The sequence below is a fragment of the Mesoplodon mirus genome (genome assembly GCF_964341445.2).
Source record: "Mesoplodon mirus genome assembly, chromosome: 18".
In the NCBI taxonomy this organism is placed as follows: domain Eukaryota; kingdom Metazoa; phylum Chordata; class Mammalia; order Artiodactyla; family Ziphiidae; genus Mesoplodon; species Mesoplodon mirus.
In genome coordinates, this window is record NC_138994.1 from 41,517,114 (window position 1) to 41,771,800 (window position 254,687).

The 254,687-nt window shown below is 44.7% G+C and overlaps 3 protein-coding genes across 7 annotated transcripts; 1 reads left to right on the forward strand and 2 right to left on the reverse strand.

Annotated features, from left to right (window-relative positions):
- Positions 1 to 17,306: 17,306 nt before the first annotated feature.
- On the reverse strand, positions 17,307 to 57,957 carry HS3ST3B1 (heparan sulfate-glucosamine 3-sulfotransferase 3B1). The gene is made up of 2 exons (XM_082603324.1): positions 56,996 to 57,957; positions 17,307 to 21,012 (listed from the first exon to the last, which is right to left on the reverse strand). The coding sequence occupies exons 1-2, from the start codon at positions 57,547 to 57,549 to the stop codon at positions 20,394 to 20,396; spliced, it is 1,173 nt and encodes a 390-aa protein (XP_082459450.1). The 5' UTR covers positions 57,550 to 57,957; the 3' UTR covers positions 17,307 to 20,393.
- A 25,210-nt stretch (positions 57,958 to 83,167) lies between these two features.
- COX10 (cytochrome c oxidase assembly factor heme A:farnesyltransferase COX10) lies at positions 83,168 to 193,785 on the reverse strand. 2 transcript variants are annotated; one of them, XM_082603322.1, is made up of 7 exons: positions 193,696 to 193,785; positions 187,998 to 188,131; positions 185,946 to 186,267; positions 174,024 to 174,148; positions 119,818 to 119,888; positions 97,300 to 97,532; positions 83,168 to 84,993 (listed from the first exon to the last, which is right to left on the reverse strand). In XM_082603322.1, the coding sequence occupies exons 1-7, from the start codon at positions 193,736 to 193,738 to the stop codon at positions 84,590 to 84,592; spliced, it is 1,332 nt and encodes a 443-aa protein (XP_082459448.1). In that variant the 5' UTR covers positions 193,739 to 193,785; the 3' UTR covers positions 83,168 to 84,589. The 2 variants fall into 2 exon arrangements, with proteins under 2 accessions (XP_082459448.1, XP_082459449.1); XM_082603323.1 differs by lacking the exon at positions 83,168 to 84,993 and adding an exon at positions 90,695 to 90,976.
- Positions 193,786 to 193,847: 62 nt separating this feature from the next.
- On the forward strand, positions 193,848 to 242,351 carry LOC309793093 (uncharacterized protein). 4 transcript variants are annotated; one of them, XR_014291877.1, is made up of 7 exons: positions 193,866 to 193,955; positions 194,235 to 194,313; positions 208,195 to 208,414; positions 230,567 to 231,043; positions 231,477 to 231,613; positions 238,859 to 239,002; positions 240,375 to 242,351. XR_014291877.1 is itself a non-coding variant. In XM_082603331.1 (5 exons), exons 2-5 carry the CDS (start codon positions 194,235 to 194,237, stop codon positions 198,025 to 198,027), a joined length of 309 nt encoding a protein of 102 aa, XP_082459457.1. In that variant the 5' UTR covers positions 193,848 to 193,955; the 3' UTR covers positions 198,028 to 198,342. The 4 variants fall into 4 exon arrangements, 2 of the variants coding, with proteins under 2 accessions (XP_082459457.1, XP_082459458.1); XM_082603331.1 differs by lacking the exons at positions 208,195 to 208,414; positions 230,567 to 231,043; positions 231,477 to 231,613; positions 238,859 to 239,002; positions 240,375 to 242,351 and adding exons at positions 197,215 to 197,291; positions 197,668 to 197,706; positions 197,914 to 198,342 and having other exon boundaries at positions 193,848 to 193,955; XM_082603332.1 differs by lacking the exons at positions 208,195 to 208,414; positions 230,567 to 231,043; positions 231,477 to 231,613; positions 238,859 to 239,002; positions 240,375 to 242,351 and adding exons at positions 197,215 to 197,291; positions 197,914 to 198,342 and having other exon boundaries at positions 193,850 to 193,955.
- Positions 242,352 to 254,687: the final 12,336 nt, after the last annotated feature.

Consider the following 254,687-nt stretch of genomic DNA (forward strand, 5'->3'; position numbering starts at 1 on the left):
CATGGCCGCTGAGCCTGCGCGTCCGGAGCCTGTGCTCCGCAACGGGAGAGGCCACAACAGTGAGAGGCCCGCGTACCACAAAAAAAAAGGTTAAAATGGTCCATTCTATGTTATGTGAAAACACTGGACCTTAGTGAACTCCATTCTGTCTCTGCCAACATCGAATGCATTCCAAGGTTCAAGCCTGAAAATGGTAGAGGAGGTTGGTGTGGGTTTAACTTTCTTCCAGGAGGTTGAGCTCAGTTCTCCTGACCCAGTACCTTATTCCTCAGCCAGATCCCAGGTTTCACGGTGAGTGGAAGACTGGGGCCCTGGCACGTGGCGTGTGCATGTGCATGTGTGTGTGTGTGCATGTGTGTGTGTGCATGTGCATGTGTGTGTATTGAGGGGCTGGATGAGTGTTACACAACTGAACAGAGAAGAGATAAACACTTCAACACAGGGCCAAGGAGACTACACTGCAGGTCAGAGGTGATAGAACAGCATCGGGCAACCAGACCTGGTGGAGACAAGCTTCTGGAAGACAATTAGACAAAATCCATTATTATTTTTAAAACATGAAGATTCCATATCTACCAACTCCACTTCTAAGAATTAGTAGTCAGGAAGAAAATATAAATATGTAATATATCTAACACTTCAGGCACAAGAATGGTGGCTGGAGAATTTTTATAATAGCAAAGCCATAGGAAACCAAGTACATTTGCAACAGTTGGGTTTGGTTAAAATAAATTTTGATGTAGCCATAAGATGTGATACCAACCACCCGTTTTGCATTTGTATTTATATTTATATAAGAATGTTTAACGGTATAGAAAAATATTTATGCCATATTGTTACACAAATGAGGCAGATTATATAATAGCTTGTTTAATATAATTCCATGTTTAAAAAGGTATATAAGTAGATAATTACATAGAGAGAGATGTAGGTATGTATCTGAAAGCGCAAATAGCAAACTATTAATGAGTTGTTTTGTGGATGAGGAGGTTACTGGTGATTTTAATTGTCATATAGTTGCTTTAGTTAATTTTCTACTATAGGCCTGATACTTTTGAAGAGCAAAAATAATTTTTTAAACAAATAAAGGAGGTGCATACTACATATATGTGTTTAGTATGCATTTAAATTTTCGACCAAGCAGTGTTTTATTTAACACAGTCGTTCTCAATGGACTGCTCGCACACCCGGATATCCCAGAGACAACTTTCAGGAAGTCTGTGAAATCCAAACTATTCTCCAAATCCCCAAACACTAAGCTGTTATTTGCCTTTTTCACTGTGATGACCATTGCACTGATGGTGCAAAAGCAAGGGGGGGTAGACCTGCTGGAGCCCCGGGGCAGTGGTCAAAGTTGACTGAGTAAGCATTGTATCGTCCACTGCCAACACAGTGAAACAAGGCAGTGTTGCTTAAGAGTGTCCTTGATAAGGGCTTCCCTGGCGGCGCAGTGGTTAAGAATCCGCCTGCCAATGCAGGGGACACGGGTTTGAGCCCTGGTCCGGGAAGATCCCACATGCCGTGGAGCGACTAAGCCCGTGCGCCGCCACTACTGAGCCTGACCTCTGGAGCCCACGAGCCACAACTACTGAGCCCACGTGCCACAAGTACTGAAGCCCGCACACCTAGAGCCCGTGCTCTGCAACAAAAGAAGCCACCGAAATGAGACGCCCATGCACCGCAACGAAGAGTAGCCCCCGCTCGCTGCAACTTGAGAAAGCCTGCATGCAACAACGAAGACCCAGCACAGCCAAAAATAAATAAATCAAAAATCAAAATTTGTAAAAAAAAAAAAAAAGAAAAGTGTCTGTGATAAAACAGTAACGGTGATTAATTTTATTAAGTCCTGACTGATCCTTGAAAGCCTGGGTTTTTCATATTCTGTGTAACAAAATGGCAAGTACAGAAAAACACTTCTGCTGGGTCCTAAAGGACAACAGCCGTCTCCAAGGAAAGTACCTGGGCAGTTGCTTGAGTTGCACACTGAACTAATTCTCTCCCCTCCCCCCGCACCTCTGTGGAATTCGTTATTACTTGAGAAATGATAAGCTATAGTGGTTCAGACTTGGGTATTTAGCAGACATGTTCTTTAAAATGAACAAAGTGAGTCTGTCACTTCAAGGAAAACAATTGACAGTGTCAGTTCCCGATGATAAAGCACAAAGGTTTCAATTGAAAATTAGAATGTTAGAAGATGTGTATCTGTAACAGTGAACTTGACAGTGTTGCAATATTTTAAAGATTTTTCTGATGATGTCAGCTGTGGTATTAGTTAATGCGACTGTTTTATACTGTATTAAAAATGAATTATTTTTTGGAAGATCTGCATAACTCACTGAACCAATATCTTCTGAATGACCCATGCACACTATTTTAAGAATCGTGCATTCAAAGTGCAAGCCAGGCTAATAAATTTTAATGCAACAGGTCACAGAAAGTTCATTGATATGATTTCAGATTCCACATTGTAACTAACCATAAGAAACTACTAAACAGTATGGCAGTTCCTCAGGATATTAAAAATAGAATCACTGTACAATCCAGCAATTCTACTTCTGGGTATATACCCAAGAGAATCAAAAGCAGAGACTCGAAGAGATATCTGTGCACCCATGTTCACAGCAGCATGATCCACAATAGTCAAAAGGTAGAAGCAACCCAAGTGTCCATTAACAGATGAATACATAAAGAAAATGTGGTCTAAACATACAATGGAATATTATTCAGCCTTGAAGGAGATTCTGACACCTGCTCCAACATGGATGAACCTTGAGGACACAGTGCTCAGTGAAATAAGCCAGACAGAGAAGGACACAGACTGTATGAGCCCACTTATGTGAGTTACCTGGAGCGGCCAAATTCATAGAGATAGAAAATAGAATGGTGGTTTCTACGGGCTGGTGGCGGAAAGGGTGGGGGGCGAAATGGGGAGTTATTATTTAATGGGGCCAAAATTACAGTTTTCCAAGATGAAAAGAGTTACATAGAGGGATGGCTGATGGTTGCACAACCATGTGGATGTACTTAATGCCTCTGAACTGTACACTTAAAAATGGTTAAAACCTTAACAGGGAAGGAAGGAAGGAAGGAAGGAAGAAAAGGAGGGAGGGAGAAAAAAGAGAAGAAAAAATAAACTACAATTTGTCAGGTTTGAGTATTGCATCAAAGAAAACTATCCACAATTATCTGAAAGGCTATTAAAATGCTCCTCCCTTTTCAACCATATACGTGTATGAGGTCAGATTTTCTTTATACGCTTCAACCAAAACAACATATTGCAACAAACTGAATGCAGAAGCAGATACGAAATGTAGCCGTCCTCTTTAACAAGCCAGACATAAACGTGAATTGCAAAAACGTAAAGTAATACCACTCTTCTCACTATATATTTTTTGTTTTGGAAACTGTAGTTATTGTCCACAAAAAATGTGTTATTTATGTTAACATGTAATGCTTGCATTGTGGCTATTATTTGAATGAGTTAATAATACATGTTTAATATGTTTCTGTTTTAACTTCTAATATGATAAATATCCATACATATAACCCACATAAATAAAAGCACTTTGTGGGCTTCGATAATTTTCAAGTGTGGTTCTGAACCCCAAAGAATCATGGGTTTAGCACACAGTAAATGCTCATTAAACATTTGTCGATCGGCACTGCCTTGTCTACTCCTTGTTGGGAATTGAGTAAGAAGTCAGGGTGTCTAGGTCTCTACACTAATGGATACAGTACATCTGGGGGGAAACCTGTGGAGCTGCTCTCACACCCAGGATCCCTTCCCCAGGCACCTGTTAGAAGTCTGCTGCGTCCTGGTGCCCATCAAACACACAGATCCTAGGCTCATAACAACCATTTGCCAAAAGTGTTATCAAACAATACTGCACATAACTGAGCGTCTGAAAGAACGTGTCCCGGGGTGTGTTTAAAAGAAACGTTACAAGTTAAGATAATAGATGATCCTGTAAAACACGAATCAACATCGTCCGAAGGTTGCTAGCCCTCAAATTACAAACTCGGCAGACAGATAACGTGTGGTTCCACGATGGTCCACTGAGTCCTCTCCTGGATTGCTTTATCCAGATTTTTGCTGCCTTAGTTGTTGTTGGAATTCGTATCGCATTGCATTATAATCCTGGATTTGCACAAAGGGGTGATGAATACCAAAAAAAAAAAAAATCCGTCATTACTTGAGATGCATTCCTGAGTTTTACAAAAAAAACCACCCAGACAGAAGGGCTGGAAATGGGGCTGCCAGAGGAAGGGCATTCCTGCCTCTTTTGATCAATGAAATTGATGGCACGATCGTTAGGGGAGTTATAGAGATGAGGACTTTCCAGGCTGACTCTTGCCTGCCCCTGTGAGTGGAACGCTGAGTTTGCTCCATGGCTGAGCACACACACTTGGGTTTTGTAACACCCACCCTGGGAGTGCCTCCTGTGTCCCTTGGTACCCACCGTGGCCATGAGAGCTGCCTGGAATATCTCCCACTGCCTACACCCTGACTCCCTACCTTTGACCTCTGCCTGGCCACTGGGAGCCCCCTTCGCCAGAGTGAGGGTGAGCCAGGGAGGTATCGGCTCCCAGGAAACCCTCAACCCCTGGCTGGCAAGACTTGCCAGGTAAATAGCTCTGTTCTCCTTCCTCTTGGGTGGGGCAACTCTGGAGTGTGCTCTGTACTGTCTCCTGGGGGTCCCCAGAGACACTGAGCACTGGTGCCCACCGTGGGAATCTGCTCAATAGTGCATCCTGACTATTGTTTTCCTTCCACATCTCAAGTGTCCTCCTCCCATCTGGTGTTTCCTAGGATCACCTCCCAAATAAATTACTTGCACAAAACTTTCGCCTGGGGAACTGCTTCTGAGAAACCCAAGCTAGGACGCGATTTAAAGTGCACGTCATAGAGAACAGACCTGTGGTTACCAAGGGGGAGAGGGGTGTGGGAGGGCTGGACTGGGAGTTCGGGGTTAGGAGATGCAAACTATTATATATAGGATGGATAAACAACAAGGTCCTACTGTGTACCACAGGGAACTGTATTCAATATCCTGTGATAAACCATGATGGAAAAGAATGTATGTATTACTGAATCACTTTTCCATGCAGCAGAAATTAACACAACATTGTAAATCAACTATACTTCAATAAAAGAAATTTTAAAAAAAGAAGCACGTGTCAAAAGTTGAGTCTTCAGTTAACTTATATTTTTCTTTCCCTGGTTCCCCTTAGATTTGGCTGAACATGGATGAGCATCTCTCACACACTGAGACCCCAGCTCCCGGCACCCGGCATCTTTTCTCAGGAAGAATCAAACTGATCCTAAAACATGGCGTGGCCTGGACAAGAAGCAGTAAAGCTCATTCTTTCCCAAATCAACCTCAGCGCCCTGCCTCTGCCCCGCATTCCTCCCTGCCAGCTGCTTTCAGTTTTCTGCACCTACAGGGTCCCCAGGCAGAACTCAGGGAGGGCTGCTTCTCACCAGGGTGGAGGGGGACGAAGTTCAGCTGGGATGGGCAGACAGTGGCCTCAGCCAGCAGCCTTCTCCGTGGGGTGACTGTGTACCCAGCCGGCCCACCGGGCTCTGCAGCCCAGCCACTCTCCCGGTGACCGCATGTTTGCATGGGCCTTGCCCCCAGCTCTCTGTGTATCCTTGATCTCAGTTTGCTTTTCTGGCCCCTGACCCCTCCGTCAGCCCAAACTTCAAGTGTTATCAGGCTCTTTTGTCCTCATCTCCGCTCTGTCCTGATCGCCTCAACTGGCTGTCAACACCACACAAACGCAGAAGGACAGGACATTTCATGTGGTCAATTGAGTGGTTAACAAGAAAAGAAGTTGCTTTTATTATTTTTTTTTTAAGCGAGTAACTTGTTTAACTTGGATTGGTCAACCATTTGACCTAATCGACTCATTGGTTCCAACGGTCAAGCTGATAGAACTGGGTAAATAAATGGGAAAGAGCAGAGGGGTTCAAGGCCTCCGTCCTCCCCTCCTGATCTGAGAGTGAGAAAAATTGCTACCAAAGAAACGGAGTTTCCAAGATCGTGTTGTCAACAGGCCATTTTTATTTCATGAAAGAGAGTCGTGTTTGGGGAAACACACCTTCGTCTTCTCTGGGGTTTTAAAAACACTCTGTAAACCTCTTCTAGAAAGCAAAAGCAAATTTCTCCTGAAGGCTTCCATGCTTTGGGTGGTATGTTAGGTCTTTAAAAATTATCTCAGTGAGGAAATAAATAGGTCATCCTGAAACCACCTCTAAAGTCGTGGTTTTAAAAAACCATCAAAGAAAAATATAATCACAGTAGAGGGCAAAAATGGAGGAAAAGTCCAGAATTCCATTGGCCACGTGCATATGTGCACATATGTACACACTTTCCCATATAGACTCACAAACAAGGCTTACACATCAGTGATCCAAAAAAATTGGGACTTAATCTCCAAAAAGGAAAAATAGAAGATTTTACTTTCATTGTAAAATTCCTCTTACAATGAAAGTAAAGGCATCTAAAAGCTCTGAATACACAACCAGATTGATTATTTTGACAGAACAGATTCATCAATGTAATTGAAGAGTTGAGTAATTTTTTTAAAAACTTACACCCATACTTCAATTTTTCTGGAAGGCAATTTGACAACATTTATTAGAAACCTTAAAAATATTCATTCTCTTTGACAGAGAAATTGCAAGTTTAGAAATCTATACCAAGAAATTTTCAAAAATTCAGACACAGGTTAATCCTCAAGATATTCACTGAAGTATTGATTAAAGTAACATAGACCTAGAAGCAAATTACATTCCAATAGTAAAATTGGACATAAAAGCAAATTATGATATATTCATGCTATAGAATATCGTTTGGCCATCAGAATTATCATGCTGAAAAAATTGTAATAATGCTCCAAAAATAGTGTTAAATAAAATAGGATGTTACTGCACAGTTGGTATAATTTCAACTAAATATATGAGAAATACACACACATGTGATCTTGACATTCACAGATGACACATCTATGATGTTCACAGGCACGGGAGGTCTGGAAATTTTGTGTTTCCCCAACTTTACAGAGAACAGAACATTTCTAGTAAAATGGGCCTACTCATGGGTTGGTTGGCGAGACTCATTCACTCAGTTAGTATGTGATTCAATCCTGCACTTCTGTAGTTTTACAACTCACTACATGCAATGCATTTTCAGGACTATCCAAGGATAAGGGAAACTAAATATTAAATTGATGACTCAAGGACTTAGCAAATACATGTGAATAAAAAGGATTGGAGGGAAATTACCCTTAAACAAGGCATTTTTCTTGAGAGTGTTATTATTTATAATATATATAACATATTTAATTGCTATTATTTATGATAAATAAAATATACAAAATCACTATGCTTACTTATAATAAATATATATACTATATAATAAATATATATACTATATAAATAAATATATATACTATATAATAAATATATATACTATATATAATAATCACTATGCATATATACTATATATGTTTCTTTATTGTCTCTAGTAAACTTATATCATTCCTATAATTAGAAAATAAATAATGTTTTTAAACGTATCCATGTGTAAACCATTCCATCATAACTGCTCAGCCAGTCCAGTCAGAGCAATCTAGCCACAATCAGGCTGCCAGAACCACCAAAAGTTCCAGCATGAGTTTCTTACCTGGTATCCTGCGTAACTCTCAGGATGATGACAAAAATTGATAAGAATTACAACACCAAATTTCAAACTTTTCTTATAGTATATAAATAAATACTCAAGAAATTGTATACTCAGACTCCATTTATTTGGAATTTGAAATAATCTTCATCCCCAGATGGGGTCAGTCACCCCATGAAGCACTTATCCTAAACTCTTATAGGCATTTATTACAATTATAACCAGAATTTTTGTTTGTTTAGTGTCTGTCCTCCCCTCCCCCAAAAATGAGAGCAGAGAGTTTTGTGTTTTGTGCATTGCTGTATCCCTAGCAGGAAGACGAGGTGGCACAGCAGACACTGCCAGTGGGTGACCCCACATCACCAGGGCCCAGGTTCCTGCAAGCTGACAGCTCCCCATCTCAAGAAACTGCTTCTTTTTATTTAGGAGTTTCCTGGAGGTATGCAAACAAATTAATGCCCCCAGGGGTAACTCTCAACCAATGAGGGGTGGGGATAAAAGCCCCACCCTCCTGGCCTGTACATGGACATTTCTTTCTCGGGTGCCCACAGCATGACTGAGCCCCGCCTTTCACTGCATGCCCCTCCCCCACTCCCACTTCCGGGGGTGACCTCACAGATAAACCACCTGCACTGCATCCTTGCCTCAGGCTCTGCTCTGAAGTGAGCCCAGTGGAGACACTTGGCTCATAGTAGGCTTTCAGTAAATATTTGTTGAATAGATGGATGAGCAAATAAATTCTCACTATGCCTGGTTTGGGATTAACAGTGTCTGGAAAATCTTTTTCTCCCAAAGAGTGTGAAATTATTAATATAAACAAGCCTGTGGCAAAAAGAATCAATACAAAGAAATTAAAGGACAAAATTGCCTCTCATTTTCATAGAATGATTTGATGCTATGTATAAGTTATTTGTATTACTAAATAAAGCAGGTCCCCCCAAAATCCAGGCCATAGTATTGTAGCCATATTTTTCCTGGTGACGGAAATAACCATTTCAACCAGGAAGAAAGCCACCATTTTCAAAGGACTACAGTAGTCACAGTACATTTTTGATCTCTCTCCTTTCTGAGCAAAGAAAGGTCATGGATTAAAGTAAATTTGGGGTAGAAATCACATAGGTCATTTTTGACTAGTTACACATCATTAGGAAAATACCTTCAGCACCCCTTTTCATGAGCCTCCTAGATTTCAACATCTGTGAACAGCTGGACAAGCCGGCTGAGCTGGGATCCGTTCTTATATGGCCAAATGTAAACAATCACTGGGACACTGATTAATTTCTCAAGACTCAAAAATAATTAAGGTAACAATAATCTCTCACTCACACACTCCCCCATTTTTACAACCATTTAGTGGGGAGGCGGTGGAGATCAACCATGAAATTCTGTTCCCGTTACTGCCCTGTAGCTTGTAACAGGGTGCACCCTTGAGATTCATTAGGAGAAAAGATCCTTGTGTTAGCCTGTACCTACAAGCTGGGAGCCAAACATGCATACAAACCCGGTGGCGGGGGGGAAATTTCCCTATGTGAACTTACACAGGAGAATATTTAAGGGTAGATACCCCAAAGGATTGAAAGCAGGGACTCAGATATTTCACTCCCATGTTCATAGTGGCCAAAATGTGGAAGCTATCCCAGTGTCCATCGACAGATGAATGAATCAACAAAATGTGGTCCATACACACAATGGAATACTATTCTGCCAATGAAAGAAGAAGATTTTAACTTGCTTCAACATGGATAAACTTGGAGGATGGGTGCTAAGCGAGGTAAGCTAGTCACAAAAGGACACATACTGTATGATTCCACTTTACAAGGTCCCTAGAGGAGTCCAAACCATAGAGACAGAAAGTAGGATGGAGGTTTGCCACGGGCCAGGGGAGAAGGGGATGGGGAATTAGTGTTTAATGGGGACAGAGTTTCAGTTTAGGAAAATGAAAAAAGTTCTGGAGATGGATGGTGGTGATGGTTGCACAACAATGTGAATGAATTTAATACCCCTGAACATACACTTTAAAATGATTAAAATGGTAAATTTTATGTACTTTTTACCACTAATTTTTTAAAAAAGAATATTTAAGCACACACCTCCACACTAGGGCTTAGAAACTCAGTGCTTCCAGGGACCAGGTGAGTGTCTCCGGTGATGCAACTGACAAGCTGTCTGGGTCCGTTTGGGCAGCTATAACAAAATACCACAGCCTGGGTAGCTTTTAAACAACAGAAATTTACGTCTCAAAGTTCTGGAGCTGGAAGTTTGAGATCAGGGTGCCAGAGTGATCAGGAGAGGGCCCTCTTCCAAGTCATGGACTTCTTGCTGTGTCCTCACCTGGTGGAAGAGCCGAGCAGCTCTGTGGCGTCTCCTTTATAAGGGCACTAATCCCACACATGCATCCTTTCCCCATGTCTTGCCCTGTGCCTCTCTTCCATCCGGCAGTTCCTATAGGAAACAATATCCTTTTATAATAAACAGGAAAATTAGGAAGTAAAATCCTTCTCTGAGTCCTGTGAGCTCCTCCAGCCATTTAAGTGAATCCAAGGAGGGGGTTCATGGGAACCTCCCATTTCTAGCCAGTTGGTCAGAAGCCCAGGGGACAACCTGGACTTGTGATTGGCATCTGGAGTGAGAGGTAGGACAGCCTAATAGGACTGAGCCCTCACCTGTGGACATGATGCCATCTACTTGGTGGTGCTGGAAAACCCACACCACACACCAGAATGGGTACAAGAATCATTTTACCTCTCAACAGAGTGTCACCTGCATGAGGTCAAGGACCACATCTCAATCCCCCACTGTCAGAATATCGTTGGTCATCAATAAATATATTCTGAATAAACTTATTAATTAAAACCTTTTAAAAGGCAGTATGCTTTAAAACTCTTTAGTAATTACATATAACTTAAGTAATTGTAATTGTACTTATAATTTAGTACTTTTCTCTTTAAAATTAAATGGTTCTGAATCATGGATTGATCTAATCCTGTCCGTGCACCCAGCTTGAGGAAAGCTCATTTTAACTTAACTTGAACCTTTATTTTGACATGAATAATGTGAAGAAAACTTTAAGGCTTCAGCACTAATTTTGCATCTACTAATAAACTTCGATCGTGGAGTAATCTGTCATCAGAAGACTTTGAAGGAGAATATGATGTAAAAAAATCCACAAAACGAGTTGAAACGGAATGCCTTCTGAGGCGTGGAAAGAGGCAGGTGACTCAGGGGGGCATCATTTAGGTTAGAAGCCTTGAAGAATTCATTGGCGTGCATACCTTTCATTTATAAAAATAACCATCTTGAAAAAAGAAAGAAAAAATGTAAATCAAGAACTTAAAATAAGAGAAAGCAGTGCACGGATAGAGGTGAACACAGGGTACTATTGGTGGCCCGTAAAAATATGTCATGGGGGGCGGGGGGCAGAAAGACTGTCCACAAAAAAGTTTAAAAGTCTAAAGAAGTAAATGAAATAATTCACTACTCAGAGGCAATCACTCCAATATATTCTTCTTGTATGACACATATTTTAATGTGTTTTAAATAACTGAGGTAATGATGAAGATACAATTTCACATCCTACTCTTTTCCACCTGATACTGCAGAAGAACTATTTTTCCCATATAACTATGGCTAAAAAAGAGAGAAAGCAATTCTTTGAAGTCTTTATAAAGGTCATAACCTTTGATTCTGTATTCACTTACTAATCCTGTTTATATCTAGACTAAGGAAATAATCCAAAATGGATAAGTATTTATGTACAAAATTTTCATTGAAGTGTTATTTATAATAGTAAAAAATTAGAAACAGGCACAAATTCCAATAACAGGAAAAAGGCAAATTATGATAAATCCACAAGATGGACTATCTTGAGGTCACTAAAAATTATGTTTTCTAGTAATGCATATTGTTAGGAGCATGTGTAATGAGTAAAAATTTTCTGTTAAATAAATAAAGCAGGATACAAAATTATATATTTTTATCATCTTTATGTTATACACACATAAATTTATATACAACTATGCACAGAAAAAGTTGAATATATGATCCTTTAGGTTTTCACCACGCTTAACTCCAGGTGGTAGGAATCAAGTGATTTTTATGTTCTCATTATACTTTTCTATCATTTCTAAATTTCATGTAATAAGTAGGCATTAATTTCTTTATCCAGGAGGGGAAAGATAATATTTTAATAAAGCCTCTTGATTGAGTTAATGCACAAAAGTCATTAGAAATTTTTTTAAAAACTTGGATAATTCTACACTATACATGAATGATAACTGTAAATAAATCATATTTGTATGACAGTCCTTAATTAGGTGGAAATAGTAGTACTTAAAAAAACTTTCTTGGGTTAAGTTTTAAAGCTTTTGATTCATAAATTCCAAGCTAAGTACTAGAGCTGTCAGGCCCTTCAAATCAATCACTGTGTATCCAGACCACGTTTTTTTTCTTTCTGACAGTTTTTTTTTGTTTTTTTTTTTTTGCGGTACGCGGGCCTCTCACTGTTGTGGCCTCTCCCGTTGCAGAGCACAGGCTACAGACGTGCAGGCTCAGCGGCCATGGCTCACGGGCCTAGCCGCTCCACAGCATGTGGGATCTTCCCGGACCGGGGCACGAACCCATGTCCCTTGCATCGGCAGGCAGACTCTCAACCACTGCGCCACCAGGGAAGCCCCTCTTTCTGACAGTTTTGAAATGTTGTTTCACCAACTTAGGGACTGGAGATGATCAAGATGATAAAGAATTGGATTTTACAAACTCTTCAAGTCAAAATTTATTTTTTCAGGGATGTATTTATGTTTCTTGCCTCTAAAACAGGGCAGTCCGTTCAAAGAACACCCTGAAAGAAGGAAAGATGTTAATGGCCCGTGAGGAGTTTGAAAGGATTTCCTAATCTGTAGGAGAGCTTCAAAGTAGGCCAACCCACAAGGCCATGGGCAAGAGCAGAGCCAGGAACGTGGTCTATCCTGTGAGCTGGCCACAAAGGAGGGAGTAGCTCTCGGCCCCAGGGATGCACTATTTTTGCTTTTGAGCAGGCGAGATGAGGGGAGGAGATTTAGGAAAGAGAACTAGGAAAGAGAACCTAGAGTTTAGCTGGGGGCATGTTTTTATCTGAGATGCTCAGGGAGATGTCCAAATAGGTGTCAGGTAGGCAGCCGCCTGGAGGAATCGTGGCTCTGCGACTCAGAAGTAGCTGGACTGCGGTGAACTTGCCTGCAGTACCATCGTCTGCTGGTCCCTCTGGAACTCTCTCGCCCCTCTCCCACACACTCCAGGCACGTCCCCACTGATCAGCCTGCAGTTCCCAACTGGCCGGATTCCTACCCATCTGGATCTTTGCCATGATTCTCTCCCTCTGCCTCCCGACCACCCTCCAGCCAATCACCTGGCTGCATCCTACCGGATGGTTTGACCCTTCCCTTCCCCCACCCCAAATCAGGCTGGTCCCCGCTGTCCTGCTTTCCCACAGCTCCTCCTCATGGCCCCCTTGTCACACTGCGTTGCATCTTCACCTCCCCCAGGAATTACTTGAGGCAGGACATGTGTCTTATTTAGGTTGTGACCCGAGCAGTGGTAGGCACTCAGTAAATATTTACTGAATGAATGAACTCATCTCTGCCCCCAGCTTCTTCTTGCTTCAAGTCACACGGAATAGCGTATCCCAAACAAGTCTCTGAACTTCCCTCCCATCAGACGACTCCCCTTCCCAAGAATTTCCGGAGTCTTCTGTTGTTGACTGCTTCCCACGGAGATGTGGTGTCCTCCATTTCTCCTTCTTCTGCTAAATATATCAAAAGAGAACGCACGCAAGGTCTAGATGTTTTGAGGCCAGGATTCCATGGAGGAATGATAACAGCTTCATCTTTATCTTTATAAAGATATAAATGAACCTCTAGCACCTGCACAGGTATGAAGGCTGAAGGAAGGCTCATCAGTGCGTTCTACTCACCTTTCTCAGGACACTGCGCCCTGGGGACCTCAAACCCCTTTCAGTTCCCAGAAAACAGACTGTTGGATGGGAACAGACTATCCCAAGCTCTCAAAGGAGGAATGCAGGCTTGAGCCCACAGATATGTTACTGCAGCAGATCTTGTGCTATCTCGTGAGTCCTTTATCATCTTTCACCCCCAGTAATAATAAACAAGAGTGGGAATGAAAAAATAAAACTAGATGCTAGTGATGGGCACCGTCACTTTAGATGAGCTTTTTGTAACTGAGAACGTGACCCCCGGGAGAATCTTCCGCCTTGAATGGCCCATCAGTGCCCTTGAGGGAGTCAGTTGTGTATTCAGTTGTGAAGGATAGGAGAAATAATTATGGATCCTATACAAAGTGCTGGAAATATATTATTGAACATTGAATCGAGAAGGGAAGTTGCATTAGGGCTTTAAAGGATTCTAGCTCTCTTTTAAAAATCCCTTATGATATATAAGTCTATCATCCCACTTTTAGGCAGTTTCAGGAACATGTTAGCGATAATAGCTTGAGGGCTGCCCGATAAAATAGGACCCGTTGGAGTGAGGGAAGCCAGACAGCCATGGCCACTGTTTGCAATGCTGTGAGATCGACATTCCCTTAAAGGAGACCCAGAGTTATAAGGGGTGACTGCTAAGTAATGGACTTGGTAAAGAGCATGGGACAGGGGAAAAGGTACCTGATAGGAATCCAAGCTCTCCAGTTTTAAAAGGAAATGAAGTCTATGCCCTAACACGGTGGTTCTCAACCTTTAGTAGGAATCAGAATCATCTGGAAAGCTTCTGAAATGCGGAGTTTCTGACTCAGTAGGTCTGAGATGGGGCCTGAGGATTTACATGTCTGTCAACTTCCCAGGGGATGCTGACATGGTCCAGGACGCACACTTGGAGAACCAAGGCTCTCAATCTTGGCTACATGTTAGAATCACTTGGGGAGCTTTCTGTTTAATTTCATTTTATTTTTTAATTTTTTCAGCTTTACTGAAATATAAATGACACATAACATTGTGTAAGTTTAAGGTGTACAACATCTTGATTGGATATGTTTATAAATTGCAAATTAGGGACTTCCCTGGCAGTCCAGTGGTTAGGACGCTGCACTTCCACTGCAGGGGGCACAGGTTCAATCCCTGGTCGGGGAACTAAGATCCTGAATGTCATGCAGTGTGGCACGGCCAAAAAATAAATAAATAAAAATTAATAAAATAAAATAAATTGCAAATTGATGACCACCATTGTATTAGCTATCGCCTCTACCTTGTGCCATAATTACCATTTCTTTCTCTGTGGTAAGAACCTTTAAGATCTGCTTTCTTAGCAACATTCAAATACACAGTACAGTATTATAAGCTATAATCACTGTGCTATATGTTAGATACCCAAACTTCTGTTTTTTTTTCTATTTTTTGGCCACACCGCGGGATCTTAGTTCCCCTGACCAGGGATTGAACCCGTGCCCCCTGCAGTGGAAGCGTGGTGTCTTAACTGCTGGACCACCAGGGAAGTCCCCTATACCCAAACTTTTCACTTATAACTGTACCCTTTGACCAATATCTCCCCATTTCCACCAGCCCCTGGCAACCAGCATTCTGCTCTGTTCCTCTGCGTTTTCCATTTTTAGATTCTGCATATATGTGAGATGACACAATATTTGTCTTTCTCTGTCTGACTTATTTCACTAAGCATAATGCCCTCAAGGTCCATGCTTGGGGAGCTTTTTAAATACACCAGTGTCGGGGCCTCATCCCCTAGAGATTCTAACGTAATTGGTCTAAGATGTGTTAGAGCTTCAGTAATGTTTAAGACCTTTCTCAGTCATTCGAGTATTTGCCCAAGCTTGAGAAATACTGCTCTAAAGTGTGCCATCAGGTTAATGAGTAGATTTTAGGTCCATTTTATTACCTTTCTGTAGAAAAAGCAAAAAACTGATGGGATGAGGTACAAAGTCAGGTCAGCACTCAAGGCCCACACATATATCACCTAGTGGCATACTCCTAGGTTTGAAAGAACAAGTTCTATAAACTGCAGGCTTTTGAAAGCCAGGTGTTAACAGGAGACTTGTCTCTAGACTGACCAGCAGGGATCTTCCTATTTGGAGGGGTATTCTTTTCACTACCTTTCCAAAATGCTAGGCTGGACTCAACAGCAAAAGGCATGAGCAATCATTTCCTCTTCAAGTCTCTTCCAGCCTTCATGGCAGGATGTACATCTCAGGTGAGTGCCCGTCTTCAACAGGAGTGACATTTTCCGGGAGCAGTGGATAGCTTATGGCCAACATGGCTTGAGTTATATATAACTAGAAATTACTAGCGTCTCTTTGTTTTCACTGTATTTATGTTTTTTATTATTACCTCCTCTTTACAGCAAGAGATAATGGCTATTTACCTAAAACTGTAATATGTTTCCTTTTTAAACTGAATAAAAGTTTCAGTTACATAAAATGAATGAGTCTTAGACACTTACTATACACCACAGCGTCTATAGTTAACAATACTATGTTGAATACTTAAAATTTTGCTGAGTGGGTGGATCTTGTGTAAAATGTTCTTACCACAAAAAAAGTAAATAAAAATGGTGGGAGGAAACTTTTGAAGGTGATGCATATGTTTATGGCATTGATGGTGGCATTGGTTTCATGGGTGTATAATTATTACCAAACTCATCCAGTGGTATACACTAAATATGTATATACACTTTTTGTATGCCAATCTCACCTCAACAAAGTGGTTTATAAAAAAGAAAAAAAAGGGGCTTCCCTGGTGGCGCAGTGGTTGAGAGTCCGCCTGCCGATGCAGGGGACGCGGGTTCGTGCCCCGGTCCGGGAAGATCCCACATGCCGCGGAGCGGCTGGGCCCGTGAGCCATGGCCGCTGAGCCTGTGCGTCCGGAGCCTGTGCTCCGCAGCAGGAGAGGCCACAACAGTGAGAGGCCCGCGTACCGCAAAAAAAAAAAAAAAGAAAAAAAAGAAGTCAGAACTTAGTGTCGGCTACTTTAAAACGCAACCAGAGGTGTACCAAATGAAAATGAATCTCAATTGAAAATTGAAAAAAATATTAGGTAAAAGAATTAATCATATGTTTAAGGTATTAAATAATAATCCATAACGGTGCAGGTGGTGTGTTATGTCAAGAGAAAACATATATGGAAATGCCCTCTTGTCCAAACCCTTTTCCACTCCGTCCCAAAGACAAGGAACTCCAAATGACTGATGTGAGAACACACTGAAAATGTGAGAAGGGAATGCTACCTTTCCCCAAATCACCCAGGCAACAGTGCCCTGCTACATGGCACCCAGAGTGCGACACATATCCACGCATGACAGCCCCTCACACCCACCCTGGTCAGACCCTGAGGCACTGAAGTTGTGGCACTTGGTGTTCTTGAGGTCCCGTGGACAGTCTCCAGCGGGCAGGAGCCCGCTCACTGATCTTGCAGCCTTCAGAGTCATTTACAAAAAATCTACCCCAGATACTTGCAGACTATTTGGATTTTGGATCACATCTTTTAAAATATGAAAGATCGGCATGCCTTTGGAATACCTTTGTGTGTGTGTGCATGCATGTGATTAGTTATTCAATCAAATACCATCTCCTTGCCCATCCACAACATAGAATAAGACACAGAATTACCCACAAGTTGGTAAAATATATTTTATTTGTTCATAAAAGAAATAGTATGAATTACCAGAATTTCATTTTCCTAGAAACATCTTTCTCTGTGTAAAATTAATTTGTGTTATACATAGGACAAAATACTTGATTTAATTTTTTTCTTTTTGTACATATTGGTTATTCTAACATCCAGGTTATAGAGGACACACTGCTAGAATCTGCAGTATTCCAGATTACTGGGCTGAAAGAAATTCAGTCATAAATTAATGTTACAAAAGTGAAAAAAAAAATCTAACCACACCTTGAAGTTTTACTGACCATCTTTCTTGATCAACTGAAAAGAAAAAGGACATTGAGTTCCATGTCAGCATTTTAGACACTATGTGTTTCTAGCTTAGCGGAACCTTCCATTTTCCTTTCTCATGAAAATATCCTGGTAGGATCTGAAACTGTGTTTCTCCAAAGGCCTATAATGTACCTGTCCTCAAAATGACTTCGTAGGAGGATCCCATGAAGAAGACAACTTCTCTTCCTTCATCTTCCAATTAAACGTTTATGATGCAGTTACTACACCTAAACACCCTTCCAGATACCACTTACCAAGTACGAACACCTCAAAGACAGCGTGGGCTCGACAGGAGCAATAAAAACCTCCAAATTTTTTGTTAACCTTTTTGTTTGTTTTTAAACAAACTGAGCAGAATAAAGTACCCCATGAATATCAGAGCTTTTCCTGTAATGCGGAAGAAAACCAAAACGTGTTAGGACAAATTGCCAAACCAGAAATGGTGTTTGTCTTCTAGCAGCTAAAAGGTTAAGTCGGTGGCCGTGCAGATGGCTAGAACAGGAAGAAAGTCAAGGCCTAATTTTATGTATTGCCCAACTTCTCCAGGAGGAAGACACGTGTGCCCTGTAATAAGTATCACGCGATGGGGTGTAACCTTGGGGCCGATGCTGAGTCAGGAGCCGTCAGGAACTGTAAGCCGTCAGGCTCCTCGGAAGAGATGCACAGGAAGTCTGATTGATTTGTCTTCCACAGAAAACCTTGCTCTAGTCCTTCAGTGCTAATTATTGACATCTGTTTGAATTCAAGGATTTGACCCAGAATAGAATCTTGACTCACTTCAGTGTTCATGACTAAATGACCCTCCTTCTCTCTGAGGATTTCCTGTTTCAGTTTTAAGGCAGGGAATAAACAACTTAATCGAAAGTGGTCCAGCTTAGAAAGACAAGCAGGGACCTGGAGGGGAAGGAAAAGTTCACGTGCATTTCCCCACTGCTTTGTGGCAAACCCTTCTCTGAACTTTTTTGCAAGTTGACATCACGCACCATGTCAGAGCACGAGAGGGGACAGAAAGCGGACAGGGCAGGATCAGGTGGCAGATGTGGGCTGGCTTTGACCTTAAGCGATGTTATGCTGTAATGGAAAAGAGGTGTTCCCAGTTTTATTTCTAATGAGCCTTCTGATTGGAGAAATGCACGATCAATTAGCACCCTTATGAAGATGTCTTTGACACCCAAGCAGCAAGAGGGAACAGCCATGCCATGATCATGGGCATTCCCCTAAGTGCAGGTTCTACACGGCTTGGTAGAGGCAGTAACAAAGCTATGAAATGCACACAGCTCCTGCCTCCATGTCCCCGTGCGCCCATCCTCCTATACCTTAGCTTTGCAGCTAAGCACGAACTAGCTACGTCGGGGCTAAAACTTGTGAGCAAAGACAGACCAGATTATCAATAAGACATCCCTTAAAGACCAGTGTTTTGTTTCACTGGCAAGCGAGTTACCCCACAGAACATACCAAAGTGTCCTTTGTAAATATCACAACCCGACCATTGTGACAATATCTTCCCATATATTCCTTAGTGAAAGTATAACACAAATGACAATTCTTTGATATTGCTATACGGTTACCCAACTGCCACTAGCTGGTCATCACAAATGACCCCTCCACTGCCCCCTCCACGAAGAGGTAGGGGAGAGCATTCTGCATCAGCAGCAACAGTGCTGGCACCCCTTCTGCCAGGGCCTGGCTAAAACAAGGGACAGGCACAGGCTCAAGCGCTTATAGGCAACACGGGCCAGCGTTCCTAGTCTCTTTTTACAAGAGCCTCTCCTGGTTCTCGCTATTTGGCTCTTGGCTACAGACCGTGTTGTCTGAGATGAGCTAGGAACTCCAGGGGAGGGAGTTCCAGACACCAAACAGGGGCTGGCTCTGCACCTAGTGGCACCTTGGTAGACTCAGATGGCGTGGGATGAACCTGACCCCTTCAGGTCTCGACACCCGGCACCCTTGGTTCGATCCGGTGGTTCTGCTAGCCTAGGGGATTCTTTGGTGTGTCAAAGCAGAGCCGTCTGCCTGGAGAACGGAACACGATGCACTCGCATGCAAATTAGAAGAGATCGCCTTTATTTCTAAAGCAGCAGCCGAGCATCTCACACACGGGACCTGCAGAAGTGGGGACTGATATGTGCATACACTTCAAGCTGGTTATTGAACCACGGATGGAGCAGAAGATGAGGCAGGGGCATCCTTCAGAATCAAAAGGTAAAGTCAAGGGCCCTGACAGGCAGACTCTAAAAGGGTGTGGATGTCCCTGCCAAAGTAGTGATTCCCCCGTGTGCTGAGCGGACTTGGGGGGAAAACCTAGCGCTGTGGTTTGGAGTCTACGCCCTTGGATGTGTCAGCACGTCAGCGAGGAAGCTGCTATGTGAAGGTCTGGCAGCTCAGAGCTCCCAGAGGTGCCCAGGCAGGAAGGGAGATGGAAGCTTCCGTATGAGGAAGTGGGCAAGTGCATCCAGACAGCGATCAAAGGCTGCATACCCGTAACAACAAAAATCTCAAGTTGTGCTTTTCTTCTTTTTTAAATACAATGGGTAGAAAGAAAGAAAAGAAAAAAAAATGAAGCACCATCCATTGTGAAGACAAGAAGAAAATATTAGAAACACTTTGGAATGTTAACAGATTATGTGACTCTCTAAAGAGTGTGGCTAGGCAGCTTAGTGAATTAATTGCTTATGAATTAAAAATAAATTATTATAAAATAGATTTCTGTACATTTTACATACATATAATCTCTCTCAATATTTCCTAAGCCCCGGGGTGGGGGGGTGGGGAGGGTCTGATCAGTCCCAGCCGAAGTCGTGGCCCGTCATCTGGTAGAACTTGCGGTTGAAGGGCCGGTAGAAATCACGCAGCCGCCGCAGCACCTGGCCGTCGATCTCGGGGTGGGGTCTGCCCTTGGTCTTGCCCAGGCAGTGAGGGCGGCCGCTGCCCTCGGCCTTCTTGAGGCAGGGGAAGCCCTTGGTCTGGTTGAAGTAGAAGTGCTTGTCGGAGATGATGCGCTTGAGGCCCAGGAAGTCCTGCACGCGGCCCAGCTCGCCGGCCGGGTCGCGCACCAGCCGCTCGCCGCTCACGAAGAGCAGCTGGCGGGCGGGGAAGTGGCGCAGCCAGCGCTCCAGGTGCTCGGCGTACAGGCCGATCTGGATGGCGCTCCACGCCCGGTCCACGAGGCCCGCCGTCCGGTTCCTGAAGGCCAGGCTCTCGAAGCTGGGGATGTCGGGCCGCTTGGACAGCGTCTGCGTATAGTCCGAGACAGCCCTGGTCACCGGGTCCCGCACCACCACCAGGAGCTTGGTGTCCTTGGACATGGCCGAGATGCGCGCGGGCGCCTCGCGCGTCACGAAGTAGCTGGGCGTCTTCTCCATGGTGATCTGCCCCTCCAGGGTCCGCGGCATCAGGTCCCTGAGCGGAGCAGAAAGGGACGTTAGGGCCTGAAAACTGAGCGCCTCCCCTGATTGCCACCGCGAGCTCCTTCCCAGCAGAAGGGGGGGTCTTACAGACCCGGAGCCTGAGTTGAGGTACCAACTGCTCTGCTTGCTAGATGTGTGACCGTGATCGCGGAGAAGTCGCACAGACGCAAGGCTGTGCACCCCTGGTTCCTCGCGGATGTACTTCATGGGAAATAATAACATGACCGATCTCCTATGGTTGTTGTGATGATTAAACGTATTAATATACCTCAACAGCTTAGAAAAGTGCCTGGCATAGGCAGGGAGACTTGTATATCTTTCTTAGCATAATTTAAACATAACTACGTAGGCAAAACTGCTATAACCTACAGGAAAGATAGGACATGATATTTGGACCAAAAAGCAGTTCTGTGTGGTGATTAGCACTAAAAATCACAGGAATCAGTGATGTAAGACCGCGCCTGATTTGCTCCTTGAGTTTCAGCATCCGAATATGTGAAACCGGAATGATTTCCACCCACTGCATCCGGTTGTTGCGGGGTTTGTAAAATGGAAGCATTTAGCTTAACATTTAAGCACTGTGGGCTTGGACGTCAGACTGCCTGGGTTCAAATCCCAGCTCGGTCACTTATAAGCTGTCTCATTTTCAGCAACTTACTTTCTGGCCTTCTCTCCTCAGCTGTAAGAATAAAGATGATAATACCAACCTTATGGGAGTTTAATGAGGATTAAGACAATTAATGATCATAAGATGCTTTGAACGTGCCTGGCATACGTTATATATTCAATATTCACTAGCTGCAGCTACTACTCCATTCTTATGACCATTATGACGTGTTCAGTACACAGTTTATAGCACACAGTAGGACCATGCTGAGCATGCATGTGTACATGTTGGTGTGTGTACATCAGAAGGAGATGTGTTACCTAATCGGACACTAAGTAGTGGTCACAGATGTACAATCTTCCATTTGCTATGGGATAGAGATTTCTGATTGATTCCAACCTGGGCCCAGGAATTGGAAAAAAGACAATTTCCACATCATTTTTGACCAAATATTTACCTCTCAGTAGGACATTCTGAACTTACAGCTTCAAGCCATCCCTAATCTACTGAGACCAAAATCCCTCTAGGAGACATTTATAGAAATGACGATATAAACTCTATTGTAAGAGGCAGAAAGGGCAACGGGCTCCTCCTTCATAGCTAGTTAGAGGAAGCAGGCTTTTCCCCGAAGGACTGCCTTGCAGCCCTGCAGCTACCCCCGGCTTAAGCTAAAGCTGGATTGACCCACTTTGCCCATTAACCACTTAGACGAACGTAGCCGTGTCATCAGGCTAACGCGATGAAGGATTAAAGAGGGGCCCGGCTCTCAACTTATTTTGCATTTCACTCAAAAGCAGGTCGAGGGCTTCCCTGGTGGCGCAGTGGTTGAGAGTCCGCCTGCCGATGCAGGGGACACGGGTTCGTGCCCCGGTCCGGGAAGATCCCACATGCCACGGAGTGGCTGGGCCTGTGAGCCATGGCCACTGAGCCTGCGTGTCTGGAGCCTGTGCTCTGCAATGGGAGAGGCCACAACAGTAAGAGGCCTGCATAACGCAAAAAAAAAAAAAAAAAAAAAAAAATTGAAAAGCAGGTCGAGTTTGATCAAGTCCTGTTTCCAGTGTTCAGCCATTTGTACCTAGACTGAATCTACAAGAAAAGGTTTAATATTCAGAATCCAAGTGCTATACCGCTATGACTGAAGGAAACCCAACCCGCCAAGTTCTCCAGGGCCAGGGCAGATGGAGTGGGTTTGGGGTTTGTCTTCAGAGGGTCCGTCTGACCTGGCATGGGCGCTGAAGTCCAGCCTCCGGTCTGAGTCTCAGCACCCCCTTGATTGAGGGATGTGCCCCTCACCTGTCCATGCCTCAGTTTTCTCATTTGATCTGTGAGAAAAAGGATGATGCCCACCACCCAGGGTTTCTGGGAGGCCTGTGACACTTCTTGGGACCAAGCCTGGGTGCCAAGGAAATGTTGTCAATTCCCTTCTGTTGACAGCATCCGGGAAAGGGTGTAAGGAAGCAAGGTCTGCACACGGAGACTGGTCACTCCCTCAGATCTACCCCACAGGGGCCGTGGGGACGGCCCCCGGGAGCGGCAAAGCTGCAGGAACAGCGGACGTGGCTCTCAGCCTGCCTGGGCTCCAGAACCATCTCTGAACTTTTGCTGCCTGCATCCCCTCAACGTCCTAAAACAAGGGCCTGGTGGTCATGGGACAAAATGGCCAAATAAGAAAGCACATACCAGGACTAGCAGAAAAGGAATGGGAAATCCTCACCATCCTCTGGTCCAAAGGCACAGCCTCCTCGGCCATAAATAAAGGATCCCTGAACTGTGGGTAGATTCTTGGGTTGGACCACCCACTGGTCACCCTCGCCATCCTGGGGTACCAGCTCCAAGGGACCCCGTCTCCCCAGGATTGTCCAGAGTTTGCACACATATGTCAGAAAGCACTCAGACTTTCTCTGATTATCAAATAACAGCAGGAGAAATTGCTGACACCAAGCCTCAGCCCCCGACCACTGCAGGTTCCACGGTCACTCTCCTTGGGGCGTACTTGGTGCAGAGACCAAGGAGCTGATGGGTGAGTGCACCACGGGGTTCTCCATCATTTTGGCAGGTGCCTTCTGAACCCCTTCTGCTGGTTTCCGGGGGCACTTCCATGGCGGGGGGGAAGGGAGCAGAATATGCCACCCGAAATATGTCTCTTTGGCATAAGGGTTATTTTAGGCTGATTATTTTTAAGAAACAGCAGACGTAGAAAAGCTCTGAAAACCAGTCAAAGTTACCCTTTAGTAAGAGAAATTTACATTTATAAAGGAAATGTAAGGTGTCTTCCTCTGTGTACCAGGAAGAGAAGTACAGGTACATCTCTAGAAACTCATATCCATGGAGTTAAATCTGCCTAACAACTGTACCCTTATCTACTGGGCTTTTCCCCACCACCTCCCAGAACTGGCCTCCCCCCTCCAAAATCTTGATTTGTCTTCAGCTGGAGATGGTGTTTAAGATGGCGGCTTGGGCCATTTCTAAGCGTTGCTCAGGTTTCCTGGGTATCTCCCACATACACAGGAGGTACACATGTTATTAAACTTGTTTGTTCTTCTTGTGTTGACTGTCTTTTATTACAGGGAGTGAGGGGTCTCAGCTCTAGAAGGGTGGAGGGAAAATTATTTTTCCTCCCCTACCCAGGCCCTGGTCTCAGACAGAGCTGGGCATCTCCCCAGCACAGCCCTGTGGGTCCATCCAGTGGGGAACAAAGCATGGCCCGAGAAGTGTGCGGAGAGCTCCTGGCAGAACCTTCCGGGCAGTTACAGGCAAGTCCCTTTCTCGCCTTATCAGCTCTTCTCCCACCCCCGCCACCTAGTCCCGGAGCAAAGCCCTTATCATTCACTTCCTGGGCCCAGCTTCCGCCTCCCCGCCCTTCACTGGCCAGGCTCTCCTGTCCCAACACTCAGGACCTCTCGGAGCAGAGCAGTGGCTCAGAGAAGAAAGGACGTGGCCGAGGGTGACCCCCTCACGTGGACCCTGCGCGCCCATCCCTCCAGAGGCGGCTCCAGCCCCAGGCTGGTCTCCTGAGCCAGCAGGGAGGCTGCAGCTTAACTGAGCAGCTCACCAGGAAAGCCAGTTTCCCAAACTGATAGTCACAGCTAATAATTATTAGCTGGGGCACTCTGGGGCTCCCAGAGAAACTCTCACACACACCAGCTGATCTAATCCCTCGCACAAGTCTTTGAGGAGGCATTGCCAGGCCCCAACTTACTGAGGAAGGAGCTGGGGCTGACAGGGAGGGTCACCGGCCTCCAGGCCGAGAGCTGAGACCCAGAGTCAGGTCCTCTGATGCCCCTCATCACAACCGCCGCCCCAGCCTTCTTTGTTTTTCTTACTGTGATGAAATTTACAAAGAGCCACACACCTGTCCCTTCTCTAAAGAGATAACCTGTATTTCTTCTCATTCAGAGATTAGCATCTTTTTTTTTTTAATTTATTTTTTATTTTTTTGCGGTACGCGGGCCTCTCGCTGCTGTGACCTCTCCCGCTGCGGAGCACAGGCTCCGGACGCGCAGGCTCAGCGGCCATGGCTCACGGGCCCAGCCGCTCCGCGGCATGTGGGATCCTCCCGGACCGGGGCACGAACCCGTGTCCCCTGCATCGGCAGGCGGACTCTCAACCACTGCGCCACCAGGGAAGCCCCAGAGATTAGCATCTTAATAATAGGTATTCCAGGGCCAGAATCACAAGACTACCATCATGATTGTTCAAAGGTCAGTCAGATTTCGAAACAATGGATATCTCAGGGTAACACACGCCCGATGATAACTGCATTGGAAGGGGTTGGGAGGTCAGGACAGTGGCAGCAGGTCCTCCTGCCAGCGCCGTCCCCCAGCCCCCTCCTCCCCTCTTCCACCACGTGGGCGGGAAGGGACACCTCTTCAACACCTGGCACGTCCCCCATGGGTGCTTGTGAAGAGAGTGGGGTGCAAGTCTCAAGAAGATGCATGCTTACACCCACCAGAAGCTTCCCTTGGGACAAGCCGAGGAGGTACTGAGCAGAGGTGTCGGGTGACCCTCACGACATTCAGGCCTGGGGATGACCAGCCCGGTGACCTTCTGGGAGCACCAGGGCCCTCAAAGAGCTGGGCCACGGAGCAGGAACTTGGGAAACTGGTGGGTTTGCAGGGGGCGTTTCAGGCTTTCAACATGTTTCATGAAATTCACAGGAGAGTGACGTGCCTCTCAGTGGCGGCCAGATTCACGCTGGATGCCAAGGGTGCTAGGAATTGGACGCCTGGGCCCAGCCCCAGACCCGCCGAATCAGGCCCGTGTGGGTGGGGTCCTGTCACGGGAATCTCTCCAATGATGCCAACCTGCAGTCAGACTGGAAATCGTCCCCTGGGGCACCTGTGGACCTGGCAGCTGTCGTGCACTTCAGCCACTTCTTCTGCTGATGCCATGTGCACCTACTAGGGGTGTCGGGTGGGGATAGAGACCCCCATGGTGAAAAATAATCACGAAAACAATACTGTGAACAGAACAAAAGTTGTTCCACTAATCCAAGCCATGATTTGACTCAAAGGCCTGCAGTGAAGTCTAGAGAACTCGGGGTCATACCCTCCCCGCTGAAAGCAGACCAGGCCCCAGAGTGAGTGACGGTGACGCCCCGGGATCTACAAACTGCAGAGAAGGAATGTAACAAACAGAACAAACAAAATACAGTCAGGTTCAATGCAAATAAAGAAAAGGATGTTTGTTGCCCCTAAATACATGCATGTGTGCGTACACATAGAGATACACACACACCACACACACATACACACTACAGAGTTAATTATCGAACACAAATTGGGCTCCCAGTAAAACAAACTGAGGCAAATTGAAGGAACTAGAAGAAACATAAGGTTGACTCTACTCGTGTGCATAAGAGACTAAAAGATGCATCTAACTCTTTCATTGTCCAAAGTTAGATAATATCAACATAAACAGAAGAAAGAAAAAAAACAGGTGAAGAATAGTACAAGTCCCAAATTATCTGATTTATGCTTTTGCCAAATTCAGGGCTTAAAACAAAACTAAGTTCTCTTTATTTTTAAAAAACTCCAATGAAACTAAGATGAACTGATGCCAAAATGACCACTGGGCCATTTTCCTCTTTCCTAATGCTGTGGCAGGTTGACATGGAGGATGTCCAGAGTCAGGTCTGAGGATTTAGAATCTCAGTCCCAGGTCCGGGCGCTGACCTGTACTGGGGCTTCGCCAGACTCAGGAGCGGCTGAGAGGTGACCTGTGGAGTCAGCCTCTCACAGGGGACTGGCTGTCACAGGCTTTGCAGAAGCCCAGCCTTTACAGCTGATCACCCCAAGTCTCGATGGGGCTCTGATGTGTTACTGCTGGGAGCAGACTCTTAAAAACAAACCTTTGGGGCTTCCCTGGTGGCGCAGTGGTTGGGAGTCCGCCTGCCGATGCAGGGGACACGGGTTCGTGCCCCGGTCCGGGAGGATCCCACATGCCGCGGAGCGGCTGGGCCCGTGAGCCATGGCCGCTGAGCCTGTGCGTCCGGAGCCTGTGCTCCGCGATGGCAGAGGCCACAGCAGTGAGAGGCCCGCGTACCGCAAAAAAAAAACAAACAAAAAAAACCTTCGGGCCTAAATGTGTAGGAACTTTGAATGAATCAGAGAAGTTCTAAAAGCCTTATAATTCTGATGTTCTCCAGTAGCAAAGGTTGCCCTAATTTTCTTTTTCTGCTTCTTTTCTTTTTTCAGATGGCACGCCTGATGTGCCAGTGTAAGCTCATCGTAACCAGTGGACCATTCTGATGGGGGAAGGCTGTGCTTCAGGCGGAGCAAGAGGCCTATGGGAATGTGGTTGAACCCCAAATTCATGCGCCGGTGCTCGGTTTCTGGAACTTTGAGTTTTCTGCTTGATCTTGCTGTGACCCTAAAACTGCTCTAAAAAAAAAATAAATAAAATCTGCTTAAAAACAAAAAACGGCAACCCCGAACAACCCTGAGATCCCATCTCTCCTTGGCTTCCTGTCTGTGAAGGATGGTTTCCTCCTTGGGACGAATGGGGTCGCACCCCCTTGCACCCTCAGCCCGGGCCTCAAGCGCAGGTGCAGCACGCTCATCGGGGTCCTTTCCTAACCCTCACCTTCCTCTGCGGCTCCCATTGAGGGCTCTCCCTGGGATGCTGGGATCACGGCACCTGTGCCTTCGTCACCTGTGACCACTCAGGAAAAAAGAAAACCCTTTCCTCCCAGGGAACACTGAGGGCTGTCAAAGGCAGCACATCTTAACCCATGACAGGCAAGATCAGGGACTAAACAGCCAACGTCCTGCCTTGAAAATACATGCCAGGAAAACTCAGAAAACGAACAAAAAAACAACAAGTCTTCTTTTAGGAAAGGATGCCCTTGGGTTACTGGGATCTGACTGCTCGGCCGCCCAGGCCCCTCCCTCATCCCTTCCGCCTCCAGAGGCCTGGCCCACCCTGCCTGGTCCCCAGGGAAGGCAGTTATGCTGAGGTTAGCTGAGTGCCTCAATCTCCCCATCACAGAGGCCCGGGAAGCACTCAGCTGGCTAACTTGAAAAGGGCAGACGGGCAGCTGGGGGGTCGCGGGGAAGGGACATTGCCAAGGAGCAAACTGCAAAGCTGCCGACAGTCCCGAAGGTGACAGACACTGGCGGGGTCGGGGGCGAGGAGAGGGCACATGTCCCTAGAAGCTAGCGGGTGCTCGGGAGTCCCCAGGGTCATTAGAGACCTAATCAGAGGGGTTTCTGTAGTGACAAGTGTGCGGGAAGCTGGTGTCGCCTCTTCTGAAGGCGGCCGTGCTCACCGCGATACCACCGATGCCACACGGCTGTCACCTCTTCTGAAGGCCCATCTACCAGCACTGAACATCCACCCCAAACTCTTCCCCGGGGCGGTGCCTTTCTACCTTGTGACCTTATAAATTAGAGTGGACTTTGGGGGGCGGGGAGGGGGGCAAAGACAAAGGTCCAGCCTTGTAGCTTCCATCCCGACAGAAAGATGAGACACCCAGGGGTGAGAAAGGAACTCTTCCTGTAAACTTGACTGTGGACAAGGAGACACCGGCAGCTCCTGAGACCTGTAACTCGAGCTGTAAGTTGTAACCCTGGGAAGTTTCTTCTTTAAAGCAGTTTTCTTCCCAGGGGAGGAGTAGCGGGGGGAGGGAGGAAGATGGGGATCAGCTCAGCCCCTTCTTATCTGGAACCTTCTTCCTTTGTAGGAAGTCTCTGAACCCACCAGATCCAAGCTCCCCTTCAAAGGGCCACATCTCCATAAATAATTATCTCCATTTGGGTGAGATGTTTGCATATCAAAGAACTCCTCTGGGAGGGTTTCAAATAATTTAAAATGAAATTGTAAATAGTCTGTTGCTCTCTCTCCGTGTCTCTCTGGTCCCCAGGAGCAGCTGGGCTCCCGGAAGTGATGTCATTATTCATTATAAAGTTTACTGGGTCTTTTTACTTTCTTTCTTCTTTTCTTTTTTTAAGGTAATGGGTAGGAAAGAAGAAAAATAACAAAGGATGGACTCCCCCGTGCCCCCTCCTTGGCCAACCCTCTCTCCTTTCTCCCCGCCCAGCCCCCAAGCCCACTGCAAGGATTTGGCTTCCATTGTCCTAGAATTTCAATACTGCTCAGAAAATGAAAAGCCTTTGAATGCCATAAGGGGGTGGGGCTCAAAAGAGCATCTCACTCCTCTGGGTCAACTCAAGATTCCTTTCATTTTGGCACAGTCCTCTGTTATAGACCCTGCTTCACAAAGGCCTGAGTTCCTGTTCCTGGAAGGGGATGGGGGGATGGGGGGGTGGAGGGAGGGTTTCAATTAAAAGCTAATAGCCTTTTGTGTCTGCGCTCCGTGGGGCGTTGCTCGTGTTTATTGGACCTCACTGTGTGCGGGCACAAATCATGTGAAATCAGAGTAATCTGTGTCCCGTTTCCTGAAAAAAAAAAAAAAAGGAAAAAAAATTTTTTTCATCAATAGAAAGAAAGAAAAGTTTTCTGAGAAGCACACTCTCTCCAAAGTAAAATCAGCCGTGCCATTGGGCAGAGGCAGGGCAGAGCGGAGGACCCAGAAAGCGGAGAGTAGGGAAGCAGATGCGGAGGCGGAAAGGCTGCCGCTGAAGCAGTTCTGCTCTTTCCTGCTTTGGCAGATTCTTCTCTATGTAGACCTGACCTGCTCATCAGAGATGGACTCTGATCAGTGCGGACTTCCCGTCTGGAACCGGCTCCTTTTCCCTGGGGCGGTAGGAGCCCCAGCTCTGCCTGGGTTACCTCCCAGGCAACAAAGGGCCAGCCCTGAGGCTGTTACACTGGCTGGTATGTGTCACAGGCTCCGGTAAATCCTCTCCCAGCTCCCTGCTTCATCCCAAGAAAGGCTGCCTACCCTGTGCCCTTGGCAACGAGGTGCAAATGTTTGTAAACAGGCCCTTACTCCAGAGCTTCTGAGCCATTCCACACAGCCCGTCCACACAGCGTGGATGAAAATCACTTCCCCACCAGGGAAGCGCCGCCCCCCGCTCCCCGCTTCTCCCAGGGCAAGGAGAGGGGACTTCCTGGCCCAGCGAAAGCCCAGTGGGCACTGGGCACATGAAGTCCTGGGCTCTGGTTCCTGCCCTGCCACTGACAAGAGCCTAAGACCTCGGACGAGGCACTCAAAGCTTTGGGCTCAGTTTCCTGTGTATAAAAATTAATGGATGGGGGACTTCCCTGGTGGTGCAGTGGTAAAGAATCCTTCTTCCAATGCAGAGGACACGGGTACAATCCCTGGTCGGGGAACTAAGATCCCACGTGCCACGGGGCAACAGAGCCCATGCGCCACAACTACTGAGCTCTCACGCCTCAACTAGAGAGCCCGAGTGCCGCAAACTACAGAGCCCACGTGCATATCACAACTAAGACCCGACGCAGCCAAAAAATAAAAAATAATAAACAAAATAAATATTTTAAAAAAATAATGGATTGGTTTAAAAGGGTGTTTTTAGGCTCTAAAATTCTGTACGGGGACCCTTACAATCTCCATCTCTCCCTCTCTACCCTCATGCCACCCCCTCCTCCTCCAGCCAGCCATAGGTTGGCACAAGTTGGTAAAGGAGAACCTATATAAATATTTGATGATCGAATTGGTACAAAGTGTACTTCAAAGTGTACCTTGGGGGTACAGATCAACCCCAAGAGTGAAATTCTGGTGGAAGTCAATGTCAAGGGTATCCTAAAACTAGGCACTCACTCATTAGGCAACCTGGTGCCTGGTGGAATAGAAAGGAAAGTAGGGTTCAAGGTCAGGCTATGTGTCTTCAGGCAAGTTGCCTAACATCTCTGAGCTGTCTCTCTGCATTTGTAAAATGGAGATATTTGTCCTGCTTTAAAAAAAAAATGAGACTCAAATGTAGTTCATATGTGAATAAGCTCTTAAAGCAGCAAAACCTTTCCTATGGGTAAGGTGGAATGAACCCCACTTACGTCCCCTCTTTATTATCTCCTTTGACTTATCACTTTAAATAGTAGGGATATTTCTAGGGAAATATTGCTAAGGAAAAAGAAATTCCACACTGGTTCTTAAATTCAAAGTCTCCTGTAAAACAAATATTTGAAAGAGTCTCCGTTTCCTGAAATTCTTCACTTGTGCGAGGAAGGATCCCATGTTTGGACCTTCCTTCTTAGTTCCCTGGTAGGACCTTGGACACCAAGAAAAACCAAACTCCCCTTCTTGGGTTGACATCACTGAACGGATGTGATGATCCAAGCCAAAGGGGAGCAGGAAATGAGGCAGTCTTTCATATGAACACATCCTACTTTGGAGGGTTCTTTCTCTCTCTCTCTCTCTCTCTCTCTCTTTCTTTGCTTCCTTCCTTCTTTCCCTCTTTCCTTCTCTCTTTCCTTCTTTCCTTCTCTCCTTCCTTCCTCTCTCTCTCTCTCTTTCTTACTTTCTTTCCATGGCAGAGAATGAGGTTTACATGAAGTAAAACAGCCCGTTTAGGGGCAGGGGTCCATCTCTGGCTGATGAAAAGAAACAACCCAACTGCTGAAACCAGATTCACAGAATGAAGAGTTGATATCATCCATTACCTTCCTGCCTCCTGACTGCAGGGACAGTAGGAGTTTGGGATGAGAGAGAATTCCCAGTCAATCCTCGACTTAAGTCCAAGACAACGGCTCCATCCCTCTCCCTGCTCCCCTTCTATTTTACAAACAGAACTCCATTTTATGGTTATCAACAGAAAAGTTGATATAAAGTATAAAGTAAATTAGGTCAATAAAAACCCCAGACGTAAGTTTGAGTTAAGCTGAACTGAAGGGAAATGAGAGCAAATAAACTTCCCTTATCACAGGCTTTAAATAGCTCGAGAACATTTTAGAGAAGAAAAGAGGCACTTTCTAGAGAACATCCTTGGGAGTGTATAAACCTGGAGACACTGCTGACAAAGAAAACCCTGCAGTTTCTTATTTGCATGCCGATAATCAGCAGCAATTATTTCTTCCAAGTTGGTCTGACCTAGTGCTTGAAGCTGATCGGAAGGTGTCTAGAGAAAGGAAGTGACATGGCAAGGCCGATGGAAAGTCTGAAGACACCCATCAGGACTTCCCTGGTGGCACAGTGGTTTAGAGTCCACCTCCCAATGCAGGGAACACAGGTTCAAGCCCTGGTCCGGGAAGATCCCACATGCCACGTAGCAACTAAGCCCGTGTGCCACAACTACTGAAGCCCATGCGTCTAGAGCCCGTGCTCCACAACAAGAGAAGCCACCGCAATGAGAAGCCTGCGGACCGCAAGGAAGAGTAGCCTGCGCCCACTGCAACTAGAGAAAGCCTGTGCGCAGCAACGAAGACCCAACGCAGCCAAAATAAATAAGTAAATAAATAAAATTATTAAAAAAATAAAATAAAGGCACCCATCAAAGTGCCCTCTCTCCTACCCTTTTGGGGATTCTCAGCTTGTGAATTATGGAAGCTTTCCAGAGCCAGTTTTCAAGAGGAGAAAGTCGCATCCATTCATTATCACAGTCACCATTTTTTATAAAAACTCAGTGCATCTGTAACAGATTACTGTATAAAGTCCAACTTGCTTGTGTGTTTCATGTCCAAAGATAGGACAGATGGAAAGTCTTGGAGGCTGAGGCTCTGCTCAAGTGTTCTGTATTACTTGAGCACGTCTCATCAAGATTGTTCAAATTCTATGAGAACTTCCTGATAGACAGTGAGTCTTAAAATTTCCAGCGATTCTTCTGTGCTTGAGACAAAGCGTTCCCTCCCCCCCACTCCACAACTCGCACAAGGGAGCAAAACTGTAAGCGCCAGGGAGATCAAATAACCAAATGGGTAGTGAGAGGGCTGCTAAGAATTACAAGCAAGATTAGCCTTTTACCCTGCATTAGCCCCAGTGAAAAACTAACCCTGTAACTATTTTTAAGCCCTAATGACGATTTCTAAGAACAAAATGTTTGGTTGAATCTTATGGCCCGCCATGTTTCGTTTTGTATTTATATGGACGGTGAATTGTAAAGGTTTTTATCTTCAAAAGAAATACAAGAACAAAACCCAGCAAAACACCCAGCATAGGAAGCACTGGAAAATAATCTGCTGAATGAACACATAAATGAATGAATGAAAGGAAATGAACTAGCAGTGCTTAAAGCTAATGACTAGAGGTCACGATGCAAATATGTAAAGAGAATTGGGGGCAATCTGGGATAATAAATTACCATTTGGGCCCGGTTTGAAAATGGCGACCATCTCAGGATCCCAATGCTCAAAGTAGCTAATTCTAGAGCAACATTTATGTATCATCTTACCCATTATATTATGTGACACAATTACATTATGAGGCCGTACACATAAAGAAGGTCTTGACCTTGAGTGCCAAGCTACAGCAAAGAACAAGTTCCTTATTTCACCTGTGGAACAGAAGCCAGCCATGAGCGCCTCTCACTTTCGAACTTTGGATGCACCACCTCTCAGGGCCGGTAATAAACCACCTTCTCTCAAAATGATAAGTGGTCGCTGTTAACAACAGTAAGAAAAAAAAGTGACTCTAATGAGCTGATGTCTATTCATTGTCATTTTACTTATTATTTTGCTTAAATTATTAAAATTCATTTGCATTCATCAAATGATGGTGGGGTGAGATACCCCAAATGTCTCTCCCCTGGGTCTCAAAAAGAAAACAGATCAGGAATGTGGACGTAGTCTCTCTCATAGATGGTTAAGGAATCAGTGAAATGGCACGTAGCTATCATTCACGGGGATGATTCTTGCCGTCCAGGGGCTTACTGTGTATTTAGAGAGAAATTCCACATCCAGGAAGTTTGCCAATACATATTGCATTGAAATGTGGAAAAGAAGCACCCAGAAGTCATGTCCTTTGGGACATCTAAAGCTTCCTTGAGCTGGTCCCAAGGGCAGGTGGAAGTGAAGATATCAAGAACAAAAGATACCCGAGTGTAAGAACATAAGACAGTGATTGAAACATTGGGCTTGGACTGAAGTTTGTTTGTTTGTGGGATGGTGAGAAGTAAGGCAAGAAAAATTGGAAAGCAGGCTGAAGTGGTCCCCTTTCCACTCTGCTCAGCCCTCCACCCCTGCTTCCCCGACATCTTCCCAAAAGCCAAATCTAGAAACCTTCACAGCTTCTCATGATGTTGAACATGACATTCAAGCTCCCTGCCCAGGTGTTTCCCTGCTTTTCCCTAAGGACATGCTATGTCCCCTACCTTCCTTTTTCACCCTTCACCCCAGCCATGGGCAAGCAGAGCCCTCCTCCTTCTAGTACATTCCTATGGCACTCATTCCTTCCCCAGGCTGGGCTAGCAATTCTGCTCCCCTCTTAGGACCACCACCCTCCCTGCAAAAACACATATGCGTGTGCACATGCACACACACAAACATTAGCATAACCTTTCTCTAGCTGCTATTATAGACTTCGAGGGGGCTGAAGACTGGGCTCTGCCTTATTTGCACTGTGGCCAAAATATATGGCTCTTAGAAAAATGAAGGGTAAATGAATAAACAAACAAATGCCAGACAGAATTTGGATTTGATCTCAGAGGCGATGAGAAGCCACATCAAACGTGGGAGGTGAGAGGTTTCAAGACGTATCAGGAGCGGGGGAAACTGTGCTTCCCAGCAGCATATTTTAAACAGATCTGGGCTTTTAGCTGATGATAAATTCCATGAGGCTACTGAGGACTGATACAAGAAGATGTAAAGAAATTTGGAATAGGCAGAAAAGCTTACTGAATATCTCCAGTGGAAAACTGTGCCATGTGTTATCTGGTGCTAGCCTTTTTATTGCCTTTGAGATATTCTGAAACTCTGTAAATTATAGGCAACAACATAGCAAGGCAATGTAAGTCTTGACCATAGGCATGCAAATAAGTGCTTTCTGGTGGAACTTCTGTGGGTTTCCTTCTCCACCTCCCACTACACGGAAAAAGCCAGTTTCCACCTATTTGTAATTCATCTCAATGCTCCTTTATGTCAAGGAAACTTAAGTTCTTTTGACTTCTCCTTTGGACCAATGGTAACATCTGTCTGGTTCTCATTAATATTGGGTTGGCCAAAAAGTTCATTCCGTTTTTCCTGTAACATCGTATGGAAAAACCCGAACCAACTTTTTGGCCAACCCAATAATAAGTAAAATAAAATCCTTAACGTGCTTATTAAAGAAATATAATCCTTAACATCATAACTGGATGAGAGTCCTGATTTTACCTTTTGCTTTTAGAAAATTACCCTTTACCAAAAAGGCTGGATTAGCCATATGCTTTTTATGAGTGCTATCCAAAAGAAGATGTGGTACATAATAGACAATGGACTCAGCCATAAAAAAAGTCATTTGCAGCAACATGGATGGACCTAGAGATTATCATACTAAGTGAAGTAAGGCAGAAAGAAAGACAAATACCATATGATATCACTAATCTGTGGAATCTGAAATATGACACAAATGAACTTATCTACGAAACAGAAACAGACTCACAGACATAGAGAACAGATTTGTGGTTGCCAAGGGGGAGGGGGTGGGAGGGGGATGGAGTGGGAGGTTGGGATTAGCAGATGCAAACTACTATATATAGAATGGATAAATAACAAGGTCCTACTGTATAGCACAGGGACCTATATTCCATATCCTGTGATAAACCATAATGGAAAAGAATATGAAAAAGAATGTATAGATATGTATAACTGAGTCACTTCGTTATACTGCAGAAATTAACACAACATTGTACATCAACTATACTTCAGTAAAATAAATTTAAAAAAAAATAAGAGTGCTATCCACGCCAGTGGCTGTTACCCCACAGCATCCTCTTTATATAACCCCCTCCCCAGCTTAGTACCAAGAACAGTCATGCTTTCTTTTGAGCAAACAGCTTGTTTGAGTGATTTGTGTAACTGAGGTTTGTCTGTCTGTGAAGGCTGCCATGGAGCTGAGGGTCATGTCCCCTGTCATTTGAGAAACATTTCTTAGGCCAGTTCCTGGCTCCATTTTATGGCCCCGCTATCGATTCTCCTGTCTTACCCTCACATTTTGTGTGTTTGTGGCCCTTTCGGTGTCATTCAAAAGCCACCTGGAGTATATGTTCAAGAAGGGTAGATAGGGCTTCCCTGGTGGCGCAGTAGTTGAGAGTCCACCTGCCGATGCAGGGGACGCGGGTTCGTGCCCCGGTCCGGGAAGATCCCACATGCCGCGGAACGGCTGGGCCCGTGAGCCATGGCCGCTGAGCCTGGGTGTCCGGAGCCTGTGCTCCGCAACGGGAGAGGCCACAGCACTGAGAGGCCCGCGTACCGCAAAAAAAAAAAAGGGCAGATACACAACAAATACAATTCCGCAGATCTGAGTGGGAAAGCGGTGTTGGGGTGAAAACGTCAGAACGGCTGATTCGAAGACACGCAGATGGAAGGAAAAAAGAAAAGCTGGTAACAGCTTTGAGACAAGGAAAGACCTTCAGTTTTTAAGCAAGATGTACTGAGGGCGGGGTCCTTCTGCGTTCTGAGTTCACCCACAGAAGCTGTAGCTTCCCACACAGTGTTCAGGGTGAGAATCAGAACACAAGGTCAGTGTTCATCCCAGAAATGTTATAAACAAACGAGGGTTTAGGTTTTTGTGTCTGTATGTAAAAAGCAGAAATGGAGAGAAGGTGAGCATCACCCCAGTTTCTGAGCTAGAAAAGGTTTTCTGGGTCCAGGCAGGTCAGCCTGGGGTGGGGTAGGAGCTTTCCTGGGAGGCCAGCCGGAGGCCGGGGGCCGCGAACAATGGCCACCTCTCCCTGAGATGCTCAGCGCTGTCCTCCATTCACCCACAAAACCAAATAAAGACCTTTAAGCTGCTACTTTCCCAAATGAATCCACTTCCAAATCCGGGGCTGGGAACACGCAGCACTAAGCCGGTGAGCAAACACCCGCTAAAGGAGAGAACAAGAGACACTCTCTCGGCTGCCCCATTAGCACGTTTGGGAAATTAATCAACCCCCCAACCCCTCCAAGGACATTGTTTCCCTGGGCTGGCTGAGTGCACATCGATTAACTTCTCACGTGGAAGCAGGTAGGACGACCAGGTAACAAAAAGAGGCGTGGAATCAACTCACTGTATAAAGGTGCCCAGAGCTGATGCCCCAACCATCTTCTTTAATTCTTTTTCTTTTTTTTTAAAATGGAAGTATAGTTGATTTATAATATTATATAAGTTATAGGTGTACAACATAGTGATTTAGTATTTTCATAGATTATACTCCACTTAAAGTTATTATAAAATATTGGCTAGATTCCCTGTGTTGTACAGTGTATCCTTGTAGATGATTTTATACATAGCAGCTTGCACCTCTTCATCCCCTTCTCCTATCTTGCCCCTTCCCCCTCCCCTCTTCCCACTGGGAACCACTAGTTTGTTCTCTGTGTCTGTGGGTCTGCTTCTGTTTTGTTATATTCACTAGTTTGTTTTATTTTTTAGATTCCACATATAAGTGATACCATAAGTATTTGTCTTTCTCTCTCTGATTTATTTCACTCAGCATAACGCCCTCTAGGTCCATCCATGTTGTTGCAAATGGCAGAATTTCATTCTTCTTTATGGCTGAGTAATATTCCATTGTATATATACTGCATCTCCTTAAGCTGTCTTCATGAATCTGGAATTCCAAGAGATTTCTTTATGAGACAAACAGTGTCTGTCAAAGGAAGGACCCCCTTTCCCGGGGCCCCGCTTCCTCTGAAGAGAGAGGGTTTTCCTCTTAACTCAGAACAGAAATGGGGCTTGTTAATGATCATGACAGAATGTTACCCTCACTGACAGGAGTCAAGTCCCAGAGCTGTGCCCTCAGAGCAGGGCGCTTCCACTTTTAGGGGTTACAGAGAATTTGGGGAAAGGGCTGGGTGCTAGAGTACACGCGTGTGACATGCATATGAGCCTCAGCACCCAGGTTCAGGGGGATTACAGACCCGCGGGGGCCATCCATGGGCCCAGGTGGAGAGACCCGAGATGGCTCATCAGCAATGCGCCAGCCACCAGCCAGCTGCTTGACCATCAGAAGCCCAGACGAGGTGATGTGTTAGGCAGTCAGCATACTCAGCATGGTGGACACGTGTTCTCCATCCACCTGTGAGGTCAGCTTCACAGTTAGGACACCCAAGCTTCACTCACCCCCCAATGCTTTGCCTGAACTACCTCCAAATGGGATATGCCTCTGTGTTTTAGTGACATCGATATGATGAGCTGGCATGACAGTGGTCTGCACGTGGTCCTGTAAAGCCACGGAGACACTGCCCGCTGTGATGCTCAACAGGAAAGCCAGTCTGCCTCCAGGCAAGAGTGACTAGGCCTCCTGTGATCAGAAGATGTGTCTCTCTCTTCCTTGGCCGTTATGAGGTCAACTCTAAGACCTGCATGTGGCACTTTATCCACCAGAAAGGACTGGGCACCCAGGCTCTCCGAGGGGTGTTTGCTCCACTTTAGAGCCAGGAGAGTGAGGCTGAGGGCTGTTAGATGGAGTTGCCCCAAGTATCCAGCCACGGCAAAGCAGGGACTCGGGCTTCAGAAGGTTCAACTCCGAATGTCACGTTCATCCCGGCTCTCAGCAGTTCTAAGAACCTCCAGGATTAAAATGCTCAAATACAGTAACCATCTCCCCAGACCCATCTGACCCATCTATTATCACCTACCCCCTTTCTAAAGAGGCGTCCATCTCCCCTCTTTTTCAGACAATTAAAAAAAAAATAGGGGCTTCCCTGGTGGCGCAGTGGTTGAGAGCCTGCGGATGCAGGGGACACGGGTTTGTGCCCCGGTCCGGGAAGATCCCACGTGCCACGGAGTGGCTGGGCCCGTGAGCCATGGCCGCTGAGCCTGCACGGGCCTCTCACTGTTGTGGCCTCTCCCGTTGCGGAGCACAGGCTCCGGACCGCAGGCTCAGCGGCCATGGCTCACGAGCCCAGCCGCTCCGCGGCACGTGGGATACTCCCAGACCGGGGCACGAACCCACGTCCCCTGCATTGGCAGGCGGACTCCCAACCACTGCGCCACCAGGGAAGCCCTAGCGCTGGTTTTTTTCAACAGTAGTTGTCTCGTAAAGAAATCTCTCGAAACTCCAGTGTCCTGCAGGAGAAAAAGCACTCGCCCTCCAATCCTATAGGACCAACATCACAGACCAGGGCAGCTCTATACGGCTCGCCCAAAAGGCTTTGCTACCACCCTGCTGGGGCCAGGGAAAGAATCAAAATTTCTCACAAGGTGTTTTCAGGTATCGCGGACAGAGGAGCTGACCTGAGGCTATACCCGCTCTGCCCTCCTTCTTCCCTTTAAACAAACCAGGTGTGTAGAAGGCAAAGCGAGCTGGTTCTCAACGTCCAGAGGGCAGAAGTCACGCCTCAATCCATCTTTAGAAGCAGTGAGACACAAAAGCTGTGCCAGGCTGAACGATCCACTCCAACCAAGAAAAACGGGCTGATAAATTAGTCTTGGGAAGCCACCGAGCAGAGGCCCCAAGAATCAACTCAATAGGCTGCCTCCTGTTCTAGCCCATTAACTATTTGAGATTACCATCATGCGGGGAGTCGCCTGTCAGCTGGAAATTAAATTAGCCTGGCTACAAACCAGGAATGTCAAGTGGAAAATATCTGATGAGCGATCCTGGGGAAAAACTCCGCCACCAAACCCCACCCCGCCAAGCAGCATCCTTCCATCCTCCAAGCTGGGCCCTTCTGTGCAGTGGCTCTTGATAAGAAGCACGACACAGCCAAAGGGGTGAGACTTTCCTGGTTCTGGTTTTCAGAGAAAAGCACAGTCCACTGGGGTCACTCCTCGTAAAACAGCCAAAGAGGTGGCCTCATGAGACAAAATGGTGAGAAATGTGGCACTCAGAAAGGGACAGAGTAAGAAATGTCCAGATTAGAAAGAAAGGACAGGGGAGGGTGAAGAGACAGCATGGGGGCAGGGGATAAACACACATGTGCACCCAGCATCCCTGGGGATGGTCTGTGCAGAGGCAGACGCTCCAGTGAGGGGAGAGCAGGCCCCACCTGCACCTTCAGAACAGGTGTGTGCTTGCAAAGCTACCTTGTAATTACCAGGTTTGGCATTTGGCTGTGGCAGCCAAGCCCTGAGCACCTTCTAAGATTGTTGGAACCCAGCAACCAAGGGGCTGTTGCTGCGCAGGTCCTCGAGCTGAGAAGTGAAATTTCTAATTACACGGCATTGGGCTCTACCCTAATGACGGGCTCCATCCAGGCAAGCAAAAAGCACCCAGCTTAGAGGATGTGGGTCCCCGAGCACATCCCAAGAGGATCCCAGCCTTTGCCTATTTTTCTGCGGGGTGGGGCACATTCTCTGATCACCAGCAAAAGCAATTCCTATTTCACACTATTCAGTGGCACTTTGTAAATCCCACTTCCAAGTTGAAATGCTTGAGAGAGAGAGAGGAAAGATGCATAATGAACCATACTAGTTACCCTTTGAAGTCATGATGTTAAAGGCTCACTCACCAAAGCCCTCAGTCCCCCTGACACTAGCCCACTCGCCTTCCTTTCTCCCCTGCTGGTCCTTCCCTGCATCCACGACACTTTTTCCCATAAACCTCCTTGGCTTTTCACATGTGTTCCTTCTGCCAAGAAGACCCCCCCCTTCCTCACTTGGTCTGTACACGAACTCCTATTCATCCGTCAAAACCTTGCTCTGTGTTACCTCTTCTCTGAAGCCTTTCCAGGAAAGATCCTTCCCCACTTCGACAGATTTAATCACTCCTTCCTCTGCAATATTTCTTTGCCTTGAGCATCCTTCTCTTTTTGCCTGTATCACGCACCACACGACAGTATTTAGCCATCTCAACCCCTGACTTCACTCACGAGCTCTGTAGTCAATATCCATGGTGTAGGCCAGGCCCTGTCCCCGCCCTCATTTATGGAACCCCCAACTGGCACCCCTTTACACTAAGAACACAGAGAGCTTCTTCTCTGCCCCTAACCTGCCCTCTTTCTTTGATCTCTGATCACAGTGACTTCTCACAGGGACGTGATCCCATCCCCGGGCCCCCCAGATGCCCTTTCTCTTCCTTCCGGTCTCTACCCAACATCACCTCTTTAAAAAGGCCTAAAATAGCCCTTTTCTCCCATCATCCTCTCTCCCACAACTCTCCATCCCCTCTCTCTGTTTTATTTCTCTTCGTGGTTCTGATCACCGCAGGAGACCTTCTATTTTTATTAGTTTGTGTATCAGTCTCCTGCCCATCTCCCTAGTAGAACGTAAGTGTCAGGAGGGCAGGATCAGTGTTCATAAAATAGGCACTCAATAATAATCGTGAAATGAATAAATTTCTGCATCCTCAGAGCTTGGCACAGAGTAGCTGCTCAATTAATTGACAAAATCAATGTGTAACTATAAGAAGCAAAACTGACATCATTGGCCATTGTAATCCAGGGACACCACGAGCTGAGTGAAATCAACTGGATTTGTCCCAAATTCTCTGTCCCCGCTGCTGGTTTCCAATGGACACAATCCCCAGGGGTGTCCATAATGTCTGTTTCCCCCAGGTTATCCTCTTGATAGAATCCACTGAGTAGAGAAAAGACAAAGGATTTTACTATGAAGACGAAACAGCATCAAATCTAAATTAGAATGTAACTGGCAAGCAACCAGCAGCTGGAACATTCTCTACAGAGGTCACGTGCAATAAAAATAAGTGGGACTGACTAACCCAAGCACACCGCTGAACCTGAATGGTGCAGTCAGGTGGGGAGCATCTTTATCTGCAGCCCAGACCGCTGGGTCCACTAGTGCTGGGTCCACAGCTCCAGCTCCTGGGACCCGTCCCCCAACACAGCTGGGGTCTGAGCAACCACAGAGGACACACATCCATAGGTGTCATGCCCTTGCACTTCCCATCCCCCCCAACCCACACCTCCCAAAGACACCATCTGGGGTAAGATGAGGTGGCTTTGATCAGAGGCCTCAAAATGAATGCAAGCTTAAGTCTCGAAGAAGCTGGCACACATTTCTCCCTGGCAAATGTTCCTTTAACAGAACACAAAAAAGCCACGAGCCTGTTCCGTACTTCTGTTTCCAGCTGGGGCTGGAAGAAAACAACCCTAAAAGTGTGAGTGACAGAACATTCCACCAGAGGGGACAGATGGGGAGAGACAGGGCCGGTGCACAGGGCCCACCCCCGCTCACATTGGCAGCCCCCTAACCAGGAGCCCTTAGTCGGGCTCTCCTGAGCTCACCCCTCAGCCTCTCGGATCTGTTTCTTCTAAACAGAAGTAGCCCCTGGATCTAAGGGAAATGCGGTTCTAAGCCAGGATTGATCAGTAAATGCCACCTCTTCTGTAAGCTAACATGGGAGGCTCCCAAGCTTAACTGAGCTCCTCCACGGTGGGTGATGGGACTAGAACTAAACCGCTCTGGGGATGCTGGCAACCAGGAACCCAGTGTGCTTCTCTCAACTTGCCCAGGATTCTGAGACAGTGGCCAGGGTCAGCCCCAGGGAGTGGGAGCCACGTGGCATCTTTCTCCCCTGGCTTCCTCTGCTTGCTCAGAAGTCCCCCCCAGAGGAATGACAGGGCTCTCCCCGACCCCCAGCAGAACTAGAGACCAGAGGAGGAGGTGGTCGGCCCTGCCTGCAGGCTGTGGCCATTTGGTTCTTACCGGCATCCGGAGCCCAGTTGGGACCTGGGAAGAAGGGCTCTCTTTCCCCCAGAGCCCTGTGGGACAGTCATTCAAGTCACCCAGAGAGGCAACAGGGAAGAGGGGTGTGTGGGTTCTGTCACGAGTGAGGAGGCGTGGCCTGTCCCTTCTCCTGAGCACCATGGGGACACATGCTTGTCCTGGAATTCCAAGAGCCTCATAGAAACCATCCAGTGGGGCTGGGTGTTGATCACCCCAGAAAACCATCTATACATTTTCTTGCTTTCTCTGCCTTGGAAAGACCAAATCATTTCCTTTTCCTCAAAAATACATTCATATGATTCAAATGCATAATTCATGTCACGTCTGAATTTCTTCAGTATGGGAGGCTCTGCTGCCCCAAAAATCTTCCAGTGAGCTGAAGACCCATCCTCAACATAACATTCCATCTCTGAGCTGGCCTCCTGGGCCCACTCCCCATCCCCCCGCATGTCCCCAATCACTTGGCCAGGCCTTGCTCTGGGCCTTTCCCACAGAGCTGCTCTGCCCTGAATTCTTTTATCAGCTTTCTGGGACAATCAGCCAGCCAACTCCTATCCATATGTCAAAGCCCAGCTCAACAGTGACCTCTCCTTTGAGCCCACTTCTCTCTGCGCCCATGGCATTTCTCACTTTGTTCTATATTATCTCTCACTATGGCCCCTTGAGCAAGATCGTGAGCCCTTGGAGGCATCTGATAATGGGTTAACATCTGATTCTCCCAAGTGCTTTCATACTGCTTGGCCCATCCTAGTTGTTCCAAACTGTCTGGTGGATGAAATTAAATCACGGAGGAAGGAACGGTAGACTCCACCATATCCCATTAGGACCGCCATCTAGACGCTCTGGTCACGACTTGGCGAGAAGCCTGCGTCGTTACTGCCTGATGTTCACAGGCCCCATAGGAAGAGAAGGTGGGTATTAAGTGTCCTGGTAAAAGCTACGTAACTTTATAGGAGAGGAAGTGTGATAAGAATGAAAAACTAGTCGAGAGTACACCATCCAGGACCCCACTCTGGTGTGAAACCGTTCACCTCCAGACCGTGGGAAACACCTTAGCCAGACACACCCCCAGACCCAGAAGCGAGGTGAGGGGGCCACACAAACAGGAGTTCGGATTTCGCCAAATACGAGGAAGGGTCCTTGCTAAGTGTGTCAGGAGATAACAAGATCGTTCGAGCAAGCAGAGTGCGTGGAGGGGAAATCCAGATCCTCCTGTAACTTAAGTTTTGTACAAACAGGTAAACTAATCCCCCATCTCTCTCTGTAAAAGGTTCCACCATCTCCTTTCCCAGCGACACCTAATCTGAAAGTTTCCTTCGTTTCCGGTGCTGTAAAACTAAAGAACACTTTTAAGTGTCCCCCCTTGGCCCCGACACAAAGAGGGGGAAATGCATGTTTTAAAAAAAACAAAAAGCGATTGGCTTTGTTTGCAGCTCAAGGCTGCCAATGTTTCTTCGTGGCCCTGCTGTTACTTCTCAGGATTCCGTGCAGGGCCAGCAGTCAGCCTGGTGTGATGATAACAGGCATGCAGACCACGGGGGCGACCCTGGACCAGGCAGGGTGCAAAACAGCTTTGCCCCTTTATCCAGCATCATCAGACATCCTGCTCCATATAAACAGCACAGAGACGAGTGCTTACTTTTGAAAAGAGACATAATAATCTTCTTGGAAAGCTGAACCGGCAATTAGCCTGCTGAGGGAGCTGCGGTGGAAACCCAGCTAAAGAAGCTTGTAGCAAGACCCAGCTTGAAATTCTCACCCATCATCCCAGGAGCAAAGGGGGTGCAGACACAATACATTTGAGATGATGTCCCAGTGGTACAAGTATGGAATCTAACTCCCAATAAGAAGGGGCAGCTGGGACTTCCCTGGCGGTCCAGTGGTTAAGACTCTGCGCTTCCACTGCAGGGGGTGAGAATTCAGTCCCTGGTCCGGGAACTAAGATTCCACATGCCTAGCAGCCAAAAAAAAAAAAAAAAAAAGAAGGGGCGGCCTGTTCCAAGGGGTAAAGGTGGACAGACAGAGCCCAGGGTCAGGGGTCAAACTCTTGAACTGCAAGTGACCTTGGAGACCTGTTCTGATAACGTGCCCCACACCAGCATTCGACAAACACCCTTCCTCGGGTTATCAGTTGGCACTGAATGAAAAGAGGATTCTGTACTGGGGGAAACGCTAGGTTCAACACAGTTAAACAGATTTGGGGTTTTTTCTTTGGTTACAGTACTTATCAGGGCCTTTAATGTGCTAACATGGAACCATTTTTTCTACATCACCTATTAATCTTTCAGAGCTTTCTTTCACTGAAGAAACTTGAGACAGTGCTTCTCAAAGTGTGATCTGTGGACCACCTGCCAAGGGTCCTCGAGGAGATAAAGACAAGGCCTGAGAGTAAGCGTTTAAAGCTATTATAAGTCCTTTGACGTAGCTACAAAATTCAAGGCCCTGATCGATGAACTCACTGGGCAGGGGATAGATCAGTGTGGGTGTTGACACCAAAGAGATAAAGTGACTTGCTCAAGGTCACAGAGTGTTCGTAGCAAGGAGCTTACCCTAAGGGCTGCCGACGAGAGGCCACAAGGAAGAAGAGTCTGTTAAAGAACTAAAAAACATTTTAAATAGGAGAAGCATCCATTAAAAATCTTTGATGATGGTGATTCTGATTCTAAATGGCACCCAGCCAACAGACCTCCGTGCATCCTCTCCCAGGATCCCTACGGAGGTGTAAAATGAAAACTAAGTGGAAAAAAGGCTAATGCCAACATCGGACGAGAATGTCCATGAGGAAATTCAAACCTGAAACAGCACATACCTGAAGGAAGTGGGGACAGGTTGTAGCTCCCCACTGTCTGGCATTGAGCTGGACCAGGCAGGTGACAAATGAGTGAAGCAGGCCAAGTGTGAGACAATAAGGAACAGTGGAAACTGTGTCCAAGGAAGAGAAGATGCCTCCGGTCACAGACACAGCTGTTCTCCAGCTCCAGCCAGCTGCTGCTATGAGAAAGGCAGGCCTAGAACTGTCAGATCCCTTATCAAAAAAAGAAAATCAGGGTGGCGAGTGGGTGGCAGGGAGGAGGGATAGTTAGGGAGTTTGGGATTGACATGTACACCCTGCTATATTTAAAATCCAAGGACCTACTATAGAGCACAGGGAACTCTGCTCAATACTCTGAAATAACTTAAATGGGAAAAGAATTTTAAAAAGAATAGATACATGTGTATAACTGAATCACTTTGCTGTACGCCTGAAACTAACACAACATTGTTAATCAACTTCTCCAAATCTGTCAATATTGGCAATGAATTTGCAGTTTTTAACACCCTAAAAATATTCAGTCAAGGATTTCAATTTATATTAAGTCCAACAACACGCAAACCAATCCGTGGTGGTAAAAGGTAGGACAGTGGTTATCCTTGGGACAGGGACGGTATTTGGAAGGGATCTTAGGCGTGGCTCTGGGGACTCTGGAACACCTGTTACATGGGGATGTGGGCTGTGAAACTTCATCAGGGTGCACACTTCTGATTGGTACACTTTTTTATAGGCATGTGAATAAAATTTTACTAAAAAGTATATATATAGGCCAGATATATAGGTAAACTAATATGATGTCTGTATTTTCTGCAAAAAATATAGAAAAGAGAGAATACAGCACTTCCTGGAAATGATGGAGGGAAGTCTTGGGCAAAGGAGAAACTACGGCCACACGGAGAGGTGACTGAACCAGCGGAAGTCCTACAGACGCTGCGATTTCTCTGGAGTTTCCCCCTGTGTGTGGAGAGACAGGTTAACCGATGCCTGAAGTTAGAGGACATCATTCATAAGGGCCAGAGCACACGGGGCTCCTGGCATGGGTCAGGGCTGGTGACCAGCAGGGCTGGCGAGCTATAAGATCCGAGTTCTGGGCGAGGGTAGGAACTCAGTGGGCCAGGGCTGCTCTGGGATAAGACCTTCTCCTGCCAGCTGCTGGGGACACTACCAAAGTGGGTGTCTGCACAGTGGGGGGAGAGGGTGTTTAGGGTGTCAGATGACACAGCAGATGAAGAGACCATACGAAATGAGTGCAGAGGGTTTCAATATCATCTTGAGAACTAAGAATCTGAGTGCCCTGCTCATGGTGGGGCGGCTTCCAGGGACAGGTGAGAGGAGAGATGGGCTGGCACATGAGGAGATGGAAGGAGCTGAGGTCAGAAAAGGGGCATCAAATATACAGATCTCATCGCGGGAGGAAGGGGTCCAGGGATGATGCCAGAGCCCCGGGTCGGTGCAGGGGTGACGGGCATGAAAACTACCAGCCTCAGTGCAGACATCCTTGCAACAGAGACGGGGCAGAGAGTGAGTGTAAGTTGGGACAGAAAAAGAGAGAAAAAAATATAATCTTGGGGATATTTTATATGGAAGAGTCTGGTTTGAGGGGAGGAAAGAAAGAACAAAAGACATGGCTTAAACTGGTCCAGAAGGAACGTCATGTCACATTTCAGCCACGGAGAGAAGCTCTATGTTGTAGAGTTTGAAGGGCCCTCAGGGAGGAACTGGGTTCAGGACGCTAAGCCACCTACAGATACAGCTGTATGACCTTGGCCATCTCTGTGAGGTCCCCTTTCCTCCTCTGCAGAATGTGGAAAATCACACAGGAAGTATCACTGCTAAGATGAAATGCACGCTGGCCACTGGCCTGAGCACAACAGGCCTCAATCGCTAAGGCGGAGCTATCTATTTTCCTATTATATCACCTAGTAACTAACATTACCTCTCCTTCCTTCTTCTCCTTAGCTCCCTCTGGAAGGTTCCCGGAAAATAAAATACAAAATCACATTTCTTAATTTTGACTATTGAATATTTTATCACACGTACTCTCATCTCCTTAAAATGGTTTTTAGATGTATTAGTGGTTCAGCAGGTTATTAGTTATAACTAATGGTTATTTTTAGCCAGTGCCAAACTTGCTTTGAGAACTCTTTGAGCCTGTAGAGTTTAGTTCACCGACTAACGGGGCACCTCAAGGACAAGTTCACATCTCTTGAACCTCCTTGGGACCTCAAGTGCTGCCCGGGAGAGCCCTTGCTAAAAGTAAGTGCTCAAACAGGGCATTTTTAGGGCAATGATACTTTCCTTACGACACTATAATGATGGATACGTGTCATTATATATTCGTCAAAAGCCATAAAATGTGTAACATCAAGCGTGAACCCTGATGTAAACTATGGATTTTGGACGACAGTGATGAGCAGTGTAGGTTCATCAATGGTAACAAATGTGTGGCTCTGGGGCTTTAGGTTGAGAGCAGGGAAGCTGTGTCTGTGAGAAGTAGGACGTATATGGGAACTCTGTCTTTTCAATTTTGCTGTGAATCTAAAAGTGCTCTCAAAAAATAAACTTTATATATTTTTAAAAGCTAAGTGCTCAACAAATCCTTGCTGGAATAGGTTAAAAAAAATGGTCAACACGATTTATAAGAATGACTTTGACTACAGAAAGAGACTTAAAATGGTCACATTTCCCTTCCTCCATTAAGTATTTCAAATCAATGACAAAGTGATGAGACCTCCCTACCTTGCTCTCCACCCCCTACCACACACATTTGGGCATCTATCTGTAAAAGCTCTTCGTTGGGACAGGGTGTTTATTTCTTTGTGTATCTGTGTTAACTGGCATCACCAACATATACTAAGTGTCTGGAGGCTGGAACAGTCAGATGGAGGGCACCAGGGACCCAAGGACCAGCACACGTGAGAGGAATGGCTGGGCTGAGCCAGGACGCGTTTCCAGCCAGAGGGGTGAGGATGGGGAGGGAGACGCCTTTCCGCTGGGCAGGCACCAGGAGTGATCTAGTGGTTACTGTTCTCTAATTGTTGGCTGGGTGTGTCGTCTCCCCCAGGGAGACTACTTTAATGAACATGTGGACCAAATCCTGCATTTCTTCAACATCTCCTGCAGCAATAAGCAATATCCTAAGTGAGCTTCCTGCCCTTTTAAGACAGGTCATCTCCTGCACCTCCGAAAAAACTTCCGGAGGACAAGGCTGCCTCATCCAAATCCACAGCAGAATTCTGAACGCCACCCTGTAAAGCCCACCCCGAGAAGAGGCATTTTCGGGCTGGGATTCTGCCTGGACAGCACTAGGGGAGGGTCAGCTGGTCAGTGCCCCTCCCCCAAGCTGGGGGAGCAGAAAGGCGGCTTCCAGGTTGCCCGGGGAGCCATGCGTTACCACTCTGGGTAGGGGCAGAGGGAAGGAGGGCGGGCGCCCCGGGAGTGCGTGTCTTCGAGGACCCTAGGGGAGCAGCGGGGATGGACTGCGGAGTGACGGGCCACTGGTCTCAGTCGAGCGGAGATTCAGGAATCGGAAGGGCGCTGAGAATTGTTTGCTTTTCCTTTCCCTCCTCTCCGATCCGTAGGACTTTTCCCCACTTTTTCTCTTCATCCCGTCACTTAACGGGTCACATTATGGGAACTAACTTATTTTTGGTTATCTATTGAATTTGCTGAATCGCATTTTAAGTACCCTTTACAGAAGTGGGTGAATTGAGGATTATATATTTCTTTCCCCAAAAGAGAAAAAGGTGAGGAGGGGGGCTAAGGGGCGGAAGGAGAGAAAGAAAAGAAATGTGCCAGTTGAAAACTGACCCCACCCTCTTCCGCGCCCAAAATATGGCCCTAAAAAGACAAAGCTTCCAAGTCCGGCTCTGAAGAATTCATTCATTCAGACCCGCGTCCGACGCCACGGTTGCAGGGACGGGAGAGTCTGCCTCCGTCCTCACTGCTCCACCCAACAGAGGCAAACGTTCAGAGAAGAGACACAGAGATCAGCAGATAAGCCGGCCTTGGAGAGCGGCTCAGCAACCGCTCGCCTCCCGGACAGGATGCGCAGCAGCTGGGAAGCCCGGCCTGTCCCGGGCGGGGCGCGCCCCTCTGTCCGCCCCTCTGGGCGGGGCCATCGTGCAGACGGGCTTCCATTGGTCTCCTGACAGCTGCTAGGGCCAATCAGCGCGGGGCCGGGCCCGCTGGCATCACCCTCTGCGAGCGCGGGATGCTAGGCCCAGCTGCGCCCAACAGGTGAGGCGGGAGCGCGGGGCTCGGCTGGTCACGTGGTCGCGGCTGGCGACCCATGGAGCGGAGGGGCAGCCAGGCCGCTGGCCCCGCCCCCGACACGAGGCGGCACCGCCATCTGCCTCCTCGGACCAGATGCGGGGGTCCCACGCGACCCAGGGACCGTGCTGACTGGTCCCCGAGGCATGCCCGCCGCGGAGCATGTCCCGAGCCCTCGGCTGCGCGCCGCCCACCCTTCCAGAGCCGGAGTCCGAGCGGACGCCCCTCTGGCTGCCAGAGAGCAGACACGTGGCCCGTCGCGCCTGCTGGGCCATGTTGGACACTTCTGTCACCAGTGCCTCCCTCCTGCCCCCATTCATTAAATCGAGTGTGCGTGAAAAATCTGCTTCTTCTACTTCTCTTCCCCCTGTGTATGTGCGGTTTTTTTTTTCACTTTCCATTTGTTGCCCCAAGCTTCGTATTGCCCAGAACCATCTTTCAGCATTTTGTGGGTTTCTAAGTAAGTGTAACCCTGTTAAGTATTGTGGGGCAAAGATCTGGGGAAAAAAACAGGGATTCTCAATCATGTGCCCCCAAGTTGCTTGCTGAACGCACATGGAATCATTCACAATCTAGTCAAAGGGGTTTAAAAGTGACCCCTTGGCACAAAACAGTCTAGCTTGGGCTGAAACGCAATTTACAAAACCAGAGTCTTATTTTAACACATTTGCTATAGGTACTTAGGGACAAAAATATTTTATGCCAAGAGTTTATCTGTTCTGTAACAAATGTATCAACTTAAAGTCACAGTGAATACGTATGTGTATACACACATACATACTTTTAAAATGCAGGTAGAAAATATAAATGCCTTGCTGGCAGTACTCTTTATACCAGCTCCCTCTCCCCAGATCTGGACTCCTAATTTTTAAAAGCAGCTCTCTTTGGGAGGCAACAAACTGCATTCCAACTTTGCTATTTTAAAATGCTTCATCCATGACAAAATGAAGCACACTTTCTTAATGCCCCAGTAACAGGCTATTTTTAATATTTTTCAAGTCACAGAAATGTGTATTTAAAGGAATACTTTCAGATATAATATCAAGGAAGCCAATGTCACCCTTATCTTTGTACAGAGAAAATATTTATTATCATATTAGTAGGCTAGTAATTGCTCCTCGAATCCTAAACTTTTCCCCAAATCTAAAATCAGAAAGGAACATATGCTAATACCAGTTTTATTTGATGTTAGTTTTAGTTTGGTATAGTTGGAGAGGCATAGGAGAGCTCTAACAAGGTAATCTTTTAAATATATATTTTTTTAATGTTTCATGCTCTACTCCCGAATAGTTTTCAAAGATATCAGTATCTTATTTCTTTTCGGTCATGGTAAATGTTTTCATTTGAGGTAGGTAGCATATTGTACTCATTACCCTTGAAAATATGCCACATACTTGGGGAATTCATTTTGCTGGGATTCCTGACTATCCCGACAGCCTAGCACTGAAATTTCCCTTACTGTCTGAAATCACTGGCTGTTAAAAGAGAGAGGTAGCACCCTATCTGGAAACTAAGTCTATTCACAGCAAAGGAGGTGCTCATTATGCTGTGCCTTTAGAGTGGACTTTTTGTGTTTCTGTCAATCAACTTAATTTCCATGTTCATAGAATTGAGAGCATAAAGTATTGAAAAACTACTGACATAGAAAGCGGTGAGCAGGCAGCCTTGGTCATGTATTTCAGTCCTGAAGCTTTAAATAAATGCCACTTCCCTGATTCATAACACTAACCGACTGGTGAATCTTTTTTTTGTTGTTAATTCCTGGTGTGCTTTTAATTCTAAATAATTTTAGTGATTCAAAGGCTTATATAATCAGAAAACCTTATGTTCTACAATGTTTTCAACAAAAAGGTACATCAGCATAGATATTTGAAATGAGGTTTTTGGTGACATATTGATTTTTCAAACTATCTAAAACCTTTTCTTCAGACAAAAAATAAACACACCGAACCAGAAAAAAACAGAAGCTGTGACAGCTCACTTTAAAATGGCAAGTAATACAACTTTAGCTGGGAAAAATATCCTTTATATCCTTTATAAATATTAGTCTAAATCTTCAATAATCAGGCTCCATTAAAAATGCAAAATCTAGTTTAGTAGCTTATTCAAATTGCAGTATTCTATTTTGATATATATTTTTTAAGACATGGGCTGCAACCTGATTTTTTGAGACCTGTTCAATAATAGCATATCATCTAGAAGATAAGTGTAATTTAATTCATGCACTTCAGCATTTTATTCACCTAAAACAAATAGGTTGCTATTTAATATTGACTATTTTATTAACTCAGAGCATCTGGGAAAACACTTATGATTAGGTTAATTTATGTTATATTTTCCCCTCAACTTGTAAAAGATTAATCAACCATTTTATGGTCTAATTTAGGTGCCTAATTGAAAACAGAGTCCAACACATGCTACACTGTCTTGCTAATAAATCTTGACAGCTTTGTAACATGATGGTTTGTATTTCAAATTGTTGCATATAAATGTAGATTTTTGATCTTCACCCAGCAGCCTGAAGTGAGCTGCATACTTGATTTAAACTCCTGGACTGAAAAAATGCAATTACTTCAAAAAGGATTATCCCCAATCAGATCTTATCTTAAATTTCCCTTAGGGAAGACTGAAACAGTCTTTGCCACCAAGTTTTTAGAAATAGAGTAGGAAAAGGGGGGAGAAATTAGTTTTCTCAGCATTTGTTAAATTTAAAATGTAGGGAAAGTTCTCTTTTGAGACAGAGATTTCTAAAGTTACTGGGTTTTAGATTCTAATTCTAAAGAGCTCTATCCAAGTGTTAGTTGTAATTTTTGTAATTGTCTCCTGGTTAATAAATACAAGTTTTCAGTCTTGATTTGAAGCACTGTACTTTTTTAAATGAATAAATTCATTCCAAGAGCTTTTGGAACATCTCATTTAACCCTGTATTCTCCCATGTCTCCCAGCCTTAAAAAGGACAAATAGAAGAGAATAAATTTACTCTCGGTGGGGACCCTTGCCATGTTTTCTCAGCCTTTATACTTGAGGATATTTTTGTCATTTTAATGACTCCATTGATTCTCACTGTCCTGTGCAGGCAGAGAAAGGAAACTGCCATGGTGATGTAATTATCCTCACTCTGGTTATAAACTAACTTTGGATGCCCTCACTATCCTGTTCTGGAGCTGGTCTTCTTTTAAAGTAAATGACAAAGTGAGCAACCTTCACTGAGGTCACTGGAGGTGCAATAGAAAACTCAAAAAACAAAAACAAAAAAAACCCAACAACTCAGCTTTGAATTCATCATACATGACCAACATCACATTCTGTCATTTAAGCAAGGGAGAATGGCCCAGAGTGACCTCTGGAGCAGGACTGCCTGGGTTGGTGTATCAGCTTTGCCGCTCTCTAGCTGTGAGATCCTGGGCCAGTAGCTTAACCTCTCTGGGCCTGTGCTTCTTCATCTGTAAAAGTACCTACTTCACAGGATGGTAATGAGGATTAAATCTGCTAATCCTGTAAAACTTGAAACAGTGCCTGGCACATAAGGAAAACATTCAGTAAGTGTTAGCTACCAAGATGATTAAACCACACACACACACAGCACTTTTTTTCCATGTGGCCACAGCATTAAAGTGTCAGCTTAGTTTGTACAACCAAAAATGGAAAGGAGAGTCGAGGTGGGAAAGGAGTTTCTGCCACTGTAAAGTCTAAGGAATATTTCTATATAAAAAAAAGTAATTACACAATATTTGGCTAACTTAAATCTCAAACTGAGGTCATTAAATTTGTGAAAATGTACCAAACTTAAGCCAAATCAAAAAGAGAAACTTATTAAAGAATGTATATACTTAATTTTAGACCATTCAGAGTTTAAATCAATGTTGAAAGCCTAAATGTAGCGGGTGGGTGTTTCTCCATCTTGGTATGTGTGAGCTTCTCCTGAACCAATGGCGTCTGTTTCTCAGACACCATCACCCCCTGCAACAGAAGGTAAGGGCCAGTTTAAACGGAAGTCCTCATAAGCTACTCCGTGGGGTCCTCATAAGTACCTGCTCAGTTTGGGAGGCCTGATTCAAGAGTGAGCTGGGTGATGAACTGGAAAAGTAAACCCAGAAGAGTTTTCACCCCAGACTAAAACAAACTCGGGTTCCAGGGCAGATGGACCGTCTGATTTTTGCAGCGGGGGAAGGCAGCGGCAAACCGCCCACCCTCTGGCCAGTGGCGGGTCAGCTCCGTGTGGCCACCACGATGGGCTCCATCCCACCGCAATCTGTCCCGTTGGGGCTGATGGCGTCTAGTTCTGCCACGTGGAAGGAACTACAATCAATTTGGGAGACTTCAAGCAAATCTGCCCAGGCCCTGGGTTACTGGTTAGGCCCGGAGTCGGGCTGTATATCAGTCGATGAAATTTACTAACCACTCCTTCAGACATAGGCAAGATCTCATTCTCCAACCGACTACGAGGCTGACCCTCGGATTCAACCATCTGTGCCCGAAGTTGTTTAACGCCTTCAAGATGTCTCTCCTGTCTCCTATTTTCTAGCGTTGAAGACTTGCTTTAACTACGTGTTTCTGAACTGCAACTCTGGCTAATTATTATTTATACTCTTCTCCAATCTGCTGCCTGATTGCACAGATGAAGCCGAGCAGCGCACCTCTGGCGAGCAGCTGGGCTGGGCCCCGCGGACTGAACTCTGCGGGGAGGGGGGAGGGGGGCGAAGGGTGCTCCCTGGACACCGGATTTTAGGAAAAGCCTTCTGGGTCAGGCTTCTTCTCCGGTGTTTCTGTTTTTCAAGTTAAAACAGCCGCCTTCAAAATAATTAAGTCCACACATTTGCCCAGACGTCCAGAATATTCTAAATTAATTTAAAAGTTGTAATTAAGAAGATGGCATTGAAAAGATTCTTTTATTCTTTTTTCCTTAAAACAAAAACAAAAACAAAAAAACCACTAACCCTGCGGCCACGCCCGGCGCGGCTGGAGCAGCCCGGGATCGCAGCTCTGCGGGCGAGCCGCTGCGTTTGCAGTTCGCTCCTCCAGCCGCGCGCTCCGCGGGGTCACCGCCGCGGGCCCTGGGCCTGCGGGCCCAGACAGTCCGGATCATCAGGGTAAGGAGGCGGCTCGGGAAGAGGATGCACTTCCCGCTCCCCGCGGCCCAGCCAAGCCCCAGCGCCCCCCAAGCCCAGCCGCCCCACGGGCCGCAATGCGAGCGGCCCCGGGCGCCTGTCCCGCCAGCCCGAAGCTCCCGGGCTGCGCTCCCCGCTGCAGGCGCGCCGCCAGCCTTTCCAGGGCGACTTCGTTTTTTATTCTGCGTTGAGTCAATCAGAAGGAACGTGGCAGGTGGAGGGCGGCCGCCTAAGAAACTGCGCGAATCTGCCTGTGGTGACTTCCACTGCCCAACCCAGGTGCTTCTAGAACCGCCCGACATTAAGGATTCAGTTCTTTTCCTGCCAGTTCCTCCCAGCCCGGCCCCCACTACGTCTGATCTCAGAAAATCCCCGGCTGCCTCCGGCCTCCGGTAGGTTCTACCCGGACGGGCGCTAGTTACAGCCTGACGTCCCGGCCCCCGGCATCGCCATCCGAGGAGGAGGAGCAGTGGTGGCAGAAATGACAACAATACGATCGATGAAAATAGCTGGCAATTAGAGAGGCCCCCATCTGCCAGCCAGGCACCTGACCCGCGCGTCGGAGAACCGGGCCGCCCATTGCACAGGTGAGAGCAGTGAGGCCCGCGCGACAAGCCAGCTGCCAGGGCCGGGACGTGGACCCACGCTCGGGCTCCAGAGCCCCCATTCGCAACAACCGGTGTCGAGGGCCCGGGGACAGTGGGAAGGGTGACTGTCACGGCTGGCTAAACCTCGAGACTTGGGCAACTCCTGACAATAATAAAAACATTAGGACAAAAGGGAGGGGGGAGGGCGAGGCTGGGAAGAGAGCGGTTTTAATCCGCTCGGTCAGCCCCCTTTTATCCTCCAAGCTCTCCCGGTCCCCGAAGAGGGGCTGCGGGCAGGGAATGGGGTTTGGTTCGACTCTCCCCGTTTGTTTTCCGTAGTCTCCACCCTCTTGGAGGCTAACTGGGCCTGGAGGGGTGCCGGGGGCTAGAGGAAGTCATGTTTGCGGGGCTCGGAGATGGTGAACCGGGGAGAAGGGTGGGGGCCGGTGGCCTGGCCCCTGGTTGGCGACGAGATTTCCCAAGGCCCGAGTCTGGACCGCGGGCCCACCCGCGCCTCACCGGAAACTCGAGCAACCCCACAGCTCACCCCAAAGACTGCAGGAAGCCTTGAGCAGGGGTCGTGATTATGACCCCGAGGGGCCGCTGTCCCTTTGGAACCGAACCCACAACCCTACCGGAGAACCGACTTTACAGAAGCCCCGACCTCTGGGCAACCCGCATTTCTCAATCAATGGGCCCCGAATATTCTTTGCACCCCTTAGTGTCAAGGGCCCGCGGAGACACGCCTCCCTGCCCTGGCTCTCTCAGCACCCCGGCCCGGGAGGCGGAAACGGCAGGGCCGAGCCCCAGGCGCCGCTAAGCCTTCAAAGCCGCGCGCCTCCCGCCGGCTGCAGTGCGCGCCTTTGCCCGACAGGGACCAGCACCGCTCCACGCGCCGCGCACCCGCCGGCTCACCCTCCGGAGACCAGGCTGCCAGGCCGCGAGCCGGTCTGACCCCCTTCGGAAAGTGAACAGACTCCCCGCGGCCTCCGCCGGACCCATCCCCATCTGGGCAGCAGAAGCTGCTCTAGAAGTTGGTCTGGGGCGGAGACGGCGACCGGCGGGGCGCAGACCGTCCCGGATCCGAGAGGAAAAATAAAATGCGAGTGACGCTGGCTGGATTCGTCTGGGCCACGGCCACAGTTAGAGGGTCGCGCGCTTCCCTGAGCACCGTCGCAGTCACTGCCCTCCTTCTTTTAGGAGAGATCGCCCGATTAATCTTAGGGCACCGTGGGCCGCTGAGCCCCCAGAGCTCCTCGAGAAGTTTCTCCGGACTGTGGCGAGAGCGGAGCCCAGCGCACCCCGTACGTACCGCGCTGCGGGCCAGCACCGCGCGGTCGTTGCTCGGCCCCTCCCGGACCCCGGTGGTCCGAAGCTGTACCCTTGTCACTTCCACCAGCACATGCCACGTCTCCCTCCTCTCCCCGTCGGGATCGCGGCTGGCGCCCCAGGCCCCAGCCCTGGCCCTGCCGGGGAAACTCACCGGTACCAGGCGAGGCCCTTGTCGTAGCTGCGGTCGAAGAAGTGGGGCTCGGCGCCCACGGCGCGCACGTCGGGGTGCACGCGCAGGAACTCGAGCAGCGCCCGCGTGCCGCCCTTCTTCACGCCGATGATGATGGCCTGCGGCAGCTGCTTGCTGCCGAACCCGCTGAAGAAGCTAGAGATGGGGCTGGGGGAGTCCGGCGCCTCGGGACTCTGCTCTTCCTGGCTCGCGACGCCCTCGGCCGTCTCCCCGCCAGGAGCCAACTGGGTGGCTGGCGCCGCCGGGAACGGCAGCCTCGAGGGAGGTCCGTCGCGACCTGAGGCCAGGGCCGGCGGGGCGTGGGCGGCGCGGGACCCCGAGCCCAGCAGCAGCAGCCCGGGCGCGGCGGCGCACGAGCCGGAGCACGAGTACAGGAACATGTAAAGCCAGATGCAGAGCATGGCGAAGAGCAGCGCGAGCTTCCTTCTCACCGGTGGCGGGGGCGGCGGCGGCTGCGGCAGAAGCCGGCCGGGGACATCGAGGCAGGATCGGCTGCCGCTCAGGCGCTGCCCCATGCGCTGCCCGCGGGCTCGGCGAGGGGCATGGCTCAGCACATGGCGCGGGTCCCGCCGGAGCCGTGAGCGCGGAGAGAGTACCCTGGACGCCGAGTGGTTCGGCTTATTGCCCCCGCGCGCCCGCGGCCGCCGCTGCTGCTGCTGCTGCTGCTGCTGCTCTTCCCCAGGTGGCGGCGGCAGCTGTAGCGGCGGCGGCTTTTGACATGCTGCCCGGAGGAGCCGCAACTGGAACGAAAGTCGGGTGGCGGCAACTGCTGGTCGGGGGCTGCGATGCCGTGCTCGGGGCCAGCTAAGCGCCTCACTCCCGCGCCCGGGCCCCTCCAAACGGTGCGCGCCGCACGGCCGCTCGCCGGGGCTGCCTCCCCGCGGTCCTGCGAACCGAGCCTTGACTGCAGCCCCGGCGCTTCCCTGCGGAGTCTGCGAAGTAGAACTGCGCAGGAAGAGAGCCGGGGACCCAGGCGGAGTGGGCGGGCCCGGCCACCGGGAGTGACGGGTCGCTCCACCTACCAGAAACACGGAGCACCATGCAAATCCAGCCGCTCCGCTGAGGGTTCGACAGCCAACCGGCTCACGGAACGTGGGGGTGTGGAAAGGGTTTGGAGCGGTGGAGAGCAGTCGGGGGTTGCTATTGGCTGAGAGACAAGGGGCGGGCTCCGAGGGGCGGAGCCAGGGGCTGGTGACAGGAGCAGCTGGAAGGAAGGATGCTGGACAGACTTAGCGCTGCGCCCCTGCTCCCGCGCGCACTTCCGCACTTGCTCCCCAGGAGCCAGCCTTGGCTGCAGTTGTCCATGTGTGGGGACGCGAGTCCCCATCCAGATGTTTCGCGGGCGGGATCGTAGTGTGTGTGTGTGTTAGAAATAGGGAGGGGGGTGGAGGAGCGAGAGTCAGGCCGGAGATGCCCGCCCACCCCACGCCGGGATTCGGGGGGGGGGGTGACCTTCCGGGACTGGCACCGGTTTAGGAAGTTTAAGTGGAAATCGCTGTCAAACTTTTTTTTTTTTAAGTCTTTCCTTCTTATTCTTTGCCAGGAGTTGATCTCTCTCCAGCTGCCGGTTAACTGGGGTCGGTGTAAACCATCCTCAGGAAAAATCCTTCCCTCGCTTCCCAAAGTGCCGAGGAAAGAAAAGTCGGGAGAAAGAAGGGAGAAATTAAGAGGGAGTTAAAGGCTGGGGGAAATTTTCCTGGTCGAAAAGTGAGTGTGAAAGTCACGTGTAGAAAGTTTTGTCCGGATATGAGGGTGCTGAGGACGTTAGGTGAAGAAAATGTTCTCCCTTCCCATGAATAAATATCAAAGCCAACATTCGCCTTCATTTAGGATACGGTTCGGTTTGCTGACCTGTTACACGAATTATTAGGTGTTGTTTTTTTTTTTTACCACCTATGTTTTTTTCTAAGTCAAACGTCAACTCGGAGCAAATCGATCCCCGAGTTGCACTTCAAGTCCACTCCAAGCCTCTCTCCCGGGTTTTCCTCCGCAAAGTGACCCTCCCTGGCGGGGCGGGGATCGCCCTCTGCTGCATTCTTGCCCCGCGTTCCGGTTGGAAGCTTGGGTGCTCCAGTCACCACGGTGGCACTCAGGAAGTTCTGGATGCCGGCGACCCGGAGGGGCCTGCGGGCCTCCCACGCCTGGCTCCGCGCGGTTCCGGGACAGAGCGTTCCTTCCGATCCCGACCCTCACGCGGCCCCCGGCTGAGCGCTGCCCCCGCTACCTTCCCGGTCCGCGCGGGCGGCGGAACCACCAAGCCCCGGGCCCCCTGCTGCGCTGTCCCCTCGCTGTCCCCTCTCGAGGTAGTGTCCTGAGTCCCGCAGTCCCGCCCCGGGCCCGGTTCCCCTCCGTCGGGAGCACACAGAGGAAGCCCGTGAGCAGAGGCCGTGAGCATCTCTGATCGAGAGAGGGGGCGGCGACCCGGGAGGGTTCGGGTGACCCTGCGGCCCCCCACCGGGCCCCCGCGCCCAGCTGTGCTCTGCGCGACCCCCTGGTAACTCTCAAGCCCAAGACATCTTCTTATAGAATGGCTGAGGGGAAAATAATTTAGGAGGATTTCCTCCTCCCTTTATATTCGCAGGGAAATTTTCTTTCCCCTCTCCTTCTTCGGAAGTGATTTATCTACCCTTAGTTTTTTAAATTACATTAACTTATTATAAGTTTATTTTAAACTTCTAAAACATGAGAATATATTTGAGCGTTAGCTTAGCCGGGCTTTTTTTTTTTTTCTTTTCTTTTCTTTTTAAGCGACAGGGAAAATGTTAGTGTCTCCGAAGGGTTTCTTCAAATTCACATTATTTCGGGGGGAAATGAAGTCCGTCCTATCCTGAGGCGGCTTAGAGTTTGTGAACTTCTGTGGATTTGGGGGGAGGGGAATAGTGGTTTATGATTTGTGCGTGTTCAGGCGAATTGTAGCTCCCACATGGCTAACTTCAGGCCTGGTTGGGTGTGAATGCAATGGTTTAAATTTTTTTTTCTGTTTTTTTGATAATCCTAACAAAAATGGTCCCTGTCCTGCGGGTTAGCAAAGTCCAGTGTAAAAGAAAAAAGAGTGAGCGAGTCCGCCGGCTATATTTAGGACTTTTTTTCCGGGGGTGAAAGGAAGGAGAGAGAGGAAGCAAAGACATGGGCATCCGAAATTGCCCGGGGAGTTCCGCGGAGCCCAGCGCCCCCCGGGCCAAGTCGCCGCCGAGGCCACCCGAGCGCGTTCGGCCCCGACCGCCGAGCAATCGGCAACGCGCAGAGCTGGGCTCCGCGGCCGCCCGGTGATCCGGACCTGAGCAGCGCCCGGTGATCCGCACCTGAGCAGCGCCCGGCGGACCGTTACGTGGGGCGGGGCGGAGCGGACCTGCACTGTGACCCTGCGCTCTGACCCTTCCGCCCACTCGCCTGGTCCGCTCGCTGCGCTCTGGAGCCCAGAGACGCGCCCCGAAATCTCCAGGCGTGGGGGCCGCTGCACGTTCTGCGGAGGCGCAACCCGAGGCCAGCCTGTGCGGAGCTGGTGGCGAGGCTGACCGTGAACCCAGCTGGAGCCTCTGCCCGCAATCATGGCTCAGCAGTCAGGGGTGCCCCACGCCCGAGCCTGGCCGTCAGCAAAACGCGGCCACCCAGACCCGGAGAAAGGGTTCCCTTGGATAAACTTATTCAGAAGTTTTGCCCTCGGGAAACCCGCAAAGGAGCGAATTGAATTTGAGCACAACTTTAGGGTTTATGTTTTCTTTCTGTTGGTTTGTTGCGCTTACCTAATGGGGTGCTCGCCTCGGGCCTCGGTCGGGCTAACGTGGCAGGCAGCCCCTCTCCCTCAGAAACGCACAGGCCGCCCCAGTGGCCACCCCCTGTCCCTCTTACCCCAGGTCCTGCTGCCCACGACCCCCGTCGGGTCACTCTCTGGCCCTAAAATTCCCCGCCTGTAGAGTAGGATACTTGAACCAAAAGATGCCCACGATATCTTCCGCCTGAAGGTTCTCTGGTTCTGGGCTCGAGCCCCCGCTGCTCCGCCTACCGATCCTCCAGCACCCCCGGGGGCCGGGCCCCCCAGCTGCCCGCCGCAAGGGTCGCACTTCCTGGGCTGCCTGAGCTGATGGCCCGGAGCCCGGTTCCCTTCACCGAAACCCGTGTTCCCCCCCCCCGCCCCCACGACTCCGCAGCGAGGCGGGCCCCGGGTTGGCGACTGCAGGCTCGCTCCGCCCTGTGCCCCACTGCGCCCAGATGCCCGCCCGCAGGGGTCGCTCCGACGGCTGCGGCGGTGGGGAGAGGGTCGCGGCGCCCCAGCGCCCAGAGGAGGGAACCTGTCCCCGGCGCGCCCCGGACCCGCCCTCTCCTTGCGGGGAGCTGCCGGCCAGAGGCGGGCCTTTGCCCGGGCCCGCAGCTCCGGCTGGCCAGGCAGACGCGGGATCTGACACCGCGTGGCCTGAGGGCTCCGCCGAGAGGAAACCCTTTCCCAGGCTGCACTCCAGCTGCACCTTGGGGACCGTGTGCCCACCGGGCTTAGTTGGACACATCGCCTCGCGACGTCGCAGGAGCGCGGCCGTCTAAGAGGAGCCCTCTGCACATCACAGAAGAGGGATGATGGCTCTTGTCTTATGGATAAAAGAAGTTTGGTGCCCGGATTGCATTGGTGGCTGGTGTCCAGAGGAGTCAAGGTCGTGTGCTGATTCCAGCTCCCTGGCCCTCATGGTCCCCTGCTCTGGGCCCACAGCTTCCCTTGCCCTCGGCCAAGGGGCAGGGCGTGGTGGGGAGACTGCAGAACAGGTATTTATGCCCCAGGCTCCCTCTCCGCTGGGTCATCAAAGGCCGGTGGCTTCCTGTCCTGCAAGACACAGCTCCTGTTGGGAAGCCCTCCCACACAGCCTTGCTGTCACCAGGTTCTGGAATGGCTGTCCACCTGGCCTCTGCGGGCCTAGGGTGGTGACGACACCTCCCCTTTCCAGCGTCAAGGCACGTGCCCTCCCTGTGTTCTCCCCTCCAGCATCTTTTAAGTAGTTGCCACATTTCCCAGCAGGAGTGTGCCTTGTCTTCCTGCCAAGCCCCTGACTTTGGTACGCCAGGGCTGCATTACTTTCTCTCATCTGGTTCCCAACCACTTACCGGCTGTGCGACTTTGAATAAGTTCCACACCTCTCCTGAGCCTGAGCTCCTCTCCTACAGAAGCCTCCAGCCCCCTCTTCCTCCCTTAAGCTCTCAGGGCCGTGGAAATCCAAGGCCAGTCCTGCCTTCAACCTTCTGGGCCTAAGCTGCTGAGGTGCGGGAAGAGATCGTGCCTTAGGGATGATTTGTCCTGCTTCAACTTCCCCACCACAGCCTTCCACAGGCACATAAGGGCGCAACTCTCCTCAATGTCCCCAGGAGGCCCACTTCCCAGCTCCTGAGACAGCGTTTCTTACCTTTGATCTCTCCAGCATTTCTCAAAGCCTCTTTGAGGACGCAGATGCTGACGGGGATTGTCTACACCTTCCTACCACCAGACGTCCACGCACATTAGCACTCACCCAACTCCTTCCTACCCCTCCTCCTTCCCTCTCGTTGCAGTGGAAGAAGCTGCGGGCCAGCGTGACCCACACTGACCCCCAGTACTGCTCTGGACCTCAGCCCTTCTCCCCTCCCATCTCCTTGTCCCTGACACCAGTCTCTGCGGTGTTGACACGGATGTGCCAGCCAGACCCCGTTAGTGAAGGACACGTTGCCCCAGCTGCGGGAGTGCTGTCAGCACATGGCTTCCGGCTGTCAGCACCTCCAGACTGAGGGCCGGAAGTCACGCCCCTTTCCAGGAGGGCCCCATCCAATGACGGAGCAGGGAGAAAAGGTCTGGTCGTCCCAGCAGGCTCCCGGCATCTCTGAGGGCTTCCTGCCCAGTTGGCAGAGGACGTGGGGCCCATGTCACAGCTGGGATCGGCCCCTGCCCAAGCCTTCCCCCTCCTCTTCCTTCTACAGGTGTTGGTCCCAACCCAGGAACCCGACCTGACCTGTGTCCCTCCCTCTCTATGGTATGGTTCAAATCAGTATCCAAACACACTCCTATATATGTATATACACAGTGTATATATATATTTTTGTTTGTTTGTTTGTTTTTTGTTCCTTTTCAGAGCCAAACACATGTGCAGGTCCTACTTTCTCACCTCTTATTTCCTCTTTATAATGCCAGTTATTCTTTTCTAAAAATATTTATTTATTTATTTATTTATTTATTTATTTATTTGCGTCAGGTCTTAGTTGCAGTATGTGAACTCTTAGTTGTGGCATGCATGTGGGATCTAGTTCCCTGACCAGGGATGGAACCTGGGCCCCCTGCATTGGGAGCACAGAGTCTTACCCACTGGACCACCAGGGAAGTCCCATCTTTTTTTTTCTAAACAATGAACAGCTTATGCATACACTGAAAAATCTGTAAGAAATACAGAGTAGAGTATGACTCTCTAACCCAGATCCTCAAGTTTCTCTCTCCAAAGGCAACCACTGTTGCTAAACATTTTATGCAAATACAAGTGAACGAGTATACATTACTGTGTCTTTTTTTTTTCAAATGGGAGCATTAAGTAAATAGTAATGCCATGATATGGGTGATCATTCCATGTCAGTGTGTGTGTGTGTGTGTGTGTGTGTGTGTGTGTGAGTTTTTTAAAATGCTAACTATAGATAACTTCCATTTGAAAATGAAGGAATTATTGAAGTAATAAATGTCTCTTTATCCCCGGGAGTACGGTTTCCTAAAAGATTCTGCTAAAGTTAAGAAGAAAATAAAAAGAAAATAACTTTCTAAACTACATATCTTACTTCTAGACAGTATTTGACTCCTTGCTTTGAGAAATAACACACTTATATTTGCTTTCACCCTTTCTAAGTTAAAAAAAAATTAACTAGTGTATACTTCATTTCATGTTGCCAAGAAAAACAGACACCACAGGGCTCACACACACTCCCCCTTTCCTCCTTCCCACCCCCACTCCCACCAAGTGAGGACATGGCAGCAGGTGGCCGTCTGCAAGGCAGGAAGAGAATCTTCACCAGCCACTGAATCGCCCGTCATCTTGATCTTGGACTTCCCGGCCTGTTCCAGAACTCTCACAGTTCCAGGATGGTGAGAAAACAATGTCTGTCGTTGAAACCAACCAGTGTATAGGATTTTGTTACAGCAGCTTGAGCTGACGAAGACACCCTGCTTCCCTCGGAAGTCAAATCCAGTGGATATGCTTCTGTCTGAATTTTCCATGAGGTCTAAGCAGCATTAGATTCGGATGACAATTGGGTCTTCCTTGACACTGCTCACAAGCCACTAGTGTTTCCCCAATATGTGTATAAAATCCTCACCCTTTACCCCAGCTTACAAACCCCACCTGCTGCAGCTCTACTGACCTTCCCAGCTCATCTTGTTCTACACTCCAATGACCATGACAGCCCAGCCACACTGGCCTTTATCAACTTCTTAAATATCCCAAGTCCCCCCTCCCACGCCCATCACATGCCCTTTGCACATGCTGATTCCTCTCCTTTTAATTGCTCTTTCCCTCCATTTTGCATGACTGGCTCTTTCTAATCCCTAGTTTTCAGTTTAAATATCACACCTTCAGAGCCCTTGTCTGATCATTTTATCAAAAGTAGGTCTTCTCTGAGCTCAGCTCCACTTTGTTTCCTCCCAGCGCTTTCAGTAATTTATAACTGTTGTCGTTATTTTGTTTGTTCATTCACTGTATCACTGTACACCCCACCGCCCTTGGCTAGGAACATACTTGCTTTGTTTATCACTGAACGAACACCTGGCATAGGGCCCTGGTTAGGCTTTCAATGCGTATTTGTTGAATAAATGAATTAGTCTGTAAGGACTGAATTAAAATGCATATAAGGTGTCTAATAACGTGCCTGACACATTGTACAAGTTTGGCGATGATTAAATTCCACCTCATTGAGACTGAGCTTATTTCTACAAAGGTGCTAGGTGTTATTGGTGAAAATTTCAGCAAATTCCCATTGTTTTTGGAAGAAAAAATAGCTACACTCTATGGAACCCTTGGAGCAGTGGTTCTCAAAGTGTGGTCCTTGGACCAGCAGCAGTAGCATCACCTGGGAATTCGTTAGAAAAGAAACCCAACACTCTGGGGGCAGGGCCCAGTAGTCTGTGTTGTAGCAAGACTCCCCAGGGTAGCTTCTGATGTGTGCCTGAGTTTGAGAACCACTGCCTTAGGGTATTTGTTTTTGTTTTGTTCTCTTTTTATTTTGAATTGTGGTAAAAATACATAACATAAGCTTTACATCTTAACTATTTCTTTTTTTTGTTTGTTTTTGTTTGGTTTTTTTTGCGGTACGCGGGCCTCTCACTGTTGTGGCCTCTCCCGTTGCGGAGCACAGGCTCCGGACGCGCAGGCTCAGTGACCATGGCTCACGGGCCCAGCCGCTCGGCGGCATGTGGGATCTTCCCGGACCGGGGCACGAACTTGTGTCACCTGCATCGGCAGGCGGACTCTCAACCACTGCGCCACCAGGGAAGCCCCACATCTTAACCGTTTCTTAATGTACAGTTCAGTAGTGTTAGCTACACTGACACTGCTATGCAGCCAATCTCCTGAAATCGTTTCATCTTGCAAAACCAAAACTCTGCTTCATTAAATAATAACTCCCTCTTCCCCCTCCCCCGGCCCCTGGCAACCACCATTCTACTTTCTCTTTCTATGAATTTGACTACTGTAGGTACCTATTTAAGCAGAATCGTGCAGTATTTGACCTTTTGTGTCTGGCTTATTTAACTCAGATTGTGTCTTCAAGGGTCATCCATGTTGTACCATGTGTCAGAATTTCTTTCCTTTTTAAGGATGGATAATATTCCATTGTATAAACCACATTTTGTTCATCTGTTTATCCATCAATGGACAGTGGAGTTGCTTCCACCTTTGGGTTATTATGAATGATGCTGCTACGAGCAAGGGTGTACCCATACTTCCTCAAGACCCTCCTTTCAATTATTCTGGATATCTACCCAGAAGAGGAATTGCTGGATCCTACGGTAATTCTCTTGTTTCACTTTTTGAGGAACCGCCATACCGTTTTCCATGGCAGCTACTCCATTTTACCTTACTACCAGCAGAGCACAAGAGTTCCACTTTTTCCACACCCTCACCAACACTTGTTATTTTATTTTTTCTGATGGCGGCCATCCTAATGGGTGAGTTCACTGTGTTTTTTTCTTTTTAATTTGCATTTCTCTAATAATTAGTGTGCTTTAGCATACTTTTACACGTTTCTAGGATAACCTTTTTGTAGTTTATAGGCCCTGTTTATAGGATGGCAGAGTACCTGCAGCAACACAGATGGGGAATTTTCAGTCATTTCAACGTTTACTATTAAATGTAGAACCCAAATCCAGATTCCTTATCAATGTCCTTAAAATCCTGACCTATCTGTATTTTTCAGCCATCAAAATACGACCATTTTTTTTTTTTTGTCCCACTTCCACATCACAGCTGTAAAGGCTGACAAATATCCATCAGGTCTGTACTGAAGCCCACCTTCACAGACTGCTCCTTCCTTCAGGCAGAGAGAGACAGCATGGGACTTCCTTGGTGGCGCAGTGGTTGAGAGTCCGTCTGCCGATGCAGGGGACATGGGTTCGTGCCCCGGTCCGGGAAGATCCCACATGCCATGGAGCGGCTAGGCCCGTGAGCCATGGCCGCTGAGCCTGAGCGTCCGGAGCCTGTGCTCCGCAACGGGAGAGGCCACAGCAGTGAGAGGCCTGCATACTGCAAAAAAAAAAAAAAAAGAGAGAGAGAGACAGCATGTCTAGAAAATGGTAGAAACTGCACCCAGGAGTGCAAATGTCCTATAGTCAATCGCTCAGGGGATTGAAAGCGCTTTTGAAGTAGCAGGTGGCAGCCTGAGAGCCTTTGAACCAGATCCTCCTTACTTATTGGCTAGAGAGGAATCCTGTTTTAATCGAAGAGAAAATCTTCAGAGGTACCTGGGGGCACCAGTGCTTCTTATAACTTATCTCCCAAAGGTCTGTGTACAGCTCTCAGGTATTTCAAGCCAGTCCCTCTTCAAGTGGCGGGAAGTAACTGAGTACAGTGTCGTGTGGACTCTAATGTCACATCCACTTCACTATGGACGTGTTCTCTTCCATTTCCGACCCTTCTTTTCCACTTTTCACTTTCTCCCTCTGGAGATCACCTTCATAACCTATGCCTCATCTCCGATTCCCAACAGTCCACAAAGAGGCTGAAGTAACAGATAAGTGAGTTTCCCCGTTGTCATAAACGCCGTCGGCCATTTCCCTGGCTTTGCTAAGTGCATTACTGGAAAAACTGGCCTTAGGAGGAAGATGGGTTTCCTGTTGACTTCCATTAGCGCTTGATGAATTTCTTAACTTTGAGCCTTTGGGAAACCCGTTTGAAATAGGAACGCCTGGTACTTTTTGTGAAGTAAGAGTATGAGTATAAAATAGTGAGGCTGACTTCCATCGGCCACCCATGACAATTAGTTATGACATTGAAGGTGGGCTTTGTCTCCATAGTGGTCTGCCCACCTCTCAAAATTCCAGGGGCCAGTATCAGACTTTCAATCCCGTATCCAGCTGAAAGGTGCAACCGCACAAAGGTGAATCTACCTAAAAAATGAGGTTGGTCTGTAAAACCCAGAGCTGCCTCTTACTTGGTTTCCCTAAGACTGTGTCCCGAGGAGGTTACCAGTATGTTGAAAGTAACACACTGTTCTGGAGTAAAAGCTCTTTGTGGAAATTGTTTGATCAGTTCAATGAGTGTTTAAACTGCAGGCTCTGCTCTGCCCATCTTGATTAACTGCGCTCACCAACACCGATTTCTACCTGTCACTCTTCCACTGGAAGACTTTCCATGGTTCTTGGTTGTGGGCACCTGTGGTTCTCAACTCTGATTTCATCTGGACAAGGCTGTCTGGTTCTGTCACCTGCCATCCTAGGGCTCTTTGAAAAGTTACTCTGTGCCTCAGTTTCCATCTGTAAAATGGGTTGGTAATTCTGTCAGGGCTGAGAGCAATGCCAGACCCGTGCTGGCTTTAAGGGATGCTACTCTCCTCATCACACGTAAATAAATGACTGTCACAGCCCTCTGCCTTGCCCCAGTGCTCTCCTCTGTTCTGTAGCTCATGATGGCCCGTGATTCTCAGATGAGGAAGTGGAGAAGGGGCACCTTTGGAACCTCTGGGGCTGAAAACACACTCAGATGTTCTGATCTAACTCTCCCGCCCTCCACCCCCACGGGCATTCGCTCATGAGAATCACGTGAACGTCTCCTGTTCAGATACCCGTCCTGAAACTTGGCAGACAGTTTAGACCAAGCCTGGCCAGGTTAGAAACGACTGAGAGGCTGAGTGAACAGGAAAGCAGCAGACGCCACTCTGGGTTAGTGGGTCGCTGTTGCCAGATCTCCCGATTTTTCCCAGCAAAGTTAGAAAACTGGATCTTTATGTGAAATTGCCTGCATTTTATATGTGAGGAGATTTTAAAAGTTACATGTTTGAAATAAAATTTAAGAACAGCTTTGGGAGTCATTAATATCTGAGCCAAACACAGGTAGATCAGACGGAGGAAATCCAACTGCCAACCTCTGAACTTTACAAACCCCTGTTCCTTCCAGAGAGCTCCTGAGAGCAAGAGGACTTCTGACTCTTGTTTACAGGCACAAGCACTGATTTTCAGCAAAGCGAAGGTTATCTAAACCGCAGCAAAAGGGGCCAGACAGAGCTTGATCCCCACTGCCTCCTCCCCACCACGCAACAGCCTCCCAATCCAGCCGCCTTTGGGGAGACGCCCAGACCGCTTGTGCACGGCTCACGTTCCCCTATTTGTACACATCACCATCCATACACCAACTCTCCCACTTCATGTAAACCCTCCTCCAACCCTGCCCTGGCGCCAGGCACCGTCCCAGACTGATAGTCGGTGGCCAACAAATTGTTGGTGCTCGAAGTAATTAAAGTAATTAAGCACGTTGGGTTACTGCATTAGAGTAATAGCTTACTTAATGGCCACTTAAATACTCTGTAATGTCAGTCTGTGGTCTGCTTTGGAGCCCCTAGATTATAAAGTAAGTGAGTTTCTGGATTTTTCACTAGATCAAAGCCTTAGCTGATTCATCTATTCATTCATTTATTTGTCCTTTCTTGAGTTACCCCTGTGGCTAGGCCCTGTGCTAGTAACAGAAATGCAGTCCATGGCTTCATACAGCTCACAATCTCCAGGACCATCTTGATAGCTTTAAGCGTAGATATTATAAAGGTATCTATTCATTATAAAAGTGAAAAGGACAGATTAATTTAATACATGGATACATAGGGGGAATTCGGTTGGAAACGGAGACAGCTGTACCCAAGGACTCTCTTCCCCCTCCCCAGGCCTCCTATCTGGTGGCTCAGAAACAAATAGTTATTTCCTAAAGCAACCGAGGAAGCCTGAATGATTCCTGCACAGAGTTGGCACCAGAGGAGCAAAGATCCAGAAGAGACCTTGGTGAGCCTTTGCCCCATCCAGGAAGGAATTATTGACCTTTGAAGGCAGCTTTTCATGACCTTCCATCTGTCTTTGGCCTCAAGGACTCCTGAGTATAAACACAGGTACTACCTAAGTAATGATTCAAGCAATTAGATCTCATTGGGTAATTCCAGAGAAAGTTTGTTTTGGTGAATTCAGGCTTGCCCTACAAGAAATAATAAAGGGATTCTTTCAGGCTGAAATGAGAGGATGCTGGAGAGCCACTTAAAGCTGGATAAACAAAGATCTTTGATAAAAGTAAATACATGGGCAAATATAAAAGCCAGTATTATTGTTATTTTTATTTTCTACATGTTTTAAGACAAATGCATAAAAATCAACGTAATATGATGTTGGACACACAGTGTATAAAGATGTAGTTTGTAACAACAACAACATTTAAGAGGTGGGTAAGGAATTGTATAAGAGCAGAGTATGTGCTACTGAAGTTAAGTTGATAGCAATTAAAATTAGATTGTTATAACTTTAAGATTTTAAATGTATCATAGTAACCATGAAGAAAAGATCTATAAATATACACAAAAGGAAGTGAGAAGGAAATCAAAGTGTGTCACTACGAAAAAATCAACTAAACATAAAAGAAGGTAGCAATGGAGGAAATGAGGGACCAAAAAATCTATAAGACATACAGGGCTTCCCTGGTGGCGCAGTGGTTGAGAGTCCGCCTGCCGATGCAGGGGAAACGGGTTCATGCCCCGGTCCGGGAGGATCCCACATGCCACGGAGCGGCTGAGGCCGTGAGCCATGGTCACTGAGCCTGCGCGTCCGGAGCCTGTGCTCCGCAGCGGGAGAGGCCACAGCAGTGAGAGGCCCGCGTATCGCAAAAAAAAAAAAAAAGACATACAGAACACAAATAGCAAAATGGCAGATGTCCTTCCTTATAAGTAATTACATTAAATGTAAATGGATTAGACCTTCAAAAAGCAGATATTGGCAGAGTGGATAAAGAAAACATTATCCAACTATGTGTTGTCCAGAAGAGCCTCACTTTAGATCTAAAGACACAAATGGGTTGACAGTGAAAGAATGAAGGTATTCTATGCAAATAGTTAAACCAAAAGAGATAGTGATATACTATCATCAGACAAAATAGACTTTAAATTTAAAAATGTTATAAGAGACAAAGGAGAACGTTATATATTGATAAAAGGGTCAATTCATCAAGATGATATAACAATTAAAATCATATGTGTATTGAACAACAGACACCCTCCCCCTAAAATTTATAAAGCAAAGATCGACAGAAGTAAAGAGAGTTATGTAGTGATAGTTGGAGACTTCAATACCCCACTTTCAATAATGGACAGAATCATCAGACAGATGATCAATAAATATGGAAATAGAGGATTTGAACAACAATATAAACCAACTGGACTTAATAGACATACAGAATACCTTACCCAACAGCAGCAGAATACACATTTTTCTCAAGAGCATGTGGAACATTCTTAGGATAGACTGTATGTTAGGTCACATAACAAATCTTAATAAATTTTAAAAGACTGAAATCATGCAAAGTATCTTTTCTGGACACAATGGAATGAAACTAGAAATCAACGGTAGAAGTAAAATAGGAAATTTCACAAATGTGTAGAAATTAAACAGCACATTCTCAAACAACCAATGGGTCAAAGATTAAATCATAAGGGAAACTTAAAAATACCTTGAAACAAATGAAAAAAAAAACCAAAATGTATAGGATGCAGTAAAATTATCCCTTATTAATACTGATGCAAAAATCCTCAATAAAATAATAGCAAGTGAATTTAGCAGTATATTAAAAGGATTATACACCATGACCAAGCAGCAGTTATTCCTGGAATGCAAGTGTGGTTCAAAATATGAAAATTAATCAGTGTAACACATTCCATTAATATAATAAAGGAAAACTAAAAATATAACTACCATACAACCCAGCAATCCCACTACTGGGCATATACCCTAAGAAGACCATAATTCAAAAAGAGACATGTACCACAATATTCACTGCAGCTCTATTTACAATAGCCAGGACATGGAAGCAACCTAAGTGTCCATCGACAGATGAATGGATAAAGAAGATGTGGCACATATATACAATGGAATATCACTCAGCCATAAAAAGAAACGAAACTGAGTTATTTGTAGTGAGGTGGATGGACCTAGAGTCTGTCATACAGAGTGAAGTAAGTCAGAAAGAGAAAAACAAATACCGTATGCTAACACATATATATGGAATCCAAAAAAAAAAAAATGGTCATGAAGAACCTAGGGGCAGGATGGGAATAAAGACGCAGACGTAGAGAATGGACTTGAGGACATGGGGAGGGGGGAGGGTAAGCTGGGAGGAAGTGAGAGAGTGGCATGGACATATATACACTACCAGATATAAAATAGATAGCTAGTGGGAAGCAGCCACATAGCACAGGGAGATCAGCTCAGTGCTTTGTGACCACCTAGAGGGGTGGGATAGGGAGGGTGGGAGGGAGGGAGACGCAAGAGGGAGGGGATATGGGGATATATGTATATGTATAACTGATTCACTTTGTTATACAGCAGAAACTAACACACCATTGTAAAGCAATTATACTCCAATAAAGATGTTAAATATATATATATATAATGAAGGAAAAATTTAAAAAAACACTCATGGTCATCTCAATTGATGCAGAAAAAACATTTGACAGAATTCCACACACTTTCATGATAAAAAGCACACAATAAACTAAGAATAGAAAGGAGCTTCTTCAACATGATAGAGGCCATATACATAAAGCCCACAGCTAACATCCTAACCCTAGCCCCTTCGAAGGGAACTCAGGGCACAGCTGTACAGAGTCGCAGCTTGATTCCTCTGGAAAACAAGGTTTGAGGCGAGCAGCAACATGCTAACAATCTCCTGAAGAGGCACAAGCCCACAGGGTGCGGACCAGCGGCCATGGGAAGTGAGGCCAGGGAAGGAGAGAGGAGAGGCTGTACTTTGTGGGCGACTTGGAGAAGAGCTTGGAAGAGGTAGGCATGCTGGCTCGTTAGCCTTCTTTATTTTTATTTTATTTTATCTTTTTTTTTTCACTAGCCTTCTTCAGAAGAGTGGAAGGAGGTCCACAGGAAGGGATGGGGGTTTATCTACCACTGGAGGGGGTTTCCTCCTTCTCTTGTCCCGCATTGGTCAAGGTCCATCCGTTGGGAGTTATTTCCTCAGGATTCCCAGACTGCATCACCTGGCCCTTTGTTGGCTGCAGCAAGCAGCTCCCACGCCCTGCAGCATGCTGTGATTTTCAGATTTGGAAGTTGGAGAGGTGCAGGGGTCTGAATGGCGGTCTCCCAAAAGGTATGTCCACCTGGAACTTGTGAATGCAACTCTATTTGAATAAAGGGTCACTACAGATGTAATTAAGGTGAGGATTCTGAGCTGAGATCATCTTGGATCAGGGCGGGCCCTAAATCCAATGACAAGTGTCCTTAGAAGAGGATGACATGGAAGAGAGGCCAGTGAAGGCAGAGGCAGAGCCTGGAGTTTTGCTGCCGTGAGCCGAGGGATCCCCAGAAGCTGAAGGAGGCCAGGGGCCCACCCTCCACCGGAGACTCGGGAGCCAGCCAGGCCTGCCCACGCTGGGACTTCCAGGACTGCGAGAGGATAAACTTCGCTGCTTTAAGCCACCAAGTCTGTGGTCATTTGTTACAGCAGCTCTAGGAAACACATACCAACGAATACACCGATGGGGCTGTCCACAAAAAGACCGGGAAAGGAAGAGGGCAGATGCGGAGATTCGAGGTGAGCAACCGTGTGTCCCATCCAGCGCCTGCTGCAGACCCGTGTGGAGGGAACAGGGGACCTAGGGACGCAGGCCTGCTGGCAGGTGGAGGTGGGGTGTGAGGCTGGAGCTCAAGTTGGTGGGGAGGCTGAGGGCTGTCAGATCAAAGGGAGTCACCAGTTCATTAAAAATGGATGCTGTTGTCCAGGAGGATGACGGCAGGGGATGTGAAGAGAAAAAAAGAGATAAACACAGGGTTGAGATGGTCTCGGGGGGGAGCTGAGCTCTCGTGGAGAGGGGCTGTGGGCAGGGATTATCTGGCAAGTATTGAACAGATGAATGGCTGGAGTTTTAGGTGCTGATAATGACATTGAAAAATGTCCCCCAAAGATATCAGGCCCTACTCCCCAGAGACTGTGACTATTACATAGCAAAAGATGTGACTAAATTAAGGATGTTGAGATGGGTGGGCTAACCTGGATTATCTGGGTGGGATCTGGCTAAGGATGTACATGTCCTTCTAGGAGAGAGGGCGGGGGTGGGGGAGATGTCACACACACACACACACACACACACACACACACACACACGACAGGGCTGTGTGAGAAAGGAGGCCGAGACTGGAGTGTGATGGTCATGAAGCCATAAACCAACGAACACCAGCAGCCACAAGAAGCTGGAGGAAGCAAGGAAGGATTCTCCCCTAGAAGCTTCGGAGGGAGATTACTCCTGTTGTCACCCTGATTTCAGCCCTTGATACCAACCGACTTCAGACTTCAGACCTTTAGAACCGCGAGAGAACACATCTCTGTTGTTTTTAAGGCCCCCAGCATGTGGCAATTCGTTACAGCAGCCCTAGGAAGCTAATACAAATGGGGAGGAAGTCAGGGCTGATTTGGCCCTGAGTCATGGCTCCTGCAGGAAGGAGGGACCAGGAGAACTCAGGGGCACGTGTAGAGGAAAGGAAAGTGGAATGGACGACGATTCAACTCCATACACAAGTTCTGTAGCAGATGCTGTCTGACGCCGTGAACCGTACACGCTCACCCTTGAAAAACAACGACAGAAGTACGATGCCTTGAACGCCCAGTACAGATTTTAGGAGGAAGCAGGGTGAGTAGAAGACCGGGGTCCCCTATAGGAGGCACTGTTGGGTGAAGATGAACTCAGGCGTCGAAACAGAAACAGAAAGGACCTGCGAGGAGGGGGGCGGTGGGAACACAGAGCCAGACCCCCCGCAGGGCAAACCGCACGCCCGCCCGCCTGTACCCCACACGCGGAAGCATCACCGTTCTGTTTCCAATCTTGCTCTACTTCAGAGCCGCGGGCTGTGTCTGCTCGGGGCCAGAACAGCCGGGCAATTCAGGAAGATCATTCGTCAGACAGTTCAGTGGGGCAGCACAGTACAGAGCAAAGCACGTGAATTACTTACTCCAGTCCCGTCCCGAGCCTCCCTCACCAACTTCTGAAATGGCAGGAATTGTACCGCATTACAGATGGAAACTCGTAGAGGTGGGAACAGAGCCCTGCCCAGGGTCAGAGCCGAATTCAAACTCGGATCTGTCTGCCTCCTAAATGCATGATTTCTCCATCGGTGTGTGGGGGGAACGGGTATATATGCTCTTTGAAATTTCTGAAGCAGTTGGCCTGAGATAAGACATGTGTCAGCATGACTAAGGCACTTGAAAAGAGCGAGGGAAAATCTGTTGAGAGCCACCTCCCCATATTAGAGACCAGGGGGATCCATGGACCCTCTGAAATGGTTTGCAAAATTGTACAGGCATGTGTCCATTTGCTAGGTGGCAAGGGCCTCAACTCCTACACCTTAAAATACGTTAATCTTGGGCTTCCCTGGTGGCGCAGTGGTTGAGAGTCCGCCTGCCGGTGCAGGGGACACGGGTTCATGCCCCGGTCCGGGAGGATCCCACATGCCGCGGAGCGGCTGGGCCCGTGAGCCATGGCCGCTGGGCCTGCGCGTCCGGAGCCTGTGCTCCGCAGCGGGAGAGGCCACAACAGTGAGAGGCCCGCGTACCGCAAAAAAGAAAAACCAAACCAAACCAAAACAAAACACGTTAATCTTGCTGCTCTAGACATAGGGCACCATGCCAGGCTCTATGAGTAACCATCAGTCTTTCTAAATCTAATGCTAGTTGGCTGCCCATAATCCACAGACAAAGACAGTGCTTTGGGAAGAGGCTATAAAACTGACATATAAATACGTTCTACTTCTCAGCCCAGGCAACATCTGTCTGGGTAGTTCTGGTCACACGTACGTATGATATAAAGATATAAAAGGTGCCCCCCAAAAGGAAACCCAGAAGTTACCAAGTCGTTCACGACTACATAAAGACTCTATCAAAATTCTTTAAAGCCTTGTGTCTACATGCCCTACTCATCTCCCTGAGACTTTCTAAACTGCTAGAAGCCCTTCTCAGTGAGGTGACAAAGGTTAATTAACAGGGCGGCCCCCTCTACATCAGAGAAGCATAGACAAGGAAGGGAGAGAAAGCTTGAGTCAGCGTGGGCAGAGATTTCATCCTTACACATTTGTTCTGACAAAACCCATCTGGATGAGCCTGGGTTCTCCAGAGGAACAGAAACAAGAGGACTGAGGGATCGGCTGGTTGATAGGAATTGGCTCCTGCAGTTATGGAGACAAAGTCCCAAGACCTGCAGTCGGCAAGCTGTTGACCCAGGAGAGCCGATGACACGGTCCAGTCTGAGTCTGGGAGCTGTGACCGGTGTCGTCCAAAAAGAGAAAAAGATTTCTGTCCGTGTCTGCTGAGACTGTTCACGTCCCTGCAGCTTAAGAACACCTGTTGGCACTTCAAGGTAGGCAAGAGGCCCTGGGTCCATCCTGCTTCCTTCAACTCTCCTGGAAATGGAGCCAACCTTCCAGCCGCATCCATCTGGGAATCAGGAATTATAATCACTAAGGGACCATATCATATCTCAAGTAATTAGGTGGGAAAATCCTAGTGGCCACCCTATAAATCTAGATCACAGGCGATAGTTGAATACACCAACCAGATGGTGGGCACTGGTCTGTGCTCAAGTGGCTCAGCTCTAACCTGTGGTGTTTGCAGGAAGATGTCCATCCATCTGTGTTCACTGTCCTTTTGTCCATATGGGCACCAGGGTCAGGGCTCCTGGAGCACATTCCTTGGGGCTCCCAATGGTACCCCTGTGTAAAAGAGAAGCTGGGGGAAGACAAAGTGGATGCAAGAGTAAGTAAAGGGATGGGGCTGTGGGACAGGCCCGGGGGTGGCCCAGGGTGGTGAGAGCAGCCTGAGACCCAGGGAGCCCCGGGCTGGCTTGGGACCCTCCGCAGAGGGGGCTGGCCACCTGGCCTCCTGCTGTGCCCAACAGCCAAGGTATTTTCAGTTTTTCGATGCTGGGGGCTGCGGGTCTACCCCTGGTCACGTTTGTCTCCAAGTGAAGTGGGCTCAGGAAGCAAATGCACCACCGTCCCAAGCAAGAGCCTGAAGGGGGTGGCCCCCCGCCTCTCCTGCCGCAGCCAGCCCAGAACTCAGCCGTAACACCCTCCTACTTCTCCTGAGACCCGGCTGATCACAGATCAGAACTGGCTAATCCTTTCCTCCCCAGCCGGCCCAGCCTCGGTGTGTCAGAGCTGCTGCCGGAACACCGGATGCATGAGTACAGACGTTAGCGCCTTTGATCTCCGAGCACGACAACATAGACTTATCAAATGTTTGCCTCTTTCTGTCTCTTCGAAAGGCTGATTTATAGGACACAGCCTTAGCCTCCCTTCCTTTCTTGAAATATGAAGTGTTCGTGAATAGCCAGGGTAATATTTAACATCCTGCCAAGGAGGCTTTCGCACTAACAAATGCACTACATCCCCGCCAAGTGGACCACATCTGTTTGGGCTCCTCTTTTTGGACTAAACAAATTAGCATTAAAATGCCTCGCGGAGAATGCCAAGTGTCCCTTTCTAGATGAGGGGGCAGGGACAATTCCGGGGGAGCCCGGCTCGCGGCTGATGCTTTCCTGTCCCGTGTGTCTGGGCAGGAGCCGGGTGGTTGGCGGGGAGCCAGGGAGCACAGGGACCCCAGTGCCCACAGAAGCTTAGGGTTGGGGCTACTGGAAAACGGACCTGCCTGGCTCATTCCTGGCTCTTTGATCCAAAGTTTTCCCTAAACGATTCTTGAGAAAATGGAAGTGTCTTCCAAGAAGCACTTTACTTGGAGAAGAAAGCAGCTGACTTTAAAGGTGCTGAGGCAAATGCTCTTGACAGGAACTGACTTAGCTCTGAGGGTGGCCCTGCCGCCCTGAAGAGGGCGCCGGCCTGGGAAGTTCCGGGGGTGCGGCTGACTTGGTGTATAGAGCAGGTAGTAAAACGCCCTGGGTTTTCACCTTGTTAATGGTCTTGTAATAAGTGGACCTTCACCCGGGTCTCTATATAAAGGAGGTCCTTCCTTACGATGAGTCGGGGACAACAGGTGTCAGGCGGTCAGGACAGGCTTGCATCGTGGTGATGGGCGGTGGCATCTGAGGGGTCCGCATAGCCGCTGGGCACTGCCTTCGCTGGGACCCCTTTCCCGGGGCCTCTCCTGGGGCCCACTTCCTCACGGCCCTGACCCCAAGGCCTCTCCGAGGACCAAACTATGGGGTGGCCAGAAAGCTCATTCGGGGCTTGCCAGAAAATGTGACGAACCCCCGAACGAACTTTCTGGCCAAGCCAGTACAGTGTGATTCCCCTTTGTCCACCCTCGTCTCACCGAGTTCCTCAAACCTTCACGGTGGGAGGGGACGGCTGCATCCTGCACGTGGGCTGATCGACGTGAACCAGGCCAAGTGGGTCAGGAATCAGCACAAACCCTACATCAGGCCAAACAGGGCCAGCATCTCAATGTCCACTTTCTTTTTCTTTGGGTTTGAACAAGCAGCTGGCTCCAGTCACCCAGTGGCCCACTGAGGAGGCAACCACAGTTACCGGGGGCTTTTGTTTTCTTCTCGAGATATCCCAGGCGGGAAAACAGGGGGGTTTGTTTTCTTCACTTCTGCACCCCAGCACCTCACCCGAGGTAAGTAGTAAACAAGTATTTGTGAATAAAGGAATGAATACTTGTTTAAGGGGTGTCTGCTTCTTCAGGGGAGACAGCCTGCCAAGAGTGGTGACAGCAAGTGGAGAGACATTCTGCCGCCTGGATCGAGCCGTGCCTGGTCTCACCTGGCTGCAAGGCGCTAGCCTTTCTCCAGCCAGTGACGTTATAGATGGCTTTCTGGAGCTGACGGGTGACGATGCTTTGCCCCCAGAGTTGGTTTCTTATTTTGAAACACACTGCATTGGAGGGGAAAGAGGCCGAGGGCCTCGAAGGTGCAGAGCTGGACCCCCATTTCCTGTAGGACGTCGGAACGTCGGTCAGAGGACACGTGACAATGTGTCCAGGGCACCAAGTGGGGAGGGGCTTTCACGGCGCGAGACAGCTCGGGTGCAAGCTGGGCCCCCACCATCTGGAAACGGATACCTCTCTTAATGAAGGAAGAGATTTTAGCAAAACATAAAAAGCATGATGCCAAACGAGGAGATGAACCACCAAGCAAAAAAAAAAAAAAAAGTTAATACTATGAATGAAGGATTTGGAAGACAAGCCCTGAGGTCCAACCCACAAAATAAAAGAAGTTATTGGCACAGTACTGCTATGAATCTATACACCTTTTCATTTTTTTAAATCTTTAAAATTTTTATTTATTTATTTAAAAAATTTTGGGCCATGCTGCACAGCTTGCGGGATCTTAGTTCTCCCCCAGGGATTGAACACAGGCCCCTCGGCAGTGAGAGCCTGGAGTCCCAACCACTGGCGCCAGAGAATTCCCTACACACCTTTTAAATGTATTCAGATATTTTGATTTTGCAATAGTCTTTCTAATTTTGTTATTCGTTTCTCATGTACCATCATGTCCTTTTTAACGTCCCTCTTTTATTTTTTGTTATTTTATCTTTTCAGCACAGTTGCCTCCCGGCCAATTAGTTTGGTGGCCAAAGTACCTAGAACCGGAGGACTTTGGGGAAGAAGCTGGAATGCGCCTTCCAATCCCTCCCTGAGAACTCTCCAGAGGCTAAGCTCCTGGGGGTCACGGCCGAAGCTGGGTTCATCCCTTTGTCCCACACCAGGCCCGGCTCACGGCACGTGCACGGTCACTTGCTCAGTGGATGACAGAGAGGCAGGTGCCTCTCCCCTCACTGATGCTTTGTTTGGTTTGTGTTTGTCTGTTTGTTGAGGGTGGGAAGGGTGGAGGGCAGTGTTTGTGTTAGCCCAGCTAATGCTCCCGGGATTGTTCGTCTTGTCACCTGGCCCCTCTTTAGGTGTTCGGGGTAGGGTTACTCAGCCAAGCACCCTGCTCTGCCTTCCTCTGCTCCCCTCCCCTCCCCGCTCCTGCTCATCCCCAGCTCTGTTCTGGGCTTTGCTTTAGAGAGAGGAGCTGTCGGGTAGGATCTGTCTGCTGAGGACAGCTGAGGCTTTTACCAAGACCCTGGCACTCCATCTTCACCCCTGGCCTGGCTGACCTGCCGTCTTGCACTTGGGGTCCTCCCTCTCTTGGCTTCCACTTCCTAGGTAGCCCCCCAGCTTATGCGCCAGGTCGGGGTCCCATTCCTTTAAGCTGACCTGGATGCATAGGCTGGCTCTCACCCGCCGGAGGTGGGTGACGATTAAGGAAGAAGATGGAGCTAGACACTAGATTCTCTGCTAACGCATTTGCAAAAGCAAAAAGAGAGAGCAAGAAAAATCGTGGCCAAGAAGCCGACTTGACTAAGAACTCCTTGCTGCTATGTCATTGAGCCAAGACAGCCCTGAAGACACAGGAAAGAGCGCAAATGTACCACACTTTGGAAAACAAAGACTGAGTAACATCAGGAAGGCTGATAGTAACCATCTTGGCTCGACTCTGGCTGTTTTCTTCACAAGACAGGTCGAGAGCTGCGTCTGCCCTGGATTCAGTCACATGGGGCGTGTGCCCTACTCACCTCCCCCAACCCCGTGCTGGTCCCAATGGAGCCGAGACAAGTGTTCCTCCAGCCCCAGCGCCTGCCCTAAAGCCACCCATTCATTCCTTTGCTCACTGACGGAGCACCCGCCTCGTGGTCACTCCCAAGTCCCTTCTATTCTGGGTGCCCGTGGATCCAGCAATGAGAAGCAGACGCTTCTGCCTTACTGGGCTTAGGATCTGATGGTGGGGCAGGGAGATGGTGCATGGACAGGTGAGCAACACCTGCAGGCTGCACACTGACAGGTGCCCCGGGAGACACAGCAGGAATGGTTGGGGGGATAGTCTGAAGTCAGAGAAGGGAGATTCCAGAAACAAGAGAAGCTGTGGGTGCTGGTCTGGAAGCGGGGGAGGGCCCTCTGGTCGGTGCAGCCCTGGACTGTCCTGCGGGTGGGGTGGGAACGGGGACTGTCCCAGCAGTGGGATAAGGATGGTTTACAAGCCATTTTCTCTCACGAATCCGCCTGTTATGAACAGCTTTCCGAATCAGTTCCTTCTTGATCCCGGGCTAACAGACCCTGTCCTTCTGACCACAGGGGCCTCTCGTAGCCCAGATGGGGTTATTCACTCAAAAAGCACTTACTGAGGGGCTTCCCTGGTGGCACAGTGGTTAAGCATCTGCCTGCCAATGCAGGAGACACGGGTTCGAGCCCTGGTCCGGGAAGATCCCACATGCCACGGAGCAACTAAGCCCGCGAGCCACAACTACTGAGCCCATGTGCCACAACTACTGAAGCCCGCACACCTAGAGCCCGTGCTCCACAACAAGAGAAGCCACCACAATGAGAAGCCTGTGCACTGCAGCGAAGAGTAGCCCCCTCTTGCCCCAACTAGAGAAAGACTGCGTGCAGCAGTGAAGACCCAATGCAGCCAAAAATAAAAAAAATAATAATTTCAAAAAAGCACTTACTGAGCACCTACTCTGGGCCAAGCATTGCTCTAGACACTGGGGAAAAAGTGCCGTGGAGCAGCAGTCAAGTCGATTGCTGGACCCTGTTTGTTTTCCACTTGCTTTTTATTTAGTTGCCTGTCAGTTGACACCACTGATCCTACAAGACGGATGGAGAAAACGTGCCCCGGACACGAAGAGCTTTGTGGATGATCGCTAGTTGGCCGATGATTCCAGAGAAAAAGCAAGGCAACATCCCAACCCAGTTCTTCTTTAAGTCAAAATCTCTTGGGCTGTGAGCATGTCATTAGAAAGGTCAAGAGGGCATTTCCCGAAACCCTTTCTCCCCTGAGTCCCTCCTGCCGTCAGTTACAAGTGTCCTGCTGTAACAGGAGTGTGCTGGGAAGGGGGGGTGGTGGGTGGAGGTCAGAGGACGGAGACCCTGACTCCAACTGAACTCAGAGAAGTGAGACCCCCATCACACCTGAGTCAGCAAGCAGAAAAAGCTTTGCTCTGGTCCCAGCATTGCCATCAGGCAGAGGAGTGCTGAGTCCTAGCTATTTTCTTATCAAAGCAAAAGGAGTGAGGATGGACTGAGAAAAAATAAACGGTCAGAAGGAAATTCAACTCTGTATATCCGCAGAGCAAAGCAGTTTCCGACAGCCTTGTTTTTTCCCTCTAGCATCAGGGCGTGGGGCACTCAAAGTGTATTTAAAGTGCAATAAAGGTGTTTTGATTGGGCAAGACAGACCCTATTTTTATGTTTGAAAACACAAACCAATCCTGGGAAGAGGCAACGATCAGCATCCCCCTCACGGTTGGCCTACAGAGACGGACACTTTGGTGAAATTTGGTTTTATCCTCAACGGATACAGTGGTTTTACTAAAAGGAAGTTGGTACAATTTTCCCAGAGTCAGAAGGAATACTGTGTTAAGAATCATGTTTCTTAAAAAGCTAAATAAGGAAACTGGACATGACCCCTTTCCTTGTCATTTGTTTGCCATATTATGAAATAAAGTCCAAGTGCGATCCCGTTTCAAAGCACAGGCTTCTGCTCCTACCCGTGTGGCCCCCTGCCGCCTGAGTCAGGGCCCCCAGCTTGAGTCCTGTCCTTGCAGCCACTGGCCTGACAGGCTGAGTGAAACTCTGCACATCAGGTCCAGACAGGGCATCCCAGGCTGGGCTCCTGACATGGCCAGGGAATCACCAGGATGAGCAAACTCAGACCCTCCTGTCTGTAACCTTGGGTCCCTGGGAGGTCCTCTGCATGTGCTCGTGCCTCCCCAGTGGGGTGACAGGATTTCCCAGAGACCTGCCGAGGGACGCTTGGAACACACGGGCTGCACCGTGCGGGAAGCGCTACTGGTCATCGGTCAGGGTCAGAACACCGGGCTGTGGAGGTGAAGCCCCGGGACGTCAGGAGCCCAGGTGACCGAGCAGCTGTCTGGGCTCTAGGGCTGAGGGGGTTATGGGAGCGTGAATTCCACGTTCCCGCAGGGATGAAGGGACAGGGGTCTGGGAAGGTGGTGGTCTGAGCACAGGGTAGCCCCAGGGAGGTGTGAGAAGCAGCATGGCGGCGGGGTGCAGGTGGGGGTGGCAGTGAGGGGTTCCCGTGGAAGGTTCTCATCCTGGGGTCTGAGCACCAAGGAGCTGAGACATCATTTGTTGTTCAGACTGCGCACTGGGCACTGTATTTTCTGAGCCGGGGAACGACAAGTCAGGAGGTCAGAGAGGCCCCAAGGACCATTTCTAGGGCGATGGTTTTGAAGGGAGGGGAAGGGAGAGACTGGGTGATCCAGAGCAGAGGGTGGGTGTCAGGCGGATTCTTTCAGGAGCGCAGGCTGCTTGCTTCCACCCCCTCAATAAGAAACATCCCCGGCTGGGGCGTTCTGCTCTCCTCCCAGCTCATTAAAGTGAGGCAAGTGTCATCGGTTCCACCAGGAACCGGAGATGGAGTGGAATGACGCCACACGCACTATGGTTTGAGCTGCTGGTTTATTGCAGCAGGAAGAGAACCGACTCGCTTTACAAATCTGAGGGCTGTGGATGTCCCCACCAGACACACTCGTGCCAGTTCCCACAGTGCGACCTGGACGCAGCCAAGAGGTGATGTTTCAGGTAAGCGGAGACAGAAATCAGATGCTACCTGCAGTCGCTTTGGAAAGTTTTGAGAGAACAGGCTTATTGCAGGCACTGTTTAAGTGTTGCATAAATTCCCAAATGGATTCCTTCCGGGGCACTGAGTAACTAAAGTATCCTTTTAAGCTTCAAGACCTTCGGGCAAATGGGACAGTGGACAAGCAGGTGGGTGTGAGGGCCGAGGAGACTGCTGGTGACGGAGGCCGCCCCTGTCTGCGGGGACCCATGCGCCTCCCAGGCCCACTAAGCACCCCCATTCGGAGTCCAGCTCCCGCTTCCGGCTCTCCAAGCCACCGGACGTGCGGAGGCTAATTTCTGAATTTAGAAGATAGCAGGATGGAAATGTGTTCCTCCCTAAAGGGACAAGAATGTGAGCTATGTGGGCCGGCCGGCCCCTTTCTGATTTCCCTTCTCACTCAGCCTTGAGCCGAGCTGATGACCGCAGCAGTGACTAAAGAGGACGAGATGGATCAGGGCCGGAGGGATTTCTAGTTAAGTCTAGCATGACCCTTCCAGAAAGAAACGCTCTGACACCTCGGATATTTTAAAGTGAACTTTAAAGATGCCTTTGATTCCCTGGAGTTTCTGAAATGCTGATACATGATAGGGTGGGCGGTGGGTGGTCCAGTCTGAGATTCCCCAGACAACCGTTTGGAATTCCTCCCGCAGAGGCTGGGCAGCAGCATGTCCTTGGTGTTGTTATCCTCTGAGGGAAGATGAGGCTGAGGATGTGTGTGGGACAGAGGAAGCTGGACCCGGGGGCCCTGGCTCATTCACAGGAAGGGGGGCTGCGACTGGCAGCCTGCATTTCTTCTGACAGCCGGCGAGGGACCAGAGGCCACGGAACCACAGATACCAGAGTGCGAGTGTGCACCTCGTCCGGCCACCCTGGTCGGCAGCTGGGAAGTGTGTGTGGATGGGCTAAGAAAGGAAGGTGAGCTTGCACTTCTACCCGAGGGGGAGGACGAAGTGGGTGGGGTTAGAGGAAGAGCTCTGTAAAGACCCTCAAAGAGAAATGCTCTCCTTACCTAAACCTGCAGAGCCAACCCAATTCTTATTTGGGGAGCATTTTGGATATCACCGTGGAAAGAGTTGTCGAGTGATCACCGAGCACCAAATTAGTTTACAATCTTGTTCTCAACGCAGCGACTTCTCTCCTGGTGCTTTGGAATTACCAAAATATCCTTGCCTAACAGCAAAGGGGGGAAAAAAGAAAAAACCCCTGTGCGTCTCCCTGGATGTGTTTTGCTTCTCCCCACGCGCCGGTCTGCCGTCAACTCTGCGGCCCGCCCGCGTCGCCCTGCGCAGCCGGCCGCTTGCAGGTCAGCATCAGCAGCAGGAACAGGGGCAGATGCCAGAGGCTGCAGAAGAACAGCTTCCGGGAGCTCTTCCGGTCTGCGTCCCTGTAGAACCGAAAGCTGAGGTAGGAAATGTACAGGTTGATGGGGAGGGCGATGACGGGGAAGGTCCACGTGGTGACGTCCAGGGCGGGGGCCGCGGCGGACATTGCGACCAAGGCCAGGCAGTGGCGCAGGGCGACGCGCCGGCACAGGTCCGGGTGGGTGACCGACATCATGCAGTAGCCGCCCCGGGAGTAGTCTTCGCGGAGGCCCCAGCTCAGCGCGTTGAAATGAGGAAACTGCCAGGAGTAGAGGATTCCTCCCAGAAGACACGCTCCTGCACAGAGGTTTGGGGAAGCAAGACACGCCGTCGTCAGAGATTTACAGAGGCACCCTTCCGACAGCTGCCGGCCCTGGCGGCGCGCTCCCACCCCGCAAGCCGGACTCCCTCGGGTCCTCGCGCGTCTGCGCTCCCCTCTCTGCTCAGAGATGGAGGTGGGCGGGGGCGGGAGGCTTCCCACAAGGCTGAGCACCTGTGGCACCTGACCGCCCCCCGCCCCCTGCGGTGCCAACACCGCGACAACAAAGGAGGTGACACGTTCAGGGGAGGCCCAGTCCCAGATGGCCTTCTGGGCCGGTCTTTTAGCTCAGTTTCCACCAGCCGGCTCGCGAGTGAGGGGCTTGGGCAGCGAGCTGGAAGGCCGCTCCGGGCAGGTGGCAGCTCCCCGCTCAGCACCGACAGAACCGCAGTCCTTTTGGGCGGCACCGGGGATGCGGGGGCAGCAGGCGGGGCGCAGGGCCCTCACCGCAGGGAGGGCGGGGGACTCCCCAGCGCAACCTGGATACGCAGAGCAGCACAGGGGCAGCGGCTCTGCGGTTTCTCAGGACAGGTGAACACCTGAGCACCCTTTCTCCGGAACTGGATCTTCCCCCCAACTCGGTGGGGTGAAGGCTGCCAGTTACTGAGTGCCTCCTTCTAACAAAGACTTCTACAGTCACCTCACTTAATCCGACTGCAGGACTTGAGGTAGGTTTTATACTCCTCATTAAGCAAACGAATCAGATGATGCTAAGTTCTCCAACAAGAGGTGAAGGAGGAACTCAGCGGGAGCCCGTCTGATTTCAACCCCGGCTCCCCCGCGGCACTGAGCCCGGTCTCCGGAAGGAGCTGCAGCCATTCCTGAGCGGAAGGTTCATTCCTCCTCCCCTCACACAGGGCGCGTTCCCCGAGCGCCCACTGAGAGGCGAGCGCGGCCTAGGCACGGCGGATGCAGCGTGAGCGCCAAGCCACGTGGGCCGAGTTCCCCCAGAGCCGCGCATCCAGAGGCCCGCGGCGGCTATGCGGAAGCATGTGCAAGGGGGGCGCAGGGCACCGAGGCGCAGCGCACGGGGCGCAGCACGTGGAGCGGAGCAGACGTCTAGAGGAGGATGTCTGCGCCAGGGAAGAGTGACCAGGCCAGTGCGGTAGGTAATCAAGGCCCCCGGGCAGGAGCCGCGGCAGTCAAGGCATGACAAGAAGACTAGGGCGTGTGTTAGGATCCACAGAGCTGTACATCAAAACAACACGGTCGATTTTACTGTATGATAATTTAAAAAGTAAATTAAAATAAAGAAGGCAGGCATGTGTCTGGAGTGCAGAGAGCAGCGGGGCCCGGCTCCAGGATCAGCCAGAGGGACGGGCAGGGCCACCCGCCCCCGCTCTGAAGGTGGCGCCAAGGACTGTTCCATCCTAGAAGCAGCAGAAAGCCGTGGAGGGGTCTTAACGCGTGAGAGTGCACGTGTGCCTGTGGCGAGAGGGGCTGAGGAAAGGGGCCCTGGTGAAAGGACACACTGGAGGGGCCCAGGCAGCTCTGGACGGATCACTCAGGAGAGGAGAGGAGAGGTGAGGGGAGTGAGGATCGGGGTGGTGACAGTGCAGCAGGAGAGATGGGCCTGAGAGGGACCAAGGAGGCAAAGGTGACAGGACGTGAGTGCAGAGAAGGGAGGGAGGCGTCGGGAGCGATTCCTGGGCCCAGGGGTGCCCGGAGACCCCGCGCCCTAGAGGACACACCCGGAAGCCGTGCAGGGCAGCTCCTGAGGGTAACTCCGGTGTGTTCGGTCTGACACACCCTTGGGACATCCACATGGCAAGTCGTGAGGAGGGTCTGGGCTGTGATGCTTCCCCCACGGAGTGAGCCACCTGTCCCGTCATTACCTGTTTCCTTTTCCCTCCGGGATGTGAACTCCGTGAGGGTTTGTTCCTCTTTCTTTCATCTCCAGAGAGAAGCGCTGCATACCATGGGGCAAAGGGTCCTCCAGCCCAGCCCCGGAGCCCATGTGCACAGAGAACTGCTCCACAAAAACCATTCCCAAGACCCCCGTTTCCAGCACTGATGTGTGAACCTTAGGACCGCCAACTGCCCCTGCTTCCTTCCTCCTCGGAGGGTCCCGGACGTGCTGACGCACTCGGGGTTCCCTGTGTCTCAGACCCTCACCTGCCTCTGGGGCCCCTGATCCGAGAACTGGGAGCTTGAGGACCCACTGGAACCCACCCTGGGAAGCACTGTCCTGCAGGGGGCTTGAGCATGTGCACCCGCTGTCCTATCTTAGATGGTGATGCAGATCTTCTGAGCCCCTCGTCTGTGGGAATGTGCAAAAAAACAGGGCGAGGTCTGGGGCGGCGACTGCTAACACAGGACCCTCACCAGGAGAAAACACAGTCAAATCATTGAGAGTCCTCCAGAAAGTAAGTGTGGGCTCCAAGTCCTGCCATGCACCTGCCAGAGAGGATCAGAGGAAGGAACCCGCTCTTCATTTTGGATCTTTATTTGTGAGTCAACCAACTCGTCATCAGCCTTCCAATCCAGGAGGCAAAGACTTGCCCTTAGGGTCCCTATTTTGGTAGGGTGGCTTTCAAATCCCCTCCAGACCATTTTAACCCTATCTATAACTAGCATATATATATATATCTTCATTCATGTAGACACACTCCAATTTGAACAGCAAAAGCAGCAGCTACTGGGACTTCCCTGGTGGTCCAGTGGTTAAGACTCTGCGCTTCCACTGCAGGGGATGCAGGGTCGATCCCTGGCTGGGGACCTAAGATCCCGCATGCCGCGGGGCCAGGAAAAAAAAAAAAAGCAGCAGCCACTATTTGTTGAATCTGGTGGCAAACAGAGGATGGCGTCAGCCACCCACCAGGTATGACCCTGGAGGCCAGAGAGGCAGCGGCCAAAGTGACAGAGCCCTGCACGGGGTCCAGGGGGAGGTGCACACGATGCAGGCGACACTGACGGCTGCTACTCAGAGAATCAAAAGAGGGTGGCAGGGCGGGCGACCTGGGAGTGGCTGCTCAGGGAAGGCGTCCCCAAAGGTGGTGTGTGAGCCACATCTCACCTGCACTGATCCTGGGAAGAGGCACTCGTCATGTCTCTGGGAGACGTGCAGGCTGCGGGGGAGGCATGGGGAGTGAGCAGACAGCCAGCGAGGGCGGGGCCGGGTCTCAGGGTACCTGCACACCCGATGGGGAGGGGCATCTCCCCCAGAGCAGCGGAGAGCAGGGAGGGGGGACACGCGGCAGAGACCACCGAGGGGACAGGTGGTTGGGGGGCACTGGAGTGGCACACACTGATGCCTTTTCCTCCGGGGGGGACCCTCACGGTTCATGGTGGAGACGTGAAGGTTCTCTCTGTGGCCGTTTTAGGTTTGCCCAGCAGACATCCGTCCCCACGAAGGCCTGGAGGCTTGTACGCAGGCCCGCGGAGGGGAATCACGTCCACGCTCTCCTGTTCCCGGCACCTTCCTACAGGCACAGCTGTTCTCACCTCATAGATGAGAGATTAAGTAACTGGCCCAAGGCTATTCAGCACCGCTGGCACCACGTACCAGCACCTTCTCCTAGAAAGCTGTTGCCAAACAGCAATTGAAAACGGTAACAAGGGACTGCCAGGTGGTCATCAGAACACCAGTGGAGGAGAGTAGAGGAAGGCTCGCTAGAAGGAGAAATCCCACTTATTAAGGTACGAGGCTGGTGCCTTAAAAAAACAAAACAAAACAAGGTTGTTCAGTTACAAACACACAGGTAATATTTTTCTTGACAGTGAGCACCCTTGGGGAATTAGCCAAGACAGAAGGGAAGGGGGCACCACCCAGGTACAAGTGAAGTGGAAAACAGAGCGACAGAAGGCGACTTCTCCTTCGTATTCCGATGGCAAAATAGAGCCATCTCTGGATGTCAGAGGGGCCAGCACAGAGGAGGCAGTGTGACTGGTTCTTGGGGCACCGGGCCACTCGGAGGCTTTGAGCGCAGCCCTAGCCCAGGGGGGCCGACAAGACCAAGCTGTGTCCCCACAGGAATGGCATCAGGGATCACGCAGAGACCGGGGAGGGGACAGGTAAGTCAGGGCTCAGGAGCTGTTTTGCTCTTGCAATAGACGAGAAAGAGCCAATTCAGCCAGGAAACCAGGCTTGAAACGGTTAAGACATCAGGCTCCCATGTGGAATCCTGCTTGTCTTTCTCAAAAGCCCTCTTTTTTTCTGTGCCAATTGGAGTATTCTGTTTTGCTCAATACACATTTTTAGTTACGCTTCTCCTTCAAATAACATAATTAAAAAAAATCACTTTCGTAAGAGTGGCATGCTGCTTTCTCTGGGAGAGGAAATTGGGTAGGGGTTTGGGTCATGTCACAGATGAAAGAGCTTTAGAAATCACAGCTTAGCCTTCAAGGAGTGTAATCAGAAAACCCCACCCCACACAGCTCTCCTCGATGGGCTGCAAGGCCTCGGCTCCGTAAAAGATGTAAAACAAATGACTGTCTCCATCAAGATAAGGCGAGCTAGAACAGGAAGGCTGGAATTAGTCCAGGGGCCTTGGGGGAACCCACCTTCCTCGTGGGAGGAACATAAAGCCCTCGGTTTCCTGACTCAAAGGCTTCACCTCCACAAAGCAGTCTGTTTTTACTGGGCCCATGGTCTGTGACAACAAATATTTACTGTTTGCCCACTATAGGGCAGGCACCGGCTACTCTCAAGGCCTCTGCTGGAGTCTGGCCAGGGACAGAGACAACACACAAGGGATCACAGCCCAGGAATGTCACCTTCAGTGCAGGGCTTCAGGGGAGCACACAGGAGCAAGACCTCAGTTGGCCCTGGAGAGGTCAGGGAAGGCTTCCTGGAAGAAGTGATATGTAAACTGAGATTCAAAGATGGTCTCTGAGGTTCAATCCATTCACACAAGCCATGCGTTTTCTCCTTCTTTTCAATGTGTTTTCTCATTTTCCTACCGGTCTGCAGAATCTTCATACATACTTGGTTTAATCATATCCAGAAGAAATGTCTGCTTCCTTTCTTTTAATCAAATATCTGTTGGTCTATAAATATACAGGATACGGAAACGTGTGAGATAGTTGGAGTATCTGTGCAAACGGACTCTCCAGAGGACAGCAACTTCCTGAGATCGTGACGCCATGATTCCAGCTTGGGGGCAACTCCAGAGAAGGGCCAGGTGTCTGCGGCCTTACTTCCTTCCCTCCACACACAGAAAACAGAGGTGAGCTCGTCGACTGTGCTGTGTGTGACCAGCTGAGGGGAACCCTTATCTCCTGGCACCCTCTCCGATTAGGGGGGCTCCTTAGGTGAGGCAAGGCCAGCCAGTGTCTTCCCAGTGACTCTTGGAAAATACTCTCGGAACATCTCCCAAGCATCTCTATGCCACACCGGCAGGCGGAGACCCTCACCCTTGTCCCCTCTGCTCAGGTCCGTAGCGTACTTCCATCATTTTGTTGGCAAACAAAGCCAAGGCAATCCCAGCCAAATGGCTTCCCAACAGAGTGGAGACAAAACTCTCCAAGTTGGAGCTCTGACTCTGTATGGGCTCTTCCAAAACACACTCCTCTGGAATGGAGCTCAGTGGTTTCAGCTCGCTTTCTCTGCTGCCTGGTGGGCTTACGTTCAACCCTTCCCACCCCGACCCCAACCATTCACTGCCCTTCGCTGCCCATGCAGGGACTTGAAAAGGAGGAGAGACGCAGGTCCAGCGAAGCCCGGGCTGGGCTCGGGCAGTCCTCCCTCCGTGGACAGTGGGCTCCCTCTCTCCATGTGGCCCTCAGCAGCTTTGGGGTGTTGTGCTCATGTAAACTGGGGCTGGCTTGGGGAGCACAGCCAAGTCCAAAGCTTCATAGTCAGCAGTTTCAAAGCCCTTCTTTTGAGGGTGAACACAGAGGTGCCTGTGGGACAGGTCAGCCTCCCCCATGTGGTGAACTTCCAGGGCGCCGCAGAGAAAGGGAAGAGGATGGGGGCCAGTTCATCAACTGCATGGCGACAAAGGGGAGATGAAAAGTCCCCTGGAAATAGGAAATAGAGTCGGCAATGGCCGCCTGCCCTTGAAGAATGCCCTGGCAGTGACTGGGGAATGATGAAGAGGCGAGGCGAGGAGAAGGGATGCTCTCCCTGCCTCCCTCCACGGTCCACTCCCCACGGTCCCTGCCCCGCTGTCCACGCCCCACCGTCCATGCGGAGCCACCCGAGGTTTCATTTGAAGCACAGTCGGGGGCAGAGGCAGCACAAAGCCCTGACTCTGAGGAAGGTGACCCCTCCCCTCCTTCTCCCCCCGCTTCCCTGGGGGCTCCGAGCCTCTGTGGGTGCTCTAGGAAACTCACCTGCTCCCCACTCCTCAGCTCACCCTCGAAGGTCTGTCCCTTTATCACCCGAGCATGAATCTGTTTGTTGAACAGAACTGACTAAATGTGCACTGCGGGCCAGGCCTCATCTACTGTGTTCCAGCTCCTGTGATCCTGCCCGACTACGCGACCCAGGGGTGACAAGGCCGGGCGCGTTTTGTGCCAAACGGTCGCCAATTACACCGCCGACCTCCGGCTCACTGCGTGTTTCTCATACGGTCCTTCTCAGACTTTTGATTCTTCGTCTTTGAAGAGGAGAGGGCTCTAAATATTGTTTGGTTTGCTAATGTTCCTGTAATGTCTCTTGGTCACTCTGTCTTTAGAAATGTCATTTATCTTAATCAATCTCAAGCTCTAAGACTAGTTATGGAAAAATCTCACACAAAAGGAATTTACTTGTTTTCGAGTTTGATTTCAAAGTGAGGCAGTGTTTTAAAGGAAATCTTCAAAAGGGCTTGGGTTAAACAGTGCCTGGTACTTGTAAGCCCTCAATAAATATTTGTGGAATGAATGAGTGAGTAAATTCTATTCTACCTTCTCATCCCAGAATAAAGGAGGTAAATAAAGTGAAACAGTATTTAACATTTTGTAGTTTACCAGCTGAGGCTAAAAAACTCATTCTCTTTTTGTTACTAGAACCATCCATCTGTCAAATGTCACTTCCTGATAAGAGTCCGTCTCTCCGAGTCCTCATTTGTAACATTCAACTGAATGTTGGCTGACATAATTAATGTTGACCACACAACAACATCTGAATTACAAACCAAAGGCCATTTACAAATCTCCTCAAGGCAGTCACCAGAAGCATGCCATAAACACCCAAGACCGGGGATTTATTCAAATATAGGAAAATAACAAAACAGAACCTGAGCCTTTTTAAGAAATGGGGGTGATGGGAAGAGAGGTGGCTTTGGCATGGGGAAGGGGGAAGGGACTTTAACCCAAAGCCTTCGGGATAAACTAGACCATCTCTGGAGGCGAATGCTGTTGAGAGGCTACCATGTACGGCTCGAGGCCGGGCCAAGCAGGAGCATCTGCTGTCGGGCACTTATCCGCGGTGCACCCCCCACCCCAGACCCCTCCCCAGGGCGTGCAGGTCACTTGTCTCCTTGCTGGCCACTGCCTGCAGAATCAAAGCAAGCATTTCCGTTCATAAGGCAGCGAGCTGGCTGCACCATGAGCCAGCCCTCTTATTGGGCCTTCCTGAGTTTTAGTTGCTAAGCATTTTTAATGTTTTCTGCTAACAGCAGTTAAGCACCCCCCACCCTCAAAAAGCAAAGTAATTAGGCAGGTGGGAGGAAAGGTCTAAGCCTGGGTCTCAGAGGAGGATGGACACAGGAGAAAATTCCACTGTAATGATCATCTCTATTGACACAAAGAGCACTTTCAGGGCTGGGCCCTGGCTGGGGCTGGCACCCTCTGAAACAAAAATTCCACTGGGAGAGAAGAGCTAGCTGTTCACAGTTCTTTGTGCAGCTACAAAGCAGCAAACACCAAGAACACCTAATGTTTGTTTAGCTTTTACAATTTCCATCCGTTAGTCTGTTTGTCTTCACCTCACCCCCTCCCCCTGCCCACCAATCCAGCCTCACTCGCCCACCCACACCGAGCTGGATTCTGAAGGGTCACATCAAGCACAGGCTTTGGACCCACACCACTGGGGCATCTAGAACAGCGAGAAATTCTTTTCCACTAGTGGTAAAAACAAACAAACAAAACCACCAACAACAATGCTGTTGTGGGGAAAAGAAATCAGAACCCCATGGCTGTCTTATGTTTCACATCTTTACTGGAGGCGGGAAGGCAGCACCATCTCTTCCGTGCTCGGTGCCCTGGAGGTCTTGATTGGCCCCGTAGCCACTACAAAAACCACAGAAAGATCTAGATGCTAAGAAGGGTGCTTCCGAACACTGCATTTCTTCACTCTGTCGGCCGTCTGGGAAGCACGCGGTTTTCTGTAGCTACAGATCTGGTATCTTTCCTCCCGACCAGAGTCAGGTCCTTCGAGGCAGGACCCTGAAGGTGAGGCTTCAGGATCCCCATCACACACGGTCCCGAGCTGCTGCCCCTCCAATCATAACCAATGTCTACCAAGCCCCAGGAAAGGGCTTCAGCCCAAGTCCACCTGGTCAGGGGGACGGCGACTGAAATGAATGCCGGGGCTGGTATGCGGCATCCTGGGACGGAGGCACGGATTTCGGTCTGTGTAGACTCGCATGCCTACCAACCCCTGTGCACACACTTTCCGTTTCTTGGAAAGCACTTTCCCTCCTCAACTAAACGGGCCGTGACTTAACTCAGAAGTCACTCGGCTCCGAAGTCTTCCTGGACCGATTTGGGGGCCAATTTAGGAGAGCCCGGAGCGCCCGCTAAAGCTCTCTGCTCAGGGAAATACTTGATCACCGGCCTGCCTCTTCCTGAAGACTCTGAGACATGAGACACAAGTGAGAACTGGGACTGGGTTTCAGTGACCCTGTATCTCTCAGGACCCCGCATGCAGTGGCGGTTGGGGGGACGGTTCGGGAAGGCGCGAGACAAGCGGGCCTCTGTCACCCACCTCCCCCTCCCTCCCCAGCAGCAAGCTCAACAGAGTTTTCCAAACACTTCTCTCCTCATGGCTGCACCACAGTGACCGGTTTTTGGAGGTTTAAAGACAACATGGTTTGGAGATACCACAGAAGAAAGGAAACATTGCTGGCTGTTTTTTCTCAGAAGGGCTCCTTCAAACAAACACATCCCCTAAGATAAGAACCCAGAAGAGATACAACAACCTCGGTGAATAATACAGATGACACTGTTGGCGCATCTCTGATAATACCATCTGCCACGCCCTTGGCCCAAATCCCTCGGTATTTCCAGGGCATTCTAACAGCAAGAGTGCTCGCTGGTTCTGCCTTTTCAGATTGGCGGTTCTCAAATGTGGTCCCTGGACCAGGGGTATCAGCATCATGTGGGAACTTGTTAGAAATGCAGACTCTCAGGCACCTCCCCAGACCCACTGAGTCAGAAACTTTGGGGGAAGGGCCCAGGATCCTGAGTTTTAACAAGCCCTCCATCCAGGTGACTGATACGCACTAAAGTTTGAGCACCATCGTGTTGGACTTTGGCTAGCGGCTGCCATAGCACAAAGTGCAGTTCTAGAAGATGATAAAACTATATAAAATCATAGCCGACTTAGTCCCTAAAATCCAGGAATAAAAATCTTTCAACTACATTCTCTCAGATTCTGCCTTATTTCTTTGTGTCATTTCCTTCTGTACTCATAGGTGATGCTCAATATATATCTGGCGATTGACCTTGGAATACCTTAGTTTTTTCATCTTTAAAACGGAAGCTACTTATTCACTGTTTCATTCATCCATTATTTCATTTACTCAATTCATTCAAAGATCTACTGCTTAGCTGAAGTTGGCTCTACCTATCAAATTAATGTTTTGAAACTTTTGAAGCAACTGCAAGCATTATTTAAAGTAGCATTCCTCTTTCTATATAAACCTCACAAGGCTTTGGGTGTGTGATTTGATCTGTGGTAATTAAGGATTCTGGGGGCAGTAGACCATGTTGTCATGTGTGCCCCACAATGCACCTTCAAGATTTATACAAAAGGGATATAATAGAAGTCAATCACAAAAACTGCAGAAGGACCTTCTTTTTGCGGCTATACAAACCTTTCAGGCTGCTCTGCTTTACACCAAGGTCAGTTCAGGTAGATGAAGGGTCTCGTTTCTCAAGACAAATGTGCATTTTCAGGCCGCTACCTATAAAAGGTACAGCCTGGCCCTGAGCTGTTCCTCATTAATGAGTTTGTATACAAATGATTAACTTTGGATTGCAGAAACACTATACCTCAAATTAAAAAAAAAAATTTAAATATGCCCATTAGCAGTTTAGCCAGATCCGGACTGTGGCTGAACAAATAAGGGCTCCACCTGGATGTGCGTCCTAAGTGGGAGGACCTGAAAAGCTCCTTCTCTCTCTGGCCTCCGGGGGAGGCAGCTCGAACACATGCTGAAGCCCAGGCTCTACGCAGGAAACTGCCAGGGGCCTCCAGCCTTCAGCAAGAACCTGGGTCCGAGGACCCTGCATGACAAAGGTGACTGAGTTCTCCACGGCCCTGGACTGGACAACCCTCACATACCTCCAAGCGATACCTGGGGCTGTCACACTTGGCCCTGACCCTGGCCCTGGCTGGGATTCCCTGGACAGAAAAGGTAGTTTTTGGTGCCTTGTTCCTTGTGACAGGTTTGAGGAAACTGAACAGGGTCTGGGCTGTGTCCATCAGGCAGGCAGGTGGCTTGGAGCAGGCATCCCGAGGGCTTAGGCAGGAGGCCATGGATGGGAACAGCGCACAGTGCGGGGCGGGGGGCGGGGAGGCAGAGCCTGGGAGCGCCTTGCTTGCTTTCCAGTGTCTGGGCGGTGACTGGAAAGGCCTGGAGGGCACAGCAGGGGGCGGTGAGCTGGGCCAAGGGTGGGGATCCAGGCTGAACTGAACAGCAGGAATCTGACCAGGAGGTTTGGCTGTGCCCAGGTGGCTCTTTAAATTTACAACTGAAAACGGGGGTGGGGGGTGGGGGCAGTAGCTCATGCGTCCTCCGGTCCAGGGATGCCAGAGCCCTGCTTTCCCTCCCACTTCCCTCACCCAAGACACAGATCGCTGATGGACCCAGTGCTCTTTCCCCCTAAGCCGGGAGGCATCTGCCTGTCCCAAAACAACGGCCAGGGAACAAGCGGGAACCGCTCAGACTCTGCCAGTGAATCAAATCTCACGACCTTCCTTCATCTGTACTAATCAACACCAGCTTTATGATTGAGGGAGATTTAATAGCAAGTCAGCAAATCCTCACAACAGCTCCATGAGAAGGGGCTTTCCAGTCCCAGGTGGGAGGCGTAAGGAGGTCAGGTTTGGTTCTGAAGGGCAGCCAGCTAAGGGCGGGGGCGCCCCAAACCCAAGCCCCCTCCCCCAGGGCCGAGCCCTTCACAGAGGGGCTGACGCCATCTCCCGCTCGCAGGAGACTGGTTTCAGGCTCATCACAGAACAAACGAGCACATACGTTTCAGAATATTATATTCGCAGATTCATGAAACTGCCAACATTTACAGGATATTAAAGCCATCGTAAGAGACAATCCTGGTAAAGGTGCAATCCCCTTTGTCAGCTTCCAAATGGGAGCGTAAGAGCTTTTACGAAAACGTTTCAGAAACGTGGCTTCTAGGGCAACGGTTTATGGTCAACAGCCTTTTGATCGCTTATGTGAAAAATATGTACTTACATATATTGCAGGAAACCTCACCACTTCCTTCCTAAGTTGGTGAAAAACACTAATTACTTGACTAATTAGACTGTGAAACTTCCCTTACAGATGGTAAAAAGGAGCTATTTTCACCCCACAAATTTACTTGTGACATCCCAGCCAAAAAACTGGAGGAATGTTTCAATGGTTTTATTGTAGACAGCATGAAAAATGTAAGCAAATCATATAAAAATAAATTAGAAACTAATGAAAATAGTCTGTCCTCTCCTAAGAGGGGAAAATAGTCTGGTTCTGGGAGAGCGAAGAGTCGGTGCAGGAGGCCTGCTGACAAGGCAGCATCGCTGTGCCCGGGCTGGCCCGGACACCTCCTCCAGGATCGGGACCCACCCCACACGGCACCAGGCCTGCCTTGGCTCCGGACTTTCAGGTGCTTCCTTCTCATTCTACCTGTTGCCCTTTGCTTTCTCTCAGCCCTTCCCTACTGGTGAGAGCATCTGTTCACCCGGAAGCCACGCTGACACGATCTCCCTGCAGCTCCGCACTCGATACTTCCAATGGCCACAACCGCACACTTGCCAAAGGATTGGTACCGAATAGAATGGCATCTACCACCAAGTACCGCAGCTCAGGGAAGGAAGTGGCCTCTGACCAGCGGTGTTAGCGCATGCAAGAGCCCCTGAGCTCGCAGGGCCAGCACCCGGCCCCGGGTCTGTGGAGAGACGCTGAGACACTCACCAGCATCCAGGCTGCCCGTGGCCGCAGTCCAGCCCATGAGGGGAGGGATGGCCCCCACGACGGCTCCCACCCACGTGTTGGCAATGCTGATCCTCTTGAGCGGGGTGTAGCAGCAGGTGTACAGGAAAATGTTGAAGAGCCCCAGAGCTCCCGTGAGTGGATTTACGCCCCAGGTCAGAAGGGCAACTCCTGGAACTGCACAGCAAGCGGCAAAGGACACAGCTAGCAACGGGCTGGAAGAGAGCAGGGGACACAGAACTGTCACTTTCAGCTCCAGACAATCACGACGTGGGGCACAGGTACAGGGAAGCGAGCTGGTGGGTGGTGCTGGCCTGGCTTCTGCCCTGAACCAGGATATCCTCTGGATGACATTTAAAACGAGGAGGGACTGGCTTGCAGGAGCTTGGGCTGCTCCTCCTGGCTTTGCCAGCCGGGACTAACGAAGTGAAGAGAGTGGAGGCCGCTGAGGCCCGGATTCGACAGGAGGCCCTGCCCCACCTCCCAGGCCGCGGGATGTCCTGGCCTCCCTGTCCTCACCTGAGCAGCAGTGACCGCCCCCTCCTCCCAGGGCTGACGCAAGGGCTGCCCGACACGGCACCTGCTTTGCACACGGTTCTGCTGCACAGCTGGTGGGAAGTTCATCTGGTGACAGATGAACCCTTTGGAACCCAGGATTTAGGGTTTGGGCAAAAACCAGTATCCTACTTCTGGAAGCAGTTCTGTCCATTTACTTATTCTTTATTTAAAAACATCACCCAGTTAGTACTAATGCGTAAGGACAGTGTGTCTGAGTACCACTATGTGTAATAAATTACAGGCTCAGCACGGCACCAGCTCTGTGCCAGCAATGAGACACCAGGGGCCGCCCGTGGTGATCGCGCTGCCCAGCCGGACCGTGGTTTATGGACACACAGCTTTCAAAAGAGGTGGCACAACGCCCTATACGTAAATTGTCAGATAAAAGTCTACAGCGCCAAAGATGACCGCAAGCCTGGTTCTCAACAGAGCCTGCTTTATACAGTGGACTTCCTGGGGCCTCTTGTGAAAGGCTTTTCAAAGCCTTTCGAAGCCTTTTAGAAGCCTTTTCGAAGCCTGTGGACAAACTGCATCTACTAGTCCCTGCCCATCTGCATGTTTCTTTACTCCCCTGAAGAAACCTAAGGAGGGCGCTTGAGCCTGTCTCCTCCTTGGAGAAGCCACGGCTCACTCGCAGGCCCCAGCACATGCCCACGGGGACGCAGGCGTCACGGGTGCAGCTCCGAGGAGGCTCTGGTTTTAGGGAGGCCGGCTCGCGTCCCTGCAGGTACGCGTGTGGGTGCGGCCATGTCCCTGACACTGCCTGCCTGTCCCTCGAGGAAAAAGCCAAGCTGCGAGGGGGGCCGGGGAGCCCATGGGCTGGAGACCAGGGGACCTCGGGGCGGGGGCCCGTGAAGGGGGAAGGGCCCTTGCAGAATCCTGGCTCCCACTCTGATGTGGGGACCGGCACTGACCCCTTCCTCCCAGGCTGTGACCGCCTGGGCCCGCAGGTGGAACCCAGCAAAATGGCAGTCTTGATGGAAAGAGAGACCATACAAGGGGTCTGCTGTTGTCAAGGCGCCACGGATGAAGAACCAGGAACCACTCCTGAGACTCGGCGCGTGTTCAGCCCCGGGGGTGAATCTCCATCCTGTTCCGCCACCTCTTCTACATCGTGTATGCGTGACGCCTCCCACAGGCCCTCGAGCTGCTCTGGCCCCCCTCCAACACTCCCACCCGACGGCCCACCGCGCTGGGGCTCAGCCGGGGCTCTTCTCCCTTCCTGGTCCTCAGCGTGATGGTGGCAACTCCTCTGCTGCTTCTCAGGGCCCCAGACCCCCTCCAGCCCCCAACCCCTCAACAGACATCCTTCCCTCTTACTAAGAGTGATGGATACCTTCATCTTGACTTCTTCCTCCAATTTTCTCTCTCATTTTTAAAGGCAAACGCTCCAGGTTTGCTCCTGTGTAATCCCCTCCCTGTCTGTCTTTCACCTTCTCCCTCCACTGAGCCACATCCTCACGTCAAGGGCCTTGTTCACATTTCTCCAAGTTCTGACCATCCCCTCCAAACCCAAACTAGCCTTGACTTCCCCATCCCTCCCTCTCCTATCGGCCCCAACTCTCTCCCTCACACCTACTGAAGCAGATTTCTCTCTGCTGTGACCTGGATAAACACCATGTGATACACACCATGTGACCTGGACCACCTAGCTTCCCTGTAGAGCAGACACAGTTTTCCAGGGGCACGGGGAGGAAGACGCCTGGGGTCACCTTGCACATTGGTCCAGAAAGTAGAACTGAAATGGCTGAGAAGCAGTGCAAAAATTGTAACTGCTGTTCTTCTTTCAATCAGGTACTTTATAGCTTAAAAGAACAGATTTTTTTTTTCCCCTGTGGGACTCTGAAAAGCTAGTTTTATTTGAGTGGAAGAAAAATGTGGCTCATAAACATTTTTATTTTTCCTGAATTGGACCTTGTGGGAAAAAAAAAAGGCTGTTCACTCCTTCTCCAAGGACTGTGGAAGCCAGTTGGATTCAAATTTATTAGTGTTATAAAAAGCCCTTTTACAAAAGTGAGCGTGAATTTAATTTATTGAGATAGGCGATTTTACGTGGAAGTTTAGTTTCTGACCTTTGTCGGAATCACAGAAAATCATGAGACTCAAGTTTGGTGTTTAAATCTGTGCTCAGGGTCACGAATGAAAATTGGGTAGGTTGACAAACCATGTAAACAAAAATGAGGACATCCACCCATGTAGGGATGATCATTCTCAGCGCCCAGATACTCAGGGAACCCATTTCCTTCCTGGTCCAAGGAGCCTGGGGTCGGCTCATGTTGTGAGTAAAAGTGCCCCATTGACTAATTCTGTGAAGTTTATACTCATGTGCTTTATTTTTCATAAACATATATATTTATCAACAGAGGAATGGATAAAGATGTGGTACTTATATGCAATGGAATGTTACTCAGCCATAAAAAAGAACAAAATAATGCCCTTTGCAGCAACATGGATGGACCTAGAGATTGTCATACTGACAGAGAAAGACAAATATCATACGATATCACTTATATGTGGAATCTAAAAAAAGGGTACAAATGAACTTATTTACAAAACAGAAGTACAGTCACAGATGTAGAAAACAAACTTATAGTTACCAGGGGATAATGGGGGGAGGGATAAATCAGGAGACTGGGATTGACATATACACACTACTATATATAAGATAGATAATAAGAACCTACCGTATAGCACAGGGACCTCTACTCAATACTCTGTAATGGCCTATATGGGAAAAGAACCTAAAAAAAGAGTGGATAGTTGTATATGTATAACTAATTCACTTTGCTGTATACCTGAAACTAACACAGCATTGTAAATCAACTATACTCCGATAAAAATTTTTAAAAAATAAAATTAAATTTAAAAAAATGAAAAAAGAAGTACTTACTCTCCCCCCTACATTTGAGGAAAGGAGGGAGAGAGGGGGAGAGGGCAGAAAAACCCCCCATAAAAGTAACATATGTTCATTTCCAAAAATTTGGAAGAAAAGAAAATCACACAAAAGATTCTAAATTAGCTTTTCAAAGAAACATTGGTTTATAGCTTTCTAGCCTTTTTCCAATGATACATCTACTTTAAAAATAACTGAGAACAGGGACTCCCCTGGTGGTGCAGTGGTTAAGAATCTGCCTGCCAATGCAGGGGACACGGGTTTGAGCCCTGGTCCGGGAAGATCCCACATGTCGCGGAGCAACTAAGCCCGTGCGTCACAACTACTGAGCCTGTGCTCTAGAGCCCGCGTGCCACAACTACTGAAGCCCACATGCCACAACTACTGAAGCCCGCGTGCCTAGAGCCCGTGCTCCGCAACAAGAGAAGCCATTGCAATGAGAAGCTCCGCGCACCACAATGAAGAGTAGCCCCTGCTCGCCGCAACTAGAGAAAGCCTGCGTGCAGCAACAAAGACCCAATGCAGCCAAAAATGAAAAAAGAAAGAAAGAATTGCTTTGCTTGGCTCTTTAAAAAAAGAAAAAAAAAAAGCCTGAGAACACAGTGAATTGTGGTTTTGTTGCTTATTCTATTTTCAATATATCTTAATAATTTCCCTATGCAGTTAACAATTATTTCACACCATTATCATTAATAGTTACATAGTGGCCTATTCCGTGGATATACCGCAATTAATTCAATCAATATGTCTTTTTGGACACAGCATTTTTCCAGTTTTTAATTAGAAATAATGTTGGGATGAATATCTCATAGACAGGTCGTTGTTCACAGCTCTGATTATGATACATTCTGAGGATAAGTTCCCAGATCACTGAGTCAGATGACATGAACATTTTTGGGGGTTTTGACTTGTACCCCAACCTGTACTCGGGAGTTTATACTAGTTTACACTCCCACCAGCAGAGAAAGCCTATTCCCAGAACCTGTATCAACACTGGGCACGGCGGCATTGAAAACAAAACAAAAATGAATAAAGTCAGACAAGTTTACTGAGATAGATAGTATTATCTCCATTTTATAGATGAGAAACTGAGACTCGGAACGAGGACCTGTACTCGGGTTTCCTTGCGGGCTCATTCAGGTAACCCGGGGTTCACCCTCTAACTGGTACGTGGGGGGTACTGGTCTAATACCACTTACTGATGCTCTCACTTCTGGGGGCTGCAGGGGGCTGGGGGATTGGGGTCTTCCGCTGGGAGCAGCCTCCTGTGGGCTCACAGCTCCTTCAGTTCACCCCACTGCCCACGTGGCCTAACTTCCTACTGCATTCCCTGACGTGCAAACAGCTGGGAAGCACTCCATTTTTTGGAAACAAAGGACAGACCTGGGATGTAATACGGTGAGCAAGACAGACATAGTCCTCATCCTGGGGGTGCTTATCCCAGCGTGGGAGACAGTGAAACAGGTGGAACAGTCAAGTGAGGGGCGAGCCTTCCAGGAGCAGGAACCCAGAGTGAGCAGAGGTGTGGAGCAGACACTGGAAGTTTGGGGGATGTTGAAGCCAAACCCTGATGGACGGATGGGAGGCAGGCAAAGGGTGGGGCAGCGTGTTTTGGGGGCCGGACGGGTCAGAGAGCAGAGGTAGGGAGGGCCATGGGGAGGTCTCTGGGCAGATGCAGAGTCCACGAAGTCCTCTGCTTCTTAAATCAGGGAAGGAAACGATCAGATCTGCTTTTGAGAAGGAGCCCTCTGCCTGCCAGCAGGGCCAGCATTCACTCCCCTCATGAGAGAGGTCCCTATTAGGCGTTTTTTTGAGGAAAATGAATCACGATCATCCCACTGCACTATTTTTATCAAATGCTCAGTTGAGAGAAACAGCACTCAGGTAGCCAGTAGCCGTAATCTACCTTCCAGACCCCCAAACCCACGGTGGGTAAAGCAGGGCAGCAGGGCTGGGCCCCCTCCTCCGGGCGGCCTTCGGTGGTGGCTGACCCCAGGGTGATCGCGCCGCCGTTTTATTAGCTCCTGCTTTTGCCTCTCCTTGTCTCTCCCATGTCTCCTTTTTGTTGACTTTTTTGATCACTTTTGTTACATTTTACATACCTTTGGAAGTTAACAGAAGCCTTGTTTCAAATAAGGCAGAATAAAAGAGTTAAGTAAACGAAGGGTGACCCACAGGGTTTTGGTTAGAATCTTTGCACACAGTGAAAATACATCAGTAAAAGAAGCCAAGGGCTCTTTTTGAAGCTGGAAGTAGGAAGAGGACGAGCAAGAATAAAGAGGAAATACATCAAGTGGTATCTGGGTTATTTTTTCAAGTTGGATTTACCGTGAAATCCTTAAATATCATAGCGATATTAAAGTTGCTTAAGTTTAGCTGTTTTAATAAAGAGATCTATTTTTGATACAGAAAAAGATTAGGAAAGCGCACTCCTTTCTCATCTCGGTTATACACCTACGATTTCCTGCCTTAGTCTCATAAAATGTACTCAGAATTAAATCTCAAAGACCTGAAAGGCAATATTGTCAAAGACTGATTTCTTGTTGTTTTAGGTCAATTACTCAGTGTACTCTTCCTACTAATCATACTGCTCAGCCCTTGATCAAAAAACCCACCTAGTCTCCCTGTTCATGGGTTTTGGAAAGTATCCCAAACCTGGGGAGAGACACCCCCCCGCCCCCCATTATTTCTCCCTTTATTTATTCTTTATTTAATATTTTTGTTGACATTTTTTCCTCACTTAAATTCCTTAGCAGTTCACCCACACTTCAAGTGGTACTTGGAGGCCTGATTTCTAGAGGTAAGACCAGAAGGAAGGCGAACAGGAGGCTTCCTTGGGTTTCCCTGGGCTGGGGTGACCCAAGGGAGAAGGTCTCGCTGGGACCTGCTGGCAGACCCCTTGCACCTGTGGTTCTGTCGTGAGCATGGTCTTTGGACCAGTCACAGCAGCATCACCTGGGAACTTGTTAGGAACCCAGGTGATCTGGAGACCCACCGCGACACTATCACCAACGTGACGCTGGTCCTACCTGGCCTGCGTCTGGCCAAGCTGACGCAGGCTGAGCCGACAGAACCCTGCACCCTTGTTCTGCTTCCAGTGCTGACTGTGCTGGCCTGGTAAGTCACCCACTTTCACTTGTCTTTACATAAACGTCACTGCAGTGGAAAGCACTCAGCGCTGTGAACTAGATCTGCCATCAGCGAACGCAGGAACTCAGCGGTATCCCTCGACCCCTCTGTTCCAAAGACCTTGAATCTAAGCTAGTCATGTGGCTTAACGTGTTTTGGCCACTGAAAGGGCGGGATGAAGCAAGGGTGGCAAAGTCTTGATAACTGTTGATTCTGGGTGATGGGTGTCCTGGGGTTCAGTGTGCTCTACCATTGTGTCCCATGGAACGTTTCCACAACAAAAATGTTTCTGAAAATGCTTTGATACTCTTTATTCATATTATCATTCTGGTTTCTGTATATGGCATAACTAAGCATGCTGTACAGGAATCAGGTGGTTCTGAGTTCTCTCATGAGAACTCTGATGTTAACTATCTATATAAAAATGGGCTAATTATTTAACCTCTCTGGTCCTTAGTTTCCTCAACTGTAAAGTAAGGGTTGTATTAGGACTCTTTTGATGGCAAGATTGCAACCAGAGTCAAACTGGCTTACACATAAGGCTCGGTAACAGGACCACGGGGAAGGCAGGGGTTTTACCCCATGGAGCTATGTGACCTGGAGCAAATTACTTAACCTGCTGGCCTCAGTTCCTTCATCTGTGAAATGGGAGACACTTATGCCATAGAATTGCTTATGAGTTACATGCAATAATGTAAATAAAGCACTTAAGAGTGCTCACTCAAGGTGTTCATTCATTATTCATTCAAATCTCTCACTGCCTACACAGCCAGCCGCTACACTAGGTGTGGGTACAGCAGCCGTGAACAAGACAGAGAGCAGAGTTTAGTCTAGAAAGGAAGACAGACGTTAAACAAACACAAGTACTATGAACTCTCAAGTTGCAACATCAGCTGCACGAAAAAGAACAGGTGATACGAGACAGAGTTATTAAATACAGGACTTATTTAAATAGAGCTGGAGGTAGAGGCTGATAAACTTGCAATAAATTGTTTCCCCTGATTTATTTTTTCATAATTATAAAGACGTAACGGATATATACTAGAATATGAGAACGCATGTATATATACTCAAGAATGTCAGTTCTTAATCATAAATTATAAATGTATGATGGCTGTGAAGCATGTTTCTAATAATAACAATTAAAATGGCAGAATATTTCTATCTCCAATTATAACTTTAAATTAAGAATTTAATTTTATTACAGCAAATTACAAAAAAATAAACCAGAACCAGGAGAAACTAGGCTGATCACCTGCAAAACATTTTTAAAATAAATTTATTTATTTTGGGCTGTGTTGTGTCTTCGTTGCTGTGTGCAGGCTTTCTCTAGTTGCGGCGAGCGGGCTTCTCATTGTGGTGGCTTCTCTTGTCGCGGAGCACAGGCTCTAGGTGCGTGGGCTTCAGGAGTTGTGGCGCACGGGCTTAGTTGCTCCGTGGCATGTGGGATCTTCCCGGACCAGGGCTCGAACCCGTGTCCCCTGCATTGGCAGGCGGATTCTTAACCACTGCGCCACCAGGGAAGCCCCCAAACATTTTTTTTTTAAATGTGCGCTTACACGTCTACCACAGTAGCTGTGATGGCTTTTATTAAGAACCGAGGAGTTGGGCCTCCCTGGTGGCGCAGTGGTTGGGAGTCCGCCTGCCGATGCAGGGGATGCGGGTTCGTGCCCCGGTCTGGGAGGATCCCGTATGCCGCGGAGCGGCTGGGCCCGTGGGCCGTGGCCGCTGGGCCTGCGCGTCCGGAGCCTGTGCTCCGCAACGGGAGAGGCCACAACAGTGAGAGGCCCGCATACCGCAAAAAGAAAAAAAAAAAAAAAAAAAAAAAAAGAACCGAGGAGTTAATATCTCTGTGAGTGGATGTTGCTGGAGTGAAGTTATAAAGGAAAGATCAGAAAAGCAGGGGAATGGGGTGTGACGATGCTGCAAAACATTCCTCATTGTCAATAAAACAGAAAAAAAAATGTGTGAATAAGGAAAACAGCACTACTTGATGGGGGCGGGGAAAGGTGGCAGAAAAAGATCTAGCAATTTTCTTGAGCTAAAAAAAATTCTTTTGTATCCCTTCACTCACTCATGCAAATAGGTTCACAGTTCATGCTGAGGGTAGAATGGTGATTTATTTCCAAACTCACATCCAAAACTGAATTACATTTTAAATTGAGAGATCTTTCTACTGAGCATCAGTGTGAGGTCTTTCTACTTGTGCCTTTCCTGGCCAAGGCTACCGTGGAAAAGAAACTAAGAGATACGAGTGGGAGGGGGATGTGTCAACACATTTCTATGAATTATTTATTCCTCCCATAAAATCTGGTATTTCTTTGTTTACTAAAGACCAATCCTTAGTAGCTCTATCAAAGTGGAATCTATAGAAATTAGGAACAAATGAAAAAATACAAGCTTTAACATGATACCTACTTATTACACTTAAATGTAATTTAAATTACCTTTTAAATAATTTACTGGAGAAATGTGGCCTTTCTGTTTAAGTAATGTGTCAGAGAGGTCTATGAAATGTTATATTAAATCAAGAAGGCTTTATATTTTAAGCAGCTCTGCAGGTAATTGGTTTAGACAAAAATGAATCTCATGTTTCTTGGTCATTTTTCCAGAATAAATGATTTTTAAATTGTAAAACAAAATTCCCTTTCTTCAAAAACAAAAGAAAACTCAAAACCTTAATCAAAGCAAGCCAATTTAACTTTAATTTCCTACATAAATCCCACATTTGAGTTTTGACCTGAGTTTTTGGGAAAAGTGTTCACAAATAACTGTTTTGAAAACATCTCCCCAGAACCTTATTTAGGAATTTTTTATTTCTAAACAAGTCTCAAGTTATAGATACTGGAAGGCAGCAGGGGGCTGATGTAAATTTAGAATTTAAGGAATATGTGAAGACAATGAGGACACAAAACATACTTTAAAAGGAAATTAGTTACAGCAATTTTTGAAAGACTATCAGTTATATATAAAATGATGGTAACCTGCTTCAAGAAAAAATTAAATTTTACAACATGTTTAAGAGAAATGCAAGAATAAGTATGTATTTCTGGCATGATTATATTCAAAATATAGGGACTGTGGTACTACATTAAGTAAAACTTTAAGGAGGAAAACAAAGCAGGTCTGAGCTGAATGAGTTTTTGAAAACTGACTGAAGAATCTTATTAATCTAGGGGGAAGATAAGAAAGATGGGTTAGGGGAAAAAAAAAAAAAACATTCAAAGGAACACTGGCCCGCTGTTTACCTCTCAGATTCAGCCTTCTAACTCAGGGAGGAAGTGAATGGTTACCTCTTGAATGACACTACATCGATTCAGCTCAAATTAAGAATATGTTATTTGTACGAAGACTCTGGAATTTTCAAAGAGAAGATTCCTATTGTTTGATCTCCTCCATGAAAACCAAGTTTCTAGTGTAGTGGTCCAATCTCAATGTTTTCTCACATCCTTGAGGGCAGGACCACCTACGGAATTCCTCCATTACCCCTAGGCCCCAGGGAGGAACACCTAGGCCTGCCTAGGTGGGAGACACATACTTTTCCTTTTTCCTGGTTGAGCCAGATGGTTTAATTCTCTGACCCCCTCCCTTTTTAATTTATAGGAATCTATTTAAAAAAAAGCAGCTTTGTTCGCCTACATAAACTTAGGGTCAATGAATTGTTAGGAGTCTTTGAAAAGCTTTAATAAAACACAATTTATAAAAAATGAAGCTAGAAAATAAAACTATCCATCCCTACAGCTCTGGAGACTCCTGGGAGCTGCATGCACGTGCAGCTACGTGGATATGAGGGTGCAGATGTGGGAGACTGCATCTCCTGCACCGCCTGGGACCGGAGCCTTTGGTCCAGGACAGTGTTTGCAAACATGGACATGTGTAGGGACCAGGCTGGCAATGTGAAGCGTAAAGTGGGCGGACTTAGGAAAAAACAGGAGGCGTGAGGACTGTGGGAACCGCTAGTCAGGTTGCGCTGGCAGATTCCACGTGGGAGCGAGCCAAAGAAGCCTAGAAATCTGCGGTTTTATGTTCAAATTTTCTATTTTTAAACGCTGGCAACTGCAGAAAAGCAGTGTACCAAACAAAAAAGTGCCTCCTCGGGATCTGGTCTGGTGGCTGCTGTTTTGCAGTCTGTGGTCTAGGTGGAAGGTCTCTGCTGTCGAGTGCATGCAGGTCCTCTGCCCGAGAACGACCCCACACCCTGCCCCCGACGACACTTCTCTTATCTTTGGTGTGGCCGTTTCTTACTCATCCTCCAATTTCAGCCTTGACATCAAAACACGTCCTCCAAGAACATCTTCCCTCACCCCTCTCTCCTCCCTGTCGGCCCCCCATGGGTGGTCCACGTGCCCTCTGTTATCACAGCACTTCTTGGTCTCACGCTGACCTCCTCTGCTGCCTTGTCTACCCATCCCCGACGTACACTTTTTCAGTGCAACTCTGTACCATTCATCTTCACATGCCCTGTACCTAAGGCTGGGGCCCAAAATGTTGGCGGAAACAAACCTTTACAAACCAGGCAAAAGAGAGAACACGATCTTAAAACTACTGCTCCCGTAACAGCAGTCAATGGGAGTAGCATTTGATGGTGTCGAATCTTTTCACATCATCATCTTATTTGAAAAGGGAGGAAATAAAGTGATAGGACATTAGACCAAATGACTCCAGGTTATTAGTGAAAGGTGTTTGCTCCTATGACTTATTTCCCACGTGACTGCAAGGTATTGGCTATGTCGCTATGATACGATAGTTACTCTGTATATTCATGTTTCTTAGAATATCTAAGTATTGTCTGGTTATAAAAAGGGGCCTGGGGGCTGAAGGCTTCCCCCATCCCCAGGACTGCTGTCAACAAATGCTCACAACTCACGATGCTTTCATAAATGCTTTCTTTCTTTTTTCTTACGACAATGAGAGAAAAGCATGTTAACTTTCAGAAAACTCCCGTGTTCCTCTCATAGAGCCACTGTGATGACTTGTCACAATGACGTGCACACAGGCCTGTTGCTGGTTCTTCCTAGTATGTTTCATACGTTGAATGATTTTATTTTAAGGATAAAGTTCTGTCCGTTAGCACCACTGTTATTAAGTTGAGACCAAATCTGTTCTTCCTGCCACTCCAAATGATTGGTTAACGCTAAAAAAAAGAAATTTCTACACTTATAAAATGTTTATGTTCTTATTACATTCGCATTATATACACAACGAGAGACTAATCGTAACCACCCAGAAGCTCTGCAGAGCTTCACCCGGGCCGGCTACTAGACCAGCGTGACGGCGGGGGGGGGGGGGGGGGAATGAATAACACTCCCAGGTCCCCTGCAGCCCGCAAGATGTTTACATTTGCTTAACTGCTTACTGGTAAAACCTTCAGTAAATGTGAAAAATGTCTCCTGTAAATCCCTATAATACTTCAGCTAAACCCCGCTCTTTAAGTTAATAATGCCAACTAAACAATCCATTCATTTCACTCCGAAAACTCCATCTTCATCATTCATTTCAAAACCAGGTATGGGCTGCCCCCAGTCCCAAGTGCTTTGATTTATCCTCTCTGAAGAGCCTTCCACTCTGCTCTTATCGCTCTGTCTCCGGCTCACAGCCCACACCTCAAGCTTACAAGTTATGGATCACTCTCATCGGAGCCATTAAGTTGGGAAAACTAACGCTGACATGTAGTCTTTCCCTGTCAACATGACCGAGCTGGAAAATGGATAATTCAAAGGAGACGGAATCAAAATAACAAAGAAGGCCCAGCCCACGCCTGACTTCTTCAGGAAGCTTTCACTGCCCAGCTGGTCCTTATCCGAATCTTCCCTTTCTGACCTCCCGGAGACCTTCTTGTTTGTACCAATTCATTTATTTCCATCAACACGTTTATAGGCTGCCCCGTCTTGTCTGCTAAGCATTTTATGCATTTGGCTAATTTTTCCACCCAGATTATAAGCCTTTTGAGCATGATAGCAATAAAATTGACAGTGCTGGTTCCCTTCTAGGTAATCAATAAATTTTTGATGAATTAAACAAGGAAATTATGTAACTCTAAAATATAGAGAAGATACATTTGGCCTTGACATTCTTAAAAAAGATTAATTTTAATTAGGGTAGACCAGGAAAAAAGGCTCTTACTTAAAAAATATATGTAAGCTATATTAGAAATTTAAATCTGAAGGACTTCAACTCAGAGAAAGATGTATGCCTGTGTCCTCTTTGAAAACAAACAGGAGAGTGAACAGAAAACAGAAAGCTCCAACTCTGACAGAACCAGGAAACCCTCCTACAGAAGAGCAGCCAGATACAGGAGGACAGTGAGAGGACACACAGGTCTGTGCATCGAGGCAAACGGTGAACGTCTAACCTCAGAAGGTCTTCCGGAGGCTCTGACTACAGGTCACAGAAGGGATCTGACGTCAAGCGGGTGCTCTGGGGTTGGCGGAGGTGGGCCCCAGTTAGAAGGTGACCAAGTAGATTAGAATCAGGACGAGGGTGGCTCAAGCTGTTGGAAAGCAGTGTGGGAGGAGTGGCCTTGGGTGCTCTCTGTGTCCTGTATCCCCGCCCCCGCCCCGCTTAACTGCCCCCACAAGCCTTGCCCTCGGCCCAGGGCACTGGACCAGAACTCGGGCCAGCAAGTCTTCTCACACTGGGCCTGGGAACTGGGACAGAGAGGACTCGGCCGGAAGACCTGGGAGCCAAGGCTGAGGGTTCCATGTCTATGATGAGTCAGTTTAAGTGGAATTGGGACCTGAAGACCCAACAGGCAGAGACGAATGAGGTGGAAGTGCAGAGAGCAGCAGCCTCGACACGGGGGTGGGAGGGGGGAGGGGTGCCACGCTTTCCGGAAGTCTGGCTGTAAAAAGAGAAGAAGAAAAACCAGATGGAGGGGCTGATTTAACACTCTTCTCTATGACAGAAGGACCACTTGTCCAAATATTAAGTCAGAAGGAAAGGACCCGACGGGGCAGAGGGCCTGGGAGGCCCAGGGAGCCTCTAAGCCAGGCACCTGTGCTCTGCAAGCTGTCCTCTAGGGCTGGAGCTTGGGGACCAGAAGGCAGAAACGGGAACCCAGCCGCCAAAAATAAGTGTTACATGCTGACAGCGACAACCTGTGGAAAAGCACCTGGTCTCATCCTCCTCGGAAGAAACGAGGGCTGTCTCAGAAGGAACTACTGAGGACATTCACTTTGAACTCACTCATCATCTACCCTCCCCTAGGCCACCCGAAAACTACGAAATCCGTTTTATCCAATTAGGACCAATGTTGCAAGTAAATACAGAGCTTCATCACACGGAGGGCATTCAAGGATACTGGATACGCGTGTGACATGTAAGCGGCAGGAAGGAAGTAAGTTACTCGTGAGAATACAAAACAGCAGAAAAACGGGGGGCCCAGAGGTCTCAAATTCCTTCTTGATTTTTGCCTCGCTCAACCCCGAGTCATCCAGGCTCCCAGAGCCATGGTCCCCTGGGCGGTGCTGCGGCGGTGCCGACAGCCTCAGGGGCACAGATGCAGGGGTGTGGCCCCCAGTTAAAAGAGGTCAAGTCTGCAGGGAGGAGCTAGTCCTGGAGGTAAGACCGCGCCATCTGACCCCTGCAGCCCCTCTCCAGACGTCCTCAGATGCAGACGCTGAGCTCTTTACCAAATGCACCGAGACTCCGCGACCAGCGGTGTGTGTAAGGGATGCACCTAAGTGACGTGGGGACAACGTACTCAAGTTCACCAAGTGGCCCCAGAGCCATTAAAGACTCTGATAAATAATTCCACCATAAAGGCCCCGGAGCTGGAGTAGAAAGCAGAAAGCCATGGGGTCAAGTGTTCCCACAGGAAACAGAAGCTGCAAAGGATGTCTCTAGCAACCACCTGCAATTACTATGAGTCGCAGTGCCCGCTAGACGAGACCACCGGAGTAACTCATAACTGGGTCCCTGAAAGAGTTAAGATGAATTCAAACATGGCATCTAAATATAAAAATGCCTTTTCTTTCCACTAGTGAGAAAGACATAAGAAGCAGTCCCAAATGGTTGACACTTCTTTTTTTCAACTGTAAAAATTTCAGACACACAGAATTGGTATTTTATGTAGGTAACCAACAGATAATTAAAAGTGCTGTCCTCTGTATCCTCCTTGGGAAAATGAAGTAAATAATAATGCAATTTCATAGATTTTTATGGTTATCAAATGGCATTTTAGCTGTAAAGATTTTTTCCTTTGATCCTCAAAAAAATTAGAGAAAATTTCTATGGCCTAAGATGTAAGAGGTGTGTTTTTACTGTAATTGACTATTTGAAAAATAGCCAATTATCTTACTGTGCCTTGTTTATTTATTTATTTATTTTTAATTCATTTTTAAAAAATATTTATTTTTGGCTGTGTTGGGTCTTTGTTGCTGCGCGCGGACTTTCTTTAGTTGCGGCGAGCGGGGGCTACTCTTCGTTGCGGTGCATGGGCTTCTCTTGCTGCGGAGCATGGGCTCTAAGCACCCGGGCTTCAGTGGTTGTGGCACGTGGGCTCAGTAGTTGTGGCTCGCGGGCTCTAGAGTGCAGGCTCAGTAGTTGTGGCGCACGGGCTTAGTTGCTCCGCGGCATGTGGGATCTTCCCGGACCAGGGCTCGAACCCGTGTCCCCTGCGTTGGCAGGCGGATTCTTACACTGCACCACCAGGGAAGTCCTGCCTTGTTTATTAAATATGTATTCAGTGTCACCTTCTCCAATATCTGAAGCGACAGAGACAAACAGCACTCCACAAAAAGAAAGGCAACAGCATGAAGCCTGGCGAGTGACACCTTAGGAGGACTGGGTGTGTTTCCCTTTCTTGAGACACAACTGAGCTGCAGTTCATTCAGCCTATGTCGGTCAGCCCTAAGGTGGAAATATATTGTACTCAAAATCATCCTTCATGACCCGCCGGAGTCAACCATAAAGTACATGCAAGCTTATATATGTACAAATCCGGAAAATAATGACTAAGTCCACTGAAGTTTGAGAAGCGCTGAGTTAAATTAAAAGAGAGAAGAAAAGAAAGGTCTATATTTAGGTGGCCGGGTGCTCAGAGCATCTGCCTTTGAGACGACGCTCGGCAGAGGGAAGGTGGAGAATTCTACAGGGTTCTGCTTCCCTGTGGGGCGTATGCCCTTCTGTCTTAACGTCGACTGAATAGGCATGGATTTCTGCTGTGGTCATGAGGCTGTGAGGCCACACCTTCTCTGGGGGTTGTGTCCTAATGCCTGCTTTGCTTCTCTACCTTATAATGAATCTGTGGTACTGGCACAGAGGGCTGCAGAATTTAAGAAAAGTGAGAGGTCGAGAGCAGACGGGTTACAGCTCAGGGAAGGGGTGTTAAGATCTCAGACTTCTTTGCCTGGCCTGGTCTCACTGGGGGTGGGTCTGCAGGGCAGCTCAAGCTGTCACCCCAGAAGTGCAACTCCTAGAGTTGGTTTTTGTCTATTGACCTTGTATCTCCTGCACTTGCTAAATTCACTTACTAGTTCTAGCAGCTTTTTTGTCAATTCCTTTGAACTTTCCAGGTAAACAACCGTATCTGTCTGCTTCATTTCTTCCTTCCCAACAGGGATGACCTCTGCTTCTTCCTGCCTTGCGGACCAGCAAGTCAGGAGCTCCAGAACTAGTGCACAGCGCTCCACTTCCTCCGGGAGGCCCTCACAGCTCAGCCGGCAGGCACATCTGCCTCGCCCTCCTCCCCAGCTTCCCTTCCTTACGGTTCTCCTCCAGGAGCCCTTCACACTAAGCCCAGCCCGGCCATGTGTTTTCATCCTGAAACACGTATTTGCACTCCTACTCTGCTCCTCTGCTGGCCGTGCCCACCCTGCCTGGCAGGTCCTGGCTTGCTTCTCCACCCACCAAAGTCAAGTTGTCCTCCAAGGTCCGCAAGCTCCCTCTAACCTTCGGCCTCACTTTCTCTCATTAATTCTCCACTCCCGTCCTTCTTGTCACCTGAGGTCACATGTCATTCACTCCTCGGTGTCTGTACTTGCCTCGCCTGGAGGTCATTTCCACTTCTCTAATGTCTGTCTGTCCATCCACCCACCTACCCATCCCTCATTCAGCACCAAGAGATCTGCCACTGCCACATGTGATGGCGAGCAAGAATGCTCCATGACGTTCGGGGTTTTTGTCTCTTCTGTTGTCTGCTGTGTCACAGCATTAAAAATCATGCCTGGTGCATATTAGGCCCTCAGGATATTCGTGTTATATAAATAAGCCTATGCACTGGATATAAACAGATGGAAGACTCAGTCTTTGTCTTGGAAGAGCTCACAACATGGTAGTGGAAGACGCCCAAGGACAGGTGTGTACTGTGCTGAGTGGTGCAGGGGCAGACACAAGCACAAAGAACAAGAAAGCCACCAAGATCAAACCCCAGCACCCTGTTACTGGAGTGTGGACAGAGAGATCCGTCCGGGGGCAGCCCCACTTGGCTGAAGACCTACCCGGGCATGGAAGGGCAAGGCTAGCACAGCTGGCAGGGGTCAGAGAAAGCAGGGCACTTTGGTGGAAAATGCAGCAATTCCACTTAGTGACAATACAACATAAAAGCATGAATAAAAAGGAGAACAGAGGGATGAGGCTGGAAGGACTAGAAAGGATCAGACTCTGAAAGGCCTTGTGTGACACAGTAAAGAATTTAAAACACATTTTTTCCCCAAATATGTTTGGAAGACCCCCAAAAGTTTTAAGCCAGACACCAGTGTGATGCCTATCTGCCAGCTGAGTGGAAGATGGATGGAGAGGGGGTGAGCGAGAAGGCAGAGAAGGCGGCTGGGACACTGCTGTAATCACCCGCACAAAACGGAGGCTGGTCAAAGGGCAGAGGCTGGTCAAAGGGCAGACGCCAGGGCGATCCAGGTGGCGGAAAAGACACAATGTGTTGAATAGTCAGATGAAGGGGATAAGAGAAAGAGAAAGTCTAGAATGAGTTCCAGGTGCCTGACTTTAGAATGTAAATTAACAAGCATAGAAGGAAAAAGACAGACTTGGGAGAGAAAATGATGAGCTTACTGAATGTGAGATGCCTCAGGGCACCCAGAAGAGAATTTCAAAGGGTCCAGGCTCGGCAGAGGAGTCTGGCCTGTGGGCACAGCAGTGTGGAGGGCAGCACCTCAGGGGAGGAGTGAGATGGGAAGAGGACCAGCGACAGGGCGCAGACAGGGGAGGGAGGGGCAGAAAGGAGAGCCGGAGGCCCCATGCTTACCCTTCGGTCCTCAGCTCCAAGCCCCCACTCCCTGATGGTCGCCCTGACCTCCTCGGTCTGGGTCAGGTTCTCTGTGCTCCCACCTCCCCTGGGCACCCCCCAGCACAGGTTCTACCACTACCCCTCCAGTGTCTGGCGTGGGGCCTGTCTGGTTGGCAGGTGTATTCAAATATTACATTTGTTGAGTGAGCTGTGTCTTGGACAGCACTTAGGGTCCTCATGCTTGTGTGCCCCCCTCTCTCCAACGGGATTCTGAGAATGGAGCCCATGTCATTTGCCTCTTCGTCACTCTAGCAACCAGCACATCCCCTAAGGGACGACATCCTCCATAAACGCGTCCTGATAATGACAGGATGAACGAAGCATTCACTAACCTGCCACTGGCTGGACCAACTTAACCATGAAAATGGAAACATGCTCTTTCATTTTCTGAGTTCCCTTATCTGCCAAGTGTTTTGCTTCCTTTTCCCCATCCCTTGAAACAAATCTGAATTTCTTTTTTATGTTATTGCCTGATAAGTCTGAAAATATTTGTATTTCAAAGCAGATGTGGAAAAAGATGAAAGTTCTGCAAACAACTCTACATTCCTCTGGAGTGTCAAACCCGCTCCCCAACAATGCACTTCAGTTTACATGGTTTTATCGATCTTACATTGTCCCCCCAACAACGCTACGAGATGAACAAGGTAGGAGGTACGATCTCACCCTGCACATGAGGAAGTGGTAGTGTGGGAAGAAGAGCCATTCACTGACCTGCCCAGGCTCAGTGAGTGAGATAACGTTTTTCCTAGACTGCAATGACCACACGAAGAAGATCTGAAGACTGAGATGTTTTCTATTACGTACAGTTTTTAAAGATTGCTAATTCACTTTTTCCGATCATCAAGTTAAAACTGGATTATACCAAATCTGCCTTTTTTCTGAAAAACTGAATGAGTCTTTAAATTCTATAGTGCTTTACAATTTTCAAAAGTTTCACACAGATGTTTTCATGATTTCCTAATAGAATGGGATTATATGACCTTCTTGAGAAGAACGTCAGCTCCTCTGACGTCTACCTTCACTACTTGCCTTTGAGTCTGCAGATTCAACCTCCTCAGTGGGTTTCCTCACCAGCAAGGTGAGTTCTCGGGTATGTTCTTTGTCTGAGAATGAAAGGGAGCTCTAAGCCCAAGTCCCCCCCTGCAGAGCAATGACCAGAGCCATGACAGTCTGGCTAGGAATGTCCAAACAAGTCAGCTGACCTTATTTATCTTTTCCAATTTATAAGACATAAAGATATTGAGAGTCATTGAATACAAAGCTATTTAAAGGGGTCGGTGTGACAATGTCGACCCGCAACTGATTTAGGTACAGCGTACTTTCCATTTATGCTCTTTCTTCTCTTTGAGGCAAAATAAACAATTGGAATTTGTATGAAACAGCCTTAAAAGTAAGGGAATTCTGTGAACATCACAACTGTCGCTGTCACTCCCTTCAGGTAGGTGGCATTTGGTCACCACTCAAACTGGACACTGTTGACAGGGAGAGGGGACACCTCCCACAATTCTGCTGGGACAACGGGTATAAAGCAGGCCCGTCCTGGGTAAGCTGGGAGGAAGGGCCCCTCGACTTCAGCCCACATGACAGTCACACTCGTGGCAGAGTGCTGTCCCTGAGCATCTCTGGTCATGGCCCTCACCTGGGACGTGCTCACACAGGCAGCTGCTCTCCTCTTTCTTTTCACCATGTCGGTTTAACCCTGGGTCAGGCTGAAGGGCCAGTGAGTCCATTCCCCTCCCCACTCGTGTCGAGGCCATGCACGCACTCGTTGTGGGTCCCACGGGGAGCTGGTGCTCGGTGTCCTGTCTCTGGTTTGTACCCAGCGACGCCTTCGAAATCCATGATTTGCCGCCTCTACAGAAGTCACTGAGGCCGCTCCTCTAATATCATCCAAGTGCCCCTTCTTTCTTACTTTTTAAGAACTAAGAGACAGAAGTTTGGTCTCCCTGGAGTGGTGTTTTCTTCTCATGGACAGAGATACTTTTACAGAGAGTTCTGTGCAGCTGTTAGGAACTCAGGGTGTGGAGTCAAGTAGACGAGGCCAAGTTTATTCATCGTACTTGGATCCCCAGTTTTCTCACGTGAGTACTGGGAGGAATTTAAAAGCATCTACCTCACGGTGCTATAGTGAATGAAATATAAATAACGCGTATAATGCTTTTCATTACGATGTAAGTGTGGTTTCACCAGGAAATGTAGAATGACATTTACAGTTCAACCTTATTAACTATGTGAATTTGATAAGCTTTTCTTGTGATCTTACCATTTATCCCCATTCTATTTTCTGTAACCCTGACTTTCTTTACATATTTCTCTACTTTACTAATAGTCTTATGAAGCCTCTAATCCTTTCTGGAATAAAGAATAAAATAAGTAAGCAAGAAGGCACTATTTTCTCTGCCAGCTCTGAACCCTCCCTGTCATGTTTTTCTAGAAGGGAAGCCACCTAGGAGCGCAGAGAAGGCAGCCAGGCACATGCAAACTGCACCGACGGTCCACACAAGCAAAGCGCTCCTTCAGGGAACTCCCCCAGGTCCTCGAGAACTCTCAGAACGACCAGTCCAGGCATGTGCTTCTTTCCTTTAGGATTGCTATATTACTTTAACTCCCTAGAATAGAATTTAGTTCACTTAAACAAAAATTTTCAAAAAAAACTACAATCACTTGAAAAAGATAATGAAAATAAATGTCTACAGTATGTCTGTCAAATGGATACAACCAAGCTATGGACAAAGGCTGTCATCAGCAAAAGACCTTTAAGAATTTCTTCCCCAGACTCACTTCACCACTGCCCATCAACAATGACAGGGATCACACTTTACCTGCCAAATTGTGGACTAAGTCTACGAGGTTGTACAGGTTCATACTGGCCCAAATCAAACGGGACAGTAAACACCAAAAGAGAATTTCAGAGTAAACTGGCTAGGCTTTGGACTTAAGGCCCAATAGCCGTTATGAATGGGAGAGCCACCAAAGCTGAGAGAGAAATGTTAATGGTCGTCTACAAGACTTTCTACTATACCCCTATGGCCACTCATTTAGAAAATATCTGTGTAGAAGAAAATAATTTACTGAAATGTAGTAAACACTAAATGGCAAGATATTAAGTCTTCAGTTTTAAAACTATGATTCTCAATGCAAGATTTTGCCCCAGACTCATAATAGCTCCTTGTACCTATTTAATAAAGTACATCCTAGCTAGAAAAATAAGTCTGAGTCTAGCTTTTTCAGGCCTGTAATTTGCCCTCTAGAAGAGCAATTACGGTTTATTATCATAAATGAGAGTCTGCCTCGGTCATCTTGCAAACAAAGGATCAGTTACAAGTCTATCAAGACTAGTAATCGTACTGCAGCCCCTTCCTTTAACGGAAGGGCACTGCCAACACCAGCCACCAAGGCCGTGAGGCTCCTCCCTCCTGGATGTACTGAGAGACTGTGCTTTCCTGGGCGCGAGGAAATGCGCACACTGGGCGAAGTAAGACGAGCTACTAGAAGAATGACGGCCTTTATCTGATGACCATTCCATGCCTAATGGCTGTTTGCTGGGCTTATCCCGTTTCCCTTGGTCCTAAAGGAGTACGATTTCACTGAGGAAAAAAGCCTGGACAGAAATTCCAAACAAGTAGGAACGCACCTGTGACTTCAGCAGTGGCAGGAGCATCGTTTAGCTTTTGAGATGGGTTACAGGGCTGACGTGTGCCCTCTAAGACGACTTTACTCAAATCAAAGTGCTCCTGACACTTTCTAAACATAAAGACAGCAGAGAGCTGCATCAGATCTCAAAAAGGGAAAGTCAGATATGAGCTTTCTGTTCTTAGGTATTTTCATCTGGATCTACTGCCCTTTTCAATATTTAGATTCATTTAAGAACTGAATGGCTGAAAGCAGCAAACACTACAAATTATTTTTACACAGACATCTGACTGCATCTGAATTTGTCTCCTTTATTGTTTTGCTTGATATGTATGATTATTTGATCCACAAGTGTTACGCCAATAAATCGGAAGCTCCGTGAGGGCTCCGCCGGGACAGGTGGACAGAGGTTTCTCTGACTTAGAACAGTCACGCAGTATGAACCACTGGCTCTTTCTATTCTTCTCAGCCTGTACTGGCTATTAGACTTTAAAAAATATTTTAAAATGCCGGTTTCGAGGTCTCCAGGAAGTAAAATGTTTAATTATTAACCATTAGTGGTATTAAAATATTTATATGCCTTTTAGCTCTACTTAGTTGAATTTGGTGGAGAGGAGAGTAGAGGACGCAGTGCTTTACTTGGGGTCTAACAGTGCTCTCAGTTCATCTGAAAAGGATTCAGACATAGCTTTCTGCTGAGACCCTGTATGGACCTGTCTGAAATCACCTGTGTTAATGGAATGTTTTTACCTTTAGCCACTACGAGCAAAACAAGCCCACGTCTCAAAACCGAGTCTAATAAGGAAAACTATCGCGTCAGTTATTCCCACAGCAAAACTGCCCATCTCAGCTCCATTCTGAGCTCCGAGTCCTGCATTTTGGTTAGAGTTGGAGAGCACTACATATCTCCCTCCCCGTATGTCCCTTTGGGGGTGGGGTGTTCTTTTCACTTTACAACTCAAGGCAGAATACTGGGAAATGATTCAGGATGGACAAGCAAATGAATGTTCTGTAACATGGAGGAGACGGACATTCATGATTTTACCTGATCTGTCCACGAACCAGAGGTCTGTTCTTTGTCCTATTCATGTTTGAATCAAATGGAACCTCAAAAAACTGCAAAAAGATTGAAAACAAAACAAAACATTAAATACAGTGTGAAACAATTATTCTCTTCTGCTTTAATTCTGCAGTTTTTTTTCCACAGTAAATTTCATTTTAATTCTGATACTACAAACTCATACTCTTGGTACTCTTTAGAGAAAAATTCTCTGGGAGGAACACATTTTTAAAAATATATGCACTAATTGTCAGGAACATGCACAGTTCTACTTTTACCTGCTTTGAAAACCACGTGTTAAACACACAGTTGCATTCCTCAAAGCCAATGTTTCAGGTTTAGAGCATTAGTGTTGTCCGTGATTTCAGAACTTTTCACACATCCCAAAGCCTGTGAATCAACCAAGAAGCAGGTGACCACGGGAAATGGGCTACTAGAGCCAAAGCCAGGTCTGAAGGGAATAAGGTGCCAGATGAAACCATACACACACAAGTGATGAGGTTACACCGAGACTAGGGCCACATGCCCCTCTGCCTGGGACAGCTCTCCTGTACACCTGAGACCAGGGTGTCACACCCGTCACTGTCTTATGAACACAGCCAAGTGCCCGTGGGGATGGAGACTTAGGTGGCTTCTAGGTCTGAGGCCGCAGGAATATTTAGTGTCTGGAGCCTTAGTTTCCTCAGCAGCAAATAAGAACAGTTGCTCTCACCTACCGACGTCGGGCAGTGTGTGACGACACTGCTGCCATGCAGGCCGAGAGCTGCCACTTCTCCCCCACGCCTGCGCCCGCCCACAAGACTCCCAGCCCCTCACAAACCCAACCCTTCCTTCAACACTAAGGTCCGGTTTAACTGAAGCCTGAACCTCTGACCTGATGTGATCCCCTCCTCCTTTCCATCCCCATGGCACCTGCCTGAACCACCTGGAAATGTGGCTGCACCTGAGGTGAAATCGAAATGCTGCAAATACAACAATCACTTGTCAAGAATTACAGAATTTAAAAGGTGATAAGTCTGTTTCTGATTTCACATGATAGCAGTGTCACTCTAGTTGGTAAATGAAAATACAAACTGTCCGTTTTTTGGTTCAATCTTTTTTTTTTTAACTTTACTGAGGTCCACTTGATATACAATGAACTACATGTATTTAAAATATATGATTTGGTTAAGTTTTGACATCTGTACACACCCCTGAAGCTATCACCACATGAAGACACCGCACGCATCCATCTTCCCAAAAGCTCGGTCATGCCCCCTTGCAGTCCCTCTCCCCCACCCTCCTGTCCACACCTCATCCTTAGGCAGACATGGAACCACTCTGTGCCCCTATAGACTATTTGCATTTTCTAGACTTTTACGTAAATGGAATCAAATAATATGCCCTCTCTTTGTCTGGATTTTTTTTCACATGGCGTAATTATTTTGAGATCCATCCTATCACTGAGTGTATCAATAGGTCATTCCTTTTCACTGTTAATATTCCATGACATGGTAATACCACAATCTGTACATCCATTCACTTGTTGCATATTTGGGTTGTTTCCGGGTTTTGCCTATTATGAAAAAGCTGCGATGAACATCTGTGTGTAAGTCGCTACATGAACACATGCTTTTATTTCTCATAGGTAAACACACTAGTGTGAGTCATCGAGGAGATGCATGTTGAAACTACTCAGGAAACTGTTCCACGAAGTGGATTGCCACGTTACCTTCCTGCCACCAGAGTATAAGAGGTCCAGTCCCAGAGCCTCCAAGAACTAAGCTTTGCCTCATATCTTGGGGCAAGGAACTACAGCCGTCCAAGGACAAAGGGCACGCGGACTGGCCAGCAGAAGAAGGTAAAAGAACACCAGCTACTACCCTGCGACCAGTTGCAGAAACAAGGAATGTAACAGTTCTGAGTATTTTCTCCTTGTTTTACTATAAATATGTTTGTATATATAAACCACATTTTTTATTTGTCTCCCATTCTCCTACCACTGAATATATGCTAATAGTATTTACTCTCATGCCTCAGTATAGAAGTTACACAGGATCAGCTGGAAGAGAAGTGAACATTCCCCCAGAGAGGAATAAAGGGACTTTGCCTCCTCTTTCAGGGAGTGCATCAGTGAACTGTTGGTTGTAAGAAGGAGAATTTCATCATGTTCAGTGTACACACAAATTTTTGCTATTGCCTTATCTGGAAGTACGACTGAAGGGTGTATCCGAGCGCCAGGCCGACAACGGCGAGCTGTGATGGGTCTGTGCCGTGTTGACTCAGCTCACTGGGAACCAGGCTGCCCGGAACGCCCTCTCCCCACAGCTGTAGCTTAGGGGCAGCCACGGAAGCACGCATGAGATCTGGAACGTGGGAATGCAGGAGCGGCCACGTTTACACTTGCAAAACTGGTGTGAGGTCAGGCTCTACTGTGGCTCACACATGGTTGCTGGGATCCGTTGGCTCGCCTTGCTGGCCCGGGGCCCGCAGCTGCCCCCCGAGCTCGTCCACGTCTCGTGATCCTGGGCCAAGTCTGTGTGCTGTTCCATGGTCAAGTGCATGCTCTCCTGCAGGTCAACCTGCATCATCAAAGGTGCAGGCTTGGAAGCGGCAGGAAACAGACACGTGGTCCAGTTTGTTCTCATGCACTTCTGCTCCTCCTTGTGGATTCTGGGTCACTCCTGCTCTCCTCTGCTTTCCTCAGGCCTGGCACCAGGCACAGGGGCAAGAGGCTTACGGGGCTGCATCACATCCATGGTCCCACCAGGCCTAATCCCTTATATCTCTCAAGCGGTTCCGACATCCTGATCAAACCTTAACTGATACAGGCCTCTTCTCTAATACTTTCAACAGGGCCGCTGTTTAAAAGTAGTTAACTGTCCAGTATGTCCATCTTATGATCTCAATGACAGGCTTCCTGAGATACGTGAATTTCCCATCCTTAATGTTAAAGAGAACTGTGCAAATAGGCACTCAATAAATAATTTATTAAATAAACCATCACTGCAAATAAGTATATTTGTAGACTGCATTACATGTTGAAACGATTTACAATTTATAAGTGTTAAAAAATTCTTTGAATGTGTTCAAGTTACACATAATTAAAATGTTCCGTCTGTCACATTCCCCCCTTCCCCAATATTCAAACACATTCTATAAGTATTTGAAATAATCTTTGATTCATGACCTATTAATTTAATTTCACAGGACAAATGAGGATTCCAATTACAAGTCATGTTATTTAAATGCTGATGAGGTGTTATCCAATATAACACAGAAACTTGTATAAATAACTATCTTGGCAGTTCTCAAGTCTGTGCGCGTGCACACACACACACACACACATTTAGTTCAGGAATTCTAATGAATGGTTTCATCTGGATGAAAAAAGATGTTACATTTTCTCTGTTTCTGGCAAGTCAGCCATCCAAAGATGGGAACTGAGGTCTAGAACACAGCAACTGAACTGCAGGGTGCCAAAACTTGGCAGTAGCTTCTGACTCCCACGAACGCTCGAATTTATCAGGACAAGCGACATCTGGGTAGAAATACCACGCTGACCAAGACTTCTGGTTCATTCCAGCGAGGGCTAGACAATTCCTCCGAGCGCGTTATGCAGCTTTACGCTGTTTTTCATGCGTTTCCTATAATGCCTTTCAGTGAGGTTCACTGCTTTGGTTTAGCTATTGAAACCACATTCCCAAAATGTAAAGCGGCGGTGATACAGATGAGAAATTTAAACACTTTAGAACATATAGCTGGTTTGATAATCTACTCACATTTTTCCCCTGTGCTTTGCAATTTTTTCATAATGTTATTATCATTTCAGTTGGCTCCAACTACGTCCGAAGCGGAGAAGTAAAACTCCTACAACTTGTGTTGAAAATAAAATACAAATGTTGTCTTACCAACCCTTAGAACACACTGTTCAGCCCGCCTTTTCATATACCCTCGCTGCTTTGAATAACACCCCCAGTGATACGCTTTGGTGAGCACACTTGGACAGCCGCTCAACCCAGGCCTGTCCTCTCAGGCCCTCCCTTTAGAAGGCTCTAGTCATTAGGTCTCAAATGGCCATGTCACCCAGTAATTTACCCCACACCTGGACACAGTGACTGGTTTATTGAGTGGGTATCTGATTCAAACAGAGTCTTTCCTTGGGATTTTACAAACCAAAAGCCCAGGAAGGTATGTCCTCCCTTCTCTTGGGTTGCCTGTGGCCATGGAACAGGACAAAGGGAAGTGGAGGAGAGGCCCAACACTGATTCCTTGGGTCAAGTTACCTCCAAGGCTCCACCTCCGCCCTTTCCAGTTGAAGCCAACACCATATGGGTCCCGCCCTCTTAGTTCCAACGTCCCAATACAGGAAAGGCTGTAAGAACTTCAAACATCAGAGCAGTGCATTGCCCAGGAGTGAATAATACTTGCTTTTTCCTTCAGCAAACAACTTATTTTCTGTCTATGTTCATTTCCAAAAGAAATTTTTCTCAGTCTCTTTCCCTCATAAAAATCTGTCGTTCTTCTGGAATTCTTTTCATTTAAAATTTCCCCTTTAATCCCGGTTTCCCACCCCACCAGCCTCCACTGGTCGACACTCCTCCTAGGTTCTTGTCCCCCAGCTATCCTATGAGCTGTTATATGAGTCAGGCTCTTGGGGCTGCAAATGGCAGAAACACAACCCAAACAGCTCAAAGAAAAAATGGGGCTTAATTTCTTACTACAGGGCTGTGTCTGCTTTTAGGAATTACTGGGTCCAGTGCCAAATGTGCTGTCATGATTCTGGCTCTTTCCGTCTCTTGCATCTGCCCCAAGTACTCCTGCATGCAGGCACCTTCCAGGAAGCAGGCAAAATGGCACACGGGCAGCTCTAGACTCTCATTCTCCTGGTGACCCTAGCAAAAAGTTTATTTCCTGATACCTCCAAAAGAAAAGTCCAGACCCACCATGGCCATGAATCCTCACAGCTAGGTGATGATGCGACTAGCCTGTGACCACGGGGAGGGTGCAGGTGGAGAGACAGAGTGACACTGCATCGCCCTCAAATCGTGAGTGTTGTTTTCTCGATAGGAAAGGACAATTCTATTACCAGAAGAAAATGGGAAGATGTTAGGCAGACGGATGCAGTGAAATTATTTCTAACTCACTGTAAAGCTAACGGCCCCAAATCATTTCATCTCACGTCATACCTATAAAATAACTTGCCTACACTACTCCTAGTTTAAGTATCTGAAAGGCATTAATCATTACAAACATAGTAAATAATTTATATTAATCTTTGTCTCATAATCAGTTTGGGGATCAATAGTTCTATCTATTTAATAGAGTAGTAAATGGATTACTTTTTCCTCCTTGTAATCACATTAAGATACAGGTCACTATTACACCAATGGGTAAATATTTACTAGATTCCTAATATCAGATTTGTGCTTTTCTATTATACCATGCTTTTATATTAGTAGATAATTATTATTACTCCAGAGAGATGCTGCTCAGATATAAAATATACTTATTAACCCTTCTAACAGATAACAACATACTTACAACACTACTGAATTTTGTGAGCTAAAATGACAGACACCAAAAGCAGGTCGAAATATAACTTGGCCCAAGTGATGAACTTCCTATTCCTATTTTGATTAATTACATGCTATGCAAAAAGTAGATGTGTTCTAGAGATGTCTGCAAGTCAGGCTCAGAAAATATTGACTTTGATAACGAGGTGCAACTTTTTCTCCCCCTATGCTAAATAATAGGGGCAACGTTCTTCTAAAGACTCAAAGGAAAAACAAACGTGTGAACCCTGTCGAGTTTGTTTTTCCATCCATCTTCTCAAAGCTGTCAACAAGTGTTTGTCATTCCAGTATGGCTCACAGCCTCCCAGGTCCAAGATAATGTCTCAATCGGTCTCAGACCAAGTTAAAAGGGATGTTAACAAAAATAAATAAATAAAGCAACGGGAGAGGCACCTTATCCAGCAGGGTTCCACATACCATTACTTTCAGCTTACAAATCAGTTAAGATAGGCGGTCAGCCGTGGCTCTTTGGTTGTTACCAGTGTTCCATTGCCATACCAAGAATAAACAAATTAAGTGAGACTCGCTGTTCCCATTGATTTTTCCCCATGAGGTATCTGAAATAAGGTGTGTGTGTGCTCACGTGGTGCTGGGTTAATGTTCTCCTCCAAACATGCTACTCAGGCCATCGCTCATTAAGCTGTATTTTGAGGCTTTGCCCTAAAAGGTCACCCAGCACTTATCAGAGGGATGAAGTACCACATCCTGTAAGTAAAAGAAAACTCAGAAAGTTGCACTGGTTTTGACGAGCTTCAGAAATGGTGTTATAGGTCACCCTTTCTCCTGCCAGAGGGAACTCAAATTTGTAACACTGCTTTCTGAAAAGAGATGGAAGGAAAACACAGCAAAATATTTACAAGATCTGGGTAGAGAGATGTGGGGTGAGTATTCTTTTTGTATTTTACAATTGTCTATAAAGACCATGTATGTTCTACTTAGGGAAAAAAAAAACGTAATAAAAATTTTTACCTAAATGATACAAATATAAAATCTGGACTGACCTTCGTTAGGTTAACTAATAAAGAATAACTAAAGTTATCTAGTAGAAAGCCGATATCAATGGAGCCTTAGTCAATTAGAACCCTTTTTTTCCCCAGAAAGAACCACAGGATAAAATGTTGACCCTAATATTTCTCAAGGACACCCACTTCCCTCCATCCTTGGAGCCACTCCTTTAACCCAGGCGACCATTTTATTTTGCCTAGGTTACAGCAGCCTCCTAACACTTCCTATCTGCAGCACTGATTACCCCTATCAATTTCTCACACAGCAGCCAACACGATCTTTTCAGGTACAGACCTGATCATGTTAGTTCCTAGCCTAAAACTCCATGGCCACCCGCTGCCCAAGGAATAGAGTCCAGGCACTCACGTGGCACAGAAAGCCCTTCACAGAGGCTCCGGCCCCTTTACCTCCCGGGGCCTCATCTTCTCTCGCCCCTGATTGCTCCCCTCTAAGGGTCCGAACCTCCTGTCCGGTCCTCAGGGGCGGTCTGCCCTGCCCGCAGGGACCCTTCGCGGTAGCTGTGCCGCAGCCATCACTAGCGCAGAGCTGACTTACTGGTCTGCCCTACATTCTGCTTCTCGTGCGTGCCTCGGCAGTGGAGCTCTGCCTGAACAACCACCGACAGGACAAGAGGATTCTTCACTTCAAGTTCAGAGTCACCAGTTTCAAAGGGGGCTCGTACCGCCCCCGGCGAGCCCCCTGGACCTCTCTAGCCCACTGGCTCTGCTCCTCTTCACGCGAGGGTGGGGGGCGAGTTTAATCTGGTCTGCTCTCAGCCGATGGGTGCAGCCTCCTCCCTCCCTCCACCTGGGCTGGCGACCCTGTTCCCTCCCACCTCCTACGAAACCTAGTCCATCAAGCACCTCTTTTCTCCACAGCATGGTGTCTCTTAGCTGGATCTTTCCCACCCCTACCTCAACATGCTTAGTTTTCCCCCAAGCCTACACGTCTCCCCGTGTCGTCAGCGGACTTGAGCACAAGGTTAGCATCTGGAAAGGAGAGGACGTGGTCTCTGCTCCTACCGCACATGGAGTTCAGGGCCCTCATCTCAGCCAGCACGGTCAACAGCAGGAGGTGTCCAGGGCGAGGTTAAGAACCCTCCAGAGATCTCTCAATAAGCTCCAAGGGATTTCTATTCTAACAGCTGCCAGGGACCATAATTCCATCTTTGCAAAAATATTTTTTAAAATAGGTAATTCTGAAGGCCAGTTTTGAAGAACAATAAATAATGCATTAAAGTCCACTAAAGGCAACTAATATGAACACTATTTAGATTGAGAATTTTTTTTTTAAACCCAACTTTTTAAAACTTGGGGCTCACAGATTAAAGGAACCTTTCCTCAACTAGTGCTACTTCATCCTAATCTAATGGGGACAAAAGACTAGCAAATTAATAAAGTCTTGTGGATCCCTCCACAACTATAAAAAAACAGGCATGCTTCCTGAAACCATTAATGGTGATAAACTATCAATAATACGACAGGTCTAACCTCTGAAACAGTTCCCTAAAATACTACAAAGAATTTAAATGCCAGCATTAAAAAAAAAATAGAACATGAACATTTTAAAAGGCAAGAAATAAGTAAAATCACCTTTATCTAGGATCCATGGCAGAAGAACAATACGATACTCGAAAAGAAAAGGTTATACCACAAAGTGAGCAATAAAACTGGCAAATCTACAGAGATTCAGCTGCTGCTCCGATACACATCTGGTCCCATCGGGGCGGGGGTGGGAGCTACAGAAATCATTAAGACATCGGAGACGTTCCAAACAAAGAAACTGTAAAATTCTGAGCTATAAAGCAAAGGAAACACACTTAATCCCTCAGGGGTTGCAGTATGTATTTCAACTGGGTGATTCCCTCCCTCGTGAGGACACGGCGATACACCAAAACCTGGAGTGACACAAAACCTCCCCTGTCCGCATGTGGCCCGGAGCCAGCCTTGCGCCGGCACCCCAGCCCCTGTTGGTTTAATCGTCGCGTTACTCTACACACCCAGGAGGGGGCGGCAGAGAGGATGAGGCTGGGGGAGTGGGGGGGGGATGTGTCTCACTCATTCTGCCAATCAGAGAATATATACCTTAAAAATATAGTTACGCAGGCCTTCTGTAAATGTTCAATAAGGTGTTGGAAGATTAACACATTTCTTTCTAAGATTACGGTTTATTTTTTAACTTCAGATCCTATACCGCTGCAAAGGGAAATGATTCGGCTTCTGAGGAGACACCAACTACCTACTTACTTACTATGTTATCTTAAGCAAAGTGACTCGAAACCGCTCTTTAATGACCCCATTCCCTTCTGTCTCTGAGATTCTGTGATGGGGGTACAATTATAGTGCATTTCAACTTTAGTAAAATTTTTCTGCTGCCTATTTTCCCCTAAAATCCTCAGTCTCTTGCCAGTTACCTAAAATTATTTTTAAATAACCTTTTGAAAGTCTTTGTGCTGAAAGCAGGTATATTACAAAATGAGCTTCTTTAGGAACTTAAGTGAAAAAGAAAAAAAACTGGAATGGTGAATAATAACAATGACTATTACATCAAAATAATAAATAAATAATAATGGAAATAATACTTGAATCAAAAAATAAAATAGCACATAAAATATATTGGGGCATTTTCAAAGGCTTAAGAAGGGAACACAGGTGTTATATAAGTAGTCATTAAGTGGAATACTTCTGACAGCCTTTTATAATTGTTTCTGTTCCTATATTCCCACTGCTTTCCTTTCAACCTGATTACTGGACATGCCTTGATTCTGTGTCTCATATATTCAGAATATATATCTGAGCATAGAGTTGGGCCTACAGTTCCTTCACTGAAACACAGGAAACGGCGGAAAATTCTTTTGGTAGGGCAAGACATATGTCATGGGCAAGGGAAGGATACTGGGAAACTTTCCAGAACCGAGAAAAATTTAAGTACATAACTTCTTTCCTGAGAAGCCAAACAAAAACCTGTGACATGTTATAAGTATGGTTACCGTGTTCTGAGAGTGTAACACGTGCATTGACCACCTGACAAAATGATGCCAAAATAACACAGTGGTTGATCCACGGAAGAAAAGCTTTCCATCCACACACAAAATATTTTCAGTCTTCCTGTTAAAAACAAACCGGGAAGAAATGTTTCCTTTTCTAAGATATGTGGATAAAAATTCCAAATTACTTGGAGTTTCTAGGAGAGAAAAGATATAATAGGGTTCTGACGTTCACTTTGAGTTTTTCAATGGGAACTTTTTTAAAGTTTTAAATTTAATTAATTAAAAATGGCATAAAGAGAACTTAAATATTTCTAACTTTTCTGTCAAATATCAATATAATCACAGAAAGCAGGCAAACATTTAAAAATGCCTATGAATTACAGTAATTGATATGTGACTGTGAACTTATTAGTATGATTTTGCAGCTTAGGTGAATGGTTACGCTATTTATTTGGTCATCAAATCCCAATACTTAAAAGAATTGCAACCGATTACATGTCCATGTAGTTTCTGTCAGCATCACAGTTTTTTGCCTCAGAGGCAATCCTTAGAGTATATACGATTTCTGTTTGCACAACTATCCGTGTAAAGTAGCAATCTAGTTTTCTAATAAATATGAGTTAAACGGACAGCATTAGTGTCTTAATGAAATGCTTCCAAACAGAAAAGGTTTTAATTTTAACGACCACCTTTCTTACCAGATTTTTTTTTTTTTTTTTTTTTTTTTAATATTTTTGGCCGCGCCTCACGGCTTGCAGGATCTCAGTTCCCCGACCAGGGATCAAACCCGAGCCCCCAGCAGTGGAAGCCCGGAGTCCTAACCACTGGACCGCCAGGGAATTCCCCTCCAGTTTCCTTTTAAATACACGCTAATGGGAGGGCAGGCTTTCTAAGAGATGCAAGTACTCCCTTTCTTACTGTTGGTGACAGGAGACAGTGAAAGCAGCAGAAGGAAGCCTCCACACTGAGGATGGGTAAAAAAGCAAATGAGGAGGAGCTGGCACCAGGTTAAACTCTAAACGGTACCCAGAGTCAGATTTTACGGATAAAACATGTAAGAACTTATCTGAGTGCACGTCTAATCAGAGATTTTATTTTAGAAATACCAAGTGGACCACCGTTCTCCTATATTTTAAAAAAGGCTTCCAGGGGCTTCCCTGGTGGCGCAGTGGTTGAGAGTCCACCTGCCGATGCAGGGGACACGGGTTCGTGCCCCGGTCCGGGAAGATCCCACATGCCGCGGAGCGGCTGGGCCCGTGAGCCACGGCCGCTGAGCCTGCGCGTCCGGAGCCTGTGCTCCGCAACGGGAGAGGCCACAACAGTGAGAGGCCCGCATACCTCAAAAAAAGAAAAAAAAAAGCCTTCCAGATCATGTACTAGTCTCTCTTCTGTGAAGCAGAGAAACTCTGAATTTATGTGCCAGGAAAACAGTAAGTAACTACCACTCCCACAAGCAGCCACAGCAAACAGAAAGGCAAATAGACTTTTATAAGTAAATCTGTAATGATGAAAAACAATGTTGCATAATGAATGTCTTTATAAAAACACAGTCTGGCGAACTACCTAACCATTAAGACATTTATTTCAGTTTATCCGTTGACAGTGACTTTTATTCCATAACAAAACGTGACTAAAATACTTCTCATTCTTTAAAAGGCAGTCTTTACAGGTATAATACAAATTAATAAGACAAGTCACACTGGGAAGAGGGGGTTGGGACTTTGTCAACTGATCTTTAACAGATAAATTAGCACTATAACTTATAATTAGGCTTAAAAATCCCAGACAATATCCACATATGAATTCTTGAAAGAATATCTGAGGAACAGCAATAAAGCAGAGTCTAGTTTATACTAGTATAATTTTTCAAAATGATAGCTCTTATAATTAAATATATTTGAGAGAATATGTACCTTAAAAATATATAAATGAGAATATATACCTCATTTTATTTATCATTTATCATAATGTGATGACTTAAAAATTAATTCTATTAAAAGTTTTTTTAGAAAGAAAACTACTGGGCTTCCCTGGTGGCGCAGTGGTTGAGAGTCCGCCTGCCGATGCAGGGGACATGGGTTCGTGCCCCAGTCTGGGAAGATCCCACATGCCGCGGAGTGGCTGGGCCTGTGAGCCATGGCCGCTGAGCCTGCGCGTCCGGAGCCCGTGCTCCGCAACGGGAGAGGCCACAACAGTGAGAGGCCCGCGTACCGCAAAAAAAAAAAAAATCCCACAAATCAAGATTTTGAAAGCTATGCAACCGAAAAATCAGATGTAACATTGCTATTAAATGAACAGGCTCGCTGAAGATTTACTGACCACATATATTACACGATATTTAATAATCTACATTTTGTATTGCTTCATAACAAGTCAATGAGATTACTATTAAGAATATAAAATGCCTGAAAGTAAAAACAAAAACAGGAATATGAAAATAAGAATATATTATTTCAATATCATTTACAAAAGAAAAAGAAAACGTTCTTATGAAGGGCAGTAAGGAACTCTAAATTTAATGAGTTTAGTTCGTTTCTAATAAATTCCACTTCTGGAACTACATATCAAGGAAATGATATAGAAGTATAGGAGAAAACTACATGATAAAAATTTAAAACGTCTGTTGCAGGGTTGCTTTTAACAGATAAACACTGGAAGAGCACTAAAGGAATGGTTACAATGTGGTAAGACACCTTGATGAAACATCAGGCAGTCATTAAAGATGATAATTAAGACTAATAATCTGGGAAAATGCTTCCAACACTAATAATATAGTTTATAGTTTATAATTTGTTCAGAGTGGTGGGTCTATGGATTTTTGCTCTCTTTTCCAAATTTTGTATTATAATAATGAGAAAAATAATAAGCACAAAGAGTAAGTTATACAGATAGATGTGGCTACATTTAAAGAAAGATTTGCAGATGGTTTGGGAATATTTTAAAAAATTAAATGTTACATTTTCCAAACCACATTAAATCTTTTAGGTTTTCCAAAACACATTAGAAATGTAAAAGTTTCATCACAAACGCTTTTGAAGGTTAGTCTGAAGGAGAAAGGCCCTTATAAACATGGCAGGTCAAGCAGACTTAGAGGCTTCTTTTAGAAAAGGTTTGTTCACTTTTAAGAAATCCTCAAACCTATATTTTCCATAGCTTTATTTGTTTATTCATGGCTGTAGCTCGCTAAGGCCATATTTCTCAGAAGTTTTGTTTTATTTTTACTATTATAGCATACTCTGATTTGCTCAAGAATTTACAGACATTTAGTCCAGCAAGCTTAGGACTACCAGCTGAAACCATTTCTGATACTAAATACTGGAGGCGACAGAGGGATTCTTCCACATAGAAGGCCTCAAGTGTGCACATCTGTAGTTTTTCCACTTTGAGCTGTGATGCTGATGAACAAAATACCTAAGTGTGCAATCACTATGCAATTTTATTTTATTTTCCTGCCGAAAAATCCACTGACTTAATTAGACATTACAAAAATATATAGCTAGGTTATTTCATTTGAAACTGTCTTATGAAAGCTTAAATAATAAAATTGTAAAACCTTTTATTTTGATCAGCTTTTTACTTGAAAAACAGTGCACATTCTCAGCTATGGATTTAGTAATGAAGGAAATATATTTCCCATGAGGTGACCAGCAAATCTGCTATGCATAAAATAATTGATGGATCCTGGCTAATATTGTGAGGGTTCATTCAAATGTTAGCTTCTCAGGATAACCAGTCACAACTTGAAGCAGGTGAAAATCTATAGTTAGTTTCATGACTAAATGAATGTAACGGACAAGCAAACACAGAAGAGCAATGGGAAAATGCCTTCTTAATACTGATGAGGCTACAGAAATGCACTGACTTATTCTGAACAAATCAGGAATAAGTACCGCTATTAGCTATTACTCACCGAGGGTTTACTATTCCCACGCCTGGGCTCAGTGTTTTGTGTATTAAGCCTTATCTCCTGTAGGTAGGTATTACCATTATCTTCATTTGAAAGTGGAGATAACTGAGACCCAGACAAGTAATTAACCAGGGTCGTAAGGCTTGGATTTGAACCTGGGCTGCCTGAGTCCCTGTGCTCAATCATGGCCCTACACGCCACCCGGCACAGGAGGCTTGAGCGTGAGACACGGCTGGGATGAGGATGCTCTGAGGGGCTGTGAGACGGAGACCCTGGCCCCAGATCACAGTCCAGCTCGGGAGATAAGATACTTAATTTATAAAATAATAAGAGGCAGCATGATAAGATTGACAGAGATGCAGACGATAACTGCCAAAAATAAGGTTCGGAGGAAGGAAAGGTTATGAGTCTCAAAACTGGTACATTTAAAATCTGGCCCACCAGGCACTGGGGTACAAGACTCCTGAGAACTTTTAGCAAAAGTCTGTGTTTACTTGTGCAGCTAGCACTTAAGAACTGGTAGGGCTAACCCTTCACAAGTAAGAAATACAAACTTAAAAACCACTTCCTGCCACCAATATAGCAGTTACCATTAGGGGTATAATAATATAAAGAATATGTTTCAAATGATTTTATTCTTTTCCAAAAGAACCACTGACATGCTTAACTGCAGTGGAAACACAAAGTATTGGACACAATTCCAATATCCAACAATATGGGCTTAGTTAATGTAAATTTTGCTTTATTTGTATAATGGCATAATATACAAAATGTTTAAAGCCTTTTAAAAGCAAATGATATTGAGTGACTTGGGAAGTTCATGATTCGGTATTAAGAGAAAAAAATAAAATTATGACATGCCATATACAGTATAGTGCCTATCTGTGTACGTGTATTGAAAAAGATTGGACAAGAGCTATAAACCAATATATTATAACTGAGGGATGCTATTCCCTCTCTAAGGAAATTTTATTCATGTGTGTCCCTTTAATGATCATCACTGTATGAAATATTTGAAAGAATACTTCAAGAACATTTTGGTATTAAAGAGCTCTGATAACAATCACAAAACTGTCATTGTAAATCTGCATAGAGAAAAAAAACATAGAAATATAAGCAATTTGTCTAAGGGCATGCCGATGAATCTCGATATAAATTGCATTTGACAACTGAAAATAGCAGTTATTTCCCAATAGCAAATTGAAGAGATCCCCACTCCACCCCAGCCCCCGGAATGTCAGGACTCAAATCCCTCTGTCCTTTTGACACCCCAGAGACTGTCCTTTCCAGTCTACCTTAATGCTCTTTATTTTTTCTCCGTTCACCCATTTATTTTAAAGTGATTTGTTTTAGAAAGTTCTTACAGTCTGTAGATAATCATGCGTCAGAATCCTAACCACAGTCTTTTAACACTACCCTTAAGATTTTCTGTATTAAAACATTAAATATATAATAACTCATAGGGAGAATTATTTTTATTCTCCTTATCTTTGTTCAGTGTTTTAAAAGAAGTGTAAATATTTGTTTACTTTCACTTTATATACATTCATTTCCAAAAGGAAAATTACTAGGTTAAAAGCTATAAATACTTTTGGATCTACCACTCAGACATATACATATTGTATTCACTATAAAAATCTAATATTTGTTTCATAACACTCACAAACTTACCGTGTCAGTAAATGCTATTTGGAAATGTGACTTTTATGATATTCATAGTATGCCATTATATGGATAAAACATAATTTAATGGAGCCCATTTTTGTATGTTGAAATTATGTCTAACGAATTTTAATACATAAAATACATGCACGTATTTTGATAATTTAAAACATTTCTAGAAATGGAATTGCTGGGTTGAGGGGAATGTACATTTTTAACAATTTTAAACTACACTTCCAAAATTTCCCTCCAGAAAGATTGACCCAATTTACATTCTCAACAGCCTGAGGGCCTGCCTTCCAGCATCCTCGCCAGCATTAGGTAAAACAATTAAAAAAAAAAAAAAAAAAAACTAAAACATCTTTACTCATTTAATTTCTCATTGATTTAAGAAAAGATTTCTCATTGACTTAAAAAAAAGATTTCAACATAGGATGTAAACTAAACCTTACAACTTTACAAAAAGTCTTAAGTTAATAAAGCGTTGATTGTTAAAATGAAGTCATCAGCACATGCAAATATCTGTATGAACAGACTACAGTCATGCATGTTTTTCTCTGTCTCCTTTCACTATAATTAATTCCTAACACTGTGAGTCAAGGTAGAGTTCTTGTTCTGCTAACCTCATAAACACGATAATCACAAAAAAGAACACCCCAGCAAAAAATGTATTTTGAAGGAGGAGATTCACTCTAAGTTTTGATATGCACATATCAAGAAAACAAACAAGTACAGCATACAAACAACAAAAGTCTCAACTGGGCTTTATGGTGAGAAATCTCCTATAACATCAGTATGGTGCAGCCAAGCCAACAGCAAAAAAGGGGGTTAAGCAAACTGGTAATGAATGAAAGCAAATCTAGACTTTTGGGTTAGTAGCAAGAAAAACATCTAAAAAAAGGTATATATAATTACCCAGCTTTTCCTTAAAAGGATGCTTATTACTCAGAGGTCAAGTGAATAAGTCACACCTCATCTTTCTGTCATCTCTGAGAAAGAAAATGAGGCACACAAATTAATTTTCTAGATTAATGAAGTAACTTTCTATTTTGAATAGCCAAATATTTATAAAATTAAAATCAGTTTTTGATGGAAATGTTTCTAAAATTTCTCCTATTTCTGAGCTTTCAGAACAATTTACTGAGCCTCATCTGACCTTGTTTGCAATGACTCAGGATGCTTGCTTTCACAGGAGATTGCTCGAACTCCTAAGCTTTTAAAAATAAATCACCTTTATTTTTCTTTGTTTTGTTTTACGCCAGCATTTTCTTCCTCTTTACCTTCATCTCTAATCCTTATTACTTTTAATTTTCTGTCATTACTTAAAAAAAAAAAGAAAAAAAAAAAAGGCTAGACTGGGGCGGGGGTGGGGGGTGGTAGGAGAGGACAACCAACCAAACTACTTGATTAAATGCAATCATCAAAGGCAGCGCTTTTAGGGTGTTTGTTCCTCAATCTCTATTCCAAGCCCTTTACTGTGCAAATGCCTTTGCTTCTCTAGGTTTGAAAAAGGATTTCAACTGGAGGACAGAGGTGTGACTGACTTGCAATACTGAAATCTAACCGTTTCAAAATGGTTGAAATGGGTGAAGGTGGTCATACGGTACAAATGTCCAGTTATAAAAAAAATAAATCTGGTGATGTGGTATACAGCATGGTGACTATAGTTAATAACACTGTATGTATATTTAACAGTTGCTAAGAGAGTAGATCTTAAAAATTCTCATCACAAGAATAACAAATTTGTAACTGTATGGTGATCATTTCATAATATATATAAATAGCAAATCGTTATGTTGTACATCTGAAACTAATATAATGTTAGTTTCAATTACAACATTAAAACATTAAATATATAATAAATTTTAGATTTTATAATATAATAATTTTTAGATTTTAAAAAAATCTAAAAATTCTAACAGATTCAGTAATAAGACTATGAAAAACAGTAATTCCATATTTGAACAAAAATCTAGAAAATGAAGATGATGTTCTCTATATACATTTAGAGAAAAATTTAAACATTCTATTGCTTCTACAATATAATGCTAGAAAGGCTCCATGTCTAATACAGTGTTTTTCAAAGTGCAGTTCAGGGGCCGAGTGCATCAGAATCCTCTGCAGTACTTAATTACAAATGCAGATCCCTGGGTCCCGCCCCTGATCTTCTAAAACAGAACATCTAGGAGTGGGGACTGGAGCCTGCCTTCTCCATCAGTTCTGCAGGTGAGTCTTTATATCCATAAAATTTCAGAACTACTAATCTAGAATCTAAAGCCGGTGGTGTGCTTGCGACATGCTAACATACTTTTGTTCCCAACAAAATAGCTGCATGAGCTCCAAAGAAATTTTATCATTACGATAATGGTTAATTACCAAAACTATTCAAAGATTTCAACTTCTGATTTTTAAAAGAATCAAAGTAAAATGTGTCAACAGAACCAATAAACTAAACTGTGCAGGAAAACAAAGACCACTCCACATAAAATCTGTAAGAGTCAACTATTCCCAAATGAACAGCTTTACAGTATGGATCTTTGTGCCCACAAGGTAATAACAGAGATCTCATCATATATATATTAGGTTAATTTTAAAGATAATTTTTATATGTATAGTTATGCACAGTTGCTCTTTATTCAGAATGAGAGAAAAAACACAGTGCTATGCTTTGGCCTTGTGGACAGACTCAAAAAGCATTTTGAAAACACGAAGGCGAGTTGGTATCCTGGCTATGATGTCATGTGATGTTTCTGCAAGACGCTACCACAGAGGGGAACTGGGTGGAGGGTATATGAGATCCCTCTGTATCATTTCTCACAATTGCATGTGAGTCTATGATGACCTCAAAATAAAGAGTTTAATTAAAAAAAAAACAACCCTCCAAGGGCACTGATTTTACCCAGGTCTGGTCAAAGAACTACCGCTTTGGAAGGCATACTTTCTGCTACTGAAGTTAAGTGGCATTGCTGGCTTTTTTTAGCTTATTAAGCTAGCTGATTTCAAAATTCTCTCCGAAAGTGTACTACACCACACATATTCCTTGGGAACAGGTTTAATTTCCTTTTTATGTGCTTGTGATCCTTTTTTAGAGGTGAAACCATCTGTGTCCCACATACAAAGCAAAATTAGGCATCTTATAGTCATTCTGTGCCTCTGAAACCCTATCTGACAGAGGCGATGCTTTTCATCTTCCAATATGAGCAACCATTAAGGTAATTCTAAGACCCAGTTAATATTTTCCAGAAAACAGACATTTTCTAACGCGTAAGTTGTTTACTAAAGCCAACAGATACTGTAACTTTGTATTTTTATCTCGATTTTCTTTAAGAGCACGTTAACAAGCATGTAAGCATATCATCAATAATATTCCCAAAGGTCACAAGTGTCAGAGACAACTCGATGAAATGTGAAAAACTATACTCTTTAAAGATCTAGATGGAATGGATTGTGAAGAATCATTGTTTTCCTTCAGACACTAACATTTGTTGAATTTGAAGACATTGTGCAGTCTACATCACGAAGCCTTTTAGTTACAAGTAACTGAAAAACTGTTATTAATATTTATTGTGTAGGAAGGAATTCTTTAACACCAAAGAACCGAAGAGAGCTCAGAGACACTGGCTCAAAGAACCGCAGTGAACAACAGGGTTCCTCTCTGTAAAAGTCACGTCATTCAGCATCTAGGTTATTAACATGTTCACAAAAAGAAAAGATTTCTGTATGGTAACACAGAGTCTCACTTACGCCCCATAAAGTCAATGCAGACTAAAACTTCCCTAATTAAGACTGTACTAGAATTAATGAAAAATCTGAATTAAAGACTAATTTTTCTTAAAAAGGATGTTTCCTTCCTTGATTTCAATTATGATAAAGGTTTCATGAATTTAAAACTTTACTTAATTAGTCATTTTTTTCATCACCCATACTAGAATCAGGATGAAACTGATTTCCGTTTAGAAAACTCTTTCATTCTACAGAATACCATTTCGTAGTTTTAACAATATTTGGTGTTGGTAGTGACAGCAGGCATTTAAAATGCTTGATAACCGACTGTTTAAGTATCTTCAAATATATTTTGTCAAGTACTCTGTATTACACAATGAGTATAATTACAAATCATGTTTGTTAATTCAATGAATTACACCATTAGCTACAATGGGGGCATATAAACAAAGACACAGTGCCCACACTCAAAGATTACTCTTAATAAGAAGAAACTCTTTAAGAACTTTATTATTCTGATTTAATTTGAAAAATAATACTGGATTTCTTCAGAAATATTCCATAATTTGAACCTTTCACAAATCCAGCTAGTACAAATTAGTGTAATTTAACTGCAGCTACAGTAATACAGATTAATGGATAACCAGAGGTCCCCTTAAAGCTTCCTTTAGTGTATGAGTCACAAAAGTAATTTATTAACAATTCCTTTATTTAGTCCTAAATATGCATTTGTAAAATACTTCCAATTATATTTAAAAATACATTCAACAAACTACAGTTATTACATTTTTGATTTTTTGTTTTCACGGAAAGTACAAAAGTAAACTGCAGCCCAATCCAACTAAATGAATACAGTCTAATTACTGAAATACTAAGTTTTAAAGTTTTACTCCATCATTTCTAATAAAGAAAACTAGTGAATAAATGGCTTATTTTTAATAAATTGCAGGAAAATTCTAGGAAAGTTTTTCAAATTCACATTAACCCAAGCTTTATCTGGTCCCTTTGTAAAGAACTTCACAAGCATCACACATCCCCTCAATAAAGAAGCTATAAGAGTTACCACATTACAAATTTTTAACTTAAAATGTTCAACAAAATCTCCAACTGACTGAACTGTACTGTTTTCTTTAGGAATTAAATCAATCTAAAAGGAACTAAACTCAAAATCAGAACGGTTAGAAAGTTCTAATGACACAATTCTTTCAACATTAGATTATTAAATTTCTATAGTAACAGTGCATAATTTTTCTCTAATACTACCCAAAGATTTTTTTTTTTTTTTTTCTTTTTGCTGTATGCGGGCCTCTCACTGTTGTGGCCTCTCCCGTTGCGGAGCACAGGCTCCGGACGCGCAGGCCCAGCGGCCATGGCTCACGGGCCCAGCCGCTCCGCGGCATATGGGATCCTCCCAGACCGGGGCACGAACCCGTATCCCCTGCATCGGCAGGCGGACTCTCAACCACTGCGCCACCAGGGAGGCCCTACCCAAAGATTTTTTATGCTATGATTTAGCATCAGCATAGGCACAGAATAAGTAAAAATAACCAGGATTATTCTTTGGTATAGTTTCTTAGCACAAATTTCTTTTTCTTCTTCTCAAATAATTTAATAGGTTAGAGGTTAAAATACATGCATATCCCACAGAAAATTTAACACTTTATCAAAAACTGTTCTACAATAGGCCAATATAATTGTCAGATGGGAAAAAATACATAAAATTTTATTTTTTAAGATTAGGAGAACATTATGGTTAGAAAATTTTTTAAAAACAAACTTTTATGCTCAGATACTATGACCACCATTCATTAAAGTGCTTATAAACCCAAAGTGAGAGAAAGCAGAGAATCAAGCTAACACATATTTAGTAATACAAGGATCATACCTCCATGTTGTTTAAAATTGATACATCAGTTGTTTTACTTCATATAAAACTTTTTCAGGTGAAAGGATTTGACCATCTACACTTATCCTCCTTCGGAATTTAAAATAACAAAATTACAGAACCTGGTTTCATATACGCATCTTAGGCACAAGTGATTGAACAGCTGTGGAAATCTACGTCTCAAATATCAAAAATTCCTGATATAATAAAATGGTGTAAACTTAAACCATCCATTTCTAATCCAATTACTTTATCTCCTCATCTCATCTGCAATGATTTCATGATGTTTGGATAAAGAATGATGTGGCATTTTGTTCATGATTAAATTCTAACGTAGAATGTAGAAATATTATGGAAAGGGAAACCCAAACAAAAGCAAGTTCAAGTATTTTTAACATAACTATAAATGATGAAAATGTATAGATCACTAAGGAAATGTCTATTTAGAAGGAAGTCATAAACAATTCATTTTTTCATCATTTTATCATTTACTCCCCCAATTTTTTTAGTTGGGAAATCCTCTGAATGAAAGGGAATTTGTCAAAAAGCTACTGGCTTTGGTTTCAGAATCTCCTTCCTAATTACTCTACCCATCTGGTGAATGCCAAGATTGCAACACACAAATCAGCGTTCTTTATTAGACTGAGTCTGTCCGTCTAACACTCCTGTGCATTTGCTACTATCACATGGTAACAATATAGGCTGTCGTATAATAATTTTAAGGGAAATCTGTTTCATAATTTTTTACTACTACTGCTTTCTAAATTACTGCCATTAGAGTATTTGAAATGGAATGTTATCTGTTTTATTTGCTGCATCCAGCTTATTTTATGGTATAATGTGATCACCCGATCACATTCAGTGACCTAAAACTATCCCACTGAGCAAAGCAGGGGCCAGGACAGAGCCCTTCCCTCAGTGAAAATGAGCTGAGAATTGGAGCTTTCCCCTCCTACTCCCTTGATTTTTGCTAAGGGGTCCTGCCAGACATGGTGGCAGTTTTAACGTCTCCCTAGCGCCCCAAGAGGGGAGGAAAGGCAGAGGCAGAGGACCTCCCGTGGATGGAGGAAATCAGGCCGGGGAACAGAAAGGAAACACAAGCTAAGGCAGGGCTTTCTGCATCCCTTCTAACTGATCCCCAGGCTCTATGACAGGCTACCCATACCCACCTCCCAGAGCTTCTGTATGGGTTACGGAACCGCGCGGGTGCAGCATCTTTGTCTGACATGTGCTATGTGCTTCTTTATTCCCACCCTGCAACTGGCATTCAACAGTTTCTTAGTTTGAATCAACCTATTCCCACAGAACGTTTGAAATTTCTCCGCCTCACAGACATATGAATAAATTACCTTTAGACAGCGTTTCACAGCTTACATAATGTTTTCACATATGTTATTTCATTTGAAAGTGTTTTTTCATAGACACAACCTTAGGTAAAATGAGATGGGTAGGTCTGTGCCACTTTTTGCCTCTGTGTATCATATCCTGTTTGGTTGCTTCTAGATTTTCTCTTGGGCTAAGATTTAACTGCATGAAACTGAGGTCTTTTGGCTACAAAGACTGTTGATGCAAACTTCTAACCACAACATGTAAGTGATACATAGCAGGGGCCATTCAAAATATTTAACCAACAATAGAGCATGGGCCTGGGGCTAATCCAAAGGGACACTGGCCGCCCTGCTCTCACCCCTGCTCTGATGTCTATGGAGTCCTGGGCGCCAGGTGGGTGGCTGCCTGACTTACCAACCCATAGGTTAACAGCCAGCGTCTCCTGACTAGCAGCCCTGCACATAGGTTTTTATCCCCATGTTTAAAGTGGACCATTTGGGTCCAGTGGTATAGACTCCGCACTTCCACTGCATGGGGTGTGGGTTCGATCCCTGGTCAGGGAACTAAGATCCCACATGCTGTGTGGCACGGCCAAAACATTTTTAAAATAAATAAATAAATAAAGTGGACCGTTGGGCTATATGGGGGGATGCTAGAATGGGCCCCGAGAACTCACTCTTCTAATCTCATATACAGTCTTCAACTCCCTGGATGTCCCTTCTTGTACATTATACATGTTCGATGCCCCTAAAAATGGTCTTCTGTGATATAAACATTTGTACATCAGCTGACAAATAAAATATGAGCTATTACAAAGTGTGGTTTTCTACCTCCTCACATTTGAGTTTAGTTGCGCTGCTATTTTTGTCTCAACCATAGTATTAGGGAAATTATTTAAATATTTTATTGAGTCTTCTCTCATATTTACAAAATGAGTAGAAAACAGAAAATGGAAAGCATAGGGACTAGTGGTCAGAGAAACTGAAGAGGAAAACCTGCACCTAAAGCTTGTGCCCTCTGGCTTTTATTTATTGGATTAAGCCGGGAGATGGTGTATTTGACGGTGAAGAAGATGTTCAAAATTTTAAAGCACTGAGAAAATTCTGGATATAGAGTACTGAAGATCGTGTTTAATTAGAAACTGGAACTAAGACTTCAAAGATAATCTTAAGCTGGACGGGAGTATTCAGAATCCCTAACAACAAGGAAATTGATCTGCTTACACCTTTATATTTAATATATAAAGCAGCTTTCTTAGGCTTTAAAAACCAGTTTCACACTTTGTTTTCTAATTATAAAATCAGAAAAAAATAGAATAAAAGATAAACCATAGTACTGATACTCACATACAAAGTTAATATATTTTTATCTCTATCTCCCTATATATTGCTCTGAATATGCTCTTTCACTTAACATTATAGAGTGAACATCATTTGTGTTAAAAAATTATATACACGCACACACACATACATACACAAATAGATCTACCTCATCACCTATAATGACTGCAGAGTATTTCTTTCACTGGACAAATCAAGATGTATTTAAACAATCTCCTTTTAGTTTTTCTTGAGCAGCTTTTTGGTTATTCTTCTAAATTACAGTAACTACTTAGAAATGCCTTTTGACTTTCTCTTCAATAAACTGCTCTTTTAAGATGTCTATAAATCAATGGCCATTTGGCCCTTCATTTAAATGACTTGAATATATCCAAGCTACACATCACAATGAAAATCCAGTCGTTCATTTACTTGAGAAGAATTTTATTAAGAATCTATTATGTGCTGCTGGGGATACAGTAGGGAACTAGGTTCCTGATCTAGGGGAACCACTAGTTAATGAGGGCACAACCAGAGACCAGCCACTGTGTGAGGGCTTTTCAAACACAGCCTAATTCAGGGGTTTTCACACAGTGTCTGAAGAACCCCAAAGTTCTGTGAAGGTCCCTGAAAAGTCTTCTGTTGCAGGAAATGCTGGGGGAGAAGAGGAGGAAAGGAGGAGGGAAAGATGGGGGACAGGAAGAAGAGGAGGAAGGAAAGCTGTGAAGGAGAGGGAGGAGAGTGAAGAGGAAGATGACAATCAGGAAGATGGCCCGGAGGATGCGAGATGGCGAGACGGTGAGGACCACAGAGACGACGGCCAGGAAGACAAATGCGATGGTGAGGAAGACGGCAAAGGAGGTTCTAAAACCAACTGACCTAACTTAACCCTTAGGGAAAATTCTACAGGGTAGATGTTACAGGCCTCAGTTCCTACGTGAGAAAGCTGGGGTTCAGTGAGATTGCCTGGTGACAAAAATAATACACCTAGTAAGTGAAGCGGGAATTTGACTCTGGGCCTGTTCTGCTCCCAAACTTCTGACCTTCACCAGGACATTATTTGATGGACTTTGTCTATTACAGATCAGTTGATCATTACAGAGGCAGTGACTGGGCTTCAAATCTTCCAATCACTGATGGACATTACTCAGATTTTATCTTAAAGAGGCAAATCTACTCAATAACAGTAATATATCTAGTGTCTTTACTTGCAGAAATATTTTACAATTATGGGAGCAATGTCTTCCTAGGAAGGGAAGAATAATCCTGAAGGGGGCACAACACATTCACCCACAGGATTCTTACTTCTTCCGTGTAATTTAATTGGGGACTAAAATCTCTCCATGTACGTCCAAAAGCTTTTTACTTCCCTGACTTTTGCTGAAGCCGCAGACTGGCAGAGGCTGACTTCAGCACGTCCACTCCAGCCCCCCAGAGGAAGAGATGTGAGAAGAGCTGGGCTCACAGGTGTACACACCTGGGGTTAAGGAGTATCACAAGCTAACTTATGCACGCTTCTTAATATGCGACTATAGTGTCTCCTGGACAAGTTGATCCTCAGGCTGAAAAAGGAGAAGGAGGCTTACAACCTTTATTCTTCAATAAATAAAGAAAAAAAATGCCAAGTATATCTGGCTGTATTTTACGCATACTCTTCCCGACCTTTTGCTTTCATGGCTCTGCAAAAGTGGGATTTTCTGCAGGCGTGCTTCCCAAGTAAGGAGGTCTGTTTTTGTGGCGCACAAAGAACCTACATCTTCACATCTTTTGCTAAAGGGACACATGGCTTACAGTGCGATGAAGAGAATGATTGAGGTGATTATGAGTAGTTTTCTCAAGGGGCCTTAAAGAAACAGAGTAAAGGTAAACAAAAATATAGGAGGCTGAAAGAGCTGGTCTACCCACATAAGCCTAAATAAAAATAGCTCTCCTACATAACCACTGAGAGTAAGATCCTGGTAAAGATTATAAAAGATGCAGATACTCACAGGAAGTTTTAAGCTGATTCAGACAGTATGTGTATAACTGGAAATCAAACAATGGAATTCAGGTAGGAGAAACTGAGAACTTGAGTTAATAGTTCTTCATGGCAAGGGGCTCATCAGCTGAGGAAAGGTTACATTATTTATACACCAATGCAGAAATATAAAGTACTATTTCATCAAAGGGAAGAAATTTCATTTCTGAAAACTACAACTGAAGCATAATGGACCTGGCAATCTCTTAAATCTAAAGAAAAAGATTTATTTTTACTAATGCAAAACGGGTGTTTTAAAAAAAATAAATGTAGAAATACAGATTTTAGAAATGTACCTTGAGATATACTCTTCTTGAACACTTTTGTTTGGGTTCTGTACTCCTGCTGTAACTCGGCCCAGCTGTACAATCATAAATCCATCCATAATGTACTTAACCGCCCCCTCTCAAAGCACCCTCTCCCCTCCTCCACAAACCTTTTTATTTAATTATCTAAATATCTTGAGGTGAAAGCATTTTTACAAGAATTCACGCATGCAAAAAAAAAAAAAAATAGAGAATCCCTACTATATGCACACCCTATTTGGAGAATTCATGATTTGTATCATAAGTCTTTCAATTTTAATGGTTTATTCTGACCAAAAGAATATTTGCAAAGAGTTACTTTCTATCCAGAAATATAAAATAGCATAAAAAGAACACAAGTATTATAATCAAGTCATAACTGAAAAAAAAGATATCTGATACTTAGTATTTTTTTAAATTAATGACTGCAGGAACAGTTTTTTGTCAAATAAGCATGTTCACAGCTAACATGTTGTCACATAAGTATAGGACAAACTAAAAAAAAAAAGATTACAGCTGAAAATGCAAATGTTCAAAACTGCAGCATTAAAATGTAGATGAAACAACACAATTTATAATCCTTTCATGTTTTAATCTACTCATAAGCATATGAGTAGTTTGTTTTTCATATCTTTTTTTTAACTAAAAATTCAGTTCAGTGAAATTGCTTATTAAACTATTAGAGGTACCAAAAGAACAAAAGTAAACAGAAAATGTCTACACTGTTAAAAAAAAAAAAAAAAAAAAGAACAAAAAAAGATAAATCAGATTTATACACAGCATCTGCAACAAATTTGAGGTACTGGCTAGGGCTTCAAGATTCCATGCTATAATTTAAAAACCACACACACACATACACACACACACACAAGATTCAAATTACTATTAAAAATGCAACTTTTGAAAAAATTAAAAACACTTCTGAAGGTGGTGCTAACTTTGATGTGGCTGTGTTACCAGACTGTTTTGGTACCTGAGGGCAAAACAGTAACTTCTCAATAGCGTGTAATTAATAGAATAACAGCTAAGTGTGCAAAAAAAAATTTACTTTTTATTTTTAAGTACAGAATGACAGTAACAATATTAACAGTCTAAACATAGGGCAAATGCCTAAATTCTCAATGAAGCACACTCACACACATACAGTTTTTATTTAATAGAAGTCACTAGCTCAAATGACTAGTTCTTAGTTTTGACCTACCTGAATATAATAAGTAGGATGCATTTACTGCATTTGAATTTTTGTTCAATAATCTTAAAACTTCCTCTAGGGAGAGAAAATTTAAAGTGAGTATGGCTTATTTTTATTTATAAATGTTAATGCTTTACATCAGAATATATCTTACCTCTCCCTCCTCACCACCAGTATGTAAATACATGAGAACTGAGGTAAGAATAATAAGTAGCTGAAATACGCTTATTATGGCAGAGCTGTCGCCAACCCCACTATAATGTCTCAGTGGTATAACTTTACCTAGTGGTAGCACCAGGAAAGTAGATACCGGAAGAACAGTCTTCAGAAAATAATCTATTCAAAACATTAAATTTATGAAAACATACACCTACAGTAGAGAAGTTGGTTTAGTAAAGAAAGCAAATAGCTTAAATTTACACATTGCTCCATCATCTACTTTAAAACCAACTCTCCTTAAAAGAGCTGAAGTTAATTCAAAAGTTATACCATAGTCTTGGTCAAATTAAACTATTTTCTTTCAAGATTATATTTCAAAGATTTAAATATGAAGCCTCGCACTTTCAGTCCTCTGCACCAAACATACGATTCTATTATTCAAGGAGAGAAGAATTATAGTTATAACAATCTATCTCTTCTAAAGTTAAAAACAAGTCAGAAACCAAATCAATATGATTCAGTGTATTTCAGTAATGCTCATACTGATTAATACTTAAATATTTCCTTGTAATTTTAAACACTAATAAAACATTGCAGAGAACAAAAAATATAGAGATGTTAATACTGCAAGAGCTTGAGAGAATTAAACACCGAGTCACCAGAGGAACACTAGCAAGTTCACCCCATGGAATTACACCCCATAGCATGTGTCCACCCAACGACACTCCCGTACTCACACACACTCGCATACCAGTGAGCTTAACAAAGTCGATTTTCCTCAAAACAGTAAGACAGAACTGTAACCACTTTCACCATTAAACACACTTGGTTCAATTAAATGGCTTGAAAAATGTATACTAATAAAAGTGTAGAATACCCTATTAACATATAAACACATCTATATAAAGTCTGAAAGTTGCAAAGAGAAAAAGAGTTACTTTCCGCTAATTAGCTGTGGTAACAGGATGTTTATTAAAGCTGGATTTATTTTTAAAATATACATTATACATCTTTAAAACGAGGAAGAGGATTATAGAAATCAAAAACTTTTAAAAGTGTGTTTGAATGCCCTAATTCAAGAGTTTATACTGAACCTTTTATTCAATGGGCTGACTAAAGGAATTTAAGTTAGTGAGACCCAAATGGCTTAAGTTTAAATGGATATTGATGGAGAAGTAAACATTTGGGTACATTTTAAAATAAAGATGAAATGGTAAAGTGCCTTCAAACTAAACATATTTAAAATAATAAATAGAAAGTAATGAAAGGTGCATCCTTATAAGGAATCAGATGGGAAAAAAAATCCCAGCAATGAATCAACACAAGTACCCCTTTATTAATCGCAGTGTTTTTTGTTAGAAGCATTTTTCTAATTGACACTGAATTAGCATTTACTACCCCAGAGAGAGTTCTCCGTGGCAAGCACTTTAATGGGGGTTGTCTGGTGGCTTCCGCTCGTATTAGAGGTGTAACAAAATAGACTTCGTGCGCCGAGTTCGCTGCAGTGGTGCAGGCGGCCCGGGAACGGCTTTCCTCCTCACCCGCAGGACACGCTGGGCGTGGAGCTCTTGCCCTTGACTAATACATCAGGTCCTTTAAAACAATGCATTAATTATGCATTCGCTGCAAGTTCAGACACTGCGCTTAATATGATTAGTGCTGCTGTCTACCCGACTTAAGTACTGACATGTATTTTAAAGACTGAAAGTGAACTGGATGCCTTCAACTACCCAGAACATTCGCTGTGAAGTATTCTCAGAGGCCTTACAATAAAGATGGAGACACACAGGCCTCAACTCCTAACACCAGCAGGAGCCCTGGTTCAGTTCTTTAAACTCACAGGCATCCCTGTTTGTAATCCGTGATTCAATTTGTTTACCTCCCCGGAGAGCTGCATTTTGTCCTCTGTCTCTGAACGCTGGCCTCTGAATATGTTTTAAATTTTACAGCGTGGTTTTCGGTATGGAAATAAAACTCTGTTTTTCAATAGCCCAAATGTTTTTCTTTCAATGAACCTCTTTGGTCCAAGGTTAATTCAGCAAAGAATGGCTTGAACACTGCGAAAATTACCAGTAGCACCTGAAATCCCATTCTCGGCGGTTTCAGGACTTCATTACATTTTTATTAATAAGATGACAATGTGGTACAAGAAGGGCATGCTGTCACCTCCTATCAGCTGTAGGAGTGGCGCCTTCTATTTTCAGCACATGTTGAAAACTACGGCCTCCGTGAAACGTCTCAACTGGAGATGACAGGATAAAAACATCCCTGTAGTTATTTTACTGATGTGCATTCATCAGTGACAACCTGTGTAAATACATCTAAAGATGAAGTTCACGTTTCATTGTTCACATTTCAGGGCGGAAGAAACCCAACCAGCATCTCTTAAATCAATTTGTCACCTGCTTTAACTGGCTATTTTCTATTGGATTTCAAACCAAAGTGAAAACTGATAACGCAATAGGAAGAAAAAATGAGATTTAAATAATTCTACAAGAAAAGGAACATTTCTAAAATTAAGAACACTTGTTTCAAGTATAGCTTATAAACTGGTTCTGATTCAACATTAAACAAATAATCTCCAGCACTGGCCACAGTCACATAATGAAAACACCCAACCCTCAGGAGCCTCCTAAGAGTGGGAAAGGAGACTCCATGTTTTGACAGATAAAGAAACCAAAGCTGAGAGAGGGGAGCCAGGGAACGGAGCGGCACCCAGGGCACAGAGGGTGCTCGGCACTGGACCACTGACAGCAAGACCGCGACAGGCCTTCCCCTGCAGCCACCCCTGTACGTATTCCCACAAGTAATCATCTAACAAGCGGGTGCTATGAAATGAATACACCATCCTAATTATCAAGAGGCCCATTAACAAATTACATGTGCAACACAGACCGTGAGGGCAAATGTCCACCAACAAAGGACAGCGGGACTGGCGGCAGCACCCAAACTCACGTTCTGAACGGAATGAGGAAAAATAATCAACTCTGGATTGTCCTATGGAAGCCTTAACTTCATACTTCTATGTTCATTGAAATTAGGGAAAACAACGGGAAACTGCTTGCGGAATATTCTTAGGATATGGCTCACTTCACTAAAACTATCCCTCACTTCTCAATCCTCGAAGGAATGGCAATGGCGTGTAATAAACTCTGAACACTAGTCTCTCTAAAGGGGTTGCCCCCCAATTCACAAATTTTGTGCCAAGTTCAAGAGATGAAGCGATTCTTTCTATGGCTACATAGCTGTCCGAGTCTAACAGAGTGGTCACTCTGCAATATTTGATGCAACAACTAACCTATTCACAGCTGAACTGAGCAGAAGACAAGAATCAGGTACCTGATTTATTCTTTAGAGACCCACTGTCACGGTGACAGGAGAGAGAGAGACGTGAAACCAACAGCATGCAATCGACTGTAACTGTTGTAAATACTGTATCTGCTTTTCAGTAACACTAACCAAGCCTAGTTTCACAGCTGGGTACCACTGATACACGGGCACCAAAAGAGAAGAAAAGGGAAAAGCACTTGATACTGAAGGGAAAATGGTCCAAGTCCACACATCACATGGTTTGACTTAAAACAGACAGATTAAAGATACTTAAACGGCTCTGAACATACACTGCAGGCACCTGTTGCTCTCAGGCTGGCTGCCCCGCCTCAGCCCCGTGAGCATGAGAACGCTGCTCCCGCAGAGAAAGCCCTGCTCACGCCATCTCACGTTGCCTAACTCGGAGGAGAGCGGATTTATTTCTCAATTTCACAGTTTCTTTGGGATACATGATTTACATTAAAATGTAATACCAAATAGACCACATAAATAACATTTACATTCTCTATCAAATGCCTTTCATTATAAACTGCCTTCCTAATTTTATGATTTGTAAAAATTTTTCTCTTTAATCAGACAAATTAGTTTCGTATGCTTCCATCATGCTCTGGGCTACTTTACCCACACTAGGAAAAAAGCCTGAGTTCTAAAAAAAGTTTTAATTTTCACAACTCGTGCATCAATAATATTACCTATGTGAATCCATTCTATACTCAAATAGTCTTAAGAAAATTACTGACTTAAGGCAGCTGAGAAGAGATCTATGATTTGGGGATCCAGATTCATTATGATGAATTGTGAGCCTGCCGTGTACAGAAAAGTTCAGAAGCCGTCACTTCCCCAGATCAAAGGTTTACTGCATGAGCTGGTAGAAGAACCAATAGGTTCCGTGACAGAAGAAAAACTAGAATTCTGAGTTTGAGCTCTGGCACCCAAGGCAGGGTGATTTTTTAACTCTGAGCCTCAGTGTCCCGAGCAGTAGAGCAGTACTCATATGGTGACCCCTGTTCCATGCACCTCAGGGAACTGTGGGGAAGATCAAAGACCTGGCTCAGGAAAGAGCTCTGTGAACTGTGAGGTACCCTTGAAACGCAAGGCACCGCAGTATCGTCCTCACTCCCAGTCTTCTCTCCACATCCGTCCCCCTGCACATCCTCTCCAGGGGCTGAATGGGCTTGGCTTCTGCTCTCAAGCCCTTTTGGAAGCAGGCAGACCCCGTGTAGAGGCAACTCCCCCAGAGGCAAGCGCTGGAAACCTTACCTCGGTTTCTTCGGATTCAGGGAGGATTTAGCTGGTTTCTGGCAGATGCATACTTAGGAAAGATCTTAATTCAACGCAGTTTACTGAAGCAGTGGTCTCCTGGCCAGTGGACTGTCCAGCACTTGGCTTTCATGAAGACTGAGAGGCTGGTCTCAGCCATCCCAGCACCGCCTGCCACTTGGCAGGACTTCCCTCAGTTGATCAAGGGCATTTTTCTTCCTCAGAGCATCCCCACAGCCACTGCCACCAATCAGGACTGCAGTCAGCCCTGTGCCTAGAAAATCTCCGACTGTGGGGTGAGGAGTGGGAAGCTAGAGCAGAGAGAGGTACGGCAAGGCTTAAGGTCAACACGCAGAAAACATCAGAGGAGCAGGTGGTGAAAGGGCAGCAAGAATCTGGGAACAGGTGCCTTGTGTGTTAATGTTTGGTCAAAGCAAGGTTAGGAATCTGGTGGGCAACTCAGGGTCAAGAGAGAAAGGGCTCCAGAGTCAGATAAAACTGGGAGGACTTCCAGCTCTGCCATTTGGCCAAATAACCGGGGGCAACTCACTTAACTTCTCTGAGCAACCATTTTCTCATCTGTCCGATGGGGAAAGCAAGACCCAGCTAACAGTGTTGCTGCGAAGATAAAATCAGATGATGGACGTACAGTGATGCTATTATTAGCATCATTATCATTAAGGCCTCGCAGGCCGCAAGCAGAGAAAAATATATATTTAATATATATATTTGAATACGTATTTATTCAAAGTATAACCCATTTCACTGGGAACCAGGGGACACAAGCACTTAGGGGTGGAGGGACGCCTGGGCAGACACAGGGGCAGAATCAGGGTGATCCCTGGCCTGGGGCGTACAGCATTAATAACGTTCCAGTAGAGGCAGGAACAACCCAACACAATCAATCCAGTAACAGATTAGACAGAAGATGGAAGCAGATTACTGGGAACACACCCGAATGGACAGAATCATGCGGAGTGAGGAAAGGAGCAGCCTCTAGCAGGCAACTTTTAGCCCTGTATTTACAACTCTGATGATGGTGAGGTTCCTACTGGGAGATGAGTTTCAGAACAGTCCAAGGATACCCACACGCACACACTTCCCCTTACAGAAGCAGGCCTCTTACCATCTTACCCCATCCTTCCCTCATCAAATTGGACAACTGCCAATAAAAAATGTCTACAGAAAGAAAAATCAGCCAAAAAGAAGGATGTCAGCAGGCTAGGTTTATTCCCCACTGACAAGGCCCACTGTCATCGGGTCAGCAACTAACAAGTTCATAGTCCCATAACCACCATAATGGAACTTCAAATGAGAACAAGAATGTGTAAGAAATGATCTTTAGGCAAGCAAATCTGTTTCATTTGTAATATAACCTAATTTTAACATTTGTGAAATTTCCATGTAGCAGAAGTTAGGGAACTAACTACTCAAAGAGATTTAAAGAGAAAATTTGGCATTTCTTATAATTTTCTTTCAATTTCATGAAAAAGCACTGTTTATCATTTACTCACAGTTAAAAGTTCAGAAAACATATTTTCTCTGGATCACAGTCTTATTTATAATTGTATTACACTTCTCTTGATTCTCACTGGTTTTAAAACTTTAACTAAAGAAATTATGATAAAACTATGATAAACTACAAACAGTAGGCTAGCATGGACTTGGAAAGATCACAGATGGCAGATACCAACTGGTTCAACGGGGTGACGGCGACTTCATTCCGGTGGCTGTCAGAGCACGCCAAAGGCTTGGTGGTCTCGCATGTCCTAGGAGGAAGGGGATCCTGTCACAGAGTGGTGGCTGCCACCCAGGCCAGCGGACACACTTGCACGCTAACAGAGTCAAGCTCAAGGTAAATTAATTTCTCAGAACAAAGGCCCTTTTTTTCTCAAATCCATTTCCGTATTATCACCATTATTTCTGAGTTCCTGTGTTCTACAGTCTTGCTGGGGCGGTGGTAACAACACCCTCACTGGCCACATGCCTCTAGGCTTTTCCCACATCAGCGACTCTCTTACTGAATCAGACCTGGACTCCCTCGCCTGGCGATTATGACACCTGACGTACGGCTCCTGTCTGTGGCCAACGACTTCCTCCCGGCCACCTGCCACCGGAGGCCCCTCCACACCACACACGTGCATGTCTGCCTGATGCCCTCCAGCTGCCCTGCTCAGGCTCAGCTTATTTCTTCCAACTGGATCCATCCTCTCCTCAACTTCAAATCCTGCATGGTCTACCAAGCTAAATGTTCTCCCTCCTCTAGAAGCTGGAGATAATCTTTCTTCTATGATATCCTATACAACTTTATTTCTCTTACTTATTTTCTACCTTCAACTGCAGTTACTTGTGTATATATCTATTTCCCACTAGGTTGTAAGAACAGAAATAATGTTTCATTTGCCTTTCTCGAATGCCAGCACATGACACAGGCAGATACTATCATTACCACCTGCATTTCACCACGAAGAAATCAAAACATTAGGAAGGTAAAGTAATCTGCTCCACGTCACACCACTACTAACAGGGAAGACTCATACCTGTGTCCTTAGCCATCATACTACATAGCCTCCCTACTGGATTATTTTCTCTTTCATGTTGATTACTAAGCTGAAGTGCCTAAGTTTAAGATATGCATCCCTAAGCATTAACCTTGCTTCTGGCTTAAGTTTTTCAACTGGTCACTCTTTCTTCCTTGTCATGGTTCTCAGAAAGTGCCTGGGAATAAATACATAATTTTTAAAATGGACGTTGACTATCCACTCATAATAAAATTCAGATCATAAAGCCTGAAATCAAAGGTGAGATGAAATACAACTGGCTGAGGCAGACAAGATATAAAAAGAGAGCTGCAAAACAGGAACAAATAAATTTAAAATATAATTACAGAATTAAAATCAGCCCTAGCAATATTAAAGAACAAAATCCACCCTGAAGGAAATTAAGCCAGTCCCAGGCAGAGCGAGCAGGACACATTCACCCAGATCACAGAAGGAAAGGACAAAGGGATGAAAGCATGGAGGAAAGAAATTCATGGTGCGGAGGGCAGACAACGGAGAAGGAAAACACAACCGACGCCTGCAGGGGAAGACCAAGCGTTCCAAAGGTATGGATTCTCCGCATCATAATGTCTGTACTTCTAAGGATCTAAGCTGCGGAGATACAAAGCCATCGGGTGGAAAGACCAGGCCTGGACAAGCCTTGGGACACTGCGTCCCAGAGGGCGTGGCCGTCACTCACCATTTCCCTGTGACGTTTCCCACACCCGCTGCCGCCATTTCATCCTCTTCTATGGCTAGTCCTCTTTCCACCCCGGCCACCATGAACGCCACGCCACGCGACTCCCGCAAGCACCGTGTGCTCCTATTCCGTGGGAACAGCTCTTCCTGAACCCATCCCCCATGACCCCTCCCCACTCCCCCAGCAGACTGCCTTAGGATTCGGCCCGCATGGCCTCCGGCAGCTTTCTACACCGCTGACCACTCCCTCCCTCTTCATTATGCCCTCCTGCTCCCCTGGTACCCTGGTTTTCTCCTCCTCGTCTCCCCAGTGTCCTCGGCAAGGGCATCCCCCTCCTCGTGCCATGAAACAGTGCAGCTCCTCAAGGCTGGGCTCATTTGTGTCCACAGCTACTACCACCATCTCTGGGATGACTCTCAAATTTCCGTCTGCAACACGTTCTTCTATTCTGACTTCCAGACCCATATATCCATCTGTCCACTTGTTGTCTCCTCTTGGCTATAATGAAGGTACCTCAAACTCAACATGTCCAAAACTGAACTCATGATTCTTCCATCAAACCTAGGTCCTCTTTGAGTGAATGGTATCACCATCCACCTAATCTCACAAGTTACACCCTAGGAGTCATCCTTGACAACTTCTCTCCCTCTTTCCTCGAGTGTGAATCAATCTGTAGGTGCTGTTCATTTTCTCTCTTAAATATCTCTCCAACTCACCCCCTCCGGCATCAGTCTGGTCTAAGCCGCCACCAGCTTTTCCCTAGAGAATGGCAAAGCCTCTTGATGGTTCTCGCCGTATCCATTCTGGCTTAAATACCAAATCTGATCAGGTGATCCCTCTAGAGATGCTAGAGCGTGACAATGGCTTCCAAATGCTCTTAGAAACCTTGCCGTGGCATGCACACCATCCGTGGCCTGCCCTCTGCCCTCCTCCCACGCCGCCTCCCTGCACTCATCAGCCCCCTTCCCATCTCTCTCCAGTGACAGCGCTCCCAGCTGTCCTCAACCACGCTCCCTTCTGCCGTGGGGCCTGTGCACGAATTAGCCACTCTGCTTAGAACGCTCTTCCCTCCCCCATTTCCCTGGGAAACTCTCACTCATCTTTCTCAGCTTGGGCATCGTTTCCATCCCTCTCACAAACTCAGATAGTACCAGGCACCTCTCATCTGCAGAACTCACTAAAGCAATCCTGTAATTTTCAAATACAATTTGTGATCACTGAATTACTGTCTGCCTCCTCACTCCCCAGGTATCGGGGAGTTTCTTGGGAACTCCGTTGCCTAGTGATGGGTATATACAATAGACGCTCAGAGGAAGACAAAATAGTTGAAAACAAGTTGAATACCTGAACCAGTTGCTTCAATAAAGGCATAAATTACAAACTTACACAAAATATAGGAAGTGGGACCAGGAGATATTACCTCGGGGCAGATGAAGAACCCAGAACTATCAGAGTTCGGTGGAAGGGAGACCCATACCAATTGTGGCAAAGCACAAGGGCAGAGAGGAGGACTAGCATCCATGCCTGTAGTTTCAAGCAAATACTGCACACTCTGCACCGGTGCAGATACTGTGGCTGGAGAGACCTCTGTGAGTTGAGTGGTGAATAAACGGGGAATAACAGTGGGACCATCAAAACTTTCCCACAGAAACAGTGGAAACAGTACCGAGAGGCAGTAGAACGTATGTTCGAAAAAACGCTACAAGTAAAAATAACAGTAAGCTCTGGAAAGCACTTGCTTCTTACTCTCAAAACCATAAAAGAAGAACTAAAGGAAGACATAACAGCATACTTGTATGGGAAACAAGAAAAAGCGTCCTGAGTATAGGCAGATGTAACAGAAAAACAGGTGAGAAATGGGACCTGATTTTAAAGAAACTAAAAATCTAAGAGCTAAGAAAACCTAGGAATGAACATTCAAAAAAGGGAGAAGGTCTAAATTTTAGAAATTACATTTACTAAGAATATAAAGTGTGAGCAAACTGGAAAAAAATCAGTGTATTTCCTTGATTCTTCTATGTGCTCTTCTCCCCTCTATTTTAACCTTTCTGAAGCTGGGATTCATCTGCAGATTGGCTGGTCTATCTAGTGCTGTCTCCTGTTATAGTTGCACCTTCCTGCCCTCAAGAGTTAGCAAATAGTCTTTAGGAGCTAGGAAATGCTTTTGGATAAGAAGACTGAATAGTGCAAAGACGTCTGTTTTCCACAAGTAAATTCACAGGTACAATGTAGTTCTAATGACAAGCCAATGGGTTTTTTTCTTTTAAGAACTTCAAAACAAAGATTCTCAACTTCACCTGAAACAATAAACTGATGAGAAGCACCAAAGAAAGTCTTGAAGAAGAAGTGCACTGCAGGAGACATGCAACCTCAGACATCAAAGTACATTACAGAGATCAACTTCTTAAAAGGGTGTGGTTCTAGAAACAACAGAATGAACAGATTAGTGAAACAGAAATAATCCAAATATAACAGAATGGTAGCTATTTTAAGAGTGGCAGTTCAAAATAATCCTGGGATGACAAGCTAACAATTCAGGACCATATTAAGTTAAATTACCACCTCATAACCTATTTTTTTTTTAAGAATCCAAATATAGGTAGAAGGTAGGAGGTCTTTCTAATTATCCTTCCCAAGGGAGAAACCGCATAAAACAACAGATTTGAGTATTTAAAAAATGTAAGGCTTCCCTATACTCCAAAATAACATAAATAAACATAAAGGGCAATGTCAAGGAAAGGTTTGGAAAAATATTTGCAACAAATTATTAAACACACATAAAGCTCTTACATATCATTTGAAAAGAAAATGTCTTCACGCTAAAATAGACAAAAGACATGACAGAACAATCATGGCAATTAACCAACAGGAAAGTACAATGACTAATAAATACTTGTAATTAACACATTATGAACATAAGACTGGTTTCCTTTTCTCAAGACCTAAGATGAGCGAGATGAGAAAATGCGTTGACCAATGTGAGGAAACTGAACTTGAGGGGAGAGAGGCAGGATGTTCACAGGGGTCTAGGGAGTCCCTGGCGGGTTCTGAGCAGAGGAGGGATGTGATCTCACTTAACGTTTTAGAATGTCACTCTGGATGTCGTGTTGAGAACAGGCTGAAGAAGCAGCAACCCCAGTGAGAGGTTATTCATAACCCAGGCAAGACACACCAGTGGTGGTGATGTGACGGTCCAACCATCCTCCTGTCACTCCTCATAACCTCTACAGCTAAGTGTGTGTATGTGTGTGTGTGCGTGTGTGTATGCGTGTGTGTGTGTGTGTGTGTGTGTGTCCAATCAGCATAATTTCCTGATGGACTGAATCTGGGGTTTGAGAGAAAACCAGGGGTCGTGGATGACTCCAAAGTCTCTGGTCTGAACAACCATCACACTGGATTGATTGACAGCAACTGAGATGGGCAGTCAGAGCAGGTTTACGGGGAAAGATGAGAAGTTCAGCTTTAGACATTACCTTTCCGGCATCTTACAGAAATCCAAGCAGAGCTGTTGAGTACACAGCAGGGTATGTGAAGAGTCTGGGCTTCTGTATCTCCTATCTAATTTTTTCCTCTGGTAATGAAGTTTCTGTGAGGAAATGAATCACTGGAATATGTTTTCACTAACAGCTATTAGTTGTAAGCACAGAGAACACATAACTCATTACATCCACACATTTTGCAATACCAATTAATGAAGAATAATTTTTTAAAGTCTTCAAATGACAAAGATGAAATTAATAAACACTCTCATTTAGTACTGTATGAAAAAACCTACTGTGCTGTTATAAATACCTTTTACATTGTCATTAACTTAAGCTTGATTCTATCTGCTCCCTTCTATTATTCAATTTTAATTCCACTTGTTTTATTATAATCTTAATGCTAATCCTTTCAAAGATGGCTAATAAGTTTCCAAGAGAATTTGTACAAACAACAGGATTATCCTGCTCTTTACCTTGTAAAATGTGATTTTTTTAAATAACAGCTGTGATGAGGTTAGAATAACAAAGGCCCAGAGCAACAATGCTGATTTAGGCCCCTATGACCACTGAGCTACCTCATCACTTGAGGGCTCATTTTCTTATTCAACAGCCATTCAGTGAGTGCCAGGTGCCAGGAATTAAGATAAACAAAATATGCCCTTGCAGCCAGAAAGGGGCCCAGAGGCTAGTGCACATTCAGATATGCAAAACATAAAATGCAATCTAATAAACGGTGTCACAGAAAGCTACAGGGAATTATGAGATCAGGGCAGAATGCATCAAAATCCAGAAAAGGTTAAATTAAGCCCTAACATACAAGTTTATGGAAAACACATACTAAACAAATATTGATTAAAATGACCTGAGTGCAAAAGGTTAAATATAACTTAATAGGGGAATGTTTTTGTGCTACCACATACTAATCTCTAATGGCCATACTTAAGAATATCCACTTAAAGTGTTTTCTATCAAATAACTAAGAATTATATATGCTTATGACTGTAATTCTTTGATTGAATTACTTAACTCTGACATATGCCTCAAACACCTAGAGTGAACCTCTGTTAAATTCAATAAACAAGGAGCCCTTTAGACTGAGATGTCCCTAATGTCTCAGCAGCCTGCGTATGCAAAACAAAACCTAAGCCTGTAAATATCTCGAGGTGAAGGAGTCAAAACCTAAGGACAGCCAAACACAAACAGCCAACCAGGTTCCCAAATAAGGCTCAAGCTACAGCCAATCAAATCATTTCCTGGCTTCGTTAGCCTCCTCTCTAGGAAAAGCCTTTTCCTTGGCTCCTGTCCTGGGAGCACCCCTAACCACTTCTGGTTTGGTGCTGCCCAGGCTGGATCGATTTTTGCTCAGAGAAACTCTTGAAGAATTTAAGATGCCTCAGTTTATCTTTTAACACCTCTTTACAGAGGATTACAGTGTTAATGTCACTTGCTGGCAGTTTGAGACACTTTGTTGTAAAACATCAGTGGCATATCCAGAAACATGTCTTTGATCAATGAACTTTAAAAATGAATGCTTAATTTTTTACTATTACACTCTCCTATGCAGACATTTAGAAAGCAAATTAAGAATTCTACATTCAGTTACTATTTAGGCTTCAATGTGACAGAAATGATAAAAGTAAGGATGCAAACAAGCATGACAATTAAAGTAAGAATGACATGTTTACATTGATTTGACTTTCTCTTCTTGCAAAAGCAACGCTGGATTAATTGGTTAATTCAAGTGATTTTGTTAAAAGTTCGGGTAAATCGTTTAAAGCTATGCTTAGAAAGTAATAAAGATATTTAGAGTACCATACTTAATTTGTATGTGGACATTTGTGGGGGAAAAAATGGGCTAATGAGGGAAAGGATGATTAAGACGTGGATAACTATTTAAATACTTAAGCCAAGAAATGTACTAATATGGAATGGCATGAAATGTAAATTAACACAGGATCTGGTCTTTTAATTTGACAGCTGTTTGACAACTGCAAAATGGAAAACTGACCTCAGACAACTGCAAATAAATGAGAGACGATTAAGGCAAAGAATTTCACATGGAATGATACAATATCCATTGTAGTAACTCCTCACAGGGGGATAGATAAATGCAGGCTGGAATTTTTATTGTCTTTGAAGGTGCTGACACTCAACGGACTTAAATTTCACAGAGAGCTGTCTGTTACTCTGTTACAATTAATGGCACCTTCTGAAATGTAACGCTATCACCATCGGTGGTAAAATAATTGTAAACACATTTGAAATTTCCAGGTGTTTCTTGAAGCAATTTTTCAGTTGACCCTCCTTGACTTTACCTTTTGGATGCTACAACAGTACCATACCCCCTTTTTAAAATTGGGAAATAATGAGCTCTTCTATGGTACAGCTTGCGAAGACACATGTGTCCAAGAAAGGCATCTGCTTAATCTCCAACCTGAGATTCACCGGCTTGATTCTATCTAACTTACTGAGATATTCTGTGCTTCACTTTTCTTGGCATGATGAAAGTAAGGGGAGAAAAGTACATTCCACCACTTAGTTGTGAAGAATTCTGTTTTCAGAAGGAAGATTTTTCTATGCTTTCTTCTTCTTAAAAAATTTTTAGTAAATGATAATATATAAATTGTGTGTCCTACTTCAAAGGCTAGACTTGGGGGTGGAGTCCTCAAGGAAAATTCAATCCACTGACAGGTTTTGTTTGGAATACACAGGGTTTCAAAAAATTGAGCTAACACTTCACACTGAAAACTCAGGAAATTTCACAGGAAAACCCAAGTGTCTAGCTTGTATTGAAAAACCAGAGGTTCCAGCTGCACGGGTTCTGCATTGATCTGGGCTGAGCACAGCAGCTGCTCCCTGGTCAGGGCACTCACCCTCGAGTTCATCAGGGCCACCACACAGCCCTCAAATGGCAAATAAAACATGGAAGGAAGAGACCCCAAAGCATTTGTCTCTGAAGTGGAAAAAATCACTGTGGGTAACTGAGACGAATTCCCTGTGATCACGGAAAAGGTTTAAAAAAAAATCTCACTTCTGAGGCTTGTCTATAATCACTTTCCAGCAAGACTGTTTCCTACAAACACAATTATGGTCCCAGGAACTAGGTAGCCTAAGGGGCTGGGGGGTGCACAGCTGGATCTGCCCCCAGGTAAGTCCCTCCTCACCCCAAGACACAATCCACAGGAAGACCGGGGTGAACAACGAGGCCAAGCACAGGTTTCCAGTTTGCTTCTCCGGCATCAACCCACTGACTGTCTTCCTCACGGACGGGTTAGGCGTCCCCCCTGTGTGCCCTGAACGCCTTAACCACTCACCACAGTTGTGATTTTACATTTACCTGTGTCATTTTTTGATTGACGTCCATTTCTCCCACCAAACGATAAGCAACATTCATCACTGACTCATTCACACGCTGAGCTCCTACTATGTGTCCGACCGTTTTCTAGGCCCTGGGGGAAGCGCAATAGATAAAACCAAGGCTCTGTTCTCATGGTGCCGACATTCTAGTGGGGGAAACAGACAACGAACCAAAAAACAGGTCAGAGGAGAGGGACAGGAGTGCAGAGTGTGGACCTGCCCTTGGCTCAGGGCGGGAGACACCTGAGCGGAAGCTGGAGCGAAGCCACGTGGACACCTGTGAGGAGGCAGTGGGCACAGGACCCCCGGACTCTCGCCAGGAGCGTTACTGATGGGCTGGGGTGAGGGCAAGGAAGCCGTGTGGCTGGAGCTGGATGAGCAAGGCTGCCAGAGGGAGGAGAGCAGCACCCAGTGGGGGGACTTGGGGTTTTATTCTGAGTCGATCCATCCACACGCCTCTGACATAAATTCCCTCTGTTTGTCCAAGATCTTTGTTTCCCCAACACAGAAAACACCCAAAATGTTCACACCAGTCCCAGCCCACAGAGTGCAGCCTCTCTACTGTCCTCAAGTCCAGGCTGCCCTCTGCCCCCAGCCCCCATTCACTCTCACCTGGATGCCCACCGCCAGTTTTCTGGTACCAGCTCTCCACACTTTCGTTCTCTCTGTCTCCTGCTCGGATGCTGGCCCTACCCATCTCTACCTGGAGACACCAAAAGCGCGGCAAACATTACCTGCCACCACCACCCCCGCCGCCAAGTCCAGACTGCATTGTTATTTCTTTGCCAAGACCTGCTCCTTCTTCTGTGTTCCCCACCTGGGCATCGTGGGTGGATGGCACTCTATCCACCCACTCCCCCATGTCAGAAATCTACCAGGTGTGTACACACCTTTCTTTTCCGCACTAGGACATCAAATTAATGATCAAGTCCTCTAACTTGGCATCTCTCCTAATGACGCCCCTTCAAGCTCTCATGAGCTCTACTTGTTATCTGAACCGGTCTGTCCTCAAGCTTGGCGTCACAGAAAAGCTGAATCAATTTTTATAGAAAGAAAATCTCCCCATCTCCTTTCCTCATTCAATAAATTCTTGTTAATAAGAAGTCATAATAATTAACATTGCCTGCCTGCCTTCTAAGTACCAGGCCCTTCTCTAAGAACTAACTGCGTCATTTACTTTCTCAACAACCTCCTCTGCTAAGACAGGTTCGGTCAACCGCCCGAGTCACAGGGCTCACGGGTGGCAGATACTGAACCTCCATCAGCAGGCTGGTCAGCGAGCCTGGGCTCGACCCTCAGCCTTCCTGGCCTCTCTGAGCGGCTCCCTTTCGCCAGAGAAACAGACAAGGTCACTGCCCGCGTTGAGCTTACGATCAATCAACCACCCAAACGCATCCTTACAATCGTGAAAAGCACCATGAAGGCACGCTGCCCGGGTGATGCAGGTGGGACCTGACGCTGCTGCACTGCCTGCTTATACGTTCATCACGTCCTCGTCCCTGCCTGGTGTTTTCTTGTTAAAATATTTATCGCCCACCTTTTGCTTTTCCACTTAAACTCCAACAGAGGAGCGACCTTCCTGCTGCCAGCACCAAGCACAGTGCCTGGCAGGACACAGGCCTGTAGGAAGCGTCTGCTGAATGAATGACACTTCAGCTGTGATCCCGGCAGACGCCACGATCTAAGACGGGGACGTGGAAGGAGGTGGGGCTGGAGAGGAAACAGACCATGCAGCGTCTGTGGGTCAAAGTCAGCGTCTTCTTCTCCACCCTTAGAGTGCTCGAGAGCCGTTACAGGTGTGATGGCTTTATGACCACCCACCATGGTTGCCCAGCACCTACAGGGTAGTCCGGATGCTTGAGCGTGGCAGGCCGGCTGCGATGCCCCACCCCTGCTGAGTCCTTCAGCGAATCTCACAGCACAGCCCCACCTGGGGCCTCAGTCTCTGGGTCTTTACTCATGACCTTCTCTCTGCCTGGAAAGTTCCCCTCTCACACACATCTAGCTGGTAAACACCCACCTGACCTTTGGAGGCTCTGGTCCCTTCTTGGGGAAGCTCTCCTGCCCTCCAGAGGGGGAAATGACCACTCCCGGCCCCTTCCCTGTACACTGCCTGTATTCTTCCCCTATACTAGTGCACTTTATTATTCCACTGTACTTATTTACACAACTGTCTTCCCTACTAGACTAGGAGCTACTTCAGAGCAGGGACTGACGTTTTGATCACTGGCAAAAGGAGCCGATGACTGTGCGAGGATCCTTCCCGAAAATGACTTTCAGGAAGAGACGACCACCGGGTACAGTGCATTTCCTACTACGTAACAGCACCCTGCTTTTTTGGTCACGGGCATATGGGAGCCTCTCTCCAACAGGCGGGGGATGCTGGGGAGACTCCGACAGCCTCCCCACTCCCCACCTCAGCGATTTTGACTTGAACTCCGCAGAACAAACAAAACTCTGCGCGAGTGAAAGCCAGCTCAGTCACATCCTCCTGACCTTCAAAGGCATTAAAGCAAAGTCCTGAGGCCTGATTGTTCACCACGTACTTACGGAAAGCGTCATTTTTTAATGCGACCTGACTTTACTTAAGCCAGAGGCATTTGGGATGGCTAAGTATCTCTCTGCTGAAAAACTTAAGAACGATTTTTCTTCTGCGAAAACATGTTAGACTTTGAATCCGGGGACTGTCTAATTGTTCCAGGTTAACCACATGCTTATTTAAATAAGCTATTTTGCCATTCCGTCATTTACTCAAGAGCAAGTGAAAATCAAGGAGGGAATCCAGGCTCAGTCAAAAGTGTCCTTTACTAATACCCTAATTTACAAAATCCCTGAATATTCTGATAAGAACTGAGAATCTGGTCTTAAGATATTTTTAAATTCTTAACATCCCACGTCTTGTTTAATCCCCATTATTTTAAATTAGGAGTTGACAGCATTAACTTTAGGAGAGAGATCTTTAGTCACATATCTTGAGCAAGCTGTTTAAGGAAATTATACACAGCACCGTTTAACCCTTCGTATTAGTTCACCTAATAACAGCAATATGGACAGTAGCAATTTTCTAGATCATCAACCATATTTTTGCTAAAAGCGGTATCAGAATAACGTAATTTTACTCAGATATATTAATGAAAATGTTAGGATAATACACTAGACTTTTATTTCAGCTGTAGTTTTCTTTTTTATAAGCTAGCAGGTAAATATCTTCTAGGATTAAAGAAATCTCCGTTGGAATAAAAGCTAAAACTGCGTATTTTCTTAGTATTGTAAGGTTACACAGTATTATTTTCAGGTATAAGGATACTCTATATTACAAGTATACATAAATCTTATTAACTACCAAATTTTCTCTTTTGTTTCATCCTATCTTTACATTCCATCATTCAAACCCTTTAGAATTTCTTTGTTCCCCCTGTGATCACTGCTTCCAAAAGAAATCTGGCATAGGATCTGAAGGAAATGCCAGAGTGAAATTTTCCTTAAGATTAATCACACAGGTAAGTAATTCCCCTTTCTTGCCGAACAATATTTTCTAAAACTTCTTGGAACATCGATAAGACAGGACTGGGTGGTCGTGAAAATGTGAATTTTAGGATTTACTTAATTACTTACATACAAATTTTAAAGGTCTAATACCTTGCCGAAAGCAGTATGGAGCTCCTTTACTGGTTAGAAATAGCAACAAACAAAGGATCCTCAAAGGTCGGTCTGGATTCAAGAGCATAGGTCTAACAAATCTGTTCCACTGTCCATCGCCGACACCCTGATTCCTATTCCTACTCCTTTCAAGTGTCTGGAAGTTCAGTATGGAATTCAGAGTCATCAAATGACTCCGATTTTAAAGTGAAAATACTAAAACATTGAAATTTTTCATGTGTTAAACCCTAAAAGCAGCGACTAAGACAAAGAGAGTGAGTATGAGATGGCTTCCCGGGGTCAGTCCTCACGGTCAAGTTTGACATCAGTGTCATCAGTCAACCAAGAGTCAACCTAACCTAGAAAACTGCGGGGCAGGGAGGCTGGTTCTGAGCAAAGAACAAACAAGCTGAAGGGATTCAGATGAACAAGCTATCAGGAAAGGCAAAACATAACTGAAGACTTGGGGGAAAAAAAAAAAGAAAAGAAAGATAATTTGGGAAAAACTCAGCCTGACTCCTGCTGGGTTAAGACAGGGAGCCGTCCAGGCAGGAAGCAAGTTTCTAAACCTCCCACGTCACAGTCAATCACAACCCGCTGCCCAGAGACACAAGCCAAGAACCACAACTCCAAAAACCTACATTAGTATCACTTCCATTAATTCCATTATGTCTCAATTAAATATCTGCTTTTGTGATTTATCAACCATTTTCACCAGTATTTCTTAGATTTACCAGCACTGACTACACAACTCCACATGGCTATGAAGTGGCAGAGGACGAATAATGCCTGCTGAGCCCAAGTCACCACATATTCCAATACCACGTGCAGGTATTACACGCTTGAAATAAATATATAGGCATATTCACGCACACACATGTTACAGTTTTCAAGGCTAACCCAAGGCTCTTAGTACACTGAGGAAAATATCCCATTCTCTATATTATGATCCTAACTGGAGATAACTGGACGGTAACCAGATTCTGAAAGTGGGCCAGAAACAGACCACACTTTTATATCAATAACAATAATAACAGCTAACATTAATGGAGCACTTGGCTTCTACAGGGCGCAAGTGCTTCAAATCCTCCCTGTCTCACTAGAGACAGAGACATTGCCGGCCCATGACGGTTCCTTCACCTCCAGGGCTCCGCGGCAAGGATGCCAGTCAGCCGGGGGAAGATGAGTCATTCAGTGGGAACAGCCCTATTCCAAGTGGTGCCCGGACTAACACATTTCAAGCGAGGGGAAGAAGCAGTGAACTGAGGGCCCACGGCCCACAAATTCTGCTCTCAATTTGACCAGGTTCAGATGTGTGATCAAGTTTTTTCTTCTACAGCACTGGGATGATGCCACCTCAGAGCTGTTGTAAGAAGCAAATAAAACAATGGCCAGTTAAGGTGGCATGTAAATTATAAAATAATGTCTACAAATATATGTTCAAATTATCGTCATCTCTACATTTGCTGGCCAAACTTCACCTAGAGTTATGTGGTTATGAATTCCAATGCCAAACTCACTCTACTTAGATGGATCATGCTGGAGTAGCGAACCAAATGTAATTTAGGAACTATTTGGGGTTATATCAATGCGGGGAAAGGGACTCTGCATTGAAAACGCATTTTCTTTCTGACGTTGCTCAGTAATGCTCATCATTTGCCTTATATAAAAAACGTATTTAGTTGGAGACTTTTTCCCACATGCTATTCAAAGACTCTGCAAAACGGATCTAGAGCAGTAGCTAATCTGAGTCATCCGAATAAGCCACAAGTTGCGGACTTCAGAAGCCTCGGAGTGAACGCAAGTTGCCCACCAGTTAAAACATCAAAGTCAAACAAATCACAACATTCAGAAGAAAAATACATTTCTCATATTGATTTTTCTTACACAGACGATATGTTCTATACATCACATTGCCAGTGTTCGCTGACATCAGCCTTCCTCTCCCAGAATACAACACTGAGTTTCCTAACCACTTCTGTTCAACATGGAAGATGAAAGTCAACTCCTATTGCTCAAGGCAGACTGCAGAGTCAAAACAAAAAAAAACATCAGAGAAAGGGAAAACAGAGAAAGATGCTTTAGATATTAATCTCATATTCACTGGGAAAACAGGAAAATCTTTATCTGTCTCTCCTCTCACAGTTTAAAAGGCTGTGAATTTTCTTTTGCCCTACCCACCCTATAATTCAGAGCTCTTTATCCAAAGCTCTTCCTTTTTACCTTACTTCAGCCATGAAAAGTCTCTCAAGTATTGTCAGTATCAAACAAAAAACAGGTCTCTTCTTGACCCTATTTTATTCACACCTCTTGATCCCTTTCATTTCCTTTCATAAAAATTCTTCAACATTCTGATACACTAGATCCCAAAGATAACATGACCTTATCTCCTTTACCTCTCTAATTATAACCTACCTCTCAGATCTGAAACTCTACTTACGTTTTGTGCCTTTCTTGTAATTTTCTCCAAAATAAAGTCTCTGAGAACATCAATAGTTCTTCTTAGAGCTAAGTCTAGGTTATGAATTCATTCATCATTTATTTCATCTTTCAAAGGAGCCATTTTTTGAAATCCCATGAACCTAGATTTCAACAAACAAGCTAATACTTGCAAAATGCTTAGAACCTTACTTGGCATCTGGTTAAGTGTGAAGTAAGTGTCAGCTGCGACTACTGTTATTATGTAAATTTCTTACTACTTTCCCTCGCTTCCCCCATAAATATTCCTTTTTTTCCCAATATGACTTCCTTTGGAATTTCACTCTCCTGGCCAGCTATATGCTGTGGGAAGAGGTGATGGTTAGACAAGATCAGTAAATCATAATCACTGGTCTCAAGGAGTTCAGCGTTCCCTAGGGATGAGCTACAGATGAATAATTTCACTGCAACACCACAAGAGCCTATTAACCACAGTTAGGAAGTGACAGACTGAGAGCACGGTCACAAGGAAGAAGGGACACTGAACTGTAACAGACAGGAGAACAATGACCCATAGTTTGGAGGGATAAGGAGGCCGACTTTGGCTCAATAGGAGGAAGACATTTCGAATCATCAGGCTGCCCATCAATAGAGCCAGTTACCCTGAAAGTAAATGGCAACTGTAGTATCCAGTATGCCAGGGATATTACAAAAACTAGAGAGATCCAACACAAAACAAGTCACCAAACTTCTTGAACAACCTACCGACAGCAGAGTAATTACGGAGGAAAATATTCTTGGTCTTATTTGCAGGCACACACACAGCACCACAATTAGCCTGACAGTAGATCCAACACGTAACTACAGAGAGGGTGAAGGTGAGGCGAGCCAGGTGACCTGGGCACTTGGGAGTAGAAAAGCCAGAACCCAAGCCCAAATCATTTGATACAAAGATGCTTTTACCACACCACATTTATAGTGAAAGATGGAAGGCGTAGGTGGGCTATGAAGAGAGAGACATAGGATTTCTTGTCTAAACTGAGTTAAAAGGGGCGTTGTTAGTAACTACACGAGAAACACCAGCATAAACCAGGCCACGTGGTCACCCCAGCCATCAGTGGGCAGTTACGTAAGAAGAAAGGTGAGCCAGAGACTGCCCGAGGCAGGAGATGTAGCCAGGATCTAGAGTGAAACCAAAAGTAGAAATCATCAAAGCCGTGGTTCTCAACCAAGGGACTGTGGTCCCCAAGCAACATTTGGCAACGTCTGAAGACATTTTCAGGTGTCACAACTAGGGGGCTGGTGCTAACAGCATCCAGTGGGCAAAGACCAGGGACCATGGGAAACACCCCAGGATGCACAGGACAAAGTTTTCCAGCCCAAACAGTCAAGAGTGCCAAGACTAAGAAACCCTGTATTAAAAATTAAAAGATCGGACTGTATAAACATATGAAACATCTGCACTTCAAAAAAACCCCCAAAAAACTGCAGAAAGGGCTTCCCTGGTGGCGCAGTGGTTGAGAGTCCGCCTGCCGATGCAGGGGACACAGGTTCGTGCCCCGGTCCGGGAAGATCCCACATGCCGCGGAGCAGCTGGGCCCGTGAGCCATGGCCGCTGGGCCTGCGCGTCCGGAGCCTGTGCTCCGCAATGGGAGGGGCCACGGCAGTGAGAGGCCCGCATACTGCAAAAAAAAAAAAAAAAAAAACTGCAGAAAATATTCCGACCTTACGTGAGAAAAAGTTAATCCAATCTACATACTTCGAGACTTCTTAAACAAAGGCAAGCATCGGACAGCAAAATGGGCAAACAGAAATGGCAAATAAGCATTTAAACAGTCTCCCCAAATAAAAAACCACTCTACCTCCTGAGGAATCAAAACACTTTGAATTAAAAGGACACATCTAAGGTCACCTATAAACCCAGCATAGCTTTTCTAATACGCAGCGTCAGTGATGAGCTGTCACACACTGCCAAATGGAAGCATAAGCTGATGTGAAGCAAACAAACAAAAAACGACCTTCAGGGAAGAAATTAAGTTGTACTTAAAATAAATATCTTTTTTAATTTTAACTTTTTATTTTGAAAACTACATATCTTTTAATACAGTGGCACAATTCCAGGAATCTACCTAAAGAAATAGTTGTGGACATGTTCAAAGATTCAGCTACAAGAATTTCAGCTCAGCATTAATTTGGGCAAAAATTGAAAATCCCTAAAATGTCAAATAAGGAGAAACCGATTAAACAAATCATGGTATATCTATATAGGACTCTTAAAATCATGCTATAGGGCCTCCCTGGTGGCGCAGTGGTTGAGAGTCCGCCTGCCGATGCAGGGGATACGGGTTCATGCCCCGGTCTGGGAGGATCCCATATGCCGCGGAGCGGCTGGGCCCGTGAGCCATGGCCGCTGGGCCTGCGCATCCGGAGCCTGTGCTCCGCAACGGGAGAGGCCACAACAGTGAGAGGCCCGCATACCGCAAAAAGAAAAAAAAAAAAAAAAATCATGCTATATAGCAAATATCGACATGGAAAGACATTCATGACATACTACTTAAAAGAAAAAATATATAGAAAATATACATATTATATACATATCATTTCTGTGAGAAATTAATTTGAATTAAATTAATTAATTAAATTAAATTAATATGAAGGTATGTGCATGAAAAAAGTCTGTACAGTAATAACATAAATAACAAATAACATAAATGGTAGCGGTGGATCTATTTGGGTGCTGGGATACAAGCTACGAGAGCAGTGGATCTATTTGGGTGCTGGGATACAAGATACAAGGGCAGGGATTTTTGCTTTTTCTCTGCTGTGACTCTCACACACAAAACAGTGCCTGGGCACAAGGGGACATAAAATAAAAAATGTTACTGTTATTTTTACTTACTTACAGTTTCTCACTGATGTGCAATAAACACTTTATTTTCATAATTTTTAAATGTTGCTTTTAAAAAGAATAATTCAACTGCAAAACAAAACGTTTTACAAATAGAAATGGAAATAATGCCACCTACCCCACAGGGTTGTACGGCTTAAATAATAAGTTATGTAAATACGCTTTGTAAACTCTAAAGCATTGTATGAATATTAGAAATTAATTATTCTGCTAAGATCATACATTCCAACATTAAATCATTTTCATATATGCTTTGGCTGGTAGCCTTTCTCTCAGCAATTTCACTTCCAGTATTTTGTCCTTTAAAAACAGAGGTGTGTGTGGCATTACTCGTAGAAGCAAAAAGTTGCAACCGTAGAGGACTGGCTGGGAAAGTTGTGGCACAACCATAAAATGGAATCACTGTTCAAATTCATCCTGTAGAAATGCACTTACTGACATACACTCTTGACCTTTATTAAAAAAATTCATGTATGTGTAACATAAGTAAAATAATCCCCAATACAGCTTATTACAACAATATCTGTTATGTCAAATAGCCAAGAGTTGTGATGATAATTTTCTGATAATTCTTATCTTTCAACTTGTTAATTCATTCTAATTGAATTTATTCAGCTTCTTCCTTTTGGTCTCTCTGTTTTACAAGATTCGATCAGTCAAAGCCATCTATAACATTTTATCTTCCAGTCGCTGAATTTTATGGATTGCTTTCATCCTTGGAAGGCATTCCCACTTTCAAGCTGCCCTATGGCTTTAAATGAAGTATGCATATGGTTTACAAAACATGGGTGTAATTCCTTTTTATATTGTCATGTTAGTGGTTTCTTACATATACATGAATCTCTTTCTGCATTAGTCAGGACTTCATAAATCAGAAGCTAAACCTCATTTTCTCTCCTTAAAAGAAATGTAATAACTGTTTTCCAATGCTTTATTTTTCCTACTTTCACAAAGAGAGATCACAGAAGCAGGGTACGAAGAAGAAATCCTCAGAACTAAATGAATAACAGCTAAGAGAAGTATTTTAAAAATGTGAAATGTTACTTGAATCCTATTATAAACATGACGGAAGGACATTTTCTCCCTATAGAGCTCTATCAGAAGCTGGAGAACGTTCGTGCACACCAACCACACATCTGCATTCTTTCAGTTAAACACCAGCTCCCTTAAAAAGGCAGGAAGGGACTTCCCTGGCAGCCCAGTGGTTAAGACTCCGTGCTTCCAATGCAGAGGGTGTAGGTTCGATGTCTGGTCGGGAAACTAAGATCCTACATGCTGAGGGGCGCGGATAAAAAAAAGCAGGAAGCGCTTCCTTTTTGCCAAGGACTATTTCTTTCTTTATCTGCTGCTCAAAAACTCAGGCAAATTCTTGTGGCCTTGTGCTCTTCGTTCTGCTTACACTAAAGAAAAGCACTAATGAAAATCGCCTCACATTCCCTTATTTTAATTTTATGAGACTGCTTAACAACACTAGAACTAAAATATTTCCAACGTTATTTAGAAAATACTGTAATTTAAGAAGCTAATTGATACCATAATAACCATGAAATTCGACAGCAGTGGAAATCATTGAGATTTTTTAAGTATTACAAGGCTTCCCAATGAAATCACAGTCCAAGGCAAGTGGAAGGAAACAATGTGATGAATACAGTAAGATGAAGAAATTATTCATGCGTCCAACAGCACTGATGAAGGGCGGACGCCACGCCCAGCGCTGCTGCAGGGGTGTGAGAAAGTTCCAGAAGAAGAGCAGGACGGCTGTGTGCGTGAGAGGTGGGCCGGGCGAGGAAACCAGCCTACGGAGGCAACGAACGGAAGTGACAGGCACTGCCGCTTGTCAGCACAGAAAGAACCCCACCAGTTTAAAACCGACAGAACCCAACTCACCCCCTGCAGCAAACGTACTTCCTACAGACTGCGAACATAGCCATCTAAGCTCATTTAAACTTCTAAAATTTCTAAAACCTTGGTTTATGTTCAGCTTCCACAAATTTCTGCCTAAACGTAAATCATTTATTTCCTCCAGATATTTCTTTGCTACAACTGAAAGGTTTTTCCCTGTGATGAATTCTTGAACCACCTTTTTCTTTCTGGTGGTGGTGGGAGTGGAGGCAGGCAGCTCCAACTCAAGGCCATTCTGTATTATCTTTTATAATATTGGGGCATTTCTGAACCATTTGATGCTTATTCATTCCTTGTTGTTTTCTGAGTCTCCACACTTTTGTCTGAAGCCTCTATTTAAAATCCGTGTAATTGAAACAGAAGACAGCAGTTAATATCCCAAGGATAAATGCAGTTCTTCAATTTTTAAAAGGAGCCTGAAAACTAGAATGTTTTCCTGGCTTAATCTTATGACCCAGATTTATAATTACATAAAAGTAATAATTTAAAAAATATTTTGAAACCTAGACCCCAAAATAGCCATATAAATCCATTTTGCTTGTACTGCTTTTTATTCCAATTTTCATTAAAAACATGTTCATTGTGAAACCATGATCATTCTCTTAGCCAGGGAATATGGGAGGGCAGCAAAGGGTAGGAGCAACTTGGAAGAGATGGCGTCATGGTTTACAGGAGGGATAAAGGAGCAGGGCTGTTTGAACCTCACTGTAAGACTGTTTTGATGTTTAAAATTGTAACAGAAAATTAACTTTATTTGAAATAGATTGATCCTTCTCCAAAAAGCTGGTAACACATTGTAAAAAACACAATGATGTTAGGCATTACCGAATGAAAACGCTCATGGTTTACAGACTACCAACTCACGCATCCACTCAGCCAAGCTGTTTTCCTGCTGGTAACTTGAATTCCAGTTTTAAAACCGTGCCAACTCCTCTTGGGTGTTCTGGTGATGAAAATGACTTTCTTTACGTTTTAGCCAAGACTTTTCCACCACAGCATCTTATGAGAAAGCCACAAGGCTGGGGCACCCCACAATGATCAGGTTGGGGGAAAAAGCTATTTTAGAGAATCACTTTGATGTTTAAAATAATACATAATAGGGAGGGGAAGATGCATTAAAAATAATGTGCTAATTAATTTTTTGATATATTCTGATTCCACATACCAAGTTTACTGAATACTGAATTTTTGATTTTTTTTTTTTAAGCTGGATATGCTTGTTTAAAATACACTATTTTGCATAGTGGTGGTTTAAAACGCAAACAAGTCAAACCAAAGAAAGAACAGCACATAATAATGTAAGCTCAGGGGAATGTACCCGAAGTGGGTAAGAGGAGAAAGTCTGACGGCCCTAAAATACTTCCTAACCCTGAATCCTGGTCATTTGAGGCAGATACTTTAACACTCTCTCTCCTGAAAATATTTGAAAACCTTTCACCTCAAAAGAAAAGACAAATTGATTCTGTGCCCCAGACCTTGTAGGACACAGGTTCCCAGGACTTTCCCAGCTACAGGTGCAATTTTGGAAGGTTTTTTTTTTTTAATGTGACAATATCATCATCTAAGAAGTAACAAAATCGTGATCCAGCTGAAAGGTGACACACTGACCTGATTGATGGAGTTGGCAGCGCAGGAAGCCAGGCCAGTTCCGATAAAAGTCAGCAGGAAGCAGGGCCAGTCAAAAGGTGCTGGGGCCAAGGCAAATCCGGCTGAGGTGGTGCTGACCACGAGGGCTGCAACACAGAAACAGAGCAGAGCTCGTCACCATGCAGGGCCAGACGGTAATGGCCAAGCAAGCCCCCTCCATGTGAAACAATCCACTATAACAACATGACCTGTAGGCTGATCTTTCATTAAAAAAAAGTTTTACAAAACATTTTTCTGATTATAAAAACTATATGTGTTCACTATAGAAAAATGCCAATTTTCCTTTAACTCCATTACACTCAAGAGTGAAAAATAAGATAGGCATTTCAGATCCAGTCATTCACTTATTCATTCAACAAACATTTACTGCACACCTAACCCACGACCAGTACCGTGCTGGACATTAGGCGTTGTTCTGAGCAGGTCAGGCTCTTTTTTGCCTCCAGGTCCTTGTACTTTTTGTTCCCTCTGCCTCTTCCCATGACTGGATCCTTCTCGTCCTTCAGATCTTGTCTTAAATATCAGGTCTTAGGGAGAACTTCCCTGACCGTCTCAGGTGCGGGAGGCCCCCCCCAGGTACATCACCCTTCAATTTCCTTCCCGGTACTTGTCACACTCCAGCGCCTCCATGGAATATAAGCCCGTGGAGGCAGGAGCCCTAGCCATACCTACCTAGCAAGAGATGCGCAAAACTCAAGCAGCACCCTCCTTTGCGGAGGCTTGTCACTCTTTCCAGACATCACAACATCAACCGCTAAGCGTCACAACAGGCCGTGTTCCTGGATCAGTCATCTTGTTTTGCACAACTCAGCAGCCCTGAACATGGGTTCAGTGGCTCCTCACGTGTCGCCCCTTGTGTGGTGACAGCCAGGACTGGGAGAAGAGTCCTCAACACCCAGGCTCCTTCCCAGCGGTACCCGAAGAACAAAGGGTCCATGGTGTCAATGTGGGAATTCGAAGGAAAACAGCCAGCAGGGTTCTCCCTCTCAAAGCGGAACTCAGTAAATTGCTTCTCTCCATAGAGTAAATCAGTTGAAATAATTCTTGACTCTGTTTTGAGACCTTGAATCTTAGACCAAAAGTAGACTACTGGGCTTCCCTGGTGGCTCAGTGGTTAAGGATCCACCTGCCAATGCAGGGGACATGGGTTCGAATCCTGGTCTGGGAAGATCCCACATGCCACGGAGCAGCTAAACCCATGCGCCACAACTACTGAGCCTGTGCTCTAGAGCCCGTGAGCCACAACTACTGAGCTCGTGTGCCTAGAGCCCGTGCTCCTCAACAAGAGAAGCCACTGCAATGAGAAGCCTGTGCACTGCAACAAAGAGTAGCCGCCGCTCGCCACAACTAGAGAAAGCCTGCATGCAGCAATGAAGACCCAACACAGCCAAAAATAAATAAATAAAGTAGACTACTTATAAATATCTATGGTAGTTAAAAGAGTGTAGAAAATCCATGATAACTTTCTCAATATATAATTAGTAAAATCTAGAGTCACCAAAATAAAAAACAACTTTAGATGTCTCTAAATATCCAGGTCAATATTTTGTATTGTGATTTATAAATAAGTTTTAAAAATCAATTACCACCATAGTGGAAAAGATAGCAACACAGTCACTGAACTGTCAAGCTAAAAATACTGTAAAAAGAAAATTCACTTTGTTTAAAATTGAAAAGGGTATGTAGACACACAAAAGCAGTGTTTTTCTTTTTACCTGCCCCCAGAGCATGACTGGGTAATGGACAATAAACACAGAAAGCACATCAAATTTTTGACTGATGGGTCAAGTGGTAAGTTGAGAAGAGATAGAAAGCAGTTTACAAAACAATGACAGAGAGAAAAGGACAATGTTTTAGTAAGACTTAGAAATGATTAAATTTACAAAATGGAAATACTGCCTCATTTAAAAATATACAAATTGTAAACGGTAATACACATAAAGAATGTGTATTATTTTTTTATAATACAGGGGCCAGTATTACTACAAAGGAAGAAATCTGAATTTTGTAACACATTTCTAAAAAAAAGATCAAAAGCTAACAAAGAATGTATTTATACTTACTTCATCAAAGCAATTAATTTAAAGAAAGAGAAAGGAAAAGAAAATTGATAAATTGTAAAACTGACCAAAGCAATACTCTCACACAGCACTGCCACAATGGTAATTAAACTGCTCATTGATTTCCTGGGATTCATTACATGGAATCATTTTGCAGCACCAGGATCTCATTAACAGTGAATGTAATATATTCTTTCATTCACGGCACTTGAAATTATATTTTATTTGGTAATCTCATATTGTCCCTTCACAAATAAACATAAAATCAATGTTGCCAATGAAGTATGACCCATCCAACAGAAGCCCAGAAGCGCTGTCCTGCAGGCCCAGGGATGACTCTGGAGGTCCAAGGAAGAGGGATACCCCTACCCCGACGCACCCACTCCCACCTGCCCCTGGCTCGTGGGTGGAGGTCCAGCCCAGTCACAATCACCGCCATGCAGAGACTCAGCAGTCACCTAGGGAGATGCGTGGTGACAAAGGCAGCCCTGACACCTAGCAAAGCTGCAGCTCTACCCAAGACTCTTTTTGGAACCATCAGGCTGGACCTAAGACTGGTCAGGGCCACGTCCTCCCAGATGCCGTCGTTGACAAGGAGTGACCAGATGCGGTCTCTGGTCTGCCTGCCTCCTCCAGGGAGAAGCTCTCTATAATTAAAAAAACAGGTTGTTATATTTTCAAACGGTCACAAGCAGGCACACCCTGGCTGGCCCAGAAGAAAGCAAGCCTCCCCGTGTGAGCTACCTGAGGACCACATGGCAAAGAAGCCCAGGCGGCCGCTAGGAGCAGAGTGGTCCAGGGACCTCAGATGCAGAGATGCAAAGGTATGAGTTCTGCCAGTGGCCCCCGAGCCCCAGGGGAGAAGCACAGCCCCGGCCCACAGTGATTTCAGCCCAGGGGGGCCCTGAGTGGAGGATCCGGCCAGGCCACACTTGGACTTCCGACCTTTAGGAACTACGAAGTAAGAACCTCGTGCTGTTTTAACCTGCAAAGTTTGTGGTAACATGGTTTGCAGTAAGAGAAAACGTGTGACACTGCAACAAGGGTGGCATTTAAGGAAGACTAGACTTCAGAACACAGAGGACTGACCAGAGTGGAGGAAAGCTCGCTCAGGAACCATGGAAAGGCCACTGCAGGGAACTGGGTGGGCAGGGAGAGGACCTGGCAAGGGTGGCAATGGTGCAAACACAGGTGGAGTGAGGGATCTTAAGGCAGTGACTCGGGCCTTCAATATGGAATAAGCCAAATGGGTACAGCAAAGGAGAGAAACGCAATTCAGTGACTCCAAGAATAATAAAGCCCTAAAAGGTCAGAGGGAACTTAGGGTCAACTAGTCTCATCTCTGTCCTGATGGAGGAATGGACACTATCCCTGGATCTGGCGACAGGAAGCGGTTTCTCCCCGGACAACCCTGCACAGAAGGGCTCCAGCTGTGGGACGGATCTCTCTCTCTCTCTCCCAGACCAATCAGGATGACTCCCTCGAAACACCTCCCTCTGGATAGAACCCTTGTCTCTGGAGCAGCACCGAGTTAACCTCTGTTAGTACAACCTTCAGTCATGCAAATGCCACTACCCACAGCCTCTGTCTCTCCAGGCGTACTGTGCACGGGACCAGCCACGCGGCGCCTCCATGCTCCTGTCCACACTGAGTGACACCTTTTAGAGAAACACTAGTTTCTAGAATAACAAAAGCACTCAGCACAGTGCCTGGCAAGTAATAAGGGCTTAATAAGCAGTGCTCTTGGTAATTATTAAAATGTGCTTCAAGATGATGTATTTTTCCAGCCCCTATGCTTAGACTTAATATTTCAAAGCGGTGTCTTAAGGAACTCTGAGAAACAGCAAAACACTTCACAGAAGCTCCACGCGTCTCTGTCTTAGAACGTCCAGGGGAGTGCCTGGAGTGCAGTCCTTAAGAAATGTGGACTAACCATGATAGTGATAAAAACAAGACTTAACAACTGTGAAGCACTTTGCAATGCCAAAGTGCCTTTACATTTATTTTAAGTCCCGGAAACACTGCACTTCAAAGCAGTGTGTGGATACCTCAGGGTTATGGGAAGCAAACATGAGAACTTTCACTTATATTTGACTTCTCAACTCTCTCTTTTAAAACACACACTTTGTATATCTTAAAATGAATATAATACATTGGTGTAAGAATACATGAATTTTACTTACAAGTAACTACATTTTTGTTATATATGACATATTTATATACAATAGCATAAATATTTTATAAATATACACACGTGCACTTAAAACTTTTTTACTGATAAAGTACACGACTAACAAACTTTGCAGAAGCTTGCCCTAAAATGAACAGCAAGGCAAGCATTGGTGGGTATTACGTCTGATTTTATACACGGAGATCCAGGCGTCAACCAGCGGCAGTGAACTCAATCTACCGTCTAACCCAGAGTCATACGCTTTAGGCATAATATCTGGCTCTCTGCTTTATGGGATGTACTGTAGCAAGTACTCCAAAGACTCATTTTCAGAAGAAAATTCCACTAAAGGAAGGGAAGATACACACACGCACCACCCAGCTGATTACAAAACCACCACTAGGCCAGCAGGGCTCGCAGGACACCGCGTCCCTGTGCATAACCCACGATGCCCCTGCAGCACGGGTCTCAAGGGGGATGGCCACAAGTCCCAGAGGAGGGAGCCCCGCGCTGAGGGGATGCGCCCTGCACGTCCTGGGCGCACATGTAGCCAGGGTCCCCAGCTCCAGCTCACAGTGTGCTTTCCAGGGCAGCCAGGAACCACTGAAGGGGTTCGCCTTTTCCAATAAGCAATAGGTTTTCTCGGAGCAGCAGCTTTATCAGGAATGATTTTTTTTTTTTTTTTTTTGGTAAAGGCTCAATACTCTGAGAACTGTTGGTCTCTGAGCATAAGCATAATGGAGGCGCTTTCTTTTCTGAGATCCTCAGTTAGAAATAACTCTAATGATTATATTAAAACACTGGTCATCTACATCCTGCTTCATCTCTGTCTTTCAAGGCCTTGCTATTTTTCAGCCCTGGCCCCAAAAGAATTAAGTGAAAAACAAAACTCCAATAAGTCAATTTTGATAGTTATCAACTCTGATAAAAGATCTGCTCAAAAGATTGAAACCACTAGCTAAATGAGAGTTTGAGATTCTCTACAGATTTCAAATTATCCTTGTGATCTATTACATCTCATTATCCTTGATAGCAGATACTATGCAATATTATAACCCAAATCCTACAAGCCTGTGATGAATCTCTTGAAAGCTCTTTTATGTACAAAGCTGTGCAAGAACAGGCAGTTAATGAATTTGTATGTGGTTTTGTTCACCAGTGGCTCCAAGCAATGGAATGTTTTTGTTAGCAGATCTCAAAAGTTCAAAATTATACAACTTAATTAAGAGGCAAGAACTAAGTTTTTTTCTGATTTTCAAATGAGCATGTATTTTTATTTGGTAGTTAGTTGTACTTAATGATTTCTTCCTCTCTCTTCATTTCTGTTAACACCATAAGCTTCAAATGGTTCAATTTCTAATTTAAGTGAGTTTTTTAGCCTTCACAGCTTGGCCATGTTCTGTGAACGCCCTGACGGTTATCTTACCCACACATGTACGGAGGAAGGTGGCAATTTTTATGCTTATTGTTATGTTCAGATGAAAAGTAAATTGATGAGAGACAGGGTACTTTTTTCTCAGCAACATTAAAGCCTGTCAATCAGGGGGTAACTGATTACAAACCATAACCACTTCTGGTTAAAAGATAAAGACTTTTTAGTGGAGATTTTTAATAACACAGCTGCAAAACTAAGAACTTGCCGGGCCTTCCAGTTTTCCCCTTTCTTTTTTTCATACTCAGTGACCAGAGCTGGTCTTAAAAATCCTAAAATCAAATAACTTCAAATTTACTGAGCAACACTGTTACCAAAATGAAACATTTAAGTACAGTCCCCAGGAAGCGTTGGGTTTGCACTCAAACAGCATTCAGAAAAGGAAGATGAAATTGCTATCAGGTCGGTGTAAATAAACACATAAATAAAAGCTGTTTATATCCAATTATGCAACACCGAGTGAGACCTAAGAGTGTTCTTTCAATCACAGTTTTTCCTTGAACCATCAAAGATTTTCTACTTTGTCGTCCTATTTTTAGTTTTCTTTTTCAATAAAGAAATTTTTCTTTTCAATATACTTAATAACCAATACTTTGTAACCAACCTTTGTAACTAACTAAAAAACGTTTCCATAAAACTGATGCTTACCAAGCTTTTAAGAAGTAAAAACGTTTCTTTTGAAAAATGAGTTTGGCAAAAAGACACTGTTAGTTGAGCGCTTTTCATTAAAATAATGAAGATTTTTCTCAGTTTCGTATCAATGACAACACGTGAAGGTGACACTATACAAAGCAGACAGAGGAAATCTAGTGGCCCCAGGTCATCTAGTTCAAGTACAATACTTCTCAGTCACCACTAAACATTTCAACTATTATATAACAGTAAAATAATTATTTGTAATTAAAAGGCTAAGCTGTTCCAAATTCTACAAACGGTGGCAACAGAGTTCATTACAGTTTTCTTTTTTTCCCATTGAGCTTCTGTTTTTTGAGCACCTATCATGGGCAGGGCAGGAGCGAGGCCCTGGCAATGCAACAAGCCAGGAAGATGGATGTGGTCCCAGGCCTCCTGGTGCCCACAGGCTGGTGAAGATTCAGACAAGCCAACAGGCATGACCACAGAGCGTGGGAGCATGTCAGAGGGGCGCAGTCGCGGAGGAACGCTGTGAGGGGTGTGAAGGGCTCCCGGCCGAGTGCCCACTCACACTGAGGTCAGAGGTGTGACCGAAGGCTGAGGAGGAGCTGGCCTGCGAACGGGGAAGCGGGGAGACGTGACCGCGAGAGGCAGGGCGACAGCAAGGACAAGGCCGCAGGGTGAGGGAGCGCCAGACAGACCTCCCCTCCTGAGGCATCTACGTGGCCCACTCCTACCAGAAACCAAATGAAATGATGGAATAAAAATGAAAACTGGAGAAAAACCTACATCAGCAATAAATTAGGTAAAGAGAGGATACTAAAACCCTCAAGAAATGTTTGTTAAATACAGTGCAGATGAGATGAAATTGAAGACAGTTGCTGAGAGCTGACTTATTACTTTCACTATCTGAATAGCAGAAAATTAGACTACCTTAATACCAAGTGGGAAGAAAATGGATAAATATGGGAAATAAAGGCTATCTGACGGGACCCTGTCTTCCTGGCTGGTGTGGAGAGTGAGGGGCCAGAAGCAGAGGCCAGGGTGGACCATGGCGACACGGACCCACTTCATGCAACAGCAGGACTGTCTGGAGGCAGCTGCATCACAGCTGGAGGGAGAGAAGGGCAGTCACACCAGAGAGAAAGCAGGGCCTGGCCCAGACGTACTCCTCACCAAGCCGAGGCAGAGATGAATCTGAGGACCTTAACCCGAAGAGCAAGCCCCGCACCAACACTGCCCCTACACAGCGGGTATGCCTGGCAGGCAGGGGCACTGGGGCAAAAGCTGGGCACAGACACATTGTGTGCTGAGCGGATGGCACAAGAAACCAGACTTGGGAAAAAGTAGGATGCTGGCTCTGTGGTTTCAAAAACACGTTGGAAAAACCTTTTCAGAGAAAAAGTTCCCTTGCTGGTTGCCTCTGTGTCTCCTTTGGGCCACAGGAATGTTTTACCAGTAATGGAAACTGAGAGCCTCTATCCTCAAGCTTAAAACGCAAGAGAAATCCAACAATACCATGTCAAACTGGGTGGTATGTTATCATGTGCTTTTGTATCTTAAGACAACACTACTTATTAAAAGAGAAGGTCATCAAAAACAGGGTAAGCACAGGGACACAAAAAGATATGCACAGAATCAGAATTTTTTTAAAAGTACAGAAAGCATTTACATTATGATCTTACTTTTGTTTAAAAAGCAAAAATATCTGAATGGCATGTATAGAAAAACATTCTAGAATACACCAAAATCATCAAAATGGTTATCATTTTGAGAGGGTAGACTTATAAGGAGATTCCATTCGTCTCATTTTTGCTTATCTATATTTTCTATTTGTTCTAAAAGTAAACACTTACTAATAAAAATACTGCTTTAACATTTAACAAGCATATAAATATTAAGGTATTTATTTCAAAATATACATTAAAATTAAAAAAATTAAAATTCTACTCAACTAATATTTTTATGAAAATGAGAAAAATCCTTTATGCAGTATCTGAGAGCTGATGATTACAGTACGTTGACTTAAAAACTACAAGCAATCTAAAATAAAATTGTATCCTCGATTCTTGGGGTTTTTTTTTCCTTTTAATAAAAAGCAGCATTCTAGGTTCTAGGGGAAAAAAATCTATACACTGACAGACTGTAGTTTATATCAGTTCCATGGACAGCCTAATCTATTGGTTCCAATAAACAATCTATTTTAGTGTTCTGGTCTCAGAAAATGTGTTGTAGCTTTTCAGCACAGACATTATTCAGGAAAAAATTTCTGCTTTTTATTGACACATATTAAGTATAAACTCAGCTGAGTCACCAAAGCTTCTTATGATCCTAATCCAAATAAAATTTCTTCACCCCAGTGTGGTCCTTGCAACAAACTCCAAAAACATATTGTAAATAGCTCAGCTGGCAAGAGAAACTCAAGGGAGACATATCATTACTTCTTTATAAACTCAGTCTTATTTCCTTTCACAGAAAAAAAAATATCTTAAATGGCATTATCTCCTGCAAACTTTGGCCCAGATCCTGGCATAAATGCCAAAGCATCATCCCACTGCCACCCTCCTATCCTACAAAGGAAATGTAAAGATGTCACTGTGTGGCTCTTCACTTAGTCTACAGTTAGTTATTCTCAGCGTATTACAGCTATAAACAGAAGGAGGCAAAGAAAGGAAGACGAGTTCTCTAAAAGTGATCACTGACTCCCAGGTATTTCTGTCTCAGCTATCGTTAGCTATAAACGAACTGCCCAAGATGTTAAGAGTCCAAAAGAAATCATTTATAGATACCAGGGATTTTCTTTAAAAAAAAAAATCCTGCTGACTCCAAGACATGTGTGAATTCAAGTAATAAAATAAACAGGGAGGTAAGAGGTCAAATAAGAGGGTTGGGGTCACCCAAAGGGTGCTGCCTCTTTAAATGGAATAAGCAGAGGAAATGACTTTAATTCAATTAGCTCATCCAGAAGCCTGGGGCATGGAATATATAAAATGCTCCGAGAAGAAATTTACTGCCCAGGGCTTTTCCATCTGTGGCTGCTGCTCTCTGCTCCCTCCCTGTACCTCGCCTGTGCACATCTCTCCTGTGTGGTCCAGAGCCCCCAGGTGGCTGCTCCCGTGCCAGTGGTGGCAAGGGCTGCTCTGGCTCACGGGAAGGAAGGGGCGAGCTCTCCCACATCCTCCAGGCCACTGGGGCTGGGCCTGGCCCTCTGCCTGTGCAACCCTTCCTTCACTTTCTCGAAGGGTGGTCCAGGACCACCTGCATCACATCATCTGCAGGCGTGCCAAAATGCAGAGCTTTGGGTCCGGTCCCAGGCCTCTGGGAGTTGATCTCAGGGGACAGCAGAAGCCCCGTTTGAACACACGTGCCACGTATGCTCCTTAGCAAACTGACACCTGGGGACCGGTAAGTCGACAAGCAAAATACAGCACAACATGTACCATTAAAGAAGGGATTTAGTCATTGCTTTAGATTTCAGACACCATGTTTTAAATACCAAACCCTGCATCTGGAATGCCTATTCAGATATACAGCAGTATAAGGTACAGAAAAGGAAAACCAACACATCTGGTATGAAGGGAAGGAAAATGTGCCCCCAGCACCCCCCAAATGATCCTAAGCCAGTTATCATCCTTTCCTATCTGTCCCTAAAGAAATAAGCATTATGAAAACAAACTTTGAGATGTTATTTTAAATTAATTATTTAAAGTACCTTGTTTGAGACTCTAAGAAGAAACATTGATAATTAGTTCCTGACTTTGCAGTCTGTCAACGCTGGCTTCCTGAGTGCCAAATAAAATAACTTCATAGCCGGGCATCTTAGGAGACCTCTACCATTTAAGTGTTGATCACTTCCTTTATGGACTGGCTTTCTTTTGGCTTCCATGACAAAGCCATTTCCTCTTTCCCTTCCTCTGACCATTTATTTCCTTAAAGACTCCATTATACACTCTGCCCAATCCTTAAAAGGGGACGTGCCCCAAAGTCCTGTCCTTGGCCTTCTGCTCTGGTCACTCTACACTTGACCTCTGGTAACCCTGCTCACCACCACGGCTTCACAGTCAACCCTACACTGAAGACCGCTTGCTTTTCTGGCCCAGTGGTCTAGCTGAGCTCCTGTCCTTCACAGCCAGTGCCCGCTGGACCTCTCCACCTGGATATGCCAGCAGCAACTCGAATTCTGTGTGTCCAAAACTGTTCTCCCCCAAACCTGGTTCTCCCTTCATTGTTCACATTCTTAAGTCTCAACACAACCATTCATCCAGTCTTCCACAGCAGAAGGCCCCAAGTTGTCCTAGAGCAGGGGCAGCAAACTCAAGTGCCTGCAGGAGCACCCAGGTGACGAAGTTATTTTTTTAATTTAAGGAACAAGTGTATAGGTCTTAACATGGTCTCTTCTACACAGTTTGCAGATGTCACCCCATTTAAAACTCAGTATTGACCTAGGAAGTAGGTATCGTTATTATCCCTACTTTACAGATGGGTAAACTGAGGCAAAGAGATGTATGGAACTTGCTCAAGGTCACTCAACCAGTGAGAGTGAGGATGTGAGGGCAGGGACTCCAGCCCAGAGGTCACTACTGTATGTTCTCTCTCAGAACTGGGCTAGGTGGAGGACAGCAAGGAGCACAGTGCCCAGGACCGGGGAAGGCTTGCTACATCTAACAGCAGTCAAGACTCCTTGCAAGTCCGTGTCCTAAACCTTCTACCTTATGGCCCCCAGCACTCCACCACATCTACCTGAGGTTCTGTTCATTCCACTTCCTTAACATTTCTCTCTCTCTCCGCCCCCTTTTCTCCTTAACTCAGCCCCAAGTCATTTCGCAGTTGACCACCACTGATGTGTTTGCCACCATCCTTGCCTCTCACTAGTCCATGCTCTATAGCTGGGGTCAGCAAACTTTTTCTCTAAAGGGCCAGACAGGAAATATTCCAGGCTTTCCAGGACATAAGTGTTCTGTGGCAATGACTCAATTCTGCTGAGGTAGCATGACACCAGCACAGAACCAACAGCTGTGGCTGTGTTCCAATAAAACTTTATTTACAAAATCAGACAAGATTTGCTCAACAGTGTAGTCACTAGCTTTCTTCGCAGACAAACACTCTACATTCCCACACATGTGGGACAATCCCAGAGTCCCTATAAGAAGCAAAGCACAGCAGTGAGCTGGGAGTCCCAGTGCCCGTGGGTTCACTGCCCATCAAACCCAGCAGTGCAGTCCTTTTTGTTTCCAGAACTGAAACAGAACACATTATCTTACTGCATCGTTACAGGGCAGTAGGTGTGAACACAGAAAAGACAAGGAAATAAGCAGGATAAATATTCTGTGTTAACTGCAAATAAAAGAGACTATTTTTAGTACAATATGTTTAGGGTAATACTATTTACTATTCTGCATAAACAGAATTCCAAAAATTTGATTTCAAATCCCAATTAAGTTGAAGAGAGGAAAAATACTAAGAGGGGACCTGTAGTTTCAAAACCATTCCTTTTGGGGCAATAACAAAATAAGCATTTTGTTTAACCAAAAAAAAAAAAAAAAAACACTCTCAAGTAAGAATCTGACTAGACTGGAAAAACAAAGTACCTGTGAGTTTGATTTTGGACAGCCGAGCCAAAATTCCTGGCAAATCATCCACACGCAGCTTCATCTCTTTCCACTGCTTTTCTTCTTTTGTCTCTGTTCCCACAGCTATAGAGCCTTCAATTACTGGGGTGGGTTCTAGTTCTATCGATTCTTTTTCATTTGGCTTTCTGGACAGAGACAGGCTTGGGGGTGAAAGAGGTCTCATCTCGTAAATTTCGGCTTTGGCCTCATCCAAAGATGCTTTTTCAAGGAAAGGAGATGCCACTGGTTCCGGCTTTGGTTTTATTTGCTGGCTGAAGCTTCTGTTCAGTTGTGTGACATACTGAATAAAAAAGGTACACGTTACTAGGAAACCAAGGCCCAAAATGCTCTTAAATGGTTGTTCAGTAGCTCCTTCCATCAGTCCAACTTGTAAAATACCTAAAAGATTTTCCTATACCTTTAAAAATACTCACTGAAGTAACTCATGTTAGAGTGTATTACATGGGAATCACTCTACTAAGAAATATGGAGAATACAATTAACTGGTTTTTCAAATTCTGCGGCTTAGAAAATCCTAGGAATTTTAAGTCCCTTGAAAGAAAGATAAATTTATTTCATATTCATCTCCCCCAGAATTTCCCTCCATGTAGTACCAGAAACTGGAGGTTTCATATTCCAAATACAAAGAAAAAGTTTTCTATAATCAAGAGCCAAGGCAACCTGCTGACTTTCCATGTTTCCAGGTGAACAGTGCAGGCGGACATACTTAGTGGGGGACACAACCCAGGGCTCAATGACCTTAGAGCAGTGGGTGTGGGGAAAGAATTGGATTTCAGAGTCAGATAATCTCTATTACTTACTAGCAAAAAGGAATAACTATGACTAATATCCTTGAGGCACTTCACAGTTTTATGTAACATATATCTTTAGAGTTTATCGAATACATATCTCATCCAATGTTCTCAAAAGTTGTTAAAAAAGATGGATCATTATTATTATCTCTTGCTTTAGTTTTCAGATGAGGAAACCAAGGCTCGGAAATAAACTGACAGAGACAAGAATCAACAACTAGTTACTTATAGATGCTCCTGGGACTTGGAGCAACCTATCCTGATAACCAGTTAAGCAATTTTTCATTACATCACAAAGACCTGAAATTACATATACTCATCTTAGAAAGGAGTTACAAACTCATGAATGAATTCAGAGTTCTGTTTACATAAAAAAAGGCATTAAACATATATGAGTTTCTGTTCTAAACATCCATTATCCTCGATCCCCAACTTTAAGTCTGAACATTTCTGGAAATTAAAATCTCTCATCAAAACAATGAGTTTCATTAAGATTTTAAAAGTTAAAGTGGGCATTTTAAGTTAAAAAAAAAAGGTGAGAGAAATGTCAAACAGGACTTCAGAGTATGAATTTGCTATTCTTTCCTGCTTGCACTGAAATCATGAGTTTTTAGCTGTCGTTTCTTCATCCTATGATCCTTTGCCATTTGAGAAAGTGGCAAATGTAAGTTACCACACTGCCGATACCACGAAGTCGACCTGGACAAAAGCCTACAAGAGGACTGAGCTATATTACCAACGCCCACTGTAAAATGCCCAGCAAATCACAAACTCAATTTGTTTGAATCTGCCCAGAAGGGCATGTGTTTAAAAGACTTTTGAATACACTGCTGATGTTAGAAAACAGGAAGGTCACACGGTTAAAGCAATTATTTCTGTATTACTGATGTATTCACAGAACTTTAAAGAATTTAAAAAGATGCATCATAACAGTTCAGCTTTTCCTAATTGTGGCCTAGTCAAAACATGCCAGCAGTTTTCAATCTTTTCCCAAACTTAATCAATAAATTCAAGATCATACTTTAAAACTCAGACACCAGAATTATTCTGGTTTCAGTTAAGCATAAACAGAACAAGGGATTAAAGTTGTGGATAAACTTCAGACCACATGAAATAAAAGTCCTTTTCAAAGAGACTTCTTAGAACTCTTCTTACAGTCCCCTCATAGAGGGAAAGTAAAGGCAGGGAGTACAAAGTGAGGATGGTCTTCTGAACGTACCATGTGCCTGAGGAAGTTAAAGTGCTGAAATGTAACCCACTGTTGATTGACGTTCCTGAGAAGATGCAGGAACCTACGAGGTGACTCCTGCAAGGCTCTCCTTTCTAGATACCAGAAACATCCTCCTACCCAGCCTGTAATAGAGAGGAAGGGGGAAAAAATGTTAAAATCGTTAATACTTCTCACCAAGTGATGACTGGACCTACCCAGAAGCAGAGCCCGCACCACAGTAAGAAACACATGAGTGATGGGTCAGAACTCTGAAATGACCTGATGCAGACCTGTGAATGAACGGTACTGAACAGCCCTGCTCACTGTTTAAGTGAGTGTAATTCTCCAGCAGGGCTAGGGAACTTTTTCATCTCAGGATCATTAGGCTTTTATTATATCAAATGCTGAAATGACCAAACCATAGATCTTTTTAAGAATAAAATATAAGGCTTCCCTGGTGGCTCAGTGGTTAAGAATCCACCTGCCAATGCAGGGGACACGGGTTCGATCCCTGGTTCAGGAAGATCCCACATGCCACGGAGCAACTAAGCCCATGTGCTACAACTACTGAGCCAGCACTCCAGGGCCTGCGAGCCACAACTCCTGAGCTCATGAGCCACAACTCCCGAAGCCTGGGCGCCTAGAGCCTGTGCTCTGCAATGAGAAGCCACCGCAATGAGAAGCCCGCACACCGCAACGAAGAGTAGATCCCGCTCGCCGCAACTGGAGAAAGCCCACGCACAGCAACAAAGACCCAATGCAGCAAAAAATAAATTAATTAAATAAATTAATTAAAATTTTTTAAGTTAAAAAAAGAATAAAATATAAAACAATCAGTTGAGTCACTTTTTACAAAGTATAAAATAAGAAGCAGAATTTTTCACAATAAATAACAGTAAACTGGAAGATATGTTTCAGATTAATATTTTGGCGATGTCAGGTAAGCCAAGGAAAAGGGAGAGGAAATAGCTCTCAATAAAGTATGAGTCTATGAACCTAGTTAGGAAGAAGCTATTTTTGTTGTATCCGAATTTGGCTTTTAATCATTTCTCTCTAAACCTTCTCTCAAACATCAACAAATCCAATGCTTCCATGTAAGGCCTCATCCTGGGCAAGCCTTCAACAGGACCACAGCACAGACACCACCCACCCCCCTTTCTTTTAAGTCTCTCCTTCCATGGCTTCCATGACCCTAAGGACCCCTGGTTCTCCGCCACCCACAACTTATCACTTCTTGGGTTCCCGCGGTGGCTCCTCTTGCTGTGTCAGCCACGTGAAGGCAGTTGTGTCGCTGCTGTTCTGAGCACTACATACTGTCCCTGAACAAATGTAATTCCACGGTAATTGTTCATCTTCAACCCATTTCTAGAGTCACTACGCCTCTTTCCATCTGCTGAGTATCTCCACGTGGATGGGTTCTAGTACATCTCTGAGAACGTTACTCTCACCCTTATCTCTACTCTGTTCCCTACTGCTGATAGAACCATCACCTACTTGAGATTCCAGGACCACCTTGAACTCTTCCTTCATCACCTACTTGAGATTCCAGGACCACCTTGAACTCTTCCTTCATCACCTAATAATCATCAACTCCAGTCAACTCTGAAACACTGGTCAAATCTGTCCACTTCTTTCCCTGCCGCTGAGAGATACAGACCGTTGTCATCTCACACTTGGGACTACGGTACAGGCGTGGGATTCAAGCCACTTGCCCTGACTTCGGTTAACTCTCTTTCCTCTCCAACCCAAGTCCCATAGAGCCAACGGTTTCCTTCTGAAGCCCGGAATACACATCACCTGCCCAAACCTGTACCTATGGCTCGCTGTCTCGTGCTCTGCACTGCACGCGCCACCATTCCAGCTCGTGCATCTTTGCTGACGCTGCTTCCTTGCTGGCACGGTCCTGCCTCCACCCGCTGCCTGTAAAATGTCGAAGTCTCCTTCAACTACTCTATCACTTCACACTCTTTTTGTATGGCACTTCTTTCTTTCTTTCTTTTTTAAGATTTTTTTTGATGTGACCATTTTTAAAGTCTTTATTGAATATGTTACAATATTGCCTCTGTTTTATGTGTTGGCTCTTTGGCCAAGAGGCATGTGGGATCTTAGCTCCCCGACCAGGGATGGAACCCACACCCCCTGCATTGGAAGGCGGAGTCCCAACCACTGGACCGTCGGGGAAGTCCCTTGTGGCACTTCTTAATGCAAATATTTCCATTTGTTTCTGCATCATATTTTTCAGTTCCTCAGGGGTTCCTCAGTTTCCTCACCTCTGTTACAACAGCTAGCAGAGTGCCTTCCATATAAGAATGAGATGATGTCTGATGACTGGGTCACCCACATCGCTCACCTGGACTGTGGGAAGGAGAGCTATCACCACCCCTCAGTAAACATGGCAATTATCTCAGACTGGAGATAAGTCCCTTCTTCACTGGAATCATATTCTCAACCCTCAGGTAAGTATGAAATGTTTATTTTCCACATACATGAATATGTGTTGTCTGTATATGGGTACAGGAAGGAACGGTACTGTTGAAATCAGGCCACTTATTGAAATTTCCTTTGAATTCAGTCCTCTGATAGTAAAGGTCTGTTATCTATTTATTTGATGCTGTGTGTTTTTCATTTTTTGCCTTGACATTGTTCTTTGGGATAATACAATTTGAATATTAAAAGAGTATGTCGAGGGCTTCCCTGGTGGCGCAGTGGTTGGGAGTCCGCCTGCCGATGCAGGGGGCGCAGGTTCATGCCCCGGTCCGGGAGGATCCCGCGTGCCGCGGAGCAGCTGGGCCCGTGAGCCATGGCCGCTGGGCCTGCGCGTCCGAAGCCTGTGCTCCGCAGCGGGAGAGGCTGCAGCAGTGAGGGGCCTGCGTACCGCAAAAAAAAAAAAAAAAAAAAAAAGATTATGTCGAGAAGGCATCAAGTTTTCTTGTTCTGGGCCTTAATTTCAAAATTAGTTTTGAGTTCCATTGGTCCAATGAGAAATGCATGTTCCTGTGAGGAAAAGAACCACTTTGGAAAATATCTCTCAAGATTATGTGGGTTAAAACCGAGATTTTATGGGGGGGGGGAAACAGCTAGGAAACTGTACTTTTAAATGATGAAAAAACCACTTCATTTAGGCAAAACACGTCATATCTCTATGAATCAGTGCCCAGAAATTTAAAGACATTTGGTCCCATGTAAACAACTGTAGGTTTGAAGATACACATGGCTTATAATAGATGCATTAAAAATCTGGAAACATATGATCATATCCACTATTCACCATCAACACTGAGCCATGATTGTAGGGCTTTTAAAATGAAGTGCACATGACTTCCCTGGTGGTGCAGTGGCTAAGAATCTGCCTGCCAATGCAGGGCACACGGGTTCGAGCCCTGGTCCGGGAAGATCCCACATGCCACGGAGCAACAAAGCCTGTGCGCCACAACTACTGAGCCCGCGTGTCACAACTACTGAAGCCCGCACGCCTTAGAGCCTGTGCTCCGCAACAAGAGAAGCCACCGCAATGAGAAGCCCGCACACTGCAACGAAGAGTAGCCCCCGCTCACTACAACTAGAGAAAGCCCGTGCGCAGCAACGAAGACCCAACGCAGCCAAAAATAAATAAATAAATAAATAAATTTATTTTTTTTAAAAATGAAGTGCACAGATAAGAAGCTGAAAGGTCCTGAAAAGTTTTTAATGGCTATAAAATTCTTTGAAGCTTTAGAAGAACAGTCAGGCATGACCACTAGATACCTGATACAGTCCCTATATACCCTTCCGCCACCTTCCCCCCATGCTGCTTCCATATCAAGCTCTTACAGTGGATCTTCCAAGTGGATCATAGCAGGTTGCACAGACCACTTACTAGCAGATCTTTTGGCAATTATGTTCATAGCTTCAGGAAGCTTAGCTGTCTGTTAATTCCCCCCATACCTGCATCAAAAAGACGGGTCCAGGGCTTCCCTGGTGGCACAGTGGTTGGGAGTTCGCCTGCCGATGCAGGGGACGCGGGTTCGTGCCCCGGTCCGGAAAGATCCCACGTGCCGCGGAGCGGCTGGGCCCGTGAGCCATGGCCGCTGGGCCTGCGCGTCCGGAGCCTGTGCTCCGCAACGGGAGAGGCCACAGCAGTGAGAGGCCCACGTACAGCAAAAAAAAAAAAAAAAAAAAAAAAAAAAAAAAAAGACGGGTCCAGCAACAAACCATGTGGACCATATGCAGCCCACTTACTGAACTGGGGAATTCTAAGTAGTCAGGCAGACTTGTCCTATAGGAAGCTGAAAATACAGAACTGAAAGGCAGAAAAGCAGCCAATCTTGAGGAATGCACACTGGAAAAACCTCCCTACAGAGGTGATGATTCAAGCACTAAGAAAGGATGAGCTCTCTGAGAATGAGTGTCTAGGGTAGGGATCAAACATGCACAGTCGGGGATGGGAGAAGGCAACAAAGAAATTCAAAAAGAACTACAGACCCTTTAAATAAAATATATCATTATGGAAAATCCCAGTCATACGCAATAGCAGAAGAACACAATGAGCCCCCAGCTTCAACAACTACCAAACCTCTGCCAATCTTGTTTCATCTATACACACTCCCACTTCTCACCCTGCTGCCCTCCTTTTGAACCAGAAGAGACCTTTGAGATCATCTAGTTGAACTGCCTCATTTTATAGGCCCAAAGGGAGTCCACCGCCAACATGGGCCACCAGCAACACATTCGTCACCCATGAGTTATCATCCTAAACTACAGGGGAGAGGGGGGCAAAACAGTTCCCAACCTCCAGTTTAATAACTCCATCAGGAGAAATTTCATTCATTCACACGTAATTATTCAGCACCAACAATGTACCCCTGGTACTGTGTCGGGCACTGGGGACACAGAGGTGAACCAGAGAGATACTGTCCCTGCCTGCACAAGGTTCAATCTTCTAGTTCGGAGAAACACGTAATACACCGGTTATAAACAAACAACTACAGACTGTGCTAACCATCATGAAAGAAACAGGGTGATGCAAGAAGAGAGGGGCGGGGGGCTCCCCTTAGATAGGGTGGTCAGGCCTCTCTAAACAGGTAACATTTGAGCTGAGACCGAGCCAAGGGGCAGGCAAGTGCATCCCACTTTCAACATATAGCTGTGACAGGTCCTTGGCGTAGAGGGATTATATCAGGGATCACGCTAATGGAGAAAGACAAAAGTCTGGGGGTCAGGGGGTGGTTATGGCCCGCTGTCCGAGGTGGTCATCATCTTTATCATCGCCATCATGACGCTTTATCCTGGAACAAGGCTTCCGGGTTGGGGGGTGGGGGAGAAAAGCACTTGCCCGGTCCTTACAAGCGGGACGTACGAGTAACTTACAAATGGCTAGGACCTAAGACTCTAATAAGCCAAGAGGCTCGTGGAGCCCCCAGGTTCTACTCCGTCCTGTCTCCCGCAGCCTCCAGTCTCTGAAAACTGAAAGAAGCACCAGACATCGCGCCCACCACCCTGGGGGGAGGAGGAGATGGAGACGGTGCAGACCACCGGGGCCCCAGTGCAAGACTAGACCCTAGCTCCGTGGCCTCTTCACGTCAGGCTACTCCAAAAGTCACTTCCCGCACTGGTGCCCCGCCGACCTCGCCAAGGGCTCCCAAGGTTGCAGGCAGGCGGAACCACGGCGTCACACGTGGCAAAGAAAAGAAAATTCCCCCAGAGTGGTGGCCGAGAACGGGCACAGTACCTGTCATGACGCGCGAAGAGAGAGTATGCGGGGATGCGGCCATCACGCACGAGTCCGGCGGCCCCCCGGGGTCCCCGCGTCCTCTCTCCTCACCGGCTGCTGGGTGCCGCCATCTTCTTTCCCCGCCCCCCGTGAGACAAGCGGGAGCTTCCGGTTCGTCACTTCCGGCGGGCGGGACGCGGAAGTGGTGGCCTGTGGCCTGAGGGGCGTTGAGTGGCCGCTCGGCCGGAGCGCGCTGGACCTAGGGCCCGGGAACTGAGGTACCTTCGCGGGGCGCGAGGAGCGCTGGGCGGCAGAGGCTTCCGAGGAAAGGCCGCGCGCGACGGCGGACTCGCGCCTCCCGCCCCGAGGCCGGCATCCCTGGCCGGACACGAGGGGCCTGGCGCTTGGGCAGGGCCGGCCTCGGGCTGCTTGCGGGCCGCTTGCAGTTAACTCCGGGATCCTTTTGGGCCGCCGAGGCGCCGGGAGGAAATGGTTCTGGGGACTGTGCCCCCAGCTTCCAGCCCCATCAGTTACAGCTTTACCATATTCGCTGTCAGATGCGGGGAGCGACGCACGCGGGCTCCTGGCCCCTGAGCCACGCCGAGGAGTCGTCAGGAGCATCTCGGGACGAGGAAGGTGCGTGCAGAGTTTAAGATTCCGGGCTCTGGAGTGACCTCTGTATTCCTGGCTCCACCTCCCGGTCTCCTGACCTTTTGAGCAAATGACCTAAGTCCCCTGAACCTCGGTTATGTCGCTGTGCGACAGGGATCATAATAGCATATGTCCCATAAGATGGTTGAGAGAATTAAATGATGTCTCTGCAGTGGGTACCCAGCCAGACTCATGTCACGGCCAAGAACTGATAAGTTATCATTCGTGTCTGATTAAGAGGGCAGGTTTCAGCGCTCCTCCTTTTTTCCGGTTTTGGTGTTGGAGTTCCGCAACTAACAGTGCACTGAAGGAAAAAGATTCGGCTTTTGAAAGAGAAGAAATAGGTAACTGGGTTCTAGGAGGGTAATTTGTCTGTCTTCAATGATAAGGTGATAGGTGGTCATGTGGGTCATCTCGGCTAACATTACCGGGCACGGGGGTACCGAAAAGAATGAGACCCCCTGTCTGTGTGAGAGCTGACACGGTACCAGTGGGGCGAGAGGGGTTGTCAGTTAGCAAGGTCAGTGTGATGGGGCTGATGTAGAAAGTGCTGCAGAAACCCAGGTGAGGTAGCAGTTCTGTGTGGTTGGTCAGCGAAGGCTTCGGAGATTTAAACTTGGTACTCACTTGGAGGAGCAGTGGATTTTTCCTGCGTACAAGGAAGGGAAAGGATATTCCCTGAAGAGGTAAACAGCGTTAAATACTACGTTAAAAGTTCTCAAAACGCCTTGTAATTTTCCATGTGCTTTTTAGAAACGTTCGGTGTTGACATCCACAGGAAAAGATAACTTTTTTTTTTTTTTTTTTTTGCGGTACGTGGGCCTCTCAATGCCGTGGCCTCTCTTATTGCGGAGCACAAGCTCCGGACGCGCAGGCTCAGCGGCCGTGGCTCGCGGGCCCAGCCGCTCCGCGGCATGCGGGATCCTCCCGGACCGGGGCACGAACCCGTGTCCCCTGCACCGGCAGGCGTACTCTCAACCACTGCGCCACCAGGGAAGCCCCAGGGTAACCTCTTTTGAATAACAAGTTAAGGCTCAAAGAGTTTTATCTGCCCAAAGTCACCTAGCTGCTGAGTTCCAGACCAATACCAGAACCCCTGATACCTGTTACCACGTGATTTCCACCGTGCCTTACGGCCTTATTCACCCAAGCGTCTTGAAGAGTCACAGCCTCTGTGATTTGTAAAACACAGAGAATTTCAACCTTGGCTGCCTGTCAGCATCACCCGTAGGGCTTTAAAAATTACAGATGCCTGAGCCGCCTCCAGACCTATTAAATTAGAAAGGGTGGGGAATAGATGGAACGGACGTAATTTTCTTTTTAAAGCATATCATAGGTGGGCTTCCCTGGTGGCGCAGTGGTTGAGAGTCCGCCTGCCGGTGCAGGGGACGCGGGTTCGTGCCCCGGTCCGGGAAGATCCCACATGCCGCGGAGCGGCTGGGCCCGTGAGCCATGGCCGCTGAGCCTGCGCGTCCGGAGCCTGTGCTCCGCAACGGGAGAGGCCACAGCAGTGAGAGGCCCGCGTACGGCAAAAAAAAAGAAAAAAATAATAATGTTATCACGATTTACCTAGATAATGGCTTAGCACTCAGTTAAAAACCAAGTTGCCCTCAACTCCCACTTTGTCCTATAGTGGATTTGCTTCAGAATTTGAAAGCAGAATCTCAAAGTTTCTCCTTGGAGAGTCTGTACAGAATCCAATCTGCATTTTATTCCGTCTGATGTGACTTCTGAGTGGATGCTAACTCTCTCAAAGCCTTGATGAATTTACTGCAATAGATACAGACATAGCTTCCTCTAGGCAAAATCCCAACCTAGTATGCAGGATGTAATCAGTTAGCACAGAATTATCCATCTAAAAGCAAAATAGATTTCAGAGCCCAAGGATAGGCAAAGGATCTGAATAGAGTTTTTCCAAAGAAGATATACAAATGGCCAATAAGTACATGAAAAGGTGGTCAACAGCATTAGCATTCAGAGAAGACTTAAAATCAAATTGGAACCCTGATGTGCTACTGGTGGGAATGTAAAATGGTGCAGCCGCCTTCGAAAACAGTTTGGCAGTTTTTCAAAAAGTTAAATAAAGGGCTGTCATATGACCCAGCAGTTCCACTCCTAGATGGAGAAATGAAGACATACTTACTCAACAATAGAAAGACAGGGTTCTTCCCCCGGTCCCGTGATGTTGGGGGTAGGTGGTGACAAGACAAGCCTGGTTTGCTTCTTGCTTGAGGGAGGCCTCCCTCCTGCTGTGAAAAGGCCGATGCTCAGGCTCCTTCCAGTGAGCTGGGCTCCCACTAGATGTAGCTCTGCTCACCAGCGTCGGGGCTCTCACATAAGTGTGTGTGTCCAGAGCCTCAGTGTGATAATAAACTGGCTTTTACCCACGCTTGTCCTCCTCTGGAGGCTTAGCAAAGGTGACCACTGCTACAGTAGGCAACTCAGGTGTGGGAAGCGTGGAGTATTTCAAGACCCTGCCTTTGGCCATGGCTTCATGGTGGTGATGCTGGGTCAAGTCAGGTCAGGAGACTAGTGTTAATTAGGCAGTCGAAAGGGTTAAAAAGAACTCTTAAGTGTCACAGAGGTAGCAGCTTCAGAAAGCAGCTACCACCTCTGTAACTGGATGATGGGGAATGAGGTCAAGATTATTACAGTATGGAAACCGAGAGGAACAGGCACTGCTCTACTGATGCTGTGATCTCTGCGGGGGACCTGACCAAGCTGGATCTTAAGGTGTTAGAAAAGCTGTACGTGGCCTCAGCCGCTGCTGCTGGGGTGAAGGAGCACTGGAGTGAGGTGCCCAGGGGCTGCAGGCAGACGGGAAGCAGGTGGGAGGAGGGACCCCTGCCCTCCCCGTCCTGCAGCATCGCTGTCCCATCTTGGCAGAGCCAAGCGGTGAGAGAGCCTGCAGGAGTGTGGTTTGCAGACTCCCAGCTCCAGCACCACCAGGCACCAGATACAGGGTAATTTTGGAGCCAGGACAGATAACTGCTGTGAGTTCTTAGGTGAATAGATGTTCCACTGTAAGTGTACAGATTAGGGTTTGCAAATCAGCCTCCTATGAGCTTGAATAACCTAAACCAATTCCTCAGATCTCTTTAATAGTTCCTCCAAGGTGACCAGTAAGGATCCTGGTCCAAGGACACTCCAGTCAGACATTACCCCTCAGCTGTAACCTTTTCCAGCTCTACACCCCAGGGCTGACTCCATACAGGAGCTTGGTGACATCGTAAGTGAAAGGCGAAGTTCAGGAATGCAGGAAAATGAAACAGCCGCAGGGAAATGCACTCGAGCAAATTCTGTTCACTGCCGCACCCTTTCACCTTCATTAATCAACAGGCCACGATTTTAAGGGAAGCAGTACCTGCAGCCCAGGAGGTGAGTCACGATGGCCTCCAGTCAAACAGAGGGATCTCAGCCACAGTTGCCCAGAGTTCCTGACAGCCGGGGAGGCCATGTGACCCAGTTCTGACTAGAGAGAGAGAAGGAGAAACCTGCAGACAAGTTTGCTAGGAAAAACCTCATTCACTACTGAAGGTGTGTAAAGGGTGGTGCTCTGGGCCTTTCCCTTCCTTTCATTCTCAGGAAGCAGGGCTGAAAGTGGAATTCCTGGCACTGAGGCAGCCGTCTCGCAATTGTGAAGTGATGAAGAAACATGCCGGGGAAGGCGGAGTAGGAAAAAGAGAGCCCAGATTCTAGATGAACTTGTTGGGCCCCTGCTCCAAGCCTGGAACATCTGTCTGCAGACTTACTGCTATAAGCATACTGTTCTGCTTAAGCTACTTTCCGGGTTTCTGGTTCTTGCGTCCCTGATGGGACATTGAGGGGTGGGGCCAGGGAGCCGAGTGACCTGCACCAGAGCTTGCTGAGGAAGACGGCATGGAGAAGCAACCCAGATCACGCCAGACCGCTGAAACGCAGGCCGTGTCTAACAAGAATAACACAAACTCGACATGGTGGCTGTTTCCAATAGGATATAAACCCACAACGGTTTAAATAAAACAAATACAAGATGCAGTTTTGTGCAGACTAGCTTCTTGTCTTGTTGCTTGGCTGTTTACTGTGCACCCAGTTCCTTTGCTGATGTCAAAATGTCCTGCTTCCCCACATCAGGAAAGTATCCCTTTTCTGGTTTCCTCCTCCTTGGAATCTTGAAGCCTCGTGAAGAGTATGGTGGAATGCTCCAAGTGTAGCAGGAAACAAATCCTGTTGGCCACTACTGGTTGAGAAAATCGTAATCCATAAAGAACATCCCTAAACACCTAAACACACATTTTTCTATTAGCTACCAGGAACTCTTAAAAACGGTTCTTACATATTCTGGTAAATGACCTGTCAGTGTTATAAAACTAGAGAATTCCAAGGTACAAGGAGATTTGCTAAATGCAAATTAATAAGAAGAATCCCAGCAAGGTTATTCTCAGAACAAAAATAATTAGCAAGCTACTAGGAAAGCATAAACATCAGATCTTTTCTAAAATTAGTTATTAGTTCTCATCTATGGATCTTCTTTCTCCCTGCATTTGTACCTTTAAGACAATTGATAACAGGAAATGAAGATGTTGATTTCTTTTTTGAAATAAGTATCAATGCATATTTGCAAAAATATGCCATTTCTTTAGCATTTACGGTGCATTAAGTGCTTTATCATGACATCATTTACTTTTCTCCAGAACCCAGATGTGTTTCATTCCCATTTTCAGATGAAGAGCTTGAGACCGTAAAAGATTTTAAAAGATTAAATAATTTTTCCAAATTCACATAGCTAGAAAGTAAGTACCACAACTAGAATTTAAACCTGCCTGATTTACAAGAGATGTGTTCTTAATCCTAATATTGGGCCGTCTCCCATATTTTATGTATTATACAGTCCTCATTATCTGGCATTTTTTCATACTAGTCTAGAGTTTCACATTTCATCAAACAAGTGAAGTTATTGTAGTCTGGCCTCAAAAAATCACTTGATTTTGCGTTTTCTGACTTGGGTTCAATTTCCTTTGACCTCAGTTTCTGGGTATATAGAACAGGAATACTAATACCAGGTCCACCACTTCAATTACATTGCACTTCCAATACTTAATGAGAGTTCATGTCTGGACACCTTCAAATAATACTCATTCCGGAGACCTACTGAATCAAAAATCTTTGCGGGTGGGCCTGGGAATCCAGAGTTAAGCAAAATGACTTTATTATTTTTAAAAAATCACATAAGCTTTGTGTAAAATGTCAAGAGTACAGAAAAAGAAAGAAAGCATTCCCTGGAGAAAGAGTCCCCAAGGAAGATGGTGATGGTGATGATGGTGATGGCGGCCATGATGATGATAACAGCACAGACACCCCCTCTATTTCTTAGATTCTTCCTGTGTCCCAGAATTTATGTACCTTGTCTCATCTAATCACATTTCACCTTTGCAACAACCTTACAGCTAACAGACGATTATCCACATTTATAGATAAAGTAATCGAAGCTCCTAGTCTGAGAAATCTGTATTAGGTTCCTAGGGCTGCAATAACAAAGTACCACAAACTGGGTGGCTTAAGACAACAGTTGTGTAGCGTCCCCCAGTTATGGAGCCTAAAGTCTGAAATCAAGGTATCAGTAGGGCCATGGTCCCTCGGAAGCCTCTATGGAGCATCCTTCCTGCCTTTTTCCAGCTTCTGAGAGACTCAGGCATTCAGTTCCCAGGCTGTGTCAGCCAGACTCCCATCTCTCCCTCAGTCTTCACATGGCAGTCTTCCTTCTGTGTCTGTCTTCACAAGGCATTCTATGCTCTGTGTGTGTCTCTGTCCAAATTTCTCTCTTTTAAGGACATGAGTCTAATTGGATGAGTGCCCACCTTAAGGACTTCATCTTAATTTGATTACATCTACAGAGATCCTATTTCCAAAGCTGACATTCCCATATCCTGGGGTACTTCAACGTGTCTTTCTAGGGGACACAATTCAACCCATAACACTATCCAAGGATACAATGGCTAGTAAACTGCAGGACTGGATTTGAACCTGGGTGATGCTAGAATCTGGCCCCGTGGCCGTCAGCCACCACATATCCTGTCTCGGGAAGGCACTCGGGGACGTGTGCTGCAGTGCCTCAAGCAGGGGGAGGTGAAATAAGTGGGGAGAAAAATCTTGCAACTGTTCAGTAACAATTTATTTACAAGAGAACAAAACTCTGGGTGAGTCTCCGACATTTCCTCTGCAACAGTTAGAGATGCCAAGTGACTCCACACAGTGTTCTGAGGGGGAAAAAGTTATGAGCTAAGAACCTTATACCCAGCAATTTCTCTTTCAGTGGGACAGGCGGGTGTTCTCAGAAATGCAAGGGCTCAGAAAATATTCCACGTGTTGAAAAACTATTTGAAGATACATTCCAGTGGTTCAGAGGGTTTGAGATTATACAGACCAGAGAAAAATCTCAAAAATAATTTAGAAACCAACATAGGGATTGCCAGCTTTTAACTGTGTAAAGGCATTTATAACAAATCAAACTACCATCTAGTGTTCATGTAATGGCTTCATAAAAGATTGATCATTTTATTTTATTTTTTTTTTTTTTTTTTTTTTTTTTTTTTTTTTTTGCGGTATGCGGGCCTCTCACTGTTGTGGCCTCTCCCGTTGCGGAGCACAGGCTCCGGATGCGCAGGCCCAGCGGCCATGGCTCACGGGCCCAGCCGCTCCGCGGCATATGGGATCCTCCCAGACCGGGGCACGAACCCGTATCCCCTGCATCGGCAGGCGGACTCTCAACCACTGCGCCACCAGGGAGGCCCGAAGTGTTTTAGCCGCTCTGCGGCATGTGGGATCCTCCTGGACCGGGGCACGAACCCGTGTCCCCTGCATCGGCAGGCAGACTCTCAACCACTGCGCCACCAGGGAAGCCCTGATCATTTTAATGCCAAAAATATTAAAAGAATATAATCTGATAGCTACTTAAATGGAATAGTTTAGCTTTATGGAAAAAATATTTGTATTTAATATATTTTACCCCAGAGGAGCGAAGAACTTTTTCTGTAGATAAGATCTCACCCATGAATGGGTGTTTGAGAATCAGGAGCCCACAGGAACCTAAAGAAGGACAAGTGAAAATGTGTTCGGGCTAGCATTCAGGATTTATGCCACTGGGGGGGGGGGGAATATGATTTGAAACTGACCATAATCATTTCCATCTTCTCAGGAAAGTTTCAGTGGGAAAATCAGTCTTTGCAGTTGCTACTCCCTTCCACATACAGAGGGTAGAAGGAAGGAGATAACTTATTCCCTCTGCTGACATCTGGGGGTTTCCACTTAGTCTTTCCAAGTTCTCATGAAAATATCCATGAAAGGACCACTAGTTTAAAATAATGGTTTGCATTCGCACATTTAATTACTTCTCCCTCCCCAATTCTCTATAAAAAGAACATGTCTGCATTTCAAACTGAGGGTTTGCCCATTTGGCTATAATTTCTGAGAATTTCTGCAAATTAGAGTACAGGTGAGGCCAGAGTGAGAAAAGAACCCATCAGTCTACGATCCATGACATATAAAGGGTGAGACTCATGTATGGAGAAAGAGGAGGGGCCGCCTAGCAAAATTCAACCAGTACCTCCCTCCCCAAACTCAGAGCCAGAGGGGCTGGGAGCCAGGACAAACAGAATCTGGAAGCCAGTGTATCAGGTACAGACACAGAGGCTGCTTGAAGCGTTCAATCACACTTATACTTGGAATGAGTTCCGGGACTAAGTAAAGAAGGGCAGCTGTGAAGCTGGCTTAAAACTGAGGAAGTGGGTGTGAGTTGGGAAATGCTGCCCTGGAGCCTTTGCCCTAGAGCCCTAGCTAAGGGTAAGCTAGAATGACAATCAGGTACAGAGACTTTGAGGCACCATGGTGAAGTTCTTCCCCCATATCTGTTCCCTTCCTCACCTGCTAGGCACACGGACCTTCTATATGGTATGAAGTAATACTATGGTAAATCAAATCACAATTTCACTATCACAGTAACTACAGAGATATCAATCCGAAGACACACTGAATAAGAAATTTGCAACCTTTCCTAAGGGACTATACAATGGTAACAAGTCCTCAAATCTAAATGACTTGACTCCAACAAAAGGGTTTACTTCTTGCTCACTTAAAGCTTGATGCAAGCTGGGTGACTCGTCAACGCTGCCATCCTCCGAGCACAAAGATCCAGGCTGCTTCTGTGTTGTGGCTCCACCATTCTCAACATGTCCTGTATGGTCACCACCTTATCAAAGAAAGAGACTCGCGTGTACGCATCAAAAATGGCAAATGTCTTTTATACTCCCAATCCATTGCTCAGAACTAATCAAATGTCCCTAACATAACTGCAATGCAAGGGCATCTGAGAAATGTAGGTAAGCAATGAAACATACGGGTATTACTCTGCCACAGGGACATAAAAGAAGACTTGGATAAACTGAAAGGCATACCATGCTTCTGTATCAGGAGAGATAATATTGTAATGATGTTAATTCTCTCCAGTATAATATAGGGCTGTAACATAATCCTGACACAGTACTTAATAAAATAACCCCAGAGTTCTTCAGGAAGAATAAATGAGCAAGAATAACCAAGAAAAGTTAGAAAGTAAAGTAGAATAAGGCAGGGCTCTCCACCAAGGTGTTAAATGTATTGTGAAGCTCCAGTTAAAATAATTTGGTGGTGCTTGCCCAAGAATAGATAACAAGATCATTGGAACAAAATGACAAGTCTAAGAACAGACCAAAGGGTATATACACATTTAGCATATTTAGATAAGAGCAGCATCCTTAATAAGTATGGAAAAGAATATTTAGCTGAAACATTTAGCATAGGGGCCACCGAATCAACACTTGGGAGGAATGTTAAGTCTACCTCACACTGAACTCCAAAATCTATTTCAGATGGATTGAAAAGTTTAAATGAGTTAATAGAGGGAAATAAAAGCTTGGGAAGGACTGTCTCAGCGTGACTTAGGTCAAAGGATCCATAAAGATGCATGCGTTTTTCTTTTAACCTAAAAATTTTAAACTTCTCTGTCCCAAACAACAGATCAAGCTAAAAGGCAATCAAAAATGAGGAAATCAACTGCATCACATATGACAGACAAGGGAGTACCACTATTAACATGTGAACAGCTCTAGAGATAAATGATAAATGCACAAAATTATATGAATGAATAGACATGGGTTTTTTTGATAAACATAAAAATTTCAATATCATTAGGGTCAAAGTACAAATTCAGAAAAACTGGTATAGTCTTCTACCTACTGAATTGGCAAAGATTAAAAAAAGTGATAATTGGTGCTGTTAGGGTGCAGGGTGACGGGGAGTATACATTTATATCCAGTCGGCCCTCCATATCCACAGGTTCCACATCCATGGATCCAACCAACTTCAAATCGAAAATATATTTGTTTAAATTCCAGAAAGTTCCTAAAAGCAAAACTTGAATTTGCTACACACCAGCAACTATTTACATAACATTTACCTTGTATTAGAAGTAATCTAGAGATGATTTAAAGTATATGGTAAGATGTGCATAGGTCATATGCAAATACTACACCATTTTATATAAGGGACTTGAGCATCCATGGATTTTGGAAACTGTGGAGGTTCTGGAATCAGGCCAGTGTGGATACTGACAACTGCACTCTCTCTGGAGGGCAGTTTATTAAAGTCTCCAAAAGTTTCTACCTGGGCATTCTACTTCTAGGAATTTATTCTAATAAATAATAATAATAGTACATTTGTAGAAATAATTATTTATTAAAATCATCATCCAATCTCAGTTTTAGGAGCAAAAGTTTGAAAACAACCTAAATGTTCAGTAATAATTCTTGGTAAATATCCAGTATGTTTTGACTGAATAAATTGTTTTATGTCCTTATGCACAGGCATTGTAAATATTGTTGTAAAGTTTGTTTATAGGCATTAAAATGTTCATAGGCTATATTTGAATGAACAAAGCAAACTACCTACAGTATGTTCCTATTTTAATTTTTCAGAGTTTATATATGCCTTAAAAAATTCTAGAAACATACGTTCAAAATTAACAGCAGTCACCTCTGGTTGATAGAATTAAGGCAATTTAAAATATTCTTTTTCATTCTCTGTATTTAAAAATATATGTATTCTGCAATAAGTGTGTCTCACTAAATTAAAAAAATGGAGAAGGTGGAGGGGAAAAAAAAACTGTGAGACTCCCAGAGTGGCCACTGCCAGGATCTGACGTGTGGATCAAAAAAAGAGAATGACTGTTGTGCCCTCATGGCTGCCTGAAAACACATATTTCAGAGTTGGCTGCATACTTTCTGGTAGCTTTATTCCAAGGGCTGAGGTTTGCAAACAAGCTAAGCCAAGTACAGCGTGTGCCCCATCAGGTGGTTTTTGGAGCTCACCAGGGATGAGTAACGCTCGCTCATTTACCTTTGGAGGAGTCCGTGCGGGGCGCCGAGGTGTTGACAGAACCTGCGCTGAGAGCAATGTTTATTTATATCTCCTCACCATCATTCACGGCTAAATCGAGGGCTTTCTCCGAATTTGCTCACAGTTTGCGTTTGCAGTTCTCTCCACTGGTGATCCCTGGTTGGGTTTGGCTGGGCTTGAGCAAACGAAGAGGAACTGAGGCGGTGAACGGGGCCGAGTGCTGTGATTCACGCGTGCTAGAGGCTCGGTTGCTCACACCGTCCGTGTTGGAGATGCTAAGGTCTCCAGACGTCTGCTTTGCACCGTGAGGACTAATTCACATCTGCACTGCTCATGCTAGAAGATGTTTTAAAGTGTGTGACTCTGTGTGTGTGTGTGCAGCCAGTTGGGATGGGGGGAGCCCTCATAATGTCCCAGTTAGGGGTGAGCCGTTTGTATCCATTGAATGTCTTTATGGAACATGAACAGCCCTATAAGCCTCTGTTTATTATGGAAAACCTCAAATATATAAAAAGCAGAGGGCTTCCCTGGTGGCGCAGTGGTTGAGAGTCCGCCTGCCGATGCAGGGGACACAGGTTCGTGCCCCGGTCTGGGAAGATCCCACATGCCGCGGAGCGGCTGGGCCCGTGAGCCATGGCCGTTGAGCCTGCGCATCCGGAGCCTGTGCTCTGCAACGGGAGAGGCCACGACAGTGAGAGGCCCACATACCGCAAAAAAAACAAAAACAAACAAACAAAAAAAAGCAGAGAGTTGACCCTCCCCAAATAGGGGTACATATAATTGCATCAGCAATCATCAATGCATGGCCAATCTTATTTTCTTTATAATCCCACCACTGTCCTACCCCAACTATGAGACACTGCAAATGCTAGCAGCTATGGAGTTCAAGTTGGAAGTCTTAGAAACTCTTCTATGTAATTTGTGAATTGTGGGGTGAGAGAGAATAGAGCAAAAGATTAGGGAGCCAGATAGACCTGACCTGAAGCAGGCTTGACCATTACAATTTGCTGCTTGGTTGATCTTAGGCCACTTAACCGTTCTGATCCTCATCTGTGAAATGGTAACATAGTACATAGCTTTTAGGACAACTGCATTAAACCCATGGTGCAGTTAAAGTACCAAGCACCATTCTCTGTATCTAGCAGGTCCTTAATTGTTATTTTATTACTATTTCTACTCCTCTATCTAGAGTAGAAAACCTAAAGTATAGAAAGAGAAAGTCCTTCACAATATCAAAATTTCCGAACAGGCTGATAAATAACCATTGTCCACTTGCTGAAGTCACCACTTAGGAATGAGTACCTTTTGAGAGTAAAATCTGTAACTGGCCATTGTCATTAGTGTGAGCTGCTGCCTTCTCACTGTAAAGGATAAATACGTACCAATTTTGTCCAAAATTTCACCAACATGGGCATGAACAAATGTTTTTAAATTCCCCCATTACTTGACCCCTTGTTTGGGTTCAGTGCTAGAGACGCAAACAAGGTGATTGGTGTGCTTTCATGAGTCAGTGTCGATTAGCTTTTCAGCCTAAGTCATCATCCTTCTACCGAGGAAATGAAAACAGAGCAGGTCCGTTGTGATGGGAAGCTAGGGTGTTAGGGAAACGTGATGTCTGAGGAGCTACTTCTCAGGTGGTTGGACCTACAAAGTGAAACAAGTTGGAGTGAGTCAGGGGAGGTGGGGTGCTGGGAGGACAGGACCTGGAGTAGCCGGGAAAACGTGAGCGCATGAATCATCTGGATGGTGTGTGCGCAACAGGAAGAAAAGTCACCGAACTTGGAACTGGGGAGCACTGTGGACAGATGTCAGTAGGCTCTCCAACCTGGTTCAGGTCTGTGTGAACTCAGCAAGGCCTTCCAGCTCAAATCAAGGGCAGTGAGTTTCGGAAAGTCAATTAATTTCTTAACTGCTCTTTCCAATTAATTTCTGACCTGAGGCAAGTCACTCTGCCCTAATAAGTATTCTCCTTATCAGCTGGGCTTTGAGAAGTGGGTTCCTCTATCATGTCGAAAGGGTGTGTCTATTAGTAACTGTGCTTTTGCAGTGGACACAGAAGTGGGCAGCTCAGATCCCACTTCAAGGGAGCTCACAGCCCCTGACTCTAGAACCTTCCAGATCCAACTCAGCTTTTGAGCCGAGACCACATTCTTTCTAGAAGGCCGCCAACCAATGACTGAGCATGAGATGAATCTAGGGCTTGGCCATCTCTGCCCAATGTGGGGCTCTTCCAGGGCTCCCTATTGGATTAGCCTAAACCTTCTCAAATCCACATGACAATCTGAGGCTCCCCCTGGGAGAGCATCCTGCCTGCTCCAATAATCTGCCCTGAAGCTTAACTCAGTCCCTGAAGGTCCACCTGACACATGTGGTATGGAAATAATTCAGAAGTTACAAGGAACAACTATTAACAGGATGATAGCAGACTTAAATCATAGATGCTCAAGTTGCAAAAGTTTATGCCATACACAAAACAACCGTATTTTTAAAAAAGACTTGGCACTGTGATAGTATTCTTTCATCCTGGAACTAACATTTCAGAGTTTTGGTTACAAACCTGTACTTCCCTTAGCCAGGAGTTTCATGACCAGTTAGATAACCACATCCCTTCCCAGCCTGCCTTCTGTTCTTTTCTGTCAGGTCCATGACCTTTTAATTTTTCCTTTTTGAAGTGTGCTTTTCTTTTTTTAAATTGAGGTATAGTTGATTTACAGTGTTTCATGTGTACAACAAAGTGATTCAGTAAAGTATGGTTTTCTTTAAGATTTTCAGAAAAAAGTTATTTATTTTTTTGTTTTTTAAAGTGATGTCTTACATATTATCAAGACAAGAAAATTCTCTGTTGAAGTCATCTGGATCCACACATCTTATTCATTATCTAGTTCAACTATTGGTCAACATTTACTTACAGGGGTCCAGTATTGGCTAGGAATTACATTTTGGTTGCTGATAATGGTGTCCCAAATAAGGTGGTATAGACAAGAGAAAGTGTAAAGAAATCCAAAACATGATGGCTTTCTATCAACCAGGCTGTGTTAAACTACAAATCCCAGAATGACCTTTCCTGTGTATCTCCAGGTCAAGTGGGTCGCAGAGAGCTTCTCTGGGAGATTTGGAGATAGAAGGGCCATCGCAGCCCTTGTGTAGCTCACACATGTTGTCATTACCTGCTGACTCACCTTATCACACAACGAGGTGAGCCAGCACCTGGGCCCACAGCTGCTCCATCTTTTCTTGGATCCGCCTTCAGCTTCTCTGACACCTGCACCTGGGCCAGGTGTACCCATTTAGCTCGGTGACAAAGGTGCCCAGTTTCTAAAGGATATTCACACCACTAAGGTCAGAGGCAGTGAGATCTGACACTGGTTCAGTCTGTCCCCAGGGACTCTGGGTTGTGCTTGTGGGTCCCGCTTGTTCTCTTCCTCCTCATTTCCATCTTCCTCTCTCCACTGCCTGCAGCCTCCAGCCCAGCATCGGGTGCAAGGACAACAGCCTTACAGATTCTGCTTAAGCTGCTCCTGCGATAGCCTAAGGTCCAGACTCTGTAGGGATTCTGCTTCTCTGATGGAACCTTAGCTGATACGCAGAAGTGGACAGCCCAGTGTTGGAATGGAGGACGCACCTTGTCTTTCAGTTCAGCCATCCTTACCACAAGTGCTTCCATCCTCAGGATCACAAGGTATAGCCACCATACTCTGGTCACTATTTCCTGTTCCTGGCAAAGAGGGGAAGAAGAGAAAGCCAAAAGGGGGTTTTCCTGGAAGCTCCATGTGTAGCCCTAACCTTTGGAACGTGAAGTCCTGACATCTAAACTACCTCTGTGCCTTCAAGGAATATGTGACTGAATAGAGTAGAACATTGAGTGTAGCATGGACTCCATGTAAATTGCAGCTGAAATTCAGTGTCTAACAGTGATGTGGAGGATGACAAATAACTTAAGCTGAGCTTTTTGTAAAGGGGAGGGTACACTTATATGGGGAAAGTTTTCTGGAAGAGGTCACTTTACACTATGATTTCAAGAAGGTAAAGGATGTGGCATAGTGGAAAGGATAGAGGGAATTATACAAATATGGTGGAGTGAGAGGTGGGAGAAGTAAGAAAGTAAAAATAAAACATTTCTGATTTGAAACAGATTATGCATTTGGTGTTAATGACTGATTTGACTCAGGTACTTTAGATTGCAGGGTATATGTCTGAATATGTGCACATATGAGATGTGCATTTATGTGAAAGAGAAACTTAAATAATGTGTATTTTCCTTGTTTACCAGAAAGTTTTCTTTGTTTAGTAGAGGCTTTTAAGTACAGAAAACATAAGAAAAAAATCGATATTAGAAAAAAATGTGTCTCAATTAGGAAACGAACTTGATGACACTCTTAGGACTTTTCCATGACTGTCCCCTTCAAATTATAACTAGGGTGAATTTGGTACAAATGCTGGAAAGATGAAGAGAGTTTAGAAAAAGCCAAATAGGAAAATTATTTTTCATTCATCACTTCCATCCATTGCATTATAGAGAAGGTAGCTGGAGACCTTTATTTACCATGCCTGCCTTTATTTACTAGGCTGCTGCTTATAAAATGGGTCAAATGTCCTATTTTGTTTTAATTTTGTCCTATTTTCATTTGAACTCAAACTAATTTGTTCCTTAAAAATGAGAAGACGAACACACTGAGCTTAGGTACCTTAAGGTATTTTAAGAATTGACAGAAAAATCAGTACTTAATACAGATTATTATTGTATCAAGAAATTATGAAATATTTGTACTATTAGAAAACTTTGTCCAGAATGTACGACTTCAGTATATATCCATTATTTAGTGTCAGGAAAGTTTGAATTTGCTTAAGAACTCCTTAAAGATTGCTGTTGAGAATTATGCCATGAAAAAAAATAATCAAACCAATAACCCCACCTTTTTCTAATGAACCACCTCATTTGCCAAGTTAAGAAATATAGAAATATGCACTTAGTGCTGATTTAACGCATGATGTTACATGGTATTAGAAATCTCTGTCTCAGAAATAAGTAATGGTACACAACTGGTCAGAAAGTGTAGCAGGTATGATTCTCAGGCCACAGATACAGGGAAGCAAGAAATGTATCTTCTTTGGTGTACTTTATTCCATTTTTTTTTCATAACCACTTATCTTCTAATCCAAACTTCTATTCTACAATGATGGAGGTAACTTAGCCAATTGTGGGTTCATGGCCCTTTTCACTGTGACTTAAAGGAAAAGTTCAACAAGTTCAAGAACTTACAGGATAAATTGAAAAAAATTACTTGAAAATATATATAAGAAATGTTGCCGACACAACTGGACATCCACATGCGAAAAAACGAATCTAGACACAGAATTTCCACCTTTCAAAAAATTAACTCAGAATGGATCATAGAACTAAATGTAAAATGTACAGCTACACAACTCCTGGAAGATAACATAGGAGAAAATCTAGGTGATCTCGGGTTTGATGATAACTTCTTAGATACAACATCATTTAAAAGCTTCTGCTCTGCAAAAAAGACACTATGAAGAGAATAAAAAGACAAACCACAATCTAGGAGAAAATCTTTGCAAAACACAAATCAGATAAAGGACCAGTATCCAACATGTATAAAGAACTCTTAAAATTGAAAAATCAGAAAACAACCCATTAAAAATGGGCAAGAGATCTGAACAGATACCTTGCCAGAGACGATATATAGATAGCAAATAAGCATGAGAAAAGATGTTCAACTTTATATGTCACAGGGGAAATGTAAATTAAAACAATGAGATGCCACTACACACCTATTAGAATGGCCCCAAATCCAGAACACTGACGGTACCAAGTGCTGGTGAGGATGAGGAGCAACAGGAACCCTTATTCTTTGCTACTGGGAATGTAAAATGATAGAGCCACATTGGAAGACAGTTCCAAAGTGGAACTGACGATTTCTTACAAAACTAAATATATTCTTACCAGATGATCCAGCAATTGTGCCCGTTGGTATTTATACAAATGAGTTGAAAATTCATGTCCACATAAAAACCTGTTCACAGGTGTTTACAGAAACCTTATTCATAATTGCCAAAACTTGGAAGCAACCAGGATGTCCTTTAGTAGGTTAACTGTGGTCCATCCAGACAATGGAATGTTATTCAGTACTAAAAAGAAGTGAGCTATCACCCATGCAAGACATGGAGGAGCCTTAAGTGTGTATTACTAAGTGAAGAAACCAGTCTGAAGAGGCGACATACTGTATGATCCCAACTATATGACATTTTCGAAAAGTAAAACTATGGAGACAATAAAAAGATTAAAGTTGCCAAAGGTTTGGGGAGTACAAGGAAAGAATAATAAGTAGAGAACAGAGAGTTTTTAGGGAAATGAATCTATTATTCTGCAGGTTACCATAATGGTGACCTACATGTTATTATACATTATACATTTATCAAAATCTATAGAATGTGTACCACTGAGAGATGGCCCTAATGTAAACTGTAGACTTTAGTTAATGATAATATATTGATATTGGCTCTTTTTTTTTTTTCCCTGTCTGCATTGGGATTTCATTGCTGCGCATGCTTTCTCTAGTTGCAGCGAGCAGGGACTACTCTTCGTTGTGGTGCACGGGCTTCTCATTGCAGTGGCTTCTCTTGTTGCGGAGCATGGTCCCTGGAGTGCGAGGGCTTCAGTGGTTGTGGAACGTGGGCTTAGTTGCTCCGTGGCATGTGGGACCTTCCTGGACCAGGGATCGAACCCATGTCCCCTGCATTGGCAGGCGGATTCTTAACCACTGCACCACCAGGGAAGTCCCAATATTGGCTCATTGATTGTCACAAATGACCACAGTAACTCAGGATGTTAATAATGGTAACTGGGGTAATTAGGAGAAGTGTGAGGAGCACATGTGAACTCTACTTTCTCTCAGTTTTTTCTGAAAACGTAAAGCTGCCCCATAAAAGCATATTAATTAAAAATATGCCTAATATACCTATTAATTAAAAATATACCTAACAGTTATAGAAGAGAGATTCTGAAGAGAAAATCACAAGATCTCATATACACACAAAAATATTTCCAACAGGAAAGAATGAGCAGTAAAGAAGAGCAATAATGAAAAAAATTATGCACGAATTTTGTATGGGAGAAAGATTTACATATTTAAATCAAAGGACAAAATTAATGTTAGGCAAATTTAATAAAAGTACGCATAGATTATCTGAATTAAAATTCTAATTTCAAGGAATTTAAATATAATGGGAAAGAATTAGGCATATTTTCCCCCCACAAACAGAAACACCAAAATAAAAAGAAGCAATTAAAACATAATTCTGCTGGAAAAAATGTAGCTCAAGTGTTTTAGATCAAGCCAGTATTTTGTATGGGCAAATGTGACAGAGACTTTCTTAGATATATTTGGGGATGCAGAAAATATGCCTCATATATGCCAGTCCTAAAAAAAAAAATGACCAGAAATGTCCTGCTCACTAGAAATGAGCCATAGCAGAGAACTGAAGAATAAGAGACTAATGCATAAAAGAATGGTGATGCATAATGAAAGCATAAAAATGTCGACATTTAAGTGATCATTGTTACTAAGTTCAAAAAGCAATGTAAATTAAAAAAAAATATTCTTGAAAGAGACTACATCATATGTCATGAAGTATTTACAAGTACCAATCAGATTAGAGGACACAAACATTTTAATAAATTCCAAATCATAGGAATTATACAGGCACAAAATGCAGCAATAACACTTTAAAATGTGTTAACACTAGTATAAACACACACACAAAAATAAACATCGTGGCCCTTTACAACTTTCCTAAATAACCCAGGGCAAGGAAGAAATCAAAACAGCAATTTTAGACTATTTAGAAAATAATGGTTCCTGAACCAAGACGGTGGAGTAAAAGGACGTGCTCTCACTCCCTCTTGCGAGAACAACAGAATCACAACTAACTGCTGAACAGTCATTGACAGGAAGACACTGGAACTCACCAAAAAAGATACCCCACATCCAAAGACAAAAGAGAAGCCACACTGAGACGGTAGGAGGGGTGCAATCACAATAAAATCAAATCCCATAACTGCTGGGTGGGTGGCTCACAAACTGGAGAACACTTATACCACAGAAGTCCACCCACTGGAGTGAAGTTTCTGAGCCCCACGTCAGGCTTCCGAACCTGGGGGTCTGGCAACGGGAGGAGGAGTTCCTAGAGAATCAGACTTCGAAGGCTAGTGGGATTTGATTGCAGGACTCTGACAGGACTGGGGGAAACAGAGACTCCAATCTTGGAGGTCACACACAAAGTAGTGTGCACATCGGGACCCACGGGAAGGAGCAGTGACCCCAGGGGAGACTGAACCACACCTACCTGCTAGTGTTCGAGGGTCTCCTACAGAGGTGGGGGGCGGCTGTGGCTCACTGTGACGACAAGGACACTGGCAGCAGAAGTTCTGGGAAGTACTCCTTGGCGTGAGCCCTCTCAGAGTCCGCCATTAGCCCCACCAAAGAGCCCGGGTAGGCTCCAGTGTTGGGTTGCCTCAGGCCAAACAACCAACAGGGAGGGAACCCAGCCCCACCCATCAGCAGTCAAGCGGGATTAAAGTTTTACTGAGCTGTGCCCACGAGAGCAACAGCCAGTTCTACCCACCACCAGTCCCTCCCATCAGGAAACTTGCACAAGCCTCTTAGATAGCCTCATCCACCAGAGGGCAGACAGCAGAAAGAAGAAGAACTACAATCCTGCAGCCTGTGGAACAAAAACCACATTCACAGAAAGGTAGGCAATATGAAAAGGCAGAGGGCTATGTAGCAGATGAAGGAACAAGATAAAACCCCAGAAAAACAACTTAATGAAGTGGAGATAGGCAACCTTCCAGAAAAATAATTCAGAGTAATGATGGTGAAGATGATCCAGGACCTTGGAAAAAGAATGGAGGCAAAGATCAAGAAGATGCAAGGAATGTTTAACAAAGACCTAGAAGAATTACAGAACAAACAAACAGAGATGAACAATACAATAACTTAAATGAAAACTACACTAGAAGGAATCAATAGCAGAATAACTGAGGCAGAAGAACGGATAAGTGACCTGGAAGACAGCATGGTGGAATTCACTGCTGCAGAACAGAATAAAGAAAAAAGAATGAAAAGAAATGCAGACAGCCTAAGAGACCTCTGGGACAACATTAAACGCAACAAAAATCACATTATAGGGGTCCCAGAAGGAGAAGAGAGAGAGAAAGGACCCGAGAAAATAGTTGAAGAGATTATAGTCAAAAACTTCCCTAACATGGGAAAGGAAATAGCCACCCAGTCCAGGAAGTGCAGAGAGTCCCATACAGGATAAACCTAAGGAGAAACATGCCAAGACACATAGTAATCAAATTGTCAAAAATTAAAAGCAAAGAAAAATTATTGAAAGCAGCAAGGGAAAAATGACAAATAACATACAAGGGAACTCCCACAAGGTTAACAGCTGATTTCTCAGCAGAAACTCTACAAGCCGGAAAGGAGTGGCACAACATATTTAAAGTAATGAAAGGGAAGAACCTACAACTAAGATTACTCTACCTGGCAAGGACCTCATTCAGATTCAATGGAGAAATCAAAAGGTTTACAGACTAGCAAAAGCTAAGAGAATTCAGCACCACCAAACCAGCTCTACAACAAATGCTAAAGGAACTTCTCTAAGTGGGAAACACAAGAGAAGAAAAGGACCTACAAAAACAAACCCAAAACAATTAATAAAATGGCAATAGGAACATACATATTGATAATTACCTTAAATGTGAATGGATTAAATGCTCCAACCAAAATACACAGGCTCACTGAATGGATACAGAAACAGCACCCATACATATGCTGTCTACAAGAGACCCACTTCAGACATAGAGACACATTCAGACTGAAAGTGAGGGGATGAAAAAAGATATTCCATGCAAATAGAAATCAAAAGAAAGCCGGAGTAGCAATACTCATACCAGATAAAATAGACTTTAAAATAAAGAATGTTACAAGAGACAAGGAAGGACACTATGTAATGATCAAGGGATCAATCCAAGAAGAAGATATAACAATTATAAATATATATGTACCCAACATAGGAGTACCTCAATACATAAGGCAACTGCTCACAGCTATAAAAGAGAAAATCAACATTAACACAATAAGAGTGGGGGACTTTAACACCTCACTTACACGAATGGACAGATCATCCAAGGAGAAAATAAATAAGGAAATATAAGCTTTAAATGAAAAGATAGATTTAATTGATATTTATAGGACATTCCATCCAAAAACAGCAGATTACACTTTCTTCTCAAGTACACACGGAACATTCTCCAGGATAGATCACATCCTGGGTCACAAATCAAGCCTCAGTAAATTTAAGAAAATTGAATCATATCAAGCATCTTTTCTGACCACAACGCTCTGAGATTAGAAATGAATTAGAGGGAAAAAAACGTAAAAAACACAAACACATTGGAGGCTAAACAATACATTACTAAATAACCAAGAGATCACTGAAGAATCAAAGAGGAAATCAAAAAATACCTAGAGACAAGTGACAATGAAAACACGACGATCCAAAACCTATGGGATGCAGCAAAAGCAGTTCTAAGTGGGAAGTTTATAGCTCTACAAGCCTACATCAAGAAACAAGAAAAATCTCAAATAAACAATCTAACCTTACACCTAAAGGAACTAGAGAAAGAAGAACAAACAAAACCCAAAGTTAGCAGAAGGAAAGAAATCATAAAGATCAGAGCAGAAATAAATGAAATAGAAAAAAAGAAAACATATCAAAGATCAATAAAACTAAAAGCTGGTTCTTTGAGAAGATAAACAAAATTGATAAACCATTAGCCAGACTCATCACGAAAAAGAGGGAGAGGGCTCAAATCAATAAAACTAGAAATGAAAAAGGAGAAGTTACAACAGACACTGCAGAAATACAAAGCATCCAAAGAGACTACTACAAGCAACTCTATGCCAATAAAATGGACAACCTGGAAGAAATGGACAAATTCTTAGAAAGGTATAACCTTCCAAGACTGAACCAGGAAGAAATAGTAAGTATGAACAGACCAATCACAAGTAATGAAATTGAAACTGTGATTAAAAATCTTCCAACAAACAAAAGTCCAGGACCAGATGGCTTCACAGGTGAATTCTATCAAACATTTAGAGAAGAGCTAACCCCCATCCTTCTCAAACTCTTCCAAAAAATTGCAGAGGAAGAAACACTCCCAACCTCATTGTATGAGGCCACCATCACCCTGATACAAAAACCAGACAAAGATACTACAAAAAAAGAAAATTACAGACCAATATCACTGATGAAAATAGATGCAAAAATCCTCAACAAAATACTAGCAAACAGAATCCAACAACACATTAAAAGGATCATACACCATGATCAAGTGGGATTTATCCCAAGGATGCAAGGATTATTCAAAATATGCAAATCAATCAATGTGATACACCATATTAACAAGCTGAAGAATAAAACCCATATGATCATCTCAATAGATGCAGAAAAAAAATTCAACACCCATTTATGATAAAAACTCTCCAGAAAGTGGGCATAGAGGGAACCTACCTCAATATAATAAAGGTCATATACAACAAACCCACAGCAAACATCATTCTCAATGGTGAAAAACTGAAAGCATTTCCTCTAAGATCAGGAACAAGACAAGGATGTCCACCCTCACCACTATTACTCAACATAGTTTTGGAAGTCCTAGCCACGGCAATCAGAGAAGAGAAAGAAATAAAAGGAATACAAATTGGAAAAGAAGAAGTAAAACTGTCACTGTTTGCAGATGACATGATAGTGTATATAGAGATTCCTAAAGATGTCACCAGAAAACTACTAGAGCTAATCAATGAATTTGGTAAAGTTGCAGGATACAAAATTAACACACAGAAATCTCTTGCATTCCTATATACTAATGATGAAAAATCTGAAAGAGAAATTAAGGAAACACTCCCATTTACCATTGCAACAAAGAGAATAAAGTACCTAGGAATAAACCTACCTAGCGAGACAAAAGACCTGTATGCAGAAAACTATAAGACACTAATGAAAGAAATTAAAGATGATACCAACAGATGGAGAGATATACCATGTTCTTGGATTAGAAGAATCAATATTGTGAAAATGACTATACTACACAAAGCAATCTACAGATTCAGTGCAATCCCTAGCAAATTACCAATGGCATCTTTTACAGAACTAGAACAAAAAATCTTAAAATTTGTATGGAGACACAAAAGACCCCGAATAGCCAAAGCAGTCTTGCAGGAAAAAAGTGGAGCTGGAGGAATCAGACTCCCTGACTTCAGACTATCCTACAAAGCTATAGTAATCAAGACAATATGGTACTGGCACAAAAACAGAAATATAGATCAATGGAACAAGGTAGAAAACCCAGAGATAACTTCACGCACCTATGGTCAACTAATCTATGACAAAGGAGGCAAGGATATACAATGGAGAAAAGACAGTCTCTTCAATAAGTGGTGCTGGGAAAACTGGGCAGCTACATGTAAAAGAATGAGATTAGAACACTCCCTAACACCATACACAAAAATAAACTCAAAATGGATTAGAGACCTAAATGTAAGACCAGACACTATAAAACTCTTAGAGGAAAACATAGGAAGAACACTCTTTGACATAAATCACAGCAAGATCTTTTTTGATCCACCTCCTAGAGTAATGGAAATAAAAACAAAAATAAACAAATGGGACCTAATGAAACTTCAAAGCTTTTGCACAGCAAAGGAAACCATAAACAGATGAAAAGACAACCCTCAGAATGGGAGAAAATATTTGCAAATGAATCAACTGACAAAGGATTAATCTCCAAAATATATAAACAGCTCATGCAGCTCAATATTAAAGAAACAAACAACCCAATCCAAAAATGGGCAGAAGACCTAAATAGACATTTCTCCAAAGAAGACCTACAGATGACCAAGAAGCACATGAAAAGCTGCTCAACATCACTAATTATTAGAGAAATGCAAATCAAAACTACAATGGGGTATCACTTCATACCAGTTAGAATGGGCATCATCAGAAAATCTACAAACAACAAATGCTGGAGAGGGTGTGGAGAAAAGGGAGCCCTCTTGCACTGTTGGTGGGAATGTAAATTGATATAGCCACTATGGAGAACAGTATGGACGTTCCTTAAGAAACTAAAACTATAATTACCATATGACCCTGCAATCCCTCTGGCATATACCCAGAGAAAATCCTAATTCAGAAAGACACATGCACCCCAATGTTCATTGCAACACTATTTACAATAGCCAGGTCATGGAATCAACCTAAATGCCCATCAACAGATGAACGGATAAAGAAGATGTGGTACATGTATACAATGGAATATTACTCAGCCATCAAACGGAATGAAATTGGGTCATTTGTAGAGACGTGGATGGATCTAGAGACTGTCATACAGAGTGAAGTCAGTTAGAAGGAGAAAAACAAATATCGTATATTAACGCATATATGTTAAACCTAGAAAAATCGTACAGATGAACCAGTTTGCAGGGCAGGAATTGAGACACAGATGTAGAGAACAAACGTATGGACACCAAGGTGGGGAAAGCCGCGGGGGGGTGGGGATGGTGGTTTGCTGAATTGGGCGATTGGGATTGACATGTATACACCGATGTGTATAAAATTGATGACTAATAAGAACCTGCTGTATAAAAAATAAAATAAAATAAAATTCAAAAAATAAAAATAAAGTATAAAAGTTTCATACATTAAAAAAAGGAAAATAATGGCAATTTCAAAATTACATATCACAATTAATAGGCCTTCATCAAGTTGTACTCAGAGATGAATTTATCACCTTAAGTACAATTGGAATAACTGAACTAAGATTTCAACTCAACTCATAATTTAGGATGCAGTCAGGCTCTGCTGTTTACGTGGCTATGACGAATTACTGACAGCAAGCCTGCTTTACGTTTTCTTATTTGCCACTAGCCTTTCCCACGATGCTAGGACATTTATGGCTGTTCTTGTTATTGCTCCAGCTAAGAATGGAAAGGACCTTGCCTAGATGATGGTTTTCAAGTGCTGATTGGCCAGTGCACACTGAAGGCATTTGTCATCACTAGATGGGGTTACTTACAGATGTGTTATTTGAAACTGGGGCTTCATGGGGGATTTTAGGTTTGTTTCTCCTGGTTCTCCTGGTAGCATTCTTAAGGTGTATGCATTGTAACAGTAGGGGGAGAGGGATGAGCAAAGAGGCTGGTGAAGGATGTTTCTTCTTGATGGGACTTAATAACCTACATAAACTTTCAATGTTTACTGCATGGAACTGAGTTTGAAAAATCACATCATCATCTCCCAAGATGGCAGAGGTCATCATAAGGTCACTATCGTTTTTCTAATCTCTACAAACAAGAGTGGTTTCTCTTAAATTACCCTGACCTGCAGAGAGGCCACAGTGGGGGTGGTGGGAGGACTCTCACTGTAGGTCAGTCATCAAAGAACCAGAATTTCGTAGTCATGTCCATGACAAGTCAAAAGAGGATTGGAGCCTGTCTGTTAAAAGAGTGCAAACATTACAAGTATGGAGATTCTTGTTAGGTACTAAAATAGCTTTTTTCATGTGCACTGCTAGCTTTAAAAAGAGTCACATCATGTTTTGTTTCATACAGAGAAATGCATTATAAGTAGCCATGGAAACACCACATTAGTAGGACTATCCTGCAAAGAGGAGAACATTACACATTTTTGGTATGTTGAAAGAAAAGAATCTAATATCTCATCTGATTTTTTAAACTCAGATTGTTTCTAGAATGTCCTCGAGCTCTCTAATCTCCTGTTTAATCTCTTTAATCTCGCAAGCGTTATCAACTCTCAGAAGCCTGTTATGCCCTGTGTTCTAACTTCATCATTTATCTGGAAAATGTTCTGAAGGTAATTTTCCTTTGCTACATTAAAAAAGAAAAAAAAGCCTTATCAAGCAAGATAAAGGGAATACAGATTGTGCTTAATAATCTAAGTCATAGTAAAAGACTAAAAGACTTCTGTTGCTAGAAATTTCTGAAAATCAATTATCTAGCTTGCCTTTGGTATGTTTGGACCATTTACAAGAGCATTTTCACTCACTGGTTAATTGATTCATTCATTTATTCCTTCACTCCTTAATCAGTTCAGTTAGTTAAGTGCCTACTATGTGCTAAGCATCTGTCAGGTCCTGAGCATATAAAAAGCATGTAAAAGACATGATCTTAAGGAGATTTTGTGTAGTGAGAAATACAGACAGTGCTCTTAGGGCTAAATCTGGGGCCTAGGAGGGCCTAGGAGGAACAACCAACACCATCTATGGGGGTCACAGCGAGGGGGACTGGAGGAACCTAACTGCAGGAATCCAAGCACAAGTCAGGCTGAGCAGGTGGGGGGAAAGAGTGTGAGGGCAACAGGGAGACACACTAGAGCCTAGAGGCACATCTAGAGATTCAGAAGGAGCCCTTGATGACGGGTGCTTCAGCGTGAGGCTCTGCAGGAAGTAGGGGGGAAGTGAGCCTCCCAAGGTAAGGAGGGTCCAGATCCTGAAGAGCCTTCCCCGTTTAACAGTTTGGATTTTATCCTTAGGGCAATGGAGAGCCACTGAAGGGTTCTAACTAGCAAAGCAATGTGATCAGATCTGTTGTAGAAAGATGATTTTAAATGCCAAATGAAAACATAATTTGAAATATGACAGGACAACCAGTTAGGGGATATTCAGCAATGGAGAGGAGATACCAGATAACATCCAGATGAGGGACACCTGTGGCATGAACTGAGGTGGTGACACTGGCGATGGGCAGAAGTGGACGCATTAGATGGTTCAGGTAGGATTGAGAGGACGGGGTAGAGGAAGTGAAGGAGAGGGATGACTCCAATATGGCACCCCCATTTGTGACTTTGACCTCTGTGCAGACTGTGCTTCCATTCACCGAGGAGAAGGGACACTGGAGGGCTGGAAGTTTGGTAGAAGGAGGGAGAGAAGACAATGAACTCTGTTTTGGACAGACTCACTGAGATTGGAGGTCAAGGTTTCCACTAGGCAGCTGGGTGTGTGGGTCTCAAGTGGGCCGGAATAAAGCCATAGCGATGAATGTGAGCCCTGCTTGGGAGTGTTCCCCATCACAGGCTCCAGAACAGAAGCTGGTGTGGAAGAGGATGTTTAAGGGAGGGTGAGCATAAGGAAAGCCTCTAGCTCAAAGTGTGTGTCAAATGACACCACAAATGATGCAATCAACAAAACCCAGAAAATGAAAAGTTCTGCAGATCTTTAGATTCTGTGGCAATTAAGAGACATAAAAACCAAAAGCAAAACATGGATCTTGTTGAAACAAACTAACTGTAAAAAACTTATGAGTTATTGGGAAAATTTAAACACTTCCTGGATATTTGATGAGGCATTATTATTAATTTTTTCCAGTATGATAAGACTATTATCATTTTTTATAGTATTTTTGCTCTATTCTTTTTTTTGTTCTATTCTTTTTTGTTGTTGTTGTTGGCTGGAATTATTTTTATTATAATGATACTTTCACAAAAGTAAGTATAAATATCTCACGCTTATCCAATGATAAAAAAATTAAACATAAAACTAAAACAGCCAAATTCAATTTAACAGTATTGATGTAACATGTCAGATGATGTGGATTTTTTTAATTAGTTTCTGCTTTATAACAAAGTGAATCAGTCATACATATACATCTGTTTCCCCATCCCTTCCCTCTTGCGTCTCCCTCCCTCCCACCCTCCCTATCCCACCCCTCCAGGCGGTCACAAAGCATCGAGCTGATCTCCCTGTGCTATGCGGCTGCTTCCCACTAGCTATCTACCTTAGGTTTGGTACTGTATATATGTCCATGCCTCTCTTTCGCTTTGTCACAGCTTACCCTTCCCCCTCCCCATATCCTCAAGTCCATTCTCAAGTAGGTCTGTGTCTTTATTCCTGTTTCACCCCTAGGTTCTTCATGACATTTTTTTTCTTAAATTCCATATATATGTGTTAGCATACGGTATTTGTCTTTCTCTTTCTGAGTTATTTCACTCTGTATGACAGACTCTAGGTCTATCCACCTCATTACAAATAGCTCAGTTTCGTTTCTTTTTATGGCTGAGTAATATTCCATTGTATATATGTGCCACATCTTCTTTATCCATTCATCCGATGATGGACACTTAGGTTGTTTCCATCTCCGGGCTATTGTGAATAGAGCTGCAATGAACATTTTGGTACATGTCTCTTTTTGAATTATGGTTTTCTCAGGGTATATGCCTAGTAGTGGGATTGCTGGGTCATATGGTAGTTCTATTTTTAGTTTTTTAAGGAACCTCCATACTGTTCTCCATAGTGGCTGTACCAATTCACATTCCCACCACCAGTGCAAGAGTGTTCCCTTTTCTCCACACCCTCTCCAGCATTTATTGTTTCTAGATTTTTTGATGATGGCCATTCTGACTGGTGTGAGATGATATCTCATTGTAGTTTTGATTTGCATTTCTCTAATGAGTAAAGATGTTGAGCATCCTTTCATGTGTTTGTTGGCAGTCTGTATATCTTCTGTGGAGAAATGTCTATTTAGGTCTTCTGCCCATTTTTGGATTGGGTTGTTTGTTTTTTTGCTATTGAGCTGCATGAGCTGCTTATAAATTTTGGAGATTAATCATTTGTCAGTTGCTTCATTTGCAAATATTTTCTCCCATTCTGAGGGTTGTCTTTTGGTCTTGTTTATGGTTTCCTTTGCTGTGCAAAAGCTTTGAAGTTTCATTAGGTCCCATTTGTTTATCTTTGTTTTTATTTCCATTTCTCTAGGAGGTGGGTCCAAAAGGATCTTGCTGTGATTTATGTCATAGAGTGTTCTGCCTATGTTTTCCTCTAAGAGTTTGATAGTTTCTGGCCTTACATTTAAGTCTTTAATCCATTTTGAGCTTATTTTTGTGTATGGTGTTAGGGAATGATCTAATCTCATACTTTTACATGTCCCTGTCCAGTTTTCCCAGCACCATTTATTGAAGAGGCTGTCCTTTCTCCACTGTACATTCCTGCCTCCTTTATCAAAGATAAGGTGACCATATGTGCGTGGGTTTATCTCTGGGCTTTCTATCCTGTTCCGTTGATCTATATTTCTGTTTTTGTGCCAGTACCACATGGTCTTGATTACTGTAGCTTTGTAGTATAGTCTGAAGTCAGGGAGCCTGATTCCTCCAGCTCCGTTTTTCATTCTCAAGATTGCTTTGGCTATTCGGGGTCTTTTGTTTTTCCAAACAAATTTTGAAATTTTTTGTTCTAGTTCTGTGAAAAATGCCAATGGTAGTTTGATAGGGATTGCATTGAATCTGTAGATTGCTTTGGGTAGTAGAGTCATTTTCACAATGTTGATTCTTCCAATCCAGGAGCATGGTATATCTCTCCATCTATTTCTATCATCTTTAATTTCTTTCATCAGTGTCTTATAATTTTCTGCATACAGGTCTTTTGTCTCCTTAGGTAGGTTTATTCCTAGATATTTTATTCTTTTTGTTGCAATGGTAAATGGGAGTGTTTTCTTGATTTCATTTTCAGATTTTTCATCATTAGTGTACAGGAATGCCAGAGATTTCTGTGCATTAATTTTGTATCCTGCTACTTTACCAAATTCATTGATTAGCTCTAGTAGTTTTCTGGTAGCATCTTTAGGATTCTCTATGTATAGTATCATGTCATCTGCAAACAGTGACAGCTTTACTTCTCCTTTTCCAATTTGGATTCCTTTTATTTCCTTTTCTTCTCTGATTGCTGTGGCTAAAACTTCCAAAACTAGGTTGAATAAGAGTGGTGAGAGTGGGCAGCCTTGTCTTGTTCCTGATCTTAGTGGAAATGGTTTCAGTTTTTCACCATTGAGGACAATGTTGGCTGTGGGTTTGTCATATATGGCCTTTATTATGTTGAGGAAAGTTCCCTCTATGCCTACTTTCTGCAGGGTTTTTATCATAAATGGGTGTTGAATTTTGTCGAAAGCTTTCTCTGCATCTATTGAGATGATCATATGGTTTTTCTCCTTCAATTTGTTAATATGGTGTATCACATTGATTGATTTGCGTATATTGAAGAATCCTTGCATTCCTGGAATAAACCCCACTTGATCATGGTGTATGATCCTTTTAATGTGCTGTTGGATTCTGTTTGCTAGTATTTTGTTGAGGATTTTTGCATCTATGTTTATCAGTGATATTGGCCTGTAGTTTTCTTTCTTTGTGACATCCTTGCCTGGTTTTGGTATCAAGGTGATGGTGGCCTCGTAGAATGAGTTTGGGAGTGTTCCTCCCTCTGCTATATTTTGGAAGAGTTTGAGAAGGATAGGTGTTAGCTCTTCTCTAAATGTTTGATAGAATTCACCTGTGAAGCCATCTAGTCCTGGGCTTTTGTTTGTTGGAAGATTTTAAATCACAGTTTCAATTTCATTACTTGTGATTGGTCTGTTCATACTTACTATTTCTTCCTGGTTCAGTCTTGGCAGGTTGTGCATTTCTAAGAATTTGTCCATTTCTTCCAGGTTGTCCATTTTATTGGCATAGAGTTGCTTGTAGTAATCTCTCATGATCTTTTGTAATTTTGCAGTGTCAGTTGTTACTTCTCCTTTTTCATTTCTAATTCTATTGATTTGAGTCTTCTCCCTTCTTTTCTTGATGAGTCTGGCTAATGGCTTGTCAATTTTGTTTATCTTCTCAAAGAACCAGCTTTTAGTTTTATTGATCTTTGCTATCGTTTCCTTCATTTCTTTTTCATTTATTTCTGATCTGATCTTTATGATTTCTTTCCTTCTGCTAACTTTGGGGTTTTTTTGTTCTTCTTTCTCTAATTGCTTTAGGTGCAGGGTCAAGTTGTTTACTCGAGATGTTTCCTGTTTCTTAAGGTGGGATTGTATTGCTATAAACTTCCCCCTTAGAACTGCTTTTGCTGTGTCCCATAGGTTTTGGGTCATCGTGTCTCCATTGTCATTTGTTTCCAGGTATTTTTTTATTTCCTCTTTGATTTCTTCAGTGAACACTTTATTATTGAGTAGTGTATTGTTTAGCCTCCATGTGTTTCTATTTTTTACAGATCTTTTCCTGTAATTGATGTCTAGTCTCACAGCATTGTGGTGGGAAAAGATACTTGATACAATTTCAATTTTCTTAAATTTACCAAGGCTTGATTTGTGACCCAAGATATGATCTATCCTGGAGAATGTTCCATGAGCACTTGAGAAAAATGTGTATTCTGTTGTTTTTGGATGGAATGTCCTATAAATATCAATTAAGTCCATTTTGTTTAATGTATCATTTAAAGCTTGTGTTTCCTTATTTATTTTCATTTTGGATGATCTGTCCATTGGTGAAAGTGGGGTGTTAAAGTCCCCTATTATGAGTGTGTTACTGTCGATTTCCCCTTTTATGGCTGTTAGTATTTGCCTTATGTATTGAGGTGCTCCTATGTTGGGTGCATAAATATTTACAATTGTTATATCTTCTTCTTGGATCGATCCCTTGATCATTAGGTAGTGTCCTTCTTTGTCTCTTTATTTTAAAGTCTATTTTGTCTGATATAAGAATTGCTACTCCAGCTTTCTTTTGATTTCCATTTGCATGGAATATCTTTTTCCATCTCCTTACTTTCAATCTGTATGTGTCTCTACGTCTGAAGTGGGTCTCTTGTAGACAGCATATATATGGGTCTTGTTTTTGTATCCATTCAGCCAATCTGTGTCTTTTGGTGGGAGCATTTAGTTCATTTACATTTAACGTAATTATTGATATGTATGTTCCTATTCCCATTTCCTTAATTGTTTTGGGTTCGTTATTGTAGGTATTTTCCTTCTGTTGTGTTTCTTGCCTAGAGAAGTTCCTTTAGCATTTGTTGTAAAGCTGGTTTGGTGGTGCTGAACTCTCTCAGCTTTTGCTTGTTTGTAAAGGTTTTAATTTCTCCATCAAATCTGAATGAGATCCTTGCTTGGTAGAGTAGTCTTGGTTGCAGGTTTTTCTCCTTCATCACTTTATGTCCTGCCACTCCTTTCTGGCTTGTAGAGTTTCTGCTGAGAGATCAGCTGTTAACCTGATGGGGATTCCCTTGTGTGTTATTTGTTGTTTTTCCCTTGCTGCTTTTAATATGATTTCTTTGTGTTTAATTTTTGACAGTTTGATTAATATGTGTCTTGGCGTATTTCTCCTTGGATTTATTCTGTATGGGACTCTCTGTGCCTCCTGGACTTGATTAACTATTTCCTTTCCCATATTAGGGAAATTTTCAACTATAATCTCTTCAAATATTTTCTCAGTCCCTTTCTTTTTCTCTTCTTCTTCTGGAACCCCTATAATTCGAATGTTGGTGCGTTTAATGTTGTCCCAGAGGTCTCTGAGACTGTCCTCTGTTCTTTTCATTCTTTTTTCTTTATTTTACTCTGCATCAGTTATTTCCACTATTTTATCTTCCACCTCACTTATCCGTTCTTCTGCCTCAGTTATTCTGCTATTGATCCCATCTAGAGTATTTTTCATTTCATTTATTGTGTTTTTAATCGATGCTTGATTCATTTTTAGTTCTTCTAGGTCCTTGTTAACTGTTTCTTGCACTTTGTCTACTCTATTTCGAAGATTTTGGATCTTGGAAATAGAATCTTGGATCATCTTTACTATCATTATTCTGAATTCTTTTTCAGGTAGACTGCCTAGTTCCTCTTCATTTGTTAGGTCTGGTGCGTTATTATCTTGCTCCTTCTCCTGCTGTGTGTTTTTCTGTCTTCTCATTTTGCTTATGTTACTGTGTTTGGGGTCTCCTTTTTGCAGCCTGCAGGTTCGTAGTTCCCGTTGTTTTTGGTGTCTGTCCCCAGTGGCTAAGGTTGGTTCAGTGGGTTGTGTAGGCTTCCTGGTGGAGGGGACTAGTGACTGTGATCTGGTGGATGAGGCTGGATCTTGTCTTTCTGGTGGACAGGTCCACGTCTGGTGGTGTATTTTGGGGTGTCTGTGGCCTTTTTATGATTTTAGGCAGCCTCTCTGCTAATGGGTGGCGTTGTGTTCCTGTCTTGCTAGTTGTTTGGCATAGGGTGTCCAGCACTGTAGCTTGCTGGTCGTTGAGTGAAGCTGGGTGCTGGTGTTGAGATGGAGATCTCTGGAAGATTTTCGCCGTTTGATATAATGTGGAGCTGGGAGGTCTCTTGTGGACCAGTGTCCTGAAGTTGGCTCTCCCACCTCAGAGGCACAGCACTGACTCCTGGCTCCTCAATTTGGGATGATTCGTTGTCTATTCATGTATTCCACAGATGCAGGGTACATCAAGTTGATTGTGGAGCTTTAATCCGCTGCTTCTGAGGCTGCTGGGAGGGATTTCCCTTTCTCTTCTTTGTTCTCACAGCTCCCGGGTCTCAGCTTTGGATCTGGCCCCACCTCTCCGTGTAGGTCGCCGGAGGGCGTCTGTTCTTCGCTCAGACAGGACAGGGTTAAAGGAGCAGCCGCTTCGGGGACTCTGGATCACTCAGGCCGGGGGGCAGGGAGGGGCACGGAGTGTGGGTGGAGCCTGCAGTGGCAGAGGCCAGCGTGACGTTGCACCAGCCCGAGGCGTGCCGTGCGTTCTCCCAGGGAAGCCGTCCCTGGATCCCGGGACCCCGGCAGTGACGGGCTGCACAGGCTCCCCGGAAGGGGGGCGTGGACAGTGACCTGCACTCGCACAGAGGCCTCGCGGCGGCGGCAGCAGCCCCAGCGTCCCACGCCCATCTCTGAGGTCCGCGCTTTCAGCCGCAGCTCGCGCCCGTCTCTGGAGCTCCTCCAAGCAGCGCTCTTAATCCCCTCTCCTCGCACACCAGGAAACAAACAGGGAAGAAAAAGTCTCTTGCTTCTTCAGCAGGTCCAAACTTTTTCCCGGACTCCCTCCCGGCTGGCTGTGGCGCATTAGCCCCTTCAGGCTGTGTTCACGCCGCCAACCCCAGTCCTCTCCTTGCGCTCCGACTGAAGCCCGAGCCTCAGCTCCCAGCACCGCCCGCCCCGGCGGGCGAGCAGACAAGCCTCTCGGGCTGGTGAGTGCCGGTTGGCACCGATCCTCTGTGCGGGAATCTCTCCACTTTGCCCTACCCAGGTACGTGGGGAGTTTCTTGCCTTTTGGGAGGTATGAGGTCTTCTGCCAGCGTTCAGTAGGTGTTCTGTAGGAGTTGTTTCACGTGTAGCTGTATTTCTGGTGTATCTGTGGGGAGGAAGGTGATATCCGCGTCTTACTCTTCTGCCCTTTTTTTTTTTTTGCAGTATGCGGGCCTCTCAGTGCTGTGGCCTCTCCCGTGGTGGAGCACAGGCTCCGGACGCGCAGGCCCAGCGGCTATGGCTCACGGGCCCAGGTGCTCCGCAGCATGTGGGATCTTCCCGGACCGGGGCACGAACCCACGTCCCCTGCATCGGCAGGCGGACTCTCAACCACTGCGCCACCAGAGAAGCCCTATTCTTTTCTATTGCAGTAAAATACACATAAAATTTGGCATCTGCATCATTTCTAAGTGTACGGTTTAGCAGCATTAAATGCATCATAATGTTGTGCAACTATCACCATCCATCTGCATAGCCCTTTTCCTCTTGTAAAACTGAAACTCTGTCCTCATTAACCACTAACTCCCCATTGCCCTTCCCCCCACCCCCTGGCGACCACCATTCTACTGTCTGTCTCTATTTTGACCTATCTAAGCATCTCTAGGAATCATATAGTATTTGTCTTTTTGTGACTGGCATATTTCACTTAGCATAACGTTGTGGTTATATTTGATTCTACAAAAAAACTTTTAGAGATACATATAGTATTGTTGACAGATAAAAATGATGTGATAGGGCTTCCCTGGTGGCGCAGTGGTTGAGAGTCCGCCTGCTGATGCAGGGGACATGGGTTCGTGCCCCGGTCCGGGAAGATCCCACGTGCCGCGGAGTGGCTGGGCCCGTGAGCCATGGCCCCTGCGCTTGCGCGTCTGGAGCCTGTGCTCCGCAACGGGAGAGGCCATAACAGTGAGAGGCCAGCGTACCGCAAAAACAAACAAAAAGAAAAAAATAAAAAAGAAAAACTAAGAACATAATAGGGTACAGTGCTATTCACTGAACTACAGACTTCACTTGGATTTCCTGTCTATCTACTGGAAATAGATAGGAAATCCTGGACAAAGCAGAAATGCTTTTTCTGCTCTAGGATTCAATCCAATATCCACATTGTCTTTAGTTATCACATCTCCTCCGTCTCCTCCAACATGTGACGGTTCTCCATCCTTCCTGTCTTTCATGACCTTGACAGTGAAGTGTGCTCATTTGAAAATTAATGTACAGTCATACCATCCTTCAGGACTGCAGGATTCCATGAAAAGCAGGGGGCAGCTAGCCTTATAGACAACAACTGGTAATTGGGCTGATGAAGAAGTTTTAGAAGCTGAAACACCCTCTTGTTCCTTAAAACTTCTTTCATCCTCCACTTGCCTTTCTCTCCGTTCCAGTCTAGTGAAACTCTTCCAGTTGGGAATCAGCCAAAATGACTATCCTCTATGAAGGAAGAGATTCTATTTACAGGCCAAGTTGGTACTTGCTGGTTTCTGAAGAGGAAAATGCAACACAGCCATAGTGAAAACCTCTCAAATGTTTTTACAGCGAAGGTGATGGCTTGTCCATTCTGCATCGAGCAGAGCCCGCTCTACTACAGCCAGTCATGGCGCTGGCCCTTGAGATACTCCTTTTAAAGCCAGGGTTGCTCAACCACTCACATTTTCATAAAAAAACTACTGCAACAAAACAAGACAAACCTGACTTAGCTTAGTGAGAGCTGCTGCTTTATTGATGCATTTGCTTTATGGTCTAAAATGGGGTTTTAATAAATTTCTGCTCTGGTGGACACATTCAGAGCCAATGTATTTTATATCTGGGTTGCTCCTTCCTGCCAGGGCTTAGCATTCTTCATCTCCCTCTGGGTCTCTAGGAAAGCAAAATGCACACTTAACCACTACTTAGAATCCTACTTGCCTTGGGCACTCCCAAATCCCAAAATGTATTACATCAAGTGTGAACAGGTCAACTTGCCCTCACCATCTCTGTGGTAGCTTTATTTTCATCAATAAATTTAAAGATAAACTATCAAATCAGAAATCATACACAAATGCACACACAGCAAAGACTCACGAATCTAGACTCCACTAATTCCAAGTCTGTCATGATTATTCATAAGTGGTAAGACGCTTTAAGTAAAAAAATTGGACATTATGTCTTTCTCTATGAATTTTCAGTTTGCTCAGGGATAAAGTAGATCTATTCAGATGTCAGTTGCTATTTCAAAAGAAGGATTGATCTTATGAAATTAAAGTTTTTTCTAATATGCTTCAGGATCTAGAGATTTTTCTGTGGTAAGCGATCCCGATATTTGATATATTATGGCGTGACGTGATGGTACAATTCATTACTTGGTTGATAATAGATACCATCCTTGAACTAATGGGACCACTTCTTTAAAAGGGATGTACAATTTAGAATTTTTACTGTCAACTGATTTTCTCCTCAGTTGTATTATGACCTCCTTGAATTTAAGGATTATGCATGTTATATCTTTTGTGTCCCTAACTCACTGTCTCAGTCGCAGCCTCACTTTGGGGCTCAGAAAAATGCCTTACATATAGGAAATACTTAGTAAAGTGTTTTCCTGCAGTATCGTGAAACTTGATTATTCTGAACATATGGATTTGAACCAGTTTAAAGCAGCTAGATGTGCTCTTGTTAGTTCCTTATCTACCTACATGTTTTAAATCCCTCATTAAATTATTTGCTTTATATTTTTCAGTGCAAGTATAATATCAAGATGATTTGACTGTAAGCAACAAAGAATCAAACAAAAATGGCCTGAACAAAAAAGACAATTTGTTACCCCATATTACAAGAAATTTGGGGGTTGAGTGGTTGAAAGGCTGATTGATTTATAAACTTGACAATAGTTCCCACTTTCCCTATGGTGGCTACAGCCCCTCATCCTTCAGACTTGCTAGATGGCTGCAGCATTGCCACAAAGATGCCCCCACACAGCAGTGCTTCAAGACTGCAGAGAGGGCCTCCTTCCTCTGTCCCTTTCCCAAGGCTCCGCAGAAGACTCACCTTCATGTCACATTCCACTCCTGGACTGGTCACTTGGCAGGGGGAACGGATTTACCATGGTGGCCAAAAGCCAATTAAGAGTCACCCCTAGACCATAAAGAGGCCCAATCTCTGGAGAGCATTTGGCTGCTCACTACCAAGCAAATCTGGTACCCCTGAAAAGAAAGAGGTGAGTAATACCTACTGCTGGGCAATATGTCCTACTGGGGAATACTGAGGGGATGCTGTTTATTTAGTTCTGTGTTTTCTCTGTCGTTTGCCTTTGTCTTTCTAATTAGGTAAGAATCACCCACCCTCATAGATCCTCTTTGTAGCTTTCCTCCTTGATAACATAACCCAAGGTTTGTTTGGATACAATGGGTAATATACTAAGAGAGGAAAGTCCCAGTCCCAGGTGACGGATTAGTGGTGGGTCTAACAGTCGTGGTCATCCCAATTCTATTGGCCAATGAACAGTTTAGGAACATCCATGTCACCCTGTTCTGGTCACTGAGATGGAAGTCAAATTCTCCTGAGGGGCTTCAGGGAAAGATTTTTCTACCCTATAAAATAGGAGATTGGCAAGAGGTCTGCTACCTAACGCACTTTCCGCCTTTGAGCAGCTGCCATGTCGTCACCTTGAGTGGAAGCACTGCTGACACACAGGATGACAGAGCAGAGAGACAGAGAGGGCCCAGGTCTTGTGGATAATGGGGAGCAGCTGAATCCACACAGGACGGCTCACCTTCCGGCTTCTCAGGTGAGAGAGCAGCAAACCCCTACTGGTTCTGCCATTTGTAGGTGGCATTTGCTTCTTGTTGCCAAAAACATCTAGATGGGTAACCTTTCTAGATATATAACCCCAAAACTCTTTATTGTGACAGATGCACTTAAAGGATGTAAAGTTTTCTTTCTTTTTCTTATTCTTTTTTAATAGCTGGTACGTATGCCTCAGGCAAAAAGGCAAACTGAAAATATATATGTGTGCATAATTGAAGCTCAATAAATACTAATTTGAAAAGTGAACGAATGTTCTACAGGTTACTATAATTGTTTTCTCAGGGAATCATTTTTTTGGATACTTATATCAACAAACAGTATTTCTTTGGCATTTCCAGGAGTTCAGTTTTTATGTCCTTCCCAGAAATGGCACATATTTCTGCTGCTTCAGGATCTCAGATGTTCCTGGAAAAAATTACTTTTCACTTCCCTGGCTTTTCCCTCTCACAATTAACTTGTAACTTGCAGTTGCCTAGCAGCTAGTTAGGCATCAAGCATTTATCCAAAAGTATGTTTCTACAATACCTTCCTCTCACAGTGATACAATACACAAGGCAGTTTAAACATTTCTCCATAATATTGCACAGGTCATTTGTCCTTTTACTTAAAAAAAAACTTTTAATATGAACTATTTGAAACACACAGCAAAGTCTAGAAATTTCTATGACAAGTAATCCTGTAGTTGGTACCCTCAGCCACATACTCACATTAAACTTAGGTTTACTGTGTGTTCGCATGTAGCCATATGTCCTCATGGATAAAGCTATAGATTTATCTCCATGCCTCCCCGCCCCCCCATCCCACTGCCTTGACGATGGAATAATGACAACAGTGAGGATGATTATGATAATGATGGCAATAGAAGCAGCACATCTACTGTATACTGGCCATTTTCTGAGCACTTTACATATGTTAACTCCTTTAAAGCCTTCAGTAGACAAGTGACATACATACTATTTTTATCCCCCCTTTTCTAGATGAGGGGCTGAGGAAACATTGGTTAAGTAACTTAACCAAGGCCACACGGTGGTAACCAGAGAAGCCAGGATTCCAACCCAGGAAATCTGGGTGTCCCATATCCCACCACTATCCCGATGTTGCTGGGGATCATTATATACTTTCTCTAAATATATATGCATCCATGATAAATATACATCAGATTTACTTGTATGTTTTTTAAGGTATATGATTCGATAACATTTGTGGTTTTCTCCTATTGTGAACCATGTCACAATGAACAGTCATGCACGTATTTCCTTGTGCATGTGTTGCTCTATGGCAAACATCGAGGAGTCTAATTTCTGGTTGGTAGATTTTGCACATCATCAATTGTTTTTTTAGTTATTCCAGAATTGCTCTTCAAAGTAGTAGTATAGTACCAATTTGTAGCCATGCCAGTACTGTATGAGACTTCCCAATTCCCAGTAGCGCCACCCATTCTTGTTAGTATTGGATTTATTGATTGATGATTGATTATTGATTTTTGCCAGTTGATAAGTATGGGTTTGTATTTTATTGTTCTAGTGTGAATTTTGCTTTGATTACCAGAGAGGTTGAAGCGTCTTCCATTTGTTTATTTGTGCTTCCTTTTTGCTTGTATTGTTTGCCTGATTTTTAAGGAATTCTATTATATTCCGATTATATAAAGCTAGTTATATGGGTTGTATACACCTTATAGTAGCTACTGATACTCTTTTCTTTTTTCTCTCTTTTTTTTTTTTTTTTTTGCGATATGTGGGCCTCTCACTGCTGTGGCCTCTCCCGTTGCGGAGCATGGGCTCCGAACGCGCAGGCCCAGCGGCCATGGCTCACGGGCCCAGCCGCTCCGCAGCATGTGGGATCCTCCCGGACCGGGGCACGAACCCGCGTCCCCTGCATCAGCAGGCGGACTCCCAACCACTGCGCCACCAGGGAAGCCCTTTTCTTTTTTCTTTTTTGACGTTCTTTTCATTGTTGTCCTGATACACAGAAGTTCTTAGTATGATATAGTTATATTCTCATTATTTTCTTGTCTCAATATGGTTTATGCTTTTGGCATCTTAAATAGGAATGACAGTACTCAGATGTCATCAAGATAGCCCCCTATATTTTCTTTTAAATTTTAGTTTCACATTTAGATGATTTGGGGCTGTGACGAAGAGGTAGATATCCAATTTTACCCTCTTTCACATGAATAGTTGGGCCTATCTTTTCCTATATGGTGATGTCCCAGCATCATTTATTGAATACTCTCATCCTTTGCCCAGTGACCTGAAATTCCATCTCTGCCATAGTTCAAATTTCTATATCTAAGTGATTCTATTTCTAAGGTTCCCCGTGGCAATATCACATTGTTCAAATTACTACTAACACTTTATAGTGGGTACCAATATGCAAAAGGATAGTCCCCTTTTCTTTTTCTTCCTCCGCCTCTCCTCCTCCCTCTTCTTTGCAATTTTTTAGCATTTTCTTGCCAAGTTCTTTGAAAAACTCTACAGTGATTTTTATTGAAATTGTATTGAATTTATAGGTTAATTTGGGGGAAATTGCAGTCTTTAAAATACCGAACTCTTCCATCCATGAATATAGTAAATCCTTTATTTCTTTCCTGCTCCCATAAGGTTTTGTTGCTTTCTCCATAAAAATCTGACACACCATTTGTTAGATTTACTTCTGGACACCTTAAAAGTTTTATTGCTGTGGTTAATAATGTCCTTTAACAATAACTATTGATTTTTGTATATTGATTTCTAGCAAACTTACTGAACTTTCTTATTAGTACTAATATTTATTTGCAGATTCTCCTGGGTATTCTATGTAGGCATGTATTCTTTGTACTAATTACGTTATACCTTTTCTGCAATCTTTAGCTTTTCGTGTCTATTGTGCTTTTTAAAACTGAGATATAATTATCAACCAGTAAAATGCATAGGTCCTAATTATTTAGTTCAATTAGTTCTGACAACTATACACACTTGTGTAATGAACACCCCAATCAAGATATAGAGCATTTTCATCACTCCAAGACATTCCTTTGCAGTCAGTTCCCACCTCCCAGCCCTAGGCAACCAACCGTCTGCTTTTCTGTGGCTATCAATCAGTGTTCCCTGTTCTTGAACTTTATAGAAATGGAATCACACAGGATATTTTATTTGGGTACTTGCTGCTTTTGCATGGCACAGTGTTGTCTTAAATTTCATTTATATTGTAATCCATCCTTGTATGACTGAATAATATTCCATTGTTTGGATCTCCCACAGTTTGTTATCCCATCTCCACGTCAATAGAATTGGGTTGTTTTGAATTTGGGGCCATTATGAATAAGGCTGCTGTAAACATTTCAATCTTTTAACTTTTTCTTTTATTTTCTCATTATCTTAGCTAGGACCTGTAGTCTGACATTTAATGTCAGTATTTGCAACGGGCTTTTGAAGACATACTTCATCGAGTTGAGAGAGTTCCCACTTATTCCTAGTTTACTTGAGAGGATTTATTTATTTATTTGAGGGAGGTATCTTTGTTTAATCAAGAATGATTACTGGATTGTATTAAATGTCTTTTCTGCATCTATTGAAATGATCTTTCTCCTTTCATCTGTTAATGTGATGATATTAATCTACCTTCTAAGGCATCTTTACATTCTTGGATAAATCTTAATTAGCAACGAATTAAGAGATTGCTTTGCCAGATTTAAAAAATAATGGGTGATTTCTTACATTTGTCTCTTTGTGCATGTATGAAAGGAGCCTAATGTTTTCAGTTTTGTCTCAAGGCTTAATGGCCCCATAAAATGAGCTGGGTGGATTTTTTTTCTATTTTTCTGAAGCAATTTTACAATATTAAAATTATCCATCTCTTGAAGACAGAAGTTACCTGTAAAACCAACCAGGCTTCGCGATCGTGCCTGTGTATGTCTCGGGGAGAGCAGCAGGGGGCAGGTGGGCTGATTCAGTTTCTCTGATAGCAACGTGTATGCTCACATTTCATATCTCGTCTTGAGTCAGTTTTGTTGTTATATTTTTCCAGAAAATTGCCCTTTTCATCTGCGTTTTCACGTTTATTGGCATTGTTCATAGTATTTATCTTTTATTTTTCTACTGCATCTCTATTATGTTCTTTCTGTTCAGAGTATTGTTTATTTTTGCTTTAATTTCTCTTCTTCTGATCATGTTAGCCAGATGTTTGCCTATTTAATTTGCCTTCCAAAAGAGCCATTTTTTTTCCTTTTGTTACTCCTCTTGACTGTGTCTTTGTTTGTAATGTTATCAACTTCTGCTCTTATCTTTATTATTTCCTTCCTTCTAATTCCTTTGGGTTTACTCTGCTGCCCTGTTCCTTTTCTAACCTTTGATTTACATGCTAAGTACAGTCTTTTCCAACCCTTCTTCTTTGTTTCTTATGTGCATTTAAAGATAGATTTCAGTTGTTTACAGTGGTGTACTGGAACCAAGGGTAGCCTGCTCATTTTGGGCTGTGAGAGTTCATTTTGTGTATTTCTTCCCAATTCCACCTCCACCCTTGGTTGGTAGCTTGAAACAGACCTGGTGGGATACTTACAGTATGGATGGGCAAATGCTATGAATCGTACCTTCCTTGCCCTCGCAACCCCTGCTCTCCCCCACATACCCCACCCAACACTGAGAGCCTCTTGGAAAACATTTACCCACACAACACTTGCTGTTTTCCAGACTTCGTATTTAATGTTTGTATTATGATTTGGTTCTAAAATTCCCTTATTTCTTCTTTACTCATTGGTTGCTTAGAAATACATTTTAAAAAAATTTCCAATCATATTAAATCATTTTGTTGTTGTTGATTTTTAATTTTATTGTGATGTAGGCTGTAGGATATCAATTCTTTGGCGTTGGTTTGGACTTGGTTAGTAGCATACTATATGGTCAACTTATTTAAAATATTCCATGTATACTTGAAAACATGAGTATTCTTTAATTCTCAGGGTTCTACACACCACCCTTTGATCAGCTGGTTAATTGTAGTCACCCAAATAGTCTCTATCGTTACTAACTTTTTGTCTGCTTGATCTGTCAATTCTGGGAAAGGAATATTAAAATCTTCCACTATACTGGTTTGTAAATTTCTTTTTGTTTTCCACCAATTTTTGCTTTATATAATTTGAAGCTAAATTGTTAGGTACGGTATATGATTAATACAGCTTTCTGATAAAGTTTCCCTTTTATTAATGTGTAGTGTCCTTTTTATCCTTAACAGCATATTTTGCCTTAATTATTCTTTTATCTGTTACTTATGTCAACACAGTGGCTTTTTCCAGTTAATACTTGCCTGGTATAGAATAGCTTTCAATCCTTTATCACTCACCTTTTCATTGTATTTTCGGTATGTTTCTTATGAACAGCATATAGCTAATTTTTTCCCATCATCTTTACTCTTCTGATAATGGAATTCTAAGTTGCTGTTATTTTCCCTCACTACTTTGAAGCTATTACTCCATTTCTTCCAGCCTCTGATAATACTGTTAGAAATTCTGCTGCCATTTAAGTTGTTGTTCTATTATTGATAATTTATTTTTTCTTCCTGAATATTTTGGTTTCCTCATTTCACTGCAATGAGTCTAAGTGTGAATTTATTTGTATTTCTTATGCTTAGGTTTCCTGTGTTTCTTTAATCTGAAGATCTTTTTTTTATCAAGTCAGGATAATTGTCAACTATTATCATATGAACATCATTTCTACCCCACTAACTTTATTCCCTCTTTTTGGAATTCTTGTTAGATATACAGTTGACCCTTGAACAAGTGGGGTTTAGGGATGCCCACCCTCCATGCTGTTGAAAACCTGCATATGACTTTACAGTCAGCCCTCCAGACCCACGGCTCTGCATCCAAGGATTCAAGGAATTCTATTCAAGGAATTTAGATTGTGCAGTACTGCAGTATATATTTATTGAAAAAAAACCCATGTAAAAGTGGACTGCTCAGTTCAAACCTGTGTTGTTCAAGGGCCAACTGTATGTTGAATTTTTTCTATCTATATTCCATGTCTTCTAAATTTCCTGTCTTCTAGTATCTTCCCGTCTGTGTTCTGGGCAGTATACCTAGACAGGCTTCCAGTTCATCAATTCTCTTTCCACATTTTATTTTTTCATACTCTTTAATACCTTTCTTTCTTCTTCATGTCACATTGGGTTCTCCTTCAGATTATTTTTCAATTACATTTTTGGGCTGTAGTTTTCATGTTTCCTTTTTCTGTTGACTTCATTCACCATGAATCATTTCCCTGTGCATTTTGTAATATGGGATTACAAGAGGGACTTTATTTTCCTTTGGGACTCCTGGCAGCCTGAGTTGTCAAGAGTCCCTCCAGTGTGTTCTGTTTGCTTCTTCTGAACACCCCAGAGCCAGCACAGCCCAAGAGCGATTTTATTACATTACCCTTCAGCACAGGGATTTCCCACACCACAAACGCAGCACGGAGCAAACTCTGAACACACAGGCCCGAGATGCTGAGTTTTCATGGGAGAATTATTTATTGATTTAGTCTCCTGATTTCCCAGCGAGAGTCATGGCTGAGACAACTTCCATCTTGTGTCTCTGGTCCGGGTGGGGGTGGGGGTGGGGGGTTGGGGGGGCAGAGTTTATTAGTCCCAGTTTTCATTGAGTTAGCAGTCCATCAGTGGTCGAATTCCTAGCTAACCAGATTAGATAACTTCCCCCTAACACCACCCTGCACCACCCTAGCTGGGGCATGAGGTCATACACCTACCTCAGCGGCCCACAGCCCCCTCCCAGCTTCTGACTTGTATGCTTTCCCGTTTTGCTCTTGAGCACAGCCATAGATTTTTTGTGTTACAATAAAATATTCATAACATATAATTTACCATTTAAACCATTTTAAGCGTACAATTCAGTGGCACTTAGTACTTCCACACTGTTGTGCAACCATTACTACCTTCCATCTCCAGAACGTTTTTTCATCTTCCCAAACTTGAACTCCATAGCTACTTAACACTAACTCGCCACTGTCCCCCTCCCCCGACCCCCAGAACCACCATCCTACTTTCTGTCTCAATGAACTTGATGACTCTAGGTAACTCACATAAGGAGAATCATACAGTATTTGTCCTCTTCTGTCTCAGTTATTTCACTTAGCATTACTATCCACAAGCTTCATCCGTACTGTAGCAGGTGTCAGAATTTCCTTCCTTTTTACGGTTGAATAATATTCCGTTGTATGTATAGACCATGCTTTGTTTTTCCATTCATCCATAGATGGACACTTGGGCTTCTACCACCTTTTTGTTATTGTGAATAATACTGCTATGAACATGGGTGTACAAACATCTCTCCAAGTCCCTGTTTTCAATTCTTCTGGGCACAGATATATACCTAAAAGTGGAGTTCCTGGACCATGTGGTAATTTTATGTTTAATTTTGGGGGGAACTACCATACCATTTTCTACTGCAACAGCCATAGATTTTTTTTAAAAGCTGTATATTTTATCCTGCATTTCTATATGTTATTAGTGGGCGGCTATACATGGGATCCAAGGCTCCTATCTTCCCAGAACCAAAAATCCTGCCTCCTTTAGCTGATATAATTCTTTTTCCCCATATTACTTTTCTTACCCAAGTTCTGGGTCTTTCTGTGACTATTCCAGGTCCCAGATACTCATTTCAGAATAGCTAAGCTAAAACAAGTCTGTGCAGGTATATATAAAGTATACATATAGCATATATATGGTACATATATATGGTATATATATATATGGTATATATATATATGGTATATATATATATGGTATATATATATATGGTATATATGTATGTATACCATATATATTGATTTATTTGTGGCACCTGCAGCTGAATGAAGCAGAGGGTACTCCTCTTCCTCATTTGGAAGTACAATATCTGTCCAGGGGAATGTCTGCTTTGAGTGGATTTGTGTTCACGTAAAGATTTTGGGGTTCTTACCATGTAAGAAAATATTTGATCACTAAACTCTGGGTTGTTTTTTCCACTTAAATTATGTGTCCATTCCAAGTGTATTTCCTAACCATGAGTTTGCTAAGCCTCCTTTATTAAAAAAATAACCAGGGTTTAATATAGGGTACTATCTAATGACTGAGGCAAAATGAAATTCCAGTTCTTTTTTCTGGAGGTTTATAACATCATGAAGTTTCTCTGAGCTTGCTAAATTCTTTTATAGTATCCTCTTTCCTCCAGATTTTGTCTTGAATGTACTGCCACCTTACCTTAAAATTTTTTTCTCTTCCCAAGAAAAGAGTGAGCAAGTTGTAGCACAAGTCATTTTCTGCTAATGAAAAAACTTCAAGAACATGACTCATTAAATTTCTAGTTATCAAAGAAAATAAAAGTGTATCCCTTTGAAGGGGTGCTTTATCAAAATTGTATTCACTCATAATTTTAATCAGCAAGCCCTTACTGAGCTCCTCACACAGGGACAGGTGATGCATAAACAGGACGTGGTCCCTTGTTCACAAATAGTTCAGTATCAGGGGAGGCAATTGGGAAAACAAATAATTTCAGACAGTTATTTCCAACAGGGTGGCAGACTTGCAGCTCTTATCCATTGTTCCTCTGAAAACAATAAAAGTCAGGCTAAAATGCAATCAAAAATTTAAAAGCCTGTACTGATAAGCTGTTATAAAAATAAGGATTCATTAGAGGCCAAAATCAAGTGAAAGTAGAAATGTGCAGGGATGAGCAGAGTACTAAAGAATATTTGCTGGACGTTGGTGACCTAAAGCTTTTGTTTTCACAGCTTCAAGGGGCAGAAGACATGGCTTAGGAGCTGCCCAAGGTGCAGTGTTTAATAGGAGACCCCGTCATTAAAGCTGGGACTACCCCTTCCCCCAAAGGCTACCCATGTAAAATTTAGTTAGAAGTTATCTTGACACCCAGTGGACACCAAAGAAAATTACCTGATTGAAACTGAATGCTGAGTAAAGGAAAGAAAGTGTCCCCTTTGAAACCATGTCTATACCCATCTCTTCCTCACACTGTTTTGCAGGCAAAATTTAGACTAACTGAAATCTTTGAAAAATTCTCAAGCCTATAATTTGATTTAAAGTGATCTTGGGTTGGTCGTACCTGCTGGCATCTGGCAAACAGAAACCCAAACCCTTTTTGGAGGATTTCTCTGAAGGAACCCACCTTCAAACTAAACCTCAAAAAATTCCTTTGGAAAAACTTCCAGAAGATACTAATTTATATAAGAAATACCAAAATAATAATGAAGCAAGTGACCATGACTGAGAGGCAGCAGAAACTAAGGACCTCAGTAAACATGAAAAGATTTCAGATACTGGAATTGTCAAAGACAGACTGTAAAAGAGTCATATCTAAAGAAATAAATAAGAGATTAAACTTATGAGCAAGGGAGAAGAAACCGTGAAAATGATCAGGCACATTTGAAAAAGTCAAATAAAACTTCCTCTAGAAATAAAAAATATCATAAATGAAATTTAAAAACTCACTGTCTGAATTTAACAGCAAATAAGACCCAGCAGAAGAGAGAATTAGTGAGCTAGAAAATAGATATAAATAAATGCTGGACTACATGACGGAGGCTTAAAAGAGATGGACAATCTTTAATCAGAGACCCAGAAGAAGAGAGAATGAAGAGGGAGACGGGAGAGTCGATGTTTGAAGGGATGGATGGTGGATAAGAAAATGACCAGAATTGATGAAAGATACCAGTGCTGAGATTCAGGAAGTCCGAGTTCCTAAAAGGACTCATCATGAAAATGTAGAACACTTAAAGTCAAGATCTTAAATGGAGCTGTAGAGAAAAGACAGATCACCTAGAAAGAAGCTGCTGTTCAGACGGATGCCTAACTTCTCACCAGCAGCAGTAGAAGCCAGAAGTCAGTGAAATCATATCTTCGATATGTTAAGGAAAAATATTAGTTAATTTAGATGATGAACTGGGTCTTGAAGGAGGAGTGGGTGGCTTAGGTCTCATGTTTTCTCAGGGGCTCAGTCTCCCCTGGGCTGCTGCTCCTTCAAAGCAATCATATTTCAGTGAGTGCCCCCGGCCCAGACGGTTCTTATCAAAGGTTCGATGAGGGGTGTGCCCCTCTGCTGGTTTCCCTGGTAACCGATGAGCCAACCCCTGTAACTGGTAACCTCCTGCTCCCCCAGGAACAAAGACTGCTGCCACGTCCTGCCCACAGTCCGCCACACACAGTGGGGTGTACTTCCAGGACCTTGCTTCGGGCATGTAACCTCCTCCATCCATTAAACCATCGATGTCTCTGTCGCTGACTCCGGGCTCTTCCTTCCATCTTGAGGCTGGGCAGGCCTGTGGGGTGCAGCCCAACATGAGGGAAAAGCCTTATTGATCCTGGTCTGATTCATTAGGAGCCATTTGGGTCCACAAGGGTGGGGAAGCACTTGCTTCTTACTGCATTTTTATCTTTGTAAACATAGCCATAGAACACCAGTTCACAGACTGATAGGTAAATGCTGTGGACTGAATGTTTTGTGTGTCCCCTCCCCAAATTCATGTGTTGAATTCCCAGTGCCCAATGTGATGGCATTAGTATGTGGGGCCTTTGGGAGATGCTTAGGTCATGAGGGTGGAGCCCTCAGGAGTGGGATTACTGCCCTTATAAGGAGACCCCATAGAGTACCCTTGCCCATTCCACCATGTGAAGACACAGGGAGAAGATGTGGGCTGTGAACCAGCACGAGGGCCGTCACCAGCATGAGACCACACAGGCAGCTTGATCTTGGACTTCCCACCCTCCAGAACTGTGAGAAATAAATTTCTGTTGTTCATAAGCTATGCAATCTGTGGCATTTTGTTACAGCAGCCTGAACGGACTAAGACAGTAAGTAAGAAAGAACTTAATATTTGTTTGATTTGATGCAATAAATTTGGAAGCTGATTGTTTGTTGTTGTTTGTTTTAAATGCAAAGTAAAACCTGGTATGTGACTGAATTCAGGTTAAGTAGAAAATCCAAATAATTTCTTTCAAAATCTCAACTCTCATTTCCATTTGAAACTTTTTATCAAGTCAATCTAGGCACATGTTTATGGAAAAGTTTAATAGTAGTTATACTGAAAACTGCCACGTCCCACCTCTAAGCCACACTACTTGCTTTCAATCTCATTATTATTTATTTTGGTATATGTCTCTAAATATATCACTATACTGCCACTCATTGATTCTTATTTGGGATGTCATCTATTGGTTTTCTTCTGCAGCGGATGGAGTTTAGCTGTCTTATGTCACCCCACATATACACTGCCCCTCCCATTTTCTGCAGATAGGGCAACAAGGTTCGATCACACTGTTTGTTGTGTTTAGCGTATGCATTATTAAGGCACGCAGATATCATACAGTATTTGTCTTTCTCTGCCTGGCTTATGTCACTTAGCATAACGCCCTCCAAGTCCATCCACATTGCTGCAAATGGCAAAATTTCACTCTTTTTTTATGGCTGAGTAGTATAATACTGTATGACAACACTTATATGTGGAATCTAAAAAATACAGCAGACTAGTGAATATAACAAAAAAGAAGCAGACTCACAGATATAGAGAACAAATTAGCGGTTACCAGTGGGGAGATGGGGGAGGGGCAATATAGGGGTGGGTAAGTAGGAGGAACAAACTGTTGGGTGTAAGATAGACTACAAGGATGAATTGTGCAGCACAGGGAATATAGCCAATATTTTGTAATAACTGTAAATGTAAAGTAACCTTTAAAATTGTATAAAAAATAAAAATTTTTAATAAAATAAAATTTTAAAATGGTTTTAAAAAAGGCATGCAGATATTAGTCACAGCTGAGGTGCGTTGCACCTTAAAGCAATTGTTCCTTTATCATACAATTTGTTTCCCCTAGAATTAATAATCATTGCATATTGTTGTTTGCTTAGTTTTCTTTAGACCTATCACTAATTGCACTAAACTTTCTCATTGAACTATGTAAACTTCATTTCATTTGGCGGATATGGCAGGTAATTATTGACCAGCTTGGTCCTGAAGGTTCAGTTTATTTTCAGTACGTAAATTTTATTTTTGTTTTGTCTTTATGGATTTGGGATCATGCCATATATACACTGTTTATAAGTGACTCTTTTACTAAGTGAAACCTCATGAACATTTTTGATGACCGAAGCATCCTGTTTAATGAATGCATAATATTCTACATCATGAACAAACCCTAATCCATTCCATGAATTGCTCACTGCGACATGTTTATGCAGTTTTCAATTTTTCACTTTTATATACAATCCTGAGATTCATTCTTTTTTTTTTTTTTTTTTTTGCGGTACGCAGGCCTCTCACTGTCGTGGGCTCTCCCATTGCGGAGCACAGGCTCCGGACGTGCAGGCTCAGCGGCCATGGCTCACGGGCCCAGCCGCTCCGCGGCATGTGGGATCCTCCCGGACCAGGGCACGAACCCGCGTCCCCCGCATCAGCAGGCGGACTCCCAACCACTGCGCCACCAGGGAAGCCCCCTGAGATTCATTCCTGAAGCTCAATTTTGGCTATTATTTCCTGAGATAAATTCTAAGAGTAGAACTGCTGGGTCCATTGACATATTGGATGTATGTTTTTTTCTAGAAATAGTGCTGAATTTGAGAAATGATGCCAACTCTGGGCTTTATCATCTTAAACATTTTGGTCAGTTTTAAGTGGTGTCTGTTTTAATGCTAATTATTTTCTGCATCATTTCTTTAATAGCCAATGAAGCTGTGTGTGTCTTGTATGCTTATTTGATACTTTGATCTTATATTTTGTGTATTGCCTGTTTATATCCATTGTTTGTTTCACTACTAGGCAATCTCATCCCCGCCACTCCTTATGTAACCTCTCCATTTGAGTTTGGAATTGTCGCCTATCAGTCTTATTCTTTGCACTCTACCTCTTCCAGGTCTTTCCTCACACTGTTTTCATGATTCATTTAACCATTCACCCACTCGTGCATCTCTAATGTTTACTGAGCACTATTGCAATCTTTAAGGAACTCTGGATGCAGTCGAACAAAACAACGTCCCGGCTTTTATGGAACATACCTTTTAGAAGGAAGACAGGTAGGAAACAAATAAGCAAAAACAATTAAAAATATCAGATAGTAAGTGTTAGAGAGAGGTTTAAAACTAGGTGCTATACTTGGGTGCAAAAGGGGGGCTCCATTAGATGCAGCAGTTAAGGAAGATGTCCCTGAGGAGGTGACACTGAGTCTAGGACCTCGGAATGACACCAGGGAGCCAGCCATTGATAGAGCAACGTTCCAGGAAGAGGAAACAACAAGGCAAAGCTCTACCTCTTGCTGATTTGAAATATAATCATTCTTGAAGGTAAAGTCCCAGTTCTGTGAAGCTTTTTTGGACCAGTTTTGCCCATATAAAACTCTCTTTTCTTTTCATATAATCCTCATTGTCTGAATTACTGGTCACTTAGAATTCACAATCTTACATAATCAATTTATCTTAGGTTTATCATATTTTCTTTCTCAGATAAATCTAAGAGTTTCTTAGGGTTAAGGGTCTTGCATCTAATATTTATATGTAGTGCCTACATTAGTTGGCATACCCTGATGCTCAATAGCTATGTTTACAATTAATGTATGAAGTTATAATCTTTCTTGCTTGCCACAGGGCTTTGTCTAATTCAGTCATCAAAATCCTAGGAAACAGCCATGGCACACATAGTCTTTGGTTCCAGTATGCTAGAAGTAAAGCTATTTATTGAAGAATGTTAGCTTATACAGGAAGCTAAGTCACTTACTTTCTTCTTTTTTTAATATATTTTTTAATTGAAGTATAGTTGATTTACAATGTTGTGTTAATTTCTGCTGTACAGCAGAGTGACTCAGTTATACATATATATACATTCTTTTTTATATTCTTTTCCATTATGGTTTATCCCAGGATATTGAATATAGTTCCCTGTGCTACACAGTAGGACCTTGTTGTTTATCCATTCTATATATAATAGTTTGCATCTGCTAATCCCAACCTCCCAGTCCATTCCTCCCCCATCCCCATCCCCCTTGGTTACCACAAGTCTGTCTGTCTATCTGTGTGTTTCTGTTTCATAGATAAGTTCACTTGAGGCACTTACTTTCTTCTTGATGAAATTTTTACAGGAGAGTCAGTCAACAAAGGAGAAAAAACCAGGTCCAAAATACAACTTAGATAACTGGTGTTTGAAAGAGAGCAGGTTGCTACCATGTGTGTGCGTGTGTGCATGTGACATGTGTGTGTATATGTGTGGGTGCATGTGTGCTTGTGTGTGTGTGCACAGAGAATTTATTTAGCATCCTCTATACACTCCAGCACACACTGAGGGAAAATGGAAGAGAAATTGTTATATGAAAGAAACCTGCTTCTCATCTTCAAGGATTGTAACATCTATTGGGGAAGAATAAATACCAAATACCTAGAACTCATGAAAACCCCTAGAAACTTAAAAAAGAAAAACTTATGCAATAGTGTAATCAATCCTATACTTAAGGACTCAGAGTGCTAAGCATACAGCCAGGGGTAAGGGAACAGATGGTTTATCATAAAGGCAATGGCAGAGTAATTACAGATAGAGATTAGTTGTGTGTGTGTGTGTGTGTGTGTGTGTGTTGTATGTTGAACACATAGGAACTGGAATTCTAACCAGTTTCCTCTCAATCACCTTTTTATGATCCAATCCATCTGTTATTTGTGTCTTGATGAATGATTTTCTGGTTCTCATAACTCTAGGTGTAATAACCAAGAAACCCAGAAACAAAGGTGTAGAGAAAAGGGCACCAAACCCAAAACGTTTTCAGTGCATGGAACTGTGAAAATATGTTGAATACTCCTAACTAGAGAATGAAGATACTTCACATCACTGAGCTCTAGAAACATTTTGGAAATTTTTGGATGATGTGACTCCTAAACTGATAAGAATTGGTAAATACCAAGCTAGGCCAATGAAAAGAGTTGATAAATGAGAGATTGGCTAGATGAAGGTGAATAAGAACATCTTTGAAAGAGATAAACAATTATGATAAGAATTGTGATAAGAATGCAGGAATTTCATGTTTGAGATGGAAGCCCAGCTCCAGAATTTAGAGTGATGTGACCTTGAGGAACTTATATAACCTCTGCATGCTTTTGTTTTCTCATCTGTAAAATGGGATTCACTTAACAAATATTTTTCAGGCACTGATGATAGAATGAGCTGTTTTAGGTGCTGGGGCATGACTCTAGGCATTGGAAGCAGTTACCTTCCTCAGATGGCTGTTATTAAGTTAGTCCATGAATGTGAAGAGCTGAGACCACTACTATCCTCATGAGGTGGAGAAATCAATTCTAGAACAGAAAACGGGATGGAAGATTCGGCAGACTGAAATGAACAGACTGCTAATGGAATTAAAGCAATGAGGAAAGGAAATGAGGACGCCAAAATAGAATTTTCAATGGCGTGGAAAGTAAACTGATGTAAAGAGAACACGACCTTGTACATAAATGTTAAATGAAAGCCCTCATCCAGGACTTACTTGGCTTTCCTTTCTTCAGTATTCCCTCATTTGGAATATTTACTTGTTTACTTTGAGGCTATATTCATTTCCCAAACCTTGCTGAGAGTTGCGTTCACCCTCAAACACTTAATGACTCCCAGGGTCTTCAAACCAAACTATACATTTCTAATTTGAGCATTCAAGATACTTCATCAAATTACTTCCAACCACCTTTTCCAGCCTTATTTCTCTTCCTACCCCTACAGTTTGGGTCACAGACTACAGATAATGCCTTTGAATGAGCTGACACTCTTTTAAACTGTGTTCGATTGTGGTATCATCTATTATCTTACCACTTCCTGCTTTATGCAGTTCTGATACCAGAGCTATTTAAGACTATAAACCTTCCCTTTCCAAATAATTGAACAATCTGCTCTGATGAAACTTGCTGTCCTTTTTTTTTCCCCATGAGAGGTAGCATAATGCCTTGTATACATGATGTGCTTAATAAATATTAATTCACCCCCCTTTCTCCTTAGCTGCACTCATGTTGCTTGCTCGTCTTAAAATGATCTTCACATTTTCTCTGCTTTCCAAAATAATAAGCATTCTTTCAGGACCCACTCAGAAGTCAGTTTCTTCAAAGCCTTCCTTCCGGTCCGTCTCATCACTGGAGAGATGGATCTCTTCCCCTTCAGAGTGTGACTTTATCCAGACACCTTTCAGACCGTAGTTCTCAAATGCTGCCACAGTTCATACTATTTGTGTGGGTGTCTTATGGCTGTGCATGCAGTCCTTAAAGACAATGACTGTTCTCTCGAGTTGTGTACCTTTTCTATGCCCACCTAGCACCTTGCACGTAGTGAATAGTCAAGAGATTAGAAAGAAATCTATGGACTCACTGGAAGGACTGGTGAAGTTGTGGGCAGAGATGGGCTGTAGGAGGTTTGTTTAAGGTCTGAGCGGCTGGGGAGAGGCTGTGGAGGGCTCCTTCAAGGCTTTTCTCTAGGCATCCCCTGCCGTCCACCCACCCTCAGCGTGCTCAGAGAGTGAGTCTGTGTTTAGAGCAATGTGATTTAAAGGTCACATTTATAAGCAAATAGCTGTGTTTATAAACTTAGTTTGACAAATAAGGGAGGCTTTGAAATGGATACTGTTTGCTGAAGCCAGAACCAAGTTCCACCAATGGCGCACTCTGCCTCTGGTTGTGGAAATGTCCCCCCAACGTGGCCTTCACAGCCCTAACTCCTCACCCACTCCTTTCATGTTTTGAAATGTAATTAGTTAAAAGCTCGATGGCATTTTTAGGCATTAGGAACTTTTAGGGGTTTATCTATTCTGCGTCAACCTGCCGTTGTCATGATATTCTGCTCTGTGTAGGGGGAAACGGAGCCTCAGGACCTGGCTTGATCTCACCCTGTTCAGATCAGCCACACTCCCAGGCGCTGGTTTACTTTCTCATCAAGAGAGTCAGACACAGAAAGACAAATATCATGGGATATCACTTATATGTGGAATCTAGAAGAAGGGTACAAATGAACTTATCTACAAAACACAAGTAAGGTCACAGATGTAGAAAACAAACTTATGGTTACCAGGGGGTGAGGTGGGGGAGGGATAAATTGGGAGATTGGGAGTGATATATACACACTATTGTATATAGAATGGATAAGTAATAAGGACCTACTGCATAGCCCAGGGAACTCTCCTCAATACTCTGTAATGGCTTATATGGGAAAAGAATCTAAAAAAGAGGGGATATATGTATATGTATAACTGATTGACTTTGCTGTATACCTGAAACTAACACAACATTGTAAATCAACTATACTCCAATAAAAATTTAAAAAAGAGGGTGCCCAGAAGATTGTGGAACCAGGGCTATTGGTCCCCGGGCAGCCTCAGAGTGTCCTGTTGGAAAGGTTACACTGACATGGGGGTGGTCTGGGTTTGTGATACAGAAGAAACAGCTCAGAGTCTAAAGCTGGAAAGAGGCACCTTCTGACATGAATTGCGCTGGCCCTCAGGTTCCAGCTGCACAGAGAGAAGACTCCAGGTAGAAAATGACCCCAGGAGCAAACAAACAGTCATCCTAGGAAGGGAGGAACCCAACCCAGAGACTGCTACAGGTCCTTCGGGTTGGTTGTATTGAACAAGAGGTAATTGCTCCTTAGTTGCCGAGACAGGGATTCAGAGAATGGAATATGTTGGAATAATTGGCTAGTGATTCTGTCCAGAGAGATCAGGATGCCCAACCCCAACATTTTAATTTTAAGGAAGTGTGGAAGAGTTGACCATTATGGATGATTGTACTCAATTCCATGAGGCGAGGACAGCATTTCAAACCACTTTCTAGAATGGGAGAGGGCACATGGGTGTGCCAGGTGAGGGGGTCCCCTTCGGGGAGATTAGTGATGGTCCCAGGATATATGGGGGCTGAGACTGTTATGTCCTCATTTGGTGAGAGAAATGGATAGGGGATGATGATAAATGACTGTTCTTTCACAATACTCTCTTGAGGGGGCTCTACATTTTTTTCCTCACAAAACTGCCTCAAAACGCTTAAAGAATTCCACTTTGGAATGACTTCTGAGCTAGTTTATGTTTTATATCTCATCACTCTACAATTGCACCTCATTTTTAACCAAAAAAAAAAAAAAAAGTTTCCTGCTCGATCAACCACCTTATTCATCAGACTTGGCTCTGGGTGATTTTTGGTTGTTTCCAAAAATGAAGTTCACCCTCGAAGCTGAAAGATTTATGTTACCAAAACTCCTGAAGAAATGTAACTTGAACTCCGAAGAACTCAAGAGGAGTTCCAGATACATTTTGGTACTGGAAAAAAAAATTCAAGTCTCATTATTTCGCAGTCCAACCACATACATTTTCATATTCTCTTCTCTTCCATTGTGTCAGAAATGAAACTCTGATCCGAATGATATATTCCAAGTGCATTAATCAAAGAGTTGTGCTCCATCTAGGCATCTATAACTAAATTTCTGTTTCTACAACATCTGTTAGAGAATAAAAGGAGAAGTGGAAGGATATACGTAAGAAGAAAAACAGAGGTGCCTATAATGAAATCATGAAAGGGTGATACATCTCACTTCGTGCTGTTGCGTGCAGGCTGTGCTAGCCGTGTGCATTGTATGTGCAGAGGGCAACCTTCTGGCTTTGTTTTCTTCATGTTACAAGAGTAATGCATATTTACCCCAGAAAATTAGGAAAGCAAAAGGAAGAGAATTTAAAAATCATCTATAGTTCCATACGTAACTAATTTTGATCTTTCATCTTTCTAGCCTTTATTCGATGGATCACATATTTTGTGGCAGATGTCTTTTTTTTTGCTTGTTTTTTAAAAATATAAGATACATACAGAAACATCCATAAAACACGTAAACAGAGCAAATTGTGCTACACACTAGTCAGCTCCCTTCCCCCTTTCCCTGTAGACAACCACTACCCTGATTTTGGAAAATTCATTTTTTTTAAGTTTTTCATCATATTTGTATCATCTAAGCCAAAAGTAATTTTTCTTTTCTTCTCTGTTATTATCAGTGTAGAATCGTGGATTTTTACTTATTCAAGTATATTGTTTTTCAGGCTCCAATCATCCTAAATGTGGCCAGTGGGGGCTTTTTCAAGCAGCTCCTGTGACCTTCCCACACAAGCCCATCAGCTTGAACCCTTCTTTTCCTCTGACACAGCAAGATTTTTCAGGCCCACCTTGTAGGCCCGCTGCCCTGACCATTTCTCTAAGGATCCCTGGTTTCTGTAGTGAACACGTAATAGTTTTTAGAATCAGGATCTGGACGGTCTATGCGCTTTGCTTTTGGGGTGCCTGTGTTTCTAGATTCTCTCAGAGGACAGAACTGGGAAATACACACACATAACATATTATGGGCTTCTTGGGGAAAAAAACACACCCCTGTGTTTCTCCTTTGTTCATGCACTCACAAAGCTTCTGATACCAGATGTGTGGGTTTTCCACACATCAGGCAATTTTTCTGACACCAGCCAGGTGTCCTATAATTCACTGCAATTTTGACTCTACTTAATGTGGAATTAGCATCAGATCCCACAAGTTAAGGGCTCAGTCCCACAAGACTGCCCCCACTTTTGACACCAATTAAGTCCCAGGTTGCTACCTGTACTTCTAACCATCTGGCTATAAATGAGCGTTCCAACAACCCCCTCCTTGTATTTGATAATTTTCTAGAACGGTTCACAGAAGTCAGGGAAACTTGTGTTTATTGGTTTATTATAAAGGGTACAAATGAACAGCCAAACAGGGACAAGTGGGGAGGAGGGTGTGCACAGCTTCCACGCCCACTCTGGGCACACTGCCCTCCCACATCCGTGTGTTCACCAATCCCAAAGCTGGAAAAGAGGTTTCATTAAGAAGAGTAGCATTGGCATATATACTCTACCAAATGTAAAATAGATAGCTAGTGGGAAGCAGCTGCATAGCACAGGGAGATCAGCTCAGTGCTTTGTGTCCACCTAGAGGGGTGGGATAGGGAGGGTAGGAGGGAGACGCAAGTGGGAGGGGATATGGGGATATATGTATATGTATAGCTGATTCACTTTGTTATACAGCAGAAATTAACACACCATTGTAAAGCAATTATACTCCAATAAAGATTAAAAAAAAAAAACAGTCATGATTGAGTAAATCATTGGCCACTGGTGAGTAACTCAATTTCCAGCCCCTCTCCCTTGCCTGGAGGTTGGGGAGTTGGGGCTGAGAGTCTCAACCCTTTAATCACGTGGTTGGTCCCTCTGGCAACCAGCTCCCACCCTGAGGCTGGCTGGGGACCACTAAGAGTCACCTCATTAGCATAAACCCAGGTACAGTTGGAAGGAGCTCATTCTGTGAAACAAAAGATGCTCCTCTCACCCCTATCACTCAGGAAACCCCTGAGGATTTAAAATAAGTCTTGTGCCAGGAGCCGCGGATAAAGACTAAATATATATTTCTTATTATATTACAATATCGCAGCTTAATAGAAGACAACAGTATTCTCCTATCTGTTCCTACACTCAATTCATTTATTTATTGGAGTATCGTTGCTTTACAATGTTGTGTTAGTTTCTACTGTACAACAAAGTGAATCAGCTATATGTACACATATATCCCCTCTTTTTTTGGATTTCCTTCCCAATTAGGTCACCACAGAGCATTGAGTAGAGTTCCCTGTGCTACATAGTAGGTTCTTGTTAGTTATCTATTTTATACATAGTATCAATAGTGTATATACTTCAATCCCACCCCCCTTCCTCCTTGGTATCCATATGTTTGTCCTCTATATCTGTGTCTCTATTTCTGCTTTGTAAACAAGATCGTCTATACCAATTTTTTCAGATTCCACATATATGTGTTAATATATGATATTTGTTTTCTCTTTCTGACTTACTTCACTTTACGACACTCAATTTATTGTTGACATCACATGTCACGTCGTCTCTGGAGGACTCTACTGCGTGCATACTCAGGAGAGAATGAGAATGATAAAAGGTGAATAACGTGTTCCTGTTATTACGAAAATAATTTTCATCTCACAGATGCCCTCCAAGGGTCTCAGGGTCCCGCAGGGCTGACCAGACCACACGCCATTGAGAACGGTGCAGCAGAGGCATCAGCACTGAGAATTACAGGCTAAGGCTTTGAGATCTTTTGTCTTCATCTTTACGGTATTGTCCTTAGAAATGGATCCTCCAACAAACTGTTAAATATCGGCTAACTCTGTAAAAGTTTGCAAAAGTTGAATGAAATCCTAATTTACCTTAGGAACTGCAAACTCGTATATATAACGATTACCGACCCTTTCGAGTGGGACCCCAACGAGGGTCCTCCTGCCCGGTGTCCTTGGAGCCAACAGAACGAGACCAAGTTCGCTTCAGAAGCAAAGGAAAGCGTTGTTCTCGGATCGGAGAACGGAGAGGTGCGTGCTTGCTCTAGAGCATGGGCTTCCCCGACACGCAGGCGCAGGGCTGCTTTATAGGGTCTCATGGGGAGGGGCGGGGTTCTGAGGGGGGCGGCCCGAGAGCTCAGTGTCGGGCGCAGCGTCTCTGCACACGGCCCGCCGCCGCCATCTTGGACTGCGTGTCGTGCGCGGCGCATCTGCGCACGGCCCCGAGCTGAGGTGCAGGTGCAGTCGTTTCCCACGGGGAACTCTGGGCTGAAGGGCCGCGTGCGAGCTCTGTGTCCGCGGCCCGCTGTGAGCGAGAGAGACTGGACTCAGCACAGAGGAAAAGAAAGGTTAGACTCTTTTATTACCCACATTCTGCTTATCGCTGGGAATTGTTTGTGGTGACGAAACTGCTGCTCAGTTTCTCTGGGACCAATCTGCCCCTCCACGCCCAGGCCTCTCCTTCCGGGGCGTTTCCCGTCGAGTTCACAAACGGGAACCTTGCTCCATACCAGTGCTTCTCAGCGTGTGCTCTGGTCCCCCCGGGGGACCCTGGGACCCTTGGAGGGCATCTGTGAGATGAAAGTCATTTTCGTAACAGTAGGAAGACCTCGTGCACCTTTCCTCATTCTCTCGGGAGGAGAGTTGCTCAGGCGCAAAATCCTCGACTTCTTTCCGACTCCCCCGTGGAAGGGCTCTGGCTGAGCCCCGAGCATAGCTCACCTGGTGCTCCCACCTGTCCTCTCTGCTACCCCCTTCCCGCCCCCAGGTCCATTCTCGACAGAACCGCCACGGCAGTCCTTTTAACACCCGACACCATGCGGTTTTCTGCAGAAAATGATGTGATGCTGACTGCTTTCACTCAAAGCTGACAGCTTAGGGCTTCCCTGGTGGCACAGTGGTTGAGAGTCCGCCTGCCGATGCGGGGGACGCGGGTTTGTGCCCCGGTCCGGGAGGATCCCACATGCCGCGGAGCGGCTGGGCCCGTGAGCCATGGCCGCTGGGCCTGCGCGTCCGGAGCCTGTGCTCCGCAGCGGGAGAGGCCACAGCAGTGAGAGGCCCGCGTACCGCAAAAAAAAAAAAAAAAAAAAAAAAAAAAAAAAAAAGCTGACAGTTTAAAATGCCCTTAAGGGCTTCCCTGGTCTGCTCCAACCTTTCCCTCTATGACCGCCCCCCCCCCGCCCCGGCTCCCAGCTCTCTCCCCACCACAGCGACTCCTCTCTGTTCCTGGAACACCCCAGACTTGCTTCTGCCTCAGGGCCCCTGCCCTGGCGGTGCCCTCTTCTCGCTCGTCATCGTCTCACTCCCTGCTTTTCCAGGCTTTGCTGAGATGTCCCCGTCCCACTGTGTCCTACCCTGCCCACCCTATTTAATACGGCAGGTTTTCCTACACTGGGATGCCTGTGACCCCTTTCCTGTGCTCTACATTTTCTTTTCCATTTCCCGCCACAGCATTTACACTCTTCTCTTTATTTGTAACTGTGTGTGGTTTATTGTCTGTCTCGCTCTGCTAGCACGTCAGTTCCACACGTCAGGGATTTTGGGCAGCTTTCTTTCCCTGATGTATCCCAGGAACCTAGAATGGTGCTTGGCACGTAGTAGGCACCGAATCAGTATTTGCTAAACGAATAACCGCATTATACACAGATGCCTCTAAAGAACTAGGCTGTTTGGAATATTTGAAGTTGTGATTTAACTAAGACC

Coding starts and splice junctions, on each gene's coding strand:
- HS3ST3B1 (XM_082603324.1), bottom strand. CDS start 57,549: ATGGGGCAGCGCCTGAGCGGCAGCCGATCCTGCCTCGATGTCCCCGGC. Junction 21,013..56,995: donor AAGGGCCTCGCCTGGTACCG/GTGAGTTTCCCC, acceptor TGCTCCGCTCAG/GGACCTGATGCCGCGGACCC.
- COX10 (XM_082603322.1), bottom strand. CDS start 193,738: ATGGCCGCATCCCCGCATACTCTCTCTTCGCGCGTCATGACAG. Junction 188,132..193,695: donor CTCTTCGCGCGTCATGACAG/GTACTGTGCCCG, acceptor TCTCTATTACAG/GCTGGGTAGGAGGATGTTTC. Junction 119,889..174,023: donor CTGCCAACTCCATCAATCAG/GTCAGTGTGTCA, acceptor ATCTTTTTGCAG/TTTTTTGAGGTTCCATTTGA.
- LOC309793093 (XM_082603331.1), top strand. CDS start 194,235: ATGCGGGGAGCGACGCACGCGGGCTCCTGGCCCCTGAGCCACGCCGAG. Junction 197,292..197,667: donor CACCAGGCACCAGATACAGG/GTAATTTTGGAG, acceptor ATTAATCAACAG/GCCACGATTTTAAGGGAAGC. Junction 197,707..197,913: donor CAGTACCTGCAGCCCAGGAG/GTGAGTCACGAT, acceptor TTTCATTCTCAG/GAAGCAGGGCTGAAAGTGGA.